The sequence below is a fragment of the Ochotona princeps genome, chromosome 17 (assembly GCF_030435755.1).
Source record: "Ochotona princeps isolate mOchPri1 chromosome 17, mOchPri1.hap1, whole genome shotgun sequence".
In the NCBI taxonomy this organism is placed as follows: domain Eukaryota; kingdom Metazoa; phylum Chordata; class Mammalia; order Lagomorpha; family Ochotonidae; genus Ochotona; species Ochotona princeps.
In genome coordinates, this window is record NC_080848.1 from 10,151,635 (window position 1) to 10,359,278 (window position 207,644).

The window sequence follows — 207,644 nt, forward strand, 5'->3', positions numbered from 1 at the left end:
TATATCGCTCCATCTGGTAATCTGATGCCACACAGAGGAAGCCTAGCACGGTGGCTTGCCGCCCTCACTTTCCAACTGTGATTTATACTGACCATGAACACACCTGCCAGCTCACACAGAGACTCATAGCCTGCAATACAAAGCCACACACAAATGAACTGCACTCGGGTCCAAAGGGCAGGAATGAATAACAGCAGTACGCTTCGTGTGTCCTGCAGCTTACTGACCTTTAGCCAAAGGCACTCTTCTATCCCCAAACATCTGGAGGTTGCAGCTGGCCAACCTGAACTAAACTCCAGTCAGGTCAGAAACATGATTTTCTTTACCCTTGCCACTTTCAATCTGGTTAGGAAACTGTGCTGTGAATGGAAAATGGCCTAACAACAGCCGCCTCCTCAAAGTCTGCTTTTGCGTAGCCCCGAAGCGTGGCCAAGCCACACCTCACGTAAAAAATGCCAAGACGAGCTTCTGGCTTTCAGCTCCAAGACACAAAGGCATGACTACCGGACCGGGAGAATGTTGCCGCCACGCAGCGCTGCGCGTGCGGTCCAGGCAGGGAAACGCCCTCCTCTGAATGTTGCCCAAGTCCACTGAAAACAATGCTGAGACTGAAAATTCTTATTTTTGTACAAGTTCAATAATGGCATTTTGGAAGAATCAAAAAGACTTCAGAAACAAGGGTAATTTTTTTTGCCCCAGATTTTGATGAATTTTGATATATTTTTGATATTGTGTTTCTTCTTTAATGATGTTCCTCAGACAAAACAGCTGGCAAAATATCTGAATTGCCATGTATAATGTCGCATTTTAATGTAAACATCAAATAATGTACCAAAATGTTTTACTGGAGGAAGAAAAAAAAAAATAAAACAAACCTTAAGGTGGCACAATTTTTGATACCACTGGAGGAGGGGGAAAGCTGGGTTACAAACATTTACACATGCATAGTGAGAGGAAAAGAAAAGGATTTTACTAAATTCACGCATTTTTAAAATAGTTATCAAGTCTACTAAGCACCAACAATCCTAAAAATTTTTCAGCTTCATGATTTGTTTAAAAAAAAAAACACTATCAAATTAACATTTAAAAACAAGCTTGAAGTATAGCTTGTCCAAAAAATAACCAACTATGCCACTGTTTTTTTTTCTTTTGCTTGTGTGTGTTTCAAAAAAAAAAAAAACCAGTGGCATATGAAATACACTGCGAAGAATGCCTTTACCTCTATCCTACAGTGGATGGAGATTACAACAGCAAGTCAAACATGGTCTAAAACTATGAAGTTTTAGAATGCAGCATCCTGTCACCAAAAAAAAAAAAAAAAGCTGATAAAACTTAAAAGTATTTAGAAGATGCTGCCCCTTTATTTTAAAAAACTTTAAATGAATTTAAGCAAAAATAACATACATTTTGTACATCCACTGGCCATTTCTGGTACAGAAACCCAGCATGTGGTAATATTATTGAATAAATGTAAATGCTACTTACAATTTTTTTCTTTTTAAATACATTTTAGACAAAGTTTTTTTTCTTTTTTTTATAGTTGCACAGTTAACCTCTTAGCTGCTAGCTTGATGCAGACATATGTAACAATACACAAATTTAAAAATATTTTTTATTCTACATAAAAGCTGTCAAAATTGACTCACATCAAAAATGCAAAATAATGGAATATACTTTTAAAAAAATTAGTCGCAAGTCTAGCAGCAAAGCAATTAAGTGAGGGCATGTTGGATATTAAAACAAAGGGCACGGTGCACCTACAAGTGAAGTCCACTACCTTACCTCTACTGATACAAACAGAAATGAAAAGCCTTCCCAGGAGGAAACTGAGCGATTACTTAAAATACGAATAGAAGCCGTTGCTGCCAGGAGAGCTGCCCAGGCTCAGTTCCTGGAACAGGGACAGCGGGTCGCTGCCCTTCTTGGCCTGCTCCGGTGGCGGCCGCGGCTTGGGCGGGGCACGCAGGGCGCTGGCGTAGGACATGGCCGGCTTGCTGGACGCGGAGCTCTGTGTACCGCTGCTGCCGCCACTGCCCGCCGCAGCAGCCGCCTCGGCCACCTGCTTGTGAGGCAGCAGTGGCGGGAACTGGCCGAGGTGCTGCAGCATGCTGTAGTTGAAGGGGCTGGCCACCTCGAGGTTCTCGGGCTCAGCAGGCTCCTCAGGGGGCTTGGCAGGCTTGGGCGGAGCTGAAAGCAGGAACAGGGGACATGGGTTACAGGGCGGTCCGCATGTTGCTCCTGCCTGTCAAATCGCGGTCCCCTCATGTGAATCCCGGACTCCACAACACCACATGGGCACTATGTACCAGGGAGGGTGGAGCCTTCACCCATCTGACCAGACCGACCTCTCCCTCTCCCCACAACCATCGGATAGGGCACATCCGACCAGACTTTTCTTTCACACAAGTGCTCCAGACACCCGCCGCACTGGGCAAGTTAACACAAGGAAAGTCAGGGTCAAATGAGAAGGCTTACTAGAGAACAGCAAGCTAACTTGTATGACTGCACACGTTCATATTTATTATAGTAACTATTCATAGTTCATAAACACCTGCTTTCTTGAATAAAAATGATATATGCAGAGTCTGGATCAAAATTGCCTTTTACCATTAGTCTAATAGTAGCACTGAATTCTATTATTTCAAAACGCTACCCTTTTTTGTAATACATAGTGAATAAGTATGGAGTAAGGGGTTGGAGGGGAACAGCTCTAAACTACTTCACAGTGGGGGCCAGGATGTGTGCAGTGGGTGAAACTACTGCCTGTGATGCTGCTATCCTAAATGGGTGTAGGCTCAAGTTCCAGCTGCTCCACTTCTGATCCAGCTCCCTGTTAATGGTCTGGGAAAAGCAGAAGAAAATGGTTCAAGTGCTTTGGTTCCCTGCCACCCATGTGGGAAACCTGGATGAAGCACCTGGCTTTGACCTGTCCCATCCCTGGCGGTTGTAGCCATCTGGGGAGTGAACCATCAGGTGGAAGACCGCTCTCTTGCTTTCTCTGTCTCTCCATCTCTCTCTGTAATTCTGACTTAAATCTTAGATACAAAAACAAAAACCAAATGAAACCTACCTACACATTTCCTATAATCTGCCTTGACTTGGCAAAGTCTTTAAAAGTTTGGTTCCACCTTTCCTAACCCATTTTATTATCCATTAAGCCGGAGCTTGTTTTCAAATAAGTGCTTTGCTTTCAAATATTTTAAACATTTATATAACATTCTATTAGGATGATATACATTTCTCCCAGAAGAATATATATATATGTGTGTGTGCAGGAGACAGAGGCGGGGTGCAGAAGGGAAGGAGGGAGAAAGGAGACAAAATTAACTGAGACTTTTAGCTAGAGATTGTGGCATCAGGACACGGTGGCACTCGATGAGCCAGCAAAGGATGCAGGGGTGAGGTGGGCAAGGACATAGCAGGTACACACAGCAGTGCCCGGCCCTAAGAGCTGCCTCTTGGGGTTTTCCTGGGGCCAGGAAGGCCGTGCTGTGGCATTCACATGCATTCTATATGCCCACCAGGAAACCATCTGGCTTTTCCATGAAGCCAGTCAGCCAGACGGGACCTTATTTCCAAGGAAATTCTATCCACTTGAGCTAGTTTGGATTAGTTTCTATTTCCTGCAATCAGGTGTAGTTTTTTTTTTTTTTTTTAAAGATTTATTTTATTTTTATTACAAAGTCAGATATACTGAGAGGAGGAGAGACAGAGAGGAAGTGGAGCTGCCGGGATTAGAACCAGCAGCCATATGGGATCAAGGCGAGGACCTTAGCCACTAGGCCACGCCGCCGAGCCCAAGGTGTAGTTTTAAGACAATGACCAGAATAGAGGGAAATTAGATGTTTCTCTCTGATATCCAGACATTTAATAAAGTTGCTGTATCCTGGAATTCAAAGCAAGTTAAAAATGGAAACCATGAGAAATCACAATGGTTTGTATTTTCTAAAACACCCCGCTCATGCTTGATGGAAACTATTTCCAGTAGGACAAAACTTACAAAGCAGCTTCATGGTAGAGACGATTGTCTGTCAAATGCTAAAGTCCAGACGTTAGGTTGGAAAGATTTCAGTTTGGGGCTTACCATTTTGTTTATTCCACATACGTATTTTACAGTATAATTTTTAATACATAAAATTGCTCAAAATTATTTCAAACCACTTTACACCCTTCATGTCTCACCTCTCCCTCTAAATGTTATGCATCTCTTTTTAAATTTCAAACCAATGTAATGTACAAATGGCTTCCTAGAATCTCAGGAAATAAATCCCAGACTTCTGAAAGGAGAGCTTCCCATGGCGATGATTGCCTCCTCACTACTACCTCCTACACGGCTCTCCACAGTCCTGGAGATCAGGAAGTGGACTTGGGACATCGGTGAATTCAAATTCCTTTCTTATGGTTAACTGCTACTTTCAACTAAAAAAACACTTCAATTTGTCTTCTAGCAATGAAGAAATCATTTTCTATTTTCAGGACATATATCGTAAGTAATGTAACATTCAATCAGCTCAGGTCAGATTTTGAAGAATTTTGGAAATGGACTATTCTAAAATGTAGGTGGACACCAAAGGAAAAAAAAAAGAGAGATAGAGAAATGATATCATTTTTGAAATAAATTATAAGAAACAAAGCAAACAAAAGTAACAAATTACCATCATGGATCTGTAATTTACATGTTCTCTGGAAATTCAAATATCATCTCACCAGTGTATTCACATCAGATTTTAAAACTGACAGAGCCACTCCAGGCAAACTAGAGCAGCTTATACACAGTAGGTACTAATGAATGCTCAAGATGTGTGTTTCTTGCACTCTTACAAGGTCCTAAAAGGAAAATCTCCTAAACAGTTTCCGCCACACCAAATCCATTGTCCTAAAAAGGCACTGATATGGAGCCTAATCAACGATGGGCCAGTGAGAAAACCAGCGGGCTCACATTCTAAGGATAAACAACATTAACCTCAAAGGTAATGCTACAGGGACAGAGGTTCCCCGCACAGGGAAGGCAGGTTTGCCTGCCAAGGTCAGTGTCCCTAGCCTGCAGTGAGAAGGAGACATCAGGGAACTCGAACCACAGACTGAGCTGCTCCTTCACATCCACTGTGATCAGAAGGGGGAACGAGGAAACAAGAGCGTGTGCTCAGGTTCACAGCTAAGGAGGAGGGCTTTCCACGCCCCACCACACAGCACAAGTGCCAAGTGTCCTGTCCTGTGTTCTTTAGTCATCGAATTCTCAGTTTACCAGAACATAGCAAATCAACACAGGCTTTCAAAATCCCAAAATGGTACATGTTGCTGGTCTTTATCTTAGCCAAACTCCACTACACAGCAAGAATGCCAATATTTTATTGACAGCAAATCCTTAACAATTGCTGCTGATCTAACCAACCACCATCTTAACCCTGGAGAGAAACAACAAAAACAGTAAACTTACTTCTCCCAGGCAAAAGTGAGGACCTACTTGGAAATCCATCTGAAGTCCCGCTACTTCTTTCATTTACTCACAGGGTCTAAGTTATCAAAAGGATTTTTCCAAACTTGGGTGAACCTACTTTCAGACCATCAATAGGAAATCACAACAACCCTATAGTAATATCTAAGCTTGAGGCCTATTTCTCAGCCACAGGCACTAACTGTTGTTCAGGGACAACGATGGGAATGAAGGGCAGTGTAGGAGAATTCACAGCGAGGTAGCGGAGAAGCAGCTGAATGGCGATGTCCTGGCAGCCCACCTTCTCGGTCTTACCTATCAACTCTCTGGGCTGGGCTGTCCTGCTGGATCCATTGCACGGAATGTTCTGATAGGGGGCAGATGAGGTGGTATCTGCCCAGGACTCTGGGGAGGAGAAGCTGAAGGAAGCCTGGTTCCCGGGGTCCTGGAGCTCTTTGCACTGAGCCAGACTGTCTCGAGGAGTGCTTGCTTCTTCAGAACAAGGCTGGGCTGAGCTGGATGAGATTCTTCTTTGGTACAAGGGCCGACCGGGTCCTCTGGGCTCATACTACACAGGGAAAAAGGACAGTGACCAATCAGTGCACCTGATCCCATAGTCCTCCCTGCCCTTCTGCTTTCCGGCCCAGGAAAAACCTCACTCTGTTAAGTACGAATTCTTATAAATCTCCCGTGACTGTGAAACTCCCTCACCAGAGACCCACCACAAAAACCAACAAACAGCCTGAGTTCTGGCCATGCTGTCAGGAGGCCTGGATTCAACCCCAGTGCTGTCATTTACCACGTGGTCGCCAAACAGCCTATGTCTGACTTCCAAGTTCTGCCTAGCTAGGAAACACGGGAGTAGAACAGCTGTCTGCAGCTCTACGATTCTACTGCTGTTTTAGCTAACAGCAGATGAGCAGTAAGAACAAAGAATATATTTGCTCAAAATTAAATGCTACAGCCATCTTGAACAGGTTCTTAGCTTTCACATCTTGCTATGTTTTTATTGGTTTGTTTGTTTTTTCCCCCTTAGACCTGGTGGCAAGAGACGATAGCTCCCGATCAACTCTAAGAACTCTGGACTATCTGCTAGTGAATCTTCAACTGACACAGAATACTCTTTACTTCTTTTAAACACTCATTTGAGAGCACCTTGTTGTGGTAGAGTAGAACAATGGTCACCAGAGATGATGGTTAACAGGCACAGCAGTGCAGGTGGACAGCAGGAACAACTTCTACTTAATAGCACAGCAGGATAACTATGATGGTAATAACCAACTCTGTATTTTAGAGTAGCTAGCAAAGGGAATTCTGAATGCTCTCAAGATGAAGATTTGATAAATATTTGACATGATGATACTTGTTATATACATGCATTGAAAAATCACATTGTACCCCATAAATATATATTTTATTAAAAAAATAAGAGACATTTGACACAGCAATTAAGACAACAGCTGGGGATGCCCACATCCTGTGCTGGAGGGCCTGGGTTCAAGTCCCTGCTCTGCTTATAATTCGAGCTTCCTGATCACGTGTACCCTGGGGGAAAAGATGGCTTGAGTGGTTGGGTCCCTGCTACCCACATTTGTTTTTTATTTCCCCGAGACTTATTTGATTTATTTAGAAGAGTTTACAGAATGGGATAGACAGACACCTTCCATCCACCGGTTCATTTCCCCAAATGACAACAACAGCTGGATGTGGGTCAGTCCAAAGCCAGGAGCCAGAAGCTTCTTTGGGGTCATCCTTTGCTGCTTTTCCCAGGTGCATTAACAGGAAGCTGGGTTGGAAGTGGCCACTCCACTTCTAAACTAGTTCTCTGCTAATGCAGCTAGGAAGACAGCAGAAGATGACCCCTGTGCCTGGACCCCAGTTCTCCAGTTCAAGTACCCTGGTTTCAGCCTGGCCATTGTGGCCATGTAGGGAGTGAATAAATAGATGGAAGATCTCTCTTTTTCTCCATCTCTTCCCCTTCTCCACAACTCTGCCTTTTAAATAAACAAATCACACACACACACACACACACACACACAAGAGGCAATCATTGGAGGAAAAAAGTCTTCTCAATAAACTCCCTAAATTTGTAGATCCCCAAATCCATTTAACCCTCCCAACATTTGGCAGTTATTTCAAAGTTGATTATCTGTCTAACTGCCCTCTGATGTGCCTTGATTGGGAGCCTGTTTTAATGTGGGGTAAACATTGGACATCAGTACCCCTCTAGACCCAGGTTAGTTAGGTTAGACTGTTGTAGCCTCTGCCTTTTACCAGTAGTGTCACCTTGGGCAAGTCAACTCTTGGAAACTTTACCTAGAGTCGCCACCTCATGAGATATTCTTGAGAGAGTTAAATGAGCTCAGTATGCTTAACATTTACAGCAGTTCTGGGCACATAAGAAGGGGTTACAGTTATACCATCATCTGAATAGAACATCAAAAAGTTCACGTTTAGACTTAAATCTGCCATTTAGTTGATGGACAGCAATGATTCTGTGGATTGTTCCTTTTAAAATTAATGTTAACAACTGGAAATCAAAAAGTAGAGAAGTTGGATGAAAAGAAAGTGCAACAAACTGGTTCAGTAATGGCAGGTTTCTCCTGGAAGTGTAAGAAGACACAGACAAAGCATTGCCAGAAAGACTGAGTGCGGGAGGAGGTAACTGTTACGTGTAGGCATTGAAAGTTCATGGCCAAATCCGATGGAAATCCTAGGATAGTCAGACACCACAGAAGGGAGCAGGTCTGGACTGGCTGCCCTCCAGCAGAGCGATGAGGATTGTGCCCAAGCTGTGCCTGCATCCTCACAGCCAAGCTACTGATGGGGAAGGCAACAGGTGGCACTCCATCCAGACGGTTCCTTTCCTAAGTGTTTGTATTATTCTAAGACTCAACTCACCTTAAAGGCATCCCCTCTGCCTCCCACACTAATCAAGTCATTCTGAATTCAATTCTGGTTTTCTGTCATACTAACCATCCTGATTAACTTAGTGGCAACTAAAAATCCCATCAGCCTAATTGAAACTTTCTTCACCAAGGCCATTAAATTCAGGTAGATAGTAGGACTGGGGTGGGGGAGGTTCTGCATAGTCCCCTGAATCACTTGGTCTGGCCCTGGACTGAAAAATACAATGAATCTATAGTGAGCTGATTTTTTGGTTGATAATTTTTTATGACCTGCAAAGCTGTAAAATGGCCTCTGACCGAAAAAAAAAAAAAAGAAAAAAAAAAAGAAAAAATCTCCACCCTAGGGGTAGAAGAACCAGCGTTTCTGCACTGTGTGCTAAGTAAGCCCCAAATGACACACCCAGCAAGGATTGGTACAAAGTAGCTCTTCTCTTTTCTCTTCTCTCTCTCTCTCTCTCACACACACACCCCACAGTTTATTTACTTGAAAAGCAGAGAGACAGAGAGAGCCTTTCTAGCTCCTACCCCCTCATGGCCACAGGAGCCAGGGCTGGGACAAGCCAAAGCCATGAGCCAGCAACTCCATCCTAATACTCCAGGTAGGTTGCAGGTGTCTGTTGTTTTCCCAGGCACATTAGCTGGAAACTACTGGTTAAGAAACTGAGCAGTAGGACATGGTATGCTGACATCCCAAGTGACAGTCTAAACCACAGCACTGCACTGCACTCCCAGCACTTAAGGGAAATGCAATGTTTCTTTTCATTGCCATCCTCTGAGTGCTTAGCCCAGTCCCAATTTGCAAGGGACCACAATGTACAGTATGTTTGTGAACACTGCACTATGAAACTCATGTCAGAGGTGGCTTCAGAAAGATCATGCTAGAATGTTCTAGTCTCCCAGAGAGACACAATACTAATGCATATGCATATCACACATTTACTTCAGCGGCTCATTTTCATTAAACTAACATAACATAAACCAGCAATATAAACAAACATTTTTGATTTTGCAACAGACATATGAACTGCAAGTGTTAAAAGAGGAAAACCAAAATTCAGAAAGAAAAAGGTCGATGAAGAGAAAATAAGATTCAGTTGAGCTTTACAGAAAGTGTATTGTTTCTATCTTCCAAATAAAAATTTAAAAAAGCATTCAAGTTGGCATGTATGGTAGAATCTGAGGAGGTACAGTGGGATATATCTATAATAGCTCCTTAGCAATACTGGTAGAGATGAATGAGCAGGCAAAATATGAAATGCAATTTCAAAGTGCATTATGAATGGTTGGACCTTTATGGCAAAAAAAGGAACCAAAACTTTAAAATTTTAAATTAGATAAATTATAAGTATATATGTGTGTGCACAGACACGCACATATATACACAGTCTACTGGTATATCTATTGCATGTAACACAGAAGGTAAATGCATAAAAATGATTTGGTACTTTGGAATCTGGTCCCAAAGGTAATTTTTGAGCACAACCAGAGAAATCTTGATGGCAAATAAATAAAATGATTTATGTGTTAAATAAATTATAGTTTAGCCATCTGGCGGTTCTTGGCATACAGATTCTACACATTCTGTGAGATTTATAGCACAGTATTCCATTTCTCTTTATCTTAAAAGGCATTAGCTTGTCTACTTCTCTGTTCAATGGCACATGGCTAATACAAAGAAATGTGATTTTTGTGTGTGCATCTTATATCTTGTAACCTGGTTAAATGGGATCTCCTAAAAATTGCCTGTTTCATTTTTTGAGAGGCAGAGAACAGAGCCAGAGGAAAGGAGAGGTTCCATCCACTCCCATTAACGACTGTTCTCAGGAACCGGAAGCACAGATTACTGCATGGGTGGCGGAATCACCTGAGTGACAGGTGGCCGACTGGATTGGGACACTGAACCCAGACACTCCAAGGTGGGAGGTGGGCATCTTACCTGCTAGGCTACGAGTCTGCTCCAAGGATAGGATCGTTGTTGCTGATGACCTCAGGGAAGATTTCTCAGGCTTTTTTTCCCCCCTCCTTAATTGACAATTCTTCTCTTCCATCCACTGTGCCTTTTACTGCTTTGCCTCACTGTACTAACATTTCCACTGTGAGTGCAGGGAGCGGGCAGCTTGCTCTGTTCCTAATCCTAGGGCAAAGTAAGCATGATAGCAGCTGCAGGATTCTTACCAAGTTTCTGTCTGTTTCTAGCTTGCCAAAAGGTTTTTTATGAGTTTATAGAAAAGTCTGTCAAAAGTCTGTGGATTTTCAGTTTTGTTCGTTCTTTCTAAAAATATTTATTTATTTTTGTTTGAAAGGGAGATTTAGAGAGAGAGTGAGCAAGCTTCCATCCACTGGTGTATTCCCCAAATGGTGGCAATGGTCACAGCCAGGCAGGTGCAAAGTCAGCAGCCAGGAGCTTCACACAAGTCTCCCACAGGGTGCAGGTCCCAAGGACTTGGGCCATCTTGCATTGCCTTGTTGGGCATAATTAGCAGAGCTGGATTGAAAGTGGAGCAACCAGGACTTGAACCAGCCCATTTTAAGCATCACACAGACCAAGACACTTAAAATCTGTAAACCGTATTTTCCCATACACTCCAACAGGAAGCAACAGGAAGATGACAGAATCAACGCAACAGCACATTGGAGAGGCACGTGTCAGGCTCACTGTTTGACCTTTTGAGCTACTACCTGGCTCCTGTGTGTTCTCCCTGAATGTAAAAACGGTCAAATGTCTACTGAAAAAACGAAAGAGTTCACAGTGAAGGCTTATCCTTTCTTCATAACTTTCTATAGTCTCTGAAAAATCATAATCACCAAATTAAATTTTCCAGCTTCTGAATAAAAGGTAACGCCAGAGGATTTTTACTCTTCTAGAATGCTGCAAAGCTAAGCACACTGCTTAATTTAACTATTCATTTGAGTAGTTCAACACTTTGCAAATACAACTGGCTAGATTTAAAAACTCCAGAGCTCTAAAATGAACCATCTCCCTTTTCTGCCTACTTACCAACCCTGCCACAAGAGAGAAGTTTATAACACTGAAGTTTATAACTATGTTCTTGTTTGCAAGAACATAGTCCTGCTTTCTCCCAATACCAAGTTCTGTTTCCCAATTTCCAGGAGCATGTCTTACTCATGGTCTGAAAATGGAGAAATCTAAAGTAATAAGGGAATGGAATTCAGGAGTTTCAGCTCCACTTTCATTAATATCTGCATGAATCCTTTTAACATCCTTGTGCTTTTTTTTCTAAAGAGGAGTTAAATGATCTTCAACGCCCTGACTAGTCACAAAACTGTAGAATGTAAAATGCGCATTACGTGTCAATGAGAATTGTTTTAATTTTTTATTATTAAAATGTCCAGACATAATCTACCATCAACTTTAACAATCATCAAAAACTTGACATATTTGCTAAAATTCTCCAAGTGAAGGATGATAAATCCATGCTTACTTACGTACTTAAAATTCAGAAAATTATAGACACTGCCAACTGAAAAATCTCAGATCTCCAAACTCGTTCTCTAAGGGAAATTTCTATGAAAGATAAGGGCCTTCACATGGAAGTTTAAAACAAAAACAAAAAACAAAAAGCCAAAAATCTCTGGCTTGCAAAAATAAAACCTTGCTAAGAGTGACCCCTCACATTTGCATCAACACTTGAGTTTTGCAGGGCCAGGGCAGGGTTTCGATACAGACCACACGCTTCCTCCCCTTTTGTTCTTTCTTCTTCACCTTTGTTTGGCTTCCTGCACCTAGTTCTCTGCTTTCCATGAAGTGCTGTGTTTTCATATCCCCAGCCAAACACAGGCTGAAATTTAATCCTCCAGGAAATCTTCAGAGGGTGGAAACCTCACAAACACCCAGCACCTGAAGCGGGGCACCCTGGTTAGGCTCCTAGGGAGGAAGGCGGCCTAGAGGCTGTGGCCCTAGTCCAATGGGGCTGTGCTGGGATTTCAAGGCCGGGGGGGGGGGGGGGGGTGACGGGCGGCCAGAGCCAGCAGGCTGTGCTCTCTCCAGACCAGCAGGTGGGGGTGGGGGGGCGGCCAGAGCCAATAGGCTGTGCTCTCTCCAGACCAGCAGGTGGGACCTCGCCAGATGTGGCCATTCAACCTCTGGCTTCTCAGTTTCAGAACTGTGAGCAGAGTGAACTGTTCTAGCGCAACGAACAAGGCTGCAGCATCATCACAGCCACACAGAACGGATTACAAGATGATGCGATTACTCCTGCTACGGCCGTCTCCTACTTACCCACGTGTTCCTTCAGTCTTAATGGAAATCCTTTCAGTGACTGCCACTCAGATCTGATTTGAGTCATCAGGCCTTAAATAATGTCATTATTGCTTAAAGACTCATACCCTGTCAAGAGTCTTCTGGGTTCAATGTCAACTCCATACATGTTCCTATGTTTATAAATATTTTTCACAATGAACTGTGAAGATATTGTTATTAAATAGACAATCACTACTTTTAAATTCTACTACTAGTATTCTTAAATAAACATTTAAAAGCTATTTACTATATGAAACCTAAAAAAAAAAGAAAAACTTAAATTACAAAACTCATGTATAAATTTTCACAGTTAAAGACAGTTGTCAGTTTAAGTAAAAGAGCCTCCTGTGTTTACCACTGTCATAACAAACAGCTCTCATGTAGCAGCTTAGTCAGCTCCTTTAAAAACAGAGAACTGCAACTTCATTAATTAGGACTCTATTTATAATTACAATATCAAAGCTAATCACTAAGGAAGAGTTAAATTAAATGCTCCAGTGGAAATTCAAAGTCTCATTAATTGCAGTGCCAGAAACTTTAATTAAGATGGAATTTATTAATTTGTTGATCACTGCCTGCCACATTCTATAGATGGTGATTAGATACCACACAGGGACCATCTCTCCAAGAAGACACTTCCGAGAAGGCTGGTTACACAGCACAAGCTGTACACTGTCAGCACCAACCTCTAAGGGGAGAAGAGGGACAACCTACCACCCTGCCACTTCTGTCCAAGCCTTCGCTCCATGAAAGGGAAGACAGACAACATTACTGACACCAAATACCAACTAACATGAAAACTAGAATTTCCGTAAGGAGGCATAAAGATGAACAGGTAATTCAGATTAGTGTCCAAAAACCAACTCAGAAAACAAGTAACCCAAAGTAGAGGTATATAAGTAATCCCTACTGCAGGACAGGTTAAAATGTTGACTTAACAGAAAGCTGATCAGAATGACTGACTTACAAGCATTCCATTTTTATTAGATCATTAGAATAAAACCACAACACAAAAACGTGTAGCCTCATGAGCCTATTCTGAGACTTTTCCAGTGATGCTTTTAAAAAGAATTTGCCAGATTACTCCTTTGTCATCTCTGTGCAATATGGTTATCAGATCCACACATAATGGTCTCTCCAACAAGATCCTCAAGCACAGCCTTTCGACACATCTTCAGTGCAACACACCCGAAAGGTTTGCTTTGTACCTGTAGCAGCACACAGCTGATCCTCTTTTGAATAATTTTCAACCTCTGCATTTCCCTTGCTGATCATGTGAAAATCTGAAAACTCTCTCAGTGCCAGCATTATACTGCAAGTGGAAAATCCTATACCTGCCTCATATGACAGGTGAGAGTCAGATGCAAGGGTGGGTGGTCCCACAGGTAAGACTGCAGTACCTGAGTTTTAACATTTGTCTCTGGGTTCCTGACTACAGACATCCTCAGGGCCAGAAGTAATGACTTATATAATAACTGGGCTCCTCTCACCTGAGTAGGAGACCTGGATTGAGTTTCCAGCTTCCAGAAACTCAATTCAAGCCCAGCCATTGTGGGCATTTGTGAAGTGAATGCACAGATGGGAGCTCTTTCCCTGTATATCTTAAATAAAACATACATATGGAAACAAGAAGGCAGAATAGGTTAAGGACACATTTAAACAAAGAATCATTATCCAAGGTGAAGCAGAGAGGCCGCAATTCCGGATAATCAGAGAGGACAGGCCAACAGCAGAAGGACACTTGGAGACCCAAGAACATGGGAGAGCAATGGACACAGTGGAGTGGTATTGTAGTGACCAGATACCCCAGCAGCAGTCGGTGATCGGAGTTCAATCCGCGGCCAGGTGGGAAGGGGAGCTCACTGGGAACTCAGGCGAATCAACCCAGGCATAGAATTGTCTGTCCTGCCAACTTGCTTGATTGGACTACGAGCAGAGGCAGACTGGCAGAGCCCAAGCAGGCGGGTACAGAAACAGGGTGGATTTCACAGCTCAGACCCCAACAGTGCCACACTGGGCACCATTTTGTGTACTGAGGAAAAGGCTGTGGGGGCTGCAGGGCTGCATGCTCTGAGCCAGCAGCAAGCTCATTTCTAGCTCCAAACATTGCATTGGTCCCATGGGGAAAACAGTAACAACTTGGGATCTCCAGTTCCACCCAAGATAGGTCTGGGTACCCCCAGACCTAATGGCCAGCAGCTCCCAGCAAGACCAACAGTGCTTCCAAAGCCAGAAACCAGGAGCTCTTCTGGCTCTCCCACATGGGTGCAGGGTCCCAAAGCTTTGGGCCGTCCTCGACTGCTTTCTCAGGCCACAAGCAGAGAGCTGGATGGGAAGCAGGGCCGCCGGGATTAGAACTGGCGCCCATATGGGATCCCGGGGCATTCAAGGCGAGGACTTTAGCTGCTAGGCCACGCCGCCGGGCCCCTGTATTTCATTTTTAAAGATTTGCAAATGTGGGCCCGGCCCGATAGCTCAGTGGCTAAAGTCCTCGCCTTGCACGCGCCAGGATCCCATATGGGCGCCGGTTCTAATCCCGGCGGCTCCACTTCCCATCCAGCTCCCTGCTTGTGGCCTGGGAAAGCAGTTGAGGACGGCCCAATGCATTGGGACACTGCACCCGCGTGGGGGACCTGGAAGAGGTTTCAGGTTCCTGGCTTCGGATCGGCGCGCACAGGCCGTTGCAGCTCACTTGGGGAGTGAATCATCGGACGGAAGATCTTCCTCTCTGTCTCTCCTCCTCTCTGTATATATGACTGTAACGAAATAAATAAATCTTTAAAAAAAAAATGAAATACAAAACATTTCTGGTCCCAAGTTCTTTGGCTAAGGGATATTCAACCTGTATTTCATGTGTCAGAAGGAAACCAAAATTACTGTAAGAAGAGAAACCTAGTGAAACATAATATTAAAAACCATCTCTATTCAAGCTGACGACTAAGGTAACATCTAGATGTTTTCATCCCACATGAGATTAATCTACCATGGCTTCTGGTGATAAAAGAAATGACAGCAGGAAGGAAAATCAGACATTCTTCTGTACTGTCAAGGTTAAAGAAATTATTGTAAAAGGTCAGAAAGAAATAGCAAGCATATAAACCATTCATTCTGTGAGATGATTCATGCCAAACTATCTCAAACATACAAAAAAGTTATCCTAGTATAACAGAAATGTTAACATCTGCAATGTGTTAAAAATAGTATTTTCCTTGTCAAAGACTTTTCTGTGTTGTTAGTTACCATTTGTGAATCTCATGCATCAAAATAAAGGTGATGAAATATGTTTTTTTGCAAAAGTAAAAAAAAAAACCCACTGACGATTGAAGGCACTTCTTTACACACTCACGGCTAAACAGCAGAACGTTAGGAAAACTAAGAAGAGCACCAGGGAACAGAGAACGGCCATCACACGATGCTCGGGAATCTGTGAACCAGCACAGATGGTCTGCGCATGCTCAGACAAGGCCTGAGAAGACCAACACGAGTGGCAGGGACTCCAACACTTGAGCCATCTTCCTCCATCTCCCAGGTGTGTGTTAGCAGGAAGCTACACCTCCATCCCAAGCACTCCGATATGGAGTGCAGACATGCCAACCACACCCTAATGCTCACCTGGCACTATGGGACAGAACAGCACAATGTGGCAGCTCTACCAGTCACACGGCCCCTCCCCAAGGCTCACTGGTTCTACTCCTACTATAGTTGCTATTTATAGCTTTTCTGAACTAATTTTGTTAAGGCTATATTTGTCACCTGTGACCTCTGGAGTTTTTATTCTGATAGTTTAATGGTCAACACATGTCTGAAACCAAAACCCTTGCTCCATTTGGGGAGGGGGCACATCTTCAACACTAGCTTATATTTCTGCCCTATCTTTCACTTCTTTCTTTGACAGAATGTCAAGACCAGCTAGACGTGAGAACACAGGGCCTTTCCACAGACTTCAATAGTCAACTTTCAACAGTGGATATAATTCCTACACAAAAGATCAAAAGGAAACAAAACTCTTAACACTACAAGCCAAGCCGACTCCCTCGACTCCATGCGATTAAAGGAAACAGTGTAAGTGTGCCTAAACGTGCTCCACAAAACAAGCTCCCATCAGCATCTAAAGAGTGAAAGAAACATGCCAAGTGTGTTCTCCAGCCACAACGCAGTGAACAAGAACTCGGTAAATTTGAGATTGTGATTCAATATATTCACCTTTCTCTAATTATGCAGAACACAAAGGATCTTCAAAAAGTTCACAGAAAAATAAAATTAAAATTTAAGTTTATTTTAGTGTAAAAAATCTTGACAATTGAAATGTGTTTTTTCATAATGCACACTTTCTATGAAGTTGCAGAAGATCTCTGGTGTATACCCCTGAACAATGCTGTGGCCAGGGCAGTTAGGAAGGAAGAGGAAATCGAAGGCATTCAGATTAAAAAGGAAAAAGAAAACTATCTCTAGGTACAAATGGTATTCTCTTCCATATAACACACCCAAAGGTGGCCACAGAAAACCTCTTACAAAAAAAAGAGGGAGAAGGGCATAGCGCAATAGCATAGTGGCTAAAATCCTCGCCTTGCACACACCAGGATCCTATATGGGCGCCGGTTCTAATCCCGGCTGCTCCACTTCCCATCCAGCTCCCTGCTTGTGGCCTGGGAAAAGCAGTCGAGGATGGTTCAAAGCCTTGGGATCCTATACCCACGTGGGAGACCCAGAAGAAGCTCCAGGCTCCTGGCTTGGGATCACCTCAGTTCTGGCCCTTGTGGCCACTCGGGGAGTGAATCAATGGACGAATATCTTTTTCTTTCTGTCTCTCCTCTTTTCTGTATATCTGCCTTGCCAATTAAAAAAAAAATCTTTCAAAAAAAGAAAATGGTTCAGCAAGACTGTAGATAAAAACACAATGTACAACTTGTAATTCTAAACACTAGAAATAAGTGACTCAAAAATGAAGTTAGGAAAACAATTCCACTTATGACAGTATAAAAAGAAAAAACATATTGCAGAATAAATGTAACAGAGGAAGTACAAAATTTGACTTGGAAAAAAAAATCACATAATACTGTTGAAAGCAATTTAAAAATATCTAAGTAAATGGAAAAGACGTCCCATGTTAAAGTCTTAGAAAGTCTGAAGTCTATCGCTAAGGCAGCAATAGACATGTCAGACATATTTTTTTAAAGTACATTTTTTTTCATTCTCAGCTAACGTGGTGGGTATCTGGCACCGCAGCTGAATGACCACAGGGGACATCAGAGTGTCTGGTCCACTTCCTGCCAGTGTGCTCCCTGGGAGGCACAGGTGCTTGAGTCCCTGCTGAGCTCCTGGCTTCCATCCTGCCCAGCCCCAGATGGTGTAGGTATCTGAGGAGTGAACCAAGAGATGCGAAATCTGTGTGTGCACGTCAGTCTCTCTGCCTGTCAAAAAATGAAAATTGAGAAGAAAAATCTCATTGCAGTTTTGCTTTGCAAAAACTGATAATCTGGTCCTAATACACTTGTGGAAATTCAAGGGATCCAGAATAGCCAAAACAATCTTGGAAAAGAACAACATGGAATGATTCACACTTTAACAAAACACAATAGTCACACTTTCAATTCCAAAACCTAGTACAGAGCGATGGCCTGAATATGCAAATCAGTGTGGCACAGACATCCAGAGATATTCAGCATGACTTCCCACTATTCCATTGGAAAAGAAGAGTCTTTTTCAACAAAGAAAGAGGATAATCACATGTAAATGAATGAATCTGACACCTGCCTCACTTAATAAATAAAAGCCAACTGGATCAAAAAACTAAGTGTAATTGCTAAAACTAAACTCTAAGAAAGAAATCATACAAAAGCAAATCTCTGTTGCCTCAGACTGAGCAGCAATTTCTTAGCTATAAGCAGCCAAGAGGAAAATAACAGGTAAGTTGTATCTGATCCAACTGTTGAGCTTTTGTGTACTGATGAACACTATCAAGAAGGTGAAAAGGCACTGCAGACCAAGAGAAATAATTTTAAAACACAGATGAGATTAAGAGACTAGCGTCTGGAATGTACATGAAAAAGGTCATATGACTCAATAACCAAAAGAATACCACTTTTTGAAATTGTCAAAGAATTAGAACACGCATTTTTCAAGGAAGATAAACAATGGTCAATAAGCACATAGAGGCTCGCTTACCCTTAGGGAAATGTCAATCAAAACCACAATGATACCCATTGCACACCCACTAGAATGGCTTTATTAAAAAAATGCAAGTATGTGGAAAAACTGGCATCTTCATACACTACCACTGGGAATATACAGAGAACTGTGGAAAACAGAATGGCAGTAACTCAGAAAGTAAGCAGAGTTACCACGCATCAAGAGTCCAAATTCTAGTTACACTCTCAAGTGAAAACACATCTTCACATAAAACTTGATCAACAAATGATCATAGCAGAATTATACATATTATCCAAAACACAGAAACCATTCAAATGTCCATCAAATGATGAAGAGATACACAAACTGTGGCATACAATAGAATATTATTCAACCATCAAAAAAGAAAGCAGTGCCGGCAGTGGGGATGCAGTGCACAAGCCAGCAGCAAGAGGCCATGTGACACAAAGTGTATTAGTGGCTGCTAGCGACTGGGAGAGGAAGACTGGGAATAACTGCTCAATGGTTATGGGGTTTCTTTTAGGGATTATGAAGGGTTCTGCAATTAGATGGCAGTAATGAGTAAACAATATTCTGCTAAGCTGTTAAGACACTTCTTTGTAACTTGAAACAATGTCAGGTGTAAATCCAATCTTTGTAAGGCACTGTTCCAAAATTCTAGATCTTCACAATGTATACATACAGATATCAATTCATCTTCATAATACTTCCTCAAAACTTCCTTTAGAAGCCTAAGATAGCAATTGAGTCATTTTAATGACGGTTATTATGCAGAACAAGCCAATCACCGATACTGAAACAAAATGAACAAATTATCTCTGAAATCCCACCAATAAGGCCATGGTATTCTCCCTATGGAACTTTACTATTTAGCCAAGATCTGTAGCAGTGAACTTGTAAAAGATGTGAGTCAATTAGCTCAAATGAACTTTAAAATTAATCAGGAAGTACCAAAATGAAGCTCACATCAAAAAACATTTTTTCTTCACATAGCCAAACTAGAAATGTTTATCTTGTTTTACCACAACCAGTTTATGCTTCCTCACCTTTAATCACTGTAAGCCTAACGGGAACAGCTCAACAACATTTTTATAGTTCACATTAAGTGCTGCCTATCTGGATGTGTTACAATCTGGAATTACCAAAGTTTTCATTATCAGTGAAAGTCCATAAAGATGCTTTGGAAATATCTTTAATATTTAGAGTTCAAAATCCCATTTACTTTAGAATGCTGAATCAAGCAGTCACTTTTCATGAGACATCTACAAATGCAGTAGGGATTTACTCTATCAACTCTATCAACCACCTCTGCCCAACAGAACACCAGGATGAGTGACAAGAGAAAGCACAGCACTAGGAACTGGCCCCAATAGCTTTGAAAATCTAATTAACAATCCTGTAAATAACTCATTTAACTCCAAAGGAAAAAAAACAATCACTTAGACACTTGATACTTATGAAAGCTGGGGCTAGGAGGATGCCAAATAGGGCCAGGCTGCAGTACCTACTGGCACATGCAAAGGCCAGGACTGAGAGTAGATCATGCCAAGCAGGGCTGCTGCACCTGCTGGTACACGTGGGATCCAGAGCTAGGAGCAGGGGAGCTTGGGGATCTCTCCTACTGGAACGCAGCTCCTGCTGGGGAACATGAGAGCCAGAGTGGGGGCAGGCCAGGCCAGGCCAGGCCAGGATGGGCGGCAGCACTTATGTGCATCATCAGCATTTGTGTGGGCCAGATCTGGGAACAGGCTGAGCTGGCCCAGGCCACAGCACCCACTGGCACACACATGAGCCACAACAGGGTTTGGGGATACCTGGCTGGGTTAGGCTGCAACATGCAACATTCAAAGCATGTCCAAGACCCACGGCTGGGAATGGGCCTTGTAGGTGAACTGTGGGGACTCTTCTGCTAAGCTGCAGCAAGCACTGTTGAGTGTGAGAGCCGGGGCTGTGGGTGGACCAAGCTGGGCAAGGCTGCAGTACCCATAGGCATGCATGTGGGCTGGGTCTGAGGGTAGGCTAGATTGCACTGGGCTCCAGCACCTGCTGGCGCTTGTGAGAGCCAGAATGGGTGTGGGACAAGCCAGGCTAGGCTGTGGCACCTGCTGGATCACATGAGAGCTGGGCGTGGAGGTAGGCTTGGCAGGCTAGGCTGTAGCACCCATTGATAACAACCAGAATAAGTGTGGACCAGTTGAGCTAGACCACAGTATCCACAGCATCCACCAGTGATGCCAGGACTGGGGCCATTCATACCAGTCTGGATAGCAGCACACACTAGCACACATGAGATTCATTGCTGGGAGCAGGCCTGGTAGGGGAACTTGGGGAAGACCCCTGCTAGGCCATAGCTCCCGCTGTTGAGTCCAAGAGCCAGGGCTGAGGACAGGTAAGACCAGGTTGGGCTATAGCACCCATTGGTATACATGTGGGCCAGGTATGGGGATGGGTTGGTCTGGCCCGGTTCACAGCACACACTGGGATGAACAAGAACCAGGACAGGGTGCAGGTCTGGCCTGGCTGGACCATAACACCCACCAGTTCACATGAGAGCTGATGATGGGAGTGGGCCAGGCTGGGCTAGGCTGCTGCACTTGCTGGCAAGAGCTTGGATGGCAGTAGGCTGGGCTGAGCCAGGCCTCAGTACGTGCTGTTGAACGCTGAGACTGTGGGCAAGCCATCTCAGACTGGCCCACAGTACCCACTAGTACAAACAAGACCTGTGGCTGGAAATAAGGCTAGTAAAGGAACCTCTAGGACTTCCCTGCTAGGCTTCTGCTCTCACATGAAAGTCAGAAAGGGTGTGAGCCAGCCAGGCTAAGTTGCAGCACCAGCTGGCAAGTGCCAAGACTGGGTACAAGTCATGTCAAGCTGGACTGCAGTATTCCCGGCAGGTGCAAAATCCAGGCCTGGGAGCATGCTTGGCAGGGGAACTGTGAACACTCCCCTACTAGGCTGTAATTATCGTTGGTGAGCACAAGAACCAGGGCTGAGGTTGGGCCAGACTGGACAAGGCAGTACTTGTAGGAATGCATGAGGGTCAGGTGCAGGGGCAGGGCAGGCAGGCTGAGCTAAGCCACAGCACCCATCCGTGTGCATGAGAGCCTGAAGGGATGTGGGCTGGGCTGGGTTAGGCCATAGCAGAGGCTGGCACACAGAAAAACTGGGGCTGTAGCAGGCCTGGGAGGAGTTATTTGGCATTGCCTGACTAGGCCGTGGCACCCACTAGTACGCAGGATGACTGGATCTGTCGTGGGTTAGCGGGCCTGGGTTCCAGCCCCCACTGGTTCACAGGAGGTATGGGGCTGGGGAGGAACTGGCCAGGCAGTTGCATCCACCGGTATGTACACTAGCTGGTACAGGCGACAGATCAAACCCGATCCTGAGCTAGCTGGCACAAAAGAGTCAAGTCTGAGGTCACCCCAAGTGAGGTTTCTTGGGGGATTTCTCAACTAGACAGATGGATTCAGACCCCAGCCACAGGGAAAATCACAATATATGTGGTCCAACCTTGGAGTGTATGTATCAGTACTGGGCCTCTCAGTTGCTGATACCTGTGCAGTAGACAACATGCCCGGATGCACATGGGGGACATGATGGCCAGCTCATCTAGGCCAGCAGAGAACATGGAGTTCCTCGTCAGAGGATGGAAAGCAGAACAGGTTGGACAGTTGTCCTAGCCAAGCTCTGTTGCATGTTCCTGGGTCCACGGATGCACTAAGGCGGACTTTGCCAACTAATAGGCCTTGGAAAGAATTTTTTCAACCCTCGTGCAACAAAGCTGGTAATATCTGAGAACTATCAAAACCAGTAAGTAACACCCTCAGACCACTCTTCATCATATCAGGGTCTCTGAGGCACCATCAAAGGACTGTCCCTCATCCCCGGGTGCTCATGTCGTTTGACAGCAAGGAGCGTCCCCCCACCCTCCCGTGGGGACACAGGAAAAATAATTTGTTCCATCCACCTTCCTCCATACCTCAACCCTCCCCACTCTAATCAAAGGCCTATATGCGTGTGTATCCCTCTCAAATTTTGTAAACAATATTAGAAAGAAAATTAAATTTTTTTTTTAAAAAAAGACATTACCTCTTCTAAGCTAGGGAGCGAAGAAGAAGATACTGTTCGAGATGACAGTGGGTGAAAAGGCTCTTGACCAATAGCATGTTGATGATTCTGGATTTGTACAAAAGGGTTCTGTGGTGGCCGGTGAGGCAATGGAGGTAGGCCATAGGGAAAGCTCGGCCCTATCAAGTGATTCTGCTGTAAGTTAGCAAAAGTCCATGCTCCCTCAGGTGCCAGATACTTCAGGGGGGGAGGGGCCAGGTGTTCCGAAGGCAGGGAGAAAGGCGAGCTGAATATTTGGGGTGGGAGGCGTTGTGGAAATGCTGGGCTGTTGGCTACTTCAATGTCTCTGCTGCTGTCATTAAAGTTAGAAAAGTGGCTACTGTGATCTGTGCTGGATGGGGGAGAAGGGGCTGCTGGTGGGCTTCTAGTCTGAACTTGTCTGTATTGCAAAAGTCTTGACTGAGGTGGCGGCATTTCAGCTAGTTCCCGGGTTTCACTCGGATCACGATGGGACAGCTCTCTGAGTAAGTCTTGAAACCTTCATGGAGACAAGGAAAAACAAGGACAAAGGAAAGGCCGCGTCACATTAAGGAGAACTTAGTCGACTACATGTGTGCTTGCTACAGCCTGAGTCATAACACTTCCTCAGAACCAGCACTGATCAATGTCAAATGCAGCATTAATAGAAGCTGAACTGAAGACACCAAATATGCCCCATTATCTGTGTTCTTTCATTTCCTTTCACATTGAACATCCACCCTTATCTCCCCTTGTCTTTAATAACTGGGAGTTCATAAAAAGCTATTATAATGAGGGACCTTATTCAGAGAGACTGGGTAATACTTCATAGCCTTCAGGTGACCATGAACATTTAAAACAGCCCCGCGTGCCCACAGTGAAGAAGTGGAAGCCTCTGCTACTGAGTTGGCTATTTAACTCTTAAGCCCTAACTTGTCTTTTCTCTGTTTGTGCTGGTATTACCAAAGACTATTTCTCAAAACCATCCAGAGTGATGAGGTGTTTCTCTCATAGAAGCAGAGGACTGAGTTAATGTACAATCCTCAAGAGATCCTCCATGAGCACATTCTATACAAGAACCGCTCTCCACCTTCAGTAGTGATCATGGGAACTCTGCAGCATGTGCCCAGAGCGCCAGCACCTAACTTCTTTGAGCCAATATTCCAGCCTGAAGCTAAAAGGACTACCATCAAGGAAGACAGTGGCAGAGGGGCACACAGGTTAGTGAGCTGGGTTACCTGCTGTACGTCGTTTCGGCTTCATCTTCTGCACTGCTGGCGAGCTTCCAGTCTGTCCTCACTGGTGGCTGATGCAATCCGATGGGCGGCTGAGGGAGATGCTGGAGGTGAGGATGCTGATGGTGTGGGTATGGAAGACCGCCCTGACTAAGAAAGGCCTGATGCTCACTCCACTGCTGTATCCGAGCTTGCTGCTGCCTCAGTGTCTCCAGAGCTACATTCCCATGTACGCGATCTGCAAAAGCATTTGTGAAAAGTCTAAGGCTTCATGCACTTGGGGTTTCAAGTTAATTTTTAAATTTTTAAAACTTATTTATTTGAGAAACAGAGAGAGAAAAAGCTTCCATCCATGACTTATTTCGCAAGAGTCCACAGCAGCCAAGGCTGGGCTGGGGCCAGAGCCTAGAGGCAGGAACTGAACCTAGGACTCCCACATGAGCCAAACTCACAGCTTTGCAAGAAGGGCAGTGGCAGGAAGTGGGAGGCAAGCAGAGCCGGGAATGGAACCCAAGCACTCCAGTGAGGCAAACGGCATCATAACCACAAGCTAACATCTGTTCCTCTAATCAATTTTCTGAAAAGTTTTTATAAACAGGTTTTTTCCACAATGTATCAGCTACACTTTGGTTCTGGTGGACAGCATCTGTTTTCTAAATTTTCTATCGACTGGGGATGTGAAAATGATGATAATGACGCCGCCACTGACGACAATTCTTTCTTACTTTGATAATGATGTATCCTAGTATCAATTCTAATATCACAATGTTTGGAACTATATTTTGGTTATTACCTTAAATGATTTTGGCTGGCATTATGAAGCAATCCTTACCCAAATGAATATTGTACAGCACATGCCATTTTCTCACATCCAGCAGTATCAGGAGAACTCACCCAAGGCCTCCCCTAAAGGCAGTCCCGGTGCGTTCTCATCAATGAAGTTATTCAGGTGCGGAGGAAGGATGGGGCCCGGCTGGGCGATGGCTCTCAGGGGACTGTGGCCTTCCTGCAGCATGGGAGGGGGCTGCTGCTCAGGAAGCACGGCCTCAGCAGGAGGAGTCTGGGGTCTGTGAGCAACTGCCCCGCTAAAGTAAGCAGGGCTGGGTCCTGCCTGGTACGCAGGAGAAAGCTGAGGAGGAGGCTGCTGGCTCTGTTGATCCAACGGACTCTGCGGCTGGACCAGCTGATTTGGCTGTGGTGGCACCTGATTCGGTGGCTCAGGCAAACTACCCTGCTGCTGATTTAACAGGGTGTGCTGCTGTGGAATTGGAAATGGTGGTCTTGGGAGCTGGGGGAGGGGGTGAAAGCTGCGATTAGGGATTGCATACTGCGCATGGGGAGTCGGGAGAGGGAGATTTATATGTCTGGGGTTAAGATTATCTTTGCGAGGAAATTTGGCATTTGGATAAACAACACCAGGGCGTGATTCCGGACTTCTGTTCTGTGGATTTGATTCCAGATCAACCTAGAAAAGAGTACGAAGAAGGTTTCTTTAAACAGAAGACCCAAGGCCAGTGGCTCTCTGCCTTCTGTCAGCCCTAACACAGCTAAAAGATGTGATACATTCTTAGTAGCAACAACAGGATGGTTGGGTGCACAATCACTTTCTGACAATCACATAAAGAAGTATCTGCTAAATGAAAAAAGATAACACAGAAGAACCAATATATTAAATCTGAGTCATAAGAAAGACACCATCATTGTAGTAACATATCCACTTTAATTTCTTTAAGTATATTATTTTTAATTTCACACTTTCTTCCTTGGAAAGATAGCCATTTATTTCCTTCTGCTATGAATCATTAAAATGTGTTCCTTTCTGCTGACATTTTGTTTTTAAACATCGATTTCTTCAAGGTGATCTATATTAATAAAAGAAATCTGTCTCCATTTAAACAACTTTGAAATGAGCAAACAAGTACTACATCACCTTTGACAATCAGTTGTTAAGGTTTGACATTATGTAGCATCGACATTCCTCCCCTTAAATATCACTGCAGACTCACCAAGCATACTGTGCCTGTGCCTGGAAATTAAAAAGCAGCAATCAACCTAGCCTAAATGCTCAAGAGCTTAGTGCAGGGGCCTATGAACTATGCCTTCCTGTCCCCACTAGGTTTTTGTAACAAGTTTTGTTAGAACACAGACACATTCAGTGGTTTACAGCTTGTCTGTGGCTGCATTTGTACTTCAGTGTCAGAGTTGAGCAGCTGCAAGAGAGACCATCTGGCCTTAGAAACAAAGTTTGCTATCTTGACAACAGGATGCTGGACTCTCTGCCACTGTCCATGCCCGCAATGATGGACTTAGGACTGTTTGTAAGGAACTATACTATTGTGATAATATGGGGGAGTCAATGGAGGGAGGAAGGGATATGGGTAAGAGAAATCCCAGAGCCTGTGGAACTATATCATAAAATCATAATTTTTTTTAAAAAGCAACAAATTTTGCTAATGCCTGGCTTAGACTCCAGCAAAGAATACCAACATGCAAACACATAATTAGAGTTGCTACAAGAGAACGTAGTACCTGAGATAGTTGAGAAAAAGAGCTAGAATATTGCAAGGAGAAATAATGTTGTTAAAAGTAACAGTTCACACAATGGTTAACAAAGTAGAAAAATAGGGAAATTTGGAGAGCACACCCAGTGTTGAATACACAGAGCTGTGGCTTCCCTTGTTTATACCTTTTTTTCTCCTTGGTAACATCAGACGAACCTACTGCAGCCCAATGATACAAAACCCAGAATGATTCAATGCTGAGTATAAACAATTACCATTTACTGTTAAGAAAAAAAAAAACAACAGGATTTTTAAAGAACACTGTCATCCTTCTGAAACACAAGTTTGACCACAAGCAGTGACAATGTGCAAAATGAAGCGAAAGATGGAAAGAGGAAAGTTTTCTTTTCCAGCTTGTCAGAACTTTCTGCAAGCTGTTCTGGTCCCTCATTATCCCCAAAAGTTTCAAGTGGTGGCTATTGTCACAAAGAGAGACCCCAAGCTGACCGACCCCAAGAACAGAAAACAAGCAGCCTGCTCTTTCATGGAAGTTGACATTCACCTGGTGACCAAACTAGGCCAACAAACAGTTGTGATGCTAAGCATTCGCACCTCCAGTCACCATGCTTCTAATCAGTCAGCTCCTTCAAGTGCCTGGGCATGAGAAAGGTGCCAGGGTGCCCAGTCTTCCCGGGCAGCTGCAAGACCTGCTTTCCAGGTCTTGCAGATCCTAATCAAAGTTCTCTACATAAGCATTTTCCCCCAGAAATCTCCATTTTGTGGTTGACTGAATTTACCCTCATGCCTTATCCCCAGAAGATACTGTTCGTACGTATATTCTGAACATAGGTGGGAGATCATGATTATAAATCAAAGCTATGTATGCAGAGGCTACTGTTTTAACTGTGCCCATCACCACTGACTTTGACACACACAAGAAGTCAGGTGTGTGTCAGAAAGCCACCCAGACATGCTGCTTGCCCTCTCTCTCTGACCCCTTTCAAACACATGCCACTTATACTTTCACAGCAGGAGGCTCCCCTGGCTGCTTCATTTGCACAACAGCTCCTCCAACAGGTTGAGTCCTTCCAGATGCAGAAAGTTTGAGTGAGATACTTAGAGGATGTTAAATAGTGAAATCTAGGGAATGGCTGCTTAAAGCTAGGCACATATTTGGAAATGATTTATCACAGACTGGGCTACTTTACAGGAAGACACCACAGAACAGAGAGATGGCACAAGGACAGAACTCTGGAAGGTTCTAGAGGAGCATGAGCAGATGGGGAGGGCTGACAGTAACATAAAAAAGACACCAGGTTATGACACAGAGCTGAGAAAAGCTGGTCTGTCAGAAACTGAAAGAATAATATGGCCCAAGACAGAAGCAGCAAACAGTCCCAAATTATCAAAGGAACATCACAGGCCATTTCACTGAAGTGTGTCTGTAAGATGTGGTCATTAGCAGCTTAACAGTCTCAGTGAAATGAAAAAGTCTACTGGACAATGTGGGGTAAGGAGCAAATAAGAAACTTGGCTATAAAAGAGCAAGGAAAAAAAATTTTAATCTATGTATCCATGTGCTTATTTTAGGCTAAAAGAGATGCATATATCTCACAGGCTGAGGAGAAATAATCAGTAGCTGGAAAGGACCTAGAGATAACTAAGAAAGGGACAAAACCTGTGAGGTGAGTGGGGGGGGAGAGGTATCAGTGCTGATGGGGGCTCTTCCTTGGAGACTGAAAATAATAATCAAGAACATGAAAAAAGATACATCCAAGGTTACAAATTAACAGACAGATCCTAATGTTCCAAGTCCAAGACAAAGTCATCTCCTGAAAACAAAGATAATACAAGATGAAGGTAACTGGGCTTGGAAAAACCCACTGAGAAAACTGAGCAAAGGGACTTAAGGCCAGGTGAAAGCAACGTGTGTGTGTGTGTGTGTGTGTGTGTGTGTGTGTGTGTGTGTGTGTGTGTGTGTGTGTGTGTGTGTGTGTGTGTGTGTGTGTGTGTGTGTGTGTGTGTGTGTGTGTGTGTGTTGGGAGAGCGGGGTAGCTCACAGGGTGTGTGCGTGTGTGTGTGTTTGTGTGGAGAGCGGGGTAGCTCACAGGGGGTGTGTGTGTGTGTGTCTGTGTGTGTGTTGGGAGAGTGGGGTAGCTCACAGGGTGTGTGCGTGTGTGTGTGTGTGTGTTGGGACAGCAGGGTAGCTCACAGGTTCCAGGGAGATGAGGAGGCTTGAATTTCCAGGGGTATTAATTCAACCAACAGCCTGCTTTCCTTCAAATGGTTCACAAGCACAGACCAGGCAGAAGGGATGGACACACAGAGAAGTATAGAACGCAGTGCTGGGGCGATGAGACCAGCCAACGACTGGAGCACCAATCTCCTTCTTCACTAGAGGACGGGTCTCCCTGTTCTGAGATGACTCCCACTGTCTGCAGCTCCATTTTCATTTTGTGCTCTATCATAGAAAATCTCTAACTTCAAGCCTATTATTGAATAACAGAATTTGAAAAAAACTAGTCCAACAAATAAAAAAAAAAACAATATAGTAAAAGCAAAGGGAAAGAGAACATGACCTACCAGAGCCTTGTAAAACAATAACTATAAAAGGCAACATATAGAAATGGATTTTTTTTTTCCCCTAAAACACCAAGATCCATAAAAGACGCACCTGCTAAACCCATGGAACAATGTGCTCACTGCCCACACACAGCCTACCTGCTTCAGGTCTGCAGGCTTTTTCTCTGGGGTTCGAATCTTAGGAATTTCAGCTCCAGGATTGCTTGTATCACTTTTACCTAAGAAAATATTTAAAAGTTTCTATGACTTTCCTATAGTAGCTCTATTTCCAATGACCAACCGATATCAGAGAAGCAGAATATTTTAAACATTTTACACCCATTGTTATCAATTTAGATTATTACTTGGGATTTGTTCTTAAACTTACAAAGTGGCCATTTCTCTACAAAAAAAAGAATATACATAGATGAAGCATACCTCACTGAGCAAAAGCTCAATAGAAGAATAACCTTAAAACCTCAAATAATTCCAAATGATTATGATGTGAATCTCGAGAAATTTTCAGCCTCGGTTCCTTTAGTAGGAACTTGCTGAAGATTGGATTTGTTTTACTTGAGAGTTACAGTGAGAAAGAGATCATGTTGGTTCACTTCCCAAAGGCCAAAATGGCTGGAGCTGGGCCAGTCCAAAGCCAGGAGCCAGGAGCCTCTTCCAGCTCTCCCAAGCGGGTGCAAGAGCCTAAGGGTTTGGGCAATTTCAAACTACGTTCCCAGGAACATTAGTAGGGAATCAAATCAGAAGTGGAACAGCTGGGACTCGAATCAGCACCCCTAAGGCACCTAGATGCCAGTGGCTTTACCTGCTATTCCTCAGCTTTAGTCTCAGCCTTGACTTTTTGTTTTTAAAATTTACTTATTGGGCCTGGCGGCGTGGCCTAGCGGCTAAAGTCCTCGCCTTGAAAGCCCCGGGATCCTATATGGGCGCCAGTTCTAATCCCGGCAGCTCCACTTCCCATCCAGCTCCCTGCTTGCGGCCTGGGAAAGCAGTCGAGGACGGCCCAATGCTTTGGGACCCTGCACCCGCGTGGGAGACCTGGAAGAGGTTCCAGGTTCCCAGCTTCGGATCGGCACGCACCAGCCCGTTGTGGCTCACTTGGGGAGTGAATCATCGGACGGAAGATCTTCCTCTCTGTCTCCTCCTCCTCTCTGTATATCTGACTTTGTAATAAAAATAAATTTAAAAAAAAAGAAAGTATATGTACCATTAAAAAAAAATTACTTATTTATTTCAAAGTCAGAGTTACAGATAGAGATGGAGAGATGTGGCCACAATGGCCAGGCTTGAGTGAGGTTGGAGTCAGGATCCAGGAGCATCATATGAGGTCATACACACACACACACACACACACACACACCAGGGGCCCAAACACTTGGGTCAAATTCTATTGTTTTTCTCAGGTCAGCAGCAGAGAGCTAGACTGAAACTAGAGCATTTGGGACATGAACTGGCACCAATGTCAGCACTGCAGGCAGCAGCTTTACATGCAATGCCACAGTGCCAGCCTCAGTCTTGTTTTGTTTTTGTTTTTGTTTTTGTCTGTTTGTTTTTTCCCTCTCTAGCTAAAATATTTGTTTATTTATTTGAAAGAATTACAGAGAGAAAAGGAAACACAGAGAGAATAATTTTCCATTCATTGGTTCAATCCCCAAGTGGTCACAATATGTGGGACTTGGCAAGGCTGGAGTCAGGAGGCACAAGTCTCACCCAGGTCTCCCCCTGCCATTCGCACACAGCTGGACCGAGAGCAGCATCCGTGGGACATGCGTCCACTACAAGCATCAGCCTGACTCACCATCCCACAACACTGGCCTCCAGCCTCATCTTCCTGAACTAGATACATGAAAGTATTCTCGACTATTCATGAAGGCTTTGGTCATTTACCAATAGTATTTAGCAAAAATATGAATGATGTATCAAGTCAATTTAGTAAAGCCTCTAAACTGAATAAAGATAATCTGAAGGAAAGTTACACTGTTTAAAAGTAACAGGTATCTTTGGCCTGGTGTGATAACATATCGGCTAAAGTCCTCGCCTTGAACGCCCCAGGATCCTATATGGGCACCAATTCTAATCCCACCAGCCCTGCTTCCCATCCACCTTCCTGCCTGTGGCCTGGGAAAGCAGTCAAGGACAGCTCAAAGCTTTGGGACCCTGCACCCACGTGGGAGACCTGGAAAAGCTCCTGGCTCCTGGCTTTGGAATGGCTCAGCTCCAGCTGTTGCGGCCGCTTGGGGAGTGAACCATCGGATGGAAGATCTTCCTCTCTGTCTCTCCTCCTTTCTGTATACCTGCCTTTCCAATAAAAATAAATAAATCTTAAAAAAAAGTTACAGGTATCAAACTAGTGTATATGAATGGTAAACAATAGGGGCACAAATAACAATTATAATAGACAAATAATTTCACATGTGAAAAACTAAGAACTAACTGCTGGCCCTGGCGTGATGGCTCAGTGGCCAAATCCTTGCCATGCATGCACCAGGATTCCATACGGGTGCTGGTTCGTGTCTCGGCTGCTCCACTTCCCATCCAGCTCCCTGCTTATGGCCTGGGAAAGAAGTGGAAGATGGCCCAAAGACTTGGGAACCTGCTCCCGCATGGGAGACCCGGAGGAAGTTCCTGGTTCCTGGCTTTGGATCAGCTCAGTTCCAGCCATTGCGGCCACTTGGGGAGTGAACCAGAGATAAGGAGATCTTTCCATCTCTCCTTCACTCTGTAAATCTGATTTTGCAATAAAAATAAATTTTAAAAAGTAAAATGAAAAAGAATTAACTGCTGGATATTTTAAGTATTTTGTAGGAATCCTTTATTTTATTTTTTATTCAGAAACATTCTTTTGAGAATGTCACTGGAACTTCAGAAAATTATTTATGCCAGAATAGCCTAGCCACTAAGCCCCAAGAAATAAAAACTACAGTATCTAAGATGAAAAATAAACTAGGTGGACTAGAATTAAAACATTCCAGGAGAAAGTTGGATAAACTTCAAGGCATGGTACAAAAAAGTCAAACATAAAGAAGATAAAAAGCTTTCTAGCAAAAAAATCAACCAAAAGAGTGACTGCAAACTATGGGGGAACACTAAGCATTCTTTCACATATGGGGAATTGGAATACCTAAAAAGGAAGGAGTGTCAGACACCCCTTCCCGGAAAAATCTGAAGGTGTGAAGGTTGAAAACTTGCAAACTTGATAAAAAGCACAAACTGGAAGATTTGAGAAGTTCAACAAACCCCAAAAAACAAGAAAAAAATTACACCAAAGCATGCCATAATTCAATTGCTAAAACCAATATAAAAATTCTTTCAAGCAGCCAAAGAGAAAAAAATATCTTACACACAGAAAAACAAGGATAATAATGCAATCAGTATTTTCAGTGGAAACAATGCAACTTAAAAAACAGCAGAATATCATTACTGGGGCCTGTGTTGTGGCACAGTGCAATAGTAACAGTCTGCCACACCAGCATTCAACAGGAGCATAGGTTGCTACACTTCCAGTCCAGCACCTGGGAAAGCAATGCAAAATGGCCTAAATGCTTGGGGCTTTATCACCCAAGTGGCCAACTCAGGTGGAGTTAGTTCGAGGTCCCTGGCTCTGGTCTGGCTTTCCCCTGGGCCGCTGCTGCATTTGGGGAGTGAGCCAGCAGATGGACGGTCTCTGCCTCTCCCTCTTTAACAACTCTGCCTTTCAAATAAAGTACATGTGGTAAAACTGCCCAGTCAAAATTCTTGAAAAAGTATCATTTTAAAAATGAAAGAAAACTAAAGATACTATCAGACAGATAAAAAAATCAAATACTTCATCACCAGTAGGTTTGAACTACAAGGAATGTTAAGCCATTGAAGCAGAGGAACGCTTTATAAGATACAAATATGCAGAAAGACTGACTATTTAGAAATCCAAAATACATGGATAAACATGAACTCCTGAGCCAGTGTATGGGATAGCATGTCAAGCCACTGCCTGTGACGTCATCCCACATGGACACCAGTTCAAGCCCTGGCTGCTCTACTTCCAATCCAGCTTCCTGCCAGTGCACCTAAGAAAGCAGCAGCACATGGTGCAACTGCTTGGGCCCCTGCACTCACGTGTAAGATCCCAAAAAAGCTCTTGGCTCTGCCCTAACTACTGTGGTTATTTGCACATGAGGCAGTGGTTGGAAGATCTCTGTATCTGTTTCTCCTTCCTGCTCTGTAACTTTGGTTTTCAAATAATAATAAAAAAAAACTTTTAAAAATAATCTCTTTAAAAGGATTTTGGCAACAACGTTTGAGTGAGAGGTAAGTTGTAACAGCTAAAATTGAAATATAGATTGACACCAGCATAAAGAACAGGAGAGAGGAGATGAAATATCATAGGGCTCTTTCACTGTGTGTAAGTGGGAAAATATAAATTTAAATGTAGACTACAGTAAGTTAATATATACTGCAAATCCCAAAGCAATTAAATACTGAGAGTTGGGACCCATGCAGTAGCCCAGCGGCTAAGGTCCTCCTCGCCTTACATACACTAGGATCTCATATGGGCACCAGTTCTAATCCCAGAGGCCCTGCTTCCCATCCAGCTTCCTGCATGAGGCCTGGGAAAGCAGTTGAGGATGGCCCAAGGCCTTGAGACCCTGCACGCATGTGGGAGACCCAGAAGTTGTTCCTGACTCCTGGCTTTGGATCAGCTCAGCTCTGGCTGTTGTGGCTGTTTAGAGAGTGAATCATTGGATGGAAGATCTTCCTCTCTGTCTCTCCTCCTCTCTATATATCTGACTTTCCAATTAAAAATATAAATAGATCTTTAAAAAAAAATACTAAGAGTATTGTAAGAGTTACGTAAAAAAACAAAGGAAACAAAATATAATTTTTCCATCAGATTCTCTCTCAAGGTGATCTCTAAGCCATGAGCAAGCTAACACTCGTGCTGCTGCAGGAACCTTCTGGATCAGATGCGCAGGTCCTACGTTCAGAAGAGCGTGAAGCAACTCACCATTCCGATTCTGCTCATGCTGCTCCTTCTCCTGATGCTGGTTCTGTGGCTGCCCTATGCTGACTGGAGGGTGATGCCCAAGGCCATACGGTATAGGAGAGCCCCGCCCATGTGTCTGCAGCAGGTTCATATTGTAGGCCATTGCTGCCTGGTGGGTAATGATTCGAGGATCAACTGCAAACCTACCCTGGTATCCTGTCCATGGTACCTAGGATATTACAAGAAATAGAGTAATTACATTAAATTTGTTTCAAATGGCAAACTTAGTATTGCTGAGCAGGAAAAGTGAGTACATACACATAGGTGCACAGACACATGTCAATCTGATCAAAAGTAACTGCTGTAAGGTTGATGTTAACAGCAATTGGTAGAACAATTGTTGTCTTTGCTGGCCAGAAAATGGTCCCCTGAATCTTTAGCATAAAGGAAAAATGAATGATTTTTCAGGTTACAAAGAAATTTTCAAGTTACAAAGAAATAATCGGTAATTATTCTTGGAGGAAGTCAATCATTTCATATTCTTTGAATCACCTCCCTTCGACACGAGTTTTTACATGTCAAAGATTACCATGAAAATTGCTTCTTTAAGCCATTAAGTGCACAGTTACATAGTTTAATAGACTACATGAGAGAAGGGGGAAAAGTTAAGAAATTAGTCCAAGGAGTCACAACTCAAAATCTAGGTATTTCAATTTTGGAATAATTTTAGAAATTCTTTTCTTTTTTTTTCAATTTTAAGAATACACCAAATTATTTAATATTCAATTACTATAAGTAAAATTTGAAGTTCATTAATTTGTGCTTTTGATTAACTCAACTTCACCTTGACAACAGAGGCAGAAAACTTGCTTAGGGATGTCTAAACACACCATCTCTGCATACTGACATAAAAAGAATAAACACATTTGAGCCTCTATTACTTGATTGTAACGTAACTGTTAAACACAATCTCTTAGAAAGCTTATAACATACGATATACTTTGACCAAGGAAAGAAAAATAAATCCTAAGGGACTTACTATATAAAGAAGATGATGCGCAATGCTAGCAGGCTGTCTCGGAAGAGATAACTAAAGTGCACAGTCTACGGGAAGTGGGCAGGAGGAACAGACTGCTTCCTGACAGTTACACTCCTCCTTGGCTGCCAGCAAGGATCAGCTACACTTGCAGCTAAGTACTTTTCCAACTTGGAGGGTGGACAGGGGTGCCAAACATCTTTGGCAATGAACAGTTCTACGTGAGATTACAACAGTAGCCTTAGTAAATGCAAGAAATTATTTCCCAGGTTATGTTCCTGGATTTAGAAACATCTGCTTAATTGCAAAGTAGCAAAATTACCAAAATTTCAAAAATGTCAAACACAATAAAAGTGGGTTTATAAATAAGATTGAAGGTTTCTAAAAATCTGCAATCTCCATAGTGGTTTTAAGTACCAGTGACATTTTATAAGGCTTGAAACATCCCAGATAAATTGAAACACAAGGCAACTAGAGTAATCCCATCCATCTATCTACCTGTTTCAATGAGCTGTCTTTCTCAGAACCAGTTGGTGACTTCCAGAAGAATAAAGAGCAAAAACAAAACCAAAACTAAACCAAGCCAAAACAAAACAAAACAAAACATCACTTTACAAAACAGGAGATCATTTTTCTCCATCGAAAATATTTTAAAAGAATGTAAAGGGATCTAAAACAAAACAATTCATACATTTCTTCACAGTTATGATAAGTAACAAACTTTAAGCAACAATTCATTTTCTTGGAGGATTTCAGAATGTGAAGCTTAAAGATACGAGTTGCTTTAGAAACAGCTATGGGCAATGAAAAGTTAAATAGAAAGAGCTTGGTGGAATAGTCTATGGGACTGTCACTAATCTAAGGAAACCAATTTTGCTTTGCCCAATAGAAAGAGTTTTAAATGTCCACTTACAGGTAAAGGCACCGACATAACTACATTCCCTCCATAGACAGCAGGTACATAAAGAATGCTCGTCCCAGTGTGAGGATCTATTCTTTGAACGGGGCTTGGAGATTTTCCCAAATTTGGGTGAGGTCCAAGAGGGGGTGGAGGAGTAAATGCTCTAATAGGATTGCCAATAAGTACGGAAGGATTGGGCTGAACTGGAAAATAAACAGAGAAGGAGGCGGCACTCAACAGCTGTACATATTCATCTAGACCAAAATAATTTAAATCATCCAACAGTAAAATATATCTCTCAGGTTTGCCAGAAGTAATCTTACAATTTAAAAAAAGTATTAATATCAAAGAATAAGGCATGATTTAAAAATCAAGTACTTTATAAGGGTCTCTAGGATTAGGTGGAAGTACGCAATGTCTTCCTGGAGTCATTTCAGCCAGACTGTCTGGGGAAGCAGAGACACTTTCTTTAGGAAAGCAAACGAGGCACACATCCCCTCCCCAGGAAGAGGCCTCCAAGACGAGCAAAACACGTAGCAGTTAAATAAACTTAAACTGGAAATTTAAGTAACCTGGTATTTGTAGGACATAAATATTTCCCAAAAACTTATTTTGCATAAAAGGTTGAAACGCATTATCTCAAAACCTTTAGATACGTACACTGATTACTTTTTTTTTAAAGCACTACTTTCCAAAATTACACACCCATGCACTTTTGCATTTTTATCAAGACCAGGTTTGTTGAATAAAGAATTAATTAGGTAAGGTTCCAAAGTGGCTGTTGGTGCATGAAACAGACTATCTCACCCTCTTCTTTCTCATAATGAAATCTGGCATCAATCTCTTGCATCCTAACATATTTCTAGAGGGTTAATTTTCCTACTTACCAATCCCATCATTCTGGAAATGATCATTCTGTGCATGATGGAGGCTTTTCCCCTTTAAAGAAAAAGACAAATGCATAATAATATAAATGTTTAATATTAGAAAATAATTATTTTCCACTGATATACAAATTGGATGTGAACAGCAACACTTAAAATTCAAAGTTGTGAGTATGTAATTAATAACCATTAGCCTGCTTTAAACCAATTTTCTTTTGATTTTTTATACCTGAAAGATAAACAAAAGAGACAGAGACCTCTCTTCTGCTGATTCACTCCCCGAATGCCTGGAAGAGCTGAGGCTGGGTTAGGCCTTAGCCCAGAGCCAGGTACTCAACACAGGTCTCCCACATGAGTAGGAAGAACCAAAATGCCTGGGCCACCATCAAGAAGCTGGAATAAGGACCTGAACCAGGCACTCTGAGATGGGATATGGACAACTCAAGTGGTGGCCACACTGCAGCACCAATGACCGCAGCTGTCTGCCCCACACTTTGTTTTTAAATGTTAAGTCATGCCCAGTTCAAGCAATACTGCTGAACCTCAAGTTACTCCAGTTTAAAATTAACAAAATTCTTTAATGGATTTTTTTAAAATAAAAGAAACATGCAATCATTATGGTTGAAAACTAAATTCTCTGTCTGTGTAGCTTCTCTATAAATTTTCTAATTAAACGACAAATAATAAAAACTGTTTTTCAAGGGAAATACGTCAGTTTTTAATACCTGGAGAATAAGAGTCTGAAAACATAAAGATGGTTCTGTATTTGTAATATTCTACATTCTAATATGATTCATGACATCTTTTTTTTTAAAAAAAAAAAGATTTATTTTATTTTATTGGAAAGGCAGATGTACAGAGAGGAGAGACAGAGAAGATCTTCCGTCCGATGATTCACTCCCCAGGTGACCACAATGGCCAGTGCTGTGCCGATCTGAAGCCCAAACCAGGAACTTCTTTCCAGGTCTCCCACGCGGGTGCAGGGTCCCAACGCTTTGGGCCGCCCTTAACTGCTCTCCCAGGCCACAAGCAGGGAGCTGGATGGGAAGTGGAGCTGCCGGGATCAGAACTGCACCCCACATGGGATCCCAGTGTGTTCAAGGCGAGGACTTTCACCATTACGCTATTGCGCCAGGCCCGATTCATGGCATCTTAAAGCATAAAATTTACTAAAGGAACAGCAAATTAGGCACTGCCCTAATTTGCTTCAGAAAGAATACAGCTAATTGCTAGACAGCAATTTGGCAATACATATCAAAAACGTCAAAAATCTGCATATTCCTTAATATAGTAATTGCACTTCCAGGAACTTATCCAAATGAAATAATTATGGATTTGGACACAGATGTTCATCACAGTATGGCTTATACGTGTGATGAGTGTTGACTATCCAAATATCTATCAAAGAAGGAGATATTAAATAAGTAATGACAGACTCACATGGTGGTGTATTAACCTAGCATTAAAATTGATAATACTTGGGCAAACACAGTATTTGAAGAGACAATGATCAGGAGTTTCTAAACCATTTTAAAAAAATTCTGGGTGTAAATTAAGTAAAGTGGCTGGAAGGGACCTGCATTCAATTCCTGACTCTGGCTCTCACCTTCAGGCCCTGGGAAGCAGCAGAGAAGGCTACAGAAACGGGGTTCCTACTACCCACGTGGGGGACTTGGCTTGGACACCCAGTTACTGGCTGCTGCAGAAATCTGAGAAGGGAGCCAACCAGTGACTGGGCATGTGCACTAGCTTACTTGCTCTCTCTGCCTTTCAAGAAGTTTATCAATACATTTCTCTTTCTGTTGGCTAAATGTAACCCAACTCACCTATATACACACAAAACTTTATCTGTACACCGCATCTGAAAACTAAAATATGGATAGTATTGATAGCATGGGTGGAAAAAAATAAGCAATGCTTCACATTTACTTATTATTTATTAATAGTCGGGGACCTTAAATATTCAGATGAGTGGTTAAGGCCAATTTTGCAGGTTAAAGTCAACTGATTATGGATCTACTCCTTAAAAAGTCAGAAAAAAGTAGCCAAAAAGAATCATAGTTGGTCCACTAACTGGAAATAGAAAAGCATTGGCACAGTGAGTGGCACAAGCTACAAAAACAGACTTTTGAGGAACAGAGAAGTGATAAGAACAGCAGAGAGAAGGAAAGGCAGTGATGGCAGAAGCTGGGGGAGATCAGGAGCAGGGCCAATAGAAGGGCTAGACGAGCAGTCAGCGGCACACCTGAGAGGTGAGAACCAGCGTCAGAGATCATTCCAAGAAGGACAGGACGCCATTCAGACTCCTTAGCCTCCAATTTTATGACTGGAACTTGTTAGCTACCCATCAACCAGGACCAACTACAGAGCCTGAGGACAAAGCCCAACAATTTAGATGAAGTGGTAAGCAGAAAGCCTCCACACCAAGGTGACTCGACCTTGTGAATATGTCAAGTCATGTGTCAAAATGAATTGGTGGAAACAATTAAAATGTGGACTTGAAACAGAAGACTATCATGGATGGAATCAATCTAATTATGCAAGCCAAAACACGAGAGAAGGGTTCTTCAGCTGGAGCCCCAGATCTGCAGTGCAGAGGAAGTGAAAGCTGTAGGACAAGGGAAGTCTGAGAAATTCCAAGGGAGAGGATACAAGCACAGCTGGCTCAGAGATTTAGGATACATTCAAGTGAGAAGCTTCTGGAAGCTAAGGATGACTGTTGACCAACAGCCAGCAAGGAGACAACCACGAGGAGCAGGGTACTGCCAGCAGTGGTGGGTGGGGGAAGGGGTGCACGGAAGCAGACTCCCAGAGCTCCCAGATAAGAGCTCTTTCAGCTAACACCTCCATCTCAGCCTTCTGAAGCTCAGGACTGAGAAACCAACTAGGCCCACAGTGCACATGTGACCCAACAGATCTGGGAGACAAAAGGACTGTGTTGTTTTAGAGTTGTAGGTTTGTTACAGTAGCAACAGAAAACTAACACAGAGTAACCACAGTTGAGGCAATCCTATACTGTCAACCGGAAGCCTGCTATACATCAGCACTTCCGGGGGGCTGTCTGACATACTCGATACAAAACCTAACTGGGGGCTCCCGCAAGAAAAGACAGTGGCATGTCTGTGAGCATAATTCAGCATTCAACACATTTCTAGAGATTATAATCCTCTGGCACATTCTGACTTAGAAGCTAACTATACAGCAGTAAATTTACTTTGGTTTATATAAAATACACAGTATTTGATAGTTTAAAAATAAAATAATGTGTAGCAGTAAATTAGAGTTAACAGCTCACTACTCATTCCATAAAAATAATTCCAAACTAATCTCATTCTGCCAATAAATCTACATGGACTTCTGCAGAATGCCTTTTAATGCAAGGGCTTTTATAAGCAAATGTAGCTTATAACATCTACCATTTATTCATTCAAATATTTGCTTTTTCATCAACTCATTCATAGTTTTCCATTCAAGCATTCAGGAAACATTTGCCGCGGGCCTGCCACATGTCCCCTCTGGTTGGGCACTGATGTGTCTGAGGGAAGCAGGGATGACACATTTTCTGATGTGGGACAGTGACACAGAACATGCGCAGTGAGGAATAGGTAGTGAAAAACTGACAAACGGACATCTATAAAACAATGTTATGGTCTTCCCAGGACCCATGCCTTATCTCTTCTCTGAGGAGTTTTTATGATGCAGACAAAAGAAATTAGTCCATTTTAGCAAAGCATCAAACTGCTGCTCGCAGTAGCTGCCCTTGGAGGAAGAGCAGGCAAGGCAGGCAGAAGCTTTGCTGTGTAATTCTGCAGGCTCCCGTGAGACACATGTGCCCTCGGCTGGGACTGACCTGGATAGAGTGTGGCCATGACCCACCCTGGACCCCAGAATATCTTGTATCCTGGCTAATCTGGCTGTTTCAAAGTTCTCTTATATACTATCCTAGTCTCTCTACCGAGACATTTTTGAAATTTTCCATAGTACAAAGCTAAATGAAAAAAAGATAACAGTACAAATTCAAACTTCATAGAATAATTTAATGGAAGTAAAACAGAATACTTGCAGGGGGAGGATTATGATGACAAAGAAAGCCTGTGACCCATTATACTTCCATAAGTATAAGTAAGCATAAGTAAGCATAAGTAAGTGAGCTACTTGTGTCAGTGACATGGAAAATAACTGGAGAAAATTTTCTAAAACATGTTTCTCTTTTTTATTTTTTATTTCAGAAGGAATGGGCATTTGGCAGGATGATTAAGTCACCACTTGGGATGCCTGTATCAGGTTGGGAACGCCTGCTGTGAGTTCCAGCTACTTCACCCCTGACCTAGCCTCCTGTTCATGAACACCATAGCAGGCAACAGACAGTCGCGCAAGTACTTATGTCCCTACTGGATGGAGCTTTGGGCTTCTGCACACGACCCAGCAGATAGAAGAGCTGTGTCTTTCTGCCTTTGCATTAAATGAAAATGCATACCTATACACATCCATATGTTTTTAAAACTGGGCCACAGCTGCGTCGGCCACAGGCATACAATCTTCCTTCACAAGAAAAACTCAACTTACACTCTACCGGGTGTACCGTAACCGTTATTCACTTATCAGACTGAGCACCCACTATGTGCAAAAAAGTGGGACAAGGCACAAGGCGTCACAGCAAGTACACAGAACAGAAATTCTGTCCCCATTGGGTTCATGGTTCAGGAACAGCAAATACATTCTTCACCTTCAAAGCAGACACAGAAAGCAAACTGTCAGATTTTGCTCCAGGTCAGGCACATTTGGTGTAATGGTTACCTGAATTGATGGCTAAATTGCACAACTACGTATGAAGAGTTTATTGCAATTACAGTATTATATTTTAAAATGGGAAAATGAGTACAATCATTTCATATCATCTACATTTTTTTAAAAAACTAGAAAAATGTCTCCCTGGGTCCCTACTCCTCACATCACCAAAGCTGTCTTCTATGCCCGGCAGCCATGTTTCGTGTTCTCTGATACCTCCTGCTTTTTGTTAAAGCTTCCTGAAGCTTTACTCATTGTTTAAGATTTACTTCTTAGCACCTATCACAGACCAAATATTGTTCCAGGCACAGAGACTAACATAATACCTAAAACAGGCAAAAATGCTCTGCCTTAATTGACCTTATATCTTATTTTAGTTTTGGCATTTTCCCAATCTTACAATATTTCCACCCAGCCAATAAACTACTCAAGACAATCCCTGAGGTGCCAATTGCCTTGAATTTAGATATTTCCCTGACCATCATCCGTGCACTCTTCTACAACCTGTCACAGGAGGACTGGGATGGGATGGGGTGGGTGGAAGTGCTTCTCTGTGCTTTCCCAGCACTCAGCCATGATAGCTGACACTGAAAGAAACTCACTTCTCCAGAACACTTCATTCCTGAAGAACGCCAAAGCACTGAAGCATCATTACATGTTAGGTCCATTTTATTAAGCTAAGAATATTATATTAATATAATAATATTAGTATAATAAGAAACATCATATTAACAGAGAAAGTAATTCTCTTCTTAGCTTAATACTTATTTAGCTGAAATTTTTTCAAAATATTAAGTCATCTATCATTCCTTACACATCAGGCTTTCCTTTCTTAAACTGAGGTTCAAAACTTACATAATCTTGGGCCCGGCGGCGTGGCCTAGCGGCTAAAGTCCTCGCCTTGAACACGTCGGGGTCCCATATGGGCGCCAGTTCTAATCCCGGCAGCTCCATTTCCCATCCAGCTCCCTGATTGTGGCCTGGGAAAGCAGTTGAGGACGGCCCAATGCTTTGGGACCCTGCACCCATGTGGGAGACCCGGAAGAGGTTCCTGGTTCCTGGCTTTGGATCGGGACAGCACCAGCCATTGTGCTCACTTGGGCAGTGAATCATCAGACGAAAGATCTTCCTCTCTGTCTCTCCGCCTCTCTCTGTACATCTACCTTTCCAATAAAAATAAATAATTTTTTTAAAAAATACTTACATAATCTTTTAATTCAGGCTACATTCATAACAAAAAATTTTAGAAATCTAGAATAAACACTCAGCATGCCATTCTCAGAACCCTCTTTAAACATTGCAGTAAATAAACTGAGTTGCCTCTGTCCAAGATAACCATGGTTCCAGTGGAGAAAGCCTCAACTGCCCCACCTTCACTCCCTTTAACCCGACTCCCACTATCCATCAACACAGGTCACTAGCAATAAAACAACACCTTCAAGAAGGCAGCTGAATTCTCTCCTGTGCCAAATACCACTTGTATAGTGAAGCAATCATCAATTTGTCTTTAAACCAATACTGTTCCCACCACATGATTCCTAGGAAATAGTAAGTTGTTAGGACATTTTTTGAGTACATGTGATGATACTTAACATCTTTTTTTTTAAAGATTTATTTATTTTTATTGAAAAAGCAGATATACAGAGAGGAGGAGAGACAAAGAAAAAGAGATTTCATCTGCTACTTCATTTGCCAAGCCACCACAACAGCTGGAGCTCAGCCGATCCAAAGCCAGGAACCAGGAGCCAGGAGCTTCTTCTGGGTCTCCCACACAGATGCAGGATCCCAAGGCCTTCGGCTGCCCTCGACTGCTTTCCCAGGCTACAAGCAGGGAGCTGGACGGGAAGCAGGGCTGCCAGGATTAGAACCGATGTCCATATGGGATCCCAGCACACTCAAGACCTGGACCTACACTATCTCACTTGTACTTTTTCTTTCTTTCTTTCTTTCTTTTTTTTTTTTTTTTTTTTTTTTTGAGAGAGAGAAAGCAGCAAGTAGGCAGACAAGTGGACAGAGAGAGCCCTCATGATCTGTTCACTCCCCTAACAACCACAATGACCAGCCCCATGCCATGTCAACCTGGGAGCAAGCTGTCTCACTACCCGAGCCCCTCTGCTGCTTCCCGGGTATACATCGGCAGGAAAACAGCTGAGTCAGGAATGGAGCCAGAACTCAAACCCAGGCCATCTGATAGACACGGTTGTCTCAACCCCTACACCAAAAACCCAAGCTGCTGGTGATAATCTTTAAACTGGTTTTATTCACGTTATCAGGTACCTGAAAGCATCACGAGGAGGATTATGACAGTAGCATGGCTAAACACTACTCTGTAGTTTCACTTACATGTCCAAATCTAGACAGTTCCTTGCAGAAATCATTTGCTACTTACTAACCTGCCACTCCAGTACTTAAAGCAACTTGCAACCCAGTAAGGCCCCTCACAGTCCCAGGCTCACTCTGTTCCCTTCCCTCCTTCAGTGTCACCTGCAGTGGCCTTACCTTGGGTGGTGACTGCTGCTGCTTGCTGACGCTTCCCGCATGCTGTAGTCGCAGAGCCCGGGGGATAAATTCAGGTGCCAGTGGATTCAACACATAAGTCTTCTTCAGTTCTAAAGCCTCCAATTGAGCCTTGATCTGCTCAAACGTGATCCCATGCAGGCTATTATTTTCATGACACAGCGCAATAAACCGCTCCCAAAATTTCCTACAGAAAAGATTTAAAGGATCACTTTATAATTTTGAAGAATGAGCTCACAGAATGCGAGTTACTTAAACTTAAAGATAATTTCAAATTCTCCCACTATTACCACCCCAAAGTCTTAACACTCAGAGCTAGCTAAGATTTAGGTATAATCTTTCTTCCAGATCATAAGACTTGCAGAAGCTTGGTTCTGAAACCTAGTTGTGCCTCACATACTTTTTAAAGATTTATTTATTTTTTATTGAAAAGTCAGATATACATAGAGGAGGAGAGACAGAGAAGAGGATCTTCTGTCTGTTGATTCACTCCCCAAATGGCCGCAACAGTCAGAGCTGAGCCAATCCAAAGCCAGGAGTCCAGAGCCTCTTCCAGGTCTCTCACATGGGCACAGCATCCCAAGATTCTGGTCCATCCTCAACTATCTTCCCATGATACGAGCATGGAGCTAGATGGGAAGTGGGACCGCTGGGATTAGAACCAGTACCCATATGGGATCCCAGCGCATGCAAGGTGAGGACTTTAGCCACTAGACTATTGTGCCAGGCCCAGTTGTGCCTCATATTAACAGTACATACAAAACAGGCTCTCAGGATTTTGGCTAAGTGCACGTAACATAGTTAGCACTCAGTTATCCATGTCTCCAGAATGATGCTTTTGGCTATTCACATTAATGATTTTAAAACTTGAGACACTCACTATAGAAAATACTTCACACTAGGTATACATACATTCACATACACATGCACAACAGCTTCAAAAAGTCCACAGGTCTCCTCATACATCTACATACATATACCTCCTATATTTATACATCAATATGATTTATAGAATTAGAATTGACATAGACACAGGTACATTGTACATACACAGACACACACACATATATATACACCCATGTATCTGAACTGTAAGGTGAAATCAGCTTGGTGCTGCCTAACTAAGAAAAAGCCAACTTGGGACACAAATTTGAGCCACAGATAGCCCTCATGAAGAGACTTGGGAAATAACCAGCTACCCAAATGTTTTTTTCTTAATGTCACAAGCACATTAACTGAAATGCTAAAGTAGAAAACTGGATGAAAAACTTTCTGAAGTTGTATACTGTCACTCCTAAAAGTTTGAAAATTGTTCTCTAAATATTAAAATTATTAAACATATATTACAAACAGCAACATAAGTCTTGAAATCTTAAGCTACTAATAAATATATATATATTTAAATGAAGTTTAATATAAGGCTCAAATAATGCTTTAATAAGCTATAAAATAGGATATGGTCTCTTCCCACATTTGTATCTTTACATCTAGGTATAAAACAGATTATCAAGAACACTTGAAGAAACATAAATGAAAATATCATGTCAAAGAATTAGTAAATGAATGGGACCTGTGATACCAATACACTCATGAACTTTGTAGAACTTAATTTTGAATACTGTTTGTTATACATGTTACTTCTGCATCTTTCCTGATCCTTAAAAGGAGGCTCAAGAAATAGGTCCAGAAAAAAAAAAGTTAAGCCTGTTATATAAACAGAAAAGGCTAAAAATGCCACAAAATATATTACAAAACATATTAAATATATGTTTCTGACCATAAGGCAAAATGGTTAAGAACAAAATCATTCAGTTACAGGAATTATGTCCTTCTTAGAAACGTATACTAAAAGCTGCTCCAGATTTTCATTCTTTTTTTCTTTTACTTTTTAATTATTATTAAAATTTTACGATACATGTCCATACGCACTGGGATTTCCCTTACCTCCTCCCCAAGTTCCCTCCTCCCCGCCACTGAGTTTCCCTATATTATTACTATAGCATAGTAATATGAAGAACTATAATATGGTTCTTCATAAACAGTGATATATGCCCATCATTGCAGGCATGGACAATGCCAGAGAGTCCAGCATCCTACTGTCAACATATAGTGAACAGTTTCATTGGGAGTCCATCTTTGTCTGGAAGTAGAGATGCTTACTGCATTTTATCCTCACAACTGGATATGACAGTCTCCATTACACAGTGACTGTACATCCCCTTAAATGAAAAGCCACAATACAAAATCAGCAACATGAAGAAAAATAGAAATTCACAACACCATGAAGTAAAATAACATGCTACTGGATATGATAGTCTCCATCACACAGTTACTGTAATGAAAAACCACAGAACAAAATCAACAACAGGGAAAAAACAAAGAAATGAAAATGCCATGAAGTTAAATAATATGCTACTGAATGACTAATATGTCACTGAAGGAATGGAAATCAAGAACCATCTTGTATAAAATGTTGCTACTGCATGCTCTATGAGTCAGTGAAGAATTTAATGAGAAAGTGTTTTGAAGAGATGAAACTAAAAAAAATAAAAAAAATCCATGAGATACAGTTTCCACTGATCTTTGTTGGTGAGATGTCTTCATGTCTCCTGTAGGCAACAAATAGATGGGTTTCATTTTTTAATCCAGTCTACTTATTTATGACATCTGATCAATGGTTTAAGCCATTTACATTCAGGATTAATATGAATGGGTAGTGATTTGGTCCTGTCATTTTAGCCATGGGTTTGTTTATTGATTTAGTCTTGTTATTTTACTGGGCTGTTCTTTATATTTACCTTTGGTTTTGGTGGGCGGTATTCCTTTTCTCTGTCAAAAGGACATCTTTAAGTATCATTTGTAGGGCAAGTTTGCAAGAGGCATATTCTTTTAACTTGTCTTTATTGTGGAAGAATTTTATTTCATTTTCAAAGACAAAGGAAAGCCTTGGTGGGCATTTTATCCTGGGCCAACAATTTTTTGCTTCTAGAATCTATAATGTCATTCCATTCTCTTCTGGCCTGTAGAGTTTCCTGAAAGAGGTCTCCTGTGAATTTAACTGGCATTCCTTTATATGTCAACTGATTTTTTTTTCACGTGCACATTTAAGGATCTTTTCCTTATGTTTGATTGAAAAGAGCTGGATTTTACTTCCTGTGGTTGGTACACCGCTCTTTGTTTGCAGTCACTTGTGCCACTCCCTCCAGAGAGTTCCAGGTCTGGGTCCTTATGTTAAGATTTCCACCATGGTCTCCATAGTCACAGTTCCTGGTTCACCACTCTCCACTTCCTGTGATACAGTGCTGAGGCTGCATCGTTGTCTGTACAACCTTTCTCCCACTTCCAGTTCGAGCAGTTCCCAGGATTAGGGAGACACCAGGTATCCTATATAGCTAGGCTGTTGGTGGTGCTGATCTTGCTGGAACCTGTTGGCTGTTAGGTCTGAGGGCCATACAGACCTATTTTGACCCGTACGATGCCATAGTTGGTATTATTTTCCCTGTGGGACTAGTGCAAGTCACTGACCTCAGTGAGTTTTCACTGAGCTCAGTGTATGAGCAGCTCACAGTTGCCCCTGCAGTCTTAAAGCCTTTCCCACTGTACAAAATGGCATCTGATGTGCCACTACTAGAGTTCTTGGTCTCCTGGCCATCATGTCTGAGGGCTACCCTGGCCTATCTTGGGGGAAACCTTAGGATGCCACATTGTTGCAGTTCACTGAGCCAGAAATGAGTTCACTCCCAGCTCAGTGCATGTGCAGTCTTGTCCCATAGCCTTTGCCTCCCTATACAAAATGGTGCCTGATGCGGCTCTAAAGACTGGACTGGGCTATGAAATACATCTTGTTCCCACACTGCCCATCTGGTACCTGCCGCTCTGTCTCTGCTCCTGATCAAATCAAACAGACCAGCAGGACGGGCAGTTCTTTGTCTGGGTTCACCTCCTGAGCTCCTGGTAAACACCCCTTCCCACCTTATTGCTGGTGGAGTTCCAGCTGCAGTTCAGATCACCACTTGCTGAATGCTGCTGGAGTACCAGTCACTGCAACACCACACTGTTGTGTCCACTGCTTTCCCATGTCTGTCAGTCTTTAGTTACCCCTCTGCTGTGGTTCTGTCCTCTTGCATTTCCTGGAATGTGCCCTCTATGCTTCACACTGGCTAATGTTTCTCCGTCTGTTTAAATGTGTCCTTACCCTATTCCGCCATCTCAATTCTCCCTCCCCCCAATTTTTATTCTTAATACCCCTTCTGGAGTTGGTGTGGAGGCATAGTAGATTATCCCTCCCCCTGAGGCACCAGGATCCCATATGGGCATCAGTTCTAGTTCCATCTGCTCTACTTCTAATCCAGTTCACTGTTAATAGCTTAGGATAGCAGCAGAGGACAGTCCAATGCCTTGGCCCCCTGCATCCATGTGGGAGACCCAGATGAATCTCCTAACTCCCAGCTTTGGATCAGCTAAACTCTGGCCATTGCAACCATTTAGGGCGTGAACCAGCAGATGTAAGATCTGACTCTCCCTTTTTCTAACTCTTTCAAGTAAAATAAATAAATCTTTAGGACTGGAGCGTGGTAGCCTAGTGGTGGGGATCCTTGTCTTGAATGCACTGGGATCCCATATGAGTGCCAGTTTGTGTCCCAGTGGTCCCACTTCCCTTTCAGTTCCCTGTTTGTGGCCTGGGAAGGCACTCAAGGATGGCACAAAGCCTTGGAACCCTGCACCCGTGTGGGAGACCTGGAGGGAGCTCCTTGTTCCTGGCTTCTGATCGGCTCAGCTCTAGCCGATCACTTGAGGAGTGAACCAGCAGATCGAAGATCTTCCTCTCTGTCTCTCCTCTCTGTGAATCTAACTTCCCACTAAAAATAAATAACCCTTTTAAATAAACAAATAAATCTTGGGCCCGGCAGCGTGGCCTAGCGGCTAAAGTCCTCGCCTTGAAAGCCCCAGGATCTCATATGGGCGCCGGTTCTAATCCCGGCAGCTCCACTTCCCATCCAGCTCCCTGCCTGTGACCTGGGAAAGCAGTAGAGGATGGCCCAATGCATTGGGACACTGCACCCGCGTGGGAGACCCGGAAGAGGTTCCAGGTTCCCGGCATCGGATCGGCGCGCAGCGGCCCGTTGCGGCTCACTTGGGGAGTGAATCATCGGATGGAAGATCTTCCTCTCTGTCTCTCCTCCTCTCTGTATATCTGGCTGTAATAAAATGAATAAATCTTTAAAAAAATAAACAAATAAATCTTTAAAAAAGAACTCTTCACCTTCCAGTTCCCTGCCCTCCCACTCCAAACAAGAACATGAGAAACCCCACGAAAAGGTTTTCTTTAATACAGCATTCAGTATCCAAAATTCACACATTTAAGTGTATCACAATTTGTCAACACAGTTCTACTATATGAGTCTACTAACTGTTCCAAAAGAATTTTGTTTTAGTCCAAGTGACAAAATAAAAGCTTTGTAAAGTCGCATTTCATGTTTGTTCTGGACTTTAAGACAAAACTGAACAAGAATAGATTGGCTCTTATTCTATCTAGTTCAGTTTTTAGCATTAACTCCTTACGTTAAAACCCTGTATTTTGTCCTTACATTGACCCTCAATGACACTGAACAGGATCTAAAGTCAGAGTAAGTCAAGCAGAACCTTCCAGACCCCTCCCATTTCACCAGAAGTTGGTGGTGGATCGGAATCACAATCTGTCATCTCAGGGGTCTCCAGGCCACAGCCCTCAAGCCCAAGGGTACCGGCTGGGAAATAAGGCTATGCACTTACTGTACATTAACTGTAAGTTAACCCCACTGTTAATAAAGTTTAAATCTGACATGTCTTTTCACTGCCTCACTGATACAGTTAAATGGTCAGGTACATGGATCCTAGAACTGTAGATCAGGTTGATATTGTGATTCTGCCTGCCACCCAGTAGCTGTGTGACCTTGGGCAAATTACTTTAACCTCCCTATCTCAATTTTCTTATGTGTACAAGAAGGAACCAGCAGGGTTATTATTATTCCTTATTACAGAAAAGAATTTGTTTATCCCTTACAAATTTTGAGAGAAACATATTTTTCCCTTAACAAGTCTTAGTTATAAAAGCTAAGAATCCTTTTATCTTAGTGAAGGCTCTTTCAAAGAATATTCACATTGTCTTTATTTAATTCCCTGACACTTAGCTGAAGTCTCTTGGCCAGCATTACGAGGCATTTCTGAATACTTGTTAAGTGGAAGAATCAGTTACACCACTATGCATGGTGTTTAAAGACTTAACTAACTCTCCTCGGGATGCTAACACACTATCAAATCAATCTCTCTCTCTCTCTCTCTCTCTCTCTCTCTCTTTTCATAATAATGTTGGTTAGAGAACCTAAGTGTGTCACAGGCTTAAGTATTTCAAAGGACATAACCTTACTTTCAATCACTGCATGAATATAACATCTCATTTTGGATTTATGTTCGCCTTTCTTAAAAGGCACATGAATAAATTATTGGAAGATAACCTGATATCTTTAGGTCTTCCTTGGGAATTTATGTATGCAAACTCACCCAGACATATACACATCGCTCTACATATACACATTTACATAGTCGCTGAGTAAATAATTGCTCTAACGAAGAAATTCAGCTAAAGCAAAGATTTTCCCCAGTCATTCTCCCCACGGCTTTCATTTAGGTCAGATTCATCTATGCCTATTTGTCACTTCCCAGGAAAGTCAGAGTAACTCAGAGAGCAGAGCATGGGTTTGGAAGTCAATCTGTCATCTATCAGAGTGAACCACATAACAGCCATGTGACCCAGGGTAGTTATTTAAGCTCTCGGATTCACGCTGTCCACTTAAAATGCAAATAAAATACCCATACTGCAGAACTGCTGGGACAATTGTGCACAAAGCACTTAAAACGGCACCTGGTAGAGAACTCTGTCAATACACAGCAGCCACGACATGAGTGCAGATGGCTTCGCAAATGAGGAAAGGAAGAAAATACAACAATACATAAGCAATAGAAAATATAGTAACTACCCCTTGAAAACTTGATATTTTGGAATATCATATTAGGTTTCTGTAACAAAATTGGGTAGCAAAATCCTTATGGATTCAAACTTCTAAGACTTCATTCTTCTATTCTTAAAGAACCCAAGAATTACACTATGTTCTCTGGGTTGTAATCTCACTTTTATTGTCAGATTAAATCAACTTCTACCAAGATGAGCAAGACTAAAGTTTAAATATATCCACATCTCCAATTACCCACTCTTGGGCTACAGCCATGATTAAATTGTACAAATAAAACAGATAAACAACATTCCACTTAACCACACAAGGCATTATTTTTCCCACAGCACAATATATTTATCTCTCTGATAACACTTATCTTATAAATTAATTTGCAGTCCTTGGCACACCACAGCTGAGTAGTAAGAAGTAAGCAAGCAGTATACTCAGCATTCAGCTACAAAGTAGCCTTGGGTAATTCTGACAGTACGGCCTCAGTGAGAATTATTCACCTATCCGCTCTGGGAAAAACAACCACTTATGTCAGAAAAGGGGTGAAAAACGCTGATCTCATGCAATTCACAGCATATGACTCCACAGAAGAACGGCTTCTTTAAAAATATTCAGGTCAAAAAAATATATATATATATGTATATATATGCTTATATATAAAGAGAGCTCAAAACTAACAGCCCAACATAGTCTTAGACCTGTTTCCCTCTACTGTTTTCAGTTGTTTTTTTTAATATACATATGCATATCACCTCACTCTATAACTGTGTTTTAAAATACTGAATCCTAATCAAACTCCACAGGCTCTCACATATCAACTGGTAACTATAGGGCTGCTGCTATGTAGTTTAGACCCCTGTGGCCCATATTGGAGTACCTGGGCTGGATATGTGCCTCAGGCTCCCAAACTCGAGTTTCTGACTAACCCAGACCTTGAGAGAGCTCAAAAGGGTGGGCCCCTGCCACCCACATGGGAGACATGGACTGAGTTTCTAGCTCCTGGTTTCGGTCCCCTAACTATTTCAAGACTTTGAGGTTGTTCTCTTTGTCTCTTTTTCCTACCTTTGCATTCGGATAAATAAATTTTTTTTGAAAAGTGGAACTAAAGTAATAAAGAAGGGGAAAAGATGAGGCAGCAGGCAACACAAACTTGAATCACCATCAAAGATACACACGTACACACAGCCACCTCGGGACCAATACGCCACCTAGTCCCTCTTCCTGGAGCACTGCTGGCTCTGGCATCAGCACCCTTCTTTCACATGCAAAATCAGCTTCTCAGGGGAGCAGAACTCAGGCACAGTGGCTAAGTGGTTCAAGCTGCTGCTTGAGAAGCTTACGTCCAATATCGGAGTGCCTGGTTTGAGCACTGCCTGCTCCACTTCCATTCCAACTTCATGCTAACATATGCATGGCCCTGAGATCTCCCAAATATATCTGACATCTGGTCAGAGAGTACCCTGGCACCCTTGTGGGGGGCTCAGACTGAGCCCCCAGGCTTCACCCTTAACCAGCCCTACCTATTGGCTGGCATTTGGAAAGGGACATACCAGATGAAAAATCTTTCAAACGTTAAAAATAATGAAAATATTTAAAATGTTTTAAGAACTTGAAGCTTTTCAAGAAGGCCTCTCTGGTCACACTTTGCACTCATGAGCCAGTCAGTCCCACCGTTACCACTCCCAGTTCCTCTCAATGTTCTGGTTTTTTTGTTGTTGCTGTTTTGCCATTTAATGTTCTTAGCTTATTGTCAGCCTCATTCTCCTCCTTCTTGTCTATTTTATTGTCTTCAGAGGCTGGAAAAATGCTTAGATTAAGGAAAGTAATCAGGAAACATCTGTCCAATGATGACTGAGTAAAGGAGCATAGACGGCATATAATGCATAGATCAAAAGTAAGACACTTTCGTGCTCTGTTCCACTGGATATCGGGAATAAAAACACCTGATCTTACTTAGCCAGGAGGTCATACAGATACATGTACACAGAAGGACACAAATGATTTCCCAGGCCCCCTTTAACGTTTCAATCAGAACACATAATTACCTGCATCTTCCAATAGAGCACAGAGCAATGGGATCACCCACCACCGCAACCAGCGACTGTGCTCTTGTGATGGCAGTATTGAGTAGCTTGTAGTTAGATAAAAAACCATAATCTAAGTCCTCTGTGGAATCTTCCAGAAGTTGCTCTTTCTTTTTAATTGGTGTCTGTTTATGTTTACATGTATGTCTTGTACGTACTGTGCTAAGAAACAAAACTCTGAACTGCTTTCCTATAAAAAAAAATTTTAAACAAAGACTTCAGATTGTCATTCTGAACCACTGACACAATAAAAGCATTGCATTTTAAAAAATGGAATTGCTAAACAACAGGTGTCTATAGGATGTGGGGAAATGGAAACACAGGAGAGGCGAGGACACAGGGAAGGCATGCACTGGTGGGGATGTGAAACGGTGCAGCTCTGGAAGACGTGTCAGCCCATGATGCACCAACTCCACTGCTGGGTACAGACCCCAAAGAGCTGAAGGCAGGGTCTTAAAGAGTGCTTGTACAGTCACGTTCACAGCAGCATTATCTACAGTAGCAAAAGGTGGGAGCAACTCCAGTGTCTACAGGCAGACTGGTACATACATGCGGCAGATAGGTACAATGAACTACTGAGCTTCAGGGCATGGAATTCTGACACATGCTATAACACAGACTACTCCTGAAGACATCGTGCGAAGTAAAATAAGCTAGACACAAGAGAACAAATACATATTCTGGGCATTCTGAGTCTGAAAATCTAAAAATCTAAAAAAACCTCCAAATCTGAAACACTTCTGGGATTAAACACTTCAAATAAGGGATATTCAACCTATAGTATGTAACTGTACTTACATAAGGTTCTTAGGGATAGTCAAATTGATAAAACCAAGGGGGCTGGCATTGTGATATAGAAAGTTAAGCTACCACATGGGTACCAGTTTGAGTCCCAGTTGCTCCATTTCTAATCCCATTCCTGCTAATGAGCCTGGGAGAGCAGCAGAAGACGGTCCAACTATTTGGGTCCCTATACCCACCCATACGAGTATATGAATGCCTTGCCTTTGATCTGGTGCCCAGACCTGGCCATTTGTGGCCATTTGGGGATTGAATCAACAGATGGAAGGTCTCTCTCTCACCGTAATCCTGCCTTTCAAATAAATATTGTTTAAAAAAAATTGATATGCCAAAAGTAGAACGGTCATTGCCAGGGATAGGAGGGGAGGAAGAATGGGAGCTTGTATAGGATGGTATAGAGTTTCACCTTGGGAAGCTAGATGGTGGTAATGTGTACAGACAACATGAATGCACCTCAGAGCAGCACAGAGCTAGACACACAAACATGTTTAACATGAGAAACTCTGTCACAGTAGAAAAAGGTTTCAATGTATTACTGGCACCAGCCCTACAAACGACTTAATCTAAAGCCCTGCCCAGCACAACGTCCCTCCCTAGAAGCAGGTTACCTTAGCTTCACTCAACTAATTCCATAAGGAAGCCTTACAAAGGGTCTAACTTGTGCAACACTCTTTCTTATAGGAACACAGATATTCCCTCAACCTATGACAGGTCTCCAAATACGTGAGTACAGTTTGCATGTCAGTCCCACGCCTTCGCTACTCCAGGCCAAACAATTCTACCAGTTCTTCTGACCATGCGTGGCTTTCATATGGTAGTTTCTAGACCACTCACTATACTTGCTCTCCTCTATAACCTTCCTTCTGATCACCTGCCTGAATTCTGTGTGGTCTAGAAAAAACACAGTAGAGTTGAGGTTTGTTCCTCCAAAGTGTGACACTGTGTTACTCATTGTTATGTATTACCATGAAACTCAACATTATACTGAGCTTTCATTAGCATTCACATCAGACTGTTTCTTCATATACTTAAAAGCACACATTTTATAGCCATTAATTACATGAAGACAATTTAAAAGAGCTGCTGTTGACTATCCACTTAGGAACATTTTTCTGTAAAATCTTGATGAAGAAATCCATCCTTAGGTATAGGTAGAATGACAGAATGCATTGCATCCTACTCTGACCGTAACTAAAGCATACCAATATTATGGTTATTTGTTAATATGCCTTTTATTTGAATATAAAAATTTAATGAACATATAAATCAACTCAATGTTTAATTACTAAATTTGACATTAAAGAACTTGGTATGAAACAAATACATAACTGTTGGCCCAGGAAAAAAGATCCTGAGAATTAAAAATCAAATGTGAACAGACTTTAAGGTTTAAAAATTCTGGACAACGAATTTATTTCAATACTCACCTTGAACGTTTAGCACCCTTTCTACATTCACATCAGATAACCTCTTTTTTCGAAGTTCAGCACGGATTCTAAACACCTGATCAGCATATGGAGTTACCACACCAATGCTGCCATCATCCAACTTTCCCCATGCTACTGGCCACTTTCTTCTTAACTCTTCCACACGCTCCACCACTTCAAATACCTTAAAACAATAAACATACTAAGATCACCACAAGTATTCGAAGCATTTTAAAAACCACCTCAAAACAATAACAATACTTCATTGATATGAACACAGTAAGAATAAAAACATTTTATTTATATTTTTAACAACAATGAAACTATGAGAAAATAAAAGTCAGAGATAATGCAATTGGCAACCAGTCCCAACCTTTACTCAACTCCTGGTCGTAAATGGCAACAGGCTCAAGACGTAGTGTAAGGAAGAGAAGAGAAGCTAGGAAGAGCAGCATTTCCTAGTTCCCTCTCGATGGATCAGAACATAATCAGTGCACCATTAAGTCCTAGAAACTAATCCTCACATAACGAAGCTGACCAACCAACAGTCATCAGCTCATACCAAACCACAGCTACCACTATGCCAAATATGAATCAAGAGAAAGAGATTCTAAGAATTCACTGCCTTCTAGTGGTACAGTTTGTTTAGCCAGGCTGTTTCAAGTAACCTTTCAATAAAGTAACACCATATCTTATGCAACTGAATTTTTAAAGACTCCACTTACTGGATTAGGGTAAACAGACAAAAACAGAGAGAACTCCCACCTATCAGTTCACTCAAGTATCCAAAAGAGCCCCCAGCTGAAGCCAAAGCCAGGCACCAAGAACCCAATATAGGTATTCCACGTGGGTGGCAGGCACTCAATTAACTGAGCCATCACAGCTGCCTGGAGTGTTCACATTCCTAGGAAACTGGAATCAGAAGCAGACTGGGCTACCAAATCAACCACTCCAATATGGGAAGAAAGCACCTTTACTGTAGGCCAAACACTCACCTCTCAAATGCATTTTAATTTATGAACTGATTGAGCAACTTCAATGTTTGGTGTGTGCGGGAATATGAGATTATAACGTATATTCCATGCTTATTGAGTATTGAATATACAGAACAGAGATACTGTTCATCTGAATCTCTATATATAGGACAACCGATTGGCAGAGTCAGGGAACAGTATAGCTGGGTACAGCAGAACAAATTCTCAGAAGATGTCCTTTAGGGATGGGCTTTTGGCACAGAGGCTAGAGTTGCCACCTGGGATGCCCACAATTCATATCTGTGCGCCCAGTCTGAATTGCTGGTTACTCTACTTCTGAGCCAGCTTCCTGCCAAGGCACATCCAGGAAGCAGCAGATGATAGCTTAGGTTCCTGCCACCATATAGGAGGCTTGGATGGAGTTCCAGAGTTTTGGCCCTGCCCTTCCCTGGCCGTTTACAGGCATTCCAGGTGTGAACCAGAAGACAGAAGCTCTGTGACTCTGTCCTTCAAAGAATATGAAAATAAAAAGTTTAAAAATAGATGCCCTTCAAGTATGTTATTTATAATTGATAAATATTACCCATTTAAATTTACAATGACAAATGTTTTATATAATTTGAAAAATGTGTATGTTTCCATGAGCTTGAAGAGTTTGCCTCAGAAGCACTTCACATTTCCTAATACAAAGTCAATGAACAACAGAATTGAAGAATGTACTTGTACTATTTTTACAATGATAAAACAGTCTTCTAAAGGATTCTGAAGACAAAACAGGACTAAAGACTGGTTGCTATCCTCACTGGAAAAAGTAGGACTGAGTCTACTGCCATTAGGGATAAGAATAAGGGGCCTGTACAATGGCTCAGTTGGCTAATCCTCTACCTACAAGCGCCAGCATCCCATATAGGCACCAGGTCCTGTCCCAGCTGCTCTACTCCTACCCAGTTTCCTGCTTGTGGCCTGGGAAAACAACAGATGATGACCCAAGTCCTTGGGACCCTGAACCCACGTGCAGGATCCAGAAGAAGCTCCTGGCTCTTAGCTTCAGATTAACTCGGCTTCCAGCCATTGTAGCCATTGTGGATATCGGGGAAGTGAACCAGCAAATGCAAGATTTTTCTCTCTGTCTCCCCTTCTCTATGTTAATCTGTCTTTCCAATGAAAATAATAAATCTTTATATTAAAAAAGAAGAAGAAAAGTTGGGTCTGGTGCATTGGCTCAAAGGTTAAATCCTCACCTGGCAAACACTGGCATCCCTACAGGTGCCAGTTTGTGTCCAGGCTGCTCCATTTCTGACCTAGCTCCCTGCTCATGGCCTGAGAAAGGACAGCCCAGGGCCTTGGGACCCTGCACCAATATGGAAGACCCAGAAGAGGCTCCTGACTTTGGACCAGCTTAGCTCCAAACACTGCAGCTATCTGAGGGATGGAAGACTTTACTCTGGCTCTCCTCTAAAAATCTGATCTGCTTTTTCAATAAACAAAGCTTTTTTTAAAAAAATTTTTTTAAAGAGAGAAAAATTGTTTCTATCCATGTGGTCAGGCATGGGGTCAATGAAAGTCAGGAGATATCTGCCCTCCCCTTGCACTTGCAGTTCCTTTCACTAAGCAACACATGGTCCTTTCTCCACTCCATTCATATCCTTATATTCTAGGCAGTATAAAACTGCAATGAAAATACCAACCTGGAAAGGTAGTAGAAGTTAACTTTCAAGCTGTTCAAAATAAACAAAGTCTAGGGAGTTGTCAAATAGTGTGTAAGAAATTGAGAAGCATTTATTCAACAGATCTCTGAAACTCAGTAAAAAAAAAAAAAAAAGGCCAAGGCATCCAAGCAAGAGACTGCACCCCCACCCCACCCAAACCCATCACCAGATAGATCTCTGAGAGAACTGTATGAACAGCCCAGGTTCAACTGCCAACTCTGCCAGTTACCTAGGATGAAAGAGCCACTCCAGATGGCTACAATAGCTGGCACACCTCAGCAAGACCCACGTGTCACAGCTCTATGCTACAGAAGGCCTATGCAGAGCAACCACTGGTAGCTGGGACATGCCTATTTCCCTACCCCAACTCCAGCCACACAGCTTCGAACTGCAGGAGAATAGAACCAATAAGCTTGACAGCTGAGTTACAAATCCATTTGTCCCCAGCTCCCCAGAACAGAAGAGCATTTCAGGTACATTCAAAGCTAGGAACATCAGGCAACCCTTGCCCTCTTCTGTCTGAGTTACAGAGGATTGACACTGAGCAATGGCAACAGTTGGATGGTATCACCTAGATGGCAGCATGTATCTCAAGGGGACACGCACATGCACAAACTGACTTTACAGCAACAAGAAAAAATAGTTCCTAGTGATGAAGAGGATACTGTATAATAACAAATGAGTCAATTTCTGGGGCAGATATTGTGGCACCAAGAGTCAAGTTGTTCCTGGGCTGTCCACATCACATAGGCGAGTGCCTGGTTTGAGTCCTCACTACTCTAATTCCAATCCAGCCTCCTGTTAATGTGCACCCTGAGAGAGATCATGGTTTAAGCAGTTGACTTCCTGCTAACCTATGGTAAACGCAGACAGAGTTCTTGGTTCCTGGTGAGGCCTGGGCCAAGCCTAGCAACCATGGGCATTTGAGGAATCAACCAGTAGATTCTCACTCTGATTTTTCAATAAATAAAAACAAATCAGTGAACTATTTTTTAAGGTCAACTCATCAGGGAGATATGCAATTATAAAATATATACAATTGGGCCCGGTGTAGTAGGCTAGTGGCTAAAGTCCTCATCTCACACATGTCGGAACTCCATTCAGACACTGATTCTAATCCCAGCTGCTCCACTTCCCACCCAGCTCCCTGCTTGTGGCCTGGGAAAGCAGTCAAGGATGACCCAAAGCCTTGGGACCCTGCACCCACGTGGGAGACCCGGAGGGAAGTTGCTGGCTCCTGGCTTCAGACCAGTGCAGAACCGGCCGTTGTGCTCACTTGGGGTGTGAATCATTGGACGGAAGATCTTCCTCTCTGTCTCTCCTCTCTGTACATCTACCTTTCCAATAAAAATAAATAAATCTTTAAAAAAATGAATTAATTTTTCCTTAAATTTGAGACCATTTCATTGTTGAGGCATATGAATTCAGAATCAAGGGGAAAGGAGGGTGGCTTTTCTCACTCTCATCAAACCATCTGAAGCACATGAAAGAACGCAAGTACAGATGATACAAAAAGCACATGATATAAAATTTCAGACATGTTCCCTAAACAAAGAATTACAAACAGCAAACAAGCTATAAGTATTCCTTCAGATTGTTCTTCCATTTTGCTTTTAATTCTCCCTCTATTTTAAATTTCTCTATAAAAGAAAGGATATCACTGTTTCCTCACCAATTTCACTAGTACCTCCCTCCCACGCTTCTGCTTTGTTAACATAAGCTAGAGCTGAATTCAAACTCTGAATTACATACCATCATCAAAGTCCATGGCTTCTAAAAATATCTTGCTGTCCAAATATGCCTACCTTAGCATTCACATATGCCCACAGTGATACTTAGCTGCAGTGAACAGAATTCGTCAGTGGCCTGTGTGGAGGGCCCTGGGGCAATGTGTCTCAAAATGTTTGGCTATGCTAACTCTTGATGCTGGGGAGAGTGACTGAGCGGCCACGGGCTTGTGAAATTCAAGACAGCTTGTTGAAATATCTCCAAAATTACATGCTTAACATTTTAAAATCACATAAATGTTGTCTTTGTTTTTGTTGCTGCTTTTTAATGGAAAAAAAAATTCTCAAAATCAATTGCTGAGTGAAATCCAAGAAGATGCACTTTATCGCATGGCTTGCAGGTCATATTACTGAAGCAACAAGCCAGGCTGAGCAATGAGCTTCCAGCAAAGCTCACCCTTGCCTCAGGACCAAGCTCAGCTGATTCCCAATGTCCCCGCAGGACCATCAAGCTGCCCGGACTCTCAGCCCAGCCAGCTGCTGCCTGCCAGGCCCCAACCCACGAATGCAGCTGCTGTCCAGGACAGTGGCTTCCAAACTGGATGCCAGAGTAATAAAGCAGATTCTTGGAGTGACTTCAGTACTTAAAGAAGAGTTTACCTTTTCCTAAAATTTAATGGCATATACTAAAGAAAATGTCAAGTTTCTCTGCTCTTGGCTGGAATTTTATCAAGTGAGTTTTGATGATTTTCTTACACTAACTTCTTACTACAAGCCTTGGAACAATTTCTTTAAAGGAAGGATAATTTACTATCAAATAATGGAAGCCATTTCCTTGTGAACAAATGAGTAAAGCATGGAATCCAAGGATGGTAGAGATGCGGAGTCGTTCCCTTAACGATCAACCAGGCACTCCTTCCTCCTCTGGGTTTCCTGAAGTCCACTTGCATCCACCAGAACCTCAGCTCCAGGGCTGCTAGGCCTCTGCTTCCTAGAGACTTCACCATATTTTCTGTGAGCTGCCTGATCTGAACCCTCACACTACACACTCCTTCTGAACTTCAAAAGCCAGAAACGCTAAGAGAACTGTGCCAGGTGGAGCACACAATGGGGGAGCAACATCATTATCTGGTTCTGTGGTGACCTCTTCAGAGCACAAGATTCTGCAACTCAAGTTTCACTCATTAAAAATGATGCCACACTGAGAATGCATTACAAAATTTAATCAGGGCCTCAGATGCCTCACAATAATGATCTGAACACAATAATGAACATCAGTTTTCTTTAAATGAAGTCATATATTTTGTTTCATCCTAAGACAAAATATAAATACAAGTTTTTATTTCCCATAGGAAAGTCATCTTAACAAATCAATGTCATACATGAAAGAATACATTTCACACACCATATTCATGTTAATGAAATCAACACACAATAAAATGTCAACCCAAATTTTAGAAAAATGCTCAACAAAACCAGATTATGTGACTGAGAAAATGGCTCAATTTTCAAAAATAACTAAGGTACCTCTGCATTGTTGTAAAAAGCAGTGCTGTTTTTCTCTTGCACATCCTCCCCTCGTGCTGTGAAGAAAGTTAATGGATAGAAATCCTTGTGTGCTGGCTGCTTTCCACTGGCCATCAGTTTACCCTCATAAAAAAGCTCAGAAGTATAACTGCAGAGAAAGAGAAAAAAAGGGGGGGGGGTCTGTCATTTAAGTTAATTTTACCCCCCACACACAAAAATCAATCATTTCTAATAATTTTGCTTTATGTCCATGAATAATTTTAGTCTAACATCTAGTATCTATGATGCCAAACACTTCTCCAAAAGTAAGCATAACTACAAAGTCGGCTCCTGGTATACCAATATTAAATGCATTGCTTTGGGCAAGTTATAAAGCCAGAATATTGAAAACAAGAGGAAGATAAGATAACAAATCTATACTAGATTTAAACTTTGCTTCATGAGGAAACTTCTAAGTGGTATATTTTCCAGGTTAGCGGGTATTTTTGCCTAAGTGTAACATATACATGCAAGCACACATACCGAGAACAGACACAGAAACAATGGACAAAACTGAAGGACACTCACACCTCTCACAGCAAAACAGACATCCTCCGCTGAGCAGGACAGTCACCTGGTGCTTGACTTACCCCTGACTGCAGCAAAGTACCAGCAACAATAAAATTATAGCTATGGAACTGTTTTCAGGGGAACGTAAATATGGTTTTCACATGACTTACACAATCAAAAGTAATAAATTACACTGAACTTTAAAAGTGTTAGTGTTCCGTGACAACAATAACTGGAGAGGGGCCTGCAGGGTCCCTCCGCAGCAGCATGGCCATGTTATTTCCTGCCTTAGGTGCTGGTAACACGGTGTGTGCAGGCTGCTGTCACTTACAATACACTCTTGCACACTATATTTAATAGAAATGTTTTCCGAAACTTACTATGAAGATTCATTCTCCACCCCTCGCTTCCTTTCTTTAAAAAGGCTTCCTTGTAGGACTCAGCCAGATGCATAAGCAAACCATTACATAGTTTGTCAATATCTTTACAACAGCATGCAGTTTTTCATAGTGAGTCTATATTCAGTCCCAATATATATGTTACAGCTAGTAGAACCTAAAATTTTAGTTTCCAGAATTGCCCAATATTGTAGAAAATACAAGCCTGACTTATGAAAGGTTCTTTTCAAGACATAACATTAAACATAATTTGCAATAATAGACACCATGCTACTCTGTTGGGAAAAGATCTTGCCTTCCACCAGAGCACAAGGGGACGTGCACACCCACTTGATGATAGCTTCATGGGAGCGGTAGTTCTCACACAGGAGGATCCTACATGGAAACTCAGCAGGGTAATGCTCATAGAGTCGATCAAGTAATGAAACATGAAGGTTTCTCTCCCTGGCAAACTCGCTGTAAACAAAAGGACTGAGCTGTAACAGATAAACAGAGAATATTTAACTAAATATACAAATAGTATTTTCAACCAACTTAAAACATCTCCACTATGCTAGCTCCTGATGTTCTAAATTTCATCCTATGGAATGCTTAAGTATGAAAACTCAGTAAGATTTTCTATGAACATTGTTACTGCTGTGAAGAGTTAAACAGTATATCAACACCAAGCTCGAGTTTTTACATATGGGTTAACAACCGCTATTCAGTAACTTCACTAAAATTAATCAACTGGTTAAAGTGATATGATGGTAGAACATTAAGCCTATGGCTAAAAAAAAAATATTTTTAACAATTAACAAACCAAAACCCTCCTGATCTCATGACATGTAAGGTCGCATGAAGTCATGATTATGCCCTCTATCACTACCAGAAAGAAAATGAAACCACCTTGAAGGCAAGTTCTACATTGCAGACATTGCACTAACACACACCCCATCACGTATCAGAGAGCAGAGTTCAAGCGTTAGCCTTTCAATTTTCGATCCAACTCCCGGCCTCTGCTGATGGATCCTGGGCTATACCAGGTGAGAGCTCGAGTACTTGAGTCCTTGTCACCCACATGGAAGACCAAGACTGAGTTTCAGGCTGCCACCTTCAGCCTGACCCAACCCTGGCTAATGCAGGCATTTGGAAAGTGAATCAGCAGGTGGACAAGAGCGCTCTGCCTCCCTGACATTCCAAAATTTTATTTATATAAAACTAAAAGTTACTTTCAATATGCGGAGTCAGAGACCACGTACCTGCATGTGATCACCAGCCAAGACAATCCGAGTGCTTTTAGTTGCTAATGCTAGAGGCATAATAGTTTCACACTCCATGGCCTGGGCAGCTTCATCTAACAGAATGTGCGTAAAAAACCCTAGAAAGTAAGGTACAAACACAATAAAGCAAATTACAGTAGCAATACAGATAGAAGTACCTGTTTTCTGCTAAGGAAAATAGTACAGTCTGGTAATCTAAAAACAATATTATTTGGGGCTCGGCAGTGTGGCCTAGTGGCTAAGGTCCTCGCCTTGATCCCATATGGCCGCTGGTTCTAATCCAGGCAGCTCCACTTCCTCTCTATCTCTCCTCCTCTCAGTATATCTGACTTTGTAATAAAAATAAAATAAATCTTAAAAAAAAAAAAAAACAATATTATTTTAAAAACTTAACCTCAATGGGACAGTCAATTTATATAATTATTTTTAAAATACAGTTTAAAAAGAATCGCTATTGTACTCAACAAATATGCAAATGTGTCAGGTGCCAACAACCCCAAGACTAAGAATTGAATCAGCAAATACACAGATGATTTCAACTTAAAAGACAGTGGTTTTTGACCAAGAAGGGCAACTAAAAATTGACAACCCCAATACCCTGTCACTGTTCACTTGGTAAAACAAAAGAAATGAAAAAATGGTAGTTCATAAGTACCTTAACCCTAAGGTACTTCATTGAACATTAAAATAAACAAAACTGCAGCTATAACATAGAGCAGAAAGCTACTATTCAACCTGGACTGAAAACAAATGGCATTTCATTTAAAATTTATTAATCTGATTGTTTGGGCATCATGTATTTATATATAATTTTTTATCCTAAGACCTCACCCTACTTTTAAAAAATAGTGACTAATAACAAATGTCAAAATGTACATTGTCATTAAGTGCTCCAGCTGCAAACACCTGCAGCAGCAGCTGTCCCATATTGTGGTTGCTGCTGCCACGTACACCAGGGAATGGGGTTTTATGTGCAGTAGCAGGAAATGGTCCTTGGGACACTAATAGGTGACAGTGACAACAAAGCCACCTTGGAATCTCAATGCTGGGAAGGAAAAAGCACCCCTGCCCCAACTCCTGCCAATTCACAGGGCAGGAAGAAAAACAGAGCCTCCTTACCAGCCCAACAAAACATCACAAAACCCAGAGTCAGAAAACCTTCTCCCGAGTCTAGTGCCGTACGGACTGTCACTCGTCCTGAGCTGGATCAGGAAAATAACTTCTATTTCCACAAACACCAGAAAGTTCCAAACATTCTGCTTCTACAATTTTCTGACACAACCTGTCTTTTTTAGGTTGGGCATTTTCGAAATCACGGGCTTGGCATCATCAGCATTCATTCAAACAGCTAAGTTGACAGTAAACACCAGCAACTGCCATGTATTTAATGACAGCAGCCCAAGCAGGCTACAGACAAACGCATTTTTCTGCTTGTTGAGGAAGAAATGTGATTTTGTTCTAAAAAACTAATGAAATAAGTACAAAAACCTAAGAACAAACTGGAAAAACAGATAGTGGGGAAAAAATCCGTTTGCAGTGGATAACATTTTAATTAAATAGAGCTAGGTTCACATCAGGAACTCAATTAATCATGAAACTGTTACGGCTGTTGCTCAAGCTAGAAAAAGCAACTTGAATGAATCAAACTGACTAAACCTGAGTCTTGGTTTCCTTCTCAGTAAAATAAGCCTCAATTGAGTTGATAAGAGAATTAACTGAAATAAAAGCTTAACAACATCCAAAAAAAAAAAAAAAAAAGAATCTAGCGAGTCCCCAGTTAGCACTATTCTACATTTGAACTCTTTCAGTTGCTTCTTAATTCTTCTCACAAAGATCCACCATTGGGGCTGGTCTGACGGTGTAACAAGCTAATCCTCCTCCGGCCACTGTGACCATCTGGGGAGTGAACCGCACATGGAAGACCTTTGTCTTTCCTCTCTGTAATTCTGCCTTTCAGATCAAAATAAATAAATCATTAAAAAAATACACCATTTTTGCATTTTGGAGGTTTGGTCCTCTAATCTATGTGGTACATATTTAGATATAAAGTAGTGAGGCTGACTGTTACACAAACACATCAACATTGACACATCAAACAGGTGACGTTCCATTCAAAGAGGGCACTTGGGACAAAACAGCATTGCTTCCACTGACGCTGCCACTCCGCAGGACACCTCTGAAACTTTGCTTCTGTATGTGCCCTCACCAGCTAGCTATGAGCTGCATGCACAAGAAAAGTGCCTCATTACAGGACACGCACGCCTATCTCTCTTTAATTCCTACTGGTACTGCTCCTCAATTTAAAAAAAAGGGGGGGGCTTGGCCCCCATTCCTCCCTCTGCTAAGGCAGCAAGGTGCCTATACTCTGGGCCAACGGAAAGACATCCCTTCCAAGGACCCAGACATCCCACAAAATTTGTTGTTGGCTCTAAAAGCAATCCCTAAAGGGACTGGCGAAACACACACACACACACACACTGTGTTGAGCAGTGTCGACTATGAATCATAATTTGACAGTAAAAATGAGAACTTTCCCAATGCATCTACTTCACAGTGACTGCTTTTTGATGGTTAAATTGTGCTGTTATTTGTGAAAGCTTATTTCCATCTTGCATCTATACTTCACATAAAACTAATTTGATTTTTTTACATAGTTCTTCTACATGAATAATCTTTTTTTTTAAGATTTATTTATTTTTATTAGAAAGTCAGATATACAGAGAGGAGAGACAGAGAGGAAGATCTTCCATCCCATGATTAACACCCCAAGCGACCGCAACGGCTGGAGCTCAGCCGATCCAAAGCCAGGAGCCAGGAGACTCTTTCAGGTCTCCCATGCAGGTGCAGGGTCCCAAGGCTTTGGGCCGTCCTCGACTGCTTTCCCAGGCCACAGGCAGGGAGCTGAATGGGAAGCAGGGCTGCTGGGATTAGAACCAGTGCCCATACCGGATCCCGGAGCGTGAAAGGCAAGAACTTCAGCTGCTAGGCTACTGTGCCAGGCCCTACTTGAATAATCTTAATGGTAACAAGTAAATCCTATCATGTGGCCAGAGCTGTGATACAGGCCGTCACCTGCGATACCAGTATCCCATTTGAGTGCAGGTTCAATTCCCAACCGCTCTAATTCTGATCCAGCTTCCCGCTAACGTGTGTGGAACTGCAGCAGCAGATGGCTCCTGACTTTGGCCTGGCCCAGCCCCAGCTGCTGCGGTCATTTGGGGTGTAAACCAGTGGATCAAAGACCTCTCTTTTTCTTTCACTCTGCTTTTCAAATAAATAAATAAATCTTTTTTTTAAATTTATTATGATTGCTGTGCCCATGCAAAAACATTTCAAAACAAAACTCAAGCATTTTTGAAAACCTCACTAACAGTGTCCAAATTTAAATTCTTCGCATGAGCAATAATAAGTACCACCAAACGAATTAGAGGACAAATGAAAACACATTCACTCACATATCTAAACTAGTAGAGGCTTGCAAACTTTCCAGTAAATATCCAAAAAATACCCTGTTACAACCACACAACTCACAAAAGCATCCACAGACAACCAATAGCTAAATAAAGGAGCTCTCTTCCATCCAATACAACGTCACCAGGAAAAGAGTGAGCCAGTTGTGGCCTGCAGATTTGCCAGCCTCTAGTCTCAGCTAACACCTACGCCTGTGACCCCTGAGACATCACGTCTGCGCCTGGGGTCAGCCTACCAGGTTCAAGGTCCAGTTGACAGAGGTACTGGGAAGTATTCAAGGTAACAACCACCACGCGGTGTTTGAGGATGTCCTCCTTCTGTGGCATCTGAAAGGTGGAATGTGCGCTTGAGATCAGACAGTACTGATGCACAACTGGGTGGACAGTCTTCACCCAGCGATTTCTGAAATATACCCTAAAAGAAGATAATATTTCAGATTTAAATTTATTAATATATTCATCGTTTTGGCTCTAAATTGTTACAAACAGGACTACTATTAACACTCTACTAGATCACAACTTAATCTATAAAACTGCCACTGTACCCACTATAAACTTCCCCACCAAAAAAAAAATAGCATTTAAACACAAAACATAGGCATACTGATTATTTTTAACTCTCTGCATGAATCTTCAAACAGAAGGTCACACAACGACGTTTTACAAGTTCAGTATACTTTTTAAAGTTAGAAATATCCTTCTTTTGGAATTATTTTTCTAGAATATTCTTATAAAAGTAAACTGAGTTCTCATTTTTAATTATGCTAATAAAATTAATGATTTTCTTTCTTACAATAAAAATTCTGAAGTTATTTGCATTTTACTCTAAATTTTATTTGCATTTTACTCCGTTTACTTCCTGTATTTGTACTTAAATATCTGAGCTTCTGAAAAGGTCTTAAGAAACCATAGCTCTTCCATTAGCTACAAAAGAAAAATGTAAATAGGCCTCATGCAACAGTTACAGATTACTAAGATGACACCAAAACTCATCCATCCTTGCATGCATCAATCCATCTCTAACCCATCCATCCAAACAACCAAGATCTACCACGCCCAAGCACAGAAGCAAGTTGGAGGGCTTGTGAATGATCATTTAAGGCTTTGGCTTACACTGAGTTTAAGCAGAGAGCATCACAATCCAATAGGACAGTCACAAGACAGATTATTAAAAGACCATTCTGTTCTCTTGGCTGGAATATACTGGAGGGAAACTGACTGTGTGCCACTAAATATGTAATAGTGAAGGGAAGGGACCAATTTGTTTACTGCTTTTTGTGCTTTTATACAAAAACCACTTAGAGGCAATTTCAAGCCAGTAGCATTACTGTCACTGAACATGAACTTGAGAAACACACACATGCTCAGTTCTGCCAAACCATATAAGCTGATCCAGCACAACACTGACAGAAGGAAGAAGCAAGAGTAAAGTTAGAAATTACTGGGGGCCCGGCGGCGTGGCCTAGCGGCTAAAGTCCTCGCCTTGAACACGCCGGGATCCCATACGGACGCCGGTTCTAATCCCGACAGCTCCACTTCCCATCCAGCTCCCTGCTTGTGGCCTGGGAAAGCAGTAGAGGACGGCCCAAAGCCTTGGGACCCTGCACCCACGTGGGAGACCTAGAGGAAGTTCCTGGTTCCTGGCTTCGGATCGGCGCGCACCAGCCGTTGTGGTCACTTAGGAAGTGAATCATCGGACAGAAGATCTTTCTCTCTGTCTCTCCTCCTCTCTATATATCTGACTTTGTAATAAAAATAAATAAATCTTTAACAACAATAACAACAAAAGAAGTTACTGGAAGGGGCTGGACAAGAAGAGAAGGCAGCTGGGGATGAGTGGTAATAATGAAGAAGTGGTCAGATTCATGACAGACACTGTAGCGATAATGCCTGGAGACTTCACTGATAAACAGCGACTTCAAGGGGAACGAGGGTTCCCTGCCTTTGGAGTAGGACGAGAGAGGTGTTTACAAAGATGGTGAATGACTCTGGAGCAGGAATGGAGAGTTCAATTTGGACACATCCAGTATAGACTCAATGGCTCTATCCAGAAGGCAGGGTAATATGTAAGTTTGGAGTTCAGGAGAATGTCTGGGCCAAGAAATACTCAATTAGAATAATACTGACCCTAGAGAATGGATGAGAATTACTTGAGGAGTAAGAAGAGATGAAACTAGTGGGAGGAGGAATGGCTGACAAAGAACGCCAACAGTTACAGGCCAGTAAAGGAGAGGGCACAGCAAAGACAACGACAGGGCAGAGCCTGGAAGTCTCACAGCACAGGAAGCAAAACGAAGTCAGGTTTTGAAGGGACAGAGGAGAAAGTATGCCACGTGGTGCAGAGACACTGGGTAACATGAGGACTGCCCGCCAGACTTCACAACAAGAAAATCACTGGTGACATCAGTGTGATGCTTTCAGATTAAAAGCAGAGCTTAAGGAAGAGCAGAGGAGAGTGGAGGGGAGGAGAGGGAAAAGAGGAGAAGGGAGAGGAAGAGGGGAGAAGAGGAAGGAAACGAAGGAGAGGAAAGGGCGAGGGAAGGAGGGAAGTCCAGAGGGTGCCAAGCTCACGAACGTGGACAAGGTCAGGCAAGCTGGGTTTATTTTTTACATCAGCAGACAGTATATTAGAACAAAGACAGAAAAGCACGGGTGCTCCCAAGCACAGAGGTAGCAGAGGCCTAAGCCCTGCATGAATCACAGACGTTACAGGCTGAATTGTTATTTTCATCATACACGTTTTTAGTAGTTATAAAATCAAAGTCCTCAGGGCTTATTCTCAGGATCCAAAACTGTATTCTTCTCTTCCAAACCTCATTTTTTACTTTCAAATGAACATAATCATTAAATCCCTTAACAATCTGAGGAACTCACATAAGACAACAGACATACAATAGGCAGCACCATCCAGGCACCAACAAACAGCACTTCTCCGCACCTTGTCCAAACACAATTAATATTCAGTGCATATCAAACAAGTGCAAAAGGCGACGTCATGGCGCAAATATAATGAATCAAAGCAATTGGGTAAAAGAACTGTCTACTCCATCTAAAAGTATATACTGTGAGAAGCATTTTATATAATAAACCATCACATCACTTCTCAATCAAGTGTAAAATAAACCATCACATAAAACACAAGGGTATTTTGATTGTGCTTTCAAAACGGTTAAAGCTTTGGTCAGGTGATTCAGGCATCCCAGGGGGCTGCCACATGCAGCGCAGAGGCCAGCAGACACGTGGGACATGAACATCAGTGAGAGCTATCTGTCTTTTCTTAAAAGCTGGTGCTTCGTTGGCACACCTTCAAGTAGCCTAAACTTTCACTAACAATTTTCTTTTTTTGATTGAGCCTCAATTTGTCACAAAGATCTTATCCCTTGAGGCCCAGCGCCGTGGTCTAGTGGCTGAAGTCCTCGCCTTGAACGCCCCAGGATCCCATATGGGCGCCGGTTCTGATCCCAGCAGCTCCATTTCCCATCCAGCTCCCTGCTTGTGGCCTGGGAAAGCAGTCGAGCACGGCCCAATGCATTGGGACCCTGCACCCGTGTGGGAGACCTGGAGGAGATTCCTGGTTCCCGGCTTCTGATCGGCGCGGACCGCAGTTGCGGCTCACTTGGAGACTGAATCGTCGGAGGGAGGATCTTCCTCTCTGTCTCTCCTCCTCTCTGTATATCTGACTTTGTAATAAAAATAAACCTTTAAAAAAAAATCTTATCTCTTACTCTTAATGGTAATGGTTTTTAGTTTACATCCATTAAATATTTGACCAGAGCTACCATAAATTGATTTTGGAAGCAAAACAAAAACATTTTATAAAGATGTAACTATTTTACTGTCTGATATAATTAAACAACTTATATTCTTAGATATGAGAATTCTATTATAATATTTTCTTGATATTCTTTTTTTTAAAAGATTTATTTTATTTTTATTACAAAGTCAGATATACTGAGAGGAGGAGAGATACAGAGGAAGTGGAGTTGCCAGGATTAGAACCAGCGGCCATATGGGATCAAGGCAAGGACCTTAGCCACTAGGCCACGCCGCCGAGCCCTTGATAGTCTTTAAATTACAAAATTAGAGGGCTCAGCACAGTGTCTCAGTAACTAAATTCTTGCCTCACATGTGCCAGGATCCAACACCAATGCCAGCCCATGTCCTGGCTGTTCCACTTCCCATCCAGCTCCCTGCTTGTGGCCTGGGAAGGCAGTCGAGGACAGCCCAAAGCCTTGGGACCCTGCACCCACGTGGGAGACCTGGAAGAAGCTCCTGGCTCCTGGGTTTGGATCAGCTCAGATGTGATCATTGCGGCCACTTGGGCAGGGAACTGGAGAATGGAAGGTCTTTCCATATCTCCTCTGTAAAACAGGTCTTTCCTATAGAAATAAGATAGATCTGTTTAAAAAACACAATTAGAAGCTGATTTTATATGTTTACTTAAATATTCATTTCTTAAAAATTTAAGAAAAATGTGAAGTCTGTACTTAATGACCTTTTCTTTGCTGAAAAATATATGATAAAATGGGCCTGGCACAGTAGCCTAGCGGCTAAAATCCTCGCCTTGAACACACCAGGATCTCAAATGGGCGCCGGTTCTAATCCCGGCAGCTCCACTTCCCATCCAGCTCCCTGCTTGTGGCCTGGGAAAGCAGTCGAAGATGGCCCAAAGCCTTGGGACCCTGCCCCCCTGTGGGAGACCGGAGGAGGTCCTGGCTCCTGGCTTCTGGCTTTGCATAGGCTCAATTCTGCTCCAGCCACTGTGCCCATTTGGGAAATCAACCAGCAGATGGAAGATCTTTGTTTCCCCCTTTGTCTGTGTAACCCTGGCTTTCCAATAACATAAATCTTAAAAAAAAAAATACTGGAAAGCAAATGCATATTTTTGTTAGGAGCAAATAATGCATAGAATCATAACAAAGAAAACATTAAAACAGAAGAACTATAACAGTCAACAAATATCCACAAAAATGTATACGTATATGCACATGCATGTTAGAACAACGGAAGCAAGTATCAGAAGAAACCGCAAGAGAACTGAAAGTTTCTGCCTTCGGGAGTCACATTTGTGGACAGTAGTTGCACAAACAAAGAATTCTTTTCCTATCAACTTCAAAATATGATTTGTATTTTTAGTTTTATATGGAAGTGATGTCTTTATAAGCATTAATATTACTCTAAACAAATACTATTATTTTAATCATGATCGAGAAAGGGAACTATCAATATTTCAATTTAATTCTCAATGTTTCTTTTTTAATTAAAGCAGTTTGGTTTCTCTCAGTTTGTAAGAATTCTCATGAAATTCCTTGTACTCTTGCAGCCACTGCCCAGTCTCCCCTGTCCCTTCACAGCCGGGCAGGCACTGTGCTGCAGTGGACTCGGCCAGCATGGGGTGCTGGCATGAGCTCTGGCCGCCCTGCTTCTCACTCAGCTCCACCCAATGTGCCGGGGAAGGCTCCGGGGGAACGGTACAAGTCCTGGGGCCCAAGTTCTTGGCCGTGGTCCAGTCTTAGGGTAGGGCCATTTCTAGAGTGAACCAGGAGGTGGAAGATTTCTCACCCTCTTTTACTCAACCCTTCAAAAAATCTTTTTTTAAAGTAGTAGTAGTATCCATTTTGACTCTCCATTTCTAACCTGCTAGTCACGCCTCTAACCAGTCAACACAGCCTGCTCTCCATCCAACCAAGGGGGATAAACAACTTCTGTGTCACAAGGGAAGGTGGAAAGCACCATCCAGTTTCGTAATTGTTCCATGCAACACTCACTGTCTCCTGCATCTCTACATCCGTACTGGAGCACCAGTTGGAATTCCAGCTAGTCTTCCAGTCCAGCTCCCTACTGATGTGCCTGGGAAGCAGTAGATAGTGGCTCAAGTACCTAAGTCCCTGCTACACATGGGGGAAGATTTAGAAGGAGTGCCCGGCTCCTAGCGTCAGCTTGGTCCAATCCTAGCCGTTTCCATCATTCCAAGAGTGAAACAGTGAGTGGAAGACCAATCTCCCTGTTTCTCTTTGTCATTCATTCAATTAAATCAAAATTCACAAATCTCTTAAAAAAAAAAAAAAAAAAAACCTCACATACTTTCCTAACATTTCTCAAAGCCAGAGAATTGATGGTGGCAAATCATACTTTCAAGCTTATAAGGACATCATTGTAAATTGAGTCATTTACACATTTTCTAGAAACAAACCAATCCACATATCCAGGCAAATTATGATTCTTAGGAGACACTCTGACAAAATGTGATTTTAATGCAAGGAAGCTTTCTTCATATATTGAATTCTCGAAATAATCAACCCCTCCCCAAATATTATTACATTGGATACTAAGACTCGGAAGACCTAATCCTAGAGGAGAATTCGATTCTTTAATGCCCTACACAAAACGGTAAACACCTGCCGTGTGCCCACGCACAGCCCAGGCACGCTTTCCACACAGATGGCCTCACTGCTCTGTCTTGGTTTTGCCAGAACCAGATACTGAGCTTCACAGACACTGTTTCCCCTTCCATTTCATCTTTAAATCTTACAATTCAGTTTTTTAGTAAAAACTGAAAATAAACCTAAAATGGTTTCTAAAACCTCTATCCCCAAATACTGTAAGCTCAGCTCAACTCCTGGCAACTAAAAGAATTTTAGAAATTGTAATCATAAACATGTACACTGAAGCCTATTCACTACTGTACTTAGTGCATACTGTTGAAGACAATTTCCACACCCCCTCTCCTTTGCAGGGCCTGGCCCACCTGCAGGCTGGCTGCAAGGCAGCACAGCCCTCATCAGCCTCAGGCACTGGATGCTGTGTCCAGAGCCAAGTCCACAGACACCTGGCGCCCTCTGCTGCTCCTTCCCCTGAATCCTGCCAAGATTGCAGACAAAGCTGCTTTCCACACAGTTCTCAGTCGAGCTAATTGTCTCTAGGTTATAAATTAGTGAGTTGATATAATGATAGATGGTATAATAAATCCTAGCAATTCAATACCTTAATTTTACTAAGAAATACATTTGCAATTAGTCTTTTCCAAAAAGGTAAGCTACATTGCAAAATAAGGCTGGACAAAGAAAATATTTGGGGAAGTTCAGATTTTTCTTCTCACCCCATTTACTAAGTGAAATTACACCTGTATTTGCATATATTTATTTTTTCTCCTCTTGGAATGAACTGCCCTCAAGACTTACAGGAAGCTGGGATTTCCTGCTACAGCGCAAGTTTCTGGAGCTCTCGACTCCCCAACCATTCACACAGCCTCTTGGAATATTCTTATTCTACATATTAGACAAGCAAGAGTCCAAAGGATAGTTTAACTTACAGAACACTAGATGTCATCCAACAACATCACAGATTCCAATGTCCAGAAACAACAAATATCAAATGACCAAAGTGAAGCTGCCCCAGAGTTGATGGATCTGTCCCTGTCTCCAAGCCAAGAATACCACAACAGCAACTACCTGGCTTCACACAGCGCGCACACACACACACACACACACACACTACCTAAAGTAACAGCAAACAGAACACTCACAGCAATGTCACCATTCAGCTTTACTTAGAAGCTAAAAAAAAAAAAAGACTAGAATCTGAAACAAACTGGCTATTGACGAATTTATCATTCAATAAATACCACATTTTCATTTGCAGTGATTATATACACATTTATATTTTCTTATTGAATATAACAAGTTTCTACTTAAAATAATCATTTCGATTTTAATTTGTTGTCCAGAATGAAAAGAAATTATGACATAAAACCTATGTCAACAGGCTAAGAGCACTGTTTCTCTTGTTTTCCTAGAAATGCAATCTCAAAACCACTCAAATGGCTTAGGCTACAGTTACTAAATAATTAGATAGCATAATGTCATTGTTTTACACCTAAAAAAGTTAGCGAATCACAGTTTAAAAGTGTGGTCAGATATTAATTTGTCAGCAATAACTGTTCTGAATAATCTAGGCATGATACATTAGTTTGTAAAATGGCAAAACTAAACATTAATTCATATAACAAAATGAAAGCAAATGGCATAATAAAAGACCATTTAATAATTCTTTCTGTTTTCTGAAGAAAAGGATTTTTATTCCCCTATACTCCTGTTTTTAAGCATGTTCTATATTCATATATACTCAGAACTTTAGCATCCTAAAATTTTCTGTGATACTATACTATGTCTCTTAAATGGTAGCAAAATGTTGTATATCCCAGTGACATTTTGTTATAGATATCATTTCAATGTTTCACAATCCTCTAACATGAAGCGTCCATGAAGTAACACACATAGTCTCAGCCAAAGTTTTGTTTCCAGAAAGAATTCTCATTGCATGACTACTCTGCCATGCAAAATATACTAAAATCATAATGAAGTCTAAGTTAACCATGTTTCCAATATTTTATCATGCTAGCTTTTAGAGATGCATACCAAAATCTATTCAGGTTATAACAACGTATTTATACACAAAACTTAAAAAAGGATGTCTTTTTCTTTACTTAATGTTTAAGAAATGAATTTTATGTATTTCTTAAATTTAAATGATTTCTTCAAGAAAAGAATTTTATGTATTTCATGAATTTAAGTTTCTTCAAAAGACACAATCTCTAAATGCCAATGTACAGTGAAAAATTTTGGAATTTCCAGTTATTAAAACCTTTATAGACACCTTTTCTTAAGAATAATAAAGTATGACCCAGAAACACAATAAGCCTTGAGGAAATACCTGAGAGGTCTTGCCTGGGGATTGCCTGCTTCTACATATGGATGTAAATAATCCTTTATGTAGAGATCAGCAGCACTATTAGAATGGGTGCAAATGAGAATCCTGCTGAAATAAATGGTGCAAATAAAAAGAATGATAAAACACAAAACTATTCAAGCAGTACAACATTGAAAAAAAAAAGCAGTGGCCATCTTAAGATAAAACATTTCCCTCAATCTTCTCAGTAACCTCCAAGACCATTCAGTGATACCTGTAGGGAATTACATTACTCTTAATGCTCTAAGGGAAGCTCTCCTAAGTAACTTTTAAGTTTATCACATAGAAGCCCAACTCTTTTGGTTCTAATGTGTATCACAGACCTGAAGTTTCGGCGGCTCTTTAAAAACTATCATAGTCTCTCTCGCCAATTTTTACAACAGTATGTTTTTAGCAGAATTCGCACTCTAGCGCTTTGGGGTTTAGACTTCTTTCTTATTCTCCTTTCCCCCCCCCTCTTCTGTTAAATGTGAGAAGCACAGTCTGTACTTATAACAGGACCCGGACAGCGCCTGTGCTGAGCCTGGAGCACACACGCCAGCCTCACCTGGTCTCTGGCTGCTGCAGTATGTGCTTGACGGCCTGAGCGAGGGTGAAGGTTTTGCCCGTCCCATAGGGTCCGATGATTAGGACAGGCGGCAGCTGTATTGAAAGTGGAGTGGTGATGGCCAGAACAGCCTCTTTCTGTTTTGCATTAAGTCGAGGATCCAACTGCTCATCCCATTGTCTATGGAAAATAGGAAATTAAGGGTTTTTTTTAATATGTGCATCTTATTAATGAACAGACATGATACACTAGTATTCTACACTTCATAGAACTATGAAAAACTACTAAGATGACATCCCATCTGTAACATTCAAGGCTTACTGAAAACCATGTTTTGGAAAATAACCCAACAGAATCAGTGCACAGTGTTTTACCATGTAAATCAAAACCGTTTACTTATCTTCTTCATATAAGTACAAAAAGACTGGATAACTAGTTTAAAGACACCACAAACTTCTAGTTTTTTGATAACTAGTTCAGAAGTAATGGCAGCATTTCAAAAATGCAATTTCCCTTTGTTAAAAAGGAATCAGAAAACCTACAAGTCCCTGGCTAACAAATATCACATTTGGGTGGCTGACCCTGGTACTGCCTGCAGCATCGGCATCGCACGTGGCATCCTGTGCTGCCTGCTTTCAATCTGACTTAGCAACCTGTTAACAGCCTGGGAAAGGCAGGGGAAGATGGCCCAAGTGTTTAGGCCCCTGATACTCAATGGGATACCTAAATAAAACTCCGGTTCCTGGGTTTGTTCTGGTCCAACACTGGCCATTGTGACCATGTGGGAAAAGAACTAGTGGAAGGAAGCTCTCTCTGTAACTCCTACTCCCAAGTAAATAAATGTTGTAAAATTAAAAAAAAAAAAAAGGGCGGGGGAGAATAGGACCTAGCACAGTAGCCTAGTGGCTAAAGTCCTTGCCTTGCAAGCACCAGAATCCCATATGGGTGCCAGTTCTAATCCCAGCAGCCCCGTTTCCCATCCATCTCCCTGCTTATGGCCTAGGAAAGCAGCTGAGGATGCCTCAAAGCCTTGGGAACTTAAAGGACCTTAATTTTGAGAACAGCAATTCTGGGTTTCTTTTAGACTGTCAAGAGGGCTGATGTTAGTGCTCAGTGAACTACGCTGCCACTTGTCACACCAGCATCCCCTAAACCACTTCAGGTCCCGACTCCTTGAATTCCTATCCAGCTTCCTCCCGAGGCACCAGGAAAAGCAGCTGCAGATGGCTTAAGCACTTGGGTCCTTTCACAAACATGAGACCAGGAGGCGCACCTGGCTCCTCCCTTGGGCCTGCCCAGACCTTGTTGCAGCTATATGACTGAACCAGCAGACAGAAGACCTTTCCCTCTTCCTCTGTGTTTAACATAAGTAAGGAAAATCAATCTTTCAGGGGCCAGTACAGTGGTGTAGTAGATCAATCCTGCTCACTTCCAATCCGGCCCCGTAGACTGCCCGGGAAAGCAGCAGTGGATGGCAGAGGTCCTTGGGCCCCTGCACCCATGCGGGACATCCGGAGGAAGCAGTTTGACATCGGTTGAGCTCTGGCATTGCAGCCATTTGGGGAGTGAAGCAGTGGATTCAAGACCAATCTCTCATGCTCTCTGCCTTGTTTTTCCTTCTCTCTGTAACTCCACCTTTCAAATAAAAATGCATAAATCTTTTTTAAAAATATTAAAAAGAAAAAAAAAAAAGGACTGAAATGCCTAATAGCATGAGAAGTTTGCTAGTGTTCTTGCAGCTATCACGGCTATTTTCCAGACAGGCACACCTGTACCAGAGACACAGCTGGCTCCTGTAACTGGATCCATCTCACTAGTGGCCCTTCTACGGCTCGACGATGTTCTCAGGATTTAAATGGGCAGCAGATGCCGAGACAGATCAAACCGAGTGGAGAATCAACAGCATCCTCGTAACTGCAATTAAAATGCTAAATTCTGCAACAAGTATGGTAAAAATGAGACAGATGTGAACCAAAATAGGAAGGGTGTATAAAGAGACCCTTAAAAAATTTGCAATCAAAGTGCCCGCAAATTAATCCTGAAATAGGACAGAATGTTGACAGGAAAATTCCATTTCTGTGATGCTTGACTTAAATCAGCAGCTAGTTATTTATGGAAAATCTGAACACTGTGTGTGTGTTTCTTTAATTAACGTTATATTATTTCAGATAATCTCAAACCAAAAAAATTCTCCTGAGGAATGTTAGTGTTTCCTCCAAAGTCTGTTTCGACTTTGAATACACAAATATGCCAGGACTTATTTTCCTGAAATTACAAACATTTAAGGTTTAAAAAACAAAAACCGCTGTGAGCAGTGATACTAGCATTCTAGCAGGCAGGTTCCTCTGCCCTAAGCGTTTGCCTTCGTCCCTCTGCACGAATGAGGTGCCTCACTCCTCCCTCTGCCGGGCCAGCAGCATTCCACCCCCTCGGTGTGAGGAGCCTGTCTTCGGGGATCAGTGAAGCCGGACTTCGGCATCAAGGCAGACACTGTGGGATGGCTGCCCCAAGCCATTCACAGCCCCCCTCTGCTGCTGAGCCTCACGAGCTGGAAAACTCCACCTCATAGCTCCCTGGGCCGGAAACACAGTGGCCGGCAATTAGATGCAGGAAAAAGTTGCTGGGAAGGGTTTCTATGCCTCGTGAAATGGAAACAGAGCCTCACAGGTTGTAATTTTTCAAACACTAAACAAAAGCCCTTCCGGGTCACTCCCTTTGCCCATCAGCTCTGCCTGTAAAGTACTGATGGCATATAAATTGCAGCCAGCACACGGTGGTAAGCCAAGAGAGAACCACACACATGTCCTTGATGGCCTCTGAGCCCCTGAACGTGCCGGGACCACTTGCCTCTGGGCCTGTCACTCTACTTCCTTAAGCCACAGTCAGCTCAGTAAACCGCCACTCGCATCCGCATCTCTACCTACCACAGCTATCAGCTCCCACGCTCCCACTGGTGCCTTGATCTGCCTAGAGATAATGCTGCTTACATCAGACGTAAAGATCAAATGAGGTAAGATATGCTATGCTGCTTAGAAAAATAACTGAGCAGTAAAATCTCAGTTTGTGTTAGCTTCCATTACAATATTTTCTGAGGATTTCAGAAAAATGAAATTATTGGAATAGTAGACACTTCCGAAAAATAAAAAGCTTTTTTAAAAAGCTTCGTGTTTTAAATTTTTTTATTTGAAAGGAAGAGTTAGAGAAGGAGTAACAATGGGAGATCTTCCATCCACTGCTTCACAACCCAAATAGCCACAATGGTTGGAACTGAGCAGACCCAAAGCCAGGAGCAAGGAGCTTCTTCCGGGTCTCCCATGTGGGCTCAGGAGCCCAAGCACATGGCCGTCCTCCACTGCTTTCCCTGGCCACAAGCAGCGAGCTCTATCAGAAGTCGGGCAGCCGGGACGTGAATGAGTGCCCATCTTGGATGCCAGCACGACAGACAAGGCCCCCAAAATAGAAGGCCTTTACAAATTCTGAAATCTTTCAAATCTGGAGACCTTAATGAATTTGAGAATGAAATACAAATCTTAGAGATTGACAAATGCACAGCCCATTCTTTGTCAAATGTTTCAATGTAAATAAATGCTACAGAGCAAATCAGAAATTATCAATGCCCATCATCTCAAAAGAACATTTACAGAAAGTCAATAAACTTTTTTTTAAGTTCTAAGTGTGTATCACATTGATCTGCTTAATAAAGGACAGAAGATTTGTAACAGACATGCTTAGAGGCATTTCTGATTTTCGGGATTTAAAATAGGAAAAAATCTCTTCAAGCTTATTCCAAGTAAAATAAAATGAAAATGTTTATTCCCTGAATGAAATTAATTAAAAGTCCTTGTTTCCCCTGGTCTAATGTTATAATTAATTTACAGACTTAATGCTCGAGAACAATTTCCCCAAGTTCATTTATATACCCTCACTCATATTATTAAAAAAAGACTTTAAATCGCTAATGGTTTCTTAGAATATTCAAATACCTACATTTCCTTTCACTTAAATATATATATATTAATTTGTGGCATTGGAAAAGCAGAGAGAGAGATGAGAGTCAGAGGTGAGAGACTAAGAGACACAGAGATCTTCTCTCCACGGATTCACTCTACACATGCCTGCAGCAGCCAAGGCTGGGCCAGGTCCAAGCCAGGAGCCCAGAACCGAACAAGCGTAGGACACGGCAGGCACTCGACAAGCACCTGCGGCACCACAGAAGCGAAGGGTCAGTATGATGTACGTGAAGGAGAACACCTGAGCTGAACTAAACCCTCAGAGACAGGAGGGTCTTCAGCGACTAACACTCAAAGACTACTTTCAGGAGGAAATCACTGCAAGATGAGAGGGTTTGGCAAAATGAAAAAAACTGGGAGATTAGTTGCACATTGTAACGTCTCTTCAAGCTTATTATATTTAATACTACTGAACTGCACATTTAAAACACTTAAGATAGCACTTTTTATGTTTTTTGGATTTTATCCCAATTCTTTGAAGTTTTTGTTGTTTTCAATGAGAAAGGGATTGGTGCACTGGCACAGCAAATGAAATTGCTGCCTGCAATGGTGGCATTCTACACGAGCACTGCTCAAGTCCCAGCTGTTGCATTCCAACCCAGCTCCATGCCAATGGCCTGGGAAGGCCATCAGAAGATGGTCCAAGAGTATGTGTCCCTGCCATCTCCAAGGGAGACTGGATGACGTTTCCTGGTTCCTGGATTCAGCCTGGCCCAGACTTGGCCATCTGGGCAGTGAACCAGTGGATGAAGATACCGCTATCTCTCCGTCACTGTTGCTCTTCAAATAAATAGATAAATATTTAAAAATTCAAAAGGGGGAGGTGAATATATTTAGAAAAAATTAAACTTCAAGGCAGCTAGATATGCCTAGAACATGGGGCACAGAAGAACAAAGACAGTGCCAAGCAGCAAAAAGTAAAAATTCCTCTGAAAGGTACTGTTGAAGAGGACAAAGAAGTCCAACCACAACTGGGCTAGTCAGATGTTACCTCCAGATTGAGAAAAAGAAGCTTTGAGAAATTTGTAAGCAGTGAAATAACATCACTGTTTCAGAAAACTGAACTCTGGAAGAAATACGTGGGTTGGACACGAGAACACAGACACAAGACCAACTAGAAGGTTCCTGAGACAGTTCGGGTCTAAACGAGACGCTGTCTGGATCACAGTGCAAAAAAGACAGGGATGCACAGAAAACAACTCAAATGAGAACCGAGATATGATGGGGTTTTCACAAAATGTGGTACACAGATCACTTTCAAGAGAATAAGTGGAAAGCAGAAATTACATAACATAGAAAAAGTCTGGAAATATGTAGACTACACCCTTTTAGGGCAGTAAGAAGACAGGGCAGTGATGGTAAGCAAAAAACAAGAGAAATGATTTGGCTTTTGCGTTGCAACACATATTTTGGTTTGTTCTGTTTTTAGGACCACAAAAATGGAAAGTGGTGGGAAATGATACATTTCACTTGCAGGCTGGCCCACAAAGATTTCCCACAGGACATGTCATGTTCATTGTTTCTCTGTTGGCCAGCTAGATATCAACTCCCAGAGTGACGCTGGAAACCACATACTAAAGAAACTACAGCTTCCATCAGTCATGGGTCAGGGGCCACCCCACTGTGCTTGGACTGACACAAATGATAAATTTCCATTTTGATGAGACATTAAGATTAAAAAAGAAAAAAAAAGAGAAAGAAAAGGATGTCACGAGCTATCCAAGGGGTACCACCCAGTGAAGGTAGAAAGATGCAGCCACGCCACGACCACTTTCTTCTATCCTTGAAACAAAATAAAACCATCAACATAAAGATGTGCCAAAGAAGAATCAAGCAGCACATTTTTGAAACTTTTAAGCTGACAGCATTTTGTGAAGGAAGGGCCTCTACCACCTTGTTCCATTTTATTCGGTTACTAAAATGTCTACTACATTTAAAAATTATTTGAAACAAACTATTTACACCACTTCCAAGGGGCCCTAACTTTCCCATTCAACGTCGCCTTGGAAACAGCTCTAAATTGCTTGGCAGCCTAATAACCTAGAGCTATTGAGAAAAGCAACACAACTTACAGATTCTGAGAAAGCCAGAACAGATGATGAATCTCAGAAGTTTCATTCAAAGCATCCTTTTCCTGTTGTATTCTAACTAATAAAATGTCCCTGAAGAATGTGGGCAAACTTTCCTAATAAAAGCATGCTTGATGACCTGATGTAGTCAATTTCAGTGTAAACAATAACTTCCTTTAATAACGCATCTCCTTGCTTTACCTGTTGGGACTCCATGGTATGGTAGGAGTCATACTGATGTCTGGAAACAAAACCCCATTGTCCTTGATCCTATCTAGTGCATAATGCATCTCACAGAGGGGTAATCGATTTAACTGAAACTGAAGTTCAACCTGTAACACAAAATACATTCCAAATTCAAAAAGTTTTAAAGCAAATATTAATGCTGGCAATTCACTAAAATACTTTGTAAAAACAAACATTTGCCTTTACAATTTTATAGGTGCTTTAATCATATGCTAACAATAATTTCTATAAATATTTATTTAGCACTGAGACTGGAGTATTTTGCACAGATCATCTCATTTAATAATACTGATGATGTAACCACTATTATTAATTTCATTTTACATATTACAAAACTGAAGCATTTGCAAATGAACCTCTAGATAAAAGCTCTCTGGTTGTACCATTTCGTTGAAGAAGACACTTGAAACCAATCAAGAGAATGTGGCAAAGCGTCACATCTTAAGTGATAATCAGTCCCCTGGCACTATGCCAGTGTATTATGAATGAACCATATTCACCAAAGTTTACATTTAGAAGGAAAACAGCTTAGCTTCCTAGTAAAAATGGCAGATTCAATTAGGATTCGCCTAAAAACTCACACAGAGAGAACGGGGCATACACAAGTACAGAAGACAGATGTACCTCCAGGAGGTAGCTTAACATAGTTCACCTTCATGTACTTTTCCATTGCTGATTTAATGCCCTATCAAAAATCTTAACCTTACATAAATCCAGAACACTCGCATGCTACTTAAAACTATTTTCTTCAAGAGTTACAAGAGTTCCAACTGTCAACACAAAAATGTAAGACTTTAAAGTCAGTAAGCTGTGGCTCTGCTGGAAGGCCGGTAGCTCCGAGCAGGCTCTTCCGCCGACCAGGAGACCTAAGCGAGCAGGATTAGGCTGCTGCCTTCAAACATACCTGCGTATCACAATCAGGCCGAAGGTGAAGTTCTTCACAGCATTCCCTGGATATCCTTAAAAATATATATTCTTTTGTTTTCTCTTCAATAGTAGCTTCAAAAACTTTCTCTTTGGTTCCCTGGGTCTGTACTAACTTCTCTTTAGGGACTGGTAACAAATACACAGCATTGACTTTGGTCATCACCAGTCGTCCAGCCAAAGTATCTTCAGAAAGTGTCTCAGTAAGCTTAAAACGACCAAAAAGTTGTCCATTCTGAGCATACTTTGCCCCTCCAGAAACTCCAGTGAGCATGAAGCTTGCTAGAATCTGCAATTGCACTTTAAGGTTGAACCTACATCAGAAGTAGAAACTTAGTTTGAATATTATACAGCAAAAACATAAAACCAGACAGGTAGAACAAAATGAATCAAACATGAACATACCACAAATTAAAACTTCTCAGTTATACACTGTTGACGTCATGTGGGATACCCACAATTCCATATCATACCTGACATCACTGCCGACTGCAGCTTTCAGATAAAACCTACAGACCCTGGAACACAGCAGTGAGGGTTCAAGTTCTTGGGTATCTTCCCCTGCCAAGGGAGACCTAGTTCTAAGCTCCTGGTTTTGGCCTGGCACAGCCTATTCTGCTGTGCATCTGAGGACAAAAGCCACAGGGGAAAGACCTCTCCCTGTGTCTGCTTCTGTCTACCTTCCAAATAACTAACAATTTAAAAGCTTAAACCAAAATAGAACCTTCTTCAGAGGGGACTTACTACAACTGCATTCTTGATTTACAAAGGATCTTTGTGGCTAAAGTTGATTTCATCCATTTTCCCCCAAACAACTCCTCTCTTTAAAATATATATATATAAATATATGTGTGTGTGTGTGTGTGTGTGTGTGTGTGTGTATATATATATATATATATTTTTTTTTTTATTGGAAAGTCAGATATACAGAGAGAAGGAGAAACAGAGAGAAAGATCTTCTGGTTGCTGGTTTACTCCGCAAGCCTGAAGCTTCTTCTGGGTCTCCCACGTGGGTGCAGGGTCCCAAGGCTTTGGGCCATCTTCCACTGCTTTCCCAGGCCACAAACAGGAAGCTGGGTGGAAAGTGAAGCAGCCAGGACAAGAATCGGTGCCTATACGGGATCCTAGCAGTTACAAGGCAAGGATTTAGCCACTAGGCTATAGCACCAGGCACCTCTTTCACCGACTTCTGTAAAGAGATATTCTTGTTTGCATCTGCCTCTGGACAAGAGTAACCACCATTTACAGCTCCAGCCACACCTTGCTGCTCTCCACAGCTGAGGTTACCCTCCTGCCAATCTCCTGCCTCAGGCTTTAAAAGCCAACTGTCAAATGGATGCTTGTATTGACTAGCTCTCCAAACCCACTCACTATAGCTGAAGCTGAATCACCACCTCATCTCCCCAACATGACCCTCACACCAATCTTCCACGTACTGTGCAGGGCTAATGATGGTACTATCATCCACCTTGCTGTCCGAGCCAGAAACCCGCGCCAACGTGGGTTTCTTCATCCTATAATCACCAGGTATGATTAGTTCCAAAAGCCCTGACAATTTCTCCTCCTCCTCCTAACCCACCTGCATCTTCGGCCAGTTAACACAGATCACTGCAACAAGCTGAACGTGCCTTCCTGCCTCAGACCTACTCCCTACACCACCACTTGCAGACCTCTCTCTCTCTCTCTCTCTGCCTGCCCCCAAATTTCCATTTTTAAAGGTATTTTTAAGACAACAATCCAAATGTGTTAGTGCCTTTAATTATAAGTTCCCCTTTTTTCTTAAAACTTATTTTATTTGATAGAGTGACAGAGGAAATGAAGAGATGGGAAAAAGAAAAAAAAAATCATCCATTAGTTCCCTCCCCAATGACCACAATGGCCTAGGCCAAGAGCTTGAGCTCCATGCGAGTGTCCCACAGGGGGACAGGAGCCTGATTTCTAAGGCCATCATCTGACCCCCTTCCCAGGCATACTAACAGGAAGCTGGAATGGAAGCTGAGCGTCTGGGACTCCAAGCAGCACTCTGATATGGCATGCTGGTACAGCCCCTAAAAAGTGTTTTGTTTTATTATTCATTTTGCGGGGCCAGCACTATGGCATAGTAGGTTAGGCCTCTATCTGCGGTGCAAGCAACCCATATGGGTGCCAGTTCAAGGTCCGGCTGATCCACTTCCAATCTAGTTCCCTTCTAATGTGCCTGGGAAAGAGAAAGATGACCTGGGCCCGGCGGTGTGGCCAAGCAGCTAAAGTCCTCTCCTTGAACGCCCCGGGATCCCATATGGGTGCCGGTTCTAATCCCGGAAGCTCCACTTCCCATCCAGCTCCCTGCTTGTGGCCTGGGAAAGCAGTCGAGGACGGCCCAAAGCTTTGGGACCCTGCACCCGCGTGGGAGACCCGGAAGAGGTTCCAGGTTCCCGGCTTCGGATTAGCGCGCACCGACCATTGTGGCTCACTTGGGGAGTGAATCATTGGATGGAAGATCTTCCTCTCTGTCTCTCCTCCTCTCTGTATATCCGGCTTTCCAATAATAAAATCTTAAAAAAAAGAGAGAAAGATGACCTAAGTTTCGGGGGTCCCTGCACTCACACAGGCTCTGAGCTCCTGGCTTTAGACTGCCCCAGCTCCAGCCATTGTGGCCATTCAGAGAGTTGACCAGCACGTACAACATCTCTGTCTCTCCTCTCTGTAAATCTGCCTTTCAAATACAAAATAGGTAATCTTTCAAAAAACATTATTATTATTATTGAGTTTTTAGTACCTCTTAACTTCTTGAAGATTTATCCATTTGTATCAAATGTGAGTGATACAAGAGAGAGATACCATCCATCCAGTGGTTCAAGCCCCAAATGGCTGCAACAGTCAGGGCTGGGCCAGGCAGAAGCCATGAGCCAGGAACTCTGTCTGGGTCTCCTATAAAGATGTCAGGAACCCATGTAACTGAGTTATCCTCTGCTGCCCTCCACATACACTAGCAGGAAGCTGGATCAGAACTGCAGAGTTGCCAGGAATTGAACCAGCATCCCAAACGGTGGCTTTACCTGATGTACATCATCCACTCCCTCAGGTATAACCTGGAAGCTTTAATATTATATTAAAGAGATACTACATATCAACATATTCTAGTACAATGCTCAAAACAGTCTCCAGGATTCTGCCAAGCTTTTAAACTGTTTCTTCTCAATATTTATGATTTACCACAGTATTCTTTCCCAAGGAAAAGGAATATGATAATGTGAATAACAGACATGCATATTAACACTGAATAATGTACATGATAATAGAAGTCACTGCATCCGTAATTTTCATGTGTGTGTGCATATATTTGTGTGTGTGTGTGTGTGTGTATAATATATAAATATTTTCTTTTCGATGAGAGGCAGAGAGCTCCCACCTGCTGGTTCACTCCCCAGGCATCCAAAAACTTGTGACCCAAGAACTTCTCCAGGTCCCCCACCTGGCTAGCAGAACCCACAATTGCTTTTCAGCGCCTACATGACAGGAAGTTGGACTTGGGCTCAGGTGCCAGTGTCAGAGTCGAACCCAGACACGCAGCTGTGGGACCTGGGTATCCTAACCAACACTCGTAATAGTCAAGCCAAATGCCTGCGTTCTGGCTCTGGAACTTTTACACGTATTTTACATATATTAAGACATTTTAAAAAGCAAAACTGCATTTAATCCATGAATCAATGAACAAAAGGTATCTTTAAATTTTTACTTCTTTTCTAAATAGACCAATAAATGTTCAGAATCTATTAATATTAATCTTAAGGTACCAGTAAGAGCTTGGATTAAAAAAATGTTAGGCTAGCTATACTTAAAAAAAAGTACTTATAAAATTTTAGTCTTATCTCATAATTATAGTTCAATTTTTTTTTTAAAGATTTATTTTATTTTCATTACAAAGTCAGACACACTGAGAGGAGGAGAGATAGAGAGGAAGTGGAGTTGCCGGGATTAGAACCAGCAGCCATATGGGATCAAGGCGAGGACCTTAGCCACTAGGCCACGCTGCGTCAAAAAGTAGAAAGGTACCCCTTGGTGGCCAACCTCTTGCAGGGCTTAGGTGGTCACCACCACTCTCCACACCTCACCATGCCACCCAAGGATGATAAAAAGAAGAAAGACACCACAAAGTCGGCCAGGAAGGATAAGGACCCGGTGAACAAGTTAGGGGGCAAGGCCAGGAAGAAGTGGTCCAACGGGAAAGTCCAGGTCAAGCACAACAACCTGGTTCTGTTTGACAAAGCCACGTATGACAAGTTCTGCAAGGAGTCCCAGCTAAAGTTCACCATGCTGGCTGTGGTCTCAGAGAGATTCAAGACCCATGGGTCTCCGGCCTGGAGCCCTGCAGGAGCTCCTGAGTAAAGGAGTCATCTAACTGGTTTCAAAGCCCAGAGTTCAAGTAATTTAACACTACAAACACCCAGGGTAGAGCTGCACCAGCAGCTGGTGAAGATCCACGAACGGGTCCAATCAACTGTATATTTGGAAAAAATAAAGCCTTATTATATAAAAAAAGTAGGAAGGTACCATTAAATATAAAATTGTTTCATTTAGATTTTGTCGCTCAATCTTTATAAGGCTATTTTCGCTAAACAGATAAATTTTTTACTTAAAGCACTTGATCTTCACATGTGGTATATAGGCAAAATGTAAAATATGTTCAAACATTTATAAAGCATTTTTATTACCAAACAATTTTCCTGAAGATTTAAATTATTTCATTCTTAAAACAACTTTCAAGATGCATATTCCTTCCATTTGTGTAAGTCTGTCCAACATTCACTGCACACTTGCAGTGACTGCCATTGGCACGGCCGTCCTGGGCAGGACCACAGCTTTCCAGTGGCAGCACACGACACACAGGCCAAGTGCCATCCCCAGGCAATGCATGATAAGGTTTCGTGGAAAAAACTATACACCATACATTGGGGATACCAAGAGGAGCAGAATACGGTTCTTGCCTTAAGAAGCTCATATTTAATTTAAGAATAAAAGCCACAAAATAATAATCATTTTGCTTCCTGTCATGAGTTAAGCACTCTTCAATTTTCAAAATTAAAAATGCTACTACAAGCATTGCCGTGACTGTAATATCAATTAAAAATATGTTAGCTCAGAAACTGGAAAAAAAGAGAGAGAGAGAGAGAGAGAGAGGCAGGGAAAGGGAATATCATGTTCTCAACATTGTATCTAGAACTATACAGAATCTGTTGAAAAAATAAATAAACTAGAATAGGTAATTATCTTTTAAATCCACCTAAAAGGGAGATTTTAAAAAAGCAAGAAAGGGGAAAAGTGTCTCTGCTGTGAACTTACTTGCTAACTTCTTTATACTGGGCTATCTCCTCAATGTAAAGAAGGTCATGCAGCCGCGACTGATAGTTGCTCTTGGTCAATGACTTGTCTAAAACGGACTGGGTAAACAGCTGGTCAGCGGACAGTGGAATTTGGTATCTGACAAGAAGGCTCTTCTCCAAATCAGTAGTTTCATTAGGTTCAAAATCTATAATAGTCTTAGAAGAAGAGTCCCAACGCTTGGCTGTGGTTACTAGCTGTTGTTTTGCATGCATCAGGTATTCAAGATCTAAACGAAAACAAAGAACACATTTATAAAGGAACACAACATTAAAACTCTCACACATTTACACAATTTTGATAAGAAAATGTTAAATGGCAGAGCTAAAATTTTAAAGAACAAAATAATACAACACACCAACAGACTTTTTTTTCCCATATCAGAAATGTTTGTTTCAATAAAACTGTATCCATGTTAAGTATAGTACTGATGTATTTTTAACAAAATAGCAATCCATGTAAGAAATTTTTTTCCATTAGGCTTGGACAATGAGCAAATAGTTAGATTTGAAAAATACAAGTTAACATTTGAAATTTAATTCTGGTCAAGAGAAACCTAATCTGTACGAGGTAGCTAGGATAAATTCCTCATATGATACAACTGATTAGATAACAGTCACTTGTCTCCTCCAACTAACAGTATCTCCACCATGATAAACAAAGAAAATCAAAAATCTTGGAAAGGTTAAATCTCTCCTTATATGGTAAAGGACAACCACCTGAAAGTTAACTTACTACAGACAAAAATCTTCTAGAAAACATTCATGTACAACACTACAAATTTCTCATGAAAATGTGCTTTGATGCCATTCAAATGCCATGTTCCAAAACTCCATTTTAGCCTCAGGGACAGCAGAGCAGAGAGACCAAATGAATGTTCAAGCTCTGACACCCCTGACACAAAGGGAGTCTAACCCCAGCAGAGTACGGGAGCTCCGGTGACAAACTCGGGGCCCTGGGTGAGCACATGCTACTGACACCTATGGCACACATCAGCATTGAACGGGGTGGCACATTCACCCGAAGAAGCACAGGGTTGCCTGACCAACGCAGGAAGCCAAGACCCAGTTTTTAAAATACCAAGTTTGCAAAGATGGCTTCACTTCTTAGGTGAAAATTTGAACATAAAATAATATTTTCAGACAAAGAACAGTTAGTTTCCAAAGCACAAAGATACAGAAGATATCCTAAACTATCTTTGAAATAAGCACACATGTCTGTCATGTCTTGCTTATTGAGCGATTCTGCAAAAGTTTAAATGTTCCATATATATAAATATGTCAGTGTGGTTATTCGCTAAAAGAAGTTTCACAAAAATACTAAAAGTCCTATCCTAGTACCTTAATCACAATCAAATTTCAAACCCTAAAATCCTTAATTTCTAACCTTTGTTTCTTCAAAAGGCATTTTCACATGAGTTTCATTATTTCTCAAACACAACTACATCAAGAATAAAAATGGTCTGCTGATTGACAACTGGTACTTTCAAAAGACTGGCTGATGGCCAGTTTTTGCAGTAGCCTCAACCAGCAGAGGCTTCCTCAGCAAGCTGACCACATCTAGTTCCTAATCGATCTACAGGTGCACCCTGCCCGTTCACTCACTAGATCACAGTTAGAAAGAATATTGAAATTATACAAACACTGACACTCCTAAAACAGATACCTCACTACAGGTACAACGCCAATCATCATCAAGAAAGCAAACATGCACGCAATTTTCAGCCTTAATTCAAGAGCCAAAAAGAGAAACAGCAATGTTACACTGAGAGTTAATAACTAGCCCTTTAAAAGAAAATAAAAAGTAAACACTATGTAACAGTTCAAGGATCTCTTTAGCATGTAGCAATAAAATATTTATTTTTTATGGGTGGGTGTTATTTCATATTTTTTAATTTTTACTTAAATTTGTTCCGATTATTTATGCCTAGGTCAATAATATATTCACACATTTTAAAAGCCAATAGTTATTCCTAGCTGATATTTAAGCCAAGGCAATAACAAACCTAAAGCAGCAGCATCTCCCTTTGATAAGTTTTTTATAGCATCTATTTTATATGCAAATCAAATTACACAGAAGGCCTTTCTATTCTAGGTTACAAGTCCTTAGGTTTTTTAGAAAAAGTACTGTGACCAACAGTATGCCATGATTCATGGAACTCTGAAAAGTATTTTCAGCAGGTAGCACAACTTCAAAACAATTCTCAATGTTAAGTTTTAATTCATTTCTTTTTTTCCTAACTGTAAATGCAGTGCAGGAAGGGGACACCTGGGATGGCAGAAAGAATCCTGAGAACCACCCCGTGAGCCTGCACCAAATAGTCACACATGTAAATGGCCACTGGCTACCCAGAACCACCCAGTGAGCCTGCACCAAACAGTCACACATGTAAATGGTCACTGGCTACCCAGAACCACCCCGGTGAGCCTGCACCAAATAGTCACGCACGTAAATGGCCACTGGCTACCCAGAACCACCCAGTGAGCCTGCACCAAATAGTCACGCACGTAAATGGTCACTGGCTACCCAGAACCACCCCGGTGAGCCTGCACCAAATAGTCACGCACGTAAATGGCCACTGGCTACCCAGAACCACCCAGTGAGCCTGCACCAAATAGTCACGCACGTAAATGGCCACTGGCTACCCAGAACCACCCAGTGAGCCTGCACCAAATAGTCACGCACGTAAATGGCCACTGGCTACCCAGAACCACCCAGTGAGCCTGCACCAAATAGTCACACATGTAAATGGCCACTGGCTACCCAGAACCACCCAGTGAGCCTGCACCAAATAGTCACACATGTAAACGGACAATGGCTGCCCAGAATACACCTCACACAAAAAAACCTACATGTCTCTCCCTAACTCATCCAAAGTTGAGTTAAATGTCCGCCTCCATTCCTCTCATTTGTCAAAAGCAATTTCTTCAGCCGGCTGAATGACCAACCCAACTCCAAGAGCTGAAAGGTCATGGGTCTTAAACATGATTCTTTGAACAGAAGAGAGGGGAGGTCCCCCATAGGGATCCTAGGGCTGTCACCCACAGTGCCTGGGCACCTGCTAACATCTAACCAGACACAGGTATTGCTCAGGGCAGCCTGGGACCATCTGTCCTTGGTATGTATTTTTCTTCAACCTGGATTAGTTTAAAGTGAAAAACGCTTTGGAAACATGAAAAGTGATCAGGTTAGGTGCAACAGTGACAAGACCATTGAGACAGAGTTGAGCGCTGACTTACTAATCAACTCCTGTAATAACAATAATTTAAAAAGCAAACCTGGTAGAAATTACAAATTTATGGTATCTGGTACCATGAAATGTGACAGACGGAAAGTATAATAAATGCATGTTAAGGGGCCATCATTGTGGCAGAGTCGCTAAAGCTGCTGCCTGCAACACTAGCTTCCCCGACAGGGCTGACCCACTACCTCCTCCCCTGCTCCACTTCCAGTCCAGCTCCTTGCTACCAGCCTGGGAAAAGCAAGAGATGCAGGCTCGAGCGTTTGGGTCTCCATTAGCCACACAGGAGACCCTCTCCCTCTCTTTCTGCTTCCCTTCATCCCTCCCTCTCTCTCAGATAAGTAAATAAATCTTTTTAAATTTTTTTTTAATTTTAAGAAAAAGCTAAAGATAATTGGAAGAGCTGTCACTCTCAAAATTCAAAGCTGGAATAAAACAGGCAAGATACCCTTCTTGACCTCCCCAGCCCTTGCATACTAAGAATATCAACAAGTCCAGCCACAAAGCACCCCTGCTCCAGGGTGATTTGCTTTGGTTCTGAGGTGTGTAGTGCAACCCACGTAAAAACTATCTTTAATGGACCTGGAAAGTGGACCAGCACTAACTCTGTAACTAAGTAACAGATGGAGCTTTTATCTAGGACTTCAAAAAAGAGATGAAATGCCTCCTAGTTCCAAAATCCGTTACTTTATTCTTCCTTGGAAATAATTTGATTTGTGGCTTCACAAATTTTGACTATACAAATTAACAATAAAATAAAACCCTAGGTTAATCCTACTACCACTGTAGCTGTCAATTTCAATAGCCTTCCCTTCCCCAAAACTACTGCAGAGAAGCAAGGTGATTGCCCTGTTTACCCAGGCTTTACCCAGTTCTGTTTCTCTTACAGAGGCTAACCAATAATAATAATAATAATAATAATAACAATAATAACAGAGTATTCACACAAGACTATTTCAAACTTTTTCAAACTCAGTTGCATTTATCTCCCAATGACAAAGTACCTTTAAAAATCTATTTTTATACTGCCTGATTACATAATAGTATATAGATGTAAGCATCTAATATGTCTAATTCACCAACAACTTTGGCAGTTGGGAATAATTTTTAAATCATACAAACTTTTAATAATGTAACATACCTGATAGACTCAAAGTAGAGAAATGTATGGTCTCAAGCTTTCAGATTTAAATGTGAATTAATTTTCAACATGTTGCTTCCAGATACTCAAAACAGAATTCCAAATCAATTTTGCCAGGAACAAGTTTTCCATTACTCAAAGTTGTGGTACAAAGTATATGATGTAGTTTATTTTCTAATCAAGGGGAAAACTCACTAACTTCCTTTCTCTGTAGATGCTTTTGCCACACATTTTTGAAAGGCTTATCTTTGGTCCAAAAAAAATGCTTAGTACATAGTGTCTTTTTCTGAACCTAAATCTCACCAACAAGGAAAAAACTGGAAAAAGCAAAGTTAAAGTTACATATATATCCTGAACAATTTGCAGGATTTCCATATAATTTCTAGGGGGAAAAATATTCATTCATGGATACAAACAGGAAAGGTCTGCATGCTTTCAACATCATGACAATAATAAAAGGGAAACAAAGATGTATTTTCCCCCCAAGTTCAAATCTGAATCTTTAATAATAGGATTTTTAATTCAACACTAACCAATGCATTAGAGAAACACACATGTCTGCCGTAAGCTTCTTCTATAGGTTATACACTAACAAAACCAAGTCCCATGACCAAATCAGTTCACCGAGTACCTCGGATCACTAAGGTGTCCTGGAAGTGTCTAAGAGAAAAACAAAGCAGGCAGTATTTCCAAACTTCTTTGTTCATGGAACTTTCTGCTACAGGTGCTAATATCATCTTCAGTGGAACACAGGTAGGAAGGCACTGAGTCAACAGATGGCCCAGCAGGGCCCAGATTTGTAGCTTACGGAAGAGAAATGTGTTTCCAGCATTAATGTGAGGAGAAAAACTTGTTTAACAATAAACAGTCCTGGAGTAGAGGCAATACATATATTTCCCATTCAAATTTCAGTTTCACACCATCACTAAATATGTGTGTATAGAAACAAAACGGTATTATAATTTATAATGCTGTCAAAACTGTATGGACATATGTCACAGCTCAGCTCTGACTTCATTTCCAACTCTGCCTGCAAAAGGGCCAATATATTACATCTGGAATGACTGTTCTCCCAACTCCGGGCCAAGCTAAATAAAATTAAAAAAAAAAACTGGCTAGGAATGGCAGGCAAATTAGCCACACTGTCACCCTGCTGCCAATCTAACAAAGTAGATATCCTGCTCTCAATACTCTTATATGTATTCCAGGAAAAGATGCAAAATGGGACACTGTCACTTTGCTTCCTTATTGCTTCCAATTTTTTTAATGTAGTTTAACATAAAAAAATTTTTTTTTGCTCTCAAATTTTTTGGTAGTAAGGACACTGCTGTAATAATCAGAACATTATTACCAAGACAGAAACAGAAAACAAATGTTACACTATTTATATTCTGCTTTCATCAGAATTCTGTAAGAACGCTCAAAAAAATCATAATGAAGCAAATGGAATCATGCAGAAAGAGAGTGGAGAGACTAACATAAACAGTAAGCTGCTCAATAACATCGATTTTAAGAATAAGGAAATAAAACAAAACTGAAAACTAACACAAGTCAGATAATTTAAGTAATGACCACAAAAAGTTGGTCAAATTCCATCTAACTTGCCCAAAGTTCATTTGTTTAACATGTTCAAGATCTTACATCAGAAAATATATTTTATATTGCTCTCTTACAACATTCAATTTACTTCCATACTCAAGAAACAATTTTCACTATGTGAAATTACATTAGTGATTCCAAATGAATTCAAGAAAATGTTTAATTTTCTTCAATTATTTTCCCTTACATCACTACTAAGGTAAAGCTTTATTTGAAAGAAAACAAAGATATCAAACTACCAAGAATTCATGTAGAAAAAAAGGATACGGTGTCATAAACGAGAAAGATACCCTTTTCTGTGTTAATTCCCTCTCTAATGTCTGCATGAAATGTGCAATTTACTGTAGTTTTGAACTGATATATTAGAAGCATCAGAGAGGAGATTCATTTTTTTCCAGTTAAGAGATTCAGAACATGACTCGGCTCACCCTTCAGTGTCTTCATTGTGTCCTACTGCCACGATCTGCAGGTGTCATGGGCCTTGCTGGCTCTGTCCTTATCTCCGTTTTGTTCTCTACTAGCACCCTAGCTCCCAGTTCTCATTTAAAAAGAAGAAAAAAGGCTAACCCTTTTCCTGCATTCCTCGTTCTGCACATAAGTTAACATTATCCTAATCATGGCTAATGACAAAAGGAATAGTTACTACTTAATAAATGCCTACCATGAGCCAATGTCATGGGAGGCTTATTTCTACTTAGAACCTTCTGAGACAGATATTATTAACTCTCTGACAGAGGTTTAGCCATGAAGCTCAGAGATACTAAGAACTCTGCCCTGGGACGCACAGATAACAAAGAGAAACTCGGGTTTCAAGTCTAACTCTTCCGTTCCCTTCTCTTCCAACTACAACACCACTTACATCTAAGACAAACGTGGTCCAGGTACCTGCACTCTGCTCAAGCCCAGGAAAGGGCCTGAGATCCACTTCAGGACCATCTCCTTCTCACCTGCTGCAACAGCATCATTTTTTTTCTTCACTTTGTATGCAGATATTTAATATTGTAATATATTTCCATTAACAAAAATGATTTCTTGACAACACATACTTATTTCCACGGGAAAACAAGTCATGAGTACAAAGCACCAACCTAAAAGCAAACTTCTTAAATTATAGCCCACATGTCAATGAAGAATATCTGAGAGCAAGGGATGCCTGCTGGTCTCTCCAATGATTTAAGTCTATGATTTAAGAAGGGTGCTTCCAAGTAGCTCTCAAGTTTTGATCTCTAAAAACAACTTACTAGCATGAGAGTGAACAAATGACGGCAAACAAGCCAAATCCTGTCCAAGCTAGTCCAAGCTAATGCACAGCGGTTTTGAAGCTGTCATACTGAGTCATCAGCACCCTGTTCAGTGGCCGTTGTCCCAATGTAGAACAGTGCTGGCTAGCTGTCCAAGACCATCTGCCCAGCAGACCTACAGTATCTGGTCCTCCATGGAAGAACAGGCCAAATCCTAGGCTAACTGAAACCAAATATTAATTTTGCCCACTATCATAAATACTTGGCTATGGAAATTAATTTACTGTGATTCCAAAGAATACTGAGAAGATCACAAAGATACATATAATAGACTAAAAACAGGTGAAAGTATCAAAATCAGCACCAAATAAGTTCTGGATATTATCAACACACAAACAAAAATACTGCACCCACTTGTTAAATTTCGGCACAAACATTGCTTTAACTTCACTACCATCTTTAAAAAGGAAGACTTTTCTACCTGTTCACTACATGCAAATATAACATCCTATTAGCAATTGCTCAATTAAAGAAAACACTTACAGGTTCTCATAAATAGACCACTGTTGTATAGAGTAAACAATAACCTAAAGTCAACACAACAACAAATTTCCTACTGTTCTCTTATATGTAGTGTCTGTTACAAAGTAAATACTTAGTGTTTCTTAAAAAAAAAAAACGCACGTGCAAATCCAACCAAAAGCCAAGGAAACGTTAGCTAATGTGTCCTACCCTGCCCTGTTGGACTGAAGCAAAACAGTGAAAGACTGGCAGTAATATGAAAACATACAGAGTAATTCATCTATTGTTACTGCTTACATGTTGAAACCAGGGACCTCTTCCCAAGAACCTGGAGCAGATCCTATTGAAAGTACTTTGGTCCTTCATCCTAGTGAACAGTAACTATCAAACTAACGTCTGAAGCTTCCTTCAGGGACAAGGTGCTGCACCTAACGTCAGCGAAGCTTACTGCACAGTCAATAGGACATGGAAACAGACATTATAGGTATATACAAAATTACAATTAAAAAGATCACATACTATTCAAACTACTAAAAGATTTTACTGCACTAAAATGATTTTACTTAAAAATCAAATTGGTAGATCAGAATAGACCTGATCAGACAATTTTGGAAAACTCTATCAAGCTTTGCCTGACAACTGAAAGAGACAGGGCACGTGAACCATCCTCTAAACCCCTTACACAGCAACCAAATCAGTGAACTCGGGACGACTCAACCTTATCATTCCCTCCCTATCCATGGAATAGTTGAGGGCCAATACATCTTTTAATGTTGCCTTGTAACACATTGTATCAGGGGAAAAAAGTCTAAATATTACCTTCTGTAGAAGCTGCATCAATCATTACTCTTTGCATGAGTACTGGTTCCAATCCAAAGTCGAAAACTATGGTTTGGCGAAAAGTTCCAAATATTTCTGTGTTAAATGCTATCCCGACTTTATACACGTAATGATCTAATCCATTTTGGGCCATCTTTCCTCCTATCCATTCTTGACAGTTTTCTGGGACTTCTTGTGATACCTGGGTAGTACTATCTCCGGCAGATATTGCAATGATACTAAAATGAGGACGATGAGCATCATAAAGCAATGCTACACGAGACAGCATTCTTGCAGGCTACAAGGAAGTTAAAATAATTCATTGAGTACAAGGGGGTGAAAATCCAATTGTAATTGGGCTCTTCAATGAAAATAATTTCATAAGGGACTTCTACTTTCCCATGCTTCTAAGATATACTGTTAAAAACACAAATTGTGCTCCCAAGCCACTTAGAAAAATAAGAAAATCAAAATGATTTTTAAAAATCAGTTTTTTAAAAAGATAAATTTATGTTACATCACTAGCCTTCCCTGCTCCTTCTGTTATATGTCCATCTTTCACTGTGACAAAAGCTACCATCTTATATTGCACTTGACCTCCAACTTCCCATTCCTTAATCTAAAAAAAGTTTAATATAGCCTCTAGCAGGGAGCCTTCGTAAGAAGGCCATTGCCTCTGAAAGCACTGGATTGGGTTCAAGGCTGAAGCTAAATGTTGACTGATTTTTCATCCCAAAATACAGAGGGGACAGTGGAAGAAATATCACAAAGCACAAAGCTTCTCCACTGAAGACACGCTTAGGAATCTTTTACTTCATTTCTACACTAAACTGTAACAATTACAATTCAAGATGGAAAACACTACAGAAATATCTCACATTAAAAATCCATTATAGAATTTGTGATTTCATCAAACCAAATATAAAAAAGTCGTTTAAAAATCCCAGAACCACCAGATTAAACAATTCAAGTGTTTTAAACAGTTAATTGCAAGCCATGAACCCCATCCTATGTTCCAAGTTTAGAAGCCAACATGACAAAGAATTCTTTATCAAATAAATAAGAAAGCATTCTGAAATCTACAGAGATCTTATCTCCAACTCAAAAAATATACTTCCAATTATCAAAACATAGTGATATACCTTAGCACAAACAGTATCTACAGAAACGCACTTAGACAAAAACAACTTCAGTGCTCTCTTATCACAGAGATTGAAGGATTCAAAAAAAACCTTGAAAGAAAAACTAAACAAAACTGATGTGCTTTAATTAGTACAAAATTCATACCTTACAGGTGAGAGCAAAGGTCCATGTCTGGTGGGATTTTTTGGTGCTGACCGTAACGGACAGGTCAGGGTCATGTTCAACCTTCACCCCTTCTATACACTCACTAAGCTGAAAACAGAGACCAATTAACGTTACCCTTTTAGCGCTAAAGCAGAACCAAAGATGTTTAGCGTGGCAAATAAACATCAACAGTAAAAGTGGTGCTGGAACTGTTTTACCAAGGAACGCATTTTTATACATCCATTTTTAGCTTTTTACAGAAACAAAATGCTTAAAATAAAAGAAGCAACAATCCTAAATTGGCAGCACAAAGCTGCCTGAAGGACAGCGATTAACATAGTACCTGCAGGTCTCCAACCAAACCGTCTAGTTCTGCGCTTTATCAAGTGGGTCTACTTCTGTCACTAAAAACATCACTTAATCAAGAATCAAGTTGTCCATATAGAAGATAAGGAAATAAGCAAAAACATTGTACATAGTAAGTCAAGATTCAACTAAGTTATTGTAAAAGACAAACAATTTTTAAAAACAAAAAGCAGTTTATTTTCCTCACCACTTTCTCAGGAGATAATGAATTCATCCACTTTTCTATCAAGGCTTCCATGTAAGTGCCTGAGAGCTGTTTGTTCTCGTTTTGCTGTTTCAGTTTGATCAACCGTGAGGCGTATCTTTTCTGCCACTCCGCTAGCTCCTCCTGGGAATGTGCTGAAGTACACTGGGCACCATACCTACAGATTCCTTGCTCTAAAAATCTAAGCAGGACAGGAAAGACTGCTTTATCATACACTCTGAAGCATTTGCACCATAGCCTCTTCAATAACAAAAACAAGACACCTCGGAAGGCCACACTGAACCCGCATGAGAGGAGCTGCAGGGCCCAACTGCCCACCTCCACTGCCCATCTCTATGCAGATTACAGTCAGAAGCTCTGAGGACAGAAAATACACACAAGGGCACTGAGGAGTGGCCTCTACTGTACTGCAAAGCTCCCCTCCAAGTAGAACTGGTCTGAAAGCACCACTGACCACAAGTGGATTATGAATTTCATTCTGAAAAAAATAGCATATTACTAAACTGCCATTTTAGGGCTTCTGCTTTTCACCTTTAATGCAAAACCCTTTCTTATATGAACTACTATTTATATTTCATTAAAGATATTGGAGTATATTAATTTGCCTATAAGTGCTAAATAAATTTAGAATAAATTTTATATTACAGCCATAAATTTGCCCAACTCACACTCAATTCTTTAAATTTTATAAATGTCAATTATAAAGGTTAATGACTTTCTAATTTTTGTGAGAGAACAACAGAGTGCTTATAGCAAACAATTATGCAGTACACACTTACAACCAGCAAGAAGAAAACATTTTGAATGTTCCCACCATGAAGAAATAAAAAAATTTTTCAAATTTTCAATACAAATTATACTGGTTTGACCATTATACAATATACACACACAAGTGTATCAAAACATCATACTGCACCCCATATATAAATATAATCATTTATCAATCAGAAATAATTTCTTAAAAACAAAAACTAATTGTTAAATCAGGGAGGAGAGTGGTAAAAACAATAAAAATAAAAGATTCTGATCACTGATTTTTTTAAGTTTTAAATGTTTTACAAAATTACGGGTATAATCAGTGCTTAAACCAATAAAAACACTTTTAAAAATCTATATGCTCCTATGATAGAAAAAATGAAAATCAAATTATAAATAGTAAAATGGTCACAGAGACATATAAACTTCAGCTAGAAAGAAGATAGCAAATAAGAAATACGTAATAAAACTTAGCACTTTAGTAATGCAAATTACTAAATGCTTCACTATACTTGAAAAGGTGAGTTTATCTAACATTTCTCCTGATGATACAACAAAGTACTTAAATTTATACTATTTATTAGACTATTTTATGATGCAGAAAACATTTAAAATAATGTATTTGGGGAGAGGGAGGAGAACCCAAGTATCTATGTAACTGTGTCACATAATACAATGTAATTAATGAAGTTAAATAATAAATAATTTAAAAAAAATAATGTATTTATGTTTGCTTATGTCTATATTGTTTGTTCTGAATTCTTTCCTTAGCAAAGTTTATATTTTTATCTAAGCTATTAGTCCCATATTTCCTTTTAATATGATTATGTTCTAGTTCTCTTAAAATATGATACTACTAGAAATTTTGACAATTTCTATATAGTATTCCGACTTCTATTATAAAATCAAATCTGATATCTTAATCACCAAAATCACACAAATTTCTTTATTATCAGAAACAATGTAGAGTGAGAATTTATATCTACATTTCCTCTAGGTGCTAGTTCTTATAAAGAGAATATAACAATTATGTGACATTAATAACTCCTTCTGCATTAACACATATTTACTAAACTTTAAAAGGTTAGCCCTTAAATACAAATTACGCATTAATTCTGCAGTTATTACCTGAAAGTATTTTTAGACAACATTAAAATAATTGAACATCTCTCCTTCACACTCTACTTCAGTTTACATGAAGTAATTTCAACTGCCACAACCTAGATAAATTACACATTAACAAAAGGTCAGCAACTAAGTTCAACCACAATATTACATGTGGTTTATAAAGAGCCTTTGAATAAAATTTCAATGACCTACATTTAGATCACTTGTTTGTAATTAAAAGGTGGCTTCTGGATAGTGTTTTGACTTTTATTATTTAATGACAATGACATTTTTTACTTTCGTTGCAAATAGAAAATAAATTACTGTACTTATTATACCTTTTCTTTTTTAATATATAACCTTTAAATCTGAATTATTAGGAAAATTATCTACACTTTCAACAAAGACATGTAATTTGATTTAAAAAAAGAATTCACATTACCTTTTACACAAAGTATACTCCTCGCTGCTTGTGATTCCCCTAGGTGGGGGGCGGAAATGCCACCCATTACAAGACCCTGTGGAGTAATCAGGATACAGTCTTGTCATTTGAGGCTTCCTAGTAACTTTAACACTTAGTTGAAAAAAATACAGACACATCCACAGAGACACACCACTCCAAATTATGCAAAAAGCATGTAATCCCTAAGCTTCTATCAAAAAAGCAGGACCTACACCAAGCACCTGAGCAATCAACCAACCAAATAGGCATTTATCCAACACTTACATTGACTGGTGACCCTGACTGTCCTGCCAATTCATGGCTCTATCTCCAGTGCAACCTCTTTCCTAACAACTGAGAAGGCGAGTGTGGCATGTCACTGCTGCAGCCTGGGATGAGTCTCTACCGGGAATTCCTCAGGAATTCCTGGAAGGAAATCTGACATAACAGATTCCACTACTGCATACTAAATAAGAGATTCCACATCATAATTCATGCTTGTCAGGATTTTTCACAAGTCACTGTACAGAATAATCCTTTCTTATATTGGAAGTTAAATTCTAACACAGGAGCTAAAAAATTACATTTGTTTACTTTTGAAAATAATGAATTTTGACTTATTTAGATGAGGTGCAAAACAAGATAAAGAAAATAAGGCTTAAGACAGAAAAGGCAAAAGCCGTTTAGGCTAATTGTTAAGCAAGAAGTTTTCAAGAACCTGACAGACATTTCCCACTTCTTAGCTCACTGTGGTCTCTGCATCCTCCCAACCCCCCAAAAAAGAAAGAAAAAGAAAAGATATTCAGGCAGGTTAAGTTTGAGCTGTGCTTCAACCCTCACCAGCTGCGTGACATACACCTTGGTAAATATCAGCTTCACCACCTACCAGAGACAGAGGACTCTAAGTTTGTGAAAGCCAATACCACAGGACACAGCAAAGACCAAGGGTTTACTGACTTCTGGCCCCTCTTTCCCAGACAAGAGGAGAGGTGAGGAGATTGTAGACAGTAGTTGGGACAAGGTCAGCTCAGCTTACAGATTCCTGATCTCCCAGAAAGTTAACACCTGGACTAGTCTAAGACAAGGCAGGAAAGAAGAAAAGCCCTCCCTCTACAGACTGCTAAGATTTAGTTATGTACAGACACAAGAAGGTGAACTAGACAAGCCCCCAAGTTAACTCCATTACTGCATTATTCTACAAAAAAAGAGTCCCAGGGAGAAAACTGCTTTCATCCATACCTACTTCTTAAAATTCAGTTCAAATATTCTCCCATATCTCTATTTACATGTATTATAACTCAATAAATTTCTCCTCAATGATCAATCAAGCAGCAAAGCCTGGAATCACAAAGTTACACAAGCAGGTACTCACCCTCATCTAAGTCTTCCACATGATATCCAGAGAGGACGTTACTAGTTGCTGTCTGCAATTTTTCAAATGAAAGACATTTTTAAAATAAATAACCAGCTGATGTTGAATGTAATTTGCAATATTAAAGATGGAGTTGAAATCATTAGAAATTGTTAAGAACTAATAAACAGCAAAGGATCGTTTTGTTCTTTGTTCTATAGTAAATGTTAGTGTTGATACATGTGGAAAAGAAACTCTTGTGGGCACTTATTGCAGAATTACCTAGTAAGACAGGAAGGAAAACTCAAGATTCCAGTCCTGGACTTCACAGGAAGGAAAACCCAAGATTCCAGTCCTGGACTTCACAGGAGTAGCACTGCCCATGCACTTTATTAATTTTACTCTCCACTTCTTAATGTCTACCAACCAGAGCCCAACCAGAGAGGTGCCTTTTCTGCTGCAGGTAATGGGGCACTAGGATTGTGGGACCTGGGAGCACTTCTGCCAAGTCCCCCTCAGCAGGGAACATGCCCTTCTCCCAGACTGAAGTTCCAGGCTGCAGAACTACTCACTGTATCTTGGATCCATCTCCAACCTCCGCCTTTGGGTCTAACCTGACACTAATTTACAGACTCCCCAACTTCAACCAAGTGCCAATCACAGCACATATCCCTAATGAAAATGCAGCCCAGAACATACTGGATATGGGTTTACTGTCCACAATCTGCAACTGCCTGTGCATTCCTATACCTCCCATGGTGCCTGGCACATACCAGCTGCTTAGCAATGAATGGTGAGTAGCTGGATGGGCAGATGAATGGACAAGTGGTCTAAGCACTTCAAAGGTTAAATTCATCAACTTCACCTCAAACCTGATCCACCGCCAGTTCCCTTACTAGGGTAATGGATTCTTCTCCCCACAAAGAGATCCAGATTGACATCTTTAAGGTCAACTCTTTTCTTTTCTGCTATGAGTATTCAAATCTTGCCCAAGCAGGTCCAGAATATCTCTCTCAAACTATTTCCAGTGCCACTGTCCTATTTAAGGTCCTCACCCTCACTGCCACGTATTTCACTGATCCCTCAATCAACCAAAAGTTTGCCAACCTAAGCCTGTACCAAAGCATCTGGGTTTTTGCTTAGCTAGTCTCATTCTTTACACTTGGTCCCCACAGTTGTGCTGCCATGATTCCTGTAAAGTATGAATCTCTTCTTGCTCTGCGAGTACTGCAACTACATTATCTTCTGCATATGCATTAGCTACCTGCATGTAGGACAGGCCTATCAGATCACTTCTTATTAAATTATGTATGTTAGGGCCCAGAGGTGTGGCCTAGTGGCTGAAGTCCTCGCCTTCAACGCGTCGGGATCCCATACAGGCGCCGGTTCTAATCCCAGCAGCTCCACTTCCCATCCAGCTCCCTGCTTGTGGCCTGGGAAAGCAGTCGAGGACGGCCCAAAGCCTTGGGACCCTGCACCCGCGTGGGAGACTCAGAAGAAGCTCCTGGCTCCTGGCTTCGGATCTGCATAGCACCGGCCGTTGTGGTCACTTGGGGAGTGAATCATCGGATGGAAGATCTTCCTCTCTGTCTCTCCTCCCCTCTGTATATCTGACTTTGTAATAAAAATAAATAAATCTTTATAAAATAAATAAATAAATAAATAAATAAATAAATCTTTTTTTAAAATTATGTATGTTACATATTTGAAAGTCAGAGGGACAGAGATAAGAGACAGGGAAAGAGATTTTCCATCCACTGGTTCACTTCCTAAATAGCCTCTCCCCACAAACAGGCCGAAGCCAGTAGCTAGGAATTCAATTTGGGACTTCCAGGTGGGTAACAGGCACCCAAGAACCTGGGCTATATCTGCTGCCTTTCAGGCACATTAGCAGAAGCATGAAGTAGCAGGAACTCAAACCAATATGCAATATGATATGGGATGCATGTGTTCCAAGTGGCAGCTGAGCCTGTGGTGCCGCAACACCTGTCCCCATCAGATGGCTTTTCATAGGACTGTCAGCTTTCTAGGGTCTGGAACAGCACAAGAGTCCAATAAATGTTCAATGAATTGAGGAAGAAACATTAGCCCAACATGCAATGTGGAATATCTTGAGACATGGATGACTATCCCAAAAGCTGACTGGTTATAACTGAAATAATTATATCACAACAATGTATATATGGTTGATTAAATTGGGCTGTGACTGAATCATTATAATATCGTTTGGATAGGAAAATGCCTTCTGACTCTCAGTTAATCTACTTATTTTTTCAAAGATAATCCACTTTTTTAAATAAAACGAAGGATTGAACATAAGAATAAATTAACAAAATGGGAGAAACTGTTTGTATTATAAATATCCTATATTTCAAAAAAATCCTTCTAAAGGCATTAATTCTACAAGCAAGGTCAAGATGCTGTGCTATCAAATCAGCCCTTAAACTATAATTCTACTTACACAAATAATATGAAAGCTAAAGGTTCACTTCAAGTATAACAATTTTCAAGTACCTCCTCTTAAAAACTTATCAAAGTAAATTTGCCATAGATGCAAGATAAAGAATGCAAACACCACTCTTTTCTGTTATCATCTTAAGCCTGTAAAATAAAGCCTAAAACATTTGCTCAGTCATTGGAAGGGGAAAAAAAATCTGGGATGTTTCACACATCAGCGCCAGGAATGATGTACTGAGGGGCAGAGCAAGCCAAGCCATCACTGGAGTTCTCAGGCTAGTGCCAATCTGGCACATCCTCACCAGAGACGGCAGGGTAAGCTGAGTGTGCCCGTGTATTTGGCCATCCTGGCATGCAGGTTCTAAGCTGTTATGTTTGCCTGTTGAAAGGCAGAGTTATAGACAGAAAGAGATGAAGCCAGGAGCTTCACCCTAGTCTCCCATGTGACAACAGGGACACAAGCACTTGGGCCATGTCTGTTGCTTTCCCAGGTGCATTAGTAGAGAGATGGATTGGGAAGTGAAGCAGCTGGGATTGAAGTGGTACCCATATGGGATTCTGGCACTGCAGGCAGTGGCTTAATTTGCTACTCTGCAGTGCCAAGTGCTATGTTTGCTTTTTTTTTAAGAGTTATTTATCTTTATTGGAAAGACATATTTACAAAGAAGAGACAGATTTTCTGTCTGCTGGTTCACTCCCCAAGTGGCCACAATGGCTAGAACTGAGCCAATCTGTAGCCAGGACCCAGAAGCTTCTTCCAGGTCTCCCATATAAGTGCAGGGGCCCAAGGCTTCAGCTGTCCTCCACTGTTTTCTCAGGACACAAGCAGGGAGTTGGATGGGAAATGGAGTGGAACAGCTGGGACATGAACCTGCACCCATACAGGATCCCAGAGCACGCAAGTTGAGGATTTAGCCTCTGAGCCATCGTGTCAGGCCCTATGTTTGCTTTTTAAGCACTCTTTTTACATGCTGAGACCCCAAGACAGAAGGGCAACAGCAAATGGTTTATGATCTTCAGTCTTTACTGACATCATCAGGAAAAGCAAAGATTACGGTGTGAAAATTCAAAGCTCCACAATTAAATCTACTGCTGTCGTTTCTGTTCTACTCAAGAACATTTGCTTTTGCTTTTTGAATCAGTCTTTAGTTTCAAATCTTCACTCTCATTCACTAGAATTCACAAGTTAAATATAAGCACAGACCAATTTTTAACAAATTGTTACTATCTTTTAATATGTTATATGCAATAATAAACAGAGAGAACATTGTTTGCTAGCTTTTTCTAGATGGGCTTTGTTATGTCAGTTCACTAACCAAAATGAATATTACTTTGGTCACATAGAACAATAACTACAAATAAAACTTAAGTCACTTATTCCAAAAGCACAGTGCTCAAAATACAAAAAGTCAAGTGATTTGTGTCCTTACATGCAACAAGTTTATAAACATTAAAAAAATAACTTTAAGGCAATACAAATTAAGAACAAGCTGAAAATCATAATAAAATATAGCCATGTTATCATTTTTTTAAAGTCTAAAATATTTATAATTCTCTTCTGTGACTTCTTGCAAGTTTAAAAGATGTTCATACATATGGGGAAAGAAATGGCTTTCAAATTAACCAGAATGTCCTTGGTTAATTCACTGAAGGGTAACATCAAACAGAGAAACTGATAACTTAAAAAGACCTAACACTAGCGAATGCAGTTGTTGCACCAAGTTTGGACAGTCCCTGTCTTGTTTGCCAACCACCACTGGCATGAGCCAGGAGGCACACTAGATTTGGAACAGGAAAGGCGTGACATCCGCGGAGGGTCGAGGCAGAAGGCCCGGGCTCTGCTCTCACTCTCCCTGCAAGCTGCCCCTCCCCAACTCGGAGCTCTCGCCTTCACTGTCGCTGTCACTGACCACCTGATCCAGTGACCTCTGCAGCAGCAAAACGTATTCTTCTCCCTCCCATCACCCACCTGAAAATCAATCACACCTGCAATTGCTTAATTAATTAATTAACTTGCCCTCTATCTCCTGAGATAGACTGTAACCTTCCAGAGCTCCAGGACGATAGGAGTCTCGCTCAGCATCAAGCACACATAGTCGGTGCTCAAGTACTTAACAAAATCAATCAATCAATCGCTCTGCATGAGCTCCCTGTTTCTTTTACATGATAAACAAAAACAGAGAGAAGAGAGACAGACCTCATTTGATAATTCATTTCCCAAACGTCAGCAACAGCTGGGATCAGGTCCAGCCAGGTAAGACAATTCAGGTATTCCACAAGAAAGGACCCAACCACTTCAGCCATTACTAAATCCTTCAAGGGTTTATCAATGGCAGGAAAGTACAGCTGGGAGATGGTGCTGGGTATAAAACACAGCTACTCCTGTATCTTAACCATCAGGCTAAACCAGAGCCCCCAAGGCTTCCATTTATGATCACAGCTGACACAATGGCTATCTTTTAAACAGATCATAAAAGAACTATTTTTATATGCTGAAATATGGAACAGGAATTTAAGACCTACAAAGTTATGCATCTCTCACATGCCCTGGTCAGGCCTTCCAATGCCTTCCCTGTCCTCCTATGGAGCACAGTGTTGTTACCTTGTCACATACTTCCATTTCCCAAACTCCCTCAAAATATGTCCCCACGCACTGAGGAACAGCAAGTTAAGCCCCGCCAGCCACTCCAACATCCCATATGAATACTGCTTAAAGTCCCAGCTGATCCTCTTTCAATCCAGCTCCCTGCTAATGATCTGGGAGAGCAGTGGAAGACAGCCCAAGTACTTCAGCACCTACCACCCACAGACCCAGATGGAATTCTAGGATCCTAGCTTCCGCCTGGTTCAGCACCAGACACTGTGACTACTTTGGAAATGAACCAGCAGATGGGAGATGTGTGTGTGTGTGTGTGTGTGTGTGTGCGCGTGTGAGTGATACGCCTTTCAAATAAATGAATCATTAAAAAGAATACAAGACACTTGAGGAGTATCTCATTTTTTAGTCTCTTTTCCAATAAGACCGTTTTCTAACAACCAGAAGATTAGTTGAAAACTGAAATTTTCCAGTCATGCTCTACCATTTTCTAGCTATAACAGTTCCCAGGAATTAGGGACAGAAGGAAGACGGGGGGTGCAGAGGAGACGTGAGAAGCAGCCAGGTTCTGACGGGCTCCAGAGGCACGGCAGACGGTCTCACTGGCCCCCTAGACAGTCCCACCTTCCTGTTTGACACTACCAGGAGTTCCTGCATTAATGCAGAAGATTCACTAAGCCAGAGTGGGTCAAGGGCTTCCCAAGAGATCCGCTGAAGTAATCTTACCTCGGTTTCGGCGAGAAGTGATTTCAGCCTCGTCAAATCTTTTGTTACCATCCCATTCTAAAAGGGTTAAGAAAATGAGGAAAACCAATTAGTATAGTAGTTTCTGGCTATGGCAACTTAGCTTACAACCCCAGTGGTTTCTGAAATGTATCTAAAAAAACAGTGCAATTCTCACTCCTCATCTCCACTATTATTAACAGCTATTATAGAGTTATACACCCACAAGGAAAAGGAAAAGCTACGCTGTGTGTCTGGTAAACACCATAATTACTTTACACAGGAGTTAAAAATAAACACTAACAAACTGTTCAAAACAGATACTACTGCAGGGCAAGATAAGCTACGACAAAATAAACCTAAACCTTTACCTTCTTCCTTAAGATATTTTTATTTAAAGTGCAAACTTAGAGTCACCCATACTCAAGCAGTGATCATGCTGTTTTAAATATGGCTCATTAATAAAGTTATTGCAGGAAAATATTCAATGTGTTGAAATTCAGATTTCAATTGAGATTCAAAGGCAAACCACTTTGGATTAGTTTTAAATCTAAAAATCTGGGCTTGGCAGCGTGGCCTAGTGGCTAAGGTCCTCGCCTTGATCCCATATGGCTGCTGGTTCTAATCCCGGCAGCTCTACTTCCTCTCTATCTCTCCTCCTTTCAGTATATCTGACTTTGTAATAAAAATAAAATAAATCCTTAAAAAAAAAAAAATCTAAAAATCTACTAGGTAAAAACTATACTATGGCGGACCTACATTCTAAAAACCTCTTTAAAGTTTAAGGGTTGACTCTGTGGCACAGTGGGTAAGGCCACCCCCGAGACACTGGATCCAAAAAGGTGCCAGTTTATATCCCAGCTGCTCCACTTCAGGTTCCACTACACTCCATTCCAGTTCCCTGCTAATGGCTTGGAAAACGCAGCAGAAAATGGCCCAAGTGTTTGAGCCACTGCTTCCCACATGGGAGACCTGGAAAGCCGGGTTGGAGCCAAGAGCTATCTGGAAAATGAAGCAAAAATGAAACAATGGATGGAAGACTTCTCTATTTGGAATTCTGATTTTGAAATAAATAAATAAACCTCTTTAAAAAATAAGCATCTTAATAACAAAAATACATTTTTATCATCTAATTTAGAAGAGTTCTGTAATTTTGCTATATTAATTAATCAGTATAGCTTTCAAATCCATTTATAAATTTGGAGGAAAAAGACATTGCTAAGCTAATTAAACAGTAATTCACCAGGCATCGACTCGATCACTCTGAGATGGAGCAATACATGATATTCAACAATAAGCCAGTGCTTGTTCAATCCTATTTTCTTCCCAAATCTATTTCTTTTCAGCAGAAGCACAACCATGCTGCAGACTGTCAGCATCTAGAACAATGCAGAATGAGTAAGGGGAACACTGTGTGATTTGTGGACTTAACTCGGCATAGCAAAAATATATATTTTTTGCTTTTTCTGTTTGTTGTTACAGCTCTAAAAACAAAACCAGCACATCCGATGGCAAATGCCTGCTAGTGGAAAAAAAAATCTTTATCTCTTTTGTTTTAGTTTCTACAGATCATCAACTTTAATGTCCCAAAAAGTAGTCTTAATTGTCTCAATCAAAATGGGGAGGGATGGGGGAGGAAGAATCTAGAAAACTAAATGCTATGTTTTGAAAACTGGATCCCAAAGTCTGAATAGAACTGGACAGCCCCATGAGAATGGCTATGGCTCCTGACTTCCAAACCATCTTCAGAAACCAACGTAATCGTTAGTTTAAACAGATTTAAACATTTAATAAGTGGTTTTAAAACTCTGTAAGGGAACGCCAGTAAGACTGGCCCAAATGAATAAAAGCACCAACAACACTTGTTGGCGAGGTTGCGCGGAAAAGGGAACCCTACTCCACTGCTGGTGGGGCTGCAGGATGGTACAGCCTCTATGGAAATCAGTATGGAGAATATTCAAACAACTCAAATTCAACATACCGTATGATCCAGCAATAGCACTCCTAGGAATATATCCAGAACAATTGTTTTATGAGAAACCAACATGCACTCCTATGCTCATAGCTGCACAATCAGTAATTTCAAAAGCATGGAAGCAACCAAAATGCCCATCAACAGAGGATTGGATAAGAAAGCTATGGTTCATCTACTCCATGGAATACTACTCAGCTATTAAAAAAAACAAAATGCAGTTCTTTGTGGCCAAATGGGCCAAATTGGAAACCATAATGCTAAGGGAAATGAGCCAATCCCAAAAGGTTAAATACCACATGTTTGCCTTAATTTAAGATGATATGATGTTATGTATAACATGTTATGTTATGAATGTTATATGTTGTGTATAAACTAAAATTGAAATGCAAGTGAGGTGGTCACAGAAGGTGGCTGGGAACTCGCATTTACTTTTAACATATTGGTTACTCATTACTATGTCAATTAATTCCATAATGATGTAAATTTTTGCTGATGGTATGTTGGAGCTTTCAATTGACTGGGATGATACTCTGTTGGCTCTGTCTTCAGACCAGAGAGGGTGTACCTAAGAAGCCGTTGAACTTGACTGGACAATAAGATGCTGGACTCTATGTTTGGTATACGCTTGCAATGGGGGAATCTCAACTGAACTTGAGCTGTGGTTATGCAACAAGGTGGAGGAATCCATCATGGTGGGAGGGTTTGGGGAGGGGTGGGGAGAACCCAAGTATCTATGTAACTGTGTCACATAATACAATGTAATTAATGAAGTAAAAATAATAAATAATTAAAAGAAAAAAAAAAAAGGAAGGAAGGAAGGAATGTTTGTGGGGAACACAGGAAGAAAGGAGGGTGGGGTGGAAAGTATCACTGTGCTTCTTAATCTGTATTGTGAAATAAATGAAATGTGTTCATTTTATATAAACAAAATAAGTTACTTTAAAAATAAAAAAACTCTGTAAGGGGCCCGGCAGCGTGGCCTAGCGGCTAAAGTCCTCGCCTTGAAAGCCCCGGGATCCCATATGGGCGCCGGTTCTAATCCGGGCAGCTCCACTTCCCATCCAGCTCCCTGCTTGTGGCCTGGGAAAGCAGTCGAGGACGGCCCAATGCATTGGGACACTGCACCCGCGTGGGAGACCTAGAAGAGTTTCCAGGTTCCCGGCTTCAGATCGGCGCGCATTGGCCCGTTGCGGCTCACTTGGGGAGTGAATCATCGGATGGAAGATCTTCCTCTCTGTCTCTCCTCCTCTCTGTATATCTGGCTGTAATAAAATGAATAAATCTTTAAAAAAAAAAAAAACTCTGTAAGAAAGCTGCATGTCCACAAGAGCATTTTAGCACCCAAAAACATCACCAGGTTCAGATGTCTTTTTAAAAATCACATCATTTTAGTTTCAAATTTATACGAGTATTTGGAATTTAGTGTATGTTATTGCAAGCTATAGAAATCAAATGACTAAACATCAATTTGTTCAACAGAAATGAGTATCTAAAGACATTCATGGCATCTGTTTGCAAGGGGTGGGGAAGAACAGATGTGAAACACAGTAACCCCTAGTTACCAACACAAATCCAGTTTTGAGAATTCAGAGCAGAGCTCAGCAACGTACCAGGGACTCTCCAGTCAGAGACTTGGCGAGGATGGCAGAGACCAGCTGCAACTTTCCCTTCAGCTGCATGCAGCAAAGCATGGCCCGGAAGGCCCCTTCGCCCTTGGCCAGTCCTTCTCCCAGCACTGCCATGAGACAACGGTGACCGTTAACCACAGAGCATTCAACACACTCTTGTTGATTTTAACATCCATGCATTTTCACAAGTATGACTTTTTATATGCTAAGAGAGTAACTTCAACCACTAAAGGAAAGTAATGATGATTCAGTTCTGTCCAAGACATGTATGAAAGAACACAAATGTAGCAATGAATATATCAAACCTAATGCAGTCTACAGTCAGTCAGCATCACACCACATGGAAACTGAATCTGAAAGCTCTCTAGTGGCGATGAGCGTGTCGTGGCACAGTGGGCTAAGCCATCCCACGGGATGATGTCCTCCCATCTCTGAGTGCCTGGGATCCAGGTCCGGTCCCACCTGCAACTTCCACTCCGATGAATGCAGCTGGCAGCATCAGATGATGGCTCCAGTAACTGAGTCCCTCCTGCCCACGTGGGAGACCCAGGTGGAGTTCCTGAATCCAAGCTTCAGCCTCATCCAGACTGGCTCTGACAGGGATTTTGGGAGTGAGCCAGCAGATGAAAGATCTCAATCTCTCGATCTCTCTCCCTTTACTCTGCCTTTCAAATAATTAATATTTACCCAAAAAAAAGAAAGTTCTCCAGTGAACAATACTATAACTTGAGTTTCTTTGTAAATGAGGCCTTTTTTAAATTACACATTAGCTGAATAAAGTTCATACTATTTTTTTAAAGCACAAGACCCTTTCCATTAAATTAAGAAACTGCAAATCTCAACGAGATATCCCTGAACAATTAAATTAGCCATTATCAACACTAGCATAATTAACTAAAAAATCCAACTGCCCAATAACCACAGGAAATGCTATCCAAATTGTTTACAAGTGTTTGCATATTAAATTTAATACAATCACAAGAATCATTTATTTCTAACAACACAAAACACATTAATTTTTGTCATGTCATTTTAAGATTTCTCGAAGAAACTGCTTTTCTTCACTGCCAACTCCAAAAATCTATTCTTAGTTTGTTTAAACTTCAGCTTTCTTTGCAAGAAAATGATTTGCTGGAAGAAAATATTTTGGAAACTGCAATTTTCCAAATGATTTTCAAGGCAATGTTGAAGTGTAACATACAACTCTATTTAAAGCCCACTGATTCCTTTCATAATATATTTACTTTGGTTTTACTGAATGTATACTCCTGTTCAATCTTTATTATACAAACATTACAACAGAACTAATAAAAATCTACGTAAAGGGGCCTGCATAGTGGCTTGACAGGCTAATGTTCCACCTGTAAGCACGGGCATGCCATGTGGGCACCAGTTCGTGTTGTCCCAGCTGTTCCACTTCCCATCCAGCTCTCTGCTTGTGGCCTGGGAGAGCAGTGGAGGATGGCCCACGTACTGACATGGGAGACCTGGTAGAGGCTCCTGGCCCCTGGCTTCAGATGAGCTCAGCTCCATTTGTGGCCATCTGGGGACGAGGACAAATCTGCACTCATAAGGGTCACAAGAGTCTCCAGTAGAACTTTAATTCACTGTACTCCTAGGATTCCAACTTTAACTATTACAAATACTATCGCAACAAGCTTCTTTTTTTAAAACATCCTTGGGCCAGTTGACTTTCTCACTCCATCAACATTATAATCTACTCACCTATTCAACTGCCAATAGATCATTCCAAGTAATGGGCAACTTCAATAAAATACCATGTAAAAATGTCTAAAAATGTCTTGAATGACTGGCATTGTGATACAGTTGTTTAAACTGCTACCTGCAATGCTGGCATCCCATATGGGCACCAGTTCAGTCATAGATGCTCCACCTCCAATCTAGCTCCCTGCTAATGTGCCTGGGAATGCAGCAGAAAATGCCCAGAATCCATGGGATCTGCAGCCACACAAGAGACCCAAATGGAATTTTGGCTCGACACTTTGACCCTGCCTAGCCTGGGGTCTTTTGTGATCAACGGGGGAGTCAATCAGTAGATGCAAGATCTCTCTCTCCCCCACACCCTTTCCTCTTTTCCTCCGTTCCTCCCTCAACCTTTCAAATAAACAAATAAATATTTAAATAAAAAGTTTTGAGCATCTTATAAAGTCCAAGGTAAGCTCACAACTGCCTCCAACTTACTATCCCTAACACTATTCAAACATGGCCCTGGGCATGTCACTTCAGCTCTCTGGCTCTCACAGCGGCCATCCTAAAATAGAGATGTGTATAAATCTGTCACGGTGATCCAATGAGATAATGCAATGACAATTCTCTGAGGAAAAACAACTGATGTCCAACTAAGTGACATTTTGCAAAGCATGTTTTGTCCGTTGATAAGCAGGTGGCCAAAATTAACCCTGCTTTTTATCTGTAATTACTGACTATTTCTATATATTTCTGCAGACTACAATTACATGAAGTGACTAGCAAAGCCTTCTGTATAAGAGTTCCATCAATATCAACCTCTCCTTCAAAATATAAGAGCAGTGTTGGGAATTATCCCTTGTTCCTTTTCAGTAACTGGGATATTGAGGAACCACTTGTCAATACTTGAAAACCACAAGAGAATGAAACGTGAGACTACTTCAACCCCAGATGAAAATGTCATGTTTAAAGAGTATTGACACACACAATGTCTCACGAACACCTCTCAGAGCTCTTTGGCTTTGTCTAAGGCAGCTGCTGAGTTTTATTCTGCAAAGGTTCCTCCACTGGTGTTTGAATAACTCAGTTTATGTGTTTCCCTTTTCTATTTGAGACAATAAGCAATACCAAGAAACTTTCTTCAAACTGGGTCCTTTAAATGCAAATCTGTTTATATTCTTTTTTTTTTTTTTTTTCAGGGAAGAGCTTTATTGCTTCCACGAGGGCTGCCTGGGCTGCCACGGCCCCGGAGAGGAGCCCTGTGCCTCCCAGCCCTCCGGTCCAGGCAGAAGGCAGAAAAATCTGTTTATATTCTAAGGGACATAAATTCTGTTTATGTCCTAAAGGAGTCCAGATGGAGAACTATGATAAATAGTTAATAATTACAAATAAAAAAACATTTTTTCACAGTATCATGTGAAAGAATTAAATTGCAATGCTGTAAACTGATCCTTTATTAACTTCATCATCATTAAAAAGTTTAAAAGATGTCAGATACTAAACTTGTCTCAACTATAATAACTGAATTTGCCAAAAGAGATGACATTAACATACAATCTAACCTTCATAACTGTCAAGAAGTCCAGTTTCCTGGGGACAATTTCCATTCCTACCCACGATCTCAGACTGAACTGGTGTTTCCTGTCGCCTGAGAGTCACAAAAAAGGAAATTCTGCACACCTTAGGCCTCTGCCTTATAACAGCACTGAAACCTCGGTACTCCTTTTCTGTTTTAATTATTACTTTATTGTGATCATCTTTACATAGCTGATTAGGGCACAAAGGGTCAAGGCTACAGGAAAGTGGGTAAAACCATTGTTTCCACATTCTTTTTTTTTTTTCTGTATCTGGGGAAGGGGGGAGATAAAGGGAGAAGCTCCACCTAGCCTCCCACCCATCCCAGGGTCCCAGAAGGGGGGGACCTTCTCGGCACTGTTTTGTAGATCTATAGACTTGAAGTGCTTCTTGCGTTGCAACGTTTTGGGCTAGAAACTGAGTAATACTAACGAGGTATTCATTTACCTGTTTTAATAAAAATATTCTTAGGGTTCAATAGTCTCTGACCAATACAAGGAGAGAATTAACGATTAAAAAATGCAATTCTTCCTCATAAAGAATTATCTACAATGAGCAAAGTAATCTTTTTCTAAAACTTTTATTTAATTCATTTTGTTTGAACGACACAGAGAGAGCGAGCTTCCATCACTGGGTTCCTACTCAAGTTCCCCTGCCAGGAATAGGCCAGGATGAATCCAGGAACCCAGAACTCAATCTAGGCCTCCTACCGGAAAGGCAGGGGTTCAAGCTCTTGAATTATTACCTGCTGCCTCCCAGCACACATAAACACTCACCCCAAGAAAAGTAATCTAAAACAAACTTGGGGGCCAGCACAATGGCTTAGCTAGTTAATCCTCTACCTGTAGCACGAGCATCCTGTATGGGTACTGGCTCAAGACCTGGCTACTCCTCTTCCAATCCAGCTCCCTGCTTAGGACCTGAGAAGCACTGGAATATTGTTCAAGTCCCTGGGACCCAGCGCAATGTGGGAGACCAGGAGGAAGATCCTGGCTCCTGGCTTTAGATTGGCTTCCAGCCATTGAAGCCTTTGGGGAATGAACCAGCAGATAAAGCACACTCACTCTTTTTCTCTCTCTCCTTTTCTCTGTAGATCTGCCTTTCCAATAGAAATAAATCTTTCTACAAAAAGCTTAAAATACTATAAATTTTGACTACGTATTTTTTCAGGAGCATGATTATATGAATTTGTTTTATCAAAGTCTTAGTTTTTTCCGAAGTCTTTTATTGAAGACCTTCGTTTAATTAAGGTACTTAATTAAAATTCTCAAAAAAAAAAGTAAGTCTTTAAGCTATTAATGAAGTAAAACCACTCACTGCTTAGATAAAATCACTCAGAACCAACACTTCCGGAACTGAACCAAGAATGAAAATAAATTCCCTTGTCAAATGTCAGTCTTCACTTTCAGCAATAAATGTCTCGTTCACATTAGGCAGAAGGTCCATAACAGCACATGAACAGGCTCTCAAACAAAGGAGCATGTCAGCCCTCCCTATCTTTGTAGAAAACATGTCCCCTTTATACAGTGCACATGGAAACTGAAACCACCTAACACTACTCACAAGTAGCTATTCTAGACCTCCGCTAAACATCTCCTCTCCAGGGGCTGGTGTTTCAACATAGTGAGTTAAGTCACCACCTGCGACACACGCATCCCACATCAGAGCAGTTCAAGTCTCAGCCACTCCACTTCCCGTCCAGTTTCCTGATGATGCATCTGGGAAGGCAGCAGATGATGGCCCAAATACATGGGCATCTGTTCCCTCACGGGTGACAGAGATGGAGTTTCCAGCCCTTGTCACTGAAACCAATGGAAGATTGTACTAGCAGAGAGAAAGTACCATTCCATCATTCTGGAAAATATACTTCTCTCCCATCCTTACTCTCTCTTTCAAATATATAAAATAAATCTTCGATAGACATTCATCTACAGTTTCAAATACAAGCACTATTTATTCTCTTTCTTAAATCCCTGCTATCTCCTCCTTTCAATATTTGGCGTTTAATCTGTCATTTTCTCTCTTAGCCTACTAAGGTAGGCACTAAGCTTTAAAGTTAAAATTGTACTGTTGGGGCTCAGCGCAACAGCCTAGGGGCTAAATCCTCGCCTTGCCTGCACCAGAATCCCATATGAGCACCAGTTCATATTCCAGCTACTCCACTTCCCATCTAGCTCCCGGCCTTGTGGCCTGGGAAAACAGCTGAGGACAGCCCAAAGTCTTGGGACCCTGCATCCATGTGGGAGACACAGAAAAAGTTCCTGGCTTTGAATTGGCTCAATTTCAGCCGTTGCGGCCACTTGGGTAGTGAACCAGCAGACAGAAGTTCTGTCTCTTTCTCTGATACCTGCCTTTCTAATAAAAATAAATAAATCTTTGAATTTTTTTGAACTGAAGGCAATCCAGGCTGGGCAGGGCTACAACACCTGTTGGCCTACATGTTAACTGTTAACTGGGTTAGGGAGAGAGCCAGAGTAGGTTAACCAATTGTATCCACTGATATAGGCATGAGCCAGAGTAAGGCCAAGTGGGTTGGGCTTTGCCACAGCACCAGTAGCTGGCAAGTGCTGGGACAGAGGGGCAAGTCCTATCAAGCTAGACTGCAGAATCACCTGGAGAAAGCAAGATCCGATGCAGGGAGTGGCTCAAGTGGGGAGGTTGTGGGCTCCTCTCTGATGGACTACAACTCCTACTGGTGTGTGTGAGGACCACGACTGGGGGCAGGCCTGGCTGGACAGGTGGTGGCACTGGCTGGCAAGAGTGTGGGCTGGAAGGTGGAGTTGGTTGGGTTGAGTTAGGCTTCAATGTCCAATGATATATACAAGATCTCAATGGGTTATGGGACAGATCGGACCAGTCCATTGCACATGTTGGCAGGCACAGGAACCGGAGCTGGGGGACCAGTTCAGTGAGGATTACTGGGGATCGCTTCGACTGGACTGCAGCTCCCCCTGTGGTACATGAGGGCAGAACGTGCATTGGGGAGGGCTCAGCGGGGCAGCAACACCCACTAGTATGCTGAGGATGGAGGGCAGAACAAACTGAACAACAGTGAAGCTTGACAGCAAATTTCTGAGCCAGTGAAGACTCAGAGGTAGACTATGACAGCTATTGACCTTGGACAGATTTCCTCATCCTTGGGACAGTGATATCAACAGCATCTCAGGACTCTCAAAACCACATGAGCAGAACCCTCAAAAAATGCTCCATAACAGAGACCCCGGGGTGACACTGGGTGGCAGTTCATCATTCCTCGGGTCATGTGGTGGTTGGGAAGGTGGGCATGGTTTCTCCTCTTGTATGCCCCCCTCCCCCATATGCAGAAAGAAGAAAAAGAAAATATGTAAGGTCCGGCACGGCAGCCTAGTGGCTAAAGTCCTCACCTTGCATGTACCAGGATCCTATATGGGTGCCAGTCCTAATCCCAGCAGCCCTGCTTTCCCATCCAGCTCCCTGCTTGTGGCCTGGGAAAGCAGTGGAGGACGGCCCAAAGCCTTGGGACCCTGCACCCATGTGGGAGACCTACAGGAGGTTCCTGGCTCCTGGCTTCAGACTGGCACCGCACCGGCCACTGAGTCACTTGGGTAGTGAATCATTGGATGGAAGGTCTTCCTCTCTGTCTCTCCTCCTCTCTGTATATCTGACTTCGCAATAAAAACAAAATAAATCTTTCAAAAAAATTTTTTTGTCCCCAGTTCAAAATAGATTTTTAAAAAACTGTACTGTTGGTACTGGTGCCATGGCGTACAAGGTTAAACTTCTACCTGCAGTACCAGCATCCCTCATGGGTAGCAGTTCAAGTTCCAGCTGCTCCATTTCTGATCCAACTCTCTGCTTGTGGTCTGAAAAAGCAGTTGAGAATGGCCCAAAAGCCTTGAGACACTGCTCATGGGACACCATGAGGCAGCTCTGGCTCCAGGCTACTAATTGGTTCAGCTCCAGCCTCAGCAGCCATTTGGAGAGTAAACCAATTCTCCATTTACCTCATTCATCTTGCTGGTATAAAAAAATTTTACATTCCCCATATAATGAGTATTTCAAAGGCAGCAAAAGATAATTTCATGCAAGTTTTTCTACAATGCCAAGCACAGTTTATATCCTGGCGGTAAAAGTACCTAACCTCCTCCCCTGCCCTGGGTCACGAGCTTAACAATGCTTTCAATCCAGAAACCGCCACTGAACCCTTACTGAAACATCAGGCATCGTGCTTTCAAGACAGCCCGGAACACTCGTCCAGAGCCTATTTATTTAAGGTGCAATTCCAACTTTAAAATTCTATGACCCTCGATTAGATCTTGGTTTAAACAAATCAGGCATACAAAACATTTTGGGGACAACCAGGTAGATCTAATTATGGACTAGGTTTTATATAAAAGTAGAGAATTATTGTCAATTTTATGAGGTTAATAATACTATGATTATGCAGTCATGGCCTTACTTTTACAGATGCACACTGAATTATTTAGAGGGAAATATCAGATCTATAATTTTTTTTAACATAGCAAAAGTTCACGGTTCGATTTTGGTTTTGGGAATATGAATGCCTAATATACTAGGCATTTCCTTTTTTTTTTTCCTATCTTTTTAAGTCTGTCATAGTAAAACTATTTAATGTTTTTTAATTCTGTGACAAAGAAAGACCTCTAGTTTGCATTCCTGCCCGCAGCAGGTCAGAAGCGGCAAACATGAGGGGAGGGTAGTCGCAATGAGACATGTTGAGAATCCCAGGCCTTGTAAACCAGTAAACGGGAAGCAGGAGAACAAACATCAGGACAGCACCACATGCAAGACGCAAACACAGAAGGGTGGGGCCGGGGGAGCCTGAGACAGGAGCGATCCCCGGGAGCCTCTGAGCACAGGGAAAAGCATCAAGAAGAACCGAAGACGCAGCCGTCGGCTTACGCTCTATCACTGACAGGCGCACTCACGGGATTTTCTCTCACGTTAAGACAGCAGTACCAAAATTAAAAAAAGAAAATCTATGTGTAAAAGCAGAACTAGCAACCATAATCTTGACCAATATTTCGAAATGTTTACTTCAAATGAACAAGTTTATATTTACTGTTTCTGCACATTTAAAAAAATAAGCATTCTCCATGTTCTTCCTAATTACATAAGGGGAACCAGGAATGCACACAGTTTAACTAATTTAACTCTTTTCCGAAAGTGTACAGCTGGCCAATTTTCCACTTTTACACACTGCACTGCGATGGATATCGCCTTGTGTCTAACTTTTTCCTTCTTTTACATTATTTACTTGGGATAGCATCCCAGAAATGAGATTAATGGGTCAAAGGGTATAAACATATTGCATTCCAGCTCATACTCATCCAACACAACAAGAGGATGCTCATCGCATTACAAATTTATCTTAGATAAGGATTAAACTTTTACTTTGGTAATTCAGTAGTTGTAAAATAGAACCTAATTCTAAAGGGCTAAGTAGGCAATTAATAGAAAAATGCAACACTCCCCTCCACCTATAGCGTTTGCTTTCCTGAACCTTCTGCAAGCCATCTAAGCTTCTGGGATTTTTGTGTGTACATCTCCAAAATTAGAAGACCACATCAACTTCACTAGTACTCAGAGAAGTGAGAATGAAAGAAAGGACTATTTCTCACACAGGAGACACACAAAATTTTAAGACTGTCAGTTTCAGTAGAGGGAAATTCCAGAACACCAGCATCCTCACACACTCTTGGAGGCATGTGCATTTCAAACGGATCAATCATACTCTAAACATGGAAATCCAACACTGAAGACTACTCCACAGAAACAAAGACAAACAACGAAGAATGCAGGTTTATGACAGGACCATTTATGATGATAACTAGATGTGCAGAGCCACCTGAATGTCCATCAACAGCACACCCTCACTGTGGACGGAAGAACAACTGGAGTTAGTGTGGTTAAGTTAGATACCTAGGTAAGCCAGTGTGCTTAATATTTACAAAGCTGACTACTTTGTGACAATAATACACTACAGAGAATGAGAGGCGGAAGATACAGCAAACTAGTAACAATGATCTCTTCAGATAAAGGAAGAAGTTCCACCTTTCCTCACATTTATCTACTACTATGTGCTTCTTAGTAATTTTCTTTCAAGAAAGACTGTGCTAGTTAACCCCATCCATTCTAGTTCATCCCCAAACCACACAATTCTATGAAGCAAGGATCTCAAAGAGGCCACTGAGTCTGCAATGAACACTCAAATTACGTTGAATACACCACAGGATGATGAAATATGGTTCTATAAGATTTAAAAGAAAAAAAAAAGGCTTTTGGGGCCCGGCACAGTAGCCTAATATTAGCTAAAGTCCTTGCCTTGCACGTACCAGGATCCCATATGGGCGCTGGTTCTAATTCCAGCCAACCCGCTTCCCATCCAGCTCCCTGCTTGTGGCCTGGGAAAGCAGTCGAGGATGGCCCAAAGCTTTGGGACCCTGCACAAACATGGGAGACCTGGAAGAAGTTCCTGGATCCTGGCTTTGGATTGGCCCAGCTCCGGACATTGTGGAGTGAATTAACAGATGGGAGATCTTTCTCTGTCTCCTTTCCTATCTGTGTATCTGCCTTTCTAATAAAAATAAATAAATCTTAAAAAAAAATGCCTTTCAAAGTGTTTACTTGAAGCATATTAGGAAACTTATTTTCAACACTCCCAACAACTTCATATTCTGGATCAATTAAGCATTCTACATACAAGTCACAGAAATGCCAACACTTGCACCAAGAATATGCGACTCAGCATGGCGCTCTCCTCCCACGTGTCCCTAGCTCAGCCCGAGGGAAACGGCCACATTCACTGAGGAAAGGATGAATGGTGAAAGGACTCCTGCAAAGGATCCTCACCCTGACCACTCAAGGGCAAGAGTCTCAACTTCCCTCCCAAAAGGAAACAGGACAACACTGAACGGCATTCTGACCAGAGTCTTCTCCCTAAGGACACTCTGACAAAGAGGGAAAGCATCCTAGCAGGGGTAAGGAGGCCCACCTGTTCAAGCATAACATTTTTTAAAACATTTTATTAGAACACAGGGCATCTATCAAGAAATGCACTTAAGTACACAGTGAGGGGTTTTTTGGTCATCTAATCACCCTCACAGCCAACATCCATAAAAGCAAAGCATTTTGAGTACCCCAAGGTCTCGCTCAATATAAGCTATTTTTCTTTAGCTTTGCTCCTATTGGCTGGAAATACCCACACAAACTTTGCAAGGACACACTATGAGTGTTCCTAGGGAAGTAACAGGAGAACCCCACCCCTGTGCACCTGTCACAGCAGGAAAACCATCACTCCCATCAGTCACCACATTGTAAACACTTGAAATTAACTGATAAAGAATCAAACCTTAAACATTGCTCAATTAAATAATTCAAAATCTTCAAATCAGAAAAGAGGCCCTTTTTCAAACATACCATGCCTACAGTCTTCATCAGCTTGCCCGTAGTTTTTCTGTAAAATAAAAGACACAAGGTAAACCTAAGTCATTCAAGAGCTGCTTTCAACAGAGATGGAATTAGAGAAAAGCTTGCGTTTGTTTCAAATGTTAAATTATTAATGCAAATTTAATGTTCATTGATGTAAATTAAACATTCAAGGAACAAAGCTAACCCTGGAGTTCTGGGAGTTATACAACACAACAGGTAAATGCCAGAGTGGGTCCCCTACTCCACTGGCTCATGCCCTCACTTCTCACCTCCCTCTAACTTCCACCTCACCAGACCTCCTTCCAGGCAGTGAAAGCTTTTACTAAGAAAACCCAAGCCAGCAGTAGAGAACTGCTGTGCACGGTCACTACCACGCCCACCCACTCCCACACACACACTGTCTTCCTTCTGGCTGTGGCAGGTGGGCTACCTATCTTCCTGTTTACAATCAGTCCTGCCACGTACCCAGATGTGCTCTACCCCTACCCAAGCACACCACTCCAGCAAGCCTCCGGTTCCTCCTACATCACTAAGTTTTGCCTTTGGCCATTTTATCCCTATAAACAAACATGCTGCTATTTCTCCCATTTAAGATTGTTCTCATGACTTCACTCTCTCACTAGTTACTTTTCTTTTCTGGCTCTCTGTATGAATGTATATGTGCTTCTGTGTGGCAAAACTCACCAACAACTGTCTATATTAACATTTTCATCACTCCCTTCTCATTCTCTTTTAAGCTCTTTTTAAATTAGATTTTCTCCCAATAATCCAAGGAAACCACTCTTAAAGGTTATCAGTGACTTCCACTATAGCCAGTTCAGTACACAGACACACAGGCCCACTGAAGACACACCATCACATCTTCACTCACAACCCTGGTAGACAAGCTGAACAATCACTGACTTTAAAACATGCAATTTCTTCAATGGCGAGCAGGCCACCTTACTTACTCTAGTTTAACTTCCAGACTGGTATGGACACTGAGTTCCTGGTTCCTCCTCTTCTCTCCAATCTCTTTGCACTGTTGTAACAGAAGACTAGGCCCTTGGGCCTCTTCTCTTTTGATGTGGATAAACTACAAAACTCCCCAGCCCCACTGGGGCCTTAGACTTTATACACCCCAGACTCACATTCCTTCCTCCTCCAACTCCATATTGCAAATGCAACTACTGGTACAATGTCTTAGCAGGATTATCTAAACAACATCTAGAACTCAACAGGTCCAAAACTAAACTCCCACCTTCTTCCATAAATCCACAGCTACAGCTTTCTGACTTCAATCGAAGAAACTGCTCAGACAAAAACAAAGGCTAAGGCAGGTGACCACGACTGTTCTCTCATTCCCTGCATCCACACTTATAGGAAATCCTATTGTTTCTACCTTTAACTTAGAGACCACAACCTGTCACTATGCCTACTACTCTCACTTTGGTCTCAGCCACCGTCCTCTCAGGACTGGATTCTTCCAACAGCCTCCAAACATGTCTCCTTGCATCCACTCTTGCCCTTCTCGAGGCTGTTCTCAACACAAAAACCAAAGCACTCCTGTGAAATGAGATGACATCACATCTGTGCCCAGTGCCCCCCAGAGAACAGAAACCCAGAGCTTCAGAGTGACACAAGTCCCCCACACTCCAGCCCTCTTCCCCCACCCTCTTCTGCCCTGTGGGAGCCACCCCGGCCTCCCAACTGTTCAACACAAACACAGCAAGCGTGCTTCCATCTCGGGGCCTCTGCGCTGACTGCTCCATTCCCTACAAATCTGTTTCTCCAGATTTCCACGTCTCACCTACTAACGTCCTTTGATCCACCTTGACCTCTCTGTCAAAGAGTACGCCAAGCCCATCTCTGACCCATTACTTCCAATCTTCTTAGCTCTGTTCTTTTCTCACGTGGTCACCATATCTGAACCATGAAAACTGTTTTTAATGTCTACTTTTGGTGTTACTCCCACTAAGGGGGATTTTCCTCCACTTTTCATCAATGTATACACCAACTTCCTAGGCCAGTGTCTGGCACGTATTATATCTAGTGAAAGAATGACTCATTCACAAATGCTTCACAAGTAGTTCCATTTCCACGGTTTCAATAAAAACAGACGCTGCCAACAAAGATTCCACTTACATCCCTTTAGTCCAGATTGACCTGACTTATACAAGATAGGGAGTGACCAGCTCTGGTCCCCACCTGGTAGAAAGAGCCATTTTCCATGGTTCAACAGCAGGTTACCAACCATGTCTACCCACCAGTTGCAAAAATGAGGCGATTCTGTAGAGGAGACTCTCGATCTTGATGCGTTCTATCTCCAGGGGACACGGCCCAGGGAAGTCAGCCATGGGAGATTGGCTGAGAGAAAGCAGGGCCTCTGTGCAGTGCCTGAGGGCCATCTCATAGTCCTGCCTCTGCAGGGACTCACAGGCTTGTTCACATGACTTCTCAGCTCTGCTGTCTTCCATGACTCAGGAACAAAAACCCTACAGATGGGCAGAAAGAATAAGGAAGAGAGGAATAAAACTGTATTAATTACGAGTCTTGCCCTATTACAATCTCAGCGGGCTTAATTATCTGAACAGTTACTCTCAACTAGTCCTTTGATCAAAGTCAAGGCTAAGAAGCAGCTATTGAGGCTACAACATCTATACCTCCCTGATCATATTCCACAGTCTTCACTAAGATCCAAGCAAAATGTCAACCAAAAGCCAGGTATGCAACAATGGTATACAAAATTTGCAACTGGGGCAATTTGTAACTGGGGAAAACATATAAATGAAATGCTTTTCAATACCAGGAAGTGGAATAATCCAGAAAGGATTTCCTTCTTTTTAACCCAAAGTATAAAAATATCTCATGCTCAAACCTCCAAAACTCAGTCTCATAATTCTGTGACTATTACTGCCGAAAATCAAATCCATACCAATTTAATCTGCCACCAATTTGAAACCTATGTAAGAAGGAAGCCTGACATGTCTATTAATACAATTCCTGAGGGCCAGGCCTGGAGCCAGTGGCAGTGGATGCAAATATGGAACCCACTTTCACTGCTTTCAAGAAACTCAGACTCCAGCAGGAGAAGCTAAGCACAAAAGAGTAATTCCCAGACAGACTTACACCACACACCTAAGGGCATGAGCTGACCTCCAAGGCTGAGCGGTAGTTCACTACCCAGAGAATAGGGAGAGCGCTTGGAGAAAAAGAACAAGCAAATCACCAAGCGGAAAAAATACACGGCTGAGATTCATAGTGTGTCAGAGGGGTAGGAGAAGCTATGAATGCCACACCAAACTGACCAGGAGGAGCCTCACAGCTCTCAGTTTACTGGCTCAGAAAAGGACATGTGACCCCAAAAGAGACAATGAGACTTTTGCTAAAGCTTCTGAGAAAGGCTCTTACTGATAAATCTAAAATCTAAGCTACAAGACCTAAATACACTCCTAACACACAATGCCTGCAAAAGAAGTCTATGAAGGGGCTCAGTGCGGTAGCCTAGTGGCTAAAGTCCTTCCCTTGCATGTACCAGGATCCCATATGCGTGCTGGTTCGTGTCCCAGCTGCTCCACTTCCCATCCAGCTCCCTGCCTGTGGCCTGGGAAAGCAGTCAAGGATGGCCCAAAGCCTTGGGACCCTGCACCCACTTGAGAGACCTGGAAGAAGCTCCTAGCTCCTGGCTCAGCTCAGCTCTGATGCAGCCAACAACTTGGGGAATGGACCAGCAGATAAATATATATAAACCAATGATTTTCTTTACACAGGTGATGAAACAAAAATTTTACCAAAATTACTAGAAAAAAAAGGAGATTTTTTTTGTTAGTTGTCCTTAACTAAGCCTAATACATTACTAATTATAGCAACTATCATCATCATAAAACAAGACTCTACTACAAAGCAAATGCTGTGGCAAAAGAAAGACAAGCCAGACTGAAACCTTTTAAAAATAAGCCCACAGGCCCGGCGCGATAGTGTAGTGGTTACAGTCCTCGCCTTGAACACACCAGGATCCCATATGGGCGCAGGTTCTAATCCCGGCAGCTCCACTTCCCATCCAGCTCCCTGTTTGTGGCCTGGGAAAGCAGTCGAAGACAGCCCAAAGCTTTGGGATCCTGCACCCGTGTGGGAGACCCAGAAAGAAGTTCCTGGCTTCGGATCAGCACAGCACCAGCCAATGCAGTCACTTGGGGAGTGAATCATCAGACGGAAGATCTTCCTCTCTGTCTCTCCTCCTCTCTGTACATCTGCCTTTCCAATAAAAATAAATAAATCTTAAAAAAAAAATAAGCCCACACCCTGGCCCAGGGGAGTGTGGAGAGGTGGTGTGTCAGAACAGGTCCCCAGGCCCTGGGCAGCAGGGCCTTGGAGCTCAGTGTGGCTGCCATCACAATTCTGCTGGAAGGAAGGACTTGGTTAAAAACCTTCACTCTAGAGATGGCTCAGTAACATCAGAATGCCTATAAAATGATGTCCTGGCTCCTATTGGGGACACCCACAGCCTGCCTTCGGCCTCCCCTTCACTCTCCCCACAACGCCATACCTTCCCACCCCTGCCCGCCCCCAAATGTCGGGACGCTGCTCCCTCCTCACCATTACAGCCTTTCCTCTCCTGCCTGGCCCAAAATCTTACTCAACTTTTAACCGACACACCAAGACCTACTTCTCTGAGAACAAAGCAAACATTACTTGTGGAATTATCTGACCTCTTAGTCATCATTATCTTGGATAAACAGATCACATTATCTTGGATTAAATATGTCCTATAAGATTCCTTATGTGTCCAATACAATCATTTTATAAACAGAAGCTATGGTTTATCCCATTCCTAACCTCTTGACAGCCATCCAATTCACTCAAACCATTAAGTATTTTAACTGGATTTCCCAAAGAAATGACCAAAAATAAACCTAAACACCATATATTCCAAGAACTGTCTGTCCTGTACCAAATCCATTTGGCAATACGATGTTAAGTCGTAAACCCAGATGCTGTTTTACCTTTAAATTGATCTGCTTTTACACAAAATTAGAATCTGTGATGTCCTATAGGATACACAGGCAAAAGTAATTCTTCAAAGTTCTATTTATTTTACTGTGTTTTATATTCAGCCAGATTTTATTTTTTTCTCTAACACATAAAATCCCTGCATGTACAAGACGCATTAAAGATAGATTAAAACCATTAAGAAAGCTAAAATCTAAAGTCATCAACCAAAAAATTAATGTCATCAATCATATTTATTGTGAAACTTTTTCCAAGAGGTAAATTCCCCTAAATTCTTGAATAAATGAAATCCAGCAAAATGTTTTAAACACATACTATTTAGATGAATCCTCCACTATTAGCTTTAATGACCAGAATGAGAAAAACAAGGAAATTGAATTTTTTTAGTTTCTATTTATTTTCATATTCTTGGGGTTTATTTGTTTTTTGGGATTTGGGGTTTTGTTTTGTTGTTTTCTTGGTCTTTTTTTTTTTAAGATTTATTTAATTTTATTGGAAAGGCAACTCTGGTAAGAGATGGAGAGACAAGATTTTCCATCTGCTGGTTCACTCCCCAGATGGCTGCAATGGCCAGAGCTGAGTCAATTCAAAACCAGCAGCCAGGAGCCTCTTCTGGGTCTCCCATGCAAGTGCAGGGTGCCAAGGCTTTTTTAGGCCGTCCTCAACTGCTTTCCCAGGCCACAAGCAGGGAGCTGGATGGGAAATGAAACAGCTAGGACACAAACTGGTGCCTATCAGGAATCCCAGCGCTTGAAGGGAGAAGATTAGCCAATCAAGCCATTAAGCTGGGCCCTGTTTTCATACTATTTGAAAGGCAGACAGACAAAACCTTCCATTCACTGGTTCATTCTGCAAATACCTGAAATAGCCAGAGCTGATTGAGCCAGGCCAAAGCCAGAAGCTCAACTAGACCCAGGTTTCCCAAGAGGGCGAGAGGGTGTGCACTAGCAGGACACTGGACTCAGCAGCACAGCCGGGACCCAAATCCCAGCACCCTTGAGATGGAAAGCAGGCCGTCTCAAGGTGTCTTAACAGGTCAAAAACGTACAGCATGTGTATTTTAGATTCTGCTTGTTTTTACTTACAAACCGGGATTACCACCACATATCTTATGTTGTAACTTGCTGTTCTATTACTTCATATCTTCCCAATAGCCCCTATTCTAAACACTTTTTCTGCAGGAAACTGTTCCGAATTTCATGGTTTGAAAGTACTTCTAGACTATCACCTGCTGGTCAGTTGTAGACGGCCTTCAAGGTGGTGGTGGCACACTGATATTCTAATTGTGCAATTGTGAGCTTTTTTTAACACTGATTTATGTCTTATTTTAAACACGTCACTATTTTGGATTATGATAGTTATGTCCACACAGACAATCTGGAAGGAAACATGAAGAGATACAAGAATGGAAAACGTTTTATTGTAATAAAATTTTCTGGGCAAGCAACAACCTTTCCTAGAAGCCAGCCTTTCAGTATACTCCACATGTTTCTTGTGTATTCATATCTTTATTGATTAATGAACATGTTGAATGATTCAAGAGGCTTAAACTCTTCAGGAAATCATTGGGAATTACTGAAACTAAGAGGGCTATCTCCAGTAAAGGCAGGCTCCGGCCCTTCTGAAAAAAATGTGTTAGGAAAAAGCAGTAATGGATTTCTCTCAGTCTCGATTTTAGCTAGTAAGGCAATTTTTTAGAAATTTAGATTTTCAGGGTAGGCATGTGAGACAGCAGTTAAAATTGTGGTAAGAAGCAAAGAGAGGGCGCAGCGGCGTGGCCTAGCAGCTAAAGTCCTCGCCTTGAATACGCCGGGATCCCATATGGGCGCCAGTTCTAATCCCGGCAGCTCCATTTCCCATCCAGCTCCCTGCTTGTGGCCTGGGAAAGCAGTCGAAGATAGCCCAAGGCCTTGGGACCCTGTACCCACGTGGGAGACCTGGAGGAGGTTCCTGGCTCCTGACTTCAGATCGGGGGAACACTGGCCATTGCGGTCACTTAGGGAGTGAATTACCGGACGGAAGATGTTCGTCTCTGTCTCTCCTCGTATCTATCTATCGATCGATAGATAGATAGATAGATAGATCTGACTTTGCAATAAAAATAAATAAATTTTTAAAAAAAGAAAGAATGCTTTAAAAAAAAAAAAAGCAAAGAAAATGTCCCACCCCACAGATTAAGAAGGCTTAACCACTACACTCAGTGTAGGATTCTGGATCGACTCTGGACCAGAAAGACACTGGTGGAAAAACTGGCAAAATTAAATAAAAGCCTGAAATTTAATTAATATTAATATGCCAAGTATGGCTTCTTAAATTTGACAAATGTGTTGTGGAAATGGAAGATGTCAGTAACAGGTAAAGAGTACATGGGAATGCTAACCTCTACCTGAGACTTCTTGTAAATCTGAAGTTATTTCAAAAATCAAAAGGTCATTAAATTATGGAAGTGACAGGCAGGCATTTGGCATGGCAGCCAACACAGCCATCTGGAACATTCACCCCGTTCTGGAGTTCCACCCAACTCCACTTCCGGGTCAGCTTACTGCTAACCTACACCGAGCGAGGCAGCAAACGATGGCTGGGGTGCCCAGGTTCCCGAAACCCACACGGTAGATGCAGATTCGGATCTGAGCTGCGGGCTTCAGCCTCACACAGCTTGGCTGCTGTGGACATCTGCAGGGTAAACCAGATGTCTGGCTCTGTCTCTGTGTCTGCCTTTAAGTAAAAATGAAAATCAGTTAAGCTAAAAAAGAAAAAAAAGTGGTGAAGTTAACTTTTTGTTTTGTTTGCTTGTTTAATTCTTCTGTGTTTAACAAGCATTAAGTTTCCTTATCATGAGGAGGCTTAAGTAGCTTTCCTAAAGCTATACAGTTGAGACAGTCTAGGACCCTGGTCCACTCTACTCTGGATCCCATTCTGAAAGCCCAGGAGCATGCCTCCTATAGACATTCTACTCTCCTAATTTGTAAATACATAAAATTTAGTGTCACCAAAACATTTTATCTTCAAGGTAACTGATAAGGATGAAACAATATTGATAAAACAATAAAGATGAAACAATATTGACAACTGTTAAGTTGGAAGATGGGAATTATTTCTATCAGGTACTGTGTGTGTGTGTGTGTGTGTGTGTTTGAACCACAGATTTTAAAAGCTTTAGTGAAACAAATTTTTGAAATTCATGCAAACTTTTCAAAAAATATGTATTTTCCTTTCACATGCATGGGATTCAATTTGGGGAGGGGGGCACCAAAATAAGCTTATCTTTTAATTCTATTTTTCCACAAATTTTCTGAAGCACTTGCATACTCTTCAAGTTTCCGTAACAAAAATACTTCCATTAAGAAGTAAGGCTTTCACCCACTCAAAGCATGCCACTTCCGATGGGACAACGCTACCTGAGTTGAGGAAATGCCACTAAGATTCAATATGTCTCAGCGGGAGTCAGAGAAGAAAACCAGTACTGGGAATCAGGGACCTTCAGGCTTCCCTTTGCTCACTTAATGAATCGTGACAGCTCATTAATTCTTTAAGACACCCAATTTCCTTAACCATTGCCCTCAGTCAATCCACAAAATTCTTGTGAGTTTAAAAATCTTGTTTCAACTTTCTACTAGTTCTTAACATAATCAAAACCACATTCATCTTTTCCCAATGTTCTTAGGACCTCTTAATTCCCTCTTCCTGATGACCTGTTCTTCCAGCCACTCAGCCATGGTGACTGCGACCTCCCCTTCAACTTGAATACACAGCTGTCCCCACCCCACCACCCTATCTCATCTAACCGGCCACCACCCCTCCCACTCAACCTCCACAAGCTCTCTGGAAGCCATCGCCTCCCTTCCAAGGCCACCAGCTCAGCTCAGCCCCGCATGGACTGCTACCAGCTCTGCCTCTACCACCTTTCTCTTCACCACCATCTCTAACATTCATCCATAAGCTCACCACAATCCAGCCCTGACCTTTTGGAAGCCTTGCTTTCCATCCTGTACCTTGACATATCCCATCCCAGGAATCAGGTAACCTGGAGATGCAGTTTCCTGGCATCACCAGAGATTTCCATCTAAAATATTCTCTTCTTTCCTTTTTTCTCTTTTTCAGGATGGTTTAACTTTAGTGCAATCTCTCCAGCTGAAGTGCTCTGGGATGTCCCCAAGGGGGCAGTATCACTCCATCCATTCAAAACTCGCACACGTCTCTTACAGCACCTCAAAAATTCCTCCGTCCCTTTTTTTTGTTTTCGTGCCCCTGTCCTCTCTGGATGCTTAGTTCCTTGGCAATAGGGATAATGCTTCATTATTCTTCCAATCCCTCAGAACAGAGCTTCTGAAAGAGTGTACCACAGCACCCTGGCACATGTGAACAAGTCAAAGACATCCAGAAATGATCTGCTCAGCCCTCCAAGCAGCCACAAAGGAACAACTCAAGCCAGAACTCCCAAGTGGGAATGCCTCCAGCAGTCCATTTCTTCAACCCAGCACAAAGTACAGTAACCCAAGGCACAGAGTGGATGCCCAGCAAACACTTACTGAATCAAAATCTTCAAACAAAACATCTGTTCCAATCCAACCATTATCCTCAGGATCACTAACCATTTGTACTCTTTTAATGAGCTCTTCCACTAATCATGCCCTGTTTATCTTCCTAATAACTGACTAGGCATCAGCTGGTGAGACTTGCCTGACCATTCAAAACCTTATCAATAGTTTGTCACATAATATAGCAAAGGATCCAAACAATTCACAATGAAGAGACACAAGGAGTAAAATTCAACATTACATACCAATGTAAATATCATTTTTCCTTTTCATTTATTAATTTGAAAGATTGATCTCCCACCCACTGGTTCATTTCCCAAATGCCTACAATACTCAGGACTAGGCCAGGCTGCTGCTAGGAGCACAAAATTGAACCGGGTGTCCCCTTGTAGGCGGCAGGGACTTGTTCCTTGAGCCATCAACTCCTGCCTCTGTAGTAGCAGGAAGAGGGGATGGAGAACAGAGCCAGGACTCAAAAAACTCTGGCACCCCAATAGGAAATTAAGACACCCCAATGACAGCCTAACTGCCAGGCCAAACGCCCACCCCTGCAAGTGCCATTTTACACTATTTCAATTAGCAAGAAACTAAGGGGAAAAAATGGATTTCTATCTAGTTTATGCTGGAACAGATTATATCCATGACTATGTTAGCCATGTAAACTGGCACAGCACCCCTAAAAATACTATGACAAAACTGTAAAAGCTACAACACGGAAATGCTTCACTTTCACTATCATCATTTTTTTTTAAAATCATATTACAATGTACTATAACTTAAAATGAGTGTTATTTTGAAATAGCATATCAAAGAGAATCAACTATTTTAAGGTAGTAACACAAACACTGAATAGTTTACTTCAAATCAACTTACTCAACATTAATAAAGTTTTACCGCACCCAGAAACACAGGGTTTCTAGGATGTAACCTTGGTCAAGTCTCAAGCAGAAAACCACCTCTCCTTTCTCACTGTTCACTTTGGCCATGACTGAGAGCTGTCCAGTGCTCCTTGGTCAGGATGACACATGACTAGGCCAGACCCTAGTTCTTCAAAAGCCAGCACACTGCTTCTAGTGCTTTTCTGATCGCCTCCCACCACTCTGTGTGGAACAATCACTAAAAAACAACAAATCTCTTCAGAAACAAACCACTGTTAACAATCAGCAGGCTGCCAAACCCTAAGCCTCATCTAAGCCCTGAAGGTCTACAGAACTGGGATTCTCAAGGCCAATTTGCTAAAGGCACACAAAAAGGCAAGAGTTTAAGGTAAAAACTAAGAGAAAGAGACCTGAGTACAGTTAGGAAAAAAAAAGGTTTTTTTTTGAGTGTGTCTGAGTGTTTTAACTACAAAAACATACTGTTTAAAACTCCAGCTTATGCTCTTTGGGTAACAAGCAGCTAGTGATGCTCTTAGAGATCTTACCCAGCCAGAGGACAGACAACAGAATATCAAGTCACCTTATCAAGAGCTGAAGCTTGGAGCCCCGCCATTGGTGTAACAAGTTAAGCTTCTGCCTGCAGCACCAGCATTCCACATGGGCGCTGGTTTAAGTCCCAGCTGCTCCACTTCCGCTTCATGTCTCTGCTAATAGCCTGGGATAGCAGCAGATGATGGCAAAGTCCTTGGGCCCCTGCATGCAAGTGGGAGACCCAGAAGGATCCCCTGGCTCCTGGCTTCAATTCGGCCCAGCTCCAGCCATTGCGGCCATTTGGGGAGTGGGTCAGAAGATGGAGAACCTCTATCTCTCTGCAACTCTGGCTTTCAAATAAACATAAATAAATCTTAACAAAATCAGAACTGAAGCTTTCTGGAGACAGATATACCTAACAAAACACTAATATTAAAAACACATCAAGAAACAATTTTACCACTGGCATCCCACAAGGACAATGTTAAACATCATTGCGAGTTTTTTCTGCAGCATTACATGTTTCCAAGTTCAATACCAAAAGCAAGATATTATAATGGACCAAGAAAATTAATTATTGTGATATAATAAATACTTGTATCTTAAAGACTGTCCTCAACTAGCAAGCATTTCAGCAAAAGATAAATAATTTGAAGAACTAATACAGTAGCTGCAGCCAGGCACACACACGTACTGTCATTCGTGACACCGAAGACAACAGACAATGAGAAAAACAATTCGATATTTAACCAGGTTCATCAGAGAACAGGGTGACTGCCACCCAAGAATGTTGACACAAAAATTGAACAGTCTTTTAAGTTGCAATCACACGCAGACCAGCTGGGCCTCTGGGCAGTTTGCATTCTGAACCGAGATGGAAGATTAACCTACCTTACTTTCCAGGCTAACTAGTTTGACCAAGTAGCGGGCAGAGTCTCTTCCGAGTCTGTTTGCTGGGAGTCTGCTCCAGAAGTAGCTGATCGGTGAGGACTTGCCTCTTCAGGCCAGGTTCTCCTATCACCCGATCTCACTGCACCCTACCCCACGTCACCCCTTCTAGACAGACAGGCTTTCTGGCATTCAGTCGCTCCTCTTTCTCAGGCGCTGCTGGGTACCTGTTTTCTACAGAGTCGCTCCTAAACCTTACTCACCTGCGGTTCACTGCACTGGGTATCACCCAAATAGCCCATCAGAGCTCTTTATAATTTCTGAAAGAGAGAGAAGGCAGCTTTTAAACACACAGAACATCATCTGCCCATGTATCAGTTCCCAAGCATTTGTATCCAATGGTCACAGCATCTCGTCCTTTGGTCCATCCCAGTTCAGTAAAATGTTGCATACCCAGCACTGGACCCAGAGTCCTGAGATAAGAGACCAGAGATAAAAGCCTGCCTTAATGTTGCTACTGGATGGTGTGGCCTTGGGTAAATCACTTCATTTCTCCAAGACGAAATGTCCTTATTTGGAAATGAAGACAGACTAGCTACAGAGCACAGGCTTGTCAAGAAGGCCACCAGCTTCACCCCTTGACTCATCTGGTGTTTGAACGCTAGTTAGTTCCCACTGAAGCCGACATTTCCCACTTCGCAAAATTTGCACCAACAGCTATCTTGTGAGCTACAAGGAGACTTAAAGGTGATAATTACAGAAAGCCTATTGCAAATAAAAGGTGCAGCTTAATCATAAAATTCAACTACTGGTGTCTCAATATCATTACTACCCATTCCAACCCTAAAACTACATCCATTCAATTCACAAATATTTCCTTAAAAGATCAAATCAAGGGCCAGTGTCATGGCATGCTGGCTAAAGCTGCTGCCTGGAATGCCAGCATCCCACTTGGCACCTCTCTGGGTCCTAGCTGCTCCACTTCCATTCCAACTCCCTGTTGGTAGCCTTGGGAGAGCAGTGGAAGATGGCCCAAAAATCTGGGCCCGTGCCACCCATGTGGGGTGTTGCAGCCGTCTGAGGAGTGAACCAGAGGATGGAAGATCTGTCTCTCCCTCTTTGTCTGTAACTCTGACTTGCACATAAATGAATCTGACTTCCACATTAATAAAAATAAATCTTTCTTTTAAAATGGTAAGTCAAAACTTTGCCAACATGACAACAGAATTCTGTGTACTACACAATTCAATTATGGTTAACTTCAACTGATGGTAGTTTGCAATTATCACTACTACTTAACATTGCAGGAAGTAAGAACAGAATGGTCCCCGCACAACATCCAGCCTCGGGCTCCACGACCGCCCATGCCTTTTCTGACTTCTGCCGCCTGCCCGCCTGCCCGCCAGGAGCCCTCCTTAGAAGAGAACAGAGGCCTTCCAAGAGCTAAGCGGCACCCAACTATTTATCCTTGGCAGTCAGGGGACAGGACTGGAGAAGGAAGAAAGGGAGCAAAAGACTTTATTCACTTCATCTCTTTTACTTTGTGAATTTCAGTACTGCTCAAATTTGTTCACCAATGTCATGTGTTGAATTTTGTTCAAAAATAAACTTTCACAAACTATGTTAGATATACTGCCTGAGGACAGAAAGTTCATGCGACAAGCGTATTCTCGCCACAATTAGAATTTGTACAGAAAAAAAAAGGTAAATTCAGCTTGCCAAAAACACCTGAGATGTCACACAGAAATAACAAAAATTGCAAACATTCACCCTTTGGGACAGTTTGGTCCAAAACATGCTGTGCATTCTTTAAAGAACACAATGCTGAATCAGGCGCTTTTTTGTTCACAAGCAAGATAAATGTATAAACTCTGCTTTTATCAAGCAACTTCCTGATGCTATTCGCAGAAAATGACCCAGTACAATCTACAAAAGTAAGCAAGCTGGTATACACGTTGACAAACTTTCAACTTCTTGCAGAAAATTTAAAATTTAATGAATTGGGCCTGGCGGCGTGGCCTAGCGGCTAAAGTCCTCACCTTGAAAGCCCCGGGATCCAATATGGGCGCCGGTTCTAATCCCGGAAGCTCCACTTCCCATCCAGCTCCCTGCTTGTGGCCTGGGAAAGCAGTCGAGGACGGCCCAATGCTTTGGGATCCTGCACCTGTGTGGGAGACCTGGAAGAGGTTCCAGGTTCCCGGCTTCGGATTGGCACGCACCGGCCCGTTGCGGCTCACTTGGGGAGTGAATCATCGGATGGAAGATCTTCCTCTCTGTCTCTCCTCCTCTCTGTATATCTGACTTTGTAATAAACTGAATAAATCTTTAAAAAAAAAAGTAATGAATTGTTATGCATATAAGCAAAAACTCTTCATATTATATCTGAATAGTCTGAATAGTCTTTTATAAAAGAGAAAACTATTACTTCTAATAGATTCAGGATAACTCAAAAGTTCTATCTCAGGCACCCTCAAAATAAAAACCCCACAGTATGTTTTATCCCTCCTTTTATCAGCACAATTCACACAAACAGTCCTGACTACACCAATGAACTGTAATGAATTTGTAAGCTAGCATGTCCACACTCTCCACTTGGAATATACTGCTCTAGGAAACATTTCAAAATACTACTTAAGGGGCCAGTAAAATGGTTCAACTGGCTAATCATCCCCCTTCAGGCATCCAGATCCCATGTGGATGCTGGTTCCTGTCCAGGCTGCTTCACTTCCTATCCAGCTCCCTGATTGCAGCTTGGCAAAGTAGCAGAGATAGCCCAAGGCCTTGGGACCCTGCACCCACGTGGGAGACCTGGACGAGGTTCCTGGCTCCTGGCTTCATATGGGCTCAGCTCCAGCTGCTGTTGCCATTTGGGGAACAAACCAATGGTTAGAAGATCTCTCTCTGAAAGGCACCCACCAGTATGTGTGTGGGCTGTATAGGGTTGGTTAAGTTGAACTAGGCTTCAATGTCCATTGACATGTACGAGAATTAAATGGGATGTGGGACAGACTGAACAAGTCTGCAGTACATACTGGCATGCATGGGAACCAGGGTAGGGCGCAGGCCTGGTGGGAGTTATGGGGAGTCGCCCCAACTAGGCTGCAGCTCCCACTGGTTTGCATGAGGGCCGAGTATGAAGCCGGCAGGATCGGGCTGGACTGCAACACCAAATGGTTCACGTGGAAGACAGGGCTGGAACAGAACTGACCCAGCAATTGCAAGGACCAGCATGTGCATAAGCTGACTGGGGCAAAAGACGGTGCCAGACCCTATACTGGCAAGCACACACAAGAATCAGGTCTGGGATCACCTCAGACAGTTTCTTTGGAGATCCCTCCAACTGAACTGCTGATCTCAGAACCCCAACCATGAAGAGACTATGTCAGCCAGTGGATTCTGAACAGATTTCATTGAGATTGGAACGGCAAGATTGGCAGCAATTCAGAACTGCTGAACTATCAAAACTGCTTGAGCAGGACCCTCACAGCATGCCTCACATCAGGGACCTGGGATGGGTGGGAGGCTGGGTGGGGCTTCTCCCTTTGTTTCTCCCCTGACCCCAGATACAGGGGAAAAAAATGATATTAGTGTGGAAACAATGGTCTTACCCACTTTCCTGTAAAAAAAAAAAATAAAAATAAAAATAATACGATAAAATATGAAAAAAGGTCTCTGTCCTCTAATAAATCTGCCTTGCAACAACAATAAATAAATTTTTAATTACTTTAAAATTTCAACTACATTTGCATAGACACCTAATTTTATGAAAACAAACAACTGGCTTACAATTTTTTACCTAGCTCCTCACCCTTTCTTGGGTAGAAATTCTTTTTTCTTTTTTAATAAAGTTATCTGTAGAACTAATCAAACTTTTTTAAAAAGATTTATTTATTTTACTTTTTATTGGAAAGGCAGATTTAAAGAGAGAAGGAGAGACAGACAGAAGATCTTCGTCTGCTGGTTCACTCCCCAAGCAGCTGCAACGGCCAGAGCTGAGCCAATCCGAAGCCAGGAGCCAGGAGATTCTTCCAGGTCTCCTACGCAGCTGCAGGGTCCCAAGGCTTTCGGCCATCCTCCACTGCTTTCCCAGGTCACAAGTAGGGAGCTGGATGGGAAGTGGAGCAGCCTGGACAGGAACCAGTGCCCATATGGGATTCCAGCAGATTAAAGGCAAGGATTTAGCCAGTAAGCTAGCACACTAGGCCCAGGTAGCAATTCTTGATCGGTGTGGCCCAAGGTTTTCTGCATATTAGCAACAACAGGCAAAGGACCTTATTTCTTGGCCTGGGTCTGTCTGAGAGACAACTGCAGGCTGATCTACATTCAGTATTTATGCCCAGCCTACTTCTTAAACAAAGGATGCAAGGGGTTGGCATGGTGGCCTACTAGGCTAGTCCTCTACCTGCCAGCACGAGCATCCCTTCAGATGCCAGTTCGTTTCTGGGTTGCTCCATTTCCCAATCCGGCTCTCTGCTCTGGGTATGGGAAAACAGCAGAGTGTGGCCAAGTCCCTGGACCCCTGCATTCCATGTGCAAGACTTGGAAGTAGCTCCTGACCCCCAGCTGCCAACCCAGCCAGCGCTGGCTGTTGCAGCCATTTGGGGAGGGACCAGTGGATGGAAGATATCTGTCTGTCCCTAACTTTGACTTTCTAACTCTGACTTTCCAAATAAAATAAATAAATCTTGAAAAAAACACAAACACAGATGCAGATCTTACATGTGGTCCAGTTATTCTCAGGTCCTTCTGCACAATTCTTAGCCTTTCACAAATGTGCTTATGGATTTTGTAATTACACAAGGCCCTTCCCAAGTAGAAATGATCTACCCTGCTGCTCTGCATCACTTGCCTCTGCTGAGAACAGTGGACAGCTCGTGAAAGTACACAGACTACAATGTCAACTGAACATTCATGGCACTGGAATGCAAAATGCGGTACTAACCGTGCACAAAACCACTTCCTGGCTGATAGTGAGGTACAGGACTGTACTTACTGACTCCCCAAAACTACGGCTTCCACCTAAAAACAGTGCCCTAGCTTCTCAGCCAACAGACTATAAACGCTCCAAGACCCTGACTTCTCCTTCCTCACAACCTTCAGTACTATGGTATTTCCCATGTTAGAACACTCTGCGTAACAAACTGGCAACTGACCACTAACTCCACTAGGAAGTGCATACTCACCTTGCACATGTATGAACACTGCAGAAAAAGCACTCACCCCATTCAGGCTACACACCACGAGCCACACCGGAGCCCCTGCTTCCCACACTGAATTCCAGGTGACAAAGCACAATCTCACCAGGTTACAAGTGGACCACTTGTTCCTGCCCACAAAATAACCCCAACGTCTCCACAAGAAACTATTCATCCTGGGAAGCTTACAGATCTGCCTCCAAATTTAACAGTTTAGATCTGCCCTGCCATGAATAAAAACAAAATTATATGTAATACATATAAACACTGATTTTCAAACGTAAGCAACTGTGACATGCGCACTTAGAAAGAATCCTGGTTTATGTTCACCTTGCTTTCCCAAAGTGGTGTGTGTGTGTGTGTGTAGTGTGTAAAAAAAAAAAGTCAATTATACCCCTTAACAAGAAATGTGTATATATAGTGTCCAATATACTTTTCTGAAGCAGATGTACCAGATCGGAAAGGCTTGGAAGAGGGCTTCAAAATCTAGAGGCCCAGATGTGTTAAAAAGGAAAAAGGAAAAAAAAATACAGGAACCAATCAACTGATCAGTTTCTTTACAGTTTTCTAAAGCAATCAGAGCAAAATATTTTCTAAAGTTGAAAAAACTGTGGAAATACAAAATTAGCCACTTCTCTTCCTATCCCTAGCGATTAACTGTTCACTACCAATGCTCTTCAAATCCAAAGAAAGAATTTCAACTTTATAAAAATAAAGCAACCTGCTGAATGCACACACCACAGATGATCCTAAAACAATGCCAAACTAATCTCACCCCTAATACGCTAAGCAGAACTCCACACCATCATTTTTACTGCCAAGGAATTATTAGAGACACGAGGACTATTCCATTTTGTAGCAGGGGCGATGGACTTGCCAGCAATAAATCTTTCCCACCCATACAGTATACTTTGCAAGTGTCCCACAAACTGTGGCCACCTGAAGTCCTACATATACAACTCACTATACCCAACACAGAAGAAGCAATGGACAGTAAAAGACAGATAAAATTAAGACACCCAATTAAAGTTCCACAAGGAAATCTGAAGAGGCAAACTATAATTATCCTCCATGGAGAAACTGATCAAGGAGAGCTGCAAATAACACTGGGTCCTTGGAGCCATGGAAAAGCCCAGCACGCTGGACAGACTCTCCCTTTCCGAAATGCAGCCCAACCCATGCATATCCATTTGACTCAATGATATATTTGGAAGAGCAAGATGGGCCATCAAATTCCTTCACTTCAGCCTTACCCTTAGGAACTGATTCAAATGAAAAAGGGAAAACAAGAGAAATGGCTTGTTTTTTAGCTACAGTCTCACCTTACACATTGCACCAGCACTGTAGTTCCTGGGTGATCGACTTCATCCGATTCCTAAGGCAAACAGAGAAGTGAAATATGCCTACACAGCAGCACGAATGGACATTATGAGTAGCCAACATCTTCCCAGCCTGGGGTGTTGAGGGCATGTCAACTTCCAACATAAGAAGTTACAAAAACGGTGCAGCAACTTTCAAAAGAGTTTTTTGGTTTTTGTTTTTTTTCTTCCAATGAAGAAAACACCTGCTTTCATGAAGAAGAAACAGATGCTAAAAGTTTCTGGAGATCAAAAACCTAACAAAATCATCAATTTTGCAACACTGGTTTTCCTTTAAAAAAAAAAAAAAAAAAGATGGAAGAGAGAAAAATCACCTGAATATGAGTTTACTAAAACTGGGGACAAAATTAAGAACGAGCAAGCTGTGGCCACCCCTCCTTCCTCCCACTGCTCCAAGAACTCCCTTTCTCTGCAATTATATTTTTTATTATAATGATGGTTTGCCTGAAAAGCATGAGTTGTGTGGGAAACGGGACGGCAAATCAATGCTTGAGCTGCACGCAAAACCTGCAGAGGGGGCGCCAAGGAAGACCCCCGCCTCCTCGGTTTCCAAACAGGTCTAAGGAATCCCCAGCAGAGGAGGGGAGGAAAGGGGCAGGGGGGTTAAAACCAGAGTTCTCCGAGGTAAGACCTTGCAGCCTTGCAAGGAGACCTCTGGGGGAAGCAGGGTCTTGTTTTTATTTGTGCAGATGGGTTTGTGGGCCAGTGTGCATTTCCGACGAGGAGGGGGGCGGGGAGCAGCCAGCGGTTGGGGTTGGGTGGGGTGGCGGAGTGGGAAGGAGAAAAGTGAGTCTCAGGCCGGGAGACCTGTGCGGGCAAGGGTGGGGACACAGCCTTGACCCACTTTCCGCGACGCCCACCTTGGGCACGAGCCCTAAGGGGGGAGGAAATCGAGCGGGGCGTGGGAGGCCTTCACGCTCCCCATCCCCAGGCGCGACCCGGAGGAACGGGGGGAGCGTGCACCCAGGCTCGGCTCCCACCCCCCACAGCCCGGAGAGCGGAGGTGCCCCGGGGCCGGAGAAGCCGTCCCTCAGGCTCCCGGCCCGGGTGTGCAAGGCGCCTAGGCCTGAGCCCCGGGCGCCGCGGCCCCCAGCGGAGGCCAAGGGGACAAGAGCAGGGGAAGAAGCTGTAAACAGCCCCAGCGTCCGGGCCTCGCCTCGAAGAGCCCCGCTTCCCAGGCCCCGCCATGGGCCGCCCGGGCCCCCAGCCGACCCCGGGCCCGCCTCACCTGGAGCCCGGGGCTCCGGAGAGGAGTCGGGTCCCCTCCCCAGAGGGCTCCGGCAGCCCGCGGAGCGGCCCCAGCAGCAGAGAAGGGGGAAGTCAGGACTTACCTGTCATTACTTTCTACGCCATCTTGGATCCACTTGTCAACGTCCCCACAAAGCATTATGGGTAGGAAAGAGCCTTTAAAGTGACTCCCCCCTCGGCCCCCGACTCCCGCCTCCCGCCGTCGGCGCCGCCCCCTCGGGCCGCACCTCCCGCCCCGAAGTTGCCCGGGGTGGCCCTCCGGCCCCGGCGCCCGCCGCCCGGCCCCCTTCCTCTCCCCGCGGTGCTGGCTTTGGAAATTCACCCTCATTTTGTCTCCGTGGCTCTGGGGTGTGGGGCGTGGGGGGCGGGGGAGAGGAGGGAATTGGGGGGCAGTGTCTGCTCTTTCTCCTGGCCCCCGCCGCTCTCCTGCCCTGGCAGCCGCCCCACTGTCTGCCTAGAATCAGTCCGAGGTGTGCCTGCCGCGGGCGGTGGCGGACCGCGCGTGGACTGAGGGCTCCTCCCGCTCGGTGGCCGCGCTCCTCATCCCCCAGCCCGGGGAAGCAGGGGGTCGCCCTTGGAGACCCCCCAACACCATGAGGGCCGTGAAGCCGGCTCTGTCCCCCGCAAGCCGGTCCCGCGGCCCGTCGGGCTCCGGGCGACCTACGTGGAAGCACACTGAGTGGGGATGTGGGGGGGAAATAAGCTAAATAACAACTTTTACCCCTTCTTAGGTTTGACTCTACGGCTCCTCCTCAGCAGCGACCCTCTAGGTGGGAACTCCCGCCCCCAGGAATGGGGGTGACTTGGGGCTCCTCCAGATGCACCTCGGTAGGAACTGTGGCTCCCGGGCAGGTAACTGGGGGGGCGGGGGAGGGTCCCGCCTAGATGTGACGGCAGGTCCTCGCAGGATGGGGTGCGGCTCCGGTACCCCAGAGCCCCAGGATGGGGGCGCGAGGCCGGAGGTCGCAGAGGCAGCAGGGCTCGGGGAGGGACCCCCAACCCCCCAGTCCTCGCTGGCCCCTTCTGCCTCCCAAGAGTAGGGGGCTGCCTGGCCAACTGCTTACCCTCTTCCCCCGTGGCATTGAGGGGGTCCCACTTCGAGGGCCTGCTGTTGGGTCCTTTTCTGTTTCTTTACAAGCAATTTCTTTACAAGCAAGTTTTTTGTTGTTTTGTTTTGTTTTTTTACGACTCCCAAGGAGGTGTGCCAAGGACAGTCCACCTCGTGCAAGCAAGCATATTTGGGACAAAATGCTGCTGGCTGGCCGTGCAGCTGTTAGAGTGCAGGGCCAGGGGCTTTCCACCCAGGGAAGGGACTCTAGGGACGCTACCCAGGACCCTACCCGAAGCCTCTCGAGGAACCTGAATGGTTGCACACGCAAGCCCTGCCCCCAGGGAGTCTAAAACCTGCACCAGGCAATTGTCCCAGCCAGATGAGAAGCATGAGGTGTGGACTCATTAAGGGATTGGCCCGAGGTCACTGGCTAGGGCGGGGGCACCCAGAGTGAGTCATGGAGCCATCACTTATCCTGAGCTGGGAACGGGCTTCCCGCATGCCCTGCTCCCCGCCACCACCAGCAGCCTGTCTGTCTCCCGTAGAGAAATGTAATGCCTCTCCCTTCCAAGGTTCTTGGGGTAAACCTGCTGCTCTTGTAGTTCTAATGTCTGCACCTTCAGGCCAGTCTTCTGAGCTTCTGATAAGTAAACATGGACGAAGCCAGCTGTGTTTCTTTGATGGGTAGCCTTGCGTTTGTTTGTTTGTTTGTTTGTTTGTTTGTTTTCATTTTGAAAGAGTGAACAGCAAAGAATAGAACCCATTGCATCGGCTGGTTCACTCCCCAAATGTGGCTGCCATGGCCAGAACTGAGCCAATCTGAAGGCAGGAACCAGGAGTTTCTTCAAGGTCCCCACATGGGTGCAGGGTCCCAAGGCTTTGGGCTGTCCTCCCAGGACACAAACAAGGAGCTGGAAGGGAAGTGGATCAGGCAGGGTACAAACCAGTGCCCATTTAGGATCCTGGCACGTGCAAGGTGAGGACTTTAGCCACTGGCTATCGTGCTGGGCCCCATCTCAACCGTTTTAAGTGCAAGTCAGTCGGCCGTGTTGGGTACATTCACGGTGTTTTACAGCTGATCCACTTGCATCAGTCAGCTCCCGTCTCCCTCTCCCTGAAGGCCCCAGAAACCTGACTTCTACTTTTTGTCCCTATTGGATTTGGCTACTCTAGGGGTGCCATGCCAAATGGAATCATACGGCTTTTGTTCTTCTGTGTTTGGTTTATTTCACTAGTATGTCTTCAGACTCATTTGTGTTACAGCATGGGTCAAGAATTTCCTTCCTGTTTAGGACTGAAGAGTCCCTCCTATGGACAGACCTACGATGCTTTGTTTGCCCATTCATTGTCAGTGGACACTTGAGCTGCTTCCAGCTTTTGGCTGTTGTGGGGATGCTGCCATAAACATGGGCATACAGACACGTATGCGCTTCTGCTTTCACTTCTGGGGTGCTGGATCAGAAGGTAATTCTGTGGACCCGGTGTGGTAGCCTAATGGCTAAAGTCCTCGCCTTGCATGCACTCGGATCCTACATGCGTGCTGGTTTGTGTCCTGGTGGCCCCACTTCCCATCCAGCTCCCTACTTGTGTCCTGGGAGAGCAGTCAAGGACGGCCCAAAGCCTTGGGACCCTACACCTGTATGGAAAGAACCTCTTAGCTCCTGGCTTCGGATTGGCTCAGCTCCGGCCATGGCAGCTACTTGGGGAGTCTATCAGCAGACGGAAGATCTTCCTCTCTGTCTCCTAACTATATATGACTTTCCAATAAAAATAAAATCTTAAAAAAAGGAGGTAATTCTGTTTACTTTTCTGTGGAACTACCATAGTAACCGCACCGTTTTAAGTTCCCACCATGCAACACACCAGCATCCCAGTTTCCCTACCTCCTTGCCAACATCTGCTGTTTCCTCCCCTCCTGTTGGCAGCAGGGACTCCTCCACCTGGCACACCACCTATAACCCGGGTCTGCATTAGGAGAATGGTGAATCAGGAGTGCAGCTGGAACTTGAACCCAGACACTCCGATACGAGAGGTGAGCACCCCAACCAAGTGTCCTAAGTGCTAGGCCAAACGCCTGCCCCCGTCTCTGCCAGTTATGATCTGTTCCTCCTGCCCGGGCATGGCCACGCCCACGACCTCACTTTCTACAGCACTGAACTCCAGTTTTCAGAACACAGGTTGGCAAACAACAGATAACTTGTTGGATTGGGCCCTCAGTCTATTTCTGTAGTAACAGAGTGTTAGAATAGCTTTTTGTATCTTTGGAAAATCTTCTTTTATTGTGGTAAAATATAATACATAAATAAAAAATTTGCCACTTTAGTCATTTCAAGTATGGAATTCAATTGTATTCATTATAGTCACAATGTTGTGAAACCACCATTATCTTTTCCCTGAAGTTTCTGCATGTTTAAAGGGATATAAAAAAGCAAAGCAGATTACACAATAGAGACTATACCAAGCAGATGTTTTTGTAAAAATACCAAAAAAGGGGCCCAGCGCAATAGTATAGTGGTTAAAGTCCTCGCCTTGAATGCACTGGGATCCCATATGGGTGCCGGTTCTAATCCCGGCGGCCCTGCTTCCCTTCCAACTCCCTGCTTGTAGCCTGGAAAAGCAGTCCATGACTGCTCAAAGCCTTGGGACCCTGCACCCGGGTGGGAGACCTAGAGGAGGCTCTTGGCTCCTGGCTTCAGATTGACTCAACACCAGCCCTTGTGGACACTTGGGGACCAAACCATCAGATGGAGGATCTTTCTCCCTGTCTCTCCTCCTCTCTGTACATCTGCCTTTGCAATAAAAATAAATAAATCTTTAAAAAAAAAATACGAAAAAAAAAACATTAGCTATCTGCTAATGTGCCAAAGACAAAACACGATGGTCAAGTGCTTGGGCCCTGCCGCCCACAAGGAAACCTGGAAAAGCTCCTGGTCCTGGCTCTGGCCTAGTCCAGACCTGAATGTTGTGCCCCTTTAGGGAGTGAACTAGCATATGAAAGAGCTGTCACTCTGTCTTTCAAATAAATATCTTTTTAATTATGTGTTTTTTTACACATAGTTTTTAAAATAAATTTCTCTTTAAAAAGACACCATGCAAAACTTCTTAAAAGAAAGTAGACCTAAGGGAAAAGGGATTACTATTAAATAAAGGGAACATAGCATAATGATAATACTCTGAGTTCATCAAGAAATTCCATCAGCTCTAAATGTGTGTGTGCCTAAAACACATAGCTTCAAATTATATATAGTAAGAAAAATGGGTGGAATTGCAAGGAGGTTCAGAGAAATCTGCAATGATACTGAACTTGTATTTATATAGCACTAACTGTTTAGAAAAGCAGGTGCAAAATTAGGAAGAAACATTTGAACAACTGGACAAGCAAACTTAGCATGAACGGACATATATAGACCGGCACATCCACTACGGCAGGCCAGGGATGCCTTTCAAGTACATATGGAATGTTTATGAAATGCTGAGCAGTATAGCAAGTCCCAACAACTTCCAGATGATCTAAATCTTAATAGAACACATGTTCAGACAGTGATGCAGTTAAGGATAAATAAGTAAGTCGAAAAAGTCCTCAAGTTCAAAAACTACATGTACACTTATGACACAGATTTTTTTTTAAGTCACAGTGAGAACTAGGAAAATATTTTAAACTGACGGTGAGAATAGTATATCCCAAAATTGCGATGTAGCTAAAACCATGCTTGAGTACAAAGTCTGTTTTTTTTTTTAATGCACCTATTTTAGAAAGTAAGGGAGACCAAAATAAAATATTCTTGTTGAGAAATTGGATAGTTAACTAAGCACGGAGAAAGCGCCAAGAAGTAGAAACAGTCCAAATTTAAGTCTCTGAACAGTCCAGGAGCAGGCATGTGATCCAGTGAGTAAGACACTGCTGAGGATGCCTGGATGCTCTAGCAGAGTGCCCAGGGTTCAAGTCCCAGCTCTGCTTCCAGGCAGTCTCCTGGTTGTGTGCTCCCGGAGAGGCGGCAAGTGGTGCCGCCCGTGTGGGCATACCAGGTTGTGATTCTGACTCGCAACTTCAATCCTGGCCCAGCCTTAGCCCCTCTGGCCATGTGGGAAGTGAGTCAGAACATAGGGACTCTATCTGCCTCTGAAATAAGTAAAAATGAATGAACTGATTAAATAAATAAGTTTCTATATGTCAGTCTATACTATGTTAAACAGCAATGAGAATAAAAAAAAAGTTATAGGTTTCCAAGACTAAGTAGCAAATAAATAGGAATAAATCTGAGGAAACCGATGCTAGACCTCTATGCTGGAGAGAAATAAAGGAAAAGCTAAGTGAATGATGAGTACACCAGGTAGGGTAGACATGGAAATGTGTCGCCTCAGCTGCCCCTGGAGGAAAAAACAAAAACCCACCCAGCTGTGATGCAGGCAGAAGATCCTCCCAGCTTCCTGTTCCTTCGAGACCTGCCTCTGCCACAGACAGCTGCCTTGTCTGAGATTACACAAGTCACAGAATAGCTAACACACACCCAGTGGCAACGGCCAAGGGACAGCACACCCTGGCCATTTCTACGTGATGCTGGACACTGCTCTCCTTCAGATAAGGCAAGCCCCAGGCCAAAGTTTCGCTGGGCTGACATTGCAGTGTGACTCGCTCCTCTGCCTGAATTTGCCTCTGTCCTCCCCTTACTTTCACAGTGCTGGTTGCTTCGTTTTGTGTTGGTTTTAATAAGGATGCTCCTTTTAAAAGGTTATTGACATGAGAAAGAGACCTTCCATCTTACTCCCTTAGTACCTGTGACAGCCAAGACTAGGAGCCAGCGCTCCACCCACGACTCCCACATGGACGACCGAAACCCAGTATTTGAGCCATCATCTACTGCCTCCCAAGCACATTAACAAGAAGCTGGATTGGAAGCGGAGGTGGGACTCAATCCCAGGCAGGAGATAGGAGATTCCCAAGTGGTGGCTTAACACACTGCACCGCAACACCCCCACCCATCCAAAGTATCTCTGAAACATCCTCTCTGATCCATCTAGTCCTAACAGTTAAGACCAAGAAAACAGAAAATAAGGTGAGCTGTGGAAGTAGTGGGGGGCCTGAGGTCTCCGTCATTATTGGTGAGTAGTGGATCTCAGGCAGCCCTAGGCCTAAGGTGGTGGTTGAGTGGTTAAAGTTTTTACTGTTAGCAAATGGGGAGGGTGTCCATGTTGAAGTGACTCCAGTAGCATATGTAATATATCAGGCAGCTGAGACTTGCGGAGGAATCAATGTAGCTGAGTGATTTGGATGGCCTTGATAAGCATCATGAATGCTCTAGAAGATGATGACAAATTGCTAAGGGTTATAGGCAATTTGAAGCCAAGTGTGAAAACCACATATGGTGGCATACAGGAAAGCTGTCATTTCCTACCCTGGCAGGGAAGAGAAAGCTAAGGCCAAGCCCAGTACTGAAGGGCTTACGTAGCTGGATTTCAAAGATGGTTAGACATCCAAAAAAGGCAGCCCTGTTAGGCCAAGGTCAGGGCCTTTCTGGGACCCCAACACCCCAACATGTGGAATCAGGACATAGGGTGATGGCACTCCACATGTCTATGAACCCTCTGAGTCAGTCTATACCCCAGTACCCCCCAGGAAGAGTTGGCCTTCCCACCAGCTGTGAAATGATGCAGATACATCTCCCTGGGAAGATTATGGGTTCCTCAGCTAGCATGCCTGTAACTAGCACAAGTCACAGTATAGCCCAATAGGGACACAGTGAGCCTGATAAGGGAGGGAAGGGACTCTACTCCACCGAAGAGCTGCACGACCTTATTGGGGTGATTTGGCAAGAACCAGATTCCTCTCACTATGTTTTATAAATCAGTAAATGGGGATAGTGCTGTGGCATAGTAAGCTAAGCTGCCACCTTCACTGCCAGCATCCCACATAGGCACCAATTTGTGTCCCAGCTGCTCCTCTTCTTGATCCAACTCCCTGCTTATAGCCTAAGAAAGCAGAGGAGGGTGGCTCAAATGCTTGGGCCCCTGCACTCATGTCAGAGACCGGAAGGAAGCTTCTGTTCCCAGCTTTGGATCAGCTCAGTTCTGGCCAATGTGGTCATTTGGAGAGTGAACCAGTGGGTGAAAGATTCTCTCTCTCTCTCTCTCTCTCTCTCTCTCTCTCTCTCTCTCTCTTTCTCTCTTTCTCTCTGTGTAACTCTGCCCAGCCTAACTGTTGAAGCCCTTTGGCGAGTGTAACAATGGGTAGATGAGCTCTCTCTCTGCTCTTCCTCTCTCCTCTACTTTTCAAACAAACATATAGATCTTAAAAAAAAATTTGTTTTTTTCAAGGAGATGCCAAGACGCTCCTCTCAAGGAAACCATAAAGTATTGCATCTGGTAACTGCATTATTCATATAGAATGCAAAGTAATATTTCCACTGAATTACAACTCTATTTGCTGGCTGGACATTTTGAGGTCCTCAAGTGCAAGGTGAACAGGAAAGAATAGTCACCTCTCTGATAGGAGTACCTGGTGCTTGGCAGGAGGTGGGGATGTTATTACAGAATGGGGCAAGGAGGACACTGTAGGTCTTGATATTTTTTGCCTTTATTTTATTTTTTTTTTGTATTTATTTTTGTATTTATTTATTTGAAGGGCAGAGTTACAGAGAAACAGAGAGATCTTTCCACCTACCGATTCACTGCCGGAATGGTTGTAACGGCTGGGGTTGGGCCAGGCCAAAGCCAGGAACTGGGACAAAGCCGTTACCTCCTACTTGATTCATACATTAAAAATGACCAAATAAAAATTTCCAGATATTAATGATTGTAAAACATGAAAACCCAATTCTAAAAGGTATCAGGACATACGAAGAGGCAGGACTCGTCCATCTGCTCACAAAGAAAACCCCAAGGAGGAGGACTTGCTCTGCAAAATCTGTAACAAAGCAGTGGAGATTAAGACAATGCGGTTTGGGTGCAGATATGTAAAAAACAATAGAACAGTACAGAAACAAACACATCCTGTCTGGGCACTGGATTGACATCCAAGGCGGCAGCGCAGGGCGGGCAGGGGAGACAGTCTTTTTCATTAACTGCCTTAGGACAAGTGAGCACCCTGTAAAAAAAAATTTTTTAATGAATAAATGAAAAGAATCCTCCACTCCACACCATAAACCTTTGGTTTTCAAGTCCAGATGGACTCTAAGTACACATTGTTCAGAAAAGCCAATAAACCTGCCAGAGCAGTCCAGATCCAAGTCAATGGAAATAGTCTGTGAACGGTGCTGATGTTTAATATGGGCAACCAAGGAACCTGAAGTTCTCTTTCTATCTACTGAAGGAGCTACGATACTAGGTGGACTCTGGGGTTGGCACTGTTGACTCTTCTGGCCCTGCTGACAAACCCTGCAGGTACAGGGCAGGTGCCAGCTTTTCTTGCTGCCATTGCCAGTGGGCTCTGTTATACGCATCTGCCTTCATCCCTTGGGGCAGCGCTTCGCTTCTCCACAAAGAACCTTCCTCTGGCCTTGTCCAAGCATCTTTTGGACAAACTTCTTTCTCAGGCACTTGATCCTCAGCCCTGCCAAATTCCTCTGCCTTTGCTGCAGGATTTCCGGAACAGCAGAGACCTGCTTCTCTTGAGCACCCTCCTTTGGTGCCAGCCAGAAAGCAGTGGCAAGCGCCTCTTCATCAGGGCCTTAGTGTAGGCTCAATCCTGCCCTTCTGCGAACTTCCTGGAGTTCCCTCCTGCGAGAGTGTTCACAGCATCACCATTCATAACGGCCACACACCGAGGGAAACTCAGATATTCACCAACAGAATCAATTCCTATATTCATACAACGGAATACCACATGGCGAGGAGCACCAATGAGCTACTATTCCAACCCACAGCGTGAATGAGTCTCACATGCTAGGCTGAGCCAAGCACACCAACCACACAAGAGTCCATACTGTGTAAATCTTTAAAAAAAAAAAAAAAGCCAGAGAGCCAGCAGAATTTAACTTGCCAAGATGATAACTTACTAGTTCAAGTTTCAGGCTGCCTCCCCAGGGAGGGAGGCGACATGGGTGAACGTTCAATGGAGCATTTCTTCTCTTTTTTTAAAAAAGAAAAAGATTTATTTTTATTTATTTTGAAAGAGTTACCGAGCAACCTTCCATCTGTTGGTTCACTCTATAGACAGCCACAACAGCCAACACTGAAACAGGCCAAAGCCAGGAGCTAAGAGTTTTATCCAGGTCTCCCACATGGGTGTAGGGGCCCAAACATTGGGACACTTTTCTGTTGCTTCTCCTAAGCCATGAACAGGGAGCTGGATTGGAAGTGGAACAGCCGGAACAGGAATGAGAGCCCGTAGGGGACGCCTGCAGCGGCGTCTTTACCTGCTCAGCCACAGCACCCGCGCCTCTGGTGCATTTCTGGAACTGCTGTTTTGCAACTCGGCTCTTTGCTTTGTGATAAGACCATGACCTGCGTATCTCTACCGCATACACTTTTCTCTGTGTTACACCTCAGCAAACAGGGTTAAAGGACCACAGGAAAGGGAGTTTTAAAACAGTCAGCTGAAACTGCTACAATTCCACTTTTGATTTTTTTGGTTGTTTTCAAACATGTTTTCGTCTTTTTTTTTTTTTCTTTCTCTTTTTCTTCTCTTTCTTTCTTTTTTTAAAGCCTGAACACTCCATGGAAGATTCTGAACCTTATCTTCTGGGTCCTGGCTACAGTTTGCTGCTGGGGGAAGTGACCTGCGGGAAAAGAAGTGAAGGTTGCAGCAGGAGCCTGTATGAACAGGCCCGGCCTTTCCGCCTGGCATGGAAGAGGGCAGGCTTTCTGCGACATAACTACCCCTGGCCACGGCGTCTGTTGTGCCTCCTGCCAGCCCCAGCAGAAGCTGGTCGAGAGAGGTAGTTGTTATTTGTTTGTGCAGGTGTTTATCTATTTCACAGAGAAAGAAGGAGCGAGAACCCCCCTTCGTGGGTTTACTTCCCAGACACCTGCCACAGCTGGGGCAAGGCCAGATCAAAGCCAGGAGCCAGGATCGCTTTCTGGATCTCCCACACTGCTGACAGGGACCCAACCATTTATACTAGCCCTACTGCCTCCCAGGGTAATATTTAAAGTCTCAGGCATTGCCAGAGACTGGGATGAGTCTTGTTGAATAAATACAGGTTTTCTGTGGGTGTTGAAGATGTTTTCAAACTAGAAAGAAGTGGCAGTTGCTCAACATGATGGATGTGGATGAAATGCCATTGAGTTGTGAGCTTGCGCATGGCTAATTTGGGGTCTGTCGTTGTGGTGCAGTAGATTAACCCCATCACATGTGATATCTGCATCCTGGGCTGCTCCATTTATGATCCAGCTTTCCACTGACGGGTCTGGGAAGGCAATATAAGATGGCCCATGGAATGGAGCCCTGACACCCACATTGGAGACCCAGGTATTCCACGACTGAATTCAGCCTCACCCAGCCCTGGCTGTTGCAGGCATGTTGGGAATGAAGCAGTGGATGGAAATGCTCTCTGTCTCTCCTTCTTTGTGCATAATTCTGCCTTTGAAATAACTATTTTTTAAATTATAAAATAGCCAATTTTACGTTCTCTGAATGTCTCCTCAACTTAAAAACAAAAAAATAAAATTATAAAACACAGTGCATAGGTTTTCCTAAAATATCTTTTTTTTTTTGATGATGATGATGATGATGATTTATTTATTGGGCCTGGCATGACGGCTCAGTGGCTAAAGCCTCTCTTGCAAGTGCTGGGATCCCATATGAGTACCAATTCAAATCCCAGTTACTCCACTTCCCATCCAGCTCTCTGCTTGTGGCCTGGGACAGCAGTTGAGGATGGCCCAATGCATTGGGACACTGCACCCGTGTGGGGGACCTGGAAGAAGCGCCTGGCTCCTAGCTTCGGATTGGCTCAGCTCTGACCATTGTAGCCACTTGGGGCATGAACCAGCAGAAAGAAAATCTGTCTCCCTGTAACTTCTTCTGTCTATAAATCTGCCTTTCCAATAAAAACAAATCTAGTAAATGCTAGTAAAGGTAGAAATCTTTTAAAAAGGAAGTAAAATTGTAAAGACTAAAACTAAACTAGCTGCTGTTACTTCCCATTCCTTCTTCATATCAACCACCTTGCCTGACCTCTCCTGCTCATATATGCTCAGTGTGAATGTGAGAGTGTGTGTTCTGAGATTGTGTTCAGTGAGCGTGCACACATGTGAACATATATGCATACCCATGGCTATATCCACATGTGGAGTATGCATGTGTGTATTCTGCCCATGTGTACACCCACGTGAGTGCGTTTGTGAACAAGGTGAACATACCTGTGTTCTGTCAGTGGGGTGTGCACGTGTGTGTGCACCAGCGCCTGTGTGAGCTGCACTTGCCTGTGGCCCCTGCGGGCTTCCATTGGCCTTGAGCACCAGCTTGCTGAGCTTGCATTTCTGTAGGCCATCCTCAAACAGCTGTGACAGGAAGCCAAGCTTCCTGGGGTCTTGAATCAACATAGCAGGAAGGAAGCAAAGGTCGCAGAAAGGGACAGGAGCCAACTTGCAGGCCAATCCCACACCTATGTGGACAAGGGCTGGAGGAGAATGCCACATAATGTCCCTGGAGTCCTCGCGTGTGTGAACACAAGGTGAGCTACACCCTTTTCTCTGATCCACGTGTCCCTGCCCGAGTGCCTCTCTGTCTGCTCTGCTGTAACTGGGAGATCATGAAATAGCCTTGCCATTGACTACTGTTGAATTCTCAATCAAGGCTGGCAGAGAGTCAGTCTGCAGGTTAGCTCAATGTTGTTGCTTTGGGACAAATCCATGTTTATTCATATTTCTGTTTAAAAGCAGAATGCAACGTCCTGAGAAGTATGAAATGTATTAGGAATGATCATTTTTATGAGTTTTCCATGCATCCATACACAAGGAAAAAAAATCCCTGCAACTAAGTATTTCAGAATAGTTAAGACCAAATTAACTGTATGTAACAACCCTTCAAAAATACACGAAAACCTTGTAAGTTTTTTCTCTACAATGAATCTCATCAGCTACAGGAAAATCTGTACAGTGTTTCCAGTACAGCTGATGCTGAGCTGAACTTGAAAGCACATTTTGAGCCAAACAGCGGCCTGAGCACACTCCGCACACATCGTCTCAGGACAGCGTCCCATTCCTCTTCCTCCTCCCTGTCTTCTGGGCCCCCAGGACCCTCACTTGCTGCATGGCTTCTGCCCGCAGCCTGGTATGCAGGAAGAACACCTTTGCTTTCTGCTCACACCGCTGTGAGACCACACATCTGTTTCTACAGGATCCCTGATGCTACTTGGGACCTTTGACGATGTTCAGAAACCAAACAGGGCCAAGGCGGAGAGTGACCTTGTGGGATCTTTTCTATCTCCCTGCCTCAAGAGCCTGATCACCTCTTGCCATCTTCCAATTCGGACATTTTATCTTCTTAGACATGGTCTTTCATCTCTCCAAACATTTCTTGGAAAATTTGGTGACACTGATGGTAGCGACCATGGTTCCTCACGCTCTCCAGGCAGTTAGTTCTGCCCGAGGAAGGCAGAGCAGGACATTTAGCCCTTTTTCTTCTTGGGGCCTTCTTTCCCCACAAAAGAACAGCAGCCACTGAGGCGAGCTTCGAGAGTCAGGTCTTCTATTAGCAAACATTTCCATTTGAAAAGAGAAAATTAGGGGGCCTGGAATAGTGGCTCAATTTCCTAATCATTGCCCTTCATGCGCTGGGATCCCATATGGGCACCAGTTCATGTCCTGGCTGCTCCACTTCTCATCCAGTTCCCTGCTTGTGGCCTGGGAAAGCAGTGGAGGACGACTCAAAGCCTTGGACACCTGGAAGAAGTTCCTGGCTCCTGGCTTCAGATCAGCTCAGCTCTGGCCATTGCAGCCATTTGGGGAGTAAACCAGCAGAATGAAACATTTTTCTCTATCTCTCCTTCTCTCTGTAAATCTGCCTTTCCCATAAGAATAAATAAATTTTAAAAAATGAAAGGAAGGAAGGAAAAGAACATACGGAATCAGGAGTATGCCTGGCACCACAGTCAAGGTGGCACACCCACATCTCCTATGCGGGTGAGGAGTTTGAATCTCTCCTTCTCTTGATTCCAACCTCCTGGTGACACACACCCTGAGCCACAGCAGGTGATGGTTCAAGGAGCTGAGTCCCTGCAACCCACATGAAAGACACAGGTGGAATTTCAGCCTTCTGGCTTCAGCCTGCCCCAGACACAGATATGACAGGCATTTGGGGAATGAACCAGCAGACCAAAGATCCCTCCCTGACTCTCTTCATTTCAAACAAGTATAGTTTAAAAAAAGGGGGGGGGAAATCAGGAGTTGGTGTTTAGCGGTGAAGATGCCAGTTGAGAAACCCCATGTTCTGCATCAGAGCTCCTGGCTATGATACCCAGCTCTGGCCCCTGGTTCAGGCTTGCTGCTAAGCAGTGCTGCATGGCCATGATGACAGGTCAAGACATTGAAAATTTAATCTAATTCTAATTCTGAGAAGTGATTAGATCTAGATACAGGACATGGCACAATGGCTCAATTGGCTAATCATCCCCCTTCAAGTGCCAAGACCCCATATGAACACCGGTTTGTGTCCCGGTTGCAACACTTCTCTTCCAGCTCCCTGCTTGTAGCCTGGAAAAGCAGTCCATGACTGCTCAAAGTCTTGGGACCCTGCACCCATGTGGGAGACCTGGAGGATGCTCCTGGCTCCTGGCTTCAGATCAGTTCAACTCTGACCTTGTAGTCACTTGGGGAGTGAACCAGCAGACACAAAACCTTTATTTCTCCCTCTCTCTGTAAATCCGCCTTTCCAGTAAAAATAAATAAATCTTTTTTTTTTTTTTTAAAGGAGCAGATATGGTCATCATGTCGTGCCTCTGTGATGGATTTGAGACCAGAACACACCTGCGTGCCCTCAGTCCCTGCCCTGGCCTGAGAGCAAGACGTGGTTCCGAACTTCCAGACCTGCACACTTCACCAGCCTCTTCTGTTTGTAAGCGTACCCAGACGCAGCTATCTTGCTTAACATGAAACGCTAAACATGCAGGGCCGGGACAAGGTTCTAGGTAGCTGAAGGGTCACAGTAGAAGTGCTTCCTCCCAAGGACAGCCAGAGCCACACAGCTGGCCCATGAGTCCCTGTGGCAAGCCCGGCACCTAGAAATGCTAACTAGGGGAAAACGCCAAGCCTGAGACAAGGGATTTGGAATGTGGGCTACCGTGAGACCCTGTGCTAATTATCTAAGTTCCTTGGTCCTTTTTTATCCACCCAGCACTAGACCAAATGGTCTTCAAAGGCCTTTCAACTCAGTGCGTAAGGATACCAGGCGCGTGCTATCACTAAGAGAGAAAGATAGAGAGATAAAACATATTTTGGCTAAGAATCAGCCCAGCTCAGGGAAGGGGAAGGCCCATAAGGCCCTTTTCTTCATATCAAAAATGTGTTTTAATTATAAGTCAAATTTCACTTTGTGGGAAGAAAATAACCCTTAGGCATGTTCTGTTCTACTTACTACAATTTTCATCCCCAGCAGGTAACTCTTTGGTACAAAAGTTCAATAAGCATTTCTTGCACTTTCTACCTAAAGGGTAGGTACATACAGAGAGGATATCTTGGGAACAAATTTGTCACTTTTACCTAAAATTGCTGCAATGAAAGAGCGTGTCCAGTTCAAATTACTTGGGTGATTTTCTCTGGGCTGCTTCTGATGCTTAAGGGTTAATCCTTTCTGCAGAAAGTGACACAGTACAGAATTTTTTTTTATGGATTCCACATTTATAACCAGGCGCTTGGCAACTTGCCTTCTCATATGTTGCGAAACAAAAAAAAATGTGTGGCCTTCAGTGTGTTTCTAATAGACCAATCAGTTGGATCACAATGCTTGGCTAGCAACTCACAGACACCACAGCATTCGTGTTGCCTTTTCTCTGTGTTGGTTAATAGAACGCTTTCCCACCCTCCAGAAGGGTTCCAGGACACAAGAGTGACATTTTCTGGAAGTGACTGCAGGCTTTTGCCCAGAACCCCAGGTTGCCTCGTCTCAGCCTGTTGGAAGGGATTTAGAACAAAATTTGCAAAACTTCCAAAAAACCCACCAGTTTTAGGTTTTGAAATGACCAGCATCAGCAAGTGTCTACAAAATGAAACTCTTAGGGGCTAGGTAGAGCAGAATTCCACAAACAAAGCACAAATCTTGCCTGCCTTCCATAGAAATATTTATGTTCAGGGTCTAGTGCAGTAGCCCAGGAGCTAAAGTCCTTGCCTTGCATGCGTCACCAGGACCCCATATGGGTGCTGGTTCGCGTCCCGGTGGCTCCGCTTCCCATCCAGCTCCCTGCTTGTGACCTGGAAGAGAAGTAAAGGACAACCCCAAAGCCTTGGGGACCGTGCACCTGCGTGGGAGACCCGGAAGAAGTTCCTGGCTGCTGGTTTCAGATCGGCTCGGCTCTGGCCGTTGTGGTCACTTGGGGAGTCAATAAACGGACAGAAGATCTTTGTCTCTCTTCCTCTCTGTATATCTAACTTTCCACTAAAAAATAAATAAATATTTTTAAAAATTTCTTAAAAAAAAGAAATATTTATATCCAAAGTAAAGGTTCCCTTCCTGCTCCAGGATGCTCTAATATACTTTTTTTGTTTGTTTGTTTATTTGCTTGAAGATTTTTTTCCTGTAAATGAAATGTTTTGTGAGCCAACTTCAGAACCTTCAAGTTCAGATTTTGCCCAAACACATCTTTTTACCCCATAGGATTGACTGAAAAGCAAACAGCCCTTATGATTTTTCTCAGAAGAAAGGAACCAAGTATTTATTGAATCTAAGGCAGCTTTTTTTTCCCCTTAAGGAACCTTAAAAAAAAAAAGAATATATAGAAATCTATTGACTCCAAAGCCTCATGACCAGCCTTCACAATGGTCACCAGGCCTCCTCGGAGCCACCACAATAGACTTTCCCATAATAGTCGGCCTTCGTGTCCCAGAAGACAGCAGTAAAGCCATGACTTGATTTATCAGCAGTTATTAAAATTCCTTCTCGCACACAGTTGGATTTCTTTTAAATGTAGCCTAATTTTTTTCTGGCCCTTGCACCAGGCTTGGTTGGCTGATTGAGTTATAAAAGGCTTTATTTGAAAATCAGGAGAGTTTCCAGCAGGACAAATGACCATTGGAAGTGGATGATGGGTTTTCACAGCAAATAAAGTTGTCCTTACCAGAACTCTCCTTACAGACCAGTCAGAGGCCAGACTCCGGGCTCCGCAAGGCCAGCATCGCAGATCACACGGGGCAGAGCCCTTCTGACCTTGGCCCTCCCGCTGGGTCTGGTCTATTCCTCACTTGGCCACTTTTCCTTTTTTCTTTATTTCTTACTTTTTCTTGTTTTCCTTCTCTTCCCTTTCCCCTTCTTCAGTTCAAATCTTATTCACTTTCTTCTTCTGTTTGCACCAACTCTAATATGCTTTATGCATCAGGTGGTCTTAATAGTACCATAGTCATCATCGATGCAAGATTTTTAATTGATTATATTATCTCAGATTGAATTATGGGTTTTTCACAAATCTCAGTGCCTAGTCTCTTACTCCCGGGTTATCAGATGGAATGTGGCCACCTTGGCTGCAGTTGGCAGCCTCTTTTACAGATAGAAATCACCTTGGAACAAATAATTGTGACTGGGCCAGCACTGTGGCATATCACGTAAAGCTTCGTCTGTTATGCCAACACTTCCACTTGAATGCCAGTTCAAGTCCCAGCTGCTCCACTCCCCATCCAGCTCCCTGCGAAAGTACCTGGGAAAGCAGCACAGAATGTCCAAGGGTGTGGGCTCCTGCACTTGAGCAAGGTCTTAGAGGAATTTCCTGTCTCCTGGTTTCAGGTTTGCCCAGCCCCTATCTTTGCGGTTATTAGGGGAGTGAACCAACAGGTGGACGCTCTCTCTGTGTCTCTCACTCTCTCTCTCATTGTAACTGTTATGATAAATAATTTTTTTTAAAGAGCTGTGACAAAAACTGTTAGTGTATTGCCCAGAAAATGCCATCTAAATAGGAATAGGGAAGGAGTCTGAAATGTGGGGTCCAGAGAAGGCCATCACCTGCAGGTTTCCACACGGGAGCTGCATTGAGTCCTAGCAACTCCACTTCCAACTCCACTTCTAACCTGCCTGGGAAAGCAGTGGAAGACAGCCCAAGTGCTCAAGCCCCTTTATTCATGTGGCCGACCCAGAAGAAGCCTCTGGCTCTTGGCTTCAGACTGCCCCAGTTCCAGCCATTATGGCGGAAAATAGTCTCTCTCTCTCTGCCTATCAAATAAATAGATAATTTCCTACAAAAAAAAAAGGTTAGGGAGAGCCTTCCGTGTTCTGTTGGTGACAGTAGGCGTGTGCTGTGTGTAGCTTGAGCAACAAGTATGGGTCATGCAGCTATACGCTAAGCACGTAGAAAGTGAAAAACTGGAGGTGTCTCAGGTCTCTGACACCAGCCCTGGGCTGATCATGCAAACACTGTTAGAGAAAAAAATGAGTGTTTGCTTCATTTTAAAGCCACTATTACTGTTAAAATGCATGTAGCCAAACATACATTTTAAAAAATATTTGTTTATTTTTATTGGAAAGGCGGATATACAGAGAGGAGGAGAGACAGAGAGGAAGATCTTCCATCTGATGGTTCACTACCCAAGCAGCCACAACGGCTGGAGCTGAGCCAATCTGAAGCCAGGAGCCTGGAGCCTCTTCCGGGTCTCCCACACGGGTGCAGGGTCCCAAGGCCTTAGCCCATCCTTGATTGCATTCCCAGGCCACAGGCAACGAGCTGGATGGGAAGTGGAGCTGCCGGGATTAGAACCGGCGCCCATATGGGATCCCGGAGCTTTCAAGACAAGAACTTAAACCACTACATTACTGCGCCAGGCCCCAAACATACATTTTAACATACAGAATTATATACCACTGCATCACATATAAATCCATCTAAATGAGACCCATGCAAGTGATTGGGCCCAGGATAGGCCTTGCAGAAAGAGTAAGTAAAAAGGATTCAAAAGTCTGATTAGTTTTCCCACACTTAGCAGCCCTTCCAAACCAGAAAACATATCTCATAATAACCGTAGTGTCCAAAGGCAGAGGACATAATATTTTGTAACTTTTTTTCCCTCCACATAATTGCAATTTATCAACAAGTTGCAAGAAGGAAGGGTACAGGGAGTGCCTATGTACCCTTCAGCCACATTCCTCAAATGTTAACATTTTCCACACTGGCATCATCATCGTCTCTATTTTTTTTTTCTGAGACATTTGAGCATAAGCTGTAGATATATTGTCCCCAAAATGCTTTAACTCTCTATTTCCTGAAAACATGAACTATATGGCAACATAATTCAGCTAAGGTTATCAAAATCAGGTAACCCAGGGTCTAGCCTGGTAGCCTAGCAGCTAAAGTCCTTCCCTGGCATGCACTGGCATTCCATGGGGGCGCCGGTTCTAATCCCAGCAGTTCCACCAGAGGACCAGAGGAGGGAAGATCTTCTTCTCTTTCTCTCCTCCTTTGACTTTCGCAATAAAAAATAAATCTTTATAAACAAAAATCAGGCAACCCGCATACAATACTATTAGCTAACCTTCAAACATTTTTCAGATTTTGCCAAATGTTCCAGTAGCGTTCTTATAGACAATTAAAAGGTCCCATGTCCTGTGTTGCATTCTATTGCTTTCATTTTTTTTTTCTCAGTTCTCTTCATTTTGGAAAAATTTCCCATTTCTGCCCTGCTTTCCTTTGGAGGAACTGGCTATTTTATAGACCGTCCCTCAGTTGGAACATCTGACGCTGTTCTCATGATTGTATTTGGTTTGTTCATTTGGGGTAGGAATACCCGGAAGAAATGTCCCTTGCAGCAGGGACATCCCGTGCCGATTTGTCCTGTTGCTGGTGCTGTAAGTGCTGGTCCTTGATTAGGAGGACGTCTGCAGATTTCTCCATGGCCCGGGTTCCTCTTTGTAGGTTGCCTCTTCTGGGAAACTCCTTCGAGCAGGTGTAACATCTGTGAATCCTTCAACTTTCAGCCACTAATTGTAGCTTTCATTGATGCTTTTGGTCTGAATCAATTATTTACTATGATAATCAGCTGATAGTGATGTTAAACTAGTTTCTCTGTCTCTTATTTTTCTCTTTCTTTCCCAAGGAGGATTGAAATTTAGAGTACAAAAACAAAAACCCAAGTACACAGGGCTTGTTTCCATGAAGACTGTATATAAAAATAACTGGCCTATTAAGAAATCTCATGTGGAGATCATAGCATTAGGCCCCAGGATTCAAAAGCCCAGGAGGATGGCAAGTCCTGGGGTGGTGGGAGGAACCCTTGTAACTACTCTACGAGATAGTAAGACCTAATTCTGGGTTGTGTATCAGCAGGTGAGTTTTTGGGAGAGCCTGCTCTGTCGGGAGGTGTAAGATGAAGTGGCTTTTGCCAATATACAACAACGGGCATACATCAAATTCCAGGAAGCTTGCTTTCTGAATGGCCAAACTTGAACCTTGTCCCTTGTAAGAAACTTGAGTGCCCAAACATGGACAAAGACTTTAGAAACCCTCAAGAAATATCTCCCTTTAAGGAAAGAAAGCTTTGACTGGGCAAGTCAGCCACACTAACCTGAGACCCTTATAGTTCTAACTTAATTGGGTTTCACAGGTCTTATGCAACATTACCTCCGATATGAAACACCTCCTCACCCCACATTATATCAACTTCCAGGTATTGATGTTAATGTTCATGAGAAAGCTTTTCATCATTGACATTATAATTTGTCACATTTTTTTAATTTTGATTTTTCAGTTTTTACAGTTTAAATATGGTTTCCCAGATTCAAAATTAAAATCTGCCTTGTAGACTCTTACAAAGCAATCATGGAATTTTTTAAGTTGAAAAAAAATTGCCGTTCACCTTATCTCAGACAAAAATGTCCCTGAGCTAATCAAACTTTCCTTTTAAAAACAGCCTTTTGTTGAGATAGAATTCACATCTCATAAAATGTATCCCTTTAAAGCACACGACTCAATCAGCCTGCTGAAGCAGTTGTTCAGCCTTACTGCTATCTAGTTTTAACATATCTCATCCTTTTGAAAGGAAGTGCATTGAAAGTCCCTGCCCTTCTTCCTCCAACAATAGCTGACTTAGTGTCTGCAGAGTTGTGGACCTTTGATTGACATGGAGTCTCATATGCAATCTTTTATGATTGGCTTCTTTCAATCTGATTACCCAGGATTTCATTCGTTTGCATTGCTGCATGGTATTCCTTTGCAAAAATATGCCATTTTTCCTTATCTACCCACTGGTTGTTGGGTAATCTGGTTGCTGTGTTTTTGACTATTTTAATCAGATTCAAGCTTCCTTGAGCCATCTGTACATGTCCTTGTGTGGACATGTGACTTCATTTTTCTCGAAGTGTACTTATTGCATCATTGAGAGAATTCCATGTTTAATATTTTGAGGTGTCACACAGTTTTGACATAAAAGGATGACCACTGAATTATGCCATTCCCACCAACAGTGAATGAAGGTTTTACATTCTATTTATACTATAGCCATTTTACTGGGTGTGAAGTGGTTGCTCATTGTGGTGTGAACTTGCATTTCTCTATTACTAATAGCATCTTGTTGGGTGTTTATAGGCCGTTGTGTATCTTCTTTGAGAAATGCCTACTCAAAGTATGTGCCTTTTTTTCTGGGGCAGGTGTGGCTGGGTCACTACCTAGGATACCCTCCTCCCATTTCAGAGTTCTCAGTTTGCTCTGCCTCAGGGACAGCCTTCTCCCCAGGTGAGAAACAGGTGAGACAACAGGCTCCTGGCCTCACACTGGCCCAGCACTGGCTCATGTGGGCATTTGCTGAGTGAAACAGTGGATGGAAGACCTCTCTGCTCACTTTACCTTTTTTTTTATTTTTAAGATTTATTTTATTTTTATTGGAAAGTCAGATATACAGAGAGGAAGAGAGACAGAGGAAGATCTTCTGTCTGATGATTCACTCCCTAAGTGACCGTCATGGCCGGTGCTGCCTGCCTATCTGAAGCCAGGAGCCAGGAACCTCCTCCAGGTCTCCCACGCAGGTGCAGGGTCTCAAGGCTTTGGGTCATCCTCGACTGCCTTCCCATGCCACAAGCATGGAGCTGGATGGGAAGTGGAGCTGCCAGGATTAGAACCACTGCCCATATGGGATCCCGGGGCGTTCAGAGCAAGGAGTTTAGCTGCTAGGCCACTGCGCTGGGCCCTCACTTAACCTTTCAAATAAAATGCAAATAAATAAATGAATGAATTTTGAGTTGATTTATCAGATTCCTCCAGGATTTTAGGCCCCGGGACCCAACTGAACTGGACCACGGGCTCTCTGGTTCTCCAGTTACACCTAGCTGATGAAGTGAGTTAGAGGGAGAGAGACAGGCAGATGGACAGTGAGAGCTCCCATCCGCCTAAATCACTCCTCAGATGTTGCCAAGGCCCCCAGCTGAGGCCAAAGCCAGCAGCCAGAGGGCCAGTCCAGGGCTCCCGTGGTCATCAATACCGCTTCCCGGGGTCTGCACCATCAGGAAGCTGGGTTCGGAATCAGAGCCAGAAATCAAACTCAGGCACTCTGACTGAGAAGCAGATGCTTCCTCTCTGGGTCAGAAATCTGCCCTGGACTTAAAAAAATTTATCTTTTTGGGCCTGGCATGGTAGCCTAGCAGCTGAAGTCCTCACCTTGCATACACTGGGGTCCCATATGGTGTCTGTCCAGCTCCCTGCTTGTGGCCTGAGAGAGCAGTCAAGGACAGGCCAAAGCCTTGGGACCTGCGTGGGTGACCCAGAGGAAGCTCCTGGCTCCTGGCTTCAGATCTGCTCAGCTCAGATCAAGTGACGGCCGTTGCGGTCACTTGGGGAGTGAACCAGCAGACAAAAGATGTCTCTGTCTCTCCTCCTCTCTCTGCATCATCTGACTTTCCAACGAAAATAAATAAGTAAAAAATAAATTATCTTTTAAAATGTATTTATTTCTTTTATTTGAACAGCAAATAAGGGGGAAAAAGAAACAGAGAGCTCTCCTATCTCTGATTCACTCTCGAATGTTCTCAACAGCCACTACTAGGCCAAGTAAAAACCAGGAGTGGGCACACTTCATCAGGCTCTTCTACAAGAAACAGCAGAGAAGCAACTCTGGGGCCTTCACCGGCTGCCTGCTAGGGAGCACATCGGCAGGAAGCCAGGAGCAGAAGCCGAGCTGCAGTTCAAACCCAGTTACTCTCATGCGGTGTGTTAACTGTTCACACGTGTCTTAACCAGTCCGTACCAAACACCCAACACTAAACTTGTTCTGGACTTCATCTGTCCATGAACTTTCTAAAGCACTGTCAGATCTGTCTTTGTATCTGTATCGCTATTTGTTCTCTTTCCCTGAAATATCCTAATATACTAGTGTAGAACTAACTCCACTATAAGTATAAGCACAGGGCCTAGCACGGAAGCCTAGTAGTTAAATCCTCGCTAGCATGTGCCAGGATCCCTTGTGGGCGCCAGTTCATGTCCGACCTGCTCTACTTCCCTTCCAGCTCCCTGCTTGCAGCCTGGGAAAACACTGGAGGATGGCCCAAAGTCTCAGGACCCTGCACCTGTGTGGGAGGACCAAAAGAAGTTCCTGGCTCCTGGCTTCAAATCAGCTCAGCTCTGGCCATCGAGGTCACTTGGGGAATAAATCAGCAGACAGAAGATCTTTGTTTCAGTCTCTCCTTCTCTCTGTAGATCTGCCTTTCCAATAAAAATACATAAATATTTCTTAAAAGAAATGAATGTTTGAGAAGATAAATATTTTACCCATGATTTGAACATTATAAATGCATGTATAGAACCCATAAATAGGTACAACTTTTTTTTTTAAGGCAGAGAGACAGATGAAGAGAAAGATATTCTATCTACTGGTTCACTTCCCAAATGGCTGCAACAGCCAGAGCTGAACCAATCCAAAGCCAGGAGCCAGGAGCCTCCTCCAGGTCTCCCATGTGGGTGCAGGGTCCCACGGCTTTGGGCCATCTCTGTTGTTTTCCCAGGCCACAAGTTGAAAGCTGGATCAGAGGTGGAGCAGCCAGGACACAAACTAGTGCCTGTATGGTATGAGATGCTGATGTCTGTAGACAAAGGATAGCCACTTGAGCCATCTACTGGCCCCAAATATATAAAGCTTCTATGCATTAGTTAAAAGTAAAAACAAAGTAATTTTTTTAAAATGGGAAGATCCTTTTCCAACATCAATAACTTTCTTGGCAGGTCATTAGCTGCAAGGGGGTCCCACCTAGAGATGAGTATCAATCAAGATCCTGTAGTATTACATTCCCAGTCCAAAAGGAACAGCTGGGGGACTGGATGGAATTAAAGACCCCGGGCAACTTCGAAGGACCACATCAGGCCCCGGTGTCCACAGTTCCTGCACTGATTCTCTATTTGCTTATTTGAAAGTCAGGGTTTCCGAGATTGAAGGAGAGACAGATTTTCCATCCATTGGTTCACTCTCCAAATGACTGCAACAGCCAGGGATGCATCAGGTGGAATCCAGGAGCTTGGAACTCCATCTGGGTCTCTTCAGGAACCCAAGCATTTGGGCCATCTTTCTGCTGCTTCCCCTGGGGGCTCAATTGGAAGTGGAACAGCCAGGACTTAAGCCAGTGCTTATGTTGGGTGCCAGGGTCACGGGTAGAGGCTCAATCAGTCATTCCACAGTGCTGGCCCTCACGGGCATTTCCCAGCTGTTCTATCCATGCCACACCAGGGAAGTTCTTGACTGGGTAGATTTTTCTGTGGGGAGCTCTCTGAGCTGCTATTCCTGACCTCACTGTGCCAATTTGGAACTGCCAGACTACCCTTTTAAATTCAGGCTTTGGACTTGATCTTCCAAAGGTGCCTTGCTTTCCTGGTTCGTGCTAAGGCACGGCACCAATGTTTTTGCACCCTAACTCAGAGCTCCGGACTGACCCACTCTTATCTGAGACTCAGACTTGACTCCTACTCCATAGCCTCGGAGCTGCAGAACAAGCACATCCTCTCCCAGCCTCAAACCTGACGCCCAAACTCCTGGTGCATGCTGGGATCCCAGCTCCCACATACCAGGGAGACAGTGTTGGACAGCTTCCCCACAACTCTTGCTTTTGCTGACACCAGAGCCCAGCTCCCCAAAAGTGGCTATTGTTCTTCTTTTGGAGCTAGGAAGGTTTCTTTCTTTTGATACCAATGCAACATCTATCTTATCTCTGGAAAGGGGACAGTCGGTGCCCAGTGTCCATAGCCAGGAAGGGCAGCTCTGTTGGGAAAGCCTGACTAAGCTATTTAGAGGAATCCAGCAACTTCTCTCTCCAAGTCCCATGTGCCTGAGGCAAAGCTCTTGTATTATGTCCTTGGCATCTTTTGGAGATGGTCTGCAAACCCTCCCTGGCTTTGTCGTTTGCCCTTCATAGATTCCACTTGGTGGGTTTGTATCAAGCCAAGTATTTCAGTGCTGAAAGTCAGATATACAGAAAGCAGAGACAGAGAGGAAAATCTTATGTCTGCTGATTCACCCCCTAATGACTGCAACAGCTGGAAGAAGCTCCCGGATTTCAATGGACTCAGTTCTGGCTGTTGTGACCATTTGGGGAATAAAGCAGCAGGTGGAAGATCTTTCACAAATTCTGATGTCTTTCCAATAAAAATAAATAAAATTTTTTTGAAAGTCAGATATACAGAGAAAAGGAGAGACAGAGAAAGCTCTTCCGTCCATTGATTCACTCCCCAAGCAGCCAAAATGGCTGGAGCTGAGCCAATCCGAAGCCAGGAGCCAGGAGTCAGGAGCCTCTTATGGGTCTCCCACGCGGGTGCAGGGTCCCAAGCCTTTGGGCCATCCTGGACTGCTTTCTCAGGCCACAAGCAGGGAGCTGGATGGGAAGCGGAGCTGCTGGGATTAGAACCGGCACCCATATGGGATCCTGGCACGTGCAAGGCGAGGACGCTAACAGCTAGACTACTGCCCTGGGCCCTACAGCTTTTTTTTTTTTTTTTTTTTTTTTAATCTTGGTGCTTTCTGTGACACCATAGGCAGAGAAATACTTTCCCACAAATCCCTCCCTTTTTTCTCTTCAGGGAACACCTGCCCTAAACTTTCTCCCCTTCCTGGACCCTCCCGTGCTTTTTTCTCCATCCATCACTCTTCCCTTGAGAAAAGCTCAAGCCTGGCTGCCCATCACTCCCTTTTACTCTGTCTTGCAAATTTCGCCAGTCCCGGGTGTCAAAGGGCTGCTCCCCTCTGCCCACTGGCTGCTGCTGCATAGGGCGGCCAGGCCCAGGAGCTCAACCCTCCCTGGCTTTCCCAAGGAGCTGAGAAGGGGGACCTCTGGTTTCAAAGATGGAGAGGTGGCCCAGGAGGTGGGGTGAGGTGGGAGGTACTGCCTGAAGCTGCAGCTGGATCATCTTAGAAAGTTTTCAATCAAATCTGCTCTTCTCCAACCCCTCGAAACCCTCTTCCCCCAGGACTATGGAGATTTAAGTTCCTTTTCTAGACAGCCTTTTAGTCCTGATTCTTGTAAACTAAGCTGCAATTGCATAACACAGAACCCTCCTTCCACTCATACAGGTCTGGCCCTTGGGGGTGGGGGTAGCATAAACTTCAGTTCACCTGGCCTCACAGCGGTTCCGCCCCGCCCCTACACACCTGCAGAATCAAGGGAAGAAGTGTTCGCTCAATGTTAAAACCCAAATAACTGGGCCTGGCACAATGGCTCAGTGGCTCAAGTTCTCGCTTTGCATGCACCAAGATCCCATATGGGCGACAGTTCATGTCCCAGCTGCTCCATTTCCCATCCAGCTCCTTGCTTGTAGCCTGGAAAAGCAGTCAAGGATGGCCCGAGGCCTTGGGACCCTGCACCCATGTGGAAGACCTGGAGGATGCTCCTGGCTCCTGGCTTCAGATCAGCTCAACTCTGACCTTGTAGCCACTCGGGGAGTGAACCAGCAGATGAAAGAGCTTCCTTTCTGTATATCTTTCTCTGTGAAACTGTCTTTCCAATAAAAATAATAAATAAAAAATAATGGGCCTGGCACAGTAGCTTAGTGGCTAAATCCTCATGTTGCATGCACAGGGATCCCATTTGGGCACTGGTTTGTGTCCTGGCAGCTCCACTTCCCATCCAGCTCCCTGCTTGTGGCCTGGGAAAGCAGTGGAGGACGGCCCAAAGCTTTGGGACCCTGCACCCACGAGGGAGACCCAGAAGAAGTTCCTGGCTCCTGGCTTCAGATCATCTCAGCTCTGGAGTTGCAGCCATATTGGGAGTGAACCAGGGATATAGAAGATCCTTCTCTCTGTGTCTCCATCTCTCTGTAAAGTTGAGTTTCCAGTTACAAAAAAAAAAAAAATCTTAAAAAAAAAACAAATAACAAATGTTTGACATAAATGATAAGAACTTCAAGTGCAATAGTGAAAGAGGGAAAGGCTCTCCACAGGGCTGACAACATATTTGAAAGACAGAACAACAGGAAGGAAGAGTTACAGAGAGAGAGAATATCTTGTGCCTGCCAGTTCATTGTACAACTAACCAGTGCTAGGCCAAAACCAACAGCCAGGACCGCCATCTAGTCTCTCTCATGGGTGGCAGGGACCCAACTACTTGAGGCATCTTCTGCTCCTGTCTCAGATACCTTGGCGGGGAGATGGCTGGGGAGCAGAGCATCCATTTGACTGCTCGACACGGAGTCAGCCAGGGAAGGCGAGAGCAGCTACGAGCCGGGGAACGCTGCAGTCATGCGCACGGAGCGGTTTCCTGTGATCACAAATCAACTTGCAGAGCGAGCCTCATTTCTCTCTCTCTCTCACACACACACACACACACACACACACACTCGCACAGAGTATCAGGCAACAGCCTGTCCATTTTGGCTGCAGACACAGAGATTTGGGCTTCCTTGGCTTCTGAGCTGTTCTTGGAGCAGAGCCATTTAGGGAAACTGAGCAAGCTACACAGGTCTGTCAAACTTGGGCTGGCTCCATCAAGGACGCACGCGCACGCACACACACACACACACACACACACACACACACACACACACACACACCGGACTCTCCAGCCTTCTCCCCCAAGCGGAGCAGACAGAAGTGCCGGTGATGTGGACACTGGGGAAAGCTCAGGGAGGCCCTGTGGGAGGAAGCTTGGCATGGGCAGGCAAACAGAGCCAAAGGACGCACCAGGCTGGGGTGAGATCCAGGCCCCGCCAGCGAGCACCCCCTTGCTTCCTCAGCGTAGAGGAGAGAGCCTGCGTGGAGGGCTTTCCCCTGGCGTCTGAGGAATTCTCCCATAAAGACACCACCCTTGGAAAAAATGTTCACAATATAATGCTATAAATGTCCACAAGTCAAGATTTTATGTTATATACATATATATACATACACACACATACATTTATCTAACCTCACCTATGTTAACAAATGTTTTTAGAGCATGCATGTATTAGAAAACAAGACTAGGAAAAAAGAAAAAAAACTTAGACTGCTATCAGTGATGTTTTCTGGGCACTTGAATTTTTTACATTCTTCAAGTTTATATGTGTTTTTCCATTTTCCTAGAACTCAGCCATGTCATTTGTGCCTGATAAACACATCTTGTGATAATGAACACCGTCCCAAACTCCACCATCCCAGGAGCCTCTCAGCGTGTGGGCAGGTGTGAACTATGGAGAAACGGGTGGTGGTTATTTCATGCAGAAATATTTAGCCATTGTAGCACGGGTAAAAGGGGACTGTCCAGAATACCAGCGAGTTACAATTCTGGCCTTTTTTATTTATTTATTTATTTTCCCCTCAGAGCTTCCCTCCAAGTTGCCTCACGATGGGTCTTTTTAGCAAGAAACACAATAGCAGGCATTATTTTTTCCTCGGGAACCTGTAGCTCAAAGACTCCCAGCACAAAATTGGCTCCCCCAGCCAGCCCCCACCTCACCTGCTTCGCAGACAGCCTCTTGTATTTGCTTGCCCCACCCTCAAGGGTTTCTCCGCTGCCTAGAGTTTTGCCTTTGGACAAGTTCCTTCTGAGGGCCCAAATGCCTGTGGGACTTGGCCGTTTCCAGCCCCGTGCTTGCTTCTCCGTGTGGGGCAGGCATTGCTAACACCTGCCACGGATGAGGATAACGACACAGCCAGAGTCTCTCTTTGGGCTGAGCCGGCTCCTTCTTGGGGAGGAAACGCTTAGCTCATCCCAAGAAAAAAAGAGCGTCCGGAGTGCTACCGCCATCTCTGCGTTCCACAAGGATCTACTTCCTGCCCTCTTGGTTTCCACTGCGTTAACTAGCCTGGCGTTTCTGGGGCCCCGGATTGAGCCTCCCCAGGGTGGATTTTCTTCACAGAAACATGCTGATGATGCAGACTAGCCGTGTCCCAGCTCTCTCAGCTGTCTCATGAGGGGTTGGCACTGAAGGCTGCAGGGAGGAGAAGGAGGCAGAGTCCCGATGCTGGCGGACACCCCAGCTTCAGAGAAGGAGGAAGGGAGACGCGCCAGGAAGTGGAATCCACACGCACTCCAAGGCCGGCCTATGCGCACGCGCACCCAGGACTGGAAGAGGGGGCATCTTTCTGCTACTTTGCTGCCCCTGCGGTAGTCAGAGGGATGCCCTGGGCTCACAATGAAGGAAGCAGGGTGGGGGTTTACTTGTTTGTCTGTGTTTATTTAGAAGAGTGTCACAGACCTTACATCAGCTGATCCACTTTGGAAATGCCATCTGCAGCAGGGGTGTAGCCATGAACTTCATTGAGGTCTTCTGTCTGGGTGGCAGGGAACCAAGTACTGGAGCCGCATCCCCTGCCTCCGGGGCACGTTCACAGGGCGCTGCATGGGAAGTGGAGCAGCCAGGAACTGGAACCTGCACACCCTTTATGAAGATATCAATGTCCTAGCTGGGGACGTAACCTGTGGTGCCATGAAGTGTGACCTAGGGAGGTTATATGGGAGGAAGGCACTGGACCCATCTTTCTAGTCAGGGCTTGCCAATGTCAATGTCCTTTTATTTATTTATTTATTTTTTTAAAGATTTATTCATTTTATTACAGCCAGATATACACAGAGGAGGAGAGACAGAGAGGAAGATCTTCCGTCCGATGATTCACTCCCCAAGTGAGCCGCAACGGGCCGGTGCGCGCCGATCCGATGCCGGGAACCTGGAACCTCTTCCGGGTCTCCCACGCGGGTGCAGTGTCCCAAAGCATTGGGCTGTCCTCAACTGCTTTCCCAGGCCACAAGCAGGGAGCTGGATGGGAAGTGGAGCTGCCGGGATTAGAACCAGCGCCCATATGGGATCCCGGGGCTTTCAAGGCGAGGACTTTAGCCGCTAGACCACGCCGCCGGGCCCTCAATGTCCTTTTATTAACAAGCCCTCCTGGTCTGGACCCTGAATATGCTGTTGCCTCTCCTCCTCCCTCCCCTGAGGCTCCTTCCTGCGAGAGTCAGACTAACAACATGGGAGGGGGGAGATATTCCAAGGACCATGTGGCCCTATTGACACAGAGCAGAGGGGCCATCCCAGCTCCACCACCTTCAGAGGTCCTGGGACACAGGGAGATGGATCCAACTTATACTACCACATGTCAGGTCACCAGCACCATCCCTAGTCTCTGGCTTCCCCACAGCCATTCCGAAGGGGCACTCCTGTCCTCCTGGGGTGCCCTACCTGAACCTCGTCACCCCAGTGTTGGGGGCAGAAGGTCCAATAGTAATTTTTAGCTGTCCCTTTTACTTATTTATATATCTTTTTAAGATTTTTTATTTTTATTACAAAGTCAGATATACAGAGAGGAGGAGAGACAGAGAGGAAGATCTTCCGTCCGATGATTCACTCCCCAAGTGAGCCGCAACGGGCCGGTGCGCGCCGATCCGAAGCCAGGAACCAGGAACCTCTTCCGGGTCTCCCACGCGGGTGCAGGGTCCCAAAGCATTGGGCCGTCCTCAACTGCTTTCCCAGGCCACAAGCAGGGAGCTGGATGGGAAGTGGAGCTTCCGGGATTAGAACCGGCGCCCATATGGGATCCCGGGGCGTTCAAGGCGAGGACTTTAGCTGCTAGGCCACGCCGCCGGGCCCAACTTATTTATATTTTTAAGAAGTATTTATTTTTCTTGGAAAGGCAGATCAGATTTATAGAGTGAAAAAGAGACAGAGAGAAAGATCTTCCATCCCTGGTTCACTCCCCAAACGGCTACAACAGCTGAAGCTGAACTAATCCCAAGCCAGGAGCTTCTTTAGGGTTTCCTCTGCTTCTTTGGGCCGTCCTCTGCTGCTTTCCCAGGCCACGAGCAGGGAGCTGGATGAGAAGTGGGGTCGCTGGGATTAGAACCAGCATCTATATGGGACCCTGGTGCGTGCAAGATAAGGATTTTAGCCACTAGGTTACCATGCCAGGCCCCCCAAGTCACATCTTAACAAGCAGGTCAAATGTCTAAATACTTGAGGAGCTTGGAAGACATGGCTAAGTTTAAAATGAGGTCGTTGGGGTGGGGCTCAAATCCACATGACTGATGTCTTTATAAGAGGAGTTATGGAAGGGGTACGCACACACACTGAGGGAAGATGGTGTGAGGATGGTAAGAGGACGGCCCTTCACGGGCCGTGTGCACAGGCCACCCACAGAGGCTTCCAGGGAGGCCAGCATCACCCCCACACACCCCCGTCCTCGTCCACAGGCCACCAAGAGGGGCTTCCCAGGAGGCAAGCCACAGCCATCCCAGCCATCACCACTGGGAGGACGTCAGTTCCTTTTGTTCAAGTCACTAGCCCGTGGAATTTTGTTTTGGCAGACACAGCTGCCCAGGGGACCTGAGCAGAAGCTTCTGTGTGCTGTGGGACTGTCCATGAGGACCCACGGGCACAGCAGTGTCACCATGGTCTCCTCAGAGGGGTCATCTGTTGGGGTGGAAGGCAAAGCACTTCCTGTCCACAGGCGTTCAAGCTGGCAATCAGGCCCTCTGGATTCCCGCCCTGCTGGGAGGAAGGGGACTACAAGCCCCACCCTGGTCCTTCCAGCTGGACTTGGAGGTGACCCCCTCAACCTTGCTAGAGCAGCTGGCCATCTTTCTGCCTCCTCTCCTCCTCGCCCCCTAGCGCTCTCGCCTGTCCTGTCCCTTCTGGTGATGAAGTCGCATTATGGAGGCTCAGCCCATGACCTCTGCTTCAGGCTTGCGAATTCCTGGCGCTGCAAATCCTGGGCTGTACACCCAAGCCCAGTGGAGTGGGAGAGCAGGAAGGGCCTAACATACTGGTCCCCTGGGCCACCAGCCACAGCAGAGAGGAGACAGCAGCTGTTTCCTGCTGCCCTTTAAGATGCTAAAGGGCATGCCCGGCACAGGCCTGTTCTTGGAGAACAGGAGCTGGAGTGGAAGGACTTCCCCGACCCAGCTACGGGCAGCCTATTCAGAACTCTGTGCGGGGAGAGCGGCTGAGATCCGGGGACAGGGCCGCCCCCTGGTGGCCGTGATGTGCCATGCCAGCCTCTCCAGGGGGTCAAGCGTTGGAATGAAAGTTATGGGAGTTTCTTAAAAAACAAACCAAAAAAAAAAAAAAAAAGGAAAGCATTGAAGGGTTGAAGGGAATACCCTTAAAGAAGCACAAGCCTGGCCTCTCCCAGCCAGCTAGCTTGGAACCACAGTGGGCATCTATGCCAAGTACTTAGCTGGGCATTCAAAACATATGGAAGCCCTAGGCGGGGATACTGCTCTTGGAATTCCCGCAGGGAAACTGGAGGACAAAGAAGGTGGGTGACTTATTGGAGGTGGGGGGTGGATCTGTTATATAAGGACTGGAGCTGGTCTGGCCACTTCTCACCCCCATGCTGTGTCTGCCAGTGCCAAGGTCAATAGCTTCCTCCCCCATGAGACTCTCGCCACATTTGGTTTTATTTATTATTATTTTTTAAGTCTTAGCCCACCCCCCAGCTTGGCTGCAGCTCTGTCCATGGAACCCTGAAGTCCCTGGACATTTTCAGACCCCACCTTCTAAACGGGGGGGGCCATTGGGCAGGTGAGCAGCACTTCCTGAGCGTGACACTGTCCTAGGCCGTGAGATCCGGAGGGGAGGCAGGAGAGGACTGTTGGTTTTCATTATCCAGTAAGCTCTTCGGTGACCCTGATAGAATTAAAATGATACGCATAATGAAAGAGCAGAGACATGCATCTCCTACTGGGCAGAAAAGGCAGTCGTTTCTGGAGAAGATCTTTGTCCCTTTGCTGAAGGGAAATTACCCACCAGGAATTCTCCCACACAGCATCCAGCAAGTCAGCACATCCCGTGCTAAACGAAGAGTTCCCATGGAATTACAGGTACTATTCTAATCTCCAGGGATACAATGGGGCAACAGGACAAAGTGTCGTGGTCCCTGGGCACCTCACCCAAGAGCAGCAGACAGCAGGTTCTTACACAGAAGACAAGGCAAGGAATAGTTTCCAACGGCGACAAGCAACTTGGCTAAAAGGAAGCTGGGTTGGTGGGGTCCGGAGGGGCTTGGGCACGGAGGGATCCCCGGAACCAGAGGTCACAAAGTCCTGCTGAGCTCATGACCTTGGAGCTGAGACCTCAGTGACAAGGAAAAGGCCAGGGAGAGCCAGCAGTTCAGGAGTCAGGAGCACACAGTGCAAAGGTGATGGACGCTTGGGGGTTGTAGATCAGGAAGCAGAGGGGGAAGCGGATGAGGCGGAGGCCGACGAAGGGGAGGCCGACAAGGGGATAGCAGGGCGTCAGCAGGGACTGTCTGAGCAGAGGTACCGGGTCCTGGTAAGGGCGTTGGACTTGGTAAAAAGTTGGATTTATTTTATTGAAGCACGAATGACAGAAAGGGGAAGAGAGAAGTTCTGTTTGCTGGCTCGTTCCCCCAATGCCAGGCTAAAGCCAGGCCCCAAGCACTCCATCTGGGTCTCCCACGTGGCTGGGAGGAGCCCAAGTACTTGGACCAGCATCTACAGCCTCCCCAACGCATGAGAAGGAAGCTGAATTGGAAGCAGAGGCGGGACTAGCCTCCAGGCCCTCTAGTACGGGATGAAGGAATCCCAAGTGGTAGGTTAACCTACAATCCCACCATGCCTGCCCCAGGCATTTGGATTTAATTCATTTTACAAGGGAATAATATTGGGAGATTTTTTTTTTCTTTAAATGTGAGCAGGGATGAAGTGTAATTGCACATAACCACAAAGTCACCCTGCCTGCATCTGGAGGGCACAGAAAGTTCAGACACGCCCATTGGGAGCCTCCTGTGCCCCAGGCAAGATGTGGCAATGACGAGTCAGGATGGCGGTGGCAGGGTGGTGAGGAAATGGTTAGAGAAGGATGAGTCACGGGCCACGGAGCCTGCATTGAGGCAGCAAGACCTGGGATGGGTGGGCTGGGCAGAGGGGAGCTCAGGGAGGGGTCCTTTGGGTTTCCCACCTGCATGACCTGGCTGTATGGCGTTGCTACGTCCTAACAGGCAGATGTAAGTTGCTGAGGAAGTCAAGAGTTGCACGTTGAACTTGCCGAGTTCATCTTTGCTTTTAGCTATCCAGGCAGAAGCGAGGTGAAGGATGGAGGACAAGGGGAGAGGGTAGTCCCGTGGCAGTCACCGATCTAGCACCTCCAGAAATTGGCTGGGGAGAGACGGTGGATGGGAGAGAAGCCAGTTCTGAGGAGAGACCCCAGCACCCCCTAAAGGCCTGCCAGTGGCCAGCATTGGGACAACCCTGGAGGGGAAATGTGGGGTCCACTCAGGCCCCAAAGCCCAGAGCAACAAGTGTCTCTACACAGCACGGAGAGACTGAGGGACAAGGAAGGCAGGCAGGGAGGCAGGGAGGCAGGGAGGCAGGGAAGGGAGGAAGAGAGAGCAGGTGGGTGAGTGAGCCCCAGAAGTGCCCCTGATCATGCTTCTGCTGCCTCCGGTCCCCTGCAATTGATCTGCCTCTGTCATCAGGCAAGCAGGGCGGCAGGCCCGCAGGAGTGAAATACCAGGTTCTACAGCCCCGAGAGCTCCGTGTGCTGCTGTTCGTCACCGGCAAGGTTTACAGATGGCTCAACAGAAAGTCAGCATAATCGTGTGGAAAATGGCAACCGTGTTAGCCCTGAGCCTCCAGAAAACACAGCCTGTGGCGCTGGCTCCTGTACTGGACCAGGAAGGGCAGTTTGTATTATAGGGTCAGGGGAGGGAGACCGCTAACAACGTGCGTGCTGCTCAATGTAGCTGCCTGCTCAGCCCCCACTCCCCACCCGCCCCCCCCCCCCCCGGCCGAGAAGTCAGACATGGAAGGTCTGCCTCTTAGGACCTTCAGTTTTGTGGAAAGAAATTCCCTCCTCTCATCGGTCAAAGAGCCACCTCTGGGCTGGTGTTGTGGCGGAGCAGGTTCAATCGTCACTTCCAACAAGGGCATCCCAGTTTGGATCTGGCTACTCTGCTTCCTGCACCCGAGAAAGCCCCAGAAGATAACCCAAGTATGTGGGCTCCATATGGGAGAACTGGCTAGAGATCTCTTTCTCTCTTCTCTGTAAATCTGCTTTTCCAATTAAAAAAAAAAACACTAAAAAAAATGGTTTGGACATAATGGGGGAGTTGGGGGGTGGAATGTTGTGAAGATGTGCATGAAATCAATGATTTGACTCTGTGTCTCCGTATTTTATTAGTTTCTGCTGCATAGCAGAGTGTCGCAGCAGTTTCTAGTGTCAGCACCCACGAGGAGCTGCGCTGCTGTGGCCTGGGCTCCCTCTGTGACTTCACACATGGCAGGTCGGGGCAGGGGTCAGGTGGTGTGGTGACACAGCTGGCCTCTAACCTCCGTATGCTCTTCTCGCATTTCTTCTTGGCTACAGTTCCATTGGCCAAATGAGTCACGTGACAAGTTCACACACAGCCAGTCCCAACATCCACCCAGGAAGGGATTTTACTGGGACATGGCTGCCAGAAGCCATGATCCACTGTAGGGGTGGGGCGTACACAACTGTAGACATTACCACCACCACCACTGAGGCTTGTCATTTGTTGGAAGAAAATTTTCTACAAACAAAGAAAAAACTCAAGTTTGTGAGATATTGTTCTGTTTTTAAAATATTATTTAATTATCTGTTTGAAAAGGAGAGTGATGGGCCTGGCACAATGGCTCAATGGCTGAATCTTCACTTTGTAACATCTAGGATCCCATATGGGAACCAGTTCATGCCATGGCTGCTCCACTTCCCTTCCAGCTCCCTGTCTGTGATCTGGGAGAGCAATCAAGAATGGTCCAAAGCCTTGGGATCCTGCACCTGCTTGAGAGACCCAGAAGCAGCTCCTGAGTTCGAATCAGTTCAGCTCTGGCCATTGCAGCCATTTGGGGAGTGAACCAGCGGACAAAAAAAAAAAAACTTTCTCTCTGTCTCTCCTTCTTTCTGTAAAATCTGTCTTTGTGGCCCGGTACGGTAGCCTAGTGGCTAAGTCCTTGCCTTGCATTCGCCAGGATCCTGTATGGGCACTGGTTCTAGTCCTGGCTGCTCCACTTCCCTTCCAGCTCCCTGCTTGTGAGGAGCCCTTTGGGTTCTTTCCAGCTGCGGAGGGGGTACTGATTTACTGAGGGGTTCTGGGAGATGCAGGCCTCTGCCCACCCAGCCCTCTGGTCACACACACACACACACACACACACAGTTTTGCCCACAGGAGGCTGGTGCATGTGAGGATGGCACAGCAGGCTTTTCTGTCTGGAAAGGCCACTGCTTTCTAGAAATTCTGGTGAAGAACAAACCAGAAAACCTCCAAGAATCACCAACGGCTTGTTAGGTTGTCCTGAGAATTCAAGACTTTTGGATCAAGAAGGCATAGATGGCCAGCCATGGCCCAGGGTCTGCCCAGGGAAAATAAACCCAGTCTCTCATTTGCGGACCACAAATCACCTTAGTCATTGAGGATTCTTCTCGTGCAGTGACATTTAATTAGGCCTCTGCCACTTCACAAGGCAAATGAGACATTTCCAGAATGGGTAGCTCTGGGGATCCTCTCCTTCCTGTCTTATTCATAACCTTGGACTAGTTTGATCTGAATAATAAAAAAGAAAAACAGACAAGCCTAAGCCACAGGGTGCATGGGCATGGGGGAGCTGGCGGGGGTGTTGGAAGAGGGTGATACCAGCCCCTGTAGGCAGAACTGGGCCATTGCTTATGAAGGCTGCACGTTCCTCCCCACCTTATCTGAAGTTCTGCTGCTTCATTAAAGCTGCCTTGGAGTGTGATCTCCTCTGCATCCATGCTGAGCCCTCCCCCAGCTCCCTCTGCAGGTGTGGGATCTGGTCCTGCAAGCCTCCTCAGCATCTGCCTCCTGTGACAGGATCCTGAGGCCTCTGAGTGCTTCCTGGGTAGCAGAAAGAGCTTTACTGTAATTTCTCTCCTTAGGCCACCTCAGCAAAGGGAGAGAGGACACAGAAACACAAAGCCTCCTGGACAGCACAAAGGAGGCCATCCAGGACTCGGACAGGAGCAGGAAGGGCAGACAACGGGGAAGGAAGTTCCACATTAACAGATGGAAGAGTCCCGGAGTCCCGGCTCCTAGGCTCACTGGGTACACAATGACCTCATCTTCACTCAGTTTGCCACCAATGTTTTGCTGCTCAAAGGGGCCAGAAATACTATCAGCTCTAGGATTGCACACAACAGGTGGACTCTGGGCTGTCAGGTGCCCCTGCAGGCAGGACATGCAGAGGGTGTTCCCTGTGGTGCTGCCCTTCTCCATCTACTTGGAACAGCAGGACCGGATGAGATCACTGCAAAACCCAGCGTTCCAGGAAAACAGTTTTGACTGCCAGTTCTTGGCTTCCAGGCAAAAAAACACAAGGTCGGTAACATGCATTTTAGCATGACGCCAACTCAAACGCATAGCATCTACCACGCCTCTGTCCAGTGGGGACGCAACAACGCTGGCCCCACGAGGCTGAAATGCTGTTCACAGAAGGAGTGTCTGAGTATGACTTCATCCAGCATGGTCCTCAATGTCCAATCCTTGCCATGCACAGTCAACAGGCAGTGGACAGGAGACGAGCGATGGCCATCTCACGAGGAGACACACAGCTTCCTTTCTGGCACACAGACGCCCTCCGTTGGCTCATGTGCTGTCCAGCCGCTGCAGCCAACGCAGCTCACTTAGGATGACTGCAAGTGGCGGATATCTGGGTCAGTGAAACAATCTGTCCTTCGTGTTAGATGTACCCAGAGAGGACAAATTCTTCCACTGAATACACTGTTCAGGGATTTTGGGTATGTCATCCAGGACTCCCCAGGCACAGGCTATGGCTCCTTGGGAAATGACAGCCTGTTTGGAGTATAGAGTTTCTTCAGTTCCTTTCTGCCACTCGCTCTCATCTGCGGGCTGTCAGCCCTTCAGCCTCTGCTTGTTGTTCCATGTGCTCAGGTTAGTGTCCCACTGGCTGGATATGAGCAACACTGGGCGTCTCTTTGAACAAATACAGAGCAGTGTGTGAACAGGAGGGCAGCTCTCTGATATGGTGGCCTCGGGTTTGGCCACACGTATGTTAATGCAATGGATCTGTAAATACTGTTTTCGATTCCTTGCTACTGAATACAACAGGAAGATTTCCTGCTAACACATACAATGTTTTGTCTTTTGGTTTTAGAAAAAAAGTTTTAAATGTTTATTTTATAACTTATGTATTGTTTGAAAGGCAAAGGGAGCAGAGAGAGAGAGAATCTTCCATTCACTGGTCTGCTCCTAAAACACTCGCAACAGCCAAGGCAGGCTCAGGCAAAAGCCAGGATCTAGGACCTCCATCTGGGGCTTCCATCTGGGGATTCCATGTGGGAGCAGCACCCAAGCATTTGAACCTCCATTTGCTGTCTCCCAGGGTATGTTAACAGGCAGCTGGATCAGAGGCAGAAGTGTCAGGACCAGAATCCACAAGAGATGCATGTTTACCTGCCTTGTCACACACCGCCCTTGGTTTTAGAATGCTCAGGACAGACACACACAAATTCTTCCACTGAATACATTGTTCAGTTGCTCCAAGCTAACTTGAATATGTCATCAGGCATTCAACAGTAAATTTTCAGTAATAGAATTTAATTTCAAAAGCCAGAGAATTCATGAACACCCAGTTAAGTCCAAGATCTAAAGAAATGGAACCAGGCCACAAAAGAAATTTTGAAGTAGAAAAGGGGGTCCTTTCTCTCTAGAAGACCAAGGCAACACCAAAGAGCTGTTGACCAAAGGTGCAGTGGGTTAGCCTTCCCTCTACAACACCAGCATCCTGTATGAATGCAGGTTTGCATCGTGGCTGTTCTGCTTCCCATCCAGTTTCCTGCTAATGCTCCTGGGAAAGAAGTGGAAAATGGTCTGCTTGGGCCCCAGCACCCGTGTGGGAGGTCCTGGTTTCAGGCTTCTGACATCAGCCTGGCCCAGCCCCACCCTTAGAGGCCATTTGGAAAAGTGAATCAGTGGATAGAAGATTCTCCCTCTCTCTCCGTCACTCACATCTCAAATAAATAAAAACATTTTTGGGACTGGCACAGGCTCAATAGGCTAATACTTTACCTTGCAGTGCTGGTATCCCATAAGGACGCCGGCTGGTACTATTCCTGGCTGCTCCTTCACCTATCTAGTTCCCTGCTTGTGGCCTGGGAAAATAGTAGAGCATGGCCCGAATCCTTGGGACCCTAAACCCACGTGGAGATCCAGACGAAGCTCCTGGCTTTGGATTGGCTCAGCTCCAGCTGTTGTGATCATTTGGGGAATAAACCAGCGGGTGGAAGATCTTTCTCTCACAAATCCTGATCTGTCTTTCCAATAAAAAAATAAATCTCAAAAAAAAAAAAAAACTATCAGTGATGCATTTTACTTAGAGTGGAACTCACTGCGGGCCCAGTGGAGATCAGTCAAGGCTGGGGCAGGCTGAAGCCAGGAGCACAGAGCTCAGTCCAGCCCTCCATCACCTGCTGCCAGTGGAGTGTTAGAGCAGGAAGCTGGAGCTGGAGTGGAGCTGCTACTCCAACCCAGGCACAGTGATACGGGATGTGGGTATCCCTTCTGCAGTCCTACCGCCACACCCATCCACATGCCCCTAGAAATTGCAAGAGTTCTTAAAGGCAAAGGTGATCTTTACTGCAGAGTCGTCTGTAGCTATCACATGTTAAACAGTGGTAAGGCAGAGAATCTGGTAATAATACAAATTTAGGACAATACAGAAAAAATTAACAGAAGGTGCTCTGTGACAGTGCGCTTTGTCTGATTTTGTAAAGCTACCCTTTCTAAAAATACTTTGACGCCCTTAAGTTTCTGCAAAGTTGGCCCAGATGTCTTTCTGTGGATGTATAAATAATGCGTGTTTACTTGGCTATTTTTGTTATTCATACTGAATAATCCTCTTGTTTGTCCCCAGTGATGCCAAGTGTGCCTCAGATTTTTTTTGTTTTTTTTTTTTAGTTCTAAAACTGTAAGACGTCCTTAATGGGTTTCAGACCCAGGGACCACCTATTGCGATCCCAGCAGTGTCCTGTTGAAGCGCCACTCCCCTCCGCACCCCCACCGCCATCATGGCCCATGTACTGGGTGCACCCCAGCACCCACAGAGAGGAGTTGATGATGCCAACCACAGGAGCTCCCTCTTTCTCAACTCCATGGCTTCCAAGTAAACCTTAAAAACAATAAAAACAATGGAGGAAACAACCCGAGTGACCATCAGCAGATGGGTGAATTGGATCACGTTTGAAACCACTGACCTGTCGGACGGAAGATCTTCCTCTCTGTCTCTCCTCCTCTGTGTATATCTGGCTGTAATAAAAACGAATAAATCTTTTAAAAAAAGAAGAAGAAACTACTGATCTGTAATTTTTTCTGTTCTTAGTTACTGTATATTGGCTTTTTAAACACTTGTAAAATATACATAACAAAATAGCTGTTTTAGCCCCTCCTTTTAAAGACACTTACTATTTATTTGAATTGGAAAGACAGATGTAGAGAGGAGAAAGGTCTTCCACCCACTGGTTCACTCCCCATGTGGCCGCAATGGCCAGAGTTGAGCTAAGCTGAAACCAGGAGCTTCTTCTGGCTCTCCCACGCAGGTGCAGGGTCCCAAGGCTTTGGGCTGTCCTCTACTGCTTTCCCAGGCCACAAGCAGGGAGCAACTGGGACACGAACTGACGCCCATACAAGGCAAGGATTTAGCCACTAGGCCATTGCACCTTAGCCCTTTTTAAAATGCACAACCCAGTGGCATTTGTTCTATTTACAACATTATACCTAAATTACTATAAATAATTTTTAGACTTTTTCATCACCCCAAAGAGTCCCCAGCTCCCAACCCAGCCAATCGCCATTCTATTTCTAGTCACTTTTTTTTTTTTAAGATTTGTTTTTTATTGGAAAGTCAGATTTACAGAGAAGAGACAAAGAACTTCCATCTGCTAATTCACTTCCCAAATGGTTGCAACAGCAGACCTGAGGTGATTCGAAGCCAGGAGCTTCTTTCAGGTCTTCCACATGCGTGCAGGGTCCCAAGGACTTGGGCCGCCTTCCCTTGCTTTTCTGGGCCATAAGCAGATCAGAAGTGGAGCAACCAGGACACAAATTGGCATCCTTATGGCATGCTGGCCTGTTGGACCATGGTGCCAGCCTCTCTTTTTTTGGTTTTCTTTTCTAAAATTCATTTATTTGGAAGGCAAAGTCACAGAGCTCTTGCACCTGCCAATTCACACCTCATATGGTCACAATGGCCAAAACTGGGCTAGGCTGAAGATCAGAGAAACTCCACCCTGGTCTCCAAGGTAGGTGTCAGAAAGTCAAGCTTCGGGCCATGTTACACTGCTTTCCCAGGCATACTAGTGAGCCTCCACCTGAAGCAGAGCAGCCGGGACTCCAACCAGCACAGTGACATATGGTGCTGGGGTTACAAGTGGAGGCTTACCTTGCCATTTGAAGAGTGAACCAATGTCCCATCTCTCAAATAAATTCTAAAAAAAGAAAACAAAAATTTTATTGGAAAGGCAGATTTAGAGAGGAGGAGAGACAAAGATCCTTCATCTGCTGGTTCACTCCCCAAGTGGCCACAATGGCTGTTGCTGCGCCAATCCAAAACCAGGAGCCAGGAGCTTCTTCTGGATCTCCCACACAGGTGCAGTGTCCCAAAGCTTTGGGGCAACCTTTACAGTTTTCAAAGGCCACAAGCAGGGAGCTGGATGAGAAGTGGAGCAGCTGGGACACAAACTGGCACCCATATAGGATCCTGGTCTGTGCAAGGTGAGAATTTAACCATTGAATAATCACTCCAGGCCCTAAATAAATAAATCTTAATAAAAGAAAAAAAACAAGAGTTGGTCTCTGCCTCTTCAGAGTGCATACCACGCCCTCCCAAATACTTGTCATGTCCTGTTCCTTTAGTCTGATGCATGTGCCGTGAGCGATCCTGTGGCCCGAGGGGATGCTCCACAAGCCGACCAGAGAAGCTGGCAAGCCTCAAGGGTATTCCAGCAAAAGGTGGGACTGCTCATCCAGCTGGGGGCTGCAGTGTAAGTGCCGACTCTTGCTCGTTCAAGTGCCCGTGGCCATGCTGGCAAGGCAGGAGAGTCTCATGTGCCTGAGACCGTGTGAGCCTCCTCTGGCAAGGGCCCCATGAGGTCTCATAGCTGCATGCTTTCGGTCACCCACATCACTCCAGCAGTGTTTCAGGGACTGGAATGGAAAACAGGAGTGTGGCGACCCACTGCCTGCCCCTGCAACCATGTCATCTTGGACCACCCAGGAAGCAGCATTGTTTCCAATATTGTTTTGGCCACTAAGGGGTGAAAGGTCAGAGGCACCTGTTAGCCTTCCCTGCTATGACAGCTGTATCACAAGGGCTAATGTGGGGATTTACCACCATTCAGGAAGCCCATGCAAATGATGCATTAGGGGGCCAGATCCATGGATGCACTGAGAGTTGGTCACTGCCTGGCTTCCTTAGGCTAATTCTCTCTAATGGAATGTAGAAGTGACATGATGATTTGGATGCCTGGGCATCCTCACTGTGGCCAGCAGCCCTGGGATGTGTGTCACCCTTGGCCCAGTGTGAGCGCACCTAAGCTAATGGCTATAGGTCCGCTTTGGGGCAGCTTAATACACGTGCTGTGTGGTGCCAGTCCCTTCCTTCCGGCACCCAGCTTCTCCTCCACTGGCTGGGCAAGGCTTCACAACTGTTGATGGGTGCGCTTTGATGCCTTCTGCTTTGAAGAGCTGGGCAATCAGAACAACTGCCCGCTTTCGCCCCTCTAGAAGCTAGGATTGGTTAGCTAGCTCCGTCATCCTGTATCCCAGGCTCCCTTTGCTATCTGTCTTGTTTTGCACATGTAAGTGTCCTCACCTGTCACCCTGGGATCCTCTCAGCAGGGAGCACTGCTCTGTAATTCCATCTCCCACTGTAAGCCCTGGCTCAGTGAGCACAGCCTAAGTGGGGAGCGTCTGAGCCAAGCAGATGCCTGTGTCACTGGCATCCTCCAGGCCACCCTGTGATCAGCACCTGGTGGCCTGCTGTAAGGCTACTCTCAGGGCCTCCTCACTCCCAGGCCTTGTGGGATCCTTGCTCCGTCAGGGACCTGACCTTGGCGTTGCAGACTGGTCCTCCATAGCTCAGCTGCTGACTTGTAGGCCTGATGGACCAAACAATCAATCTGCCCTGGCTGTCTTCAGAGGTCGCCGAGGGTTTTCACACTTGACCTCCAGCTGGTGATTAACCACCCTGTGTTTGGCTCTCTCTCCAGCAGTAGGTCCCAGAGCCTTTTCATTCCCTTATCCTCCAGCTATGCCCACAGAATTCCCTCCTGCCAGTCAGCAGTTAAACTGCAGCCCTCCTCCAGGCCAAGGGCTATCCACACTCCATGTTTCGCTGGTGGTGGGCTTCTCACTGCCAGCTGGCTGGCAGGCAAGCTGCTTGCACAATCCCATCGTCCAGGCAGCCTTCTTAGACCACAGCCAGCACCAACAGTCACAGACTCCGAGTTGGATCTTTGTATACTGGGAGCTTCCCGAGGTATGCCTGGAAGGTCAGTACCTGTGGGCAAGTGAAGGAAAGATGCAACTATTGGTGTGACTACAATGAACGCTCAGGGAATTCCCGAGAGTCCGAATGGTCTTCAAAGTTGTCCCAAATCACAGCAGGAGGACCAGGGCCTCTGGAATTCTGCGGTCAGGAAGCAGCTTTCCATCAGCTGTGGGCAGTCATGGGGAATAAAGGGGCCAGGCCAGGACAGAGTCAGCTTAGAGCCATTAACACCCCCCGGAATAAGCGTGTCAGCCTCGAGGTACACTGGATGGGGTCCCACGTTGTTTATTAAATGATGGAATGTGTCCTTGGAGAGGGGAAGTGCCTGCAGGACGGAAAGAACTAGAGACCCCTGTTCATGGAAATGCCTGCTATGGCAACAGCATCACGCCCGGACTCCCAACTTTTTAAAAATGCTAGACTGTACACACGAGAGGCAGAGAAGGAGAACTCCCACCTGCCCGCGGTAACAGGGACTAAAGCCAGCTCAGCCCAGGTCTCGTGCGGGAGTGCCAGGAACCCAGCCACCTGAGCCAGCACTGCTGCCTGCAGCAGCAGGAAGCTGGCACCTGGAGGGCACTGGAGGCTGAACCCAAGCACTCCAATACATGATGCCAGGGTCTCAACTGCCAGGTCCGGCTTCCACTCCCAAACCTACCTTCTCATGCTCCATCAGTGTTTTTGAAGTACCTTCATATTTCTTCCAAAACGGGCATTTCAGGCTGCTGTTAAACTTCCTGTTGGAAAACTCGAAGAAGCTAATAAAATCTAAACAATCCACACTTGAAAAATGTCTTAAATTTGGGACCTATTATCCCACTTTGGTGAGAAACTAATTCTCAAAAAAGTCTTAATTAAAAATAAGACAAAAAACAGCCAAGCAGGTATAAAGAGACAGATGATTTGGGGAAGAAAAAAATTGCTTTTATGGCTTTCTGTTTTAAATGATAACCTCTTAAAAGAATGAATATATTCTAAGGTTTATGTACCTACAAATCAGTGTTTTTATCACAACTGAATATGTGCATTCATAAGAACTCTAAGAGATAGAATGAGCTGTATCAATCTTAGAGACGTGTTTTTTGATTCAGCAGTGGAAATGGGGATAATTATAGAAACGGATTCTAAAGAATAAATCATACAGAAATACAGGGTGGTTCATCACTTCTGTTAGTCAAAATGATGAGCCAACAATTTTCTCCACACCTGAAACGAAGTGTTTCTAACATCATTTTTAGATCTTTGTTTTTTTTTAAAATAGCTATTTTTAAAAATGTTTGTGGAGAGTCAGATTTACAGAGAAAAGGAGAGAAAGATCTTCTGTCTGCTGGTTCACTCCCCAAGTCACCGCAAAGGCTGAGCCAATCCGAAGCTGGGAGCCAGGAGCCTCTTCCGGGTCTGTCACACAGGTCCAGGTTCCCAAGGCTTTGAGTCACCTCCACTGCTTCCCCAGGCCACAAGCAGGGAGCTGGATTAAAAGTGGGCTGCCGGAACACAAATAAGCACCTATATAGGTTCCCAGTGCATGCAAGGCGAGGATTTAGCCACTAGGCTAATACACATGTCCATCTTCAGATCTTTAACATGAAACAGGGCTGACTGTGGTTCTGAAAGCCTGAAATGTTTTCCTGCCTTATGCTAATAGATGCCTACTGTGACACCAAGCAAAGAAACTGGTCTCTTACTACAAAAACAAGAAGCAGGGGCTGGCCTCGCATAGCAAGATAAGCTGTCACCTGTGGCGCTAGATTCCACTTCTGATCCCGCTCCCACTAATGGCCCAAGTACTTGTGAGAGAAGCTCCTGGCTCTAGCCTGGCCCAACCCTGGCTGTTGTGGCCATCTGGGGAGTTAACGAATAGATAGAAGTTCTCTTTCAGTAACTCTGCCTTTCAAATAAATAAATGTTACCAAAAGAAGAAAACCAGAGACAAAGCCATGGGTGCACAGGTAATCAAGTCAGTGGGATCTGACTACTCCCAAGCACAATTGCCTGACCTGGGGCGTGCAGGAACGTCAGAGCCCAGGGAGCGGACCCTGACTCATTTACACCAACATTCTCGGCCCTGCAAAGATGCAGCTAATGAGAAGCTAGGTTCAAATTAGCTCCAATTCTACTCACACTTGAACAATGCAAAATGGTTTTAGTTTCTATCCTTTTCATAATTTCATTCAAAAGAAAATTAAAACCACACTCTTACGCTAGGGTGGACTTCTAATATTTCTAAGCTTGCCATAATTTCTGGTTAGTTTTTCAGGGCTAAATGATAGCAGATGCTGATGTGATTAATGTCACCAAGGCATTAAATTTCCAAAGACTACAATTAGATTACTTCAGTTACTATATGTCATTATTCACAGTGACTCCGAGTACAAGTATTACAGAGGTCCTGCAATTGTCCCCAGCCCTGGGACCATAAAATAGCACAATTTCGTGACCATTACATGAAAAACTAATTATGAGAAATGCTGTGTCTAGAATGCTTCGTTTCTCCCTCTCTCCATTTGGATTTTTTAAAAAGCAGACCTCACACTTTCTTCATTTATACAGCATTTAAATAACATTATTTCACTTTTCTATTTTCTCTGGAATAAATCAAATTAAAAACACTTCATACGCTTATTTGAATTGATCTCAGATGTTTCTTTTGACAGTAAAACTTTTGTTTTAAATCTGAAAAAAAAAAAAAAAAAAACACACCTGATTCTATACCACTTACTGGGAGGGTGGCCTGAGGTCTTTCTATCATTTTACATATCAACAAAATCAAGTTATCCAGCATTCAAATAATGAAGCTAGCACATTTAGATCACTCATGATGTAGTCATCGGACTACATCATATAAAGGAGCTTTACAAAAGCAACATGTTGTGTTCAGTTTAAACCCAGACCGAAAGAGGTAAGGAAAAAAGCAGCACCGCTTCCCAAGCCCCAAAGCTCCCATCCCTACAGAGGATACAGCTGGCCAGTTTCTGCACACCAACCAGGGGGCCTTCTGCCCCAGTATCAAATCCTTCACAATCCACAACTCTCTCCCCATATTCTTACATGTTCTGTGGAATCTTAAATTCCACTAAATGACAGATAACTTTACAACAGAATTTACTTTAAAAAATAAAAAACAAACAAAAAAAAAACACCACACACCTATGAAACCATCACCACACAAAATATTTGGAAACAGATGTTAACTACAGAAAGTGAATGTGCATATACTGCGTTTATTATTACTTTATATGACTGTTAGTTGAATGAAAACAAATAATAGCTAAAAAGTCTTCAAATGATATAAAAACATATTTGGGTAAGTTATAACACAGTTTTTGTGTATCCAGTCAACAGAAATGTATCCTAATTTTGCACCAATTGCAAACTCCCAGGTTAACAACACAGCCAAGGAGCTCCAAGGGTGAGTGCGCCTCAAATGTGTTCACTATTTTAAAATTTCAGACAAAGGAGCTGAGAACAGGAAGAAACAACAACATATACCCCAGGATAACAGTCTTTGCTTTAATGACTTCCAACTGTGACTCAGAGCAGGACGGCCCTTACTGCAGGTTATGTATCATCTCCTCTTTGGCTATGAGGTGTGTAGTCTTGTTAACCAGAGACATCAGTGAGTTCAGTTTCTGAGACCAGTCATTTAATAAATTATTGGGATCCTTGGGTCTCTGGAAGTTGATAATTCCGGCCAATCGATCTACTTTGGCAAAGATGGTCTTGTTAACTACCAGATTTGAGAGGAAAGCTTCTGATTCCTGCAAGACACACACACAGGATTAAAGCAGGATGATTAAAGCAGACAAGCAGAGCTGAAGGAAAACAAGAATACATAGGACGACAAGTTCTCATTCACTGTCAGCAACCACCGACTTTCCGGTAACAATATTGTCCCTCTACTGACAGCCCAGGGCATGAACAGGACCAGCGCCTCCTCAGGCAGGGCTGCCCCCAAACCGCCTTCTGTAAGGCTACAAGTGCTGCTAGTGTGGAACAGCACACAGCAATCAGCAGTCAACAGCAATCAGCAATGCAGCTGCTCCACCCCTTTTCGAAAACACTAGGGCACATTCCCTCATTCTCAGATACGCTGGGCTGGAACCGAAGCCCTGCCATCCGGGAACTACACAGCCACAGTCAACACAGCTTATGCCAAAGGACCTGGGACTTCTACCCACAGAGAACAACTCACATGCTCACCAAGGACGGAGCCTTCCAGCTCCACCTCGCCACAGACCTCCCTTCCAAGCCAAACTCGCGTTCCCGTCTGGGGCCACGTACCAGCAGTCCGATCCCCCTGTCTGCTGTACATTTTCTCAATATGAAATGCACACTGGACACAGCATTCCTCTAGCAAGTGCTGGCCCTGTCCCAGGTGGACCATTGTCACATTGTCCTCACATAGAATATTCATGCAGCTCCTTTTGGTGGAGACTGAAATACATTTTTACACACACACACACTGCACTCCAAATTAATCCATATCCAACTAACCTATTAAAGAGCAGGTCCCAACTAGGGTCAATAATATTAATGTAATCACTAACTCAGTATTTAGGCCATTTTTGGTACTCAAGATAGCTTGGGAACTTTCTATCCTTGAAACCTAAGATTTTTTTAGAGCAAACAAAATAGATTTTCTCACTGATTTTTTTTTTCCTGCGGAACTTGGGACACAACGACGCCTGCTACTTACATCAACAGATAAATCCAGAAGCTGTGCCATTCTTTTCATTGTTATCCGGGTATAGTACTTGGCCATTATTCGAATATTCTGGGAAGAGCACAGAGGGCAACAAGAGGTTAAGACTGAAAGTCAATTCGTTTTCACATCCAAGGTCACTTACAACATCAGAGCTAGGGTCGTCTTTCACTTTCCTACTGCCTACCATTGGAAAGCATGAAGCTGTTGAACTTCAATAACAAAACTGAAGGCTGGGGCCCAGAGGCGTGGCCTAGCAGCTAAAAGTCCTTGCCTTGAAGGCGCCAGGATCCCATATGGACGCCGGTTCTAATCCTGGCAGCTCCACTTCCCATCCAGCTCCTTGCTTGTGGCATGGGAAAGGACAACCCAAATGCTTTGGGACCCTGCGCCTGAGTGGGAGACCCAGAAGAGGATCTGGGCTCCTGGCTTCAGATTGGCACAGCACCGGCCATTGCGGTCACTTAGGGAGTGAATCATTGGACGGAAGATCTTCCTCTCTCTCTTCCTCTCTGTATATCTGACTTTGTAATAAAAATAAATCTTAAAAAAAAAAAGTTAAAATGTACGCTTGATTTAAAACTTGTAACTATACTGAAGTAGTTTTTGCTAAATCTAAGAATCCGAAATTAAGCCTTTCTAACTATGATATAAGTGTCTGAAAGGCTAAAATTTAAAAATAATTGAAGATCATCCCAACTACCTAAAGGCAATTTAAAATTACATTTCTTAATTTTCCCTGGAAAAGATTCTGTCCCTTTGGCCATTCTTCATATCATTAACAAAATACCAGCACCTACGGGGAACGACAGAACAGTAGGGAGAAACATGGATCTGTCTTTGAAGAAGCTGCACCTGCCCCCACAAGTGAAGGCCATGGCCACACCAACCGTTTGGAAAGCAGCCAAGCATTCCACATTTCACCCTTTCCTTCAACTCCTAAATCAAAATCAGTGACTACAGACTAGGGTTTCTTTGTGTAATTTGTTCCATACTTTCATTTTTCAGTCCCCCCACCCCTGCCTTGCTATGAATCCATAAGGTTCCTCATGGAACCAGTCTTCTTTTTTTTTTTTTAAAGATTTATTTCATTTTTATTACAAAGTCAGATATACTGAGAGGAGGAGAGATAGAGAGGAAGTGGAGCTGCTGGGATTAGAACCAGCAGCCATATGGGATCAAGGCGAGGACCTTAGCCACTAGGCCACGCTGCCAAGCCCGGAACCAGTCTTCTTTACAGACTCCAAATCCATCCTCTACATCCCAGGGAGACTATGAAACACCAGAATGGGGCGTTGGCATTGTGGTGTAGAGAGTAAAGCCGCTGCCTGCAGTGTCGGCATCCCACATGGACACTGATTCTTGTCCTAGCTGTTCCACTTCTGATCCAACTTCCTGCTAATGCACTTGGGAAAAGCAGCAGAGGATAGCTCAAGTCCTTGGGCCCCTGCATTCTTGTGGGAGACTTGAAAGAAGCTCATGGCTCCAGCATGGCCCAGCCCCAACCATTGCAGCCCTGTGTGGACTAAATTAGCAGAAAGAAATCTCTGTCCTTTCTGTATTTCTGACATTCAAATTGATAAATCTTTAAAAGCATTTTTTTTTTCCTGCTCATGGGCAAAACAAGATTTCTTCTGATCTGGACCCTTCCAACTTTTTTTGGAGCTCTTTTTTCTCCTTAAGCTCTCCGAGTTCCTCTACTTGGGCTCCTCTACGCTTTTGCTCAGACATCACACACGCGCTGACCAGGACTGTGACGGTCCTGCCTTGTCTGCAAAGCAAGCACAAACTCACCTCACTCATTAATTCCTACTCCGTTACAGACTATTCTCCCAGGCAGAATCAATCAACCTTCTTCCTTTTCCTCACTCTACTCTATACACTTGTATCATCTTTATTATTTTATTTATAAGCACTCTTTTCTGTAATTTTTAAGTTCACTTAAAAAAACTATGAGAGGGGCTCAGCAGTGTGGCCTAGTGGCTAAGGTCCTCGCCTTGATCCCATATGGCCACTGGTTCTAATCCCGGCAGCTCCACTTCCTCTCTATCTCTCCTCCTCTCAGTATATCTGACTTTGTAATAAAAATAAAATAAATCTTCAAAAAAAAAAAAAAAAAAAAAAACTATGAGAGGCAGAAATATACCACTCCCATATAGCTCAATTGCCCCTCAAGTGCTCGAAGTTTGGGGCTGAGAATTCAACTGGATCTTCCAAGGGCATTGAGAGGAAACATTCTGTCACTTACACTTAAAATTCCTAAGCCATCACCACCACTTCCCAACATCTGTATCAACAGCAAGCTCTGGAGCCAGAGGCCAAGCACCTGTCCCTCCGTTTCAAGCTCCCTGAAGAGACCATGCCTTACTATCCCATGTGCCACCACGTCGTACAGTACCTGACACACAGATGCCGTATAATAATGTTTGTTAGAGAAATAAATGAATGTCAACATAATTTAATTTGTAGTGCTACCAAGAAGAAATCCCTTAGCCAGCTCTCAGAAAATTCAGATACATGTACTGTAAAATTTTGGATTCTCGAGAGGTCCTCTTAGAAAATGAACTGTGCTGAAACAGTTACCTTTTCGGAAAATCAAAAAGTAGAGAAAAAGAGCTAAGTAGGAGGAGATAAACTCTGATGGGAAATTTACATCATTATGACGTTGGGTTTATGAAAAAATATCCTACAGTGAAGAATTAAAGACATTAACACATAAAAGTGACACCTGATTACCAAACTTGAAAAAGCAAGTTTGCACTCAAAGGTCAGAGCTGAATTCTACCAATCCTGAGAAGCAGTGTACTAGTCAGAGGTTGAAGCAGAAAGCAGCCCAGGTCCTCACATGCTCAACCACTCTGTTCTTCAGGTCGTTCCACCTTTTCTCTCCTTCCTCGCTGGAACCAAAGACGTCGGTGGCAGGGCTCTCGGGCGAGCCTGTCCTCAGCTCCATGCCGTAGTCCTCAACCAGCGTGGACCAGCGCATCAGCTCCATCGTTGTGAACAGCTTGAGGAGGTCCCTGCAAGCACGTGGTCATTGTTCAAATCGATCAAAAAAAAAAAAAAAAAAAAAAAAAACAAAACAAAAAAAAACAGACTGCCCTCATTTTGTTTTTGAGTGGAACAAAACACAATTAGGCTATTATTTATTCTCCCACCTTTACTACCCTTTTCCCACAGCAGTTCTGAAGGGAGTATCTCCCAGCTCAAGGCTTCTGCTCTCTCCTGTTACACCTGTCAGCCTGTGAAATAACCTCCTGGGAGCACACCAGCAAAACAGATAAAAGAAGACTAGCCCTTTAAAAATCAAAGTCCATCATGCTTAGGGTGAAGCATGCCTGTTGTACCACAGACTTCCACAAGGATGAATCTTCAAAGCCACCCAAGAGCCCACTAATGATGAAACTTTATAAAACGATAATAAACAACAAACAAAAAAAAAAACCACTCAATGTGGACTCGATACAAAGCCTCTACTTGAAAAACTGTTGAACATGTTAGCACTTTATCCCTGTTTTATTCTCTCATGCAGTGACCAATTAGGAAACATACTTAAATGAATCAATTTTTCTTTAGAATTATATTTTCTACTGTAAAAATGCTTACTTGTATTTGGGAATTTCTTCGAGCTTCTTGTCACCACTTACTCGGTGAACCAAATCTGACTGTTCACTGTCAAACGGAGCCAGAATCGCATAGAGAACTACACTTTTCAGGGCCTAAAGAGTTATACAACACAAAAGATTATTTGCAAGATGAGATGCAACTTTAGCAAGTGAAAAACTGTGCCATAATTCTGTATTCAAAAAGTCTTCGGTGCAAAAACATTGCCAGGCTGCCCTTTTCATAGTATCATTTTATGTAATATCAAGTTTTTAAGACCATTACAATAAACCTCTGCAAATTTCAATTACTGTCTTTATATTTTTGACAAAATATAAAGTTCTCATATTAAGTTAGAAACACAAATGTGGAACACACATGCAAGCTCTTTAAAACAGCTTTCATAAAATAACTTTCCAAAGCAGTGTGGGGTCTTTATCTCTAACTTTTGTTAGCAGGTGACCCGCTACATACATTTTAAATTCAGTATTATTTGAAATGAAGATAGAGCACTTACACCTAGTACTCCATCCTCTAAATGCCTGCCCCGCTAGGACCAGACTGGGCAGAAGCGGCAGCCAGGCTCCCATATTGCTGGCAGGAACCCAACCACTCGCAGCACTGTGGCTGTCTCACAGCAGCTTGCATCAGCAGAGAGCTGGAGGTGGAGCTGGAGGTGGAACGCAGGCAATGTGTGTAAAACACGGGCATCTAACCACCAAGCTGACACCTATATTAAACAATACGCCTGCATGCTATCTGAAGTGATAACACATAGGGACCAGCATTACAGCGTAGCAGGCTGAGCTATCATCTACAATGCTGGCATCACATATGAGTACGTTTGAGTTCTTGCTGCTGCTTCTTTAAGATTCATTCATTATGGGTCCGGCGGCGTGGCCTAGCGGTTAAAGTCCTCACCTTGAACGCCCCGGGATCCCTTATGGGCGCCGGTTCCAATCCCGGCGGCTCCACTTCCCATCCAGCTCCCTGCTTGTGGCCTGGGAAAGCAGTCAAGGTCGGCACAAAGCTTTGGGACCCTGCGCCCGTGTAGGAGACCCGGAAGAGGTTCCTGGTTCCCGGCTTCGGATCGGCACAGCACTGGCCGTGCGGCTCACTTGGGGAGTGAAACATTGGACGGAGGATCTTCCTCTCTGTCTCTCCTCCTCTCTGTATATCTGACTTTGTAATAAAATAAATAAATCTTAAAAAAAAAAGATTCATTCATTATAACTGGATATGCAGATTTACAGAGAGAAGGAGAGACAAAGATCTTCTGTCTGCTGGTTCACTCCCCAAGTGGCCACAATGGCCGAAGCTGAACAGATCTGAAACCAGGAGCTTCTTCTGGGTTTCTGATGCAGGTGCAGGGTTCCAAGGCTTTGGGCCATCCTCGACTGCTTTCCCAGGATACAGGTAGGTGCCCATATGGGATCCAGCGTGCAAGGTGAAGATTTAGACACTGAGTCATTGTGCTAGGCCCCTGCTTATAATTTAGCTCCCTAATAGCGCACCTGGGAAACAATAGGATGACCTGAGTGTGGGGGCTCCTGCCACATACACAGATCATAAAACAACAACAACCACCACCAAAAAAAATAAATAAATAAAGAGAAAGAAAAAGAAAAAGAAAAAGCAGTGACACACAGGGACAGGTGCTTCACATGGTGGCTAAGATGCTGCCAGGAAGAGCAGCAACCTGTCTCACTGTGCCTGGGTTCAATTCTCAGCTCTTCTGTTTCATAAGCAGCTTCCTGCTGATGTGCCCCATGGGAGGCAGCAGATGAAGGCTGCCACTCATTAGGGAGAACCAGATGAATTCAGCACTTGACTTTAGTCTGCCCCAGCATTTGGTGAGGGGTGGGCTGGAGAGGGGGAGTTGAACCAGCAGAACAAAGATCTGTCTTTCAAATTTAAAAAAGCATATAAAAAAATTTTAGGGTCCACACCATGGCCTAGTGGCTAAATCCTTGCCTTGCATCCGTTGGGATTCCATGTGGGTGTCAGTTCGAATCCCGACTCCTCCACTTCCCATCAATCTCCCTACTTGTAGCCTTGGGACCCTGAACCCACATGGGAAACCAGAAGGAGGCTCCTGGCTCCTGGTTTCAGATCAGCTCAGCATCAGCCATTACGGCCACTTGGAAAATGAACCAGCAAATGGAAGATCTTTTTCTCTGTATCTCCTTCTCTTTGTATATCTGCATTTCCAATAAACCAATTTTTTTAAATCTTAAAATTTTAAAGTCATAATTTAAACTATTGCCCAATTAGTAAGGATGCATTAAGTACCAACATGATAAACAGATAGCAGCACCATAAAACTGCACAAACTTTTTGCAGTTAAAATGACTGAAAGTAAGTTCAAAAGGCCAGTTCTGGGGTACGCACTTGGCCTTGGGGCTAAGGATGCCACTGGGGGACAGCTCCAGCCTGGACTGGATGGCCTGGGTTTGAGTGGCAGCTCTGCTCCCTATGCCGGCCTCCTGGTGACATAGAAACTGGGAGGCAGCCAGTGCCCCCTCAAGTAGTGGAAGACTGGATTTCACTCCTAGTTCCTAGCTGTGGCCTGCTCCACCACTGGCTACTGTGGGCATACAAGCCAGGCAATGACTGCTTTATGTCTCTGTTTACCTCTCAAAATAAACAGAAGATTGAAAAACCAAGTTCTTTCTAATGCCAATGTCCCATTCGGTACCTTCTTACCTGCTGCCACTTTTCACTTTCTGCCTGTATACAGGGAGTATCATAGATGGCTCTGTAGTGTTTACAAATAGACAGATAGGATCCCTCATGCTGATCCAGCTGAATCATTAAGTTATAGTATTTCAATTTTAATTTCTGGAAAAAGAGATGACAAAATCAATTGGGGTTTATAGGTTCTATTCAAACACTTCAATGCAATCACGTGGCTGGAGATAAGCTTACCTCTGTATTTTCTTCCTGGAAAAATTTGGTATTAATTTTCTTACTGATGATCTGTGTTCGAATGTAATCCTTCACCGCGAGGCAGAGCCTCATTTGTTCCAAAATAAATTCCACTCGTTCTTTCTTCTCCATTGACCCATACGTTTCCACCTAGCAAGTTTATAATACTTAGTAATTTGCATCAACTGCAATAGAACTAAACAGATGCTAAAATATTCACCCTTTCCAGATAAGAAACATTATTTAAAAAGGGAGAACTGATTATATTTTTTAAAAGTTAGTTAAATTATAATTTAAAATTTATTCAGTAAAATGGGGTTTTCCCCCGTGGGGAAGTTCTAGCAATTTTTACACAGGGACTGACTTGTATGACCACAGGAGAGTTCTGTGAGCACAAACCCCGATGTGCTTTCCTAGTCACGCAACCGCGCACCTGCAGGCTCTGGGAATGAGTGCACGTGCTCTAGCACTACAGATCTGTCTGCAAGAATATCAAATACAGGATGCAGCTCTCTGAAGCTGTCTTTCTTCACCCCGCAGGATTCATGCAAGCTGTCTGCATCAGTATCTGCTCTTTCTGACTGCTTGGCAGACTCCGAGTCAGAACACCACAGCTTATCTCCTCACCCCGAGGGACACCTGGGCAGATCGTTTTCATTATTACACATAAAGTCACCCTCACACAAGAGAACAGGCTTGTGTGAATACTACATTTTTATTTCTCTCGGGTAAAACCTTCAGTACACTGCTGGGCTTCACGGTAAGTGCATGTTTAGCCTCATGAGCAACTCCCAAAGGCTCTTCCAGAACACATTCCCACCAGCACTCCCACAGGCAGCGCCTACCTGCAGCTCCTGCAGGATAGAGGCTGCTTCCTTGACTTCACCATTCTGCTCTTTTATGGTTGCCAAAGTTTTAGTCAACCGAGCACGTTCAATTTCAACATAAATCTACAAGAGACATTTATACTGTCAAAATTCCTGTAAAAGTGTTAAAATTCAAAGGCAAACTTAAGCTATTATTCAAAGATATTTTATCTTCTATGTATAAATAGAACTGAGACATTCTACATTTCACAAGTAGAGCCATAAGTTTTAAGAAAATGTTTCTAAAAGCATTATTCTTATTTCACAGTTTCGCTTGGGGAACTCAAATATAAAATTGCTGGTTTGAGCAAACAGGATTACAAGCAATCAAAATGGAATAAAAATGCAAATGTCTTTTTAAAAATTATTTTTAAAATGGCACATTTTACAAAAGGCATAAGCAATTCAGTATCAACAATTCAACCAATGCTCTGACTTATCTTTAAAAACATCTGGTCCTGTTAAGTATTAAACCTGCTCGCAGCTTTGTTAACTACGAGCAATGTTGGATTTATAATTTCTAACAAAGGCACATTTGTGAACAACTCTGTCCCAGAGTCTAGGCAGCCTCGCCCAGGCCCTGCCACACAACAGCCCTTTTCTCACCCCACGCTCGGGAGCTCTGATCCCCAAGAACCTCACACTACGCATGCTGTGTGTTTCCCATGTCACTATCTTTGCACATAACTCCCCCAGGGTCTAAAAGCCCCTTTCCCCACTCTCTTGGCTCCACAGAATTTTGCTTATTCTTCAAAGGATACATGCATCCACAGATTTGGAATAAGATCACAAATTGCTAGAAAAAGCTGGACACACCAAGACTGCCACTATTTATAAGCACACATATATAGTTACCTAGAGAATGTAAACACAGAGTCCCCCTAGGGACAGAGCTGTACTCATCACTGGGAGTTATGCCAACAGAAATCTCACCTTTCCCTCTGTGACCATTCGGAGAGTATCAATCAATCGAAGTTTGATTGGAAGGTCTGTGATTTCCTCAACATAAGCACAGCATTGCTGAACCATTTTCGCAACAGCCTAAAATAGAAAAAAATCATTCAGAAATAAAACTCAGTTCTCACAGAGGGAAAAAAATATTGGTGGAACGGCTAGAATCAATTTCAATTTTCCCAAGCAACTCTGAAATGCCTGCCGAAGAACAACAAAATCGCCTCAACAGCTGAGAAATACTGAATACTCAGTAACCAATCAATGACTGCCAAAGCAACCGCAGATGAGAAAACACAGCCAACTAGCAAATGGCTGCCGAATCAAGGGGAAAGCAGGAGGAGATGGGCAGAGCTGACAGCGGTTGCATGCCATGACCAGGGACACTGCACCGGGGCAGAAGCAGCTGTCCCTCCCCGGCAGGGTGGGGCCCTCAGCCAACACCAGAGCATCTCTGGTGCTCGCTCTCCTCTGGGCTGACATGCAGGCTCTGGACGACACATACGCCCTCCGGCTCTAACATCCTGCCATCGAGACCAGGGGCTAGCAAGTCTGTACTATATTTTTGCAAATATTTACTAAGTAAATATTTTAGAACTGAGGTCCTGATCACAGTCTGAGCCAACTACTCAGTTGTACCCATGTAACTCTAAAGCTGGCAGACAGAACCTATAAACAAACGAGCACAGCTGGAGCCCCAAATTCTATTTGCAAAAATGGGTGGCAGATGGGGTTTGATTTAAGCAGCAGAGCAAAATCAGTGATAGCATCTAGGTCTCCAAGTCATTCAAGAAAATGTTAAGTTACGTTAAGTACACACGTTTTAGGATAGAAAAGTAGACAACATATCCTGGAAAGATTTCTATGACAACACCAATGTTCCAAACAGTTCAGGCTAAGTCTTAAACTATAGGCAAAACAGACTTCAGAAAGCTGAGATCTTATTGCAAAACACAAGTTTTCTCTCATAATCATAAGTCCTAGGACATCTAGCATCTCACAAAACACATTCACTCTTCAATGATGATGACTTCTGGGGATTAACCCAGTGGTGCAGCACACTAATCCTCAGTCTGCAGCACTGGTATCCCATAGGGATGCTGGTTCAAGTCCTGGCTGCCCCACTTCCAATGGCCGCTGAAAAAGCAGCAGAGCATGGCTCTAGTCCTTGGGCTCCCTGTACCCACGTGGGAGACCCAGAAGAAACTCCTGGCTCCTGACCACTCATTTGGGGAGGGATTCAGCAGAAAGACGATCCCTCTTTCCCTCTCTCTTTAACTTTCAAGTAAAATAAATGGATCTTAAAAAAAAATTACAGGCCCCAGCGTTGATAGCCTACAGGCTAAAGTATTCGACTTCATGTGCTGGGATCTCATATGGGTGCCAGGTTTGTGTCCCAGCTGTTCCTGCTTGTGGCCTGGGAAAGCAGTCGAAGACTTTGGGACCCTACACCCATTTGAGAGACCTGGAAGATGCTCTTGGCTCCTGGATAGGCTCAGCCAGGCCACCTGCGGAGTAAACCAGTGTATGCTTTCCCAGGCCACCAGCAGGGAGCTGGATGGGAAGTAGAGCAGCTGGGATATGAACAAGTGCCCATAAGCGATCCTGGCGTATGCAAGGCAAAGACCTTAGCCACTAGGCCACTGCACTGGGTCCATAACTTAACAATTCTTAAAGCCATGTAAAATATGTAACAACAACAAAATCTATATCAAATTCAAGTAAGTGAACACCCCGTGGCTCTACAGGGAAGTTATCAGGGGAAGCTGCCATGAGCCCCTGGATTCAAATTATGATGAATTATAACCCATCCATTTAAAACAAACTAAAACAATTGTTTTATTTAAGAAAAATGTTACTTTCTCACTCTGTGTAACCTAATATGTTCCACTGTGCTATATTTGGGCATTTAATAGACTTCATTGAGCAGCAAATCCACGACTTAAGCTAACTGTAAAATAAACATTCTGTTGCTGAAATATTCACAGGATTAAAAATTTGGGACAAATTAAGCAAAAGAAAATGAAAAAAAATTAAAAAGCAAGAGTGGCAGGAATCATGGTGCGGGGACGAAGCCCCTGCTGAGGAGGAACACGGCCCTGGACTTGAGTCCTTCTGCTTCCAGGCCAGCTTCCTGCTGCCGCGCACCGTGGGAGGACTTCGGCCCCGCCAGAGTGCAGAGCTGCTGGCCCCACGCTGACTGCTGCAGGCATCTGGGAGCAACCCAGGAGACACAAGTTAACTCCCAGCCCTCTCCTTTGCTCTGCCTTTCAATTAGAAATGAATAAGAGTATCCCCTCTTAAAAATACATTAGGGGAGGGCCCGGCAGCGTGGCCTAGCGGCTAAAGTCCTCGCCTTGAACGCTCCGGGATCCCATATGGGCGCCGGTTCCAATCCCGGCAGCTCCACTTCCCATCCAGCTCCCTGCTTGTGGCCTGGGAAAGCAGTCGAGGACGGCCCAATGCATTGGGACCCTGCACCCGCGTGGGAGACCCGGAGGAGGTTCCTGGTTCCTGGCTTCGGATCGGCGTGCACCGGCCCGTTGCAGCTCACTTGCGGAGTGAATCATCGGATGGAAGATCTTCCTCTCTGTCTCTCCTCCTCTCTGTACATCTGACTTTGTAATAAAAATAAATCTTTAAAAAAAAAATACATTAGGGGAGAAGAACAAAGACCATTCAAGTTTCTTCAGCACTCTCCACAGCTACGAAGACACAATCAGTTAAAGGTAGCAGAGCAGTGCTGACTCCCGTTCTGGTTGTCACGAGTCTGCTGAGAGACCCACTCACACTCCTCTCTCACCAAGACTTCCCTAACAATCCCCACCGCCTGTCCTTTACTCACACCTTCCATTATTTTGTTACTTATTTACAATACATAAGTACACATGGGTTTCAATTATTTTTGGCACTAAATCTTGTGTGTATTGGTTCATTTCTCGAATGCCTCCAACAGCCAGGGCCAGGCCAAGCCAAAGTCAAGGACCTGGAACTCCATCTGTCTCCGTGGGGGTGACACAGACTTAAGCACCTCAGCCATGATCCAAGGTCTCCAGGACACCGGAAGCAGGCACTCCAAAAGATGATGCAGGTGTCCCTGCTGCCCTTTAACTGCTGTGCTAAACAACTGCCTCAACACAACCCATTTTAATGCTAAGCTCAACCTTGCTTCAGGCTCATCAACAGATCAGGCTCCTGGACAGAAACCCTCTCTACGACTATTTCAGTTCCACTACTATCTTCTTTTACAATATCATTAATTAAGCGAAAAAAAAGGAATCCAGAAACTACTCTGGGAACAGCATTATTTAAAAGGCTCCGCTGCTAATTTTTATAATTAAATTTAACAGAAAGGGAGACAGAGCCCTTCGCCATGTCACCCCGCTATCGCCTGGCTCAGTCCCCAGATGAACACAACAGCCAGGACTGGAGGGCACAGCATCTTAGAGGAGATATAAATGTAAAAAATGGAGTCTATTTCTCCAATGATTGTCGAGACAGATCTTAGGCAGAGGAATAAGGAAACAGTGAAGAAAGTTCAATTTCCAAAAACACCTAAGACATTTACCAAATCTTTAAACAAATGAGTAACTTATCTAAAATGGGCCTCAGAATATGTAACAGGTTAAATGCTTAAGAAGAGAGATACTATTAAGTACTTCAGATGATCAACTCAACAGATTACAACAAAACAACCACCTAAAGTACTACAAATAAAGAGCAGGGCAACACAGATAGACCACCAAGCCCCATCGTCTCGGGCACTCACTTGTTTTAACTGACTCCGCCTTTTGGACAAAAGCATAATGTTTTCATTAAGCAAATCCCATTCTTTAGCTTCATAGCACATCTTCACCACTGCAACTAAGATACGGGACGTAGACACCATGTCAGAAGCCTGGAAGAAGAAAAACACACTGAAAGTGAACAGAACGTTACATGAAATCAATGGTAATGAGGGTTTAATCATAATCTACTCACTGTACGAGTCTGTTTTTCCAAGGAGAGAAGAGTTTCAATGACTTCTTGGAGTCTTCCTTCCTAAAAAAGATAAAAGTGAATAATGAAAACACACCTGGCATCACAAACCAAAAAACTGGTCTGACAACAAACACCAAACAACTACTCCCCAGATGGCCATGGAGCTGGACCAGCTGGAGGCCAGAGCCGGGAGCCTCCTCCGGGTTTCCCACCTGGGTGCAGGGGCCCAAACACTGGGGTCTCCACTACTTTCCCAGGCACATCAGGAGGGCGCTAGATTGCAAGTGGAACAGCCACGACTTAAACTAGATGGTACTGCAGGTGGTGGCTTTACCTGCTGTAACTCAGTGCCCACCGGAACAGGCTATTTTTAACTGCCTGGAAGAAACTGAACATACAAAAAACGATACAACACTTGAGAAAAGCACTGTCTTTGTTTTGCATTCTAACTCATTAACTTGTTAAGGTAACATATGTTTATCTTCACAAATGCTTTCTTTTTAAATCCACACAGCACATATTTTAGAACATGCTGTCAGCACCAGTGTTCCGGCACAGTGGGAAGCCAGTATCTAGCTGTTCCACTGTGGACCCAGCTCCCCACTAACCAGCCTGGGAGGCAAAGGATGGTGGCTCAAGTTATCTGGACCCTGCCATCCCTGTGGGAGACACAGATGGAGGTCCCGGCTCTTGGATTCTGCCCAGCCCAAGCCTGGCTGTTTTGGCCATTTGTGGAATGAACCAGTGGGTAGATCTCTTTCTTTTTGCTGCTCTAGCCATCAAATTCTAGCTAATTTTTTATTGACATTCAAAACTACTTAGTAACCTTGCATAGATGAAATGAAGAGCACCTGAAATATACAGCCACTGGAGGCCACCTCTTACACAGCTACTGATCCAGTCAAATGCACCTGAATGGCTAACCTATGTAACATCTTCCCATCCCTAGCTCAAAGGTAAAAAGAAAACACTTGCTAAAGTATTAAGATAGGGAAATCATAAAACTCAAATACTAACATATAAAATTCAAGTATCATGAGAACTATAACTAATCCTTTTTTAAAAAAAGATTTATTTTTATTGGAAAGTCAGATATACAGAGAGGAGGAAAGGCAGAGAGAAAGATTTTCCATCCAATGATTCACTTCTCAAGTGACCGCAACGGCCAGTGCTATGCCGATTAGAAGCCAGGAGCCAGGAACTTCCTCCAGGTTTCCCACATGGGTGCAGGGTCCCAAGGCTTTGGGCCGTCCTCCACTGCTTTCCCAGGCCACAGGCAGGGAGGTGGATGGGAAGTGGAGCTGCCAGGATTAGAACCGGAGCTCATATGGGATCCTGGCGCGTTCAAGACAAGGACTTTAGCCACTAAGCCACACCACTGGGCCCTAAAACTAATCCTAAGAGGCATATATTTTAATTTAAAAAAAAAAAAAAAGACCTACAGCAGAAAAACTGCATTAAAAAATTATTTATTTTTATCAGAAAGTCAGATTAACAGAGAGAGAGATCTTTAATACACTGGTTCACTCCCCAGGCCAGAACTGAGCCAATCTGAAGCCAGAAGCCAGGAGCTTCTGCTGGTCTCCCACACGGGTGCAGCGTCCCAAGGCCTTGGGACATCCTCCACTGTTTTCCTAGGCCACAAGCAAGGAGCTGGATGAGAGGTGAAGGAACTGGGATACAAACCAGCACCCATATCGGATCCCAGCACATGCAAGGAAGACTTTTAGAAACTAGCCTATTGTACTGGGCCCAAAAAACTACACATTACTTAAAGAAGGATTTATTCTACTATTTTAAAGGCAGAATTGAGAGACAGAGAGACATATTCCATCTGCTTGGTTCACTCCCCAAATGGCCGCAATGGCCAAGACTGGGCCAGGCCGAATCCAGAAGCTTCTGCTGGATCTCCTACGAGGCTGTAGGAGGCTTAGGCACTTGGGCTTTTCCCACTGCTTTTCCCAGGCCATTAGCAGGGAGTTAAGATTGTAAGAGGAACAAACTGCACTCAAATCAACACCCATATGTGTTGCAGCCAGTGGCCACAACACCGGAGACACTATTGTCTTTCAAAGCGTTTTCCCATTTGTATACATCTGAAAGATAAAATGAAGAGAAAGATCTTCCCTGCAGGTTGCAAATGCCTACAGCAGCTGGAGCAAGGGCCCAGGCCGGCAGGGCAAAGCCAGGAGCCAGGAACTTCCCCTGGAACTCCATGTGGGTGACAGGGCCTTAAGGGGCACTCACCCCCAGGCCTGCCTCCAGGGGCACGGACTACTACTTTTAAAAAGGCGAGCACTGATTCTAAAAGCTTTACAGACACACATTCCAGAAATGATCATCAAAGGAAAAGCACCATGAGCAAATCTATACATTCCCCAAGCCTAAGGCAAAAGTCATAAAGATCAAAGAATTTCAGAACTAGGAAGACTCCTAGAGATTATTCCAACACCTTGTTTTACTTTTGAAAAAGTTTACTTAGTTGAAAGCAAAGGAAGAGAGAGAGCACAGGACAGCAAGTGAGAGGAAGAGATCTTCCATCCACTGGTTCACTTACTAACTGGTCAGTGTGGCCAGGTCCACGCCAGGAGCCTAGCACTCCAACTGAGCCTCCCATGCAGGCGGCAGGCACTCAGATACTTGAGTCACCATCTGCTTCCTCAGTGAGCGCACATGAGCAGGTGGCTGGATCAGAGGCAGCGAGGGGAGTCAATCCCAGGCCCTGGCATCCAAGATGGGGACAGCCCAAGTGGTGACCACACCTCAATGGCATCCCCAATCTCCTCAATAACAGAGAGAACAAAGACGGAGGCCCAGACAGCTTCAATGGCTTGCTCAGTCACACTCAGCGGACCCAGAGGCCTGGGGCTCCTGCTCTAGTTCAAACTCCTCCCACTGCAATGCAATGCTTCATTTGTGACTCCAGTTTGAACCAGACCTTCTGCTTCAACCAAAGGTCAACAAAATACGGTGCAAAGAAAGCAAAACTACAGTCTACTGAGATAATGAACCTACTGTCAGGTTTCTGACCACTGATGACACAGGTGGAAAAACCCAGTTGATGGTACGTGACAGGTCACAACAGTCAAGATACAGTGCACTAAAGCTACTGTGTAGCATGAGTGAAGATGTGTACCAAACAGGTCCCTCCTCCAGATTTCTCATGAAAGTATGCAAACATCCCAACATCTGAAATCTAAAAACACTTCTGGGGCCCAGCCAGTGGCCTAGTGGCTGAAGTCCTCATCTTGAACAATCCCATATGGGCGCCAGTTCTAATACCGGCAGCTCCACTTCCCATCCAGCTCCCTGCTTGTGGCCTGGGAAAGCAGTGGAGGACAGCCCAAAGCCTTGGGACCCTGCACCCATGCAGGAGACACAGAAGAAGCTTCTGGCTCCAGATTGACACAGCACTGGCCATTGTGCTCACTTGGAGAGTGAATCATCAGATGGAAGATCTTCCTCTCTGTCTCTCCTCCTCTCTGTATATCTGACTTTGTAATAAAAATAAATAAATCTTTAAAAATAATAAAATTTTAAAAAATAAAAATAAAAACACTTCTGGTCCCAAGTGTTCCAAGTAAGGGATGCTCACCCTGCACAGAGTCATGTGACTGTGAGCAACTCAGCACTGTGTAAGATTACATAGCTGGTACCGGCGCGACTAAAAGTCCTCACCTTGAATGTGCCAGGATCCCATATGGGCGCTGGTCCTAATCCCAGTAGCCCTGCTTCCCATCCAACTCCCTGCCCGTGGCCTGGGAAAGCAGTTGAGCACCGGCAAAGGCCCTGAGACCCTGCACCTCTATGGGAGACCCGGAAGAGGCTCCTGGCTCCTGGCTTTGGCCGGCTCAGCTCTGGCTGCTCTGTCTGCTTGGGGAGTGAATCACAGGACGGAAGATCTTCGTCTCTGTCTCTCCTCTCTGTATATCTGCCTTTCCAATAAAAAAAAAAAAAAAAGAAGAACAGTAATGACCACTGCACAGGGATGGGGTGAGGACCGATTGGGCCCCTCATGGCCAGCTCTGGCCACTGCAGAAAGCCCCTCAGCGAGGTCAGCCACGGTCACCTTCCTCCCACGATGGACTGCTGACCTGAATCCACGGCCCTCCCACACTCCCGGGCAGGCAGGCAGGCAAGATCTGACACAGGTGCGTCGGCCTCCCCTTTCTCCGTGCTGCTTTGGTAAAAAGCCTTTCCCCCTTCTAAAAAGAAAAACATCAGGAGGCTTTCTTTCCAAAAACCAAATGTGATCGCGGTGAGAGGTCACGCGCGTGGGCTGTGAGTGGCCACTCGCTGGCAGCCGGGCCGTGGGGCCCTGGTGCACCGGGGCGTCCACTCGCCTTCCCCGGGAGTGGCTGCAAGGCCAGCCCGGAGAAGCCACGAACTGCGATAGTATCTAAGGAAAAGGTCCTGTCCAGCCCCCGCGGACAGCGTGGACACGCAGCCGGGGGACACGAGCTCCGGCCCCCGGGCCCCCCGAGGCCTAGGCGGGCCCCGCCGTGACTCAGCCCCGGGCGGCCGCCGCACCTTGGCCAGCTGCTCGCACTCGGGCAGGCGCTGGTCCACCGTGGCGCTGTAGTCCACCTCCATCTTCACGATGCGCCCGTCAGCGCGCTCCGAGCCGCCGTCTGCCATGGTGCCCGTCTCCGCGTCCCTGCCCGTTCCCC

General features: G+C 43.7%; 2 protein-coding genes and 1 pseudogene across 6 annotated transcripts in view; 1 reads left to right on the top strand and 2 right to left on the bottom strand.

The window, feature by feature from the left end:
- Window positions 1-785: 785 nt before the first annotated feature.
- Window positions 786-143,030, bottom strand: HELZ (helicase with zinc finger). 5 transcript variants are annotated; one of them, XM_058676249.1, is made up of 33 exons: window positions 142,975-143,030; window positions 141,587-141,639; window positions 135,333-135,389; window positions 125,492-125,719; window positions 123,234-123,270; window positions 112,515-112,639; window positions 108,933-108,989; window positions 103,175-103,226; window positions 101,803-101,878; window positions 99,480-99,678; window positions 98,927-99,034; window positions 97,640-97,937; window positions 89,038-89,305; window positions 83,696-84,029; window positions 82,747-82,877; window positions 76,467-76,646; window positions 75,884-75,985; window positions 67,408-67,586; window positions 63,681-63,799; window positions 62,770-62,915; window positions 61,493-61,640; window positions 55,556-55,739; window positions 53,289-53,517; window positions 44,225-44,429; window positions 36,941-36,992; window positions 36,066-36,256; window positions 34,138-34,345; window positions 29,298-29,377; window positions 24,970-25,540; window positions 24,079-24,313; window positions 22,844-23,360; window positions 5,750-6,002; window positions 786-2,187 (listed from the first exon to the last, which is right to left on the bottom strand). In XM_058676249.1, exons 4-33 carry the CDS (start codon window positions 125,699-125,701, stop codon window positions 1,835-1,837), a joined length of 5,847 nt encoding a protein of 1,948 aa, XP_058532232.1. In that variant the 5' UTR covers window positions 125,702-125,719; window positions 135,333-135,389; window positions 141,587-141,639; window positions 142,975-143,030; the 3' UTR covers window positions 786-1,834. The 5 variants fall into 5 exon arrangements, with proteins under 5 accessions (XP_058532232.1, XP_058532229.1, XP_058532230.1 ...); XM_058676246.1 differs by having other exon boundaries at window positions 75,884-75,988; XM_058676247.1 differs by lacking the exon at window positions 135,333-135,389 and having other exon boundaries at window positions 75,884-75,988.
- Window positions 87,811-88,298, top strand: LOC105942221 (small ribosomal subunit protein eS25-like; annotated as a pseudogene).
- Window positions 143,031-189,144: 46,114 nt separating the features above from the next.
- Window positions 189,145-207,644, bottom strand: part of PSMD12 (proteasome 26S subunit, non-ATPase 12) — an 18,588-nt gene continuing 88 nt past the window's right edge. Inside the window, exons 1-11 of the mRNA XM_004592971.4 lie at window positions 207,505-207,644; window positions 202,975-203,034; window positions 202,763-202,891; window positions 198,976-199,083; window positions 198,022-198,126; window positions 197,177-197,326; window positions 196,955-197,089; window positions 194,252-194,364; window positions 193,491-193,665; window positions 190,640-190,717; window positions 189,145-189,701 (exon numbers count right to left, since the gene is read on the bottom strand). The exon at window positions 207,505-207,644 is cut by the window's right edge and continues 88 nt beyond it. Coding sequence (XP_004593028.2) covers window positions 189,492-189,701; window positions 190,640-190,717; window positions 193,491-193,665; window positions 194,252-194,364; window positions 196,955-197,089; window positions 197,177-197,326; window positions 198,022-198,126; window positions 198,976-199,083; window positions 202,763-202,891; window positions 202,975-203,034; window positions 207,505-207,612 — 1,371 coding nt within the window. The 5' untranslated portion in view covers window positions 207,613-207,644 and the 3' untranslated portion in view covers window positions 189,145-189,491. The remainder of the gene's footprint in view (window positions 189,702-190,639; window positions 190,718-193,490; window positions 193,666-194,251; window positions 194,365-196,954; window positions 197,090-197,176; window positions 197,327-198,021; window positions 198,127-198,975; window positions 199,084-202,762; window positions 202,892-202,974; window positions 203,035-207,504) is intronic.

Bases quoted from the DNA above. Each gene is read 5' to 3' on its own strand.
- HELZ (XM_058676247.1), bottom strand. From the start codon at position 125,701: ATGGAAGACAGCAGAGCTGAGAAGTCATGTGAACAAGCCTGTGAGTCC. The intron at 97,938-98,926 runs GTATGAATTTTG...ACTTCCTTGTAG, and splicing joins CCTTTGCTCTCACCTGTAAG to CCTGCAAGAATGCTGTCTCG. The intron at 75,989-76,466 runs GTGAGGCTGGCG...CATTTATTTCAG, and splicing joins CTGCAGCAGCCAGAGACCAG to CAGGATTCTCATTTGCACCC.